The sequence below is a fragment of the Bos grunniens genome, chromosome X (assembly GCF_055505025.1).
Source record: "Bos grunniens cultivar Pamir isolate PY7600 chromosome X, Bosgru_T2T1.0, whole genome shotgun sequence".
Classification (NCBI taxonomy): domain Eukaryota; kingdom Metazoa; phylum Chordata; class Mammalia; order Artiodactyla; family Bovidae; genus Bos; species Bos grunniens.
The window spans coordinates 141,584,794-141,856,814 of record NC_141194.1 but is presented as its reverse complement, the minus strand read 5'-3'; the positions used below and the strand labels follow the sequence as shown (position 1 = coordinate 141,856,814).

General features: G+C 43.3%; 4 protein-coding genes, 2 long non-coding RNA genes and 1 pseudogene across 28 annotated transcripts; 4 read left to right on the top strand and 3 right to left on the bottom strand.

Moving 5' to 3' along the window:
- Window positions 1-54,473: 54,473 nt before the first annotated feature.
- Window positions 54,474-72,662, bottom strand: LOC147341523 (uncharacterized; annotated as a pseudogene). The gene is made up of 2 exons (XR_015158703.1): window positions 72,626-72,662; window positions 54,474-69,348 (listed from the first exon to the last, which is right to left on the bottom strand). The product of XR_015158703.1 is annotated as an uncharacterized LOC147341523 (transcript).
- Window positions 72,663-73,874: 1,212 nt separating this feature from the next.
- LOC147341522 (uncharacterized) lies at window positions 73,875-107,045 on the bottom strand. The gene is made up of 4 exons (XR_015159841.1): window positions 106,357-107,045; window positions 98,131-98,755; window positions 79,253-79,391; window positions 73,875-77,310 (listed from the first exon to the last, which is right to left on the bottom strand). It is a non-coding gene; the product is annotated as an uncharacterized LOC147341522 (long non-coding RNA).
- A 136-nt stretch (window positions 107,046-107,181) lies between these two features.
- Window positions 107,182-114,838, top strand: ZBTB33 (zinc finger and BTB domain containing 33). Of its 2 annotated transcripts, none has more exons than XM_086389722.1 (2): window positions 107,182-107,347; window positions 109,707-114,838. In XM_086389722.1, exon 2 carries the CDS (start codon window positions 109,709-109,711, stop codon window positions 111,704-111,706), a length of 1,998 nt encoding a protein of 665 aa, XP_086245848.1. In that variant the 5' UTR covers window positions 107,182-107,347; window positions 109,707-109,708; the 3' UTR covers window positions 111,707-114,838. The 2 variants fall into 2 exon arrangements, with proteins under 2 accessions (XP_086245848.1, XP_086245849.1); XM_086389723.1 differs by lacking the exon at window positions 107,182-107,347 and adding an exon at window positions 107,352-107,916.
- Window positions 114,839-115,100: 262 nt separating this feature from the next.
- TMEM255A (transmembrane protein 255A) lies at window positions 115,101-163,240 on the bottom strand. 2 transcript variants are annotated; one of them, XM_086389724.1, is made up of 10 exons: window positions 163,068-163,240; window positions 156,152-156,294; window positions 147,833-147,895; window positions 145,581-145,670; window positions 140,093-140,161; window positions 138,280-138,351; window positions 137,784-137,872; window positions 130,294-130,456; window positions 124,329-124,472; window positions 115,101-117,440 (listed from the first exon to the last, which is right to left on the bottom strand). In XM_086389724.1, exons 1-10 carry the CDS (start codon window positions 163,123-163,125, stop codon window positions 117,282-117,284), a joined length of 1,050 nt encoding a protein of 349 aa, XP_086245850.1. In that variant the 5' UTR covers window positions 163,126-163,240; the 3' UTR covers window positions 115,101-117,281. The 2 variants fall into 2 exon arrangements, with proteins under 2 accessions (XP_086245850.1, XP_086245851.1); XM_086389725.1 differs by lacking the exon at window positions 138,280-138,351.
- Window positions 163,241-164,818: 1,578 nt separating this feature from the next.
- Window positions 164,819-173,480, top strand: LOC147341519 (uncharacterized). Its single transcript, XR_015159842.1, has 3 exons — window positions 164,819-164,948; window positions 171,463-171,549; window positions 173,343-173,480. It is a non-coding gene; the product is annotated as an uncharacterized LOC147341519 (long non-coding RNA).
- A 44,301-nt stretch (window positions 173,481-217,781) lies between these two features.
- On the top strand, window positions 217,782-257,661 carry ATP1B4 (ATPase Na+/K+ transporting family member beta 4). 20 transcript variants are annotated; one of them, XM_086389714.1, is made up of 11 exons: window positions 217,899-218,074; window positions 221,972-222,230; window positions 224,009-224,033; window positions 226,188-226,316; window positions 226,586-226,690; window positions 229,996-230,192; window positions 230,831-230,887; window positions 234,681-234,776; window positions 235,506-235,632; window positions 252,131-252,176; window positions 257,505-257,661. In XM_086389714.1, the coding sequence occupies exons 2-11, from the start codon at window positions 222,171-222,173 to the stop codon at window positions 257,653-257,655; spliced, it is 993 nt and encodes a 330-aa protein (XP_086245840.1). In that variant the 5' UTR covers window positions 217,899-218,074; window positions 221,972-222,170; the 3' UTR covers window positions 257,656-257,661. The 20 variants fall into 20 exon arrangements, 16 of the variants coding, with proteins under 16 accessions (XP_086245831.1, XP_086245838.1, XP_086245839.1 ...); XM_086389705.1 differs by lacking the exon at window positions 224,009-224,033 and having other exon boundaries at window positions 217,782-218,074; window positions 221,972-222,218; XM_086389703.1 differs by lacking the exon at window positions 224,009-224,033 and having other exon boundaries at window positions 217,896-218,074.
- Window positions 257,662-262,156: 4,495 nt separating this feature from the next.
- LOC147341517 (testis-expressed protein 13D-like) lies at window positions 262,157-265,173 on the top strand. The gene is made up of 2 exons (XM_086389721.1): window positions 262,157-263,512; window positions 264,297-265,173. The coding sequence occupies exons 1-2, from the start codon at window positions 262,543-262,545 to the stop codon at window positions 264,338-264,340; spliced, it is 1,014 nt and encodes a 337-aa protein (XP_086245847.1). The 5' UTR covers window positions 262,157-262,542; the 3' UTR covers window positions 264,341-265,173.
- Window positions 265,174-272,021: the final 6,848 nt, after the last annotated feature.

Below are 272,021 nucleotides of genomic sequence, written 5' to 3'. Positions count from 1 at the left end.
TTAATATTAAAAAATCTACTTGAAGGTGTTATGAACATTCTGATTTTATAGATGAGGAAACTGAGGCACTGAGGCATTAATGAATTTTGGTAAGTGACAGACATGCTTCTTTGTGAGTGCATTTATCTATACTTAGTAAACTTTGTAGGAAAGAGTACAGTTCATCTAGATTGTTGGGGGGAAAAACAATTTCAATTCTATATAATATAAAAAATTGAAAAGAAAGCAATTCAGTTAGATCTAGTAAGTAGTGTCCTGGATGTTTTACATGCTTTGCTGTATTTAATTTTTAAAAATCTATGCAGAATGTGTTATCAACATTTCCATTTTATAGATGAGAAAACTGAGGCACAGAGGCATTCATGAATTGACTAATAAGTGACAGAGATGCTTCTTCGCGAGTGCATTTATCTATATACTTAATAAATTTTGTTTTAAAGAGCATTGTCTAACTAGATGTGGGAAAATATACTTGATTTCAATTCTATATTTAAAAAAAAAATTCAGATGGTAATTAGATCTAGGAATCAGTGTCCTGTGTGTTTTACATAATCTGGTTCACTTAATTAAATAAATATCAATGAGGACGGTTCTATCAACTTTCCCATTTCATAGAAAAGTAAACTGAAGCACAGTCATTAATGAAGTTACCAAAGTGAATGAGAAGCTTTAAGGTGAGTGTATTTATTGAAACTTTGTAAACTTTGTGGTAAAGGGTACTGGCTATCTAGTTTGTGGATGATATAAAACTGGATTTCAATTTTCTCTATTAATAAAAAATTAAGCATGATAGTCAGATCCACTAAGCAATGTTCTTGTTGTTTTACATGCTTTGCTTCATTTAATCAAACAGAAAATAAATGAGGAAGCTTTTATCAACATTTCATTTTAAAGATGAGGAAACTGAGGCACAGAGGCATTAATGAAGTTATGAATAATTGAAAGAGATGCATTTTGGTGAGCATATTTATCTATACAAGTAAACGTTGTCGGAAGGGAACTGTCCAAAAAAACAGACTTCTATTCTCTCTATTGAAAAAAAAAAACAACAAATTAAGTGTGTTGCTGCTGCAGCTAAGTTGCTTCAGTCGTGTCCGACTCTGTGTGACCCCATAGACGGCAGCCCACCAGGCTTCCCTGTCCCTGGGATTCTCCAGGCAAGAACACTGGAGTGGGTTGCCATTTCCTTCTCCAATGCACGAAAGTGAAAAGTGAAAGTGAAGTCCCTCTGTTGCAACTCTTAGCGACCCCATGGCCTGGAGCCTACCAACCTCCTCCGCCCATGGGATTTTCCAGGCAAGAGTACTGGAGTGGGTTGCCATTGCCTTCTCCGATTAAGTGTGTTACTTAGTTCTAATAAGCAATGTCCTGGGTGTTTACCGTGCTCTGCTTTAATTAATTAAACAGAAAATCTACAAGAAGGTGTTATCAACATTCCCAATTTATAGATGTGGAAACTGAGGCATTGAAGCATTAACAAAGTGACCAGTAAGTGAAAGAGATGCTTTTTGGTGAGCATTTTTATCTATCCCAGTAAACTTTGTGGGAAATGGCATTATGTATCTAGATTTCTGGGGAATTTTATGCGATTTCAATTCTATATTAAAAGAAAATCAAAATTAAGTCTCATCTTTAAAATGGAATTGTTCCTGTTTTCTAGCTACAATATCCTTCCTTCAGTGACTCTAGAACCCTATGCACTTTGCTGTCTCAGGGCATTTGCATATACAGTTTACTCTGTCAGTAACACTTTTCCCGATGTGTGGACCACTGTTCTAGATCCTTCAGGACTCAACTTTATTGTCATTTTCTCACTAAGAGAACTTGTCCAAATTCCTTACCTAGATTATTCTCCTTCCACTTTCCGAACAGAAGACACAAGTTCGATCTCTGGTCTGGGAAGATTCCTCATACCAGGGAGCGACTAAGCCTGTGAGCTGCAACTCCCGAGGCCAACTGGCTAGAGCCAGTGCCCTGCATGAAGAGAAGCCACCACCACAAGAATTCTGAGCACCACAACTAGAGACACCCAGCATGTAGCAATAAGATCCAGTGCAGCCAAAAATTAATAATAAATAAAATTTAAAAAAAAGAATTATGGCATTGAAAATGCAATAACTGAATTAAAAGTTGAGTAGATGGATTCAACAGCAGATTTAAAGGAGCATAAGAAAGAATCAGTAAACTTGAGAATAGGATAATTGAAATTGTTGAGTCTGAGAACCAAAAAGAAAAAAGAAAGGGGGGAACTTGTGGGATACCATTATGTAGTACAATATACAAATAAAAAGAATCCCAGAAAAAGAAGAGAAATTATCTAAATAATGGCCAAAAGCTTGTCAAATTTGATGAAACACATGAACCCACAAATCCTGGAAGCTTAACAAATTCTAAGAAGGATAGAGCCAAAGGGACTCACACCAAGACACATTATAATCAAATTATCTAAAGCTAAAAACAAAGAGAATACTAATATTGAAGACAATAAGAAAAAAGCAACTAACCATGTAAAAGGGATGATAATAAGATTACTAGCCAATTTCTTAGCAAAAACTGCAGGGGCCAGAAGACAATGAGATGCTATATTTAAAGTACTGAACGCAAAATGGAAAAGGCATCTTGGAAGATAGCTTGGCAATTTCTCACACACACAAAACACCAAACAAACAAACAAAAAGACTGTTATCGTATGATGTAGCAATCATGCTGCAGGATATTTACCCAAAGGAGATAAAATATGTCCATGAAAAAACGTGTGCAGGGATATTTACAGCAGCTTGATTCATAACTGCCAGAATGTGGAAGCAACTGAGATGCCCTTTAGAAGGTGAATGGATAAACAAACTGTGGTATATACAGACAATACAATGTTATTAAGTTCTAAAAAGAAATTAGCTCTAAATCCATGATAAGGCATGTAGTAAAGTTAAATGCATGTTACCAAGGTAAAGAAGACAATCTGTCATGGCTACAGACCTCACATTTCAACTATGTGACATTCTCAAAAAGGCAAAATTATCGAGATAGTAAAAAGATCAAAGGTTACTAGATGTTTCGAGTATGCTGCTACTGCTGCTACTAAGTCACTTCAGTCATGTCCGACTCTGTGCGACCCCATAGACGGGAGCCCACCAGGCTCCCCCATCCCTGGAATTCTCCAGGCAAGAACACTGGAGTGGGTTGCCATTTCCTTCTCCAATGCATGAAAGTGAAAAGTGACCGTGAAGTAGCTCAGTTGTGTCCGACTCTGAGTGACCCCATGGACTCCTCCATCCATGGGATGAATCCCAGGCACCTCTGTCCATGGGATTCTCCAGGCAAGAGTACTGGAGTGAGTTGCAATTTCCTTCTCTGTTATGAGTATGAGAATGATGAGTAAAAATTACTCAGAAACTAAAAAAAATAAAATAAAATGGGAATGTTGATGATACCTTCCTCGTTTATTTTCTGTTTGATTAAATGAAGCAAAGCATGTAAAACACCATGGATATTACTTAGTGGATATGACTAACATACTTAATATTTTTTTACTTAGTTTATTTTAATTGGAGGCTAATTACTTTACAATATTGTGGTGGTTTTTGCCATACATTGACATGAATCAGCCACAGGTGTCCATGTGTCGCCCCTTCCCAAACCCCCTCCCACCTCCCTGCCCATCCCATCTCTCTGGGTCCTCCCAGTGCACTGGGTTTGAATGCTCTGTTTCATGCATAGAACTTGGACTGGTCATCTGTTTCACATATGATAATATACACGTTTCAATGTTATTCTCTCAAATCATCCCACCCTCACCTTCTCCCACAGCGTCCAAAAGTCTGTTCTTTGTATCTGTGTCTCTTTTGCTGTCTTGCACATAGGGTTGTCATTACGATCCTTCTAAATTCCATATATATGTGTTAATATACCGTATTAGTGTTTTTCTTTCTGACTTACTTCATTCTGTATAATAGGTTCCAGTTTCATCCACCTCATTAGAACTGACTCAAATATGTTCTTTTTAATAGCTGAGTAATAACTCCATTGTGTATATGTACCACAGCTTTCTTATCCATTCGTCCACCGATGGACATCTAGGTTGATTCCATGTCCTAGCTATTGTGAACAGTGCTGCAATGAACATTGAGGTACACATGTCTCTTTCAATTCTTGTTTCCTTAGTGTGTATGCCCAGCAGTGGGATTGCTGGGTCATATGGCAGTTCTATTTCCAGTTTTTTAAGAAATCTCTACACTGTTCTCCGTAGTGGCTGTACTAGTCTGCATTCCCACCAACAGTGTAAGAGGGTTCCCTTTCCTCTACACCCTCTCCAGCATTTATTGTTTCTAGACTTTTTGATGGCAGCCATTCTGACCTGTGTGAGATGGTACCTCATTGTGGTTTTGATTTGCATTTCTCTGATAATGAGTGATGTTGCGAATCTTTTCATGTGCTTATTTGCCATCTGTCTTCTTTAGAGAAATGTTTGTTTAGTTCTTTGGCCCATTTTTTGGACTGGGTCATTTATTTTTCTGGTATTGAGCTGCATGAGCTGCTGTGTATTTTGGAGATTAATTCTTTGTCAGTTGTTTAATTCGCTATTATTTTCTCCCATTTGGAAGGCTGTCTTTTAACCTTGCTTAGAGTTTCCCTCATTGTGCAAAAGCTTTTAAGTTTAATTAGGTCCCATCTGTTTATTTTTGCTTTTATTTCCTTTACTCTGGGTGGTGAGTCATAGAGGATCTTGCTGTGATTGATGTCATTGAGTCTTCTGCCTATATTTTCCTCTAGGAGTTTTATAGTTTCCAGTCTTACATTTAGATCTTTAATCCATTTTGAGTTTATTTTTGTGTATGGTGTTAGAAAGTGTTCCAGTTTCATTCTTTTACAGGTGGTTGACCAGTTTTCCCAGCACCATTTGTTAAAAAGGTTGTCTTTTCTACATTGTATATTTTTGCCTCCTTTGTCAAAGATAAGGTGTCTGTGGGTGTGTGGATTCATCTCTGGGCTTTCTATTTTGTTTCATTCATCTATATTTCTGTCTTTGTGCCAGTGCCATACTGTCTTGAGGACTGTAGCTTTCTAGTATAGTCTGAAGTCAGGCAGGTTAATTCCTCCAGTTCTTCTTTCTCAAGATTGTTAAGGCTATCTGAGGGTTTTTGTGTTTCCATACAATTTGTGAAAATATTTGTTCTAGTTCTGTGAAAAATACCATTGGTAGCTTGATAGGGATTGCACTGAATGTATAGATTGCTTTGGGTAGTATACTCATTTTCTCTATATTGATTCTTCCAATCTACGAGTATGGTATATTTCTCCATCTATTTGTGTCATCTTTGATTTCTTTCATCAGTGTTTTATAGTTTCCTATATATAAGTCTTTTGTTACTTTAGGTAAATTTATTCCTAAGTAAATACGCTCACCAAAAACCATCTCTTTCACTTACTATTAACTTCACTAATGCCTTTGTGCCTCAGTTGCCTCATCTTTAAAATGGAATGTTGAAAACACCTTACTCATAGTTTGTTTTTTTTTTTTTCCAGTTAAATGAAGCAGAGCATGTAAAACAGCCAGGACATTGCTTAGTAGACCTAAGTAATATATGTAATTTAGTTTTTTTTCCATAGAGAAAGTTGAAATCAAGTTTTATATCACCAACAATCTACATAGTTTATGCCCTTTCCCACAAACTTTACGAAGTTTCGATAAATATACTCACCAAAAAGCATCTCATTCACTTTGGTAACTTCATTAATACTGCTGTGCTTCAGTTTCCTCATCTATGAAATGGGAATGGGAATGTTGATAACACCTCCCTCGTCTATTTTTTCTTTAACTGACTGAACCAGAGCATGTAAAACACACAGGTCATTGCTTAGTAGATCTAAATAGCATACTTAATTTTGATTTTTTTATATATAGAATTGAAATCGAATAACTTTCCCCCAATATTTAGATACAAAATGCCCTTTCCCACAAAGTTTACTAAGGATAGATAAACGCTCACCAAAAAGCATCTCTTTCACTTACTGGTAACTACATTAATGCCTCAGTGCCTGTTTCCTCATCTATAAACTGGGAATGTTGATAACACCTTATTCTAGATTTTTATGTAATTAATTAAAGCAGAACATGTTAAACACCCAGGGCAGTGCATATTAGAACTAGGTAACATACTCAATTTTTTTTTTTTTTAGTAGAGAGAATAGATGTTGGCATATATATATATATATATATATATATATATATATATATAGTATAGATAAATATGCTCACCAAAACGCATCTCTTTCAATTACTTGTAACTTCATTAATGCTTCTGTGCCTCTGTTTCCTCATCTTTAAAATGGGAATGTTGGTAACACCTTCCTCATTTATTTTCTGTTTGATTATATGAAGCAAAGCATGTAAAACACCAAGGGCATTCATTGCTTAGTGGATCTAACATACTTAATTTTTATTAATAGAGAAAATTCAAATCAAGACTTATTTTGCTCACTATCTAGATAATCAATGCTCTTTCACACCAATTTTAACAAGTGTCGATGAATACGCTCCCCAAAAAGCATCTCTTTCACTTCATTAATGCCTCTAGCCTGAGTTTCATCGTCTATCAAATGAGAAAGTTGATAACACCTTACTAGAACATTTTTCTTTCAATTAAATGAAGCAGAGCATGTAGAACAACCAGGACATTGCTTAATAGATCTAAGTAACATACTTAGTGTTGTTGTTGTTTTTTTTTAATAGAATTGAAGTCGAGTGTTTTTTCCCCATCAATCTAGGTAGACAATGACCTTTCCCACAAAGTTTACTATGTATACATGGATATGCTCACCAAAATGCATCTGTTTCACTTACTAGTAGTTTCATTAAGGCCTGTGCCTCAGAATCCTCATATATAAAGTGGGAATCTTGATAACACCTTCCTCGTAGATTGTCTTTTTAATTAAATGAAGCAAAGCATGTAAAACACCCAGGACATTGGTTAGTAGATCTAACTAATATAATTAATTTCTATTTTAAAAACAGAATTGAAATCAAGATTTATTTTGCTCACAATCTAGATAGTCAAAGCCCTTTCCCACGCATTTTACTAAGTGTCGGTAAATACGCTCACCACAAACCTTTCTTTCACTTACTAGTAACTTCATTAAGGCCTCTAGCTTCAGTTTCCCCCTCTATAAAATGGGAATGCTGATAACACCTTCTTCATAGATTTCCTTTTCAATTATATGAAGCAGAGCATGTAAAACACCCAGAACATTGCTTAGTAGATCTAAGTAGCATGCTTCATATTGGGGTTTTTTAAAAATAGAATTGAAATCAAGTTTTATATTGCCCTCAGTCTAGATCCACCTCATCAGAATTGATTCAAATGTATCCTTTTTTATGGCTGAGTAATACTCCATTGTGTATGTGTACCACAGCTTTCTTATCCATTCATCTGCTGATGGACATCTAGGTTGCTTCCATGTCCTGGCTATTATAAACAGTGCTGCGATGAACATTGGGGTACACGTGTCTCTTTCAATTCTGGTTTCTTCAGTGTGTATGCCCATCAGTGGGATTGCTGATAAGTATGCTCACCAAAATGCATCTCTTTCATTACTAGTAACTTCATTAAGGCCTCTGTGCCTGTTTCCTCATCTATAAAATGGGAATATTGATAATGCATTCCTTGGAGATATTTTTTTTAATTAAATGAAATGAGACATGTAATACATCCAGGACATTGCTTAGTAGATCTAACACACCTAATTTGGGTTTTGCTTTTAAATAGAGGGAATCAAAATCGAGAATTATCTTGCTCATAATCTAGATCGTCGAAGCCCTTTCCCATGATTTTACTAAGAAGTATCCATAAATATGCTCACCAAAAATAATCTTTCACTTACTATTAACTTCATTAATGCCTCTGTGCCTCAGTTTCCTCATCCTTAAAATGGGAAGGTTGAAAACATCTTACTCATAGATTTTTTTTAATTAAATGGATCAAATCATGTAAAATACCCTGGACAATGCTTAATCTAAGTAACATACTTAATTTTGTTTTTTTTTTAAATATACAACATGGAAAATGAGTTTTCCCCCACGAATCTAGATAGATACTGCCCTTTCCCACAAAGTTTACTAAGTATAGACAAATATGCTGTCCAAAAAGCATCTCTTTCACCTAACCAGTAACTTTATTAATCACTCTGTACCTCAGTTTCCAATCTATAAAATTGGAATCTTGATAACACGTTCCTCATAGGTTTTTCTTTAATTAAATGAAGCTGAGTATGTAAAACACCCAAGACATTGCTTCATAGATCTAAGTAACATACATAGTTCTGCTTTTTTTAACAGACAGTTTGGAAATCGAGTTTTATTTCCCTGACAATCTACGTACCAATGCCCTTTCCACAAACTTTAAAATGTGTACATAAATTCGCTGACCAAAAAGAATCTCTTTCACTTATTAGCTTTTTAATCCCTCTGTGCCTCAGTTTCCTCATATATAAAATGGGAATATTGATAACACCTTCCTCGTATATACTTTTTAATTAAATGGACCCAATCATGTGAAACACTAAAGACATTGAATAGTATATCTAAGTAACAGACTTAATTTTTTTTATATTGAATTGAAATTGAGTTTCTTTCGCAAACAATCTAGATAGTCAATAACCTTTTGTGAAAATTTTACTAAATGTCCATAAATATGTTCATCAAATAGCATCTCTTTCACTTATTAGTAAATTCATTAATGCCCCTTTGCCTCAAATTCCTCATTTATAATTTGGGAATGTTGATAACACCCTCCTAAGTGATTTTTTAATTAAATGAAACAGCATGTAAAACACTGAGATTATTGTTTAGTAGATCTAAGTAACATACTTAATTTTGGGTTTTTTTAAATAGAGGGAATTCAGATTGAGTTTTATATAGCCCACAATCTAGACAGTTACTGCCCTTTACCACAAAGTTTCCAAAGTTCCGATAAATACACTCGTCAAAAGCATCTCATTCACTTTGGTAACTTCATTAATGCCTCTGTGCCTCAGTTTCCTCATCTATGAAATGGGAATTTTTATATACCTTCCTTGTCTATTTTTATTTAATTGACTGAACAGAGCATGTAAAATACACAAGACATTGCTTAGTAGATCTAAATAGCATACTTAATTTGATTTTTTTTAGTATGGAATTGAAATCGAGTTAACTTTCCCCAGAAATCTAGATACACAATGCCATTTCCCACAAAGTTTAATAAATATAGATAAAATACGTTCACCAAAAAGCATCTCTTTCACTTACAGGTAACTTCATTAATGCCTCAGTGCCTCAATTTCTTCATCTATAAATTGGGAATTGTTGATAACAGCTTCTTGTAGATTTTCTATTTAATTAATTAAAGCAGAGCATGTTAAAGACCCAGGACATTGCTTGTTAGAACTAAGGAACAGACTTAATTTTGTTTTTTTTCAAGAGAGAGAATAGAAGTCAATTTTTTTCCCCAAAGATCTAGGTGGACAAACCACTTCCGACAATGTTTACTTGTATAGATAAATACACTTACCAAAACACATCTCTTTCAATTACTAGTAACATCATTAATGCCTTTGTGCCTCAGTTTCCTTATCTATAAAATGGGAATATTGTTAACACTTTCAAGTAATTTTTTTAATGAAGCAGAGCATATAAAACACCCAGGAAAAACTTAGCAGATCTAAGTAACATACTTAGTTTTGATTTTTTTTAAAATATAGAACTGAAATCGAGTCTTTTTCCCCAACAAACGTGATAACAATTCCCTTTCCGACCAAGTTTAATAGAGAGTATAGATGTCGATTTTTTCCCCAACAATCTAGATAGAAAATGCCTGTTCCCACAAAGTTTACTAAGTATGCATGAACATGCTCACCCAAGAGCATCTCTTTCACTTAGTAGTTACTTCATTAATGCCTCTGTGCCTCTGTTTCCTCATCTGTAATATGGGAATGTTGATAACACTTTCCCCATAGATTTCTTAAACTAAATTAAGCAGAGCATGTAAAACACTGAGTACACTGCTTCATAGATCTAAGCAACATATTTAATTCTGTTTTTTTAATAGATAGGAAATCGAGTTTTATTTCCCTGACAATCTATGTAATAATGCCCTTTCCACAAAGTTTATTAAGTATACATAAATTTACTGACCAAAAAGTATCTCCTTCACTTACTATTAACTTCTTTAATACCTCTGTGCCTCAGTTTCCTCATCTATAAAATGGGAATGTTGATAACATCTTCATAGATTTTCTTTTCTATTAAATGGACCCAATCATGTAAAACACTAAGGACGTGGCTTTGATCTAAGTAACATACTTAATTGTGTTGTTTTATTCAATACAGATTATTGAAAACAAGTTTTCCCCCAAGAATCTAGATAGATAATGCCCTTTCCCACAATGTTTACTAAGGATAGATTAATATGCTTTCCAAAAAGCATCTCTTTCACCAACTTGTAACTTTAATAATGCCTGTTTCCATTGTAAAATGGGAATGTTGATAACACCTTCCTCGTAGATTTTCTTTTTTTTAATTAAATGAAGCAGATCATGTAAAAACACCCATGACATTGCTTAGTAGAGCTAAGTGAAATACTTAATTCTTTTTTAATAGATAGAATTCAAACCGAGTTTTTATCCCCAAAAATCTAGATAGGCAACTCAACCTTGAAGAGTGGGGCAAGGGGCTATTCCTTTGACTGTGAAGGTAACTGTGGACCTCTGCATATGGGGCTGGACTCAGCTCCCCACCTCTGGCTGCAGGCACTCTGCAGTGGGGCATGCTTGCCCTTTATTGGGCCTGTGTTGTAGATCAGGAAGTTTCCATCTTCCCCATCGCTGCCCTTTTCTCCTACACCTCATCTCCCTCCCCTCCCTTCTCCCTACTCCATCCTTCCCCTCCCCTCCCCTCCCCCTCTGTCTCTCCTCTAACTTCTGGAATTCCCTTTCTCCACTGAGAAGTGCAAAATGAAAGGCAGGCCAGACTGAGGGTTTTATGGTTGTACAAGAGGTGTTTACAGGTGTCTTAGGGCATGTGAATATCCTGGATATTAAGAATAGCTCCTAACTATGAGTGCTGTGCTTGATGTTGTACTTGATTTATCCTATTTCTACCTGCCCCCTCATCATTATCATCATCCATCTCCCTTTTAAAAGAAGTCAAACCAGGGTGGAGTTGCTCAATGTCACTCCGTGACAAGCTCTGTGCTGCCCTGAGGATGAAGTGGTTCCACTCACTGTGCTTTCACATGCGGCCCCTCTTTTACCAGTGGGCTGGAATAGAGAAGCAGGAGTAGGTAGACAGAGCCTGGGCTGCTCTATCAGCCAGCCTGCCTTTGAGGGCAACAGGGATTTGATCAGACAGCCTCTTAGGTATCTTTATCCTGGAGGACATTAATCATTTTTGTCTTTAATTCTGTTGATAAATTCTTTAAACCTCTCTCTCTCTCTTTTTTTTTTGCCATGGTGCATTGCATGTTTGATCTTAGTATCCCCCACCAGGGATTGAACCGGTATTTCCTGTAGTGGAAGTGCAGAGCTTAACCACTGGACTGCCAGGGAATTCCCTCAAGCATTTCATTCTTAATGACACTTTAGTGCAGGTGTGGAGGAGAGGAGGTGACGTTTGTGTGCCCATCACTAATGTGCTCTTTGGAAGCTTGTCTTTGGGAGGAGGAGTTGCTGGGCAGTAGCACTTTGGCATTGAAGATTTCTAATAAAACTTTATTTATATTTTATGCAGAAGCAAAAAAAAAAAAGTCTGGTCATTCAAAAGAACGATCCAAGGAAAGGAGGAAGAAAAAGTCATCTAAAAGAAAACGCAAGAAGCATTGTGCCGACAGTGACAGCGACTCTGATTCTGACACAGACTCTATATAATGGGAATGTTGATAATACCTTCCTAGTTGATTTTTCAAAATTAAACGAAACAGAACACGTAAAACACCCAGGACATGGCTTAGTAGATCAAAGTAACATACTTAATTTTGATTTCTTACAGACCTGAAATCTAGTGTTTTTCTGAAAAAAACTAAATACAGAATGCCCTCTCCCACAAATTTTGCTAAGTATAAATAAATACGCTCACCAAAAACATCTTTCACTAACTAGTAACTTTATTAATGCCTCTGTGCCTCAGTTTCCTCATCTATAACTGTGAATTTCATTTTATTTGAATGAAGCAGAGCTCGTAAACCACAGTCCATTGCTTAGTAGATTTAACAAACATACTTCATTTTTCTTTTATAAGAGAGAGTTGAAATGATGTTCTTTCCCTGAACAATCTATATAGACACTGCCCTTTCCCAGAAAGTTTATTAAATAAAGATAACTACACTCAGCAAAAAGTACCTCTTGCACTAACTAGTAACTTCGTTAACAACTCTGTGCCTTAGTTTCCTCATCTATGAAATGGGAATGTTGATAGTGTCTTCCTTGTCGATATTTATTTTATTTTATGAACCAGAGCACGTAAAACACACAGAACATTGCTTTGTAGATCTAAGTAACGTATTGAATTTTGATTTTTAAAAAATATATAATTGAAATCAACTATATTTACCCAACAATCTAGATAGACAATGCTCTTCCTACAAAGTTTACTAAGTACAGACAAGTACGCTCACCAAGAGCCATGTCTGTCACTTACTACTAAATTCATTAATGTGTCTGTTCCTCAGTTTCCTCAAGTATAAAATGGGAATGTTGATAACAGCTTCCTCATAGATTTTTAAAAGTAAATTAAACAGAGCATGGAAAGCACCCAGGACATGTTTCATAGATCTAACTAACATCAGATCAGATCAGTTGCTCAGTCATGTCCGACTCTTTGCGACCCCATGAATCGCAGCACGCCAGGCCTCCCTGTCCATCACCAACACCCGGAGTTCACCCAAACTCATGTGCATCAAGTCAGTGATGCCATCCAGCCATCTCATCCTCTGTCGTTCCCTTCTCCTCCTGCCCCCAATCCCTCCCAGCTCAGAGTCTTTTCCAATGAGTCAACTCTTCACATGAGGTGGCCAAAGGATTGGAGTTTCAGCCTCAGCATCAGTCCTTCCGATGAACACCCAGGACTGATCTCCTTCAGAATGGACTGGTTGGATCTCCTTGCAGTCCAAGGGACTCTCAAGAGTCTTCTCCAACACCACAGTTCAAAAGCATCAATTCTTCGGTGCTCAGCCTTCTTCACAGTCCAACTCTCACATCCATACATGACCATAGGAAAAACCATAGCCTTGACTAGACAGACCTTTGTTGGCAAAGTAATGTCTCTGCTTTTGAATATGCTATCTAGGTTGGTCATAACTTTCCTTCCAAGGAGTAAGTGTCTTTTAATTTCATGGCTGCAGTCACCATCTGTAGCGATTTTGGAGCCCAGCAAAATAAAGTCTGACACTGTTTTCACTGTTTCCCCATCTATTTCCCATGAAGTGATGGGACCGGATGCCATGATCTTCGTTTTCTGAATGTTGAGCTGTAAGCCAACTTTTTTACTAACTAACATACTTAATACTTTTTTTTTTTAAATAGATAGATTGGAAATCGACTATTTTCCCACTGACAATCTAGATAGACAATGCCCTTTCCACAAACTTTAAAATGTGTACATAAATTCGCTGACCAAAAAGAATCTCTTTCACTTATTAACTTTTTAATCCCTCTGTGCCTCAGTTTCCTCATATATAAAATGGGAATATTGATAACACCTTCCTCGTATATACTTTTAAATTAAATGGACCCAATCATGTGAAACACTAAAGACACTGAATAGTATATCTAAGTAACAGACTTAATTTTTTTTATATTGAATTGAAATTGAGTTTCTTTCGCAAACAATCTAGATAGTCAATAACCTTTTGTGAAAATTTTACTAAATGTCCATAAATATGTTCATCAAATAGTATCTCTTTCACTTATTAGTAAATTCATTAATGCCCCTTTGCCTCAAATTCCTCATTTATAATTTGGGAATGTTGATAACACCCTCCTAGTTGATTTTTTAATTAAATGAAACAGCATGTAAAACACTGAGATTCTTGTTTAGTAGATCTAAGTAACATACTTAATTTTGGGTTTTTTTAAATAGCGAGAATTAAAATAGAGTTTTATATAGCCCACAATCTAGACAGTTACTGCCCTTTACCACAAAGTTTCCAAAGTTCCGATAAATACACTCGTCAAAAGCATCTCATTCACTTTGGTAACTTCATTAATGCCTCTGTGCCTCAGTTTCATCTATGAAATGGGAATTTTGATATACCTTCCTTGTCTGTTTTTATTTAATTGACTGAACAGAGCATGTAAAATACACAGGACATTGCTTAGTAGATCTAAATAGCATACTTAATTTGATTTTTTTTAGTATGGAATTGAAATCGAGTAACTTTCCCCAGAAATCTAGATACACAATGCCATTTCCCACAAAGTTTAATAAATATAGATAAAATACGTTCACCAAAAAGCATCTCTTTCACTTACAGGTAACTTCATTAATGCCTCAGTGCCTCAATTTCTTCATCTATAAATTGGGAATTGTTGATAACAGCTTCTTGTAGATTTTCTATTTAATTAATTAAAGCAGAACATGTTAAAGACCCAGGACATTGCTTGTTAGAACTAAGGAACAGACTTAATTTTGTTTTTTTCAAGAGAGAGAATAGAAGTCAATTTTTTTCCCCAAAGATCTAGGTGGACAAACCACTTTTGACAGTGTTTAGTTGTATAGATAAATACCTTACCAAAACACATCTCTTTCAATTACTAGTAACATCATTAATGCCTCTGTGCCTCAGTTTCCTTATCTATAAAATGAGAATATTGTTAACACTTTCAAATAATTTTTTTTAATGAAGCAGAGCATATAAAACACCCAGGAAAAGCTTAGCAGATCTAAGTAACATACTTAGTTTTGATTTTTTTTAAAATATAGAACTGAAATCGAGTCTTTTTCCCCAATAAATGTGATACACAATTCCCTTTCCGACCAAGTTTAATAGAGAGTATAGATGTCGATTTTTTCCCCAACAATCTAGATAGATAATGCCCATTCCCACAAAGTTTACTAAGTATGCATGAACATGCTCACCCAAGAGCATCTCTTTCACTTAGTAGTTACTTCATTAATGCCTCAGTGCCTCTGTTTCCTCATCTGTAATATGGGAATGTCGATAACACTTTCCCTGTAGATTTTTTTAACTAAATTAAGCAGAGCATGTAAAACACTGAGTACACTGCTTCATAGATCTAAGCAACATATTTAATTCTGTTTTTTTAATAGATAGGAAATCGAGTTTTATTTCCCTGACAATCTGTGTAATAATGCCCTTTCCACAAAGTTTATTAAGTATACATAAATTTACTGACCAAAAAGTATCTCCTTCACTTACTATTAACTTCTTTAATACCTCTGTGCCTCAGTTTCCTCATCTATAAAATGGGAATGTTGATAACATCTTCATAGATTTTCTTTTTTGTTAAATGGAGCCAATCATGTAAAACACTAAGGACGTGGCTTTGATCTAAGTAACATACTTAATTGTGTTGTTTTATTCAATACAGAATATTGAAAACAAGTTTTCCCCCAAGAATCTAGATAGATAATGCCCTTTCCCACAATGTTTACTAAGGATAGATTAATACGCTTTCCAAAAAGCATCTCTTTCACCAGCTTGTAACTTTAATAATGCCTGTTTCTCAGTTTCCTCATTTGTAAAATGGGAATGTTGATAACACCTTCCTCGTAGATTTTCTTTTTTTTAATTAAATGAAGCAGATCATGTAAAAACACCCATGACATTGCTTAGTAGAGCTAAGTGAAATACTTAATTCTTTTATAATAGATAGAATTCAAATCGAGTTGATATCCCCCAAAATCTAGATAGGCAAGTCAAGCTTGAAGAGTGGGGCAAGGGGCCATTCCTTTGACTGTGAAGGTAACTGTGGACCTCTGCATATGGGGCTGGACTCAGCTCCCCACCTCTGGCTGCAGGCACTCTGCAGTGGGGCATGCTTGCCCTTTATTGGGCCTGTGTTGTAGATCAGGAAGTTTCCATCTTCCCCATCGCTGCCCTTTTCTCCTACACCTCATCTCCCTCCCCTCCCTTCTCCCTACTCCATCCTTCCCCTCCCCTCCCCTCCCCCTCTGTCTCTCCTCTAACTTCTGGAATTCCCTTTCTCCACTGAGAAGTGCAAAATGAAAGGCAGGCCAGACTGAGGGTTTTATGGTTGTACAAGAGGTGTTTACAGGTGTCTTAGGGCATGTGAATATCCTGGATATTAAGAATAGCTCCTAACTATGAGTGCTGTGCTTGATGTTGTACTTGATTTATCCTATTTCTACCTGCCCCCTCATCATTATCATCATCCACCCCCCCTTTAAAAGAAGTCAAACCAGGGTGGAATTGCTCAATGTCACTAACCGACAAGCTATGTGCTGCCCTGAGGATGAAGTGGTTCCACTCACTGTGCTTTCACATGTGGCCCCTCTTCTACCAGTGGGCTGGAATAGAGAAGCAGGAGTAGGTAGACAGAGTCCGGGCTGCTCTATCAGTCAGCCTGCCTTTGAGGACGACAGGGATTTGATCAGACAGCCTCTTAGGTACCTTTATCCTGGAGGACATTAATCATTGTTGTCATTTATCAACATTAATTCTGTTGATAAATTCTTTAAACCTCTCTCTTTTTTTTTCTTCTGCCATGCTGCATGGCATGTGAGATCTTAGTTTTCCCCACCAGGGATTGAACCAGTGTTCCCTGCAGTGGAAGTGCAGAGCTTAACCACTGGATTGCCAAGGAAGTCCCTCAACTATTTCATTCTTAATGACAGGTGCAGGTGTGGAGGAGAGGAGGTGACATTTGTGTGCCCATCACTAATGTGCTCTTTGGAAGCCTGTCTTTGGGAGGAGTAGTTCCTTATATTGTGGGCAGTAACACTTTGGCATTGAAGATTTCCAATAAAACTTTATTTATATTTTATGTAGAAGAAAACAAGAAAAAAGAAGTCTGGTCATTCAAAAGAACGATCCAAAGAAAGGAGGAAGAAAAAGTCATCTAAAAGAAAACACAAGAAGCATTGTGCCGACAGTGACAGCGACTCTGATTCTGACACAGACTCCAGTGGTAAGAAAGCCAATATCATTAGCCCGCCTTGCTTTCAAGTTTTACTTCTTGAAAGCTGATATTAGAAAAAGGTACTTAATAATAGCCAAGACTTTTTTTTTTTAATAGCCAAGAGTTTGGAACACTCACTGACTTAGTGTCAGGGACCCTGCTGGGTGCCGGATATGCACTATTGCTCTTTAATCCACACAGGCACTGTAGGACGCATCTTCGAGGTGGGGAGACAGAGGACCCGAGCAGGTTATAAGTCCCGCCTGCACTCAAGGTCACACAGCTGGGACTCAGAGCCAAGCGATGTGACTCCAGGGTGGTTGTGTGTAGCTGCACAAGGCCTGTGGCAGAGAACCAAGTTGGGGTCAGTCTGTGAGACATGAGGTGCCAAACCAGGCCATAGGCGGCTGCATCAGCCCAGTGGAGCGGCTCTTCTGTGAGATTCTCACACTCGGTGGGCAGCTTTGTGCGATCCTCAAAGAGGCACAACATAGGGGGCCCTTCAGGCCAGCAGCTGATTTCTGGAAGACACTTCCTGTGGGGCTGCATCACAACAAAGCCCCCTTTTTATGCCCTCCCCTGGCGGGTGATTGACAGAGGTGCCTCCTCTGGGGACACATTACAGGCAGGCCCCCTTCCTCTGACGTCACCTTCCTTCCTCCCTGCTGGAAGACAGATGTCCTGAAGCACAGAGCTGAGCGTGGCAGTCCCTGCTTAAAATCCTTCCAGAGCTCTCCTTGGCTTCAGGGTAAAGTCAGACCCCAGTTGATCAGTGGCTCTCTCATCGCATGTACACCATCACTCTCCTGCAGCGTCCTGTGTGGCCTCAGAGTGAGTTTCATCTCCTCATATTGCACGTCCTTTCTCCTGACTCTGCCATGTGGTACAGAGTCCAGCTGCCTACAGTCCAATCTCTCCTTGCATGTGGCTTGGCCTACTGGCTGCATAGATGGACGTGCATTACTCTTGTAATAAAGCTGACTTTAGGAAGAACTGGCTTAAGAGTCACCTTTTCATGGTCAACCATTCCTCACCCACCCTCCCGAAAACAGCCTGATGGTGAGACTCCTCTGTGTGCCTAGATCACCTCCTCCCTCCCCACTTCCCTGTCACTCAGATTCTACTGACCCCTTTCCCTCTGTCTCCTCCACTAGACTGAGCTCCTGGAAAGCATCCCCGCAAACACACACATCACGAAGATACTCAAACATCCAGAAAAGTGAAGGGAGTAGTGTCATTAATGCCATATACAGTGCTCGTCACTCACTCAGGTGTAACATATGTTAGCCCTTTGACATTTGCTTCAGATAGGGATGTTTTGTTGTCATTGAGCTGTTCCAGGTAAAATACACTAAGTATTTCATTATGCACCTCATTGAAAAAAGGACATTTTCTTAAATACAATACCATTATCTCACCCAATTAAGTTAACAATTCCTCATATAATCTAATACCCAGTGTAACTTTAATGTCTGTGCTTCTAATGCCTAGCATGGTTCATGACATAGATGTTAAATGAATAAATCTCTGTGATACAACAAATGGGACAGCAAAAGCATGTCTACCTGGTCAAAGATATTAATGTTTTAGGGCTAAACATTTTATCAATTTTAATGTGTTTTTCTTTTCATATGAAGATAACAAAAGGAAGACAAAAAACAAGCCCAGCAAAAGGAAAGGAAACACAAATGACCAGGTGTTTTCCTATAATTATTATTATGGAAAAGGTCAAATATTTACACAAGTATACCAACTTGAAGAATCATCAACTTATGGGAAGTTGCTACCACCCCTATTTATTTTGAAACAAAACCCAGATGTCAATTCATGTATAAACAAATCAGCATGTTTCTCTAAAAGAGAGACATTCTTTTTTCAACATAACCGTATTACCATTACTGTGCCCCAAAATTTGACAGTAATGCCTCAGTTCATTTTTCTTTTTGTTTGTAGCCTGACAGTTGCACATGAGGAAGACAGCATGAAGAAAGCCAAGGTCTCATTGCTTCTTTTCAATGATCCATTCATGTGGAATATTAAGCAAGGCCTCCCTCTTGCTTCCAGCAGCACTCAACTGAAAGGTTTCCTTTTAGTGTTTAGTCCTCAGGAACTGGAGTCCTCTCAAGGATTCTGAATGAGACAGAGTACATTTGAAGGCATGATTGTCACTCCTGAGCCGGGGATGACAATAATATGATCCTGTGGTGGGGGCAGGGGAGAAATGGGAGAAGAGCCTTTCTGGACTTGATGGAGTCTCCTGTGTTTCCTTTGGGCCAGAATGGATTGTTCCCCTCTATCCAGAAAAAGGGAGAGCATGAACAGAATGTGGAGCATCTAGAACAAAAGTAGGGGAATGTTTGGATGCTGCCTTCCCAGAAAGGCCTATGAACAGTAGTTTCTTAGGAAGATTCCTTTAGAGTCCAGGCTCGTGCCTGAACTCCTCATCATGAATGGAGCTCAGCCACATTTTGAGGCACACCGTTCTGTCACTGAGACTTTCCCCACCGCATCTTTCACCTGTATATGCCTGAGAAGTGCAGGGCCCAGCGAATGTGACTCAGGGATGTCACCTCGTGAAAAGGGACCGGCTTGACATTCCTTACCAATTCTCTCTCTTTTTTTTTTTTTTTTTTTTTTTTTGACAACAGTTTGATTTATTTACTTTTGGCTGGGCTTGGTCTTCATTACTTCCCAGGGACTTTCTCTAGGTATAGCAGGCAGGGCTGCTCTCTCGTTGTGGTGTGGAGGCTTCTCATATGGTAGCTTCTAACTGTGGCGCATGGGCTCTAGGGCATGCAGGCTTCAGCAGTTGCAGCCCTCAGGCTTGGTCGTTGCAGCACATGGGACTTGTTACCCTGCGGCACGTGGGGTCTTCCCAGACGGGGGATCGAACCCATGTACCCTGCGTTGGCAGGCCAATTCTTGACCACTGGACCACCAGGGAAGCCCTCAGCAATTCTTATCCATACAGTACTAACCCCATTTGGCATTTAAAACTAGTATACAAGAGAATTCACATCTTTCCTGAAAATACCCCCAAAACACCCTGTAAAAACACAGTGTTCTGTTTTCATTTATTCAGTTCATCCATCAGGCATTTGGTGAAGTGTTCTTGAGGTGCTATGAAAAATTTGAATCTGGCAGAAAAACACTTTTAGAAAAACTGTCATAGGAAACTGGTCTTACAAGACAGGGGCCACAAAATGAATGCTGTAGACAGGGGCCCTTGCCAGGCCAAACCAAGCTCACACAAAGGAGGGCACAGGTGGAGGAGGCAAGGGTGGCATGGGGGGCCTGGGTGTTTGGGGCTGCAGTGGCAGCAGAGGCACCCAGCTCCAGCTGGGCCCGAAAACAATGTGGCCCTTTGGGGTCCATACAGGATTATGACGAGAGGGTGACCCAAGGCCACAGGGGACATTTGTCTGAGAATTACAGCCCTCTGATATCGCCAACACTTGGCCCTCCCACTCGTAAGCCTTGGGCAGTTAAGGTCTTGAGAGAAAAACACAACATGCAAATCTATATGCCACTGATGAAATGGAAGGAACTATTTCATTGCCAAAATACTGTAGGAAGGTTAAGGCTGCATCCCTCCCTCCAGCCCACCCTTAGGGATGGTAGACTGTATGTGCCAAGCTCTGGTCTAGGCTTACTGCTTTGCTCCTGTCCTCTCACTTTTAGTATTCTTGGATTATTTTCCACGTCCTACATGTAAGCCCGCTCGCAAACAGTACCGTGTCCCTGCTGTCAGTGCTTTGCCTGGTAACAGGATAAAGAAATGTTAGTGCTCTACCAGCAGTCCAGCTGCTCTGCCCCTCCTCACTAGGGACAGTGTCACCCTGGTCTTTGGGGGGGCTGGGCATGATAAAAACTCAACCCCTTTCAAAGTCATAATGAGGGAAACAGCACCAATTTAAAGGCCATCTTCAGTCTGAACTAACTAATTAATAGGAAGGAATACGTTGGCTTTTTAGACAAAATGATGACTGAGGGGGTCTTTTATCCGTCTAACCTCTTGAGAGTTAGAAAGGTGGTCTGGCAAGGGGGCTCAGGGGGCTTGTGACTTGTCTTACTGGGACACGAGAGTTGCTGAAGCTCTGGATACTGCCTTAATATTTTAGTCTTGAATGCTAAGGCAAGTTCACCTAACTAGGTTCAAGTCCATTCTAACTCAGTTTCTGCCCAGCCAATAATTGGAGGGAAAGAGGCAGACCACCGTCATTTCTGCATACGCCAACCTGTCCCCACCCTCCGGCTTTTGTGGGCTCAGGACACTGTCAGCTGATTCGGTTCTACCCTCAGGTTCAGAATTCTAGATGGTGGTGATGTTGCCTGAGTGGTCAAACACCATGGTCCTACCAGCCCTTCGCCTCACCTAGGAGAGTCCAACACCATCAAGAGATCTAAGGCAGGAGAGTGGAACTAGGCATTTTAGAACAAGGTCAGCCACAGTGTGGCACCCCCGTGTTCACTGCAGCATTACCTGCAACAGCCAGATAAGCAAACAACCTCACTGTCTATCCACGGATGCATGGACAAAGAACACGTGTATACAGGCATGGCTCGGAGATACTGTGGGTTTGGCTCCAGACCACAGTAATGAGGCAAATAGCACTACAACATCATCCACACGAATTTCTTGTTTTCCCAATACATATAAACATCATTTTACACTGTATTTGTAGTCTATTCAGTGTGCAATAGCATTAAGTCTTAGAAAACAGCATAAATACCCTACTTGAAAAATACTGCTAAAAAATGTTAACCATCACCTGAGCCTTCAGCAAGTTGGAATATTTTTGCAGTAGTAACAGACCACATATCACAGATCAGCATAACAAATATAACAATGATGAAAAAGCTTGAAATATTCCCAAAAGGACCGAAATGTGACAGAGGCAAGAAGTGAGCAAATGCTTTTGGATGAATGGCACCACTGGACTTGGAGATGCAAGGTGGCCACAAAGCTCAATGTGTAAACACGATATCTGCAAAGTGCATTAAAGTCAAGCACAAGAAATGAGGCATACCTGTATATACAATGGAACATTATTCACCCACAAAAAGGAAACTTTGAATTGGCTACATGGATGAACCTTGAGGTTCATAGCCAAAGCAATCTTGAGAAATAAGAATGGAACTGGAGGAATACTTCAGGCTATACTACAAAGCTTCAGTCACCAAGACAGTATGGTACTGGCACAAAGACAGAAATATAGATCCATGGAACAAAATAGAAAGCCCAGAGATAAATCCATGCACATATAGACAACTTATCTTTGACAAAGGAGGCAAGAATATACAATGGAGAAAAGACAATCTCTTTAACAAGTGGTGCTGGGAAAACTGGTCAACCACTTGTAAAAGAATGAAACTAGAACACTTTCTAACACCATACACAAAAATAAACTCAAAATGGATTAAAGATCTAAATGCAAGACCAGAAACTATAAAACTCCTAGAGGAAAACAGTCAAAACACTCTCTGACATAAATCACAGCAGGATCCTCTCTGACGCACCTCCCAGAGTAATGGAAATAAAAGCAAAAATAAACAAATGGGACCTAACTAAACTTAAAAGCTTTTGCACAAGGAAGGAAACTATAAGCAAGGTGAAAAGACAGCCTTCAGAATGGGAGAAAATAATAGCAAATGAAGCAACTGACAAACAACTAATCTCAAAAATATACAAGCAACTCCTGCAGCACAATTCCAGAAAAATAAATGACCCAATCAAAAAGTGGGCCAAAGAACTAAACAGACATTTCTCCAAAGAAGACATACAGATGGCTAGCAAACATATGAAAAGATGCTCAACATCATTTATTATCAGAGAAATGCAAATCAAAACAACAATTAGGTACCATTTCACGCCAGTCAGAATGGCTGCTATCCAAAAGTCTACAAGCAATAAATGCTGGAGAGGGTGTGGACAAAAGGGAACCCTCCTACACTATTGGTAGGGATGCAATCTAGTACAGCCACTATGGAAAAGAGTGTGGAGATTCCTTAAAAAACTGGAAATAGAACTGCCATGCTGCTGCTGCTGCTGCTAAGTCGCTTCAGTCGTGTCCAACTCTGTGCGACCCCATAGATGGCAGCCCACCAGGCTCCCCCATCCCTGGGATTCTCCAGGCAAGAACACAGGAGTGGGCTGCCATTTCCTGACCCAGCAATCCCACTGCTTGGCATACACACCGAGGAATCAAGAATTGAAAGAGACACGTGTACCCCAATGTTCATCGCAGCACTGTTTATAATAGCCAGGACATCTAGGAAGCAACCTAGATGTCCATTGGCAGATGAGTGGATAAGAAAGCTGTGGTACATATACACAATGGAATATTACTCAGTCATTAAAAAGAATACATTTGAATCAGTTCTAATGAGGTGGATGAAACTGGAGCCTATTATACAGAGTGAAAGAAGTCAAAACGAAAAACACCAATACACTATACTAATGCATATATATGGAATTTAGAAAGATGACAACGATGACCCTATATGCGAGACAGCAAAGAGACACAGATGTATAGAACAATCTTTTGGACTCTGTGAGAGAAGGCGAGGGTGGGATGATTTGAGAGAATAGCATTGAAACATGTATATTGGCATATGTGAAACAGATCGCCAGTCCAGCTTCGATGCATGAGACAGGGTGCTCAGGGCTGGTGCACTGGGATGACCCTGAGGGATGGGATGAGAGGGAGGTGGGAGGGGGGTTCAGGATGGGGAACACATGTACACCCATGGCTGATTTATGTCAATGTATGGCAGAAACCACTACAATATTGTAAAGTAATTAGCCTCCAATTAAAACAAATAAATTTTTAAAAAAATAAAAACATAGGAAAGTAAAAGGGACAATTACTGTTTGAGGGCTAGTTTATTTGAAGCCAGCAGCAGCTCAGGTTTAGGATGAATTTTAAAGAATAGATAAGAACAATATGATACTTTGTTGACATGGGGAAGCGTTTAGAGTATATTTCATCTAGTTTTAAAAAGCAGCTTAAAGAATAAAGTGAGAGTCTGGCATGGAAACAAATTTAAAAATGTAACTCAATACTGCATGATTCATGAAAGGTCAATTTGTACAACTGATAAGCACATTTGGAATGCTGAACAGTAAGAATCTTTTGCTAAGTGTCTGAATAGGTTGATTATAACCCCAACATAGAGGTTGCAGTTCTGCCAGGCTTGTGGCTTGGTAAAACTGCTTTTCAATACACCTATGGAAACTTCATCAGATTTATCCACCAAGCCAATATATTGGCTACTATATATGACAAATTTGGTCCCATCTCAGGTTCTACCTCCCAAGCAATGGCTCCAGGCGACCCAGTTTTATTGAATGCAACAGTTGTTTCAATGACCATTGGAGTGTTTGAAGTGCAGCTGCATTTTAGGATGTTGCTGCTGTTGTTTAGTTGCAAAGTCACATCTGACTCTTTGTGACCACATGAACTGTAGCAGGCCAGGCTCCCTTGTACTTCACCAACCTCCTGGAGTTTGCTCAAACTCATGTCCATTGAGTTGTTGATGTCATCCAACCATCTCATCCTCTGTCATCCCCTTCTCCTCCTGCCCTCAATCATTCCTAGCATCAGGGTCTTTTCAAATGAGTCGACTGTTTGCATCAGGTGAAAAAAGTATTGGAGCTTTAGCTTCATCATCAGTCCTTAGATGGATGATACAGGCTGCGGATTCAGGGCAGGGCAGCAGTAGTCCTCATAGGAGGTGGCAGCTTCATGGGCTGTGGCAGAGGCACAGACTCAATTGTGCAGCAAGCAACTCTGGAAAGCTCATTTTTAAAAATTCATTGTATGGGAAGAGTAACATGGAAAATTACATTACAATATGTTAAATAGATAGCCAATAAGAATTTGCTGTATGGTTCAGGAAACTCAAACAGGGGCTCTGTATCAACCTAGAGGGGTGGGATGTGGAGGGAGATGGGAGGGAGTTTCAAAAGGGAGGGGAGATATATGTATACCTATGGCTGATTCATGTTGAGGTTTGACAGAAAACAGCAAAATTCTGTAAAGCAATTATCCTTCAATAAAAAATAAATTGATTAAAAAAAAGAAAAGAAATGGTGAAGGGGTTCAAAGGTACAAACAAGTCATAGGGGGATGTGTAATGTACAGGGTAGTAACTACAGTTAATAATATTCGTATTGTCAATTTGAAGGTTGTGGAGTGGGTAGCTATTAAAAGTTCTCATTATTAGAAACATTTTGGTGTGGTGATGATGTTAACTGGATTCATTGTGGTCATTTCAGTGTATAAGATAACTGAATCACTGTGTTATACACCTGAACTAATATAATGTATCTCAGTTCAGTTCATTACAGTGCTCAGGCGTGTCTGACTTTTGCGACCCATGGCCTGCAGCACGCCAGGTTTCCCTGTCCATCAACAACTCCCGTAGCTTGCTCAAACTCATGTCCATCGAGTCGGTGATGCCATCCATTTCATCCTCTTGTCTACTTCGCCTCCTGCCTTCAATCTTTCCCATCATCAGGGTCTTTTCCAATGAGTCAGTTCTTCCCATCAGGTGGCCAAAGTATTGGAGTTTCAGCTTCAGCATCAGTCCTTCCAATGACTATTCAGTACTGATTTCCTTAGGATTGACTGGCTTGATCTCCTTGCACTCCAAGGGACTCTCAAGAATCCTCTCCAACACCACAATTCAAAAGCATCATTTTTTCAGCGCTCAGCTTTCTTTGCGGCCCAACTCTCACATCCACACATGACTACTGGAAAAACCATAGCTTTGACTAGACAGATCTTTGTCGGCAAAGTAATGTCAATGCTTTCTAATATGCTGTCTAGGTTGGTCATAGCTTTTCTTCCAAGGAGCAAGTGTCTTTTCATTTCATGGCTACAGTGATTTTCCAGCCCAAGAAAATAATGTATGTCAATTGTACCTCAATAAAAAAAAAATTTTTTTAAGTGAAGATGGGGTCACACAAAGGCTTTTCCCAGGATGTCTGGCAACTATTAACAAAACCATGTCAGTTAAACCACAGTGTCCACTGAGGATCATGGACATTTACATTGCATTTAATTATTTTGGAAGTTCCCAGACTACAAGTTGTGACAGTGTAGGCCTCCTATCATTGCCTGACTCCTCATTTTTGCTCTGTAATTTTAGGATTTAGGATCCTTCCTCTACATCACTACATAAAGAAGACCAGTGTAATAGAGCTCATTTTAAAATGAAAGTGTTAGCCACTCAGTCATGTCCAAATCTTTGCAATGCCGTGGACCGTAGCCCACCAGGGTCCTCCGTACATGAAATTTTTAAGGCAAGAATACTGGAGTGGGGTGCCATTTCCTCCTCCAGGGGATCTTCCCAACCCAGGGATAGAACCCAGGACTCCTGCATTGCAGGCAGATTCTTTATCATCTGAGCCAATAAGAAAGTGTAATAGAGCTCATTTTGAGAGGATTCAAATGGATCAGTGGTACCAACCAAAATGTACCTCCTTAAACAACCAGAGCCCACACTGGGGTATGTGGGCCAGCATTAGGTCTCTATTCCCAACAGTGGTTACAGAAAGCAAGTCTGTTATATTTGCAAAAGAGAAAGGGAAAAACATATTACGAGTTTCTTCTTGGGAGTTCCCTGGAGGTCTAGCAGCGGGGATTCTGAGCTTTCACTACCATGACCCAAGTTCAATCCCTCATCAGGGAACTGAAATCCTGAAAAGCACAAGGTGAGGGCAAAAAAAAAGGAAAAGAAAAACAACGGCAGTAACAAAAATGAGTTTCTTCTCATCACTAGAAATAATCATCTGTAACTGTATGGTGATGGACCTTAACTACACTTGTGGTAATCATTTTGCAATCTATGCAAACAGCAAATATTATGTTACACACCTGAAACTAGTGGATGTCAGTTATACCTCATTCAAAAAAAAAGAAATAGAAAAGGAGGTTCTTGGGTATTCATGCTGTAGTTTGGACATTGATGAGAACATTTTCTTTTCCCTTTTTTCTTGTTGCTCTTTCACCCTTGAGAACTCTAAGAGATCACTATGTAAAGCCAGGAGAAGCAAGTCACCAAAACGTCAGGTTTTCTTTCCCTGTGAGTTTTCTTTGCCTGTGTGACAGGGCAGAGGCCTGGGCCTCCCAAGCCCTGGCCAGACTGACTGTGAGCCCAGCCCCTGGCCTTAGGCTCCCAGCCCAGGTTTCCAGACCCGTCACTCCAACCCCTGTCAGGTCTGCAGCCCAGGTCCATCACAACCCTCACACAGGGCTCTGCAGCAAAGCTAATAATAAAACTTTCCTGATTTTTCCTCCTACCAGTGCTTCTTTGATACAACTTAAGGTTTTCTATGGTCTCAAGTATTCACCTGCTGATCTCATGACCTAGAAATAACTCATCACTACTTGAGGAAATGAAAAAGTACTTCAGATTAACACAGGTCCAAATCTACCCTGAATTGACCCCACCAACAACAAACAAATTCCACAAAACCCACTTGTTCCTAATTGTACCACAAAAAGTGGTTTAAAAACATCCTGAGATTAGAAATTCCTCAAGAGAATATTCATTTATGCATTTGATAGTTTCATAACATTGAATCTGTGTGATATCTTCAAGGCATAAGTAGACTATATATTAGAATTATATTTTTTACCCTTTTTGGGTCACTGGAATTTTGTCCGTAATTGTTCATTTTTGGTTTTGTTTTCATTGACAAATTTAGCGTGCCACTCCCTACCTTGCATTACCAAACTCTGAAAAACAACAGCAGGAGAACGTGGACTTTAAGCTTTCTACCCCATCCATCTCGGTGCAACTAAACAGATGCTAGTTACTCCTATAGTGTGTTCTCTGAACCAATTACTCCCTTGTGCCAGCACTGAAATATTCACAAAATCACTCATTTTACCTCAGAGATTATGCTTGGTTTTGAATATTTCAAATAGTACAATTGAACCCTCTTATAACCCAGCTCCTCAGTGCATTAAGTACTTTCAGGCCATATTGAGTCCCAATATGAACCACTCATAAGACGGAAGGATTGCGTTTAGGAGGGCTAACTTCCTCCCTAAAGGATATTTGTGTTAGGAGGACCTGAACTTTATAGGAAGAGACTGTATCCATATATATTCAGATAGATAGATGGCAGATAGGTAGGTACCACAGGTGTAGGAAAAGTGGCTCTATTTTTTTCCTTTGGGAACTATGTTCTCACTGGTAATGGGCTATTTCCGTGAGCTTGAATTTACTGATCCCATTTGTTACCCCTTAGAGCCCCTAAGGGCTTCCCTGGTGGCTCAGCTGGTAAAGAGTCCGCCTGCAATGCAGGAGCCTTGGATTCGATCCCTGGGTTGGGAAGATCCCCGAGAGAAGGGAACGGCTACCCAGTTCAGTGTTTTGGCCTGGAGAATTTTATGGACTGTATAGTCCATGGGGTGTCAAAGAGTCAGACAGGACTGAACAACTTTCACTGTCACTTTCAGAGTCCCAAAAGTTCCAATCTTATTTTCCAATCATGGAAATGCCATAAGAACAAATCAATGTGAGAATGTCCAGGACAAAAGTGTCCAAGCCTGGAAGCAGGTTTTAGGGTGGCTGACATGCTAAATTTTTTTCATGTTTACTCACGTGCACCCTGACTGCAGTCTCATCCACGTGCCTTGCAAGCACCTTCCTTGGAGAATGAAATCAAAATGTTCAGTATTTGGATATATGGATGAAATTAAATATATGGATGTTATTTCATGCTTGATTTTAAAATTTCCATCCCCTTCATGCCCTCTACCCTAGTACACGTTTCTGTAATACTCAGCTCCAGGCTCACATTAGGGGGTGGTTTTCCCTCCTGTGCAAAATGTTATTGTGGCATCAAATAAAATCAGTATTCAAGACAGAAGTTTTTAATGCAGTATTTAACAAATATCAAAATTAGTACAAAAATAGCACATGATGAAAATATTACTGAAATTTAAACATAGGTAATTGTGACCCTGCACTTGGTCCACTGTATCTCCTATGAGGTTCCAACAAAACATTATTAACAAACCAGGTCAGTTGCCAGTTTCCCTACTTGATGGATTTAAATACCACAGGATGCCCAGTAGGTAACACCTCTACCAGAGTCCTGTGGGAGGTCTGGATGGCCTTGGGCCATCCAGGTAGCTTATGGATCTGAAGAGGGACTGCGGAAGAGACCAGAGGAACCCAGGGACAACCAAGCCCCCTGGAGAACTAGGCAGCTCCTGGTTAGCTGTGTACTCGGGAACCGGGCGAGGTATCTGGTGCGGTGGAAAAGGCTCTCTATCTATTGGCTCAAAGGGTGAATGTGATGCGGTGGAGGCGCCTCTGCAGGTTCCCTCGTTCCCCACCTGCACCCCCACCTCAACTCTGGGCCCCAGGCGTTCAGCTCCAGCTGCTGCTGCTACTGCTTCCTCCTGGGCTCCTGGCCGCCTGCTCGACCTCCCCCAGTGCCAGTTCAGACCGCACTTAGCCCTCTTCTCCTCCCACTACCATTGCTGATACCACGGGAGGCTTCATACCTGGAAAAGGCGCAAGGCCGAGAGAGAGGCTATAGGGAGACCAAGGGCTGTGACTGTGCGGCAGCTGAGTCTGGTCCACTGGCCTCTCCCAGGGAAACGGCGTTTCCTGGGCTTCGCCAAAGCACGTGGCCCGGCCCGGCCTCTGACCACGCAGTTCTTCCCGGTCTTCCGGGCTGCAATAGCATCATCCAGGCTGTGCCCCCCACCTCACCTGCCCCCAGTGGAGGCTCCAGCCTGAGTGCTGTGAATGAATCAGCCTCTATGCCCGGATCTGTGCAGATGTCCTAGTCCGGGATAGTCCTGGGGCTAACCGCCGGGTCAGTTCTCTTCTGGATGCCTGGTCCCAGTTGTAGCATGTGTTCCTGGTCCAATGTGTACCTGCTCCTGCTTAGGTGCCCTCCCTCCGTCGACCCCCTCCCTCCATGGTCCCCCACTCCCTCGGGCCCTGGCCCTTGACTGAGGTAGGTGGGACCCTCTAGGGTCCCTTGAGGCCAGGGCATGGCCATAAAGTGGAGGCGTGCCAACCTGGGGTGGGGAGGGGCAAGGAAATGGACCTCACTGGCCCCTGGAGCCAGAGCCCTGGAGAAACGTTAGGAGAACATCTCTCCAGGGCTGCAGGCTCCTAGCCCACAGTTCCCCTGGAGCGAGAGATGCAAAGATGGGGCTGGAGAAGGCCACAGCCCAGTGGTCCCCCTTGTCCTGTGGGCTCTGAGCACGTCTCCTCCCTGCCCCTCCACCGCTCCAACTCTGTAACTAATGGATGGGGCTCTGGTTCTGTTTCACTCACCCGCAAAGTCCACAAATGGGGCTAGTGATTCAGATGAAACGATTAGCTAGGGGGCTGCTTGCTCTGGCTCCTGGGGCCTCTATTTCAGGGCACACAGTGTGCTCAGAAGCTGGCTGCAAGAAACCCAACCTGCCCCTTATGAAGCAACAAGTACTACCGATTTGTGCTAACCCACGTCAGAGTGCACCCGTAGACCCTGGCCAGTGCTTGGTGCTCTCAGGAAGCTTACAGTGCAAGGGGCCCTTCCTTCAGGGCCCTTCCTTCCACTTGGCAGGTAACTGTGGAGCTCTGCATACAGGGCTGGACTCAGCTCCCCACCGCTGGCTGCAGGCACCCTACAACACTTGCGCCCGTGTTCTAGATCAGGAAGTGTTTGTTTCCATCTTTCCCATTGCTGCCCCTCTCTCCTGCACCTCAGTTCTTTCCTTCCCCTCCACCCTCACCCCTCCCCAACCCACCCTTCCACTCCCCTCCCTCTCTGTCCCTCCTCTAACTTCCAGAATTCTGTTTCTGCAGTGAGAAGTGCAAATGAAAGCCAGGCCAGGCTGAGGGTTTTATGCTTGTTCAAGAGGCATTTACAGGTGTCCTGGGGCATGGGAATATCCTGAATATCAAGAATAGCTTCTAACCATGAGTCCCGTGCTTGACGTTGTACTTGATTTATCCTGTTTCTACCTGCTCCCTCATCACAATCATCATCCCCCTTTCAAAAGAAATGAAACCAGAGTGTTACTGCTCAGTGTCACTCACCGACAAGCTCTGTGCTGCCCTGATCCACTCACTGCACTTTCACCTGTGGCCCCTCTTCTACCACTGGGTTGGAACAGAGAAGGAGGAGCAGGTAGACAGAGCTGGGGCTGCTGTATTAGGCAACCTGCCTTTGAGGGGCACGAGATTTGATCAGACAGCCTCTTAGGCACCTTTATCCTGGAGACATTAATCATTTTTATCATTAATTAATTGTGTTGGTAAATTCTTTAAACCTCTCTTTCTCTCTTTTTTCCCATGCCCCATGGCATATGGGATCTTAGTTTTCCCCACCAGGGATTGAACCAGTGTTCCGTGCAGTGGAAGCACAGAGTCAACTACTAAACTGCCAAGGAAGTCCCTCAAGGATCTCATTCTTAATGACATTTTATTGCAGGTGTGGAAAAGAGGTGGCGACATTTGTGTGCCATCACTAATGTGCTCTTTGGAAGCTTGTATTTAGGATGTTCCTTACATTGTGGGCAGTAACACTTTGGCATTGAAGATTTCCAATAAAACTTTACAGATGACCACATCACATTGCTTTATATCCACCACTTCAGTCACTTTCTCTTTATTCATTTATTCATGAGGGTCTGTGAGAAGGGAGATATTTATCCTCTGATGATTCCCAATGAGGACAGGATGGTTTCCTGTGAAAATGACATCTGTCCTGCACATTTTTGTACCTGTGAGTGTCAGTAAGCCTATGTTGGGTGCGGTATACAGGCCCTGTGCTGGGCGGTGGGGGAATGTCACAATACCCGACCCAGCCAATGTGCTGTGGGTTCTCAGTGTCTCCAGAGGAAGATCAGCCCACACCAGAGAAAGAAGCCACAGATTATGGAGGCGGATTGCAGAGCCCCACCACTTCCTTGCTCTGTGACCCTGGGCAAGTTGGCTGACCTCTCTCTGTGCCTCAACTGTCCTCTCTATAGAATGGATCTCATGATGGTATGTGCCTTATACAGTTCTGAGGTTTAAATAAAGGAATAAAGTTAAGTCCCGTGGTGAGCACTCAACCAGCATCAACTGGTGCTGGAGTGAAGGGATCAAGACTGTGGTCAGTTTGTATCCTTGTCCACACTGACATTGATGGTATCAGGTGAGGAGTTATTGGGAAGAACAGAAGAATTTATATGTTGAAAACACATAGAACAGTGCCTGGCACAGTAGATAAGGGCTTGATCTGTGTGATTTGTTAGTATTATTTATATTGCTATTGCTATTATTTATATTGTTACTTTATGTTATTGATGAAAATTACTAATTCCGAGACTATAACCTAAGTCATTAGCTGGGTGTGAGAACTGAGCTTGGAAAAAGGGGATGGTTAGGGATCCAATAGAATAAAGAGCTCAAGCAGAAAAGGCTTGAGCCAAAAGCCTAGGTTAGGAGCATGCAGGTATGTCCAGGAGATGGAGGAATTTCCAGGGATCCATAGACAGTGCATGTTGGACGGGAATCTGGGGTATCACATGACATAATGTTGAAAGGGAGGAAATCAAGATGTGGCAAAAAAAAAAAAAAAAAAACTGAGCAAAACTGTTTGTATTCTATATGTAAGGGGGAACTAGGCTTCCGAGGTGGCTCTGTTGTAAAGAATTGGCCTGCCAGGCAGGAGCCGTGGGTCCAAACCCTGGGTTGGGAAGATCCCCTAGAGAAGGAAATGGCAACCCAGTCCAGTCTTCTTGCCTGGGGAATCCCATGAACAGAGGAGCCTGACAGGTTATGGTCCATGGGGACACAAAGAGTCAGACATGACTGAGCAACAAGGGGGAACCAGGAGATATTTCCAGCAAATAAGTTACATAAGCCTATTCATATTTTGAGAAAGTAACAGAGGCTGCAGGAAGTAGGAAAGGAGAGATGGAGAAGCTACAGTTAGGCATCAAGTAGGAGTTTGTTGTTAAAGTAAGCCAAATGAGGGCCTGGTAACGGGAATGGGAAAAGGGAAGAATCAGAGAACTCAGGGATTTGGAGATAATTAGGGGGAAGAGCGTTGCATGGCTCTGAAACTTTGAGCAAGATGACCAGAGGGTGGTGATGTCATTATGCAATTTAGGGAACACTGCCTGTGGTGGTAAAGCAACAGTGAGGGTTACACACCTTGAATCTGAGATTCATGTGCAACTCCATGAACTGTTAGAAACAATCCTGGCACTCAGGATACAGAGCAGAGCTAAAGGCATATATTTATACGAGCAAATCATGACAATGAAGGGACGATGGTTGAATCCAAGAGAGTAGAGGAGATCGTAAAGGGAAAAGTGAGAATTCAAGAGTGCTAAGAACTGGGCTTTGGGTGACAACTGAACCTTGAGGAGTGGGGAGAAGAAAAGTCAGCAAACAAGACAGAACAGGAGCAACTGGAGAGACAGGATAAAATCCCAAAGAGAGCAGGTCACAGAAACCAAGAGAGGAGAGAAATTCAAGAAAGAGAAAGTAGCCAACTGTGGAGAGACCTACACAGAAATAAAGGAGATGGTGACCTGGATGTGCTGTTTGGTAAGTCCCCACTGAACTAAAAAAGTGTTTCGTAAGGCAGGAGTCATATTCAAGGGATTGCAGAGAAAATGAGAGGAAGAAAAATAAGTTGGCAAGAAAAGTAGAGTACAGTTTAAAAGAGTTTGACATAAAAAAGAAAGAAAGGAGGCTTCCCTGGTGGTTCAAGGGTTAAGAACCTGCCTTGCAGGGCTTCCCAGGTGGCTCAGTGGTAAAAAATCCACCTGCCATTGCAGGAGACACAGGTTCGATCCCTGGTACAGGAAGTTCCCAAACACCATGGAGCAGCTAAGATTGTGTGCCACAACTATTGAGCTTGTGCTCTAAATCCTGGGAAGCACAACTACTGAGCCCACGAGCTGCAACTACTGAAGCGCAAGCACCCTGGATTCCGTGCTCCACAGCAAGAGAAGCCGCTGCAATAAGAAGCCCATGCAGTACAGCTAGAGAGCAGCCCCCACTCACCACAACTAGAGAAAGCTCACACGAAGCAACCAAGACCCAGCACAGTCAAAAATAAATCAATAGATACTTCTTAAAAAGAAAGCAAGGGTGGGACTTCTCTGGCGGTTCAATGGCTAAGACTCTGTACTCTCACTACAGGGGACCCGGGTTCAATGCCTGGTCAGGGAACTAAGATCCCACATGCCACAACAAAGACCCAGTGCAGCCAAATAGAGAAATAAATAAAAATATTAAAAAAGGAATAATCAACAATTAACACTAAAAGAAGAAAGCAAGAGTAATAGAGCCTTAGTTAATTGTCATGTACAAATCTTTTTTTTTTTTTTTTGACAAATCAAAAATTCTGTTGTCAGCCACAGTAATCAAACCACCATGGTATTGGAACAAACACAGACATATAGATCAAAGGAACAGAACAGAGACCCCCAAAATAAACCCACACTCCTACTGTCAATTAATCCATGACAAAAGAGGCAAAACTATGCATTGGATAAGACAGTCTCTTCAGCAAGCGGTGCTGGGAAGACTGGATGCTACACATGTAAGAGTGAAATTAGCACATTTCTTCACACCATACACAAAAATAAACTCAAAATGGTTAAAAAACTTAAATGTAAAACAAGACACTGCTCAACTCCTAGAAAAAACATAAGTGAAACATTCTGTGACATAAATCATAGTGACATTTTCTTAGATCAATCACCCAAGGCAAAAGAAATATCAATCAAAGCAAAAGTAAACAATCGGGACCTAATCAAACTGAAAAGCTTATTATGCACAGCAAAGGAAAACCATCAACAAAACTAATAGAAAACCTACTGAATAGGAGAAAATATTTTCAAAGGGTGCAACTGAGAAGGGGTTATTATCCAAAATATAGAGAATTGCCTGGCAGTACAGTGTTTAGCACTCCTCACTCATGGCTAAGGGCCCGAGTTCTTTTTTAAAAAAAAAATTTTTTGTACTGCAGTATAGTTGATTAACAATGTTGTATTTGTCTCAGGTGTACAGCAAAGTGATTCAGTTATACATACACATGTATCTTTTTTTTTTTCAAAAATGTTCCCATTTAGATTATTACAGAATATTGAGCAGAACTTTTCTGGTGGCTCAGTGGTAAAGAATCTGCCTGCAATGCAGGAGATGCAGGTTCAATCCCTGGGTCAGGAAGATCCCCTGGAGAAGTGCATGGCAACCCACTCCAGTATCCTTGCCTGGAGAATCCCATGAATAGAGGGGCTTGGTGCGCTACAGTCCATAGGGTTGCAGAGTCCAACACAACTTAAGTGACTGAGCATGCACTCACATTGAGCAGAGTTCCCTGTGCTATACAGTAGGTCCTTGCTGGGTATCTATTTCATTTTATTTTTAATTAATTTATTTATTTTAATTGGAGGCTAATTACTGTACAATATTGTAGTGGTTTTTGCCATCCATTGACATGAATCAGCCATGGGTGTACATGTGTTCCCCATCCTGAACCCACCTCCCACCTCCCACCCCCATGCCATCCCTCAGGATCACCCCAGTGCACCAGCCCTGAGCACCCTGTCTCATGCATCAATCCTGGACTGGTGATCTAGTTCACATATGATAATATACATGTTTCAATGCTATTCTCTCAAATCATCCCACCCTCGCCTTCTCCCACAGAGAGCCAAAGTTCTAACCCTAATTCAGAACTAAGATCCCACAAGCCATGCAGCATGGCCCCAAAAACACTGCAGAAAAAAAAATGAAAGATTAAATTAAAAAAGTAAACCTAAGAAATCTAAAATACACAAGCAGGTCATACAACTCAATGCAGAAAAGATAAACAACCTAATCAAAAAATGGGCAGAAGACCTAAATAGATATTCTCTAAAGCAGACATACAGAGGGCCAAGAGGCACATGAAAAGATGACCAACATGGCTAATCATCAGAGAAATGCAAATCAAAACCACAATGAGGTAACACCTCACACAGGTCAGAATGGCTATCATCAAAAAGTCTACAAATAAATGGTAGACAGGGTGTGGAGAAAAAGAAACCCTCCTATACTGTTGGTGGGAATGTAAATTGGTGCAGGCACTATGGAAAATGGTATGGGGGTTCTTCAAAAAATTAAAAAAAGAATTACTATTTGATCCATCAATTCCATTCCTAGATCCAGAAAAAAAATGAAAACTCTAATTTGAAAAGACACATTCACCTTAATGTTTATAGCAGCCAAGTGCTCTTGGCTGAAAATAATCTGAGGTACACACACACACACAAACACACACACACACACTCAGCTTCCCTGGTGGCTCAGTGGTAAAGAATTCACCTGCCAACCAAGAGACTTGGGTTCGATCCCTGGGTCAGGAAGATCCCCTGGAGAAGGAATTGGCAACCCGTTCCAGTACTCTTGCCTGGAGAATTCCATGGACAGAGGAGCCTGGAGGTCTACAGTCCATGGGATGGCAAAGAGTTGGAAATGACTTAGCAACTAAACAAGAAAACAAAAGGCAGTTGTAGAGTTTGATGAGAGAAGCAGAGTGAAAGGCCATGAGGGATATATTATAGAGACTAGATCTCACGCACTGGTGGGAGCCGAGATGAAGTCTATGAAAGGCTATTGCCTTCACATTTGATGGTGGCCTGAAGTCACTGGAGATATTCAAGGCTAACAGCTGGGCAGACAGGTGTATATGAACTGGGGAGAGCAAAGACCAAGTGGAAGCTGCAAGGATTCCCTTGAACCCACAAGGACAAGCTAAAACCCATGAAGGCATAAAATCCTGTGATCCATACATCTGCCTCTTACCGTCTCCATTCTGGAGAAGGAGCCGGCATCCTTTGACACAGAGCTGCACGTGCACACGGCCCAGGGTCTGGAGCTGTTGTAGGAGATCACCCTGTGGGTGAGTCGCTGCAGGCCCCCTGCTGGCCCACGGCAACAAGGGGTGCCAGGGCGTCAGTGCCAATGCATACAAGCGGCAATCGCACCTGCCCTTACACCCAACTTCAGAACATAATGGCCGTGGCTTCACTCCCACCTGCCAAATCTTGCCCCAGCTTTTCTTCCGGCCAACCTTCACTCAGGACAGGGAAAGCAATCCCAGGAAAAGAAGCTCTAGCCTAGCTCAGTTGACAAAGCCATGACAACAAGCGGAGACAGACACCATAGTAGAGTGGACCTGGTCATTACTGGAGGGAAGGATGACACAGCATGGCAAATGACACATGGGGGGCATTTGGGCCTCAGTTACAGACAAGGATGTCCCAGCATTTGGTGCTCAGAGTCCACAAACTTTGTGTCCACAAAGGATTCATGTAACCACCACATTTATGCCACCCATCCTGTTGAGTGTCTCTGTCCACAATGCTCGGTAGAGCAGAAGAGGAAGCTACCATAAGTAAGCATGGAGCTACTGGCAGCATTTCGGAAAACTGGTCACCATGACTTTTGGTCACTGACCACTGATTTCTGAGCTAGGCCATCGACCTCTGAATATTCCACCCAGCTTCTCAAACAGGGTGAGTGTTCCTGGGGAGATATCAAAAAAAAAAAAAAAAAGAAAGAAAGAAAACACTACTTTGAAACATACATGCACCACAGCATTCATTGCATTACTATTTATAATAACCAAGATATGGAAGGTACCCAAGTGTCCATCAACAGAGGAATGCATAAAGAAGATGTGGTATGTGTGTGTATATATTCACACACAGTGGAATACTGCTGCTCTGCTGCTGCTAAGTTGCTTCAGTCGTGTCCGACTCTGTGCGACCCCATAGACGGCAGCCCACCAGGCTCCCCCGTCCCTGGGATTCTCCAGGCAAGAACACTGGAGTGGGTTGCCATTTCCTTCTCCAATGCATGAAAGTGAAAAGTGAAAGTGAAGTCGCTCAGTCGTGTCCGACTCTTAGCGACCCCATGGACTGCAGCCTACCAGGCTCCTCCGTCCATGGGATTTTCCAGGCAAGAGTACTGGAGCGGGGTGCCATTGCCTTCTCCACAGTGGAATGCTACTGAGCCATAAAATGAAGGAAATTTTGTCATTTGCAACAACATGGATGGACTTGGAGAGTATTATGCTTAGTGAAATAAGTCAGAGAAACACAAACACTGTATGATATCACTTACATGTGGAACCTAAAAAATAAAACAAGCTAGTGAATATGACCAAAAAAAAAAAGAAACTAGACTCACAGACATAGAGAATACACTAGTGGTTACCAGTGGGGAGACAAAGTGGGGAAGGACAAGATAAGAGAATGGGATTGATAGGTACAAACTACTATGTATAAAATAAATAACCTACAAGGACATATTGTACAGCACAGGGAATATAGCCAGTATTTTATAATAACTATAAATGGAGTATAACCTTTAAAAATTGTGAATCACTATCTTGTACACATGAAACTTGCATAATATTGTACATCAACTATAAGTCAATTAAAAATATGTAAATACAAACAAACACATTCAATCAGTAAAACACTCTGAGCATTTCCCTGTTTTTTGATGACCCTTAAACAAATAAGGGTGAGACTGTACAGGCTTTGGTCGGAATAGTGACTAGTTTCCAAAGCTTCAGGTGGGAATATGAACCTGAAATCTGTCCCAGTGTGACTCTTGGATATCCTCCCAGATTAAAAGCAATGTTTGAGAGGCAACAACTCTGATTCTGTGCTCTCTCCCATACCTGTTAGGAATAAGAAATAGTGGGCCCAGGGATACAAGAGAAAAATTAGAGGAGAACAGCTTGAAGACACTGGGAAGCTGCGTACATGATAGCACAGATATTCTGCTGATTTCATGGGATAAGATGGGCTTTGAGCATTTTCCATAGGAGAAAGAATCGGAAGTGGCTTTATTCATCACAAAACAGTTAATTCTTACATAAGAACATCCAACAAAACACTCTGCTTTCCTGGTTTGACTGGCAGAAAGCTACACAAGCAAAGCATGGTAAGTAGCTCCACAGCACACACTTCATTTAAATTTATTATTTATCGTCTGGGTAAACAAAGTTAGAAATAGAAAATATTAAATAGCTACTAAAGTTTTACACCTAAAGACTTCCTCCTGAAATTCTGATTACTCTCTTTTAAAGAGTAGTAGAAACTACGGGAGTTATTTTGAAGAACCAGTTTTCTTCACGGGTCATGGTGGTATTAACAACAATAGTAACAGTAACAGTGGCAAATATTGATTTAGGACTTGCTATGTGCTAGGCACTAACCAAATATTTTACATGTATTATCTCATTTAATCCTCCCCATACCTGTAAACAATCAGTAGCCTGATTGCTTCCACTTAAAGATGAGGAAATTGGAGCCTAGAAAGGTTGTGATTTGTGTAGACACACAGTAAGCTCCAGGGCCAGATTCCAAACCCAGCTGCCCTACCTTCCTACAAAACTTCACACTGGGGACTTTCCTGGTGGTCCAGTGGCTAAGATTCCAAGTTCCCAGTGCAGAGGGCCTGGGTCAATCCCCGATGAGGGAACTAGATCCCACAGGTCACACCTAAGAGTTCACATGCAGCAACTAAGACCCAGTGCAGCGAAATAAATTAATTAAAATATTTTTTAAATTGAGATTTAAAAAAATTCACACTGATCAACAGATAGACAATACTTTGGCAAAGATGTATAAACAGAAATGTTGAGTGTAGCATCTTTTATAAAAGTTTAACATTTGAAGAAAGCTTGTTTATCATAAGGAACTGATTAAATTAATGAAGGTCCCTCCATCCAACAGGTTTACGCATCTGGTAGGATCTGTATTGCAAAGAAGTATGGATAATATGATTCAGTTTTAGTTGAGATAGCATTTTACCAGTATTTACATATATAAAAATGCTGGAAAATTATACAGAAGAATACAACAATCATTTTGAATTGGTAAGATCCAAGGTAAATGAACATATGAATTTCCAACTTTTCCTACAATAATTATCTAATAAACAATAGAATAAAATCTTTAAACATCACACTACTCCCTTTCCCTGAGAGATATTGCTTCCAGCTTAAGCTCCAGACTGGAAACCGACTGTCCTGGGCATATCACTTTGTTGTTCCCATCACTGCCTTCCCTACAGTCCTTGGTAAAGGGAATGTTAACGCATTTCCTGAGAAATGTGTTAAATCACTCTAGAAAAATAAGTCTTTTCCCAAAAAACCCATATTTTAAATTAATTGTTATTGACATACAGTTGATATACAATGTTGTATAGCAAAGTGAATCAGTTAGACATACATATATCCCCTCTATTTTTTTAAATGTTCTGCAAACACTTTTAAAATACTTTATTCCAAATAATGTATTTTATAATTTTCTCTTGGCTTAAACTTTTTTTTTTATTTTGTATTGTGTGGCCAATTAACAATGTTGTGACAGTTTCAGGTGGACAGCCAAAGGGCCTCAGCCATACATACACATGTGTCCATTCTCCCCCAAATCGCCCTCCCATCCAGCCTGCCACATAACATTCAGCAGTATCCACTCTGTTTTTAAGATTATTTCCCCAATACAGAATATTGAGTGCCCTTGCTACACAGTAGGTCCTTCTCTGCTATCTATTTTATATAGTAGTGTGTATATGTCAACCCCAGTCTCCCGAGAAAGACGATTTTTAACCTACACATTAACAGACAAAACACACTGGATGCCAAAACAACACACACACACAACAAACAACACACAAAACAACACACGGCAACCCAAGCCAAAAAAGAAACAAAAATCAAACTGGCCAAACACCATCCCCGGTCCCATTCTTATCCCACAGACCTTGGTATCCTTCTTAAGATCACCTGTTATATATACATCAGATCAATGATAATAATAATAATAATAACTAACCTTTATTTCTCGGCTATCCATATGGCCATTTAGGGCTGCCCAGGTAGCTCAGCGGTAAAGAATCTGCCTGCCAATGCTGGACGGAGAAGGCAATGGCACCCCACTCCAGTACTCTTGCCTGGAAAATCCCATGGATGGAGGAGCCTGGAAGGCTGCAGTCCATGGGGTCGCTGAGGGTTGGACACGACTGAGCGACTTCACTTTCACTTTTCACTTTCACGCATTGGAGAAGGAAATGGCAACCCACTCCAGTGTTCTTGCCTGGAGAATCCCAGGGACGGGGGAGCCTGGTGGGCTGCCGTCTATGGGGTCACACAGAGTTGGACACGACTGAAGTGACTTAGCAGCAGCCAATGCTGGAGACAGAACAGACACGAGTTCGATACCTGGGCCCGAAAGATCCCCGGGAGTAGGAAATAGCAACCCACTCCAGTATTCTTGCTGGAAAATTCCGTGGTTAGAGAAGCCTGGCGGGGTACAGTCCATGGACTCGCAAAGAATCGGACACGACTTAGCCACTGAACACACAGGCATAGGCAAACTCATGCGGGGCAAAGGAGGAAGAGTCTGTTTCTTAGAAAGGCGGCGGCGGCGGTGGCGGCCTTGACTTAAAACCTGCCAGGGAGGTACCCGGCCTGGAGACGGCCTGGCGCGCGCGTGTTCCCCAGGCGCAGGGCGACTCTCCCGCGCCGTCTGCTGGGGACTTGGCTCCATGCTGCCTCTCCGCACTTGGCGCCTTCTCTACGAGCTTCTCGCCCTTCGTGCGGTGATGTGAGACCGCTAGGTGACAAGGGGGGAACTGGAGGTTGGTAGGGGCTGCAGTGGGGACGTGTGGAGTCTGAGAAGTGAGGTACATACTGAGGGCGGTGTGGGAGTCTGTGGGGCGGAGAGCGATGTGCAGCCTGCGGGATGCAGGGTCACCAAGATCTACTTTCCGCTATGTGAGTGTGGTCCTGGCATCACCGGTGGCGTCTCCCGCGCCCCGCAGCCCTTTGCTCTGCTTAGGAAAATGGTAGAAAGCGGGGGCGAGGGCCAGTTTCCCTGGAGCCTTTTAAGCCTGCCTCCTTCCCATAAACTGCAAAACCTGCCCTTACAGGGAAAGCGCTGTGTTTTCTATTAGCCTCCCCGCAGGGCCTTTTATCAGCAATCTGTATTATGAAAACGGAGGACGTTTTTCAACAATTGTAAATCCTGAAACTATGTCTTGCAGGTCCTTGGCCAGGGGCCATTTCCCCGAGAGTCACTGGTCAGGAATCTTCCAAACTGATTTGCTCCACACCCCACATCTCCCCCACCCCTACTTTCCATCCCCTTAGCAAATACTTTCCAAGATGCCTATTCACCTAAGAACTGTAATTCTGAGATCTCACCCACTTATGTCCACTTGCTAGTTGTGTGGCATCAGGTACGTCACTACTCAGAGATAACAGCATCAACCTCTACAGAATGGATGAATGCTGCTGCTGCTAAGTGGCTTCAGTTGTGTCCGACTCTCTGCGACCCCATAGACAGCAGCCCACCAGGCTCCCCCGTCCCTGGGATTCTCCAGGCAAGAACACTGGAGTGGGTTGCCATTGCCTTCTCCAGGATGGATGAATCAGATCAGATCAGATCAGTCGCTCAGTCGTGTCCGACTCTTTGCGACCCCATGAATCACAGCACGCCAGGCCTCCCTGTCCATCACCAACTCCCGAAGTTCACTCAGACTCACGTCCATCGAGTCGGTGATGCCATCCAGCCATCTCATCCTCTGTCGTCCCCTTCTCCTCCTGCCCCCAATCCCTCCCAGCATCAGAGTCTTTTCCAATGAGTCAACTCTTCGCATGAGGTGGCCAAAGTACTGGAGTTTGAGCTTTAGCATCATTCCTTCCAAAGAAATCCCAGGGCTGATCTCCTTCTGAATGGACTGGTTGGATCTCCTTGCAGTCCAAGGGACTCTCAAGAGTCTTCTCCAACACCACAGTTCAAAAGCATCAATTCTTCAGCGCTCAGCCTTCTTCACAGTCCAACTCTCACATCCATACATGACCACAGGAAAAACCATAGCCTTGACTAGCCAGACCTTTATTGGCAAAGTAATGTCTCTGCTTTTGAATATGCTATCTAGGTTGGTCATAACTTTCCTTCCAAGGAGTAAGCGTCTTTTAATTTCATGGCTGCAGGCACCATCTGCAGTGATTTTGGATCCCAGAAAAATAAAGTCTGACACTGTTTCCACTGTTTCCCCATCTATTTCCCATGAAGTGATGGGACCGGATGCCATGATCTTCGTTTTCTGAATGTTGAGCTTTAAGCCAACTTTTTCACTCTCCACTTTCACTTTCATCAAGAGGCTTTTGAGTTCCTCTTCACTTTCCGCCATAAGGGTGGTGTCATCTGCATATCTGAAGTTATTGATATTTCTCCCCGCAATCTTGATTCCAGCTTGTGTCTCTTCCAGTCCAGTGTTTCTCATGATGTACTCTGCATATAAGTTAAATAAACAGGGTGACAATATACAGCCTTGACGAACTCCTTTTCCTATTTGGAACCAGTCTGTTGTTCCATGTCCAGTTCTAACTGTTGCTTCCTGACCTGCATACAAATTTCTCAAGAAGCAGATCAGGTGTTCTGGTATTCCCATCTCTTTCAGAATTTTCCACAGTTTATTGTGATCCACACAGTCAAAACCTCCTTTATTCACTCATTCCACCTGTGTCAACCGAGCACCTATTCCATTTGGGCCCTGGGCTAGGTGCTGGGAAGACCTCAGGGAGAAAGACAGATGCTTTCCTTCCTGTCATGGAATTTGCCTCCCAACCAGGGACCCAGACAGTAAACCAATAAATACACAAATGGTGATGTGTCCGTGTAAGGAACGTGGTACAAGGAGAGAGAATACATGGATTCTGACTTGGGTTGTCAGGTCAAGGAAGGCCACTCAGGAAGAGACACAAAAGCTTAACCTGAAGGATATCTAAGCCGGATTAAGGTCGTTGGGCAAAAATCCTGAATTGGGAAGGTTTCATATGTTTTGGAAAGGCCCAGGAGTGGCTAGATATCAGGAATGAGGAGGAGAGGGGCTCCAAAGGAGTTTGCAGAAGTAACCAGGGGACCCTTGGTGTTGTACATTCTATGAATTTGGACAAATGTATTAAGGACGTGTATCCATCATTATCCTGTCAAACAGAGTATTTTCACTGCCCCGCAAACCCTCTGTGTTCTTCCTACTCCTCCCTCCTCTTGACTCCTCGCAACCACTGATCTTTTTTCTGTTTTTTATCCATCTCCATACTTCTGCCTTTTCCACAAGGGCATATAAATGGACTCATACAGCATGTAGCCTTTTGAAACTGGCTTCTTTCACTTAGTAATAATGCATTTAAGGTTCTTCCATGTCTTTTAGTGGACTTTTTTCAGATATTTTAATGTATTCAAGTGTGCAGAAGTGAAAGTTACTCAGTCGTGTCCAACTCTTTGCGACCCCATGGACTATACAGTCCATGGAATTATCCAGGCCAGAATACTGGAGTGGGTAGCCTTTTCCTTCTCCAGGGGATCTTTCCAACCCAGGGATTGAACCCAGGTCTCCCACACTGCAAGTGGATTCTTTACCAGCTGAGCCACAAGGGAAGCCCTGATGTATCCAAAGAGCTAAAGAAAACAATGTCTAAAATCTAAAGGAAAGATTCCACTCCAATAAGAGCTTGCAAGTCATCATTCTCACCCTCAGAAGAAAAAAATATGAACAGATTAAAAATCAATGACCATTCTTGGCTACATCACAGAATTGAGGTCATGGGACAAATTGTAATCCCTGAACCGGAGAAAGAGCTGATTCTCAAGATTACAGATTATAGTGAACACAGATCAGTACACCTGAGGCAGAAAATGCTGAAATCTAAAAACCTGGAACTTAAAAGGTAGCTTCAATGAATTGCTGGTGACTGAGTGTGGACTAACTTGAGAATTAAAAATTCCTAGGAACCTAATCGAAGCAACCCCCACCCCCACAATCATGGTGTTTACTCCTAGGATCCTCAATAGGTTTTCTTGGTAAAGATCAGAGAAATATTGCCTCCTGTTTGACCGAGAAAGAGGGGAGAAGTAACCATCTGGAAACAAGCCAAGAGCATTCTTCGTAACAATGGCCTACCCAGCAAGGTAAAGCCTTCTTGGACTTGGGGTAAGGGAAATTACCTTACCCCAGAGCCTTCTTGGACTTGGGGTAAGGGAAATTACCAAACTTCAAACCCCCTAGACATTCACCTTCACAGAAGAGAAGAAAAAAGCTGAGGACTACTTGTGAAGATCATAGTCCAGGGGGTCAGGGACACTAAACAACTGAGCCCAAACCATAAGATTATAGAACGTGTCTCCTCAACCCAGACCTGACCAAACATCAACAAGGTCTCCTTATAATGCAGTGGGTCACAGCTGAAAGAACAGAAGGCTCAGACTCTATTTAAGAAGTGGTTTCTACATGTATAATATCATATATGAAACGAATCGCCAGTCCAGGTTCGATGCAGGATGCAGGATGCTCGGGGATGGTGCACTGGGATGACCCAGAGGGATGGTACGGGGAGGGAGGTGGGAGGGGGGTTCAGGATGGGGAACACGTGTACACCCGTGGTGGATTCATGTTGATGTATGGCAAAACCAATACAATATTGTAAAGTAATTAGCCTCCAATTAAAATAAATGAATTTATATTTAAAAAAGGATAATCCATTTTACACATATAAATTTTATGCTTCAAAAAAAAAAAAAAAAAGAAGAAGCAGTTTCTATGGGAAACGAAAGACTCCAGCAGACAAAAACAAAACACTTGTGGAAATTTAATCCTCTGATACAAAAGATACAGAAAACTGTAAACACAGCATATCTCTTGGCCAGATAAAAATAAGATGTCATACAAAGGCCTGTGTCCTTCCAAATACCTGATCATTACTGGCTTTCAGCAAAAAAAATTACATAGCCTGATAAAAGGAAAGAAGAAATAGTCTGAAGAGACAAAGCAAGTGTCAGAAGCAGATTCAGGTATATCAGAGATTATGAAACTATCAGACTCAGAATTTAAAATAAATATGATCGATATGCTAAGGGCTCTAGTGGAAAAGCTGGACAGCTTTCAAGAACAGATGGATAATGAAAACAGAGAGATAGAAACCCTTAGAAAGAATATACAGGAAATAGTAGAATAAATACCTGTAAAGAAATAAAGAATACATTTAATGGACCCTTCACATGATTGGAAACGGCTGGGATTAGAATCAGAGAGTTTGAAGGCATATCAATAGAAACCCCCCAACTGAAATGTAAAGACAAAAAGATTAATAAAACATGGAATAGAATGTCTTCCAATCACTGTGGGACAATTACAAAAGGTACAGCTTGTATAATGGGACTACTCAAAGCAGAAGAAAGAGAAAAGGAACAGAGGAAATATTTGAAGTAATAATAGCTGGGATTTTTCTAAAATTAATGACAGGATGACATGTCTAGGAAGTTCAGAGAATACCAAGCAGTATAAATGTCAAAAAACAACAACAACAAACCACACCTAGGAATATCATATTCAAATTGCAGAAAACCAGAGAAAATCTTGAAAAAAGTACAGAATTAAAACATCTTACCTAGAGAGGAACACAGGTGGTCCCTGCAGAGAGTCTTGCTCTACATGCCAGTCTGAGTCTTGCCAGAAGCCTGACCGAATGGCAAGGCCATTAGCCACATCCACGGTTCAGTGAAGATACAGCAAGCCTTCTTGTTGGAGTGACCTGGACAGACATCCACACTGCGTGAGGCTCTGCCCGTTGCAATGAGCATCCCTCGCCACACTCAGTAAGGGAAAGGGCGGTCTCAGATTCAATGGCAGCTGTGCCCCATTCCTGCTTGTTTGTAGTTGACTGGGAGGAGCCATCAGGTGTGCTGATCAGGCCCACTTATGGTCCAGGACAGGGGTCCCCAACCCCCGGGATCTAATGCCTGATGATCTAAGTGGAACTGATGTCATGATAATAAAAACAAAGGCACAATAAATGTAATGTGCTTTAATCGTCAGGAAACCACCACGACCCCCGCCCCATCTGTGGAGAAATTGTCTTCCACGAAACTGGTTCTGGTGCTAAAAAGGTTGGGGACTGGTGATCCAGGAAGTCCCTGTACCTGGACCCTCACAGGGCCAGTGGAAGCAGTGACTCTTTGGGCAATATGCCAGGGAGCCAAAACACCCCTGAGAACCTTTCAGGGAGTTGTGAGACCCCATCTGTTCTGCGTTTTGCTCATTCCTGTATGTACCATTTCTATGTGAGATTCCTGAGCCAATTCCACCAAGTGACTTGAGACATCTGCTTGGATCCATGCCATGATTGGGAATGTATGGTCTTAAGATTGCTTCAGGGACTTCTCTGGTGGTCAGGTGGTTAAGAATCCACTTTCCAATGCGGGGAATGCAGGTTTGATCTCTGGTCAGGGAACTAAGACCCTACATGGCTCAGAGCAACTTAGCCACTCGCACCCACAACTACAGAGCCTGTGCGCCAAAATGAAATATCCCACATGAAGCGTCGGAGATACCATGTGTCACAACTAAGACCTGACATAGCCAAAGAAATTAATAAATATTTTTAAAAGGTTACTTCACAGCCATGAATCATGTGCTCAATATGCACCAAGGGCCAATAACAGGCCAATAATTGTGTCCTGAGCTGAGTAAGACACTGGGGCTGCCCGATTCATCTCCAGATTCGCCAAGAAAGGTACAGTGCCATCACCATGCAAATGCTAGTGGGACCCCCTGTCAGGCTGCTCATAATCTGATTCCTGGCCCAGATTAGAGTTCCTTAGGTGGGAAAGCCCATGAATCTCCCTTGAGGCCCCAGGATTGAGTGAGAAGACCCAGGGACGTCTTCGGGAAAACCCTTGCCCAGAAGGTCCAGAAGAGGGCACCTGAATACAATTTTTACATTATTCTTAGCCTTGGTTTGTGCTGTGCTGAGTTGCTCAGTCCGACTCTGCGAGCCCACCAGACTCTTCTGTCCATGTGGATTCTCCAGGCTAGAATACTGGAGTGGGTTGCCATGCCCTCCTCCAGGGGATCTTCCCAACCCAGGTCTCCCACATTGCAGACGGATTCTTTACCATCTGAGCCACCAGGGAAGCCCATGAATACTGGCATGGATAACCTATCCCTTCTCCAGGGCATCTTCCCAATCTAGGAATCGAACCTGAGTCTCCTGCATTGCAGGTGGATTTTTTACCAACTAAGCTACCAGGGAAGCTCCAATTTTTGCTATTTTTGCAGTAACTATTTTTTTCCTTCTTTGGCCAGGAAGAGGGGAGAATTCTGGTTTGAGGCCTGCTGTGGCACCAGAGGTTCATAGCAGTTGATCTGATGGGCTTTGTGGGATTCAAGCATGAGAAGAACTGAGGCCAGTCTCCAGCATCAGCAGTATTCATAGCTCTGGAGTGCGTGTGCTCATCAGTGAGGGGCCATGCAAAACCTCCTTCTTTCTTGGCTGCCTGGCATTGACCTTAGTGAGGGAGAGCTCAAGACACATCGGACCTTGTGGCACTGAGAAAATTCTCCCTGCCTCTGCTTTTTTTGTTCTGTCTGCTGTATTAGTGTCTTCATCATATTCCTGGTAGCAAATGTTTATTGAACACCTACAGCTTGCCATGTTTTCTTCTGAGTGCTCCATGTGAATCTCATCTTTTTTTCAGCTCTATGAACTAACTACTATTAAGATCTGGTTGTATACAACCGGAGGCTCAGAAAGCTGAAACAGTCTGTTCAAACTCACAGAGCCAGTCCATTGCAGAGCTCTGATTTGATTCTGAGTCCAGAGTTGGTCTTCTTCCTATGAAGCCAGCTGCCTCTCACACTTCCTCCTCCCCACCCACATGCCTCTCCCTCTCCAGGTCGGCTCAGTGGCATAGTCTCTGTGTGGGTCCTGGGTTTGTGTGCTGTCCTCCAGGCAGTGAGCTCAGAGATGGCACTTAGCCAAGCACTTCCCTTTCTTTGTTGGGACGCAGACATTGTTTAACAGAAGAAATCAACCACTCCATATACAAGCACCATGGTTAAGGGCAGGGGCCCCAAACCTTGGAGATTTCATAGACTAGTAATATTAGTAAAATAAAACTGGGTGTGTACAGAGGTCATAATCTTTTAATTTACCAATTAAGACCTTGTCATTCTCCTCTGCCTACTAATATTAATAAGAGAAATAATTTCTAAAGCTTATAGAGAAAGATTACCATGTACCATATACTATTCTCAAACTTTCAATGAATTACCTGATTTAATCCTCACAAAAATCATATGCAGTAGGCATTGTCATTTTCCGCATTTTGGAGGCAAGGAAATTAACAAAAAATAAATGTTTTGTAAATTACTCCTGACTCTGCTGAAAACCATTACAGTATATTGTCTCTCATCTGTGTTTGATAAAAGATATTTTTTAAAAGAAACTGTCAAAGGTCTTTCCTGGTGGTCCAGTGGTTAAGACTCTGCACTTCCACTGCAGGGGGCACAGGTTCATTCCTGGTTGGGGAGCTAAGATCCTGAGTGCCATGTGTGGCCAAAGAAAGATAAGAAAAGGAAAAAAAATAAACCATCAAGCACAACCAGAGGCCCTGATCTCAGAATTTAGGAATAACCAATGGATGTCGGAAATTTGATCTCTAGTTCCTCTGCCTTTTCTAAATCCGGTTTGAAGGTCTGGAGGTTCTTGGTTCACATACTATTGAAGCCTAGCTTGGAGAATTTTGAGCATTACTTTGCTAGCATGTGAGATGAGTGCAATTGTGTGGTATTGGAATGAAACCTGACCCTTTCCAGTCCTGTGGCCAGTGCTCAATTTTCCAAATTTGCTGGCGTATTGAGTGCACACTTTCATGGCATCATCTTCAGGATTTGAAATAGCTCAGCTGTTGCCATAGCAGCACTCAAACTTTCCTTCTAAAAATCCTTGGGAACAGGGAGTCATAAACTCCTTCTGAGGCTTCTGCCACAGCTGCTTGCAGGTTGGATGGCCACTCAGGTATTTATTTATTTATTTTTCACTGAAGGATAATTGCTTTACAGGATTCTGTTGGTTTCTGCCCAACATCAACATGAATCAGCCATAGGTGTACATATGTCCCCTCCCTCTGAATCTCCCTTCCACCTCCCTCCCCATCCCACCCCTCTAGGTTGTTACAATGCCCCTGTTTGAATTCCCTGAGTCATACAGCAATTTCCCATTGGCTATCTATTTTATATATGGTATTACCTCTCTCCATACATCCTACTTTCACTAAGGTATTGAGGGTTAGTAAGGGAGGGCTCCTCAAAAGTCATCTGCAGTGGTTCTCCCCATTCATCACCCAGACCCCAAACTTGACCATGCTCTTGACCTTTCACACCCATTCTTCCAAATAGCCTCTCATCGGGAAGGTAAAGGGAGAAAAGGAACTAGGAAAGGACAGGGCGTGCTGCTGTGCTAAGTCGATTCAGTCGTGTCCAACTCTCTGTGACGCCATGGACTGTAGCCCAGCAGGCTCCTCTGTCCATGGGATTCTCCAGGCAAGAATACTGGAGTGGGTTGCCATGCGTTCCTCCAGGGGATCTTCCTGAGCCAGGGATAGAACCCCAGTCTCTTATGTCTCCAGAATTCTTTGCCACTAGCACCACCTGGGAAAGGCCCTTAGGAGAGAGGATAAAGAATGATTTTCCTCACTCATATGTGAGAATAAAATGGCATCCTTTTCCTTCTCATGTTGGAGCACAGGGCTCCACGAGGGGGTTCTAAATAGGACCTTTCCATAAATAAACACCCTGCCTCATTGGCTTGGCCTTAGACGTCTTGGATTTGGCTCCAAGTCAATTCATCAAAAGCCATCCTTTTACCAAAAGTCAAGACACAATGACCAAATGAACAAGTGGGTCATTCTTTGAAGGAGTAAGATACTATATGAGTAATGTGCCAGAGCTTACCAAACTTACCGACTGACCAAAAACTTTATTGTTTTTCTATGTATTTCAGCTTCTTGTTACTTAACATACAAAAATGCACATATTTAATGTATACATTTTGATGAGTTTGGACATATATACAAACCCATGATACCATCACAGTGTTGTTACTTGTTTTAAGAGAAGAAATAATCTGTTTTGGCTTCTTAAAAATATTTTATTTGTTTTTCCCCACTGGGTCTTTGTTGCGGCAGGAGAGATCTTCCATCTCCGTTGCGGTATGTGGGGTCTTTAGTTGCAGCATGTGAACTCTTAGCTGCTGCATGTGAGATCCAGCTCCTTGACCAGGGTTAGAACCCGGGCCCCAGCACTGGGAGTGCAGAGTCCCAGCCACTGAACTACGAGGGAATCCCAATGCTCTTATTTTTAGAGCCAGAATTTACTGCAGTTCTCTTTGGACAAATCAGCTTGGCCAAGGGCTGGGGAGAGCCAGTTCCCTAAGGTTTTGTGCCTGGATGCATTCCCTACCAATTCTTCAGTCCCTCCCTCTGGGATAGACAACCCAAGAAGACTGTTCCTCTGCTAGCAAATGAAGCCCTCCTCCACCCCAACCACCAGCTACAACAGGAACTTGGCTGAGGGCCTTCTTTTCCTCACACAGCCTTTCCTAGAGGTTTTCTACCTGGGAATTCCATTTGAAGAAGGCAACACAAACAAAGGCAAAGTCTTCCTGCTTCTTTTAAATAACATGATTATCCAGCAAAAACAAGACCAGGAGCAGACTGTGGCTCAGATCATGAACTCCTTATTGCAAAATTCAGACTTAAATTGAACAAAGTGGGGAAAACCACTAGACCATTCAGGTATGACCTAAATCAAATCCCTTACAATTATACGGTGGAAGTGACAAGTAGATTCAAGGAATTAGATCTGATAGACACAGTGCCTGATGAACTATGGACAGAGGTTCATGACATTGTACAGGAGGCAGTGATCAAGACCATCCCCAAGAAAAAGAAATGCAGAAAGGCAAAATGGTTGTCTGAGGAGGCCTTACAAATAGCTGAGAAAAGAAGAGAAGCAAAAGGCAAAGGAGAAAAGGAAAGATATATCCATCTGAATGCAGAGTTCCAAAGAATAGCAAGGAGAGATAAGAAAGCCTTCCTCAGCAATCAATGCAAAGAAATAGAGAAAAACAACAGAATGGGAAAGACTAAAGATCTCTTCAAGAAAATTAGAGATACCAAGCAACATTTCATGCAAAGATGGGCTCAATAAAGGACAGAAATGGTATGGACTTAACAGAAGCAGAAGAGATTAAGAAGAGGTGGCAAGAATACACAGAAGAACTGTACAAAAAAGATCTTCACAATCCAGATAATCATGATGGTGTGATCACTGATCTAGAGCCAGACATCCTGGAATGTGAAATCAAGTGGGCCTTAGAAAGCATCACTACGAACAAAGCTAGTGGAGGTGATGGAATTCCAGTTGAGCTATTTCAAATCTTAAAAGATGGTGCTGTGAAAGGGTTGCACTCAGTATGCCAGCAAATTTGGAAAACTCAGCAGTGGCCACAGGACTGGAAAAAGCCAGTTTTCATTCCAATTCCAAAGAAAAGTAATGCCAAAGAATGTTCAAACTACTGCACAATTGCACTCATCTCATGCAATAGCAAAGTAATGCTCAAAATTCTCCAAACTAGGCTTCAACAGTACGTCAACAATAAACTCCCAAATGTTGAAGCTGGATTTAGAAAAGGCAGAGGAACCAGGGATTAAATTGCCAACATCCGCTGGATCATCAAAAAAGCAAGCGAGTTCCAGAAAAACATCTACTTCTGCTTTATTGACTAAGCCAAAGCCTTTGACTGTGTCGATCACACAAAGTGTGGAAAATTCTTAAAGAGATTAGAATACCAGACTACCAGACCTGCCTCCTGAGAAATCTGTATGCAGGTCAAGAAGCAACAATTGGAACCGGACATGGAACAACAGACTGGTTCCAAATCAGGAAAGGAGTGTGTCAAGGCTGTATATTGTCACCCTGCTTATTTAACTTATATGCATAGTATATGATGTAAAATGCTGGGCTGGATGAATCACAAGCTGGAATCAAGATTTTGGGCAAAATTATCAATAACCTCAGATATGCAGACGACACCACCCTTTATGGCAGAAATCAAAGAAGAACTAAAGAGCCTCTTGATGCAAGTGAAAGAGGAGAGTGAAAAACCTGCCTTAAAACTCAACATTCAGAAAACTAAGCTCATGGCATCTGGTCCCATCACTTCATGGCAATTAGATGGGAAAACAGTGACAGACATATTTTGGGGGGCTCCAAAATCACTGCAGATGGTGATTGCTGCCATAAAATTAAAAGACGCTTGCTCCGTGGAAGAAAAGCTATGACCAACTTAGACAGCATGTTAAAAAGCATAGACACTATTTTGCCAACAAAGGTCTATCTAGGCAAATAGATATGAAAAGCTATGCTTTTTCAGTAGTCATGTATGGATGTGAGAGTTGGACACATCCATAAAGAAAGCTGAGTGCTGAAGAATTGATGCTTTTGAACTGTGGTGTTGGAGAAGACTCTTGAGAGTTCCTTGGGCTGCAAGGAGAACAAATCAGTCCATCCTAAAGGAAATCAGTCCTGAATATTCATTGGAAGGACTAATGCTGAAGCTGAAACTCCAATACTTTGGCCAACTGATGTGAAGAAGTGACTCATTTGAAAAGACCCAGATGCTGAGAAAGATTGAAGGCAGGTGGGGAAGGGGACGACAGAGGATGAGATGGTTAGATGGCATCAGCAAATCAGTGGACAGGAGTTTGAGCAAGCTCTGGGAGTTGGTGATGAACAGGGAAGCCTGGCATGCTCCAGTCCCTGGGGTCAAAAAGAGTCAGACACTGAGCGACTGAACTGAACTGATCCTGCATCAGTGCTCACGAACCACTCCTCATGTCTTCAGGCAGCACTCAACCAAAAGCCTCCTTTGCAGTGCTGAATTAGCAGAAACCAGGTTCTCCCCAGGAGGCTGTAGGTGACAAAATACATCTGAAGGCCTCTGAGCTGAGGAAGGAGGGCTATGGTTTCCACCTCTTTGAGAAGGGAAGGGGAGGAAGGGAAAAGGTTCTCACATTGGCCTACACAGAGTCTCCTCTTACGTTTCCTCTGAAGAGCCAGGACTCTCACCCCCACCCCGCATCCCCTCCACAAAAGGGAAAGCGGTGAGCAGAACTATAAGAGAATCAGTTGAACGCCCAGCTCCCTCTCCTCCATAGAGCCTTGGAGACTCTCCTCCCTTGGAGACTCACGCCACTTGTCTTCCATATCTTGGTGGTCCCAGTGGGGCAGGGTAGGGGGAGGATGAGGGTGGAAGAGAACGGATGGGTCTCTGTACACCCCTCCTGGGCACCTGGGAAACTTTGGAGATGTGCATGGCCTACTGATGGTGACTGTGGCTCAGCAGTTTCCATCAGAAGTACTAACCCCATGTGACACACAGAACAAATATGCAGAGAATTCACAACTTTATTGGAAATACAGAAAACGTGCCCTAAAATAGTGGGACAACGTCTTGGCTCTTGTATTTAACACACTTGACAGGCACTGGGGGAAGTGTGCTTGGTGGTAAGGTATCAGAACTTCAATCTGGCTCAAAGGCACTTTGGAAGACGCTGTCACGGAGACCATTCAAGAGGAAACGGGGCTACAGAAAGGCCACCGGTGGTAGGGGACCAGGCCAGGCCACGTGAGCACAGCTAGAGTGAATGAAGGGTGGAAGAATCCAGGGCAGAGGAGGCAGAAACGGAGGGGGAAGGTAGCATGGCAGCAAGGGCAGCATTGGCATCAGCTCCAGGGGCTTCGGCTCCAGGGGCTTCGGCTCCAGGGGCATCGGCTCCAGGAGCTTCAGCTCCAGAAGGATCCAGACCCAATCCGGTTCCTGAATGAGGATGGTGTTGCAGGGTCCACCCCAGTTGCTGACCACATGGTGGGCCAGGAGCAGAGGTGGCGCATCCCTGGACCTCTGACATTTCCTCCACTTGGCCCTTCTATGCTTAAACCACACCTCCAGTCAGAGAGAAAAAGGGGGCTGGGTTAGTACATGGACCAGTTAATGTCAGACAGGAAAAAACGGAGCAGGGAAATCTTGGTGACTTGAAGATGGGAAGCTACATCAGGAGAAGAAGCTATTTCCTTCTGGTTAAAATTTTTTAGGACATTTACTTAAAGGCCGTCCCATCAGCCCCCCGACCCCCCACCCCCAGCAAGTGAGCACTGATGATGTGCCTGGCTCTGGACTGGCTTCTCGCCTTGTCTCTCCTCCCACCTATTACTATTCGTGCCACTAACCCCACGCACTAGGCAGGCGCACCTTCGTGATGGGGGAAGTTGAGCACATGATAAAGTGGGTGCCTTTTAAAATCATACTGAGAGGAACGGGACCCATTTTGAATGACCCATCTTTGGTGCACAGTAAATAATCAATAGGCACGGGCTGGGTTTGTAAATAAAAGCTGTCCTCAGGGACTGCTGCGACGGTTATAGAGACGGGGCTGGTGTTGCCAGTGAGGTTTGGTCGTAGGGGCCCAGGGACTCTGTGGCTCGTCTGCTGACACCAGTGGAGTGGAAGCCCTGGACACAGCCTCAGTACCAGACTGCAGATCACAGAGGTTTAGACTGCTGCTGCTTAGTGGCTTCAGTCCGTCCGACTCTGGGCGACCCTATGGACTGCAGCCTGCCAGGCTCCTCTCTCCACGGTGTTTTCCAGGCAAGAATACTCAAGCAGGTTGCCATTTCCTACTCCAGGAGATATTCCCAACATGGATCAAACCCACATCTCTTGCATCTTCTTCATTGCTCTACCAAACACATAAAAACAGCAGGAAGATCGGGCACTTGGAACTTTAAGCTATCCCCCTCCCCATCAGTCTCAGCTAAACTCAACACACATTAGTTGCTCATATGCTGTGTTCTGAGGTGAATTATTCCCTTATGCAGATGACTGAATACTTGTAAATTCACTCCTTGCAGAAAGAGCTGATGCCTGGATTTAAATATTTTAAATAATTTAGTATACTTGGATCCCCTTGTGTGCTTAGTCACTCAGTTGTGTCCAACTCTTTGTGTCCCCATGGACTGTAGTCCACCAGGCTCCTCTGTCCATGGGGGTTATCCAGGCAGGAATACTGGAGTGGGTTGCCATGCCCTCCTCCAGGGGTGGACCCCCTTATAACCCTGAAAGGGTGCACCCAAAATCTCACATGCACCGGGACTCAGGGCAGAAGAAATGATTTGCAAGGAGCCTTAAGCAGATTGATCTGGAGAATCTCCTCAAAAGGCAGGAAACAACTACAGCTCACCCTGAGGACAACGACACTGGCAGCAGCCATTTTAGGGTGCTTGTTCTACCGTGAGGACTCTGCTGCTGGCAAGCGCCATTTCAGAATCCTCCCTCCAGCTTATTAGTACCCAGCCCTGCCCACCAGTCTACTGGCACCAGTCCTGGCACACTCCAAGCCAAGCAGCTAGCCAACATGGGACACAGCCTCATTCAGCAACAAGTCATTTGCCATAGGAGCTTCTGAGTCCCCAGTCACCCAAGAACCACGCTTGCCCACCAGAGGTCCCAGGACCCAGCCCCAAACACCAGTGGGCCAGCAGCCTATGCACTAGGCAATGCCTGGTAACCACCAGACCAGGGGTCCACCCATGGTACTCAGCCCACCACAATGGAAGGGCTCGTGCAGCCCATATAGAAAGCACTCCTGGAGCATATAGCTCTGATGACCAGAGGAAGTGACACAGTGTATTTAATGTGACCAAAGGGGGAAAATCTACAGCAAAGAATACTCTACCTGGAAAAGCTATCATTCAGAGTTGAAGAAGAGATAAAGACTTTTAGAGACAAGTAAAAGCTAAGTGTTCAACACCACAACACATGCTTTACAAGAAATGTTAAAAGAACTTGTCTAAACAAAAATAAAAGGCTATTAACACAAACAAGAAAAGAATAAAAAGCAAAGTTATAAGCTTTTGCACAGAAAAAGAAACCATAAAGAAAATGAAAAGTTCATAGGTTTACAACCTGGAAGAAAATATTTACAAAGGATGCAATCGACATGAGCTGAATTTTTAAAATATGCAAATAGCTCATACAAATCAATAACAACATCAACAACAAAAGCAACCCAATCAAAAAATGAAGAGATCTAAATAGACATTTCTCTAAAGAAGATGTGTGTGTTTGTGTGTGTGTGCATATGTGTGCTCAGTTGTGTCCGACTCTTTGTGAATGTGTGGGCTGTAGCCCATCAGGCTTCTCTGTCCATGGAATTTCCCAGCCAAAAATCCATGGGGTCACAAAGAGTTGGACACGACTGAGCATGTGCATGCACGTACACACACACACACACACACACACACACACACACGTCTTCTTTGGAGAAATCTCTGTTTTGGTCTTCTGCCCATGTTTTGATTGGGTTGGGTTTTTATTGTTGCTGTTGTTGTTAATTTGTATGAGGCATTTTGGAAATTAAGCCCAGACATTTCTTCAAAGAAGACATGTAGATGGCCAACAGGCCCATGAAAAGATTCTCAACACTGCTCATCCCACATCTGGGCATATATCCAGAAAAGAGCAAAATTCTAATTAGAAAAGATACACATACAGCAATGTTCATAGTGGCACTGTTTACAACAGCTAAAACATGGAAGCAACCTTAGGGTCCACCAACAGATGAATGGATAAAGATGTGGTGTGTATATACAATGCAATATTACTCAGCCATAAAAAGAATGGAATTCTGCCGTTTGTAACCATGTGGATGGACCAGGAGAGTATTACACTAAGTGAATTAATTCCGACAAAGACAAACTTTATATGATATCAGTTATATGTGGAATCAAAAAAACAGTACAAATGAACATTTTTACAAAGCAGAAACAGATACACAGATGTAGATAACAAATTTATGGTTACCGAGGAGGGGGAATAAATTGGGAGTATGAGATTAAAAGATGCACACTACCATATATAAAATAGGTAAACAACAAGGATTTACTGTATAGCACACGGAAGTTTATTTAATATCTTTTAATAAACCATAATGGAAAGAATCTGAAAAAGAATACATATACAAACATATGTATATGTAAGCATAACCAAATACACTGCTATCTATACAAACCTCATGGTAACCACAAACCAAAAATCTATAATGGACACACATACAACAAAAGAGAAAGGAATCCAAACATAACACTAAAGAAAGCCATCACATCACAAAGGAAGAGAGCAAAGAAGAAGAAAAGAACAAAAAGAAAAGAATTAACAAAATGGCAGTAAACATACACCTACCAGTAATTACTTTAAATATAAATGGAATATATGCTTCAATTGAAAGAAACAGTGGCTGACTGTACACAGAAACAAAGCCCGCATACATGCTGCCTACAGGAATCTCCCTTCGGATCTAAAGACTCAGAAAGTGAGAGGAGAGAAAAAGGTATCCAACGCAAACGTAAATCAAAAGAAAGCTGGGGTAGCAACACTTGTATCAGATAAACTAGTCTTTAAAAACAGAGGCCATAACAAGAGACAAAGAAAGACATTACATAATGAACATGGAATCAACTCAAGAAGATGTAACATCTGTAAATATATAGGCAGCCAACATAAGACCACCTAAAATACACACAGTACATACTAACAAACATAAGGGAGAAACTGACAGTAAGCATCATATTCAGAACTTTGACACCCCACTTACATCAACGGACAGATCATCCAGACAGAAAATCAATAAGGAAACACTGACCTCCAGTGACATATTAGACTTAATGGACTGATAGAGCATCCCATCCAAAAGCAGCAGAATACACATTCCCAAGGGCACATGGAATATTCTCCACAAAACAAGTCTCAATAAACTTAAGAAAATTGGAATCACATCAAGCATCTTTTCCAACTACAATGCTGTGAGACTAGAAATCAACTACAAGAAAAAAAAAAAACTTCAAAAAATCACATACACGTGGAGGCTAAACCAAATACTACTGAACAACCAGTGAGTCATCGAAGAAATCAAAGATGAAATAAATAAATACCTGGAGACAGTGAAAATGAAAACACAATAATCCAAAATCTATGGGATGCAGTCAAAGCAGTTTTAAGAGGAAGGTTTGTAGTAATTCAAGCTTACCTCAGGAAAAAGAAAAATCTCACATAAGCAACCTAACCGCACACCTAAAGGAAGTAGAAAAAGGAGAACAAACAAAACCCCAAGTTAGTACAAGGGAAGAAATCATAAAGATCAGAGAAGAAATAAATGAAATACATTCTAAAATATATAAAATAGCAATGCAAATAAGAGTTGATTCTTTGAAAAGGTAAATAAAATAGATAAAACCTTTAGCCAGACTCATTGAGAAAAAGAGGGTACAAATCAATAAAACCAGAAATGAAAAAGTTACAATCAAAACCACAGAAATACAAAGGATCATAAGAGATGACCATGAACAATTAGACATCAATAAAATGGATAACCTAGAAAAAATTAACAAATTCCTAGAAATGTACAATCTTCCAAGACTGAAGCAAGAAGAAATGGAAAATTTGAACAGACCAATGACTAGTAATAAAACTTAACTGGAAAATTTTAAAGGATATATTTTACAGGAGCAGGAATATAGTCAATATTTTATAATAACTTTAAATGGAGAATAATCTATAAAACCTTTGAATCAGTATGTTGCATATCTGAAACTAATAGAATATTTGAAATCATCTACACCTCAATAAAAACAGACATCACTAATTACAAGAGAAATGCAAACCAAAACTACAATGAGATATCACCTCACACAGGTCAGAATGGCTATCAAGAAAAAGACTACAAATAACAAATGTTGGTGAGCATGCGGAGAAAAGAGAACACTTGCACACTGTTGGTGGGAATGTAAATTGGTGCAGCCACTGAGGAAAACAGTATGGAGGTTTCTCAAAAAATTAAAAACAGAACTACTATATGACCCAAAATTTTTAATCCTGGGCATATATCCAGGAAAAAAAAAAAACACTAACTCAAAAAGATACACACACCCCAATGTTCAAACCAGCATTATTCACAATACCAAGATATGGAAGAAACGTAAGTGTCCATCAACATAGAAACAGATAAAGAAGATATGGTATATACATACAATATAATACTGCTGCTGCTGCTGCTGCTAAGTCACTTCAGTCATGTCCAACTCTGTGCGACCCCATAGACGGCAGCCCACCAGGCTCCGCCATCCCTGAGATTCTCCAGGCAAGAACACTGGAGTGGGTTGCCATTTCCTTCTCCAGTGCATGAAAGTGAAAAGTGAAAGTGAAGTCGCTCAATCATCTCCGACTCTTTGCGACCCCATGGACTGCCGCCTACCAGGCTCCTCTGTCCATGGGATTTTTCCAGGCAAGAGTACTGGAGTGGGTTGCTATTGCCTTCCCCGACAGAGAGGAACATGGAACCATATATTACCATATGTAAAATAGATAGCCATTGGGAATTTGCTGTATGACTCAGGGAATTCAAACAGGGGCATTGTAACAACCTAGAGGGGTGGGATGGGGAGGGAGGTGGGAGGGAGATTCAAGAGGGAGGGGACATATGTACACCTATGGCTGATTCATGTTGATGTTGGGCAGAAACCAACAGAATCCTGTTAAGCAATTATCCTTCAATGAAAAATAAATAAATAAATACCTGAGTGGCCATCCAACCTGCAAGCAGCTGCAGCAGAAGCCTCAGAAGAAGTTTATGACTCCCTGTTCCCCAGGGTTTTCAGATGGAAAGTTTGAGTGCTGCTATGGCAACAGCTGAGCTATTTCAAATCCTGAAGATGATGCTGTGAAAGTGCTGCACTCAATGCACCAGCAAATTAGGAAAACTCAGCAGTGGCCACAGGACTGGAACAGGTCAGTTTTCATTCCAATCTCAAAGAAAGGCAATGCAAAAGAATGTTCCAACTACCACTCAACTGCACTCATCTCAAATGCTAGCAATGTATTTCTCAAAATTCCCCAAGTTAGTCTTCAACAGTATGTGAACTGAGAACCTCCAGATGTTCATGCTGGATTTAGAAAAGGCAGAGGAATGAGAGATCAAATTGCCGACATCCGTGGGATCATAGAAAAAGCAAGAGGATTCCAGACAAACATCTACTTCTGCTTTATTGGCTATGCCAAAGCTTTTGACTGTGTGGATCACATCAAACTCTGGAAAATTCTTCAAGAGATGGAAATATCAGGCCACCTTACCTGCCTCCTGAGACATCTGTAGGCAGATCAAGAAGCAACAGTTAGAACCAGACATGGAACAGTGAACTGGTTCCAAATTGGGAAACGAGTAGATTGTCACCCTGTTTATTTAACTTATATGCAGAGTACATCATGCGAAATGCCAGGCTGGATGAATCACAAGCTGGAATCAAGATTGCCAGGAGAAATATCAATAACCTCAAATATGCAGATGACCACCCCTATGGCTGAAAGTGAAGAGGAACTAAAGAGCCTCTTGATGAAAGTGAAAGAGGAGAGTGAAAATGCTGGCTTAAAACTCCACACTCAAAAAAGGAAGACCATGCCATCACTTCATGGTAAATAGATGGGGAAACAATGGAAACAGTAACAGACTTATCTTTGGGGGCTCCAAAATCACTGCAGATGGTGACTTCAGCCGTGAAATTAAAAGACGCTTACTCCTTGGAAGGAAAGTTATGACCAACCTAGACAGCATATTAAAAAGCAGAGACATTACTTTGCTGGCAAAGGCCCATTTAGTCAAAGTTCTGGTTTTTCCAGTAGTCATATGTGTATGTGAGAGTTGGACTGTAAAGAGAGCTGAGCACTGAAGAATTGATGCTTTTGAACTGTGGTGTTGGAGAAGACTCTTGAGAATCCCTTGGAGAGCAAAGAGACCAAACCAGTCAATCTTAAAGGAAATCAGTCCTGAATATTCATTGGAAGGAATGATGCTGAAGCTGAAGCTCCAATACTTTGGCCACCCGATGGGAAGAATTGACTCATTGGAAAGACCCTGATGCTGGGAAAGATTGAAGGCAGGAGGAGAAAGGGACATCACCGACTTGATGGACATGAATTTGAGCAAGCCCCAGGAGTTCTTGATGGACAGGGAAGCCGGGTTACGGCAGTCCATGAATTGCAACAAGTCTGACACGACTGAGCAATTGAACAGAACTGATGGCAACAACAATATCAACCAATGGGAAGTAAAACTCCTCTGCTTTATTTCATTTCAAGGAGGGGAAATTGGAGACAGCTGAGGGAAGGAGGGTGTCGTCAGTTACAGAAACTTACCTGACCTCAGTAAGAGGAAGAGTCTAGAGTTGCCTTGGTCAGTTTCCTCCCAGCAAGAGGTTAGTTTGCAGGGTTGTGCCACAAGGAATTACAATGATAAACGTCGCAGCTGGTATGTACTGTATTCTTATGTGCCAGTCACTGGGTTTAGGTCTCAGTATTTATCTAGACGTTTACTTCTCAAAGCACATATTAGTACTTTCACATTAAACTGCAAAAAGAGAGAGAGAGAGAAAGAGAGAGAGAGAGACAGCATTTGCTTTGCCCAAGACAAACCCTGAACCGTCCGTGCTTTTCGTTGGTTATTCCTAAATTCTGAGATCAGGGACTCTGGCTGTGCTTGATGGTTTATTTTTTTTTCTTTTCTTATCTTTTTTTGGCCACACCGTGTGGCACTCAGGATCTTTGCTCTCCAACCAGGATTCGAACCCATGCCCCCTGCAGTGGAAGTGCAGAGTCTTAACCATTGGACCACCAGGGAAGTCCTTTGATGGTTTCTTTTAAAAATATCTTTTATCAAACACAGATGAGAGATAATACACTATAATGGTTTTCAGCAGAGTCAGGAGTAATTTATGAAGCGTTTCTTTTTGTCAGTTTTCTTGCCTCCAAAATGGGGAAAACAATAATGCCTACTGAATATGATTTTTGTGAGGATTAAATCAGGTAATTCATTGAAAGATTGAGAATAGTATATGGTACATGGTAATCTTTCTCTATAAGCTTTAGATATTATTTCTGTTATTAATATTAGTAGTAGGAGGAGTATGACAAGGTCTTAATTGGTAAAATGAAAAGATTATGACTTCTGTCCAAACCCAGTTTTATTTTACTAATATTACTAGTCTATGAAATCTCCAAGGTTTGGAGCCCCTGCCCTTAACCATGGTGCTTGTATATGGAGTGGCTGGTTTCTCCTGTTAAGACAATGCCTCCGTCCCAACAAAGAAAGGGAAGTGCTTGGCTAAGTGCCATCTCTGAGCTCACTGCCTGGAGGACAGCACACAAACCCAGGACCCACACAGAGACTATGCCACTGAGCCGACCTGGAGAAGGAGAGGCATGTGGGTGGGGAGGAGGAAGTGTGAGAGGCAGCTGGCTTCATAGGAAGAAGACAAACTTGGACTCAGATTCAAATCAGAGCTCTGCCACGGACTGGCTTGGTGATTTTGACCAAACTGTTTCAGCTTTCTGAGTCTCAACCATACAGCGGGATCTTAATTGTAGTTAGTTCATAGAGCTGAAAAGAAGGTGAAGAGATTCACGTGGAGCACTCAGAAGAAAACCTGGCAAGCTGTAGGTGTTCAATAAACATTTGCTACCACGAAGATGATGAAGACACTAATATAACAGACAGAACAAAGAAGTAGAGGAATCAAAAAGAGCCCACTGCTTCCCAGAAGCGAGGAGAATTTTCTCAGTGCCACAAGGTCCGATGTGTCTTGAGCTCTCCCTCACTAAGGTCAATGCCAGGCAGCCAAGAAAGAAGGAGGATTTGTATGGCCCCTCACTGATGAGCACACGCACTCCAGAGCTATGAATACTGCTGATGCTGGAGACTGGCCTCAGTTCTGCTCACTTGCCTGAATCCCACAAAGCAAAAATTGGGGCTTCCTTGGTAGCTCAGTTGGTAAAAAATCCGCCTGTAATGCAGGACATCCTGGTTCAATTCCTGGGTTGGGAAGATCCCCTAGAGAAGGGATAGGCTGCCCACGCTAGTATTCATGGGCTTCCCTGGTGGCTCAGATGGTAAAGAATCTGTCTGCAATGTGAGAGATCTGGGTTCGATCCCAGATCGATCTGGGTTGGGAAGATCCCCTGGAAGAAGGTATGGCAACCCACTCCAGTATTCTTGCCTGGAGAATCCGGTTAGACAGAGGAGCCTGGCAGGCTAGCAAAGCGTCAGAGTGCACAGCACAAAGACAGAACAGCGCAGACCAACGGAAAGAATAATGTAAAAATGGTATTCAGGTGCCCTCTTCTGGACAATCTGGGCAAGGGCTTTCCCAAAGACACTCTGTGTCTGTTCACTCAGTCCTGGGGCCTCAAGGGAGATTCATGGGCTTTCCCAGCTAAGGAACTCTAACATGGGGCCAGGAACCAGATTATGAGGAACCTGCCAGGGGGTCCCACTGGAGCCTCCATGGTGATGACCCTGGATTTCACCTTTCTTGGTGAATCTGGAAATGAATCAGAAAGTCCCAGTGTCTTAGCTCGGAACACAATTATTGGCCCGTTATTGGCCTTTGGTGGATGCTGAGCACATGATTCATGGTGTGAGGTAATCTTTTAAAAAAAATAGTTTATTTATTCGGCCATGTCAGGTCTTACTTGCAGCACGTGGGATCTCCAATGCTTCAGGTGGGATATTTCATTATGGTTCACGGGCTCTGTAGATGTGGGTGCGGATGGCTAAGTTGCTCCAAGCCATGTAGGATCTTAGTTCCATAAACAGAGATCAAACCTGCGTCCCTTCCACAACCCTCAGTCCGCACTTCACTTCTCAGACTCCACACGTCCCCGCTGCAAACCGCCCCCCCCATCTCCTTTTCACCCCCTTGTCACGTAGCAGTCTCCTATCACCACATTAAGGGTGTGAAGCTTGTAGCAAAGGCAAGAATGCAGAGAGTCTGCGTGGAGCCAAGTCCCCAGCAGAGGGCGCGGGAGAGCCTCCCTGCGCCCGCGGGACACGAGCCTGCCCGGCACGTCAGGCAGGTAGTTAAGTCAAGGCCTCCGCCAGCCCCAGCCTTTCTAAGATACAGACTCTACTGACTTCCTCTGCACCACAGTGTGTTCGCCTATGCCTGTGTGCTCAGTCGCTAAGTCGTGTCCGACTCTTTGGGAGTCCATAGACTACCCCGCCAGGCTTTTGTGACCACGAAATCTTCCAGGCAAGAATACTGGAGTGGGTTGCCATTTCCTACTCTAGGGGATCTTCCCGACCCAGGGATCGAACCCGCGTCTCTTCTATCTCCAGCACTGGCAGGCAGATTCTCTGCTGCTGAGGTAACTGGGCAGCCCTAAATGGTCCTATGGATAGCTGAGAAATAAAGGTTATTATTAATATTATCATCATTTTCTGATGTAATAGGTAACAGGTGATCTTAAGAAAGAAACCAAGAGTCTATGGACTGAGAACAGGACCGGGGATTGTGTTTGGCCAGTTTGCTTTTGTTTCTTTTTTGGCTCCAGACCCTGGGCCATGTGCACATGCAGCTCTGTGTCAAAGGATGCCAGCTCCTTCTCTAGATTGGAGACAGTAAGAGGCAGATGTATGGTCTACAGGACTTTATGCCTTCATGGGTTTTAGTTTGTCGTTGTGGGTTCAAGGGAAGCCTTGCAGCTTCCACTTGGTCTTTGCTCTCCCCCAGTTCATATACACCTGTCTGCCCAGCTGTTGGCCTTGAATATCTTCAGTGACTTCAGGCCACCATGAAATGTGAAGGCAATAGCCTTTCACAGACTTCATCTCAGCTCCCACCAGTGCATGAGATCTAGTCTCTATAATATATCCCTCATGGCCTTTCACTCTGCTTCTCTCATCAAACCCTACAACTGGGTTTTGTTGTGTTGTTTTGTTGGTCAGTCGTGTCGGACTCCTTGCCATCCCATGGACTGTAGCCCGCCTGGCTCCTCTGTCCATGGAATTCTCCAGGCAATAATACTGGAGTAGATGGCCAATTCCTTCTCCAGGGGATCTTCCTGTTCCAGGGATCAAACCTGAGTCTTCTGCCTGGCAGGTGGATTCGTTACCACTGAGCCACCGGGGAAGCCAATTGTGTGTTTCTATGTGTGTTTGTGTGGGGTGTGGGGGGTGTGTGTGTGTGTATTTCAGATTGTTTTAAGCCAATCGTCTGCTGAAGGCCACTTACTGGGGTTGTTCCCATGCCTTGGCTGTTGTAAATAGCGCTGCTATGAACATTATGGTGCCTGTGTCTTTTCAAATTAGAGTTTTCATTTTATTTTCTGGATCCAGGAATGGAATTGCTGGATCAAATGGAAATTCTATTTTAAGTTTTTTGAAGAACCTGCATACCATTTCCATAGTGCCTGCACCAATGTACACTCCCAGCACCAGCTGATGCTGCTTGAGTGCTCACCACGGGCCTATCTTTATTACTTTATTTAAACCTCGAAACAGTATAAGGCAGGTACCATCATGAGATCCATTCTATAGACGTGACAGTTGAAGCACAGAGAGAGGTCAGCCAACTTGCCCAGGGTCACAGAGCGAGGAAATGGTGGGGCTCTGCAATCCGCCTCCATAATCTGTGGCTTCTTTCTCTGGTGTGGGCTGATCTGCCTCTGGAGACACTGAGAACCCACAGCACAATGGCTGGGTCGGGTATTGTGACATTCCCCCACTGCCCAGCACAGGGCCTGTATACCACAGCCAACATAGGCTTACTGACGCTCACAGGTACAAAAATGTGCAGGACAGATGTCATTTTCACAGGAAACCATCCTGTCCTCATTGGGAATCGTCAGAGGATAAGTATCTCCCTTCTCACAGACCCTCATGAATAAATGAATAAAGAGAAAGTGACTGAAGTGGTGGATATAAAGCAATGTGATGTGGTCATCTGTAAAGTTTTATTGGAAATCTTCAATGCCAAAGTGTTACTGCCAACTTTGTAATGTCGGAACTACTCCTCCTAAATACAAGCTTCCAAAGAGCACGTTAGTGATGGGCACACAAATGTCACCACCTCTTTTCCACACCTGCACTAAAGTGTCATTAAGAATGAGATCCTTGAGGGACTTCCTTGGCAGTCCAGGAGTTGACTCTCTGCTTCTACTGCAGGGAACAGCGGTTCAATCCCTGGTGGGGAAAACTAAGATCCCACGTGCCATGGGGCATGGAAAAAGAGAGAGAAAGAGAGGTTTAAAGAATTTATCAACACAATTAATTAATGATAAAAATGATTAATGTCCTCCAGGATAAAGGTGCCTAAGAGGCTGTCTGATCAAATCCCCGTTCCCCTCAAAGGCAGGTTGCCTAATACAGCAGTCCCAGCTCTGTCTACCTGCTCCTGCTTCTCTGTTCCAACCCAGTGGTAGAAGAGGGGCCACATGTGAAAGTGCAGTGAGTGGATCAGGGCAGCACAGAGCTTGTTGGTGAGTGACACTGAGCAGTAACACTCTGGTTTCATTTCTTTTGAAAGGGGGATGATGATTGTGATGAGGGAGCAGGTAGAAACAGGATAAATCAAGTACAACGTCAAGCACGGAACTCATGGTTAGAAGCTATTCTTGATATTCGGGATATTCCCATGCCCCAGGACACCTGTAAATGCCTCTTGAACAAGCATAAAACCCTCAGCCTGGCCTGGCTTTCATTTGCACTTCTCACTGCAGAAACAGAATTCTGGAAGTTAGAGGAGGGACAGAGAGGGAGGGGAGCGGAGTGGAAGGGTGGGTTGGGGAGGGGGAGGGTGGAGGGGAAGGAAGGAACTGAGGTGCAGGAGAGAGGGGCAGCAATGGGAAAGATGGAAACAAACACTTCCTGATCTAGAACACGGGCGCAAGTGTTGTAGGGTGCCTGCAGCCAGCGGTGGGGAGCTGAGTCCAGCCCTGTATGCAGAGCTCCACAGTTACCTGCCAAGTGGAAGGAAGGGCCCTGAAGGAAGGGCCCTTTGCACTGTAAGCTTCCTGAGAGCACCAAGCACTGGCCAGGGTCTACGGGTGCACTCTGACGTGGGTTAGCACAAATCGGTAGTACTTGTTGCTTCATAAGGGGCGGGTTGGGTTTCTTGCAGCCAGCTTCTGAGCACACTGTGTGCCCTGAAATAGACCCCCCAGGAGCCAGAGCAAGCAGCCCTTAGCTAATCATTTCATCTGAATCACTAGCCCCATTTGTGGACTTTGCGGGTGAGTGAAACAGAACCAGAGCCCCATCCATTAGTTACAGAGTTGGAGCACTGGAGGGGCAGGGAGGAGACGTGCTCAGAGCCCACAGGACAAGGGGGACCACTGGGCTGTGGCTTTCTCCAGCCCCATCTTTCCATCTGTTGCTCCAGGGGAACTGTGGGCTAGGAGCCTGCAGCCCTGGAGAGATGTTCTCCTAACTTTTCTCCAGGGCTCTGGCTCCAGGGGCCAGTGAGTTCTCATTTCCTTGCCCCTCCCCACCCCAAGTTGGCACGCCTCCACTTTATGGCCATGCCCTGGCCTCAAGGGCCCCCAGAGGGTCCCACCTACCTCAGTCAAGGCGCAGCGCTGGAGGGAGTGGGGGACCAGGGAGGGAGGGAATCGAGGGAGGGAGGGAGCCTAAGCCGGAGCAGGTACACATTGGACCAGCAACACATGCTACAACTGGGACCAGGCGCCCAGAAGAGAACTGACCCGGCGGTTAGCCCCAGGACTAACTGTCCTGGACTAGGACATCTGCACAGATCCGGGCATAGAGGCTGATTCATTCACAGCGCTCAAGACTGGAGCCTCCACTGGGGGCAGGGGAGGTGGGGGGCACAGCCTGGATGATGCTATTGCAGCCTGGAAAACCGCGAAGAACCACATGGTCAGAGGCCAGGCTGGGTCAGGTGCTTTGGCGAAGTCCAGGAAACGCCCTTTCCCTGGGAGAGGCCAGTGGACCAGACTCAGCTGCCACACAGTCACAGCCCTCAGTCTCCCTATAGCCTCTCTCTCGGCCTTGCACCTTTTCCAGGTATGAAGCCTCCCTTGGTATCAGCAATGGTAGTGGGAGGAGAAGAGGGCTAAGTGCGGTCTGAACTGGCACTGGGGGAGGTCGAGGAAGCGGCCAGGAGCCCAGGAGGAAGCAGTAGCAGCAGCAGCTGGAGCTGAACGCCTAGGGCCCAGAGTTGAGGCGGGGGTGCAGGTGGGGAACGAGGGAACCTGCAGAGGCGCCTCCACTGCATCACAGTCACCCTTTGAGCCAATGGATGGAGAGCCTTTTCCACCACACCAGATACCTCTCCTGGTTCCCGAGTACACAGCTAACCTGGAGCTGCCTAGTTCTTCAGGGGGCTTGGTTGCTCCTGGGTACCTCTGGTTCTCTTCTGCAGTCCCTCTTCAGAGCCAAAAGCTACTTGGATGGCTCAAGGACAACAGGGACACCTCCCTCAGGACTCTGTGGTGGAGGCGGTACCTAGTGGACATCCTGCAGTATTTAAATCCATCAAGTAGGGAAACTTTGGCCACTGACCTGGTTGTTAATAATGTTTTGTTGGAACCACACATGAGGTACAGTGGAGCAACTGCAGGGTCACAATTACCTATGTTTAGATTTTAATAATAGTTTCATCATGTGCTATTTTTGCACTAATTTTGATATTTGTTAAATACTGCATTAAAATATATTTTGATTACTGATTTTATTTGATACCACAATAACATTTTGCACAGGAGGGAAAACCACCTTCTAAAGCAAGCCTGGACCTGACTATTACAGAAATGTGTACTTGGGTAGGGGGCATGAAGGGGATGGAAATTTTACAATCAAGCACGAAATAACATCCATATATTTAATTTCATCCACATTTCCAAATACTGAACATTTTGATTTCATTCTCTAAGGAAGGAGCTTGCAAGGCACATGGATGAGGCTGCAGTCAGGGTGCCTGTGAATAAACCTGGAAAAAATTTGGCAGATCAGCCACCCTAAAACCTGCTTCCGGGCTTGGACACTTTTGTTCTGGACATTCTCACATTGATTTGTGCTTATGGCCGTTTCTATGATTGGAAAATAAAATTGGAACTTTCAGTTCAGTTCAGTCACTCAGTCATGTCCGACACTTTGCGACCCCATGAACTGCAGCACACCAGGCCTCCCTGTCCATTACCAACTCCTGGAGTCCCCCCAAACCCATGTTCATTAAGTCGGTGATGCCATCCAACCATCTCATCCTCTGTTGTCCCCTACTCCTCCTGCCCTCAATCTTTTCCAGCATCAGGGTCTTTTCCAATGAGTCAGCCCTTTGAATCAGGTGGCCAAAGTATTGGAGTTTCCGCTTCACCAGCTGTCCTTCCAATGAACACCCAGGACTGATCTCCTTTAGGATGGAATGGTTGGATCTCCTTGCAGTCCAAGGGACTCTCAAGAGTCTCTCAAACACCACAGTTCAAAAGCATCAATTCTTCTGCACTCAGCTTTCTTTATAGTCCAACTCTCACATCCATACATGACCACTGGAAAAACCATAGCCTTGACTAGATGGACCTTTATTGACAAAGTAATCTCTCTGCTTTTTAATATGCTGTCTAGGTTGGTCATAACTTTCCTTCCAAGGATAAGTGTCTTTTAATTTCATGGCTGCAATCACCATCTGCAGACTCTGAAAGTGACAGTTGCTCAGTCCTGTCTGACTATTTGACACCCCATGGACTATATAGTCCACAGAATTCTCCAGGCCAGAACACTGGACTGGGTAGTTGTTCCCTTCTCTGGTGGATCTTCCCAACCCAGGGATCAAACCCAGGTCTCCTTCATTGGAGGCAGATTCTTTACCAGCTGAGCCACCAGGGAAGCCCTTAGGGGCTCTAAAGGGTAGTAAATGCGATCAGTAAATTCAAGCTCACGGAAATAGCCCATTACCAGTGAGAACATAGTTCCCAAAGGAAAATAATAGAGCCACTTTTCCTACACCTGTGGTACCTACCTATCTGCCATCTATCTATCTGAATATATATGGATACAGTCTCTTCCTATAAAGTTCAGGTCCTCCTAACACAAATATCCTTTAGGGAGGAAGTCAGCCCTCCTAAACGCAATCCTTCCATCTTATGAGTAGTTCATATTGGGACTCAATGTGACCTGAAAGTACTTAATGCACTGAGGATCTGGGTTATAAGAGGGTTCAATTATACTATTCGAAATATTCAAAACCAAGCATAATCTCTGAGGTAAAATGAGTGATTTTGTGAATATTTCAGTGCTGGCACAAGGGAGAAATTGGTTCAGAGAACACACTATAAGAGTAACTAGCATCTGTTTAGTTGCACCGAGATGGATGGGGTGGAAAGCTTAAAGTCCATGTTCTCCCGCTGTTGTTTTTCAGAGTTTGGTAATGCAAGGTAGGGAGTGGCACGCTAAATTTGTCAATGAAAACAAAACCGAAAATGAACAATTACAGACAAATTTCCAGTGACCCAAAAAGGGTAAAAAATATAATTTTAATATGTAGTCTACTTATGCCTTGAAGATATCACACAGATTCAATGTTATGAAACTATCAAATGCATAAATGAATATGCTCTTGAGGTATTTCTAATCTAAGGATTTTTTAAAATCACTTTTTGTGGTACAATTAGGAACAAGTGGGTTTTGTGGAATTTGGTGATGGTGGGGTAGCTGTCAGTTCAGGGTAGATTTGGACCTGTGTTAATCTGAAGTACTTTTTCATTTCCTCAAGTAGTGATGAGTTATTTCTAGGTCATGGGATCAAGAGGTGAATACTTGAGACCATAGAAAACCTCAAGTTGTATCAAAGAAGCACTGGTAGGAGGAAAAATCAGGAAAGTTTTATTATTAGCTTTGCTGCAGAGCCCCTGTGTGAGGGTTGTGACGGACCTGGGCAGCAGACCTGGTGGGGCTTGGGGTGATGCATCAGCAAACTTGGGCTGGGAGCCTAAGGCCAGGGGCTGGGCTCACAGTCAGTCTGGCCAGGGCTTGGGAGGCCCAGGCCTCTGCTCTGTCACACAGGCAAAGAAAACTCACAGGCAAAGAAAACCTGATGTTTTGGTGACGTGCTTCTCCTGGCTTTACACAGTGGCCTCTTAAAGGTGTTCTGAAGGGCGAAAGGGCAACAAGAAACAAGGGGAAAAAGAAAATGTTCTCATCTATGTCCGAACTACAGCATGAATACCCAAGAACCTCCTTTTCTATTTCTTTTTTTTGAATGAGGTATAACTGACATCCACTAGTTTCAGGTGTGTAACATAGTATTTGCTGTTTGCATACATTCCAAAATGATTACCACAAGTGTAGTTAACATCCATCACCATACAGTTACAGATGATTATTTCTAGTGATGAGAAGAAACTCATTTTTTGTTACTGCTGTTGTTTTTATTTATTTATTTATTTTTTGCCCACACCTTGTGCTTTTCAGGATTTCAGTTCCTTGACCAGGGATTGAACTAGGGTCATGGCAATGAAAGCTCAGAATCCCCACCGCTAGACACCAAGGGAACTCCCAGGAAGAAACTGTTAATGTTTTTCCCTTTCTCTTTTGCAAATATAACAGACTTGCTTTCTGTAACCACTGTTGGGAATAGAGACCTAATGCTGGCCCACATACCCCACTGTGGGCTCTGGTTGTTTAGGGAGGTACATTTTGGTTGGTACCACTGGTCCATTTGAATCCTCTCAGAATGAGCTCCATTGCGCTTTCTTATTGGCTCAGATGATAAAGAATCTGCCTGCAATGCAGGAGTCCTGGGTTCTATCCCTGGGTTGGGAAGATCCCCTGGAGGAGGAAATGGCACCCCACTCCAGTATTCTTGCCTTAAAAATTTCATGTATGGAGGACCCTGGTGGGCTACGGTCCACGGCATTGCAAAGATTTGGACATGACTGAGTGGCTAACACTTTCATTTTAAAATGAGCTCTATTACACTGGTCTTCTTGATGTACTCATGTACAGGAAGGATCCTAAATCCTAAAATTACAGAGCAAAAATGTGGAGTCAGGCAAGGGGAGGGGGCCTACACTGTCACAATTTGTAGTCTGGGAACTTCCAAAATGATTAAATGCCGTGTAAATACCATTAACTAAGATGATGAGTGGATGGTGTGGTTTCATTGACATGGTTTTGTTAATAGTTGCCAGACATCCTGGGAAAAGACTTTGTGTGACCCCACCTCCACAGTTAAAAAAAAATTTTTATTGAGGTACAATTGACATACGTTATTTTCTTGGGCTCCAAAATTACTGCAGATGGTGACTGCAGCCATGAAATGAAACAACACTTGCTCCTTGGAAGATAAACTATGACCAACCTAGACAGCATAATAAAAAGCAGAGACATTACTTTGCCAATCAAGGTCTGTCTAGTCAAGGCTGTGGTTTTTCCAGTAGTCATGTATGGATGTGAGAGTTGGACTATAAAGAAAGCTGAGCACTGAAGAACTGATGCTTTTGAATTGTGGTGTTGGAGAAGACTTTTGAGAGTTCCTTGGACCAGTCCATCCTAAAGGAAATCAGTCCTGGGTGTTCACTGGAAGGACTGATGTTGAAGCTGAAGCTCCAATACTTTGGCCACCTGATGCGAAGAACTGACTCATTTGAAAAGACCCTGATGCTAGGAGGGATTGGGGGCAGGAGGAGAAGGGGACGACAGAGGATGAGATGGTTGGATGGCATCACCGACTCGATGGACATGAGTTTGAGCAAGCTTCGGGAGTTGGTGATAGACAGGGAAGCCTGGCATGCTGCAGTCTATGGGGTTGCAAAAGTTGGACATGCCTGAGCGACTGTAATGAATGGAACTGACATACATTATAATAGTTTCAGGTGTATAACACAGTGATTCAGTTATCTTATACACAGTGAAATGGCCACAATAAGTCTAGTTAACATTGTCACCACACAAAAATTTTTCTTATAATGAGAACTTTTAATAGCTACTCGCTTAACAACTTTCAAATAGAAAATACAAATTATTATTAACTATAGTTACCACACTGTACATTACACATCCCCCTATGACCTGAGTTTGTTCCTTTGAACCCCTTCACCATTTCTCCCACCTCTGGCAACCACCAATCTGTTCTTTTGTGTGAGGTTTTTTCTTTTTTTGGTGGATGGTTTTCAGAGTCCTCCATGTAATAGTGAGATCATACAGTATCTATCTTTATCACTTATTTCACTTAGCATAATGCTCTCAAGGTTCATCCGTGTTGTAGCAAATGCAAAGTGTTCTTTTTGTGGGTGAATAATATTCCATTGTATATACAGGTATGTCTCATTTATTGTGCTTGACTTGAAAGCACTTTGCAGATATTGTGTTTACACATTGAGCTTTGTGGCCACCTTGCATCTAGCAAGTCCAGTGGTGCCATTCATCCAAAAGCATTTGCTCACTTCTTGCCTCTGTGACCATTTAGTCCTTTTGGCAATATTTCAAGCTTTTTCATCATTGTTATATTTGTTATGGTGATCTGTGATATATGGTCTGTTACTACTGCAAAAATACTACAACTTGCTGAAGGCTCAGATGATGGTTAACATTTTTTAGCAGTATTTTTCAAGTAGGGTATTTATGTTATTGTCTAAGACATAATGCTATTGCACACTTAATAGACTAAAATACAGTGTAAAAATGACATTTATATATATGTTGGGAAAACAAGAAATTCGTGTGGATGATGTTGTAGTGCTATTTGCCTCATTACTGTGCTCTGGAGCCAAACCCACGGTATCTCCGAGCCATGCCTGTATACACGTGTTCTTTGTCCATGCATCCGTGGATAGACAGTGAGGTTGTTTGCTTATCTGGCTGTTGCACGTGATGCTGCAGTGAACACGGGGGTGCCACACTGTGGCTGACCTTGTTCTAAAATGCCTAGTTCCACTCTCCTGCCTTAGATCTCTTGATGGTGTTGGACTCTCCTAGGTGAGGCGAAGGGCTGGTAGGACCATGGTGTTTGACCACTCAGGCAACATCACCACCATCTAGAATTCTGAACCTGAGGGTAGAACCGAATCAGCTGACAGTGTCCTGAGCCCACAAAAGCTGAAGGGTGGGGACAGGTTGGCGTATGCAGAAATGACGGTGGTCTGCCTCTTTCCCTCCAATTATTGGCTGGGCAGAAACTGAGTTAGAATGGACTTGAACCTAGTTAGGTGAACTTGCCTTAGCATTCAAGACTAAAATATTAAGGCAGTATCCAGAGCTTCAGCAACTCTCGTGTCCCAGTAAGACAAGTCACAAGCCCCCTGAGCCCCCTTGCCAGACCACCTTTCTAACTCTCAAGAGGTTAGACGGATAAAAGACCCCCTCAGTCATCGTTCTGTCTAGAAAGCCAGCATGTTCCTTCCTAGTAACTATTTAGTTCAGACTGAAGATGGCCTTTAAATTGGTGCTGTTTCCCTCATTATGACTTTGAAAGGGGTTGAGTTTTTATCATGCCCAGCCCCCCCACCCAAAGACCAGGGTGACACTGTCCCTAGTGAGGAGGGGCAGAGCAGCTGGACTGCTGGTAGAGCACTAACATTTCTTTATCCTGTTACCAGGCAAAGCACTGACAGCAGGGACACGGTACTGTTTGCGAGCGGGCTTACATGTAGGACGTGGAAAATAATCCAAGAATACTAAAAGTGAGAGGACAGGAGCAAAGCAGTAAGCCTAGACCAGAGCTTGGCACATACAGTCTACCATCCCTAAGGGTGGGCTGGAGGGAGGGATGCAGCCTTAACCTTCCTACAGTATTTTGGCAATGAAATAGTTCCTTCCATTTCGTCAGTGGCATATAGATTTGCATGTTGTGTTTTTCTCTCAAGACCTTAACTGCCCAAGGCTTACGAGTGGGAGGGCCAAGTGTTGGCGATATCAGAGGGCTGTAATTCTCAGACAAATGTCCCCTGTGGCCTTGGGTCACCCTCTCGTCATAATCCTGTATGGACCCCAAAGGGCCACATTGTTTTCGGGCGCAGCTGGAGTTGGGTGCCTCTGCTGCCACTGCAGCCCCAAACACCCAGGCCCCCCATGCCACCCTTGCCTCCTCCACCTGTGCCCTCCTTTGTGTGAGCTTGGTTTGGCCTGGCAAGGGCCCCTGTCTACAGCATTCATTTTGTGGCCCCTGTCTTGTAAGACCAGTTTCCTATGACAGTTTTTCTAAAAGTGTTTTTCTGCCAGATTCAAATTTTTCATAGCACCTCAAGAACACTTCACCAAATGCCTGATGGATGAACTGAATAAATGAAAACAGAACACTGTGTTTTTACAGGGTGTTTTGGGGGTATTTTCAGGAAAGATGTGAATTCTCTTGTATACTAGTTTTAAATGCCAAATGGGGTTAGTACTGTATGGATAAGAATTGCTGAGGGCTTCCCTGGTGGTCCAGTGGTCAAGAATTGGCCTGCCAACGCAGGGTACATGGGTTCGATCCCCCGTCTGGGAAGACCCCACGTGCCGCAGGGTAACAAGTCCCATGTGCTGCAACGACCAAGCCTGAGGGCTGCAACTGCTGAAGCCTGCATGCCCGAGAGCCCATGCGCCACAGTTAGAAGCTACCATATGAGAAGCCTCCACACCACAACGAGAGAGCAGCCCTGCCTGCTATACCTAGAGAAAGTCCCTGGGAAGTAATGAAGACCAAGCCCAGCCAAAAGTAAATAAATCAAACTCTTGTCAAAAAAAAAAAAAAGAGAGAGAGATTGGTAAGGAATGTCAAGCCGGTCCCTTTTCACGAGGTGACATCCCTGAGTCACATTCGCTGGGCCCTGCACTTCTCAGGCATATACAGGTGAAAGATGCGGTGGGGAAAGTCTCAGTGACAGAACGGTGTGCCTCAAAATGTGGCCGAGCTCCATTCATGATGAGGAGTTCAGGCACGAGCCTGGACTCTAAAGGAATCTTCCTAAGAAACTACTGTTCATAGGCCTTTCTGGGAAGGCAGCATCCAAACATTCCCCTACTTTTGTTCTAGATGCTCCACATTCTGTTCATGCTCTCCCTTTTTCTGGATAGAGGGGAACAATCCATTCTGGCCCAAAGGAAACACAGGAGACTCCATCAAGTCCAGAAAGGCTCTTCTCCCATTTCTCCCCTGCCCCCACCACAGGATCATATTATTGTCATCCCTGGCTCAGGAGTGACAATCATGCCTTCAAATGTACTCTGTCTCATTCAGAATCCTTGAGAAGACCCCAGTTCCTGAGGACTAAACACTAAAAGGAAACCTTTCAGTTGAGTGCTGCTGGAAGCAAGACGGAGGCCTTGCTTAATATTCCACATGAATGGATCATTGAAAAGAAGCAATGAGACCTTGGCTTTCTTCATGCTGTCTTCCTCATGTGCAACTGTCAGGCTACAAACAAAAAGAAAAATGAACTGAGGCATTACTGTCAAATTTTGGGGCACAGTAATGGTAATACGGTTATGTTGAAAAAAGAATGTCTCTCTTTTAGAGAAACATGCTGATTTGTTTATACATGAATTGACATCTGGGTTTTGTTTCAAAATAAATAGGGGTGGTAGCAACTTCCCATAAGTTGATGGTTCTTCAAGTTGGTATACTTGTGTAAATATTTGACCTTTTCCATAATAATAATTATAGGAAAACACCTGGTCATTTGTGTTTCCTTTCCTTTTGCTGGGCTTGTTTTTTGTCTTCCTTTTGTTATCTTCATATGAAAAGAAAAACACATTAAAATTGATAAAATGTTTAGCCCTAAAACATTAATATCTTTGACCAGGTAGACATGCTTTTGCTGTCCCATTTGTTGTATCACAGAGATTTATTCATTTAACATCTATGTCATGAACCATGCTAGGCATTAGAAGCACAGACATTAAAGTTACACTGGGTATTAGATTATATGAGGAATTATTAACTTAATTGGGTGAGATAATGGTATTGTATTTAAGAAAATGTCCTTTTTTCAATGAGGTGCATAATGAAATACTTAACGTATTTTACCTGGAACAGCTCAATGACAACAAAACATCCCTATCTGAAGCAAATGTCAAAGGGCTAACAGATGTTACACCTGAGTGAGTGACAGGCACTGTATATGGCATTAATGACACTACTCCCTTCACTTTTCTGGATGTTTGAGTATCTTCATGATGTGTGTGTTTGCGGGGATGCTTTCCAGGAGCTCAGTCTAGTGGAGGAGACAGAGGGAAGGGGGTCAGTAGAATCTGAGTGACAGGGAAGTGGGGAGGGAGGAGGTGATCTAGGCACACAGAGGAGTCTCACCATCAGGCTGTTTTCGGGAGGGTGGGTGAGGAATGGTTGACCATGAAAAGGTGACTCTTAAGCCAGTTCTTCCTAAAGTCAGCTTTATTACAAGAGTAATGCACGTCCATCTATGCAGCCAGTAGGCCAAGCCACATGCAAGGAGAGATCGGACTGTAGGCAGCTGGACTCTGTACCACATGGCAGAGTCAGGAGAAAAGACGTGCAATATGAGGAGATGAAACTCACTCTGAGGCCACACAGGACGCTGCAGGAGAGTGATGGTGTACATGCGATGAGAGAGCCACTGATCAACTGGGGTCTGACTTTACCCTGAAGCCAAGGAGAGCTCTGGAAGGATTTTAAGCAGGGACTGCCACGCTCAGCTCTGTGCTTCAGGACATCTGTCTTCCAGCAGGGAGGAAGGAAGGTGACGTCAGAGGAAGGGGGCCTGCCTGTAATGTGTCCCCAGAGGAGGCACCTCTGTCAATCACCCGCCAGGGGAGGGCATAAAAAGGGGGCTTTGTTGTGATGCAGCCCCACAGGAAGTGTCTTCCAGAAATCAGCTGCTGGCCTGAAGGGCCCCCTATGTTGTGCCTCTTTGAGGATCGCACAAAGCTGCCCACTGAGTGTGAGAATCTCACAGAAGAGCCGCTCCACTGGGCTGATGCAGCCGCCTATGGCCTGGTTTGGCACCTCATGTCTCACAGACTGACCCCAACTTGGTTCTCTGCCACAGGCCTTGTGCAGCTACACACAACCACCCTGGAGTCACATCGCTTGGCTCTGAGTCCCAGCTGTGTGACCTTGAGTGCAGGCGGGACTTATAACCTGCTCGGGTCCTCTGTCTCCCCACCTCAAAGATGCGTCCTACAGTGCCTGTGTGGATTAAAGAGCAATAGTGCATATCCGGCACCCAGCAGGGTCCCTGACACTAAGTCAGTGAGTGTTCCAAACTCTTGGCTATTAAAAAAATACTCTTGGCTATTATTAAGTACCTTCTTCTAATATCAGCTTTCAAGAAGTAAAACTTGAAAGCAAGGCGGGCTAATGATATTGGCTTTCTTACCACTGGAGTCTGTGTCAGAATCAGAGTCGCTGTCACTGTCGGCACAATGCTTCTTGTGTTTTCTTTTAGATGACTTTTTCTTCCTCCTTTCTTTGGATCGTTCTTTTGAATGACCAGACTTCTTTTTTCTTGTTTTCTTCTACATAAAATATAAATAAAGTTTTATTGGAAATCTTCAATGCCAAAGTGTTACTGCCCACAATATAAGGAACTACTCCTCCCAAAGACAGGCTTCCAAAGAGCACATTAGTGATGGGCACACAAATGTCACCTCCTCTCCTCCACACCTGCACCTGTCATTAAGAATGAAATAGTTGAGGGACTTCCTTGGCAATCCAGTGGTTAAGCTCTGCACTTCCACTGCAGGGAACACTGGTTCAATCCCTGGTGGGGAAAACTAAGATCTCACATGCCATGCAGCATGGCAGAAGAAAAAAAAAGAGAGAGGTTTAAAGAATTTATCAACAGAATTAATGTTGATAAATGACAACAATGATTAATGTTCTCCAGGATAAAGGTACCTAAGAGGCTGTCTGATCAAATCCCTGTCGCCCTCAAAGGCAGGCTGACTGATAGAGCAGCCCGGACTCTGTCTACCTACTCCTGCTTCTCTATTCCAGCCCACTGGTAGAAGAGGGGCCACATGTGAAAGCACAGTGAGTGGAACCACTTCATCCTCAGGGCAGCACATAGCTTGTCGGTTAGTGACATTGAGCAATTCCACCCTGGTTTGACTTCTTTTAAAGGGGGGGTGGATGATGATAATGATGAGGGGGCAGGTAGAAATAGGATAAATCAAGTACAGCATCAAGCACAGCACTCATAGTTAGGAGCTATTCTTAATATCCAGGATATTCACATGCCCTAAGACACCTGTAAACACCTCTTGTACAACCATAAAACCCTCAGTCTGGCCTGCCTTTCATTTTGCACTTCTCAGTGGAGAAAGGGAATTCCAGAACTTAGAGGAGAGACAGAGGGGGAGGGGAGGGGAGAGGAAGGATGGAGTAGGGAGAAGGGAGGGGAGGGAGATGAGGTGTAGGAGAAAAGGGCAGCGATAGGGGAAGACGGAAACTTCCTGATCTACAACACAGGCCCAATAAAGGGCAAGCATGCCCCACTGCAGAGTGCCTGCAGCCAGAGGTGGGGAGCTGAGTCCAGCCCCGTATGCAGAGGTCCACAGTTACCTTCACAGTCAAAGGAATGGCCCCTTGCCCCACTCTTCAAGCTTGACTTGCCTATCTAGATTTTGAGGGATATCAACTCGATTTGAATTCTATCTATTATAAAAGAATTAAGTATTTCACTTAGCTCTACTAAGCAATGTCATGGGTGTTTTACATGATCTGCTTCATTTAATTAAAAAAAAGAAAATCTACGAGGAAGGTGTTATCAACATTCCCATTTTACAAATGAGGAAACTGAGAAACAGGCATTATTAAAGTTACAAGCTGGTGAAAGAGATGCTTTTTGGAAAGCGTATTAATCTATCCTTAGTAAACATTGTGGGAAAGGGCATTATCTATCTAGATTCTTGGGGGAAAACTTGTTTTCAATATTCTGTATTGAATAAAACAACACAATTAAGTATGTTACTTAGATCAAAGCCACGTCCTTAGTGTTTTACATGATTGGCTCCATTTAACAGAAAAGAAAATCTATGAAGATGTTATCAACATTCCCATTTTATAGATGAGGAAACTGAGGCACAGAGGTATTAAAGAAGTTAATAGTAAGTGAAGGAGATACTTTTTGGTCAGTAAATTTATGTATACTTAATAAACTTTGTGGAAAGGGCATTATTACACAGATTGTCAGGGAAATAAAACTCGATTTCCTATCTATTAAAAAAACAGAATTAAATATGTTGCTTAGATCTATGAAGCAGTGTACTCAGTGTTTTACATGCTCTGCTTAATTTAGTTGAAAAAATCTACAGGGAAAGTGTTATCGACATTCCCATATTACAGATGAGGAAACAGAGGCACTGAGGCATTAATGAAGTAACTAAGTGAAAGAGATGCTCTTGGGTGAGCATGTTCATGCATACTTAGTAAACTTTGTGGGAATGGGCATTATCTATCTAGATTGTTGGGGAAAAAATCGACATCTATACTCTCTATTAAACTTGGTCGGAAAGGGAATTGTGTATCACGTTTGTTGGGGAAAAAGACTCGATTTCAGTTCTATATTTTAAAAAAAATCAAAACTAAGTATGTTACTTAGATCTGCTAAGCTTTTCCTGGGTGTTTTATATGCTCTGCTTCATTAAAAAAAATTACTTGAAAGTGTTAACAATATTCCCATTTTATAGATAAGGAAACTGAGGCACAGAGGCATTAATGATGTTACTAGTAATTGAAAGAGATGTGTTTTGGTAAGGTATTTATCTATACAACTAAACACTGTCAAAAGTGGTTTGTCCACCTAGATCTTTGGGGAAAAAAATTGACTTCTATTCTCTCTCTTGAAAAAAACAAAATTAAGTCTGTTCCTTAGTTCTAACAAGCAATGTCCTGGGTCTTTAACATGTTCTGCTTTAATTAATTAAATAGAAAATCTACAAGAAGCTGTTATCAACAATTCCCAATTTATAGATGAAGAAATTGAGGCACTGAGGCATTAATGAAGTTACCTGTAAGTGAAAGAGATGCTTTTTGGTGAATGTATTTTATCTATATTTATTAAACTTTGTGGGAAATGGCATTGTGTATCTAGATTTCTGGGGAAAGTTACTCGATTTCAATTCCATACTAAAAAAATCAAATTAAGTATGCTATTTAGATCTACTAAGCAATGTCCTGTGTATTTTACATGCTCTGTTCAGTCAATTAAATAAAAACAGACAAGGAAGGTATATCAAAATTCCCATTTCATAGATGAAACTGAGGCACAGAGGCATTAATGAAGTTACCAAAGTGAATGAGATGCTTTTGACGAGTGTATTTATCGGAACTTTGGAAACTTTGTGGTAAAGGGCAGTAACTGTCTAGATTGTGGGCTATATAAAACTCTATTTTAATTCTCGCTATTTAAAAAAACCCAAAATTAAGTATGTTACTTAGATCTACTAAACAAGAATCTCAGTGTTTTACATGCTGTTTCATTTAATTAAAAAATCAACTAGGAGGGTGTTATCAACATTCCCAAATTATAAATGAGGAATTTGAGGCAAAGGGGCATTAATGAATTTACTAATAAGTGAAAGAGATACTATTTGATGAACATATTTATGGACATTTAGTAAAATTTTCACAAAAGGTTATTGACTATCTAGATTGTTTGCGAAAGAAACTCAATTTCAATTCAATATAAAAAAAAATTAAGTCTGTTACTTAGATATACTATTCAATGTCTTTAGTGTTTCACATGATTGGGTCCATTTAATTAAAAAGTATATACGAGGAAGGTGTTATCAATATTCCTATTTTATATATGAGGAAACTGAGGCACAGAGGGATTAAAAAGTTAAGTGAAAGAGATTCTTTTTGGTCAGCGAATTTATGTACACATTTTAAAGTTTGTGGAAAGGGCATTGTCTATCTAGATTGTCAGTGGGAAAATAGTCGATTTCCAATCCATCTATTTAAAAAAAAAAGTATTAAGTATGTTAGTTAGTAAAAAAGTTGGCTTACAGCTCAACATTCAGAAAACGAAGATCATGGCATCTGGTCCCATCACTTCATGGGAAATAGATGGGGAAACAGTGAAAACAGTGTCAGACTTTATTTTGCTGGGCTCCAAAATCGCTACAGATGGTGACTGCAGCCATGAAATTAAAAGACACTTACTCCTTAGAAGGAAAGTTATGACCAACCTAGATAGCATATTCAAAAGCAGAGACATTACTTTGCCAACAAAGGTCTGTCTAGTCAAGGCTATGGTTTTTCCTATGGTCATGTATGGATGTGAGAGTTGGACTGTGAAGAAGGCTGAGCACCGAAGAATTGATGCTTTTGAACTGTGGTGTTGCAGAAGACTCTTGAGAGTCCCTTGGACTGCAAGGAGATCCAACCAGTCCATTCTGAAGGAGATCAGTCCTGGGTGTTCATCGGAAGGACTGATGCTGAGGCTGAAACTCCAATCCTTTGGCCACCTCATGTGAAGAGTTGACTCATTGGAAAAGACTCTGATGCTGGGAGGGATTGGGGGCAGGAGGAGAAGGGAACGACAGAGGATGAGATGGCTGGATGGCATCACTGACTTGATGCACATGAGTCTGGGTGAACTCCAGGTGTTGGTGATGGACAGGGAGGCCTGGCGTGCTGCGATTCATGGGGTTGCAAAGAGTCGGACATGACTGAGCAACTGATCTGATCTGATGTTAGTTAGATCTATGAAACATGTCCTGGGTGCTTTCCATGCTCTGTTTAATTTACTTTTAAAAATCTATGAGGAAGCTGTTATCAACATTCCCATTTTATACTTGAGGAAACTGAGGAACAGACACATTAATGAATTTAGTAGTAAGTGACAGACATAGCTCTTGGTGAGCGTACTTGTCTGTACTTAGTAAACTTTGTAGGAAAGAGCATTGTCTATCTAGATTGTTGGGTAAATATAGTTGATTTCAATTATATATTTTTTAAAAATCAAAATTCAATACGTTACTTAGATCTACAAAGCAATGTTCTGTGTGTTTTACGTGCTCTGGTTCATAAAATAAAATAAATATCGACAAGGAAGACACTATCAACATTCCCATTTCATAGATGAGGAAACTAAGGCACAGAGTTGTTAACGAAGTTACTAGTTAGTGCAAGAGGTACTTTTTGCTGAGTGTAGTTATCTTTATTTAATAAACTTTCTGGGAAAGGGCAGTGTCTATATAGATTGTTCAGGGAAAGAACATCATTTCAACTCTCTCTTATAAAAGAAAAATGAAGTATGTTTGTTAAATCTACTAAGCAATGGACTGTGGTTTACGAGCTCTGCTTCATTCAAATAAAATGAAATTCACAGTTATAGATGAGGAAACTGAGGCACAGAGGCATTAATAAAGTTACTAGTTAGTGAAAGATGTTTTTGGTGAGCGTATTTATTTATACTTAGCAAAATTTGTGGGAGAGGGCATTCTGTATTTAGTTTTTTTCAGAAAAACACTAGATTTCAGGTCTGTATTAAAAGAAATCAAAATTAAGTATGTTACTTTGATCTACTAAGCCATGTCCTGGGTGTTTTACGTGTTCTGTTTCGTTTAATTTTGAAAAATCAACTAGGAAGGTATTATCAACATTCCCATTATATAGATGAGAATACTGAGGCACAGAGGGAGTAGTGAACTTAGTAGTAAGTGACAGAGATGCTTCTTAGTGAGCATATTCAACTATACTTTGCAGGAAAGGGCCTTATCTATCTAGATTGCTGGGGGAAAAAATCTTGACTTCAATTCTATTTAAAAAAATTAAATATGTTACTATATCTACTAAGCAATGTTCTTGGTATATACGTGCTCTGCTTCATTTAAATAAAATCTATGAGGAAGGTTTGATCAACATTCCTATTTTATAAATGAGGAATCTGAGGCACAGAGACATTATTAAAGTTACAAGATACTGAAAGATGCTTTTTGGACAGTATATTTGTCTATACTCAGTAAATTTTGTGGGAAAGGGCATTATCTATCTAGATTATTGGGGGGGGGGACTTGCTTTCAATTCTTTGTACAAAAAAAATTATGTCTGTTACCTAGATCTAAGCAACGTCCAGGTGTTTTACATGCTCATCTTCATTTAAAAGAAAATCTACCTTCTCATTTATGGATGAGGAAACTAAGCACAGAGGCATTAATGAAATTACTAGTAACTGAAACAGACGCTTTTTGGTGAACATATTTATACTTAGTAAACTTTGTGGGAAAGGGCATTGTGTATCTAGTTTGTTGGGGAAAACTACTCTATTTCAGGTCTATATTTAAAAAAAATCAAAACTAAGTACGTTACTTATATCTACTAAGCTTACGCTGGGTGTTTTACATGCTCTGCTTCCTTTAATTAAAAAAATGTATATCTACTTGAAGGTGTTATCAACATTCCCATGTTAGAGATGAGGAAACTGAGCCACAGAGGCATTAGTGAATTCACTAGTAAGTGACAGACATGCTTCTTCTTGAGCGTATTTATCTATACTTAGTAAATGTTGTAGAAAAAACCATTGTTCATTTAGATTGTTGGGGAAATATACTCGATTTCAATTTTATCTAATAAAAAGAAAAAGCAATTCATTTAGATCTAGTAAGCAATGCCCTGGGTATTTTACATGCTCAGTTCAGTTCAAATGCTCAGTCGTGTCCAATTCTTTGCGACCCCAGGGACTGCAGCACGCCAGGCCTCCCTGTCCATCACCAATGCCCAGAGCTTGCTCAAATTCATGTCCCATTGAGTCGGTGATGCAATCCAACCATCTCATCCTCTATGGTCCTCTTCTCCTCCTGCCTTCAATCTTTCCCAGCATCAGGGTCTTTTCCAAAGAGGTATTTCTTCACATCAGGTGCCAAAGTATTGGAGTTTCAACTTCAGCATCAGTCCTTCCAATGAATATTCAGCACTGATTTCCTTTAGGATGGACTGGTTGGATGCTATGCTACATTTAATTTTTTAAAAATCTATGAAGAATTTGTTATCAACATTCCCATTTTATAGATGAGGAAACTGCACAGAGGCATTAATGATTTCCTAGTAAGTGCCAGAGATGCTTCTTGGTGAGTGTATTTATCTATAATTAGTAAACTTTGTAGGAAAGAGCATTGTCTATCTAGACTGTTGGGTAAATACACTTGATTTCAATTCTATATGAAAAAAAAAAAGAAAAATTCAGTATGTTACTTAGATTTATGAAGCAATGCCCTGGATGTTTCACATGCTTTGCTTCATTTAATTAAATAAATATCAACAAGGAAGGTGCTATCAACATTCCCATTTCATAGATGAGGAAACTGAGACACAGAGGTATTAATGAAGTTACCAAAATGAATGAGAAGCTTTTGCGGCTGCTGCTGCTAAGTCGCTTCAGTCATGTCCGACTCTGTGCGACCCCATAGACTCCACCTGAGATTCTCCAGGCAAGAACACTGGAGTGGGTTGCCATTTCCTTCTCCAATGCATGGAAGTAAAAAGCGAAAGTGAAGTTGCTCAGTCATGTCTGACTCCTAGCGACCCCATGGACTGCAGCCTACCAGGCGCCTCCGTCCATGGGATTTGCCAGGCAAGAGTACTGGAATGGGTTGCCATTGCCTTCTCTGAGAAGCTTTTAGGTAAGCATATTTATCAAAACTTTGCAAATCTGTGGTAAAGGGAATTAACTATCTAGATTGAAGGAGATATAAAACTTGATTTCAATACACTCTTTAAAAAAAAAAAAATTAAGTATGTTACTTAGATCCCCTAAACAATATCCTGGGTGTTTCACATGCTCTGCTTTAGTTAATCGAACAGAAAATAAATGAGGAAGGAGTTATCAACATTCCCAATTTAAAGATGAAGAAACTGAGGCACAGAGGCATTAATGAGTTAATAGCAAGTTAAAGAGATACTTTTTGTTGAGCCTATTTGTCTATATGTAGAAAACTTTGTGGGAAAGGGCATTTTCTATCTAGATATTTGGGGGAATAAACCTGCTTTCATATCTATTTGAAAAAATAAAATTTATTTAGCTCTACTAAGCAATATCCTGGGTTTTTACATGCTCTGCTTCATTTAATCAAGAAAAAAAATCAACTAGGAAGGTGTTGTCAACATTCCTGTTCTATAGATGGGGAAACTGAGGCTAGAGGCCTGAATGAAGTTACTACTAAGGGAAAGAGATGCTTTTTGGTGAGCGTTTTTATCAGTCAGTTCAGTTTAGTTCAGTTCAGTGGCTCAGTCCTGTCTGACTCTTTGCGACCCCATGGACTGAAGCACGCCAGGCTTCCCTGTCCATCACCAACTCCCAGAGTTTACTCAAACTCATGTCCACTGAGTCGGTGATGCCTTCCAACCATCTCATCCTCTGTCGTCCCTTTCTCCTCCTGCCTTCAGTTTTTCCCAGCATCAGGGTCTTATCAAATGAGTCAGCCTTTCGCATCAGGTGGCCAAAGTACTGGGGTGTCAGCTTCAGCATCAGTCCTTCCAATGAACATTCAGGACTGATCTCCTTTAGGATGGACTGGTTGGATCTCCTTGCAGTCCAAGGGACTCTCAAGAGTCTTCTCCAACACCACAGTTCAAAAGCATCAATTCTTCGCCGCTCAGCTTTCTTTATAGTCCAACTCTCACATCCATACATGACCATAGGAAAAACCATAGTCTTGACTAGATGGACCTTTGTTGGCAAAGTAATGTCTCTGCTTTTTAATATGTTATCTAGGTTGGTCATAACTTTTCTTCCAAGGAGTAAGTGTCTTTTAATTTCATGGCTGCAGTCACCATCTGCAGTGATTTTGGAGCCCAGAAAAAGAAAGTCTGCCACTGTTTCCACTGTTTGTTCATGTATTTGCCATGAAGTGATGGGACCAGATGCCATAATCTTTGTTTTCTGAATGTTGAGCTTTAAGCCAACTTTTTCACTCTCCACTTTCACTTTCATAAAGAGGCTCTTTAGTTCTTCTTCACTTTCTGCCATAAGGGTGGTGTCATCTGCATATCTGAGGTTACTGAAATTTCTTCCAGCAATCTTGATTCCAGCTTGTGCTTCTTCCAGCCCAGCGTTTCTCATGATGTATTCTGCATATAAGTTAAATAAGCACAGTGACAATATACAGCCTTGACATACTCCTTTTCCTATTTGGAACCAGTCTGTTATTCCATGTCCAGTTCTAACTGTTACTTCCTGACCTGCATACAGATTTCTCAAGAGACAGATCAGGTGGTCTGGTATTCCCATCTCTTTCAGAATTTCCCACAGTTTATTGTGATCCACACAGTCAAAGGCTTTGGCATAGTCAATAAAGCAGAAATAGATGTTTTTCTGGAACTCTCTTGCTTTTTCGATGATCCAGTGCATGCTGGCAATTTGATCTCTGGTTCCTAAGTATTTACTAAGTATTTATCAATACTTAGTAAAATTCATGGGAAGGGGCTTTGACTATCTATATTGTGAGCAAAATAAATCATGGTTTCAATTCTCTCTGTTTAAAAACAAAATTAAGTATCTTAGTTAGATCTAAGACACAATGTCCTGGGTATTCTACATGCTCTGCTTTATTTAAATGAAAAAAAAAAATCTACAGGTTAGGAGTTTTCAACATTCCCATTTTAAAGATGAGGAAAATGAGGCACAGAGGCATTAATGAAGTAAATAGCAAGTGAACAAGATGCTTTTTGGTGAACATATTTATCTATACTTAGAAAACTTCTTTGGAAAGAGCATTTTCTATCTAGATTGGGGAAATAACCCGCTTTCAATTCTTTTTTTTTTTCTTAGGTCCTAGCTAACCCTTTGATTTTACCTACTATTTCTCCGTTCCCTTCAGCCTAAGCTGGCTTCTTTACTATACTGCAGACACACTAAGCCCCTTGCCATCTTAAGTCTTGCTGTGCACACTGACTTAACTCTGTTTCCTGGTTTTGTTTTGTTTTTTTAGTTCTTCAATTAAAGGATAATTTTTATACAGGATTTTCTGTTTCAGTGCTATCTATTAAAAAAATTCAATGTTACTTAGATATACTAAGAAATGTCCTAGGTGTTTTACATGCTCTGGTTCATTTAATTAAAAAAATTCAACTAGGAAGGTGTTATCAACATTCCCATTTTATAGACTAAAAAACTGAGGCACAGAGGGATTAAAAAAGTAATCATAAGTGAAAGAGATTCTTTTTGGTCAGAGAATTTACGTATACTTAGTAAAGCTTGTGGAAAGGGCATTGTCTATCTACATTGTTGGGGGAAAAAAAAAAAACTCGATTTCCAACCTGTCAATTAAAAACAAAACTGAATTAAGTATGTTACTTAGATCTATGAAGCAATGTCCTGGGTGTTTTGCATGCTCTGCTTAATTTAGTTTGAAACATACTACAAGGAAGGTGTATATCAACATTCCCATTTTATATATGCAGACACTGAGGCACAGATGCACAAATGAAGTTACAAGTAAGTGAAAGAGACACATTTTGGTCAGCAAATTCATATATACAAGTAAACACTGTGGGAAAAGCATTATCTATGTAGACTGTTGGGAGGGAAATTTTACCTCTATACCCTCTATTAAAAAAAAAGCAAAATTAGTATCTTGCTTAGTTCTACTAATCAATGTCCTGGGTGTTTTACATGCTCTGCTTTACTTACTTAAGAAGAAAATCTACCAGGAGGGTATTGTCAACATTCCCATTTTATAGATGAGGAAACTGAGGCACAGAGGCATTAATGAAATTACTACAATTTGAAGAGATTTTTTTTGTGTGTGAGCCTATTTATCTATACTTATAAACTTTGTGGGAAAGGGTATTCTCTATCCAAATTGTTGGGGGGGGAACTCATTTTCAATTCTATCTATTAACAAAAATGAAGTATGTTCAGTTCACTCACTTAGTTGTGGCCGACTATTTGCAACCCCATGGACTCTCAAGAGTCTTCTCCAATACCACAGTTCAAAAGCATCAATTCTTCAGCACTCAGCTTTCTTTATAGTCCAACTCTCACATCCATACATGACCACTGGAAAAACCATAGCCTTGACTAGACGGACCTTTGTTGGCAAAGTAACGTCTCTGCTTTTTAATATGTTGTCTAGATTGGTCATAACTTCCCTGCCAAGGAGTAAGCGTCTTTTAATTTCATGGCTGCAGTCACCATCTGCAGTGATTTTGGAGCCCAAAAACATAAAAGTCTGCAAACTGGAAGTGGTCAAACAGGAGAATGCAAGAGTGCTTGCTTTTAGTGAGCGTATTTAACTATGAAAGGGCAGGTTTGTCTAGATTGTTGGGGGAAAAAACTCGATTTCAATTCTATTAAAACAAAAAATTAAGTATGTTACTTAGATCTACTAAGCTACATGTTCTTCTTCATTTAATCAAAAAGAAAATCTACGAGGAAGGTGTTATCAACATTCCCACTTTATAGATGAGGAAACTGAGGTACAGAGGCTTTATTAAATTTACTAGTAATTGAAAGAAATGATTTTGGTGAGTGTATTTATCTATACTTAGTAAACGTTGTGTGAAAGGGCATTGTCTATCTAGATTTTGGGGGGGAAATTACTCTATTTCAATTCTATTTAAAAAAATTAACTATGCTACTTAGATCTACTAAGAAATGTCCTGGATGTTTTACATGCTCTGCTTCATTAAACTAAAAAGAAAATCTACAACAAAGATGTTATCAGCATTCCCATTTTACAGATGAGGAAACTAAGGCACAGAGGCAGTAATGAAGTTATAACAAGTGAAACGGATGATTTCTTTGAGAGTGTATTTATCTACACTCAATAAACTTTTTGGAAAATGGCACTGTCTATTTAGATTGTTGGAGAAAAAACTCAGTTTCAACTCTCTCTTACAAAAAAAAGAAATTAAGTATTTTTCTTAGATCTACTAAGTAACATCCTTGATGTGTCATATGCTCTGCTTCATCTAATTAAAAAAAAATCAAAAGAGGAAGGTGTTATCAACACTCCCATTTTATAGATGAGTAAACTGAGGCACAGAGGCATTAATGAAGTTACTAGTAAGTGAAAGAGGTCTTTATGGTGAATGTATTTATGGGCACATAGTAAAATATGCAGAAACGGCACTGTCTCTAGATTGTTGGTGAAAAAAACTCAATGTCAACTCCATCTATTAGAAAAAAAACAAAATTAAGCAAAGTCCGTCTTGTTTTACCTGCTTGCCTGCATTTAATTAAAAAGAAAAACTACACAGAAGGTGTTATCAACATTCCCAATTTATAGATGAGGAAACTGAGGCAAAGGGGCATTAACGATTTAACTAGTAAGTAGAAGAGATGTTATTTGGTGAACGTATTTATGGACATCTAGTAAAATTTTCACAAAAGGTCACTGGCTATCTAGATTGTTGGCAAAAAACTCAATTTCAATTCTATCTTAAAAAAAATATCTAAGTATGTTACTTAGATCTACTATGCAATATCCTTGGTGTTTTATGTGATTAACTCCATCTAATTAAAACCAAAATCTATGAGGAATGTGTTATCAACATTCCCATTTTATAGATGAGGAACCTGAGGCACAGAGGGATTAAAAAGTTAATAATAAGTGAAAGAGATTCTTTTTGGTCAGCGATTTTTATGTATACTTAGTAAAGTTTGTGGAAAGGTCAAAGTCTGTCTAGATTGTCAGGAAAAAAACTCAATTTTCAATCTATTTAAAAAAAATTGAATTAAGTATACTACTTAGATCTACAAATCTCCTGGGCGTTTTCCATGCTTTGCTTAATTTACTTTAAAAAATCTATGAGGAAGGTGTTATTAACATTCCCATTTTATACATGAGGACACTGAAGCACAGAGGTATTAATAAAGTTACTAGGAAGTGAAAGAGATGCTTTTTGGTGAGCATATTTATCTATAGTTAGTAAACTTTTGGGGAGAAGACTATCCATATTGTTGGGGAAAAATACTCGTTTTCAATTCCATCTATTAAAAATGTAAACAAAATTGAGTATGTTACTTAGATCTACTAAGCAATGTCCTGGGTGTTTTACATGCTCTGCTTCATTTAATTAAAAATAAAATCTACAAGGAAGGTGTTAGCAACATTCCCATTTTACAGATGGGGAAACAGGCTAGAGGCATTAATGAAGTTATTAGTGAGTGAAATAGATGCGTTTTGGTGAAATATTTATTGACACTTTGCAAAATTCATGAGAGTGGGCTTTGACTAGATTGTGAGGAAATAAATCTAGATTTCAATTCTATTAAAAAACAAAATTAAGTATGTTACTTAGATCTACTAAGCAATGTCCTGGGTATTTTACATGCTCTTCTTCATTTAATTAAAAAGAAAATCTACGAGGAATATGTTATCAGCATTCCCATTTTATAGATGAGGAAACTGAGGTCCAGAGGCATCAATGAAGTTACTAGTGAGTGAAAGCAGAGAAGGCATTTGGCACCCCACTCCAGTATTCTTGCCTGGAAAATCCCATGGATGGACGAGCCTGGTAGGCTGTAGTCCATGGGGTCGCTGAGGGTCGGGCACGACTGAGTGACTTCACTTTCACTTTCATGCATTGGAGAAGGAAATGGCAACCCACTCCAATATTCTTGCTTGGAGAATCCCAGGGACGGGGGAGCCTGGTGGGCTGCCGTCTATGGGGTCGCACAGAGTCCGACACGACTGAAGCAACTTAGCCGCAGCAGCAGCAGTGAGTGAAAGAGATCCTTTTTTTTTGAGAGCATATTTATCTACACTCAGTAAACTTTGTGGAAGGTGCACTGTCTATCTAGAATGTTGCGGGGGGAGGAATCAATTTCAGTTATCTCTATTAAAAAGAAAAAACAAAAGTATGTTACTTAGACTACTAAGCAATGTCCTTGGTGTCTTACAGGGTCTGCTTCATTTAACTGAAAACAAAATCTATGAGGATATTGTTATCAATATTCCCATTTATACTTCAGGAAACTGAGACGTTAATGAAGTTGCTAGTAAGTGAAAGAGATGCTTTTGCTAACCATATTTATCTATACTTAGTAACCTTTGTGGGAAAGGGCATCATCTATCTAGAATGTTTGGGGGAAAAAACTTGATTTCAATTCTATTTTAAAAAAAATTAAGTATGTTACTTTACTAAGCATGTCCTCAGTGTTTTACATGCTCTGCTTCATTTAATTCCAAATAAAATGTACAAGGAAGGTGTTATCAACATTCCCATTTTATAGATGAGGAAACTGAGACACAGAGACATTAACGGCATTACTAGTTAGGGAAATACATGCTTTTGAGTGAGCGTATTTATCTATTTAGTAAACTTTGTGGGAAAGGGCATTGTCTGGCTAGATTGTTGGGGGAAAAAAACCCAATTTCAATTCTATTAAAAAAAATTAAATGTGTTGCTTAGGTCTTCTAAGCAATGTCCTGGTTGTTTTGCACCCTCTTCTTCATTTAATCAAAAAGAAAATCTACGAGTAAGGTGTTATCAACACTCCCATTTTATATATGAGGAAACTGAGGCACAGAGGCATTGAGAAAGATATTAGTAAGTGAAAGATGATGTATTGGTGAGCATATTTATCTAGACTTAATAAACTTTGTTGGTAAGGGCACTGTCTATTAGATTCTTGGGGGAAAAAACTCAATTTCAATTCTATTAAAAATAATTAAGTATGTTACTTTACTAAGCATGTCCTGGGTATTTTACATGCTCTGTTTCATTTAATTAAAAATAAAAATCAGTAAGGTAAAATAAAATCTACAAGGCTGTGGGGAAAAAAATAAAGATTTTAACACTCTTTAAAAAAAAATATTATGTATGTTAGTTAGATCTCCTAAGCAATGGTGGCTGTTTTATATGTTAAGCTTCATTTAATTAAAAAGAAAATCTATAAGGAAGGTGTTGTCAATATTCCCATTTTATAGATGAGGAAACTGAGGCACAGAGACTTAATGAAGTCACTAGTAAATGAAAGTTTCTTTGGTTAGCATATTTATTGACAGTAAACTTTTGGGGAAAGGGCATCATCTATCTAGATTATTGGGGGGGGCTTGAGTTCATTTCTATCTATTAAAAAAAAAACTTAAGTATGTTACTTAGATCTACTAAGTGATTTCCTGAGTGTTCTACATGCTCTACTTCATTTAATTAAATTGAAAATCCACAAGGAAAGTGTTATCAATGTTCCCATTTTATAGATGAGGAAATTGAGGTACAGAGGCATTAAGTTACAAGTAAGTGAAAAAGATGGGGGTTTTGTGAGAGTATTTATCTATACAGTGGCACCCCACTCCAGTACTCCTGCCTGGAAAATCCCATGGATGGAGGAGCCTGGTGGGCTGCAGTCCATGGGGTCACTAAAAGTTGGACACGACTGAGCGACTTCACTTTCACTTTTCACTTTCATGCATTGGAGAAGGAAATGGCAACCCACTCTAGTGTTCTTGCCTGGAGAATCCCACGGACGGGGGAGCCTGGTGGGCTGCCGTCTATGGGGTCACACAGAGTCGGACATGACTGAAGTGACTTAGCAGCAGCAGGAAACTTGTGGGAAAGGGGTTTGTCTATCTAGATTGTTGGGGCAAAAAAACTCGATTTCAATATTATTAAAAAAAATAAGTATGTTACTTATATCTACTAAGAAATGTCCTCGGTGTTCTACATGCTCTGCTTCATTTAATTAAAAAGAAAATCTACAAGGATGGTGTTAACATTTCCATTTTATAGATGAGGAAAGTGAGGCACAGAGGCATTAATGAAGTTAACTCGTAATTGAAAGAGATGCCTTTTGGTGAGTGTATTTATCTATACCTAGTAAAGCTTATGGGCGAGGGCATTGTCTAGCTAGATTGTTGGGGGAAAAAAACTCCATTTCAATTCTATTAAAAAACAAAACAAAACTTAAGTTTCTGAATTTTCCAAAATCAAAATTTGTCTTACTCTATTTCTTCCCTCTATTTTAAAGTATTTGCACTTTTTTGTCACGTAGGCAAAATAAGCACACTCTACTCCTCTCATTCTGTCGCTTTCAGCATGTTATTCCTCCACCATAATCACAGCCCTAGAAAGGAGGGTAATTTGGACTAGCATAAAGGGGGCAGAAGAAAGCCCTGAACTCACTGTTACTCAGTTTTTATGCAGAGAGCAAGTGAAGTAGGCACTCTGCCCTCTTGAATAGTTCCATTCTTAAAGTTTTGATCACAGAATTGGGCTCAATATTCTCTCTCTCCTAATTCTGTGTTGATAATCATTCTGGTCAACTGTGCTGACAAAGGACCGTCTAGTCAAAGCTATGGTTTTCCCAGTAGTCATATATGGAGTCGGACTATAAAGAAAGCTGAGCACCAAAGAATTGATGCTTTTGAACTGTGGTGTTGGAGAAGACTCTTAAGAGTCCCTTAGACTGCAAGGAGCTCCAACCAGTCCATCCTAAAGATCAGTCCTGGGTGTTCATTGGAAGGACTTGTGATGAAGCTGAAACTCCAGTACTTTGGCCACCTGATGCGAAGAGCTGACTCATGTGAAAAGACCCTGATGCTGGGAAAGATTGAGGACAGGAAGAGAAGAGGATGACAGAGGATGAGATGGTTGGATGGCATCACCAACTCGACGGACGTGGGTTTGGGTGGACTCCGGGAGTTGGTGATAGACAGGGAGGCCTGGCATGCTGCAGTTCAAGGGGTCACAAAGAGTCATACATGACTGAGCAACTGAACTTAACTGAACTGAGACATCTCCCAGCTGTTGTCTTGTTAATCTGCCCCTCAATGCCTGTAACGTTTGTAAATTTCTCATTTTTAACACATTCAAGGCACCTAGCAGGTATGAATACTTATAGAGCAATAATTAGAACTTTTCCTTCTTAAATTGGGATGGGTCAATCCTTATCCCAATTCCCAAGAAGAGTAGTACTGAAGAATGTGCTAACCATTGGACAACTGCACTCATCTCCCACGCTAGTAAGGTCATGCTTAAAATCTTGCATGCTAAGTTTCAGCATTATGTGAACCAAGAACTTCCAGATGTCCAAGCTGGCTTTAGAAAAGGAAGAGGAACCAGAGATCAAATTGACAACATTCGCTGGATCATAGAGAAAGCTAGGGAATTTCAGATAAACATCTACCTCTGTTTCATCAACTACGCTAAAGCCTTTGACTGTGTGGACCATAATAAAGTGTGGAAAGCTCTTAAAGACATGGGAATACCAGATCATCTTACCTGTCTCCTGAGAAAACTGGATGAGGGCCGAGAAGCAACAGTTAGAACGTGTATGGAACTAGTTCAAGACTGAGAAAGGAGTATGACAGGGCTGTCTGCTGTCACCCTGTTTAATCTATACATGGAGCAAATTATGAGAAATGCCAGGCTGGATGAGTTACAAGCTGGAATCAAGATAGGCGGGAGAAACATCTACAACCTCAAGTATGTGGATCATACAGCTCTAAAGGCAGCAAGCAAAGAGGAACTAAAGAGGTGACGGAGGAGAGTGAAAGAGCCGGCTTAAAACTACATATTAAAAAACCTAAGATCATGGCATCCAGCCCCATTTCTTCATGGCAAATAAAGGGAGAAAAGGTGGAAGTAGTGACAGATTTCCTCTTCTTGGGCTCTAAAATCACTGTGGATGGTGACTGCAGCCATGAAATCAGAAGACGTTTGCTTCTTGGCAGGAAAGCTATGACAAACCTAGACAGTGTGTTGAAAAGCAGAGACATTACTCTGCCGACAAATGTCCCTATAGTCAAGGCTATGGTTTTCCCAGTGGTCATGTACAGTTGTGAGAGCTGGACTATAAAGAAGGCAGAATGCCAAAGAATTGATGCCTTTGAACTGTGGTGCTGAAGAAGACTCCTGAGAGTCCCTTGGACAGCAAGGGGATCAAACCAGTCAATCTTAAGGGAAATGAACCCTGAATACTCATTGGAAGGACTGATGCTGAAGCTGAAACTCCAGTATTTTGGTCATCTGATGCGAACAGCTGACGCATTGGAAAAGTCCCTGATGCTGGGAAAGATTGAGGACAGAATGACAAGAGGGAGTCAGAGGTTGAGATGGCTAGATGGCATTACCGATGCAATGGACATGAACTTGGGCAAACTTACCGAGATGGTGAGGGACAGGCAGGCCTGGAGGGCTGCAGTCCATGCAGTCACAGAGTCAGACATGACTGGGCGACTGAACAATTTCTTAAACTATTTTCCCACTCCAATACTCACTTTCATTAGAGGAAAACTGATCTCACTCTTCCCTCATTCCTCAAGGTTAAGATTGAAATCACTTCACAAAAAAGTGGTCTCAATCTTAGCTTCATCTGCTGTTACACACATCACTTTTCCTACATTCACCCAATCGTGTCTTCGGAGAAAGTTTTCTCTTTTCCAGTGTAAACTCTTTCATTTCAACTCTTTCATTTCCTGCTGCTGCTGCTACTGCTGCTAAGTCACTTCAGTCGTGTCCGAGTCTGTGCGACCCCATAGATGGCAGCCCACCAGGCTCCCCCGTCCCTGGGATTCTCCAGGCAAGAACACTGGAGTGGGTTGCCATTTCCTTCTCCGATGCATGAAAGTGAAAAGTGAAAGTGAAGTTGCTCCGTCAGGTCCGACTCTTCGCGACCCCATGGACTGCAGCCTACCAGGCTCCTCCGTCCATGGGATTTTCCAGGCAAGATTACTGGAGTGGGGTGCCATTGCCTTCTCCACAACCCTTTCCAACTCCCTACAAAGAATTTCCACTTACACATCCCGTTATCATCTCAAACTGATCATTCAGCACACAATGGTTGAGCTCTTACTAAGCGCTATGCATTGCAAATTCTATGATGAATAAAATCAGGCTCCTCCTTTCCAGGAATTCAGTCTGCTGCTGCTGCTGCTAAGTCGCTTCAGTCGTGTCCGACTCTGTGCGACCCCATAGACAGCAGCCCACCAGGCTTCACCGTCCCTGGGATTCTCCAGGCAAGAACACTGAATTCAGTCTAGTGGAGAATAAAAACTTGCTCACAAATGACAAAGTAAACACTATAAATCGATCTAGGACCCTTGGCCATGCCTGCTGCCAGACCAGAGCTGAAAGCGGGTGGAGGGGTCAGGGGCCCACATGAAGGCGCCCAAGGATGAGTAAGAATTAAGGGAGAAAACGGGCGAATAAGGAGCTGTCAAGGACAGAAGCAAAAGATGGAGATGGGTGCAAGGAAGGTAGAAATGCTTAACTGAGACCGTTCAGAAGCGGGACGAGAGATGAAGCGGACTCTGAAGGCAGGTGGGCTCCTCAGAGCGAAGGTGCGGCCGTCTCACTCACCTCCTCCTGGTCCTTGTCCAGGAGATCGTCCCGGCTCATTGCTCCGGCAGCCGCGATCCTGGATGCCGCGCTTGGCGGACTAGGAGGCAGAAGCGGAGGAGGGTCCGCCCGAGGAGCCGAGGGCCGCTCTCACGAACGACACCGCGAGCCGGGGTCGCAGGGCTGGTTTGGGGGGCCTCGGAGGAGGACACCCAGCTGACGACTGAGGCCATTCAGGTTCCCGGGCCGAGAGCAGGCGAGACCGCTGGCTCCGCGGGGTCGGGGCTCTTCCAGGAACTGCGAGGCGTTCCACTCCAGACTGCGCGAGCCAGACACCAGAGCCATTGTTGCCACGAAAGAGGGCACACTCACGAGCCGGGGAAGATCTCTGGTCTCTTTGGCCCCCAGAACCCGCCGCTGCACAAGCCCTACCAATGCCGAGGCAACAGCGGAAACCTTCCGGGTACGTCGGCAAAACCCTTCCCCAGGCCTATGCGGCGTCCAGCTAAAGTGAAACGACGTGCACATCCGTATAAAAAAGCCGCCGCTGCAACCGGTTCCGCGCATCCTTCCGGTTCCTCAGGAGGCTCGCCAGGTCTAAGATGCATCAGTGACTGTGTCTTCCTTAGCCTTGTCCTTGAAATGACTGAAAGGAAGGATGACACACCACAAGGTACATTTCAGAGTGGCCGTATCACGAACACAGCCAGTTCTGCTTGTGTTTCAGGTGCTTTCTATGCCTGTGTGTTACGTTATACTCTATACTATTGGGTGCTTACTGTTTCTCGTGTGTGTGTGTGTGTGTGTGTGTGTGTGTGTGTGTGTGTGTGTGTGTGTGTACATATACATAGTATATGCAGGTGCGTGCTAAGTCCATCAGTCGTGTCCGCCTCTTTGCGACCCTATGGACTGTAGCCTGCCGGGCTCCTCTGTCCGTGGGGTTCTCCAGGCAAGAATACTGGAGTGGGTTGCCTTTCCTTTCTCCAGGGGATCTTCCTGACCCAGGGACGCAAACTGGGTCTCTTATGTCTCCTGAATTGGCAAGTGGGTTCTTTACCACTAGTGCCGCCTGGGGAGCCCAATATATGCACAGATGAGCATATATATGTACATACAGAATATATAGGAATGGCCCAAATCGAGTTACATTATTTTTTTAAGTCTGCTGCTGCTAAGTCACTTCAGTCGTGTCCGACTCTGTGCGACCCCATAGACGGCAGCCCACCAGGCTCCCCCGTCCCTGGGATTCTCCAGGCAAGAACAGTGGAGTGGTTGCCATTTCCTTCTCCAATGCATGAAAGTGAAAAGTGAAAGTGAAGTTGCTCAGTCGTGTCCGATTCCTCTCGACCCCATGGACTGTGGTCTACCAGGCTCCTCCGTCCATGGGATTTTCCAGGCAAGAGTACTGGAGTGGGGTGCCATTGCCTTCTCCTTTTAAGTTTATCTTGATTTAAAATAAAAATCTAAGTGGGAAGAAAAGAAAAGGCACAAAGTATTTCCTATGCAACTGTGTGTTTATTTTAGTGCTGTCAGATTTAGCAGGAAAGAAAATATAGTAGGCTTGATTACATTTGAAGTTCACTAAACAATGAATACTGTTTTAGTATAAGTATGCCCCGGGCTTTCCAGGTGGTTCTAGTGGTAAAGAACTTGCCTGTGGATGCAGAGACTTGGATTCTATCCCCGAGTCAGGAAGATCCCCTGGAGGAGGGCACGGCAACCCACCCCATTATTTTTGCTTGGAGAATCCCATGGACACAGGAGCCTGGCAAGCTACAGTCCATAGGGTAGCAAAGAGTAGGACCTGAATGAAGCGACTTAGCACACAGGCATAAGTATGTCCCATACAATAATAATGCACTATCAACTATTTTCTAGTAAAGATAAGGAAATGGCCACTATTATACCTCCTCTCCCACCACCTCTAAAGTTTATTCCTGATATTCTAAGGTTTTTCACTTGCTGTTAGAGACAGTGGGTTTGAAAGCATCCCCTGATACCTGGAAGCCGGCTAGCACTCAGGCCATGTTCTTCTGTTGGACATAAACTTACAGAACACCAGTCTAGATGTCAGTGACTGACAATGTGAGACAAAACTAAACCACTTCATTATTTTTTCTAAGCAGTTCAGTTCAGTTCAGTCACTCAGTCGTGTCCGACTCTTTGCAACCGCATGGACTGTAGCCTACCAGGCTCCTCCATCCATGGGATTTTCCACGAAAGAGTGCTGGAATGGATTGCCATTTCCTTCTCCAGGGGATCTTCCCGACCCAGGAATCAAACCCCGGTCTCCTGCATTGCAGGCAGACGCTTTACCATCTGAGCCACCAGGGAAGCACAGACCAAAAAAAAAGGTTGCTCTACCACCCACAAAACACCAAACACCCCCTCTCTTCACCAACATGGGTGACTGCTTCTTTATCCATTACAGATTTATCCTTGCCCTAGTCTGTCCTCCCTACAGATGAGATCATTGAGATGCCCAATGCCCTAAATTATCCAAATACTATAGTAAGTTCTTGCTAACGTTCTCTTACTGAAACACCTCTAGTTTCCTATAGTGTTCGTTCTTCCTCCCTGCAAAGAAAAATAAACCCAACTTGTCAGCTATGAGTATATTCCTGGTGGTCTTTGGTTGAAGGGCATTGACATGTTCCACTGCCTAGAATGCTTCCCCAGATATTTGCATGACTCTTTCCCTTAGTTCATTCTGTTCTTTGCTCATGCATCATCTTTTCAGGGAGGTCGTCCCTGAAAAGATTTACAGTACCACCCTCATCATTCTCTCTCCCTTTATGCTGGTCATTTTTCTTCATAGCACTCATTGCTATCTGATATTATATTATATATTTAGATAATATGTTTATTGCATGTCTCTCCCATTAGAATCTAAATTTCCTGAAGACTAGGACTTCACCTTTTTTTTTTTTTTTTTAATGTGGACATGCCACATGGCATGCAGAATCTTAGTTCTCCAACCAGGGATCAAACCCATGTCCCCTGCCTTGGGAGGGTGGAATCTTAACCTCTGGACTGCCAGGGAAATCCCACTAGGACTTCATCTTGATGATGATTGTATCTACAGTGTGTAGAGCATTTCCTGGCACAGAGTAGGTACTAAGTGATATGAATTTAATGAACACATGAGTGGATTTTTATTGTGTCAGGGTGTATATAATATTAATAGTTTCTTCTATCACATATTCATAATCAACCTTGTTGTTTGGTCTTAGTCCTCCATTTAAGTAGATTGGCTCATTGCAAAATGTCCATTCTTAATTCTTTGACTCATTTTTTATCGGATTTGATTTCATATTGCCAAATAGTTTTTCACAAAGGATGCCTGGGTAGTGCATTCTCTCAACTTTTTTCATATTTGAAATAGGCTACCTGTTGCTTTTGGGGGAGTAGATTGTATTATTGTCAGCAATGTCCACTTCCTCTTTCCCTGTAGAAGGGTTATATATCCCTATGCAATTGCCTTTGTAAGGTTTTAGGAAGAAAAAGAGAATCAGCAGTTATCAAGCAAGTCACTTAAAGAGATAATTGAGAGAGAATTGTTGGGATAAAGCAGAAAAGGGGAGAGTGATGAAAAAGCAAACATATTTAGCACTTATAAGGTTCTAGACACTCATTCACTCATAATTCAAGTAACCACATCAGTCTACCATCTGTTGGGTCAAGGCAGGCCTCACAAATGGAAACTGTAAGCAGTTTGACACTATCCGTAGTTAATTCATTTAATCCTCAAAACAACTCTTTGGGGAGGTATTATTATCTTTATTTTACAGATGAAGAATCAGGCTCAGGGTCACACAGCTAAGTGGAAGTACCAGAATCCCAATGCTTTCACTGCTGCCCAAGTCTTTGTTTTTTCCATGATACCTTACTGTGGTTTCTTCTTATACTCATGCAGTGACCTTTCTAAATTTGTGTAGCTAAGTACAACTCAGGGGAAGGGCTATAGGACTGAATAAATGTCATTTTTTCTCTTTTATCATCATCAATTAATACATATTAAGCACCCACGAGGTTCTCTGTGTTTTAACATAGGAGAGGACAGTTGCTGGCTTAATGGAATTCTTCAAAAAAGGCAAAGACAAACAAACACAAACACGCAGTTTTAAAACCTGACTCCATTATCAGCCAGTCAAAAATCTCTCTAGACTGTGAAACAATTGATACCTCCAAATCCAGTTGATAAAGGTTCTTGTCTTTAAAAACTACGGCAAACAAATACTTTTTTTTTTTTTTTAAAAAGCTACTAGATTATTTGAAGTAAGGTTATGCCTGGAGATAAAAATAAAGTGAAAGGTGAAATAACTTGTGAGAAACAGAAAATTAGTGACTTTCCAAATATCTTGTCTCCAAAGCAACTGTTTAAGCCACTCAAATTTCTTGGTCTGACCTGCTTTTCCTATCAAAAAAGTCCTTTCCAGATTATTATTGTTGTTTAGTTGTTAAGTCGTGTCTGACTCTTTTGGGACCCTATGGACTGTAGCCTGCTAGGCTCCTCTGTCTATGGTATTTCTCAAGCGAGAATACTGCAGTGGGCTGCCATTTCTTTCTCCAGGGGATCTTTGCAACCCAGGGATCAAACTCACATTTCAGGATTATTAGATTCCCTTTGATTATAGCTAACTTTTTTCTTTTACAATTTTCTTTAAAAAGATTTTATTTATCTATTTATTTATGGCTGTGCTGGGTCTTCGTTGCTGCACGAACTTCCTCTAGTTGCAGCATGATGCGTTGTGGTGGCTTCTCTTGTTGCCAAGCACAGGCTCTAAGGTGCTCAGCCTTCAGTAGTATGGCTCCCGGGCTCTAGAACACAGGCTCAGTAGTTGCGGCACATGGACCCAGTTGCTCTGTGGCACGTATGATCTTTCTGGGTCAGGGATCAAACCCGTGTCTCCTGCAGGGATAGGTGGATCCTTTACCACTGAGTCACCAGGGAAGGCCTTAAATTCTTTTTAAAATTGAAGTGTAGTTTATTTAGGGCTTCCCTGGAGGCTCAGAGATATAAAGAATCCACTTGCAATGCACGAGACACAGGTTCAGTCCCTGGGTGGAGACGATCCCCTGGAGAAGGAAATGGCAACCCACTCCAGTATTCTTGCTTGGAGAACCCCATGGACAGAGGAGCCTGGCAGGCTACAGTTCATGGGGTTGCAAAAGAGTCGGACACAACTTACCAACTAAACAATTGTTGATTTACAATATTGTGTTAGTTTCAGGTGTACAACAAAGTGTTCAGTTATATATATTATTTTTTTCAGATTATTTTCCATTATATTATAAGATATTGAATATTGTTCCTGGTGTTATACAGTAAATCTTTGTCGTGTATCTTTTATATATAATAGTTTGTATCCGTTAATCCTATACTTCCAACTTGTCCCTCCCTCTCTCCCTCTCCCCTTTGGTAACCATGAGTTTGTTTTCTGTGTCTGTGATTCTGTTTCTGTTTTGTATACAGATTCATCTGTATTATTTTTTAGATTCCATATATAAATGACATCATATAGCATTTGTCTTTCTCTTTCTGACTTACTTCACTAAGCAAAGTACTCTGTAGGTCCATCCATGTTGCTACAAATGGCAATATTGCATTCTTTTTTATGGCTGAGTAATAATATTCCATTGTATATATGTACCACATCTCTTTAAGTCAATCATCTGTTGATGGACACTTGGATTGTTTCCATGTCTTGGCTTTTGTAAATAGTGCTGCTATGAACATTAAAGTGTATGTATCTTTCTGAATTAAAGTTTGTGTTTTTTCCAGATATATACCTAGGAGTGGAATTGCTGTATCATATGGTAGTTCTGTTTTTAGTTGTTTTTATTTTTGCTAGGGTATAATTGTGCTTTAATGCTTCTGTGTAATGTTATGATCCAATAGTTCTCAGGTTTACATATTATTTATACAATGATTTTCTGGTCACAAATGATAGCATAAGGGTTGTTTTTTTTTTAATCTACTTTTTAATTGAAGGATAGTTGCTTTACAGAATTTTGTTGTTCAGGAACCTCCATACTGTTTTTCATAGTGGCTCCATCAACTTACGTTCCCAGCGACAGTGTGTGAGGATTCCCTTTTCTCCACACCCTCTCCAATATTTATTATATGTAGGCTTTTTGATGATAGCTATTCTGACTGGTTTTGACTTGTATTTCTCTAATTATTAGTGAATAATTTTTATGTGTCTGTTGGCCATCTGTGTGTGTCTATTTAGGTGTTCTGCCCAGTTTTTGATTGAATTATTTGGATATTGAGTTGTATGAGCTGTTTTTGTATTTTGGATATTAACCCTTTGTCAGTTGCATCCTTTGAAAACATGTTCTCCTATTCCATAGGCCGTCTTTTCGTTTTGCTGGTGGTTTCTTTTGCTGTGCATAAGCTTTGAAGTTTGATTAGGTCCCTTTTGTTTCTTTTCACTTTTATTTCTTTTGCCTTAGGAGGCTGAGCTAAGAAAATACTGCAATGATTTATGTCAAAGGATGTTGACATATGTTCCTTTCTAGGATTTTTATGGTGTCATGTCTTACATTTAGGTTTTTAAACCAGTTTGAGTTGATTTTTGTATATGGTGTGAGGGAGCATTCTAATTTTATTGATTTACATTTAGCAAGCTTTCCCAGCACCACTTGTTGAAGAGACTGTCTTTTCTCCATTGTATATTCTTGCCTCTTATGTTGTAGATTAATTGATCTTAGGTGTGTGGGTTATAGGCAGTTTCTTAATTTTGGCTTATTTTTTGCTGAGTTAGGGAGTGAGCCACGTGGACAGAAGGGAAGGGGCAGTTTTCTACATTTTGAAGTAACAGGCCTTCATCATACCTCAGCTGGGGTTTCACACTTTGAAAGCCCTTTCAGGAAAGGGACAAAGACAAGGCAATTTGGTTGGAGGTCTTGGTGCTGTTGGTGCTGATGTAAAAGAAATTGTATTGCATCTTACAGTTTACTGAGAGGTAACCAACACCTATTTGATATCAAGAGTGGCAGTTACTATGATCTATATTTCAAAGAAATATCTTGTTTTAGTTTTTGTCAACTAAGCTACTGAAAGATAAATAGATCCTAAACTTTCAAGATGTACTTTGTCCTATTTCCTAAATAATTTTTTGCTACTAAGTTTTGTGAGAGGATGACTCAGAAAAATGGTCATTAATGTTCTAAGTAGTTTTGTTAAGTGCTCAGTTGCCAGGAAAACACTACAATCTATCTTAGTTTCTTTTACAACAGCACACTTCTATTTTCCATGAAATGTGTTTATGTTAATAATGCAGTGATTCCCACATAGGTTTTTTTTTACCACAATACAAAACTTTGGAGAAACGCCTAGGGAATTTCATATGGATTTCTTATCTCCATGTGAAAATATAGCTGTATTACACTACTTTGATATTTTACCATGTGACTTGACTTTATTGAGGAGAATGTAGAGTAGATTAGAGGTCGATAGATGATGACATCCTTGTCTGCTTTTATGTTGAAGAAAATTAAATATAGTTAGTAGATCTGTTTTTATTCTGGAATATCCTGATGGACATTTTCTCCAGGATTTTTGTAGGAAGGAAGTGGAAGGATTCCAACTGAATGGTAAATAAGTGCCGATTCAAATTTTTGGAAACTGATGCAATATTATCCTGTATATATATATATATATATTTTTTTTTTTAAAGAAAATGAACATAGCGAATGGCTCTAATTGTTGAAGAAAATGCTACTATTTTGGTTCCTTAGTTGAATATGATCAATAACCAGCCTGAAGGGAAATGTTTGGCTCTTCAAATACCCATCCTGTCACTTCATTCATCATAGTACTCAGTCAGAAGTGGATTACCAGAGGAGTTTTTCAAATTACCACAACTCATTCATGTATTCATTCACTTAACAATTATTGAACACCTACTATGTGTGGACAGTAAAGCCCTCTGTGCAGGCAATGCTATGTAAATAAAAGTAATAAGCACACACAATGCAAGTGTTACAATTTATCTTTCAAGATGCAGCTCTAATTCAGTTTGCTAGTTCCTTCTCTGTGTTCTGTATTTTGTCGATGTTTGTATACCTATCTACTGAGCTCTTTGAAAAGGTAGAGACCTTGGCTTATTCATTTTGTATTCCACACAGTCTAACATAAGATTTGGTACAGATCAAACAGGTGGTCAGAAAAGAATAGTTGCAATAAAGGAATTAACAATATTGCATCATTTAGTATTCAGTTGAGAAGACAGTACTTACCCCAAAACTGATTTCTTCAAAGTAGGTGTTAGAATGTGCTTGTTATCCTTCAACTTGAATCATGACTTGATTCATTATGTTTTATTATATTCATTCTGATTATATGTCAAGGTGGTTTCAGTTCAGTTCAGTCGCTCAGTTGTGTCTGACACTTTGCGACCCCATGAATCGCAGCACGCCAGACCTCCCTGTCCATCACCAACTCCCAGAGTTTACTCAAACTCATGTCCATCGAGTCAGTGATGCCATCCAACCATTTCATCCTCTCTCATCCGGTTCTCCTCCTGCCTTCAATCTTTCCCAGCATCAGAGTCTTTTCCAATGAGTCAGTTGTTCACATCAGATGACCAAAATATTGGAGCTTCAGCTTCGGCATCAGTCCTTCCACTGAATATTCAGGACTGATTTCCTTTAGGATTGGTTTATCATCTAACAACAAGCTATTAAATAGGGCAGTCTCGAACTTTCAAAAGAAATGAAACCTTATTAGTCTCTCGAAGTTTTTACGCCCTAGAAGCTTACACAGAACGTAGAGGAAAGGGACTAGTAGCCCTCGCATCCCAACCGTTATTGCCGCGTTACCCCCCTTCCCTTTCCTTTTTCCCACCCTTTCGCCCTCCGGAAGGGGCCGAGCGCTCCCGGCGCTTCCCAGTCTTCCTCCGCCCCTTGCGGAAGGAGCCGAAGGCGGAGCGGGGCGCCGAAGTGGGATGGCCTAGCGCTCGGGCCTCTCCGGAAAGAGCCGAACCGCGCTCGGAAGAGGAGGGCTCCTTCGTCTTCGGCGTCTCGCCCCCGCGCGGTGCCCTCTGTCGGCGGCGTGAGGCAGCTGTGGCAGCGGTGGCGGCGGGAGGCGGTAGCCGCGTCGACGTTGACCAAGACTGGAGCGACGTTTAAAGAAGGAGCCGAATCGCCGCAGAGTCCGGTTTCTGACTGTTGGAGGATTCCTACCCTTCCGCGCGGGCTGACGACGAGAAGCGGCGGCGCCGGGAAGCAGGTGAGGAACCGGCTGCGACCCGTGAGGGGGCGATGGAGCGCGCCGGCTTCCTCCGTCTCTGGGCCGCGCCAGCCTTCGCTTTCTCCTCACTTGAACCAGGAAGCGGCGGAGTCTGAGGCTCCGCTCCTCCGGCCCTTTTCTTTGTGTGGGCTCGGGAGCGAAGGAGGGGACGAACCAGGAGGGCCGCGGCGCGGTCTCCTCCGCCGTCAGGGGCCGTCAGGGCCCGGGGTAGGCCCGGAGCTTGGGGAGCCCACCGCGGAGAACCACTCGGCGTTTTTCACGGCCCTCGCGTGCCTTTTTGTGCCAGTTCCCCCTCCTCACCCCGACTTTGATTTAGAGCTTTTCGGCCAGGCCCATCCTCCCCTTCCCAGGGCATAACAATGCCGCCTGCTTGGCCACATCCCCTCCCAACACCCCACCCTCCGCTTCGCCACCTTCTACTTTCCCTGGCCGGCCGCCTCTCCCGACTACCCCCGCCCTGACCGTGCTGGCCGGCCTTCCATCTGTATTTGCAAGAAACTGCTTTTCCACGTGAATCCGGGTTGAAAACCTCGGTTGCAGCCGGCCGGGTGCGAATGGGGAAGAGGGGGTGGACAGAGGGAGATGGGGTTCAGCTGCCGCGTGTAGGTTGTTTCACTCTCGCGGGTGGCGTCTCTCTTTTCCAACGTCACCTGCCCTCGGTCAAGGATTTGTCTCACGGGCGTGCAGAGTGGCTTTTCCACGGTCAGGTCGCGGATCTGGGGTTGGGATGGGTTCAGACCGATTTGTGCTGATCCTGGGTCCACCTGGACGGGAAAGACAAAATGAAACAACAAAATGAAACCAAGTCCTGGTGTCACCTGGACGCATACATTGAAATCCTTGCCCCGTTGGGAAAACCCATTTGCAAAGGACAAAAATAGTGGGACTGTATTCAGAAAACCTGTCTATCCACTGAAAAGTGACTTGTGTCGAAATGCCCGTATTTCGGAAGCGCTGGTAGCTGGCTCGCTGTCCAAAGGTCACCCTTTCTGATGAATGCCTTTATGGTAACCTGGAATTCCCTGGTACTGTTAACAAGCAATGCCTTATAACATGATGTTTTAAATCCTTGATTTCTAGACGTTTCTTTTTGTGTGTGTGTTTTTAAGCTATAATTTTGAAAAATTTAGAAGACATTTGAGACGCCCTGCCTTCCACATGTGTATAACTTAAGAACTGTGACAATTGTACTATTTTGGTAACTCTAAAGGGAAAGAATATATACTAGCAATAGAAGTGTCTCTTTACCAAAAGTACTTATCAACTAATTTTTAATTATATATACATGTATCATTTTATGTATTTAAATTGTTACCAGAAATATCTTCTGTGAAGTGCTGAAAATTGTTTAGAGGGTGGTACACAGCAATACTATTTATTGACATTCCCTCTCCTCCTTTTCTAGAGTGATGTCTGGTCTGTTCCAGTAAGTTTATATCTTCATTTTCACTAAATCATTCTGTGTGAAGAAAATTCTCATATCAGTGCTCATAATTCTTTCCCAACAAAATGAAATGTTTTGTGTTTTCACGCAGTTGAGCTTTAAGAAATGGTAAACTTTTCCCTTGTTTTGTTTTTCGCAATAGTATTTATTGACTTCATTTGGCGTTCTAACATTCCATCTCTGGAGACTGTGGGGAGTAGACAGGTGAGGGGAAGAAGAAAAGAGGAGAGGGTAAGAAAGGTGTTTCATAGTTTAACCAGATGAAGCATCCCTGTTAAAATAAGAACATAAAAACTTTAGAGGTAATAGTCACCAGTGTTTATGAATGCTGGTTCAGTCTGTGGCTGCAGGGAGTAGCTGTTGAATATGTTGTTAAAGATAAGTTAAATGTTTAGGAAGACTACCTATTTTGGACTTAGTATTGTACACATCAAGCTTTTCTGACACCTCATTCATTTACAGGTGAAATAACTTTTTGTGTGTTCACAATGAAGATTTTTCTTAAAGTGTTCAGACAGTTAAAAATTAACTCTAAACTCTTGAGAAAATCCAAAATTGGAACAAAAAAATTAACTTTAGTCTTTAAAAATTGCTTAGTGGTGATGCATGTATCTAAGATTCAAAGGAAGAGATTAGTGTTCAAATCTGTAGATCAGTTTAAAACTTGCTTGTCTCTTCTTAGGGGGAAGTCATGAGATTTAACATGTGGTCCAAATAACAGTTATATATAAAAATCTGTAAGAACAGTTTATATAAAAACCAAAAAGTTACACCAAACTTCCACTAAAACGCCAATAAACTATTTAATGAAGCTGTAGCTCAAATTCTAAATAATGAAATACTTGTGTTTTTCTTTCCTAATGCACACATCTCCCCTTCTCCTTTCTCTTACAGGGATGGAGAGTAGAAAACTGATTTCTGCTACAGACATTCAATACTCTGGCAGTCTGCTGAACTCCTTGAATGAGCAACGTGGCCATGGACTCTTCTGTGATGTTACTGTTATTGTGGAAGACCGAAAATTCCGAGCCCATAGAAACATTCTTTCAGCTTCAAGTACTTACTTCCATCAGCTCTTCTCAGTTGCTGGGCAAGTTGTTGAACTGAGCTTTATAAGAGCAGAGATCTTTGCAGAAATTCTCAATTATATCTATAGTTCTAAAATTGTTCGTGTTAGATCAGATTTACTTGATGAGTTAATTAAATCAGGGCAGTTATTAGGAGTTAAGTTTATAGCAGAGCTTGGTGTCCCGTTGTCACAGGTTAAAAGCATCTCAGGTACAGCTCAGGATGGTAATGCAGAAAACTCACCTCCTGAAATACAAAAATCAAAAGATGAATCCCAAGAAAATGGGGCCACTATAATGCCAATTATAACAGAATCTTTTTCCTTGTCTGCTGAAGATTATGAGACAAAAAAGATCATTGTTACTGATTCAGATGATGACGACGATGATGTCATTTTCTGCTCTGAGATTCTGCCTGCAAAGGAGACTTTGCCGAGTACCAACACAGTGGCAGAGGTCCAGCCTAACCCAGGCTCTGTTGCTATTTCAGATGATGCACCTTGTGTGAGCAATAGCTCTCCCCCTTTAACAAACATCACACCTACTCAGAAACTTCCTACTTCTGTGAATCAGGCAACTCTGAGCCAGACACAGGGAAGTGAAAAATTGTTGGTGTCTTCGGCCCCAACACATCTGACTCCCAACATCATTTTGTTAAATCAGACACCACTTACTACACCACCAAATGTCAGTTCTTCACTTCCAAATCATATGTCTCCTTCAATCAATTTACTTGTACAGAATCAACAGCCACCAAACAGTGCTGTTTTACCAGGAAACAAGGCCAATGAAGAGGAGGAGGAGGAAATTATAGATGATGATGATGACACTATTAGCTCCAGTCCAGATTCTGCTGTCAGTAATACGTCTTTGGTCCCACAGGCTGAGATCCCCCCAAATACCACTTTTGATGGATCATTGATACAAAAGATGCAGATTCCTACACTTCTGCAAGAGCCAGTTTCTAATTCTTTAAAAATTTCAGATATAATTACGAGAAACACTAATGATCCAGGTTTAGGATCCAAACATCTAATGGAGGGTCAGAAGATTATTACTTTAGATACAGCTACTGAAATTGAAGGCTTGTCAACGGGTTGCAAGGTTTATGCAAATATTGGTGAAGATACTTATGATATAGTTATCCCTGTCAAAGATGACCCTGATGAAGGGGAGGCCAGACTTGGAAACGAGATACCAAAAACACCTAGCAGTGAGACGGCAAATAAACGTATGAAAGTTAAACATGATGATCACTATGAGTTAATAGTAGATGGAAGGGTCTATTATATCTGTATTGTATGCAAAAGGTCATATGTCTGCCTGACAAGCCTGCGGAGACATTTTAACATTCATTCTTGGGAGAAGAAGTATCCTTGCCGTTACTGTGAGAAGGTCTTTCCTCTTGCAGAATATCGCACAAAGCATGAAATTCATCACACAGGAGAGCGAAGGTATCAGTGTTTGGCCTGTGGCAAGTCTTTCATCAACTATCAGTTTATGTCTTCACACATAAAGTCCGTTCATAGTCAAGATCCTTCTGGAGACTCGAAGCTTTATCGTTTACATCCATGCAGGTCTTTACAGATCAGACAATATGCATACCTCTCTGATAGGTCAGGCACTATGCCTGTAATGAAGGATGACGGTATTGGATATAAGGTTGATGCTGGGAAAGAACCTCCAGTAGGGACCACATCTGCTCCTCAGAACAAGCCCATGACCTGGGAAGATATTTTTATTCAGCAGGAAAATGATTCCATGTTTAAACAGAATGTAACAGATGGCAGTACTGAGTTTGAATTTATAATACCAGAATCTTATTGAACTCCTTTGAAATATCAGAAAGTTTTGGTTTGGATTTAAGGGTCAGGGCTTTCAGAAGACCTGTAAAACAAAGGTGAAAACAGGTTCATTTGATCTGCCATGTCATTTGAAGGTAGTCTAGTTGGATTATTTGTTCATAATTTTTAGAAGCAAATTATTCTGAAAGTTTGAATAGAGGTTGAGAACTTCCCCCTCCCCCAAGTATCTGTTTATATAGTTAGCTTTCAGCACATTTAAAAGAGGCAAAAAGAAAAAAAAGCTTGGAGAGATAGTTTCCTGAATAGAATTTGAATCAGTTTGAATGTTCTTTGAAAATAACTGGAGTTATTAGCATACCCTAGTATATCTTGCAACTTTCCCCTTCCATGTTAGCACTTTACTGCTGAATTCTCAATTTTCTTATTATTGAGACTATAAATGTGTGTTGTGTCTTGTATATGGCATAAAGAGTAAATGAGAACTTCTAAAGTTGTCCTGGAAATTTTCAGAGTAAGTCTCTGCTTGGTTGTGTATTTTGCTAACCCAAATGGATAGCAGCCTCCTGCCTCCCACCCCTCAAGAAAATAGCCGTGCAGACAAGTTTCTCATTTGAAGAATGAACAAGTTTTAGCTAATTAGAATTAAACTTCACTTTTATCACCATAGTCTCGAAAAGACTTTGGTGCCTGGACTACTGTATATATATACCTTTGCAGTGTGGTTTCTATGGGCAAAAAAGAAATCTCTGTAATGCAGACAGGAAGAGATTAAAAGTTTTTATCATATTTGCTTTAAATTCTGTGCTCTTATATGATAGAGACAGAGAATGGAAGTGAATGGAGATTTCCTTTTTGCTCATTATGGTTAAAAAATATTCCCATTAAGTTTTTCAGACTTTGAATTTGAATACCACCAAACTAATCTTTATGTATGCATCTTTATAAATGACAAATTTCATAAATGAAACTCTTACATATTTTGGGTGGGAGGCCACTGGCATGTATTTTTAAATGTTCATATTACTTAGAATCTCTAATAGGAAGTTTTTATTTGACATAGCTGAATCAGATATCTAGTATTTTCCTTTCAGCAAGACCTTTTAGGTTTTTACTCCTAAAATAAGTTCCATTCCATCTGCAAATTGCTGCAGTATTATAGCAATCAGAAGCTATACAAGGAAGTTAAATAGGCTTGTTGATTCCCATTTATCTTGAGAACAATGAATACCACCTTTCTCCCTTTTAAAATGACACATGTTTAAACACTTAGAAAATAAAGTCAAAACTTATTGAAGTGCCAGTACTAAAAGGGAAGCAGGTTGGAACAAATATATAGCCTAGCGTTTATAATAGATTGACTTGTTGAACTTCTGTAAATTTTTGCAAACGAAAAAAATATGATTAGATACTGAAAAAGATTGTTGTGCATAGTTATTAGTCCTTTGTAACCTTGCTTAAGTATTTCTTAATTCAACATAGATATTTTCTTTCTCCTTAACGATGTATTTTTGAAAATAGTCTATTTCTTGACTTTGAACTTAAAGCTTTAATCAATTTCTCATGTATACATCATCTTTCTGACAGTAAGCTAGACTTGAAGATAATGATTTCAGTATTTCTTGAGATGGTAACTGAGGGTATCGGGCATCAGTGTTTGCAGTAATACAAGGAGAAAGAAAAATTAATACAGTCCTTTGCTTACCGAGGGTTAGAATGATGTGCATCTTTTATGTTTTCCGTTCTGTGAGTTGAGACCTTAAGACCATTTTGTAAACTAATCCTTGGAAAATTTTTAAATTACCATACAGCTTACAAGTCTGATCTCTGGAATTGCAATATCTGTTTCCTTTGTGTATATGTATTGATAACATTACTCTTTGACTATAGGGTACACTCTGAAATGTTTTCAGTGGAAATTTGTTTCATTTATGCTGTTTCACCAGTTAGACATAATTCAACAAGTGTGAATGATACTTCCAGTCCTTTCAGACTTAACTGCTAACTTCATGGATGGCTCAGATGGTAAAGAGTCCACCTGCAGTGCAGAAGACCTGGGTTCTATCCCTGAATCAGGAAGATCCTCTGGAAAGGGAATGGCTACCCACTTCAGTATTCTTGCCTGCGAAAGTCCATGGACAGAGGAGCCTGGCAGGCTACAGTCCATGGGGTTGCATAGAGTCAGTTACGACTGAGCAACAAACACTTTCACTTTTTCAATAAAACTTGGTTTCTACAAGGCCATTATGACAAACTAGGAATTCTATAATGGAAAACTATCCGTTCAGAATTATCTTGATATAATTATTTGCTGCTGCTGTGCTCTATCTAAGTTCTGAGTCTGAAATTTCAACTTTGCCTACTGAAGGTATCTTCTAGTTTTTTGGGAGGAGGAAAACTGGAAAATTCACTTTAAATTGTATTTTTGCCAGAAGACTCTTACTTGAACGTATGTCAGGGTCTTCAGTTTTTTTAGAAGTCTCTATATCCAAAGTTCAGAATCCATGTGGAATACTCTCTAGGAATTAAAACCATTCACTCCCAGTGTTTATGGGGTTGGAAATCTGTAGCAAGATGCTATTCAAAACCTGTCATGGTGTTTTCCTATTTTATACTTAGTTTTCTGGCAATTGAACTCTTTTTTTTCATTCAAGTTGGCTTCAGATTTGCTCCTATGCTAAATTACCTATAAATATTCTGGATAGGAACTGTTTGAAATAGCAATTTGTTCAAAGAGATGACAGAAAATGAAAGTGCTTAGTTTAAGCAAAGATTTTTATATGCCATAGCAATCTTGAGAGATTCATTTTAAAATATATTTTATCATTTTGCTGGTAATGATCCCCCACATACAACCACTATGAGGAATCGATGCTGCATTTTTCCCATTGTACCAAAAAGATAAAGGTAAAAATGGTAAAAGTTTTTTGTATTGTCAAGGCGTGCATACTCTAAAGAATTAAATACTAATTCAACAGCACTGGCTTTCTCACCTCTGTCAATCATATGAAACTTGTGTTCATTTCCACCCAGTGCTGTAGTGTTCATACTTGTACAGTCTTCCCTGTCATGACTTTAAGTTCTACTTTTCATTAACCGTTACCTGATATTAGTTCGTAGAGTTTCTTATGGCAAAAATAAAATGTTTTAATTCTGATTTTTTAGTGTCTTTTTTTTTTACAAGATGATCTTTCATTAATTATATAGACTATTACATTCTGTTGTTTTTCAATTTTTGTAGCAGGAGACTGGAACTATATTTCTGATGACAGTATGACAGAATTCTGTTAGGTTTTATATGTTGGTTAATCGCATGCCCATTATATCTTGAACCATAGTAGTCAGAAGTGAGTCAGCTGCTGTCAGTTGCTTTAGAGCATTTGTGATACTTCTGTTGATTCCATGAAGACACATGTAAGTTGATAAGGAGGAGGATAGTTTTATTAATTTGAAACATCACAAAAGCAGTCTGGGTTTCCAACATGGCAGTGATACAGATTTTAAGCAATATCCAGTTTACACAGGTTCTGGATTAATATTTTAATTTTTCATGCCCAGTTCAATACTTTAAAGCAGGATTAGGAATAAAGCGGTAAATATTACAAAATGCAGTCAAGGTACATTTTGGAAATACAAATTCCTTCATTACAGCAAATGTTTTTGCAAAAGAGTAAAGCAGCAAATATTAACTTTTCTAAGGTAACATGCAGTTGTTATAATTCAATGTAATAAAAAAAGAAGCTGCTAAAATTAAGTTACAAAATCTATACTGTTTCAAGTTATTTTGTAAAGTAAGAAAAATACATAGAAATGAGTCCTAGAATCTTAACACTTTAAGAAATGTGATAAATGTAGGATATACTGTGTAATGGTGCCTTTTAAAAAATTAAATACTCATACACGTTCATTAAAGCAAAATGTAAAGTGTAAACAGCAAGAAATTTCATTGAGTATCACAAGTTGATATTTGTATAGTAAGTCAATTGGTTATTAGTCCCTTTTTGAAATCCAATAGAATTTTAATATGCTCAGAACAGTAGAAAATAATAGTGTTATATAACGCAAAAAGATTATAATTGTTCAGATTTGAAATTCAGATGAGACGTCATTTGTGATGTCAAAAGTTAAACTGAATGTTTTGCAAACATTTACTGTGAACAGTGAGCGCACTTGTTGTGCCTTGAGAATTCTTGATGGCTGGGTGTCTACAAGGTAGATGGGAGCACCAGCATTTGCCTGCTACCTCTAATCCATCAAGTTGGGAGGTAGCAAAATTGGCTGGAAATTTTTCCTGTATATGTTCTGTCTAAAATACAATAGCCCTGTATTTTTTTTTTACAAGTGTAGGATTATCAATCTTCCTTTAAATCAATTCTCAGGTTAACATAAGATCGCAATGAAAGTGTTCATTCTGAAGTGAAGGCATGGGTGCCAAAGTGTTAAATTCATCAGGTTGAGGTTTAAAGCTATGTATAATTAAAAGAACTGTACAAATACCACAATGTGCCAGATGGATTTTAAATCTACAATAACACTTAAGAGTTTGTCAAGTTGGCTACATTTGAGGTTTTGCAGACTTAAAGCGGCATTGTAACACTTCCATAATCTTGAACACTGTCACGATTGGTCTCAACAGAAAAAAGGACCAATTAGAGCAGTGGCATTAAAATACAGATGATTCTTTTGGGGTAGGGTGCAGGATACGTGCGGTTTGCTGGGGTTGAAGCACAATATTTGAAGATTAAATAGTCACAAAGATTAGTGACATTTCAAGAACCTAATCTAGCATTTTTAAAACTCAGTTTTAACCGTAAGATTTCTATCTCCCACAGCAAATGCAACATGTAGTAAACCGCTGTTTTCCTAAGTTACCTGATGTATAACTGGGATCTACTTAAAACATCTCACATGCTGCTCTGTGTATGTCAGTGCTTCTTGAACAATCAATCCTGTTCCCCACTACTCGAAGGAATATTGCACTTTTCCCTTTGGGAGGTACCAATCACAAAAGCTGAGCTGAATGATCACAACAGCCATTTTTACAATACAGAGAAGAAAGGAGTAAGGGATATGGCCAGCTTTATTCAGCATCAGACACAAGCAAACAAAATCTTAGCCAGAACTCTCTGCACTGGAACTACCGTGTAGCCCTATCATCTGGGAAATTTTCCTTAGGGACTGACTTTAGTGGGAGGGAAAGAGAGGGCCTCTAAGCCAGGCGCTTCAACTGAGGTGCTAGGGTAGCAATCTGCTAAGGGTGAGGACAACACTCCTTTTACACCAAGTGAAGCAGATGGCAACAATGCTTCTGCGGCCTATAGAGGTGGGGCCATAGCGTAATGCAGGCCCAGACCAGAGACGCTTCTTGCTGAGATGGCTCCCCAGCCTCGCACTGTCCTGCTCAGAACTGCTGGGCTCAGCCTGGCCACCCCTCCTCTGCACTAATAACAAATAAACTTCTTCTCTATCTTTCCCTAGCCTGGCAGGCCACTGTCAAACTTTATGTATGAGTCACACTTTAAATTTTGTACCCTACACACTTCCACTAAAGCAGAAATACGAAAGCCACAATAATCTCAACAGCCAGCGGGCATTCCTCTTTAGGGGCTGTAAGGGGGTGGCTTCTCAAAAGGCGGATAGTAAGGTGGAGAGTAACGGGGTGGAGCACTCGAGGACCACATGTAGCTGGGCGAAGGCGAGGCAGACTGGGGCTCGTCAGAAAGTCCAGAGGGAGGGGAGGATGGAAAGACGCTGGAATGCTGTGCAATCAAAATAAAACATCAGTTTCCACCATGAGGTTGCAATTCCCCAACATTAGTCATTATTTAAAAATGAATATGGACCCAGTGTGTTCTGGTTTGGAACAACCAAGAGCCCCTAAACCTCGCAGGGTTATTGAGGGCCATAAAACGGAGATGGTCCAACTTTCACTCAAGCTGCAAAGCTCAGGCAGAGATGCCTTGGAATCCTCTTCCCCAGCCCTTTGGACCTCTCAGTCAGTCAGTTATCCTGTTGCTCCTACTTCTGGGTTATTTTGGGGGGGCTTCCCAGGTGGCTCAGTGGTAAAGAACCCTCCTGCCAATACAAGAGACATGGGTTCGATCCCTGGGTTGGGAAGATCTCCTGGAAAAGGAGATGGCAACCTACTCCATTATTCTTGCCCGGGAAATCCCATGGACAGAGGAGCCTGGTGGGCTACAGTTCATGGTGTCATTAAGAGTTGGATATGACAGAGCAATGGAGCATGCATGGCACTTTGGGAAGGGAGTGAGATACGGGATACAAAAAAAATTCCCAGTGAATCAGCATGTGAGGAGTCAATCTGCCACTTCTCTTTCCCGGCCAGTGTACACCCTTGACCCTGACTTTCCTACTCAAGGAGAGTTGACCTGTTTTGGTCACTGCTCTCTCCCCCAGAGCGCAGAACAGTGATTGGCAAGTAGAAGTTGCTCAATCAATGTTGGATGAGTGACTAAGACTTCAGTCACTCATAGAGCACAGAAGAATTTTTTAGAAATAAAATCTATTTTCAAAGCCTACAGTCACATCTTGTGGGTACCATGGCCTTGCTCCAGTGGTGGAGCATGGCTGAGGCCTGAAGGCTGAAGGGGTCTCCAATAAGAGCCAATGAATAGGGCTGTAGAATGGCAATTTTCTGTTGTGCCTTAGCTCTAGGAGGAACTGCTATATTTTTTTAAAAGAAGACCCACTTATACCAAAATTTCTCAAGTGTTCAAGTGCTGTTTGGGGAGGTCAATACCTTTACTTTGTTCTGCTGGCCAGAGTCAAAGTGGTTGACCGTTTAGTTGTTAAGTCATGTCTGACTCTTTGATACCCTAGGAACTGTAGCCCACCAGGCTCCTCTGTCCATGTGATTTCCCAGGCAAGAATACTAGAGTGGGTTGCCATTTCCTTCTCCAGGGGATCTTCCTGGATCAGAGGTCAAACTCACGTCTCTTGCTTGGGAGGTGGGTTCTTTACCACTGAGCTACCTGTGAAGCCCTAGAGTCTAAGCTGATCATGTCATTTCCAGGCCTAGAACAATCTAGAGTCAGCTTTGCCGTGAGGTGTCTGGAGCCTGAGACCAGTTGGCTGATTCTCCTTATCCCCAGTCCTGACTTCCGTACTCCTTAGAAAGGGGTATCCTGGTTTCTAGGTCTTGCTTTAGACATTGAAATCTCTGTCTCCTACCACATAATGTCAGGACTGATCCTCCCCCACCCCATCCACCCTTTTGATCTGAGAGAAGGAATGAAAGGGTCATAGAAAGCCTTTAAAGACGAAAAAAAAAAAAAAAAAAACCTTGAGGGACTTCCCTGGTTATGTGGTTAATGCTTACAATGCAGTGGTTAATGCTTCCAATGCAGAGGGCACGGGATTAATCCCTGGTTGAGGAACTAAGCTCTCACATGCTGCATGGTGCAGCAGAAAAAAAAAAAAAAAAGATAAAAGAGCTTGAGGCAGTTGACTTGAGACAAGCCAGACTGCTTCCAAAAATCTCCAGATTTCTTCTCCCTTCAGGAAGAGATATGCTTCCTTTGACACTGATCTCATGATCTCTCCTCTCTCTCCCTCCTCCTCTGTTGCTTTCGCTGTCCTCTTAAACCAGAGAGGAGAGCAAAATCCCACCAGGAACAAGATCTCTGTGTCCAGGGTTGTGACACTCTGCCTTTCTAAATCCCGCTCCAGGATAGAGTCAGGAGGCCAGTTCTCTGCCCACTAGACACAGAAGGGAAGGCAAGTTTCAAAGATGGAGCTAAAGCCCATTCTGTCCTGAGAGGCAGTAACAGGCTGCTGGGGGCAGTTGTAGACTTGGATCCTAAGGAGACTGGTACAGCCACCTTGGGTTTTCACCTCTCAGTTTCCCGTGATGTGAAAGTGGAAGTCGCTCAGTCGTGTCCGACTCTTTGTGACCCTATAGTCCAATGGAATTCTCCAGGCCACAGTACTGGAGTGGGTAGCCTTTCCCTTCTCTAGAGGATCTTTCCAACCCAGGGATCGAACCCAGGTCTCCCGCACTGCGGGCAGATTCTTTACCAGCTGAGCCACAAGGGAAGCCCAAGAACACTGGAGTGGGTAGCCTATCCCTTCTCCAGGGGACCTTCCTGATCCAGGAATCAAACCGGGGTCTCCTGCATTGCAGGCAGATTCTTTACCAACTGAGCTACCAGGTAAGTTTCCCGTATAAGAAGGTATTTAGGGGGATAGAGGTGGGATGCTTCTCACTGCCCTCTGATGATGCTGGAGTTTTAGGGATAAATGGCAGAGCGAGGGAGCTAACTGGCCATAGTCCACCCCCCGCCCTTGGGATAGTGGGTTGGAGGGGGTGGGCACCACCATGCAGTTTCCTAGCAACAGGCAGTTACCTTGGGAAAGCTTTGGCTTTGTTGCAGCTGGGGAGCAGGCCCGGTACATTTTAGTTCCTGCCTAAGACTTGACTAACGGGACAGGACGGCCACTCAGAAGAACAGAGCTTTGAATCTTTTCGCACCACAAAGCATGAAAAGCATGAAAAGCATCTAAATAGCCTACTGCTGGGCTCTGAGCTTCCTGAGCTGCTTCTGAGAGGCTGGGGTGGCTTATCGCAGGGACAGAGGAGGTGGGAACACCCTCACAGACACTTCTCTCCCGCCTCAATCTGCCCCTCCCTCTCCCACTTCAATCTGCCCCTCCCTGCCCCAGGTGGACCCACACTCTGCAAGACCCATGTGCATTTCTATCACGTGTGCTTCTCTCTTCAGAAGCGCTGGGAAGCAGTGACTCCCTGAAGAGCCCTGGAACTGGCCGGGTAATGAAGGTTATACCAGCAAAAGATGCTGTGTTCCAAGGGTGAAATCCAGGGTCTCTTGGTTCTTTGCATTCCCCCTCTGTTTCTGGCCCAGAAAGCAAACCCAGGAGAGACAGAGAGAAGAGTGGGAGCAAAGCGAGGGATCAGAAACAAGAGAGAGGAGGAGAGGCAAGGAGAAGCTTGGCAGGAGAGGGGAAATAGAAGGCTGAGTGGCGGTGGCAGCCTGCTAAGGTTGTCAGTCACCTGCTCCATCTACCATCTCCCCCAAGACAACCTCCACTCTCTCATTCAGTAGGCCCAATTTATAATGGATCTTTTTCAGTGGCTACATAGAAACCTAGTGTACCTTTCTGTGATTTAACAAAGACCATCCACAGAGGCAGTGGCATTTTACAAAGGCTTTTGTTTTAAGCTAAACTTGGCGATTCACCAATTGGACAGGACAGGGACATGGTTAGAGTGAAGTCGGGATTCTGGCCCAGTAGGTCAGACTGGAATCGTTAAGGGATTTACCCCAAAACTTGTTGTTGTTGTTTAGCCACTAAGTCAGGTCCGACTCTTTTTCAATCCCATGGACTATAACACTCCAGGCTCCTCTGTCCATGGGATTTCCCAGGCAAGAATACTGGAGTGGGGTGCCATTCCCTTCTCCAGGGGATCTTCCTGACCCAGGGATTGAACCCACATCTCCTGCATTGGGCAGGTGGATTCTTTACCACTGAGCCCCCAGGGAAGCGGACCCCAAAGCTACACAGGGTTGAATTTCCCAGCAGAAGTAGAAACTGATGTTTCATACCCTATAGGATATGGACTGCCTGGCTACCTGGAAGTGGGTGCAAGGTACAAGAGAAGTGAGTGCAGGAAGGTGAGCAAGGAGGCACTGACAGCCTTGGCTTCAAGTCCAAAGTCTGCAAGAATCCTGTTTCTCCAAGCTCAGCCCTCACGACATCCTCAGGGCCACCTGACCAGACCCACGTCCTTGCTCCCATCTGACCACAAGAAATGCTTCCCAAGCTTCCTGACTGGACAGCTACCCAATAAGGGTGTGACTTTGCGGGGTTAAAAGAACACCCTATAAATCTCATCAGCCTCAGGGGTAAAAAGGGAGAGAGAAGTCTTCAAAGTGACATAAATAGTTCTATTTGGAAATGATCAAATTGGGGAAATCATTCAGAACAAAGCCCAGAAAGGTCCATTTTCCTGCTATTATTTGGTTCCCCAATACAATGTAAGAGAATAAGGGCACTCTGGCTTGTTGTTGCTGTTGTTAGGTCTGTGCTTCTGCTGCTTTTATTGTCAGAGCTGGTATGCATTTTGCTGACTGCTTTCCATTTATCTGGGAACACAGCAGATGGCCCTAATCCTCCTGGCTTTCTTGGGTAAAGACTGGTATTTCCTTGTATGAAACGATAAGGAACTGGAACTTGGTGAACAAAAGAAAGCTCCATTCAAATACTAAAACAAAATGCTGTATAAGTTCTAGAGGGAAACAAATACCACCTAAAAACATATCCCTTAGGGATCTCCCTGGTGGTCCAGTGGTTGAGAAACTGCCTTCCAATGCGGGGGACACAGGTTCAATCCCTGGTCAGGGAACTAAATTCCCACATGCCAACATGCCGCAGGGCAGTTAAGCGCATGCGACACATCTAGAGAAGCCCACACAGTAACTAGAGAAAGCCCATGCACCTCAACGAAGAGCCTGTGCACTGCATTGGGGACCCAGTGAAGCCAAATAAATAAATCACATCCCTTAAAACCCACAACTTTAGAACATCTCCAAAAAGGAAATAGAAAAGACAGCTTGAACCTCTGGAAAGAACCAGGAGAGGTATAAGAAGTGGCCCAGCAGTCCTTGGAGTGGGGAGCCATGTAATCACACGGTAAGGGTGAGTCAAGAGAACCTTTCTGAGTAATGATTATAAAGCCCATAATTTAAAGCAGTAAAACATGGAAATATTCTGAAACTAACTGGGGAAAAGATCAATAGTGTGCTCAGATTTACAGCTTCTCCAAAGACTCCCCCAAGCCAGCCTCTGGCCTCAGACAGACCTGGATATACATCTCTGTCCTCACTGCTGTCCCTGAGCATCCCCACTCAGGTCCTTAGACTGACCTCGTAATGCAGGCCTAGGTCTCACTCAATCTCTACATCCATAGCTCCAAGCACATGTGAACACAGAGTAAACACTGACTGAACTGAAAACGACAGCCTGGGCCACCACTGGCATTGGGGAACCTTGTTTTCATACCTGGGATGGTTTTGAATGAGTAATGATGGACAGAAAGATAGCTCCATTACATAAACAGGGACTTCCTATCTTAAGAGTTTGCAGCAGCCATTACTAAGGAGGTTACTGTTCCTACTCCAGAGGTTTGTTATAAAGTGAAAAGTCCAAAAACCAATCTAATCAATATAATTTACTTCCATATAAAAAAAAATGGAAGCAGCCTCTTGGGAGCCATGTGTGGCCCCTCTATCCTAGGATGACTTTTGGTTATGGATGCCTCAAAGAATGGTGACCCTCTCATGCTAGGTTCAATGTCCCTGAATTCTCTTAAAGGATTCCTTTTTGTCCCTGTCACTATTGCAATTATCTATGCCCTTTCAGAGCATATTTGTGTTTTTCAGTCTATATTATCTATTTGGGGAACAAGTTCCCTGAGTTGTCTACCTGTGAATACAGTAGGCTTTAAAACAAGTTCTAACACTTTCTCCCAGGCTTTAATGGATGTCTCCTTGTGCTGGTGCTGTATTTTGTGACAGTGAACAAGTCCACATTCACACTATAGAGACGTACTCCTATTGCAGTATAGAGTCCTAGACCTGCCCATACAGTGTCTAAATCAAACCAGAGTACACTTTACTCAACTAAATGGGGAGGGTTTTCAGTTTCAAGTATTTTGTTAATCTGAGGCAGAAATTAGGTTTTCCAAGGGCTCTGTTTTTCTAAACTGGCTGGTTAATTGGAAGCACCCCCAAACAGTCATGCTTTTATGTCCCCTTGGAACATTCAGGACTCTTAGTCAATAGAACAAAATTCATTATGGGTTTGCCTCCTTTCAAAGGCATTTCCCTGGTCCCCAAATTTTGAATTAACCAGATTGGAGTGGAATCCCACTCTTCTGTGGTCCAGGGTTTATAATCACTGTAAATGCCTAAAAGACCGTTTCATTTGTTTTCCTGAAGTGTCTAGTTCAGCGCTCTGACCACGTACAATGAATTCCCTTTAATGAAGTGCCTTTTGGGTTCTGTTTTTCTGTGCTTCATCTTAGCTCAAAAGGAAAGTGGGAAAGTGCAAATTTGGTAACACTATTTCTGACCCACATGATAACAAGGCAAAAAAATTAAAAAGGAAGGGAGAAGGGTGTTATAAAAAATATTTTCTCTGTATAGTCCCAGTTAGGAAGTCTAGAAAAAACGAAGGGACTGCTTTCTCATTACAGATTTGATTCAAACCCTTGGGTGATTCAGCGTGTCCTTGTGCTATGGAACAGGACTAGACAAGCCTCTTCCTGTAGCAGAGGAATGGAAAAAGCCACCATTGGACAGGGGTCTGTGGTGATGTACTCATGAGTACCTCAGGGGAGGTCAGCGCCCCTTGGGACATGTGAATCCTATCTCCTTCTCTCCCCTTTTCGTCTGTCACTCTGTTGCTTCTCCTCTTGTGTCTTTCCCAGCCTCCGCCATCACTGCCTGCCTATGCAGTCCTTAAGCTTCACGGGTACCCACAGGCTGCGGGATGGAGAGCCTGGCTACCTCATATATATTAGGAAGGATCCAAAATAGGGAGAGAATAAGAGAGGATGAGCAAGAGCAAGGGTAACAGGGAGTTCTTTTTTTTCTCTCAAAACGTACCTGAAAGTCATAAGCAGAATAAGGTGGCAGGTGAGGAGGGCTATGGTAGTAGGTGTTGTAGGATGCCACTTGAGGACGAGCATAGTAAGAAACAGTTGGATGGGCATTTTCAACAGAGCAGTTCAGTGCTGGGAGAGTTGGGTTCTGTAAAATCAAAAAACAATATAAATGTTCATCACTGGGGGAATGGGTAAATAAACCACGGGACATCCATTCTACAGAATACTATGGAGCTGTTGATAAATGATGATGTGCACCTATAGTTAGTGACAGGGAAGTTGTCCAGGATATACTTGTAAATATAAAAAACAAAAACAGGGCTTCCACGGTGCTTCAGTGGTTAAAAATCCGCCTGCCAATGCAGAGGATGCAGGCTCAACCCCTGGTCCGAGAGGATCCCACATGCCACGAGATAACTAAGCCCAGGCGCCACAACTGCTGAGCCTGAGGGCCTAGAACCCAGCCTCTGCAACAAGAGAAGCCATGGCAATGAGAAACCCACACACCACAACGAAGAGTAGCCCCTGGTCACTGCAACTAGAGAAAGCCTGCATGCAGTCAAAAATTAAAATTAAAAACAATGTTTAAGAAAGCAAGCCATTGACAAAACTATGGAGACAATAAAAGATCACTGGTTGTCAGGGGTTGGGATTGGGAAGAAGGATGAACAGGCAGAACGCAGAGGCTACTTAGGGCAGTGAAAATACTGTGTGCTGCCAGAATGATGGATATATGTCATTATACACCTGTCCAATAGAATTCATTTGTTCAATACATTTGTCCAATATTCTATGTCCCATAGAATTACAACATCAAGAGTGGGCCCTAAGGTAAACTATGGACTTTGGGTAATTATGATGCGTCAATATAGATTCATCCTTGCTAACAAATGTACCACTCTGTGGGGGATGTTGATAATGGGGGAGGCTGATAATGGGGAAGGCTGTGTGTTGGGGAAGAAAGTTTATGGGAAATCTCTGTACCTTCATCTCAGTTTTGTTGTGAATCTAAAATTGCTCTAAAAATAAAATCTTTTAAAAAGTCACCATGTTCTATTACCAAAGCATAATCCCAGTTTATGTAAAGACCCAAACAATTATATATAAATATACACTTGTCAATGAAATTAATCTGGAAAGATTCACAACAAATTGTTAGCTATGGCTGTGTCTGGGGAGGGCAGTGGTATTAGGAAGTAAATGGGGACTCTCTACTCTCAATCAGACAGCCGAAGTTTTCACAACTACTACGTATCACTTGTGTCATTTCCCCACACTGACTATTTTGAAAAATTCAAACCGATAGTTGAAATCTTTGACTTTCAAAAACACAAAGGAAAAAAAAATTGAGAACCACCCCCCCAATACAAAATGTTAAACCAACAAGACTACTGCTCTCACTGTGACAAAAATATGATTAATCATGAAGGGTTTGGAAAAACTGTAAGGATTCTTGCAGAGTCCAACCTCACTAAGGAGCTCGCAGGCACACATGAAGGTATTCACTTCGCCTCAGCCCTGGGGGCTGGAGGCAAAATCTTAGCACAGAAACCAAGAAAGACCAAGTAGAGTATATTGATACCCCTCCACACACACACACATTTTGGGGAAAATAAAACAATGCAGAAAGAATTGAATACCCTTTTTATAACATGGTGGTGTGTGTAGCCCTTCAAGGGTTAAAACCAATCTTGTCTAGGATGGGAGTCTGGATTTCAATAAGGCCAAAACACTGCTAGAGGAAGTCACCACTGCTCATGAGTTCCCAAGCAGGACTGTGCTTTGTACCTTATGAGTGCCACATGGCTCAAGGTGTGGGAGAAATGTCCTTTCCATGGTCCATGTCATTGACACCCCCTCTGTTCGTGCATATAATCTAGAGCTGTCCACAAAGTCCATGTGTCTTGTTTCTGGTATGTATCTACTTTGTGTTAACGGTGAGCAGAAGCTTCCTCTCAAGTGATGAAAATGTGTGGGCAGGCTTTGGCAATGGCACAGGCAACCATGTTGGGGTGTTGGCAGAGGAAACTCCCGTAGAGCAAGTTTCAACACAGTCTGTTGCTCTCTTCCTTGGAGTGGGTTACTGTTTACATCTCTAGGAGGTTTGAAGAGCTACAAACCTCAGTCATTATGATGCTGCTCACAGACAACCACAGAAATGTTTCTCAGCCTCTCTCATGTGTGGGAGAGGGCTGAGGTCTTGACCATTCTAAGGGCTGGCTCGCATTACAGAAGCGGAGTGTTCAGCAATGCCCTTACCTCTCCACCAGGATTCCAAGAAGAAATGTCACGCCTGAGGAAGTCCCAGAAATCATGTTCCCTTGGCCTTGTGCCAGTTAAAACCACACCCTCCAACTCTTGCAAAATGAAACCAGCTCTTTTATGCAAAGAGAGGGCTTCTCAGGTGGCTCAATGGTAAAGAGCCGGTGCAGGAGATGCAAGGGACGCAGGTTCAATCCCTGGGTCGGGAAGATCCCCTAGAGGAGGAAATGACAACCCACTCCAGTGTTCTTGCCTGGAGAATCCCATGGACAGAGAAGCCTGGCGGGCTACAGTCCATAGGGTCACAAAGAGTGGGACACGACTGAGCATACACACGTAACCACAGAGACGCAATTGGGGAATATAAACGATCTAGAAAAGGTTTTTTGTGTGTAGCAAGGCTGGGGGTCCAGGATCCTCTTTGAAAGGAAGTTGAATATTAGAAAGAAACACAGGAGGAAGATGAAATAAGCACAGGAGAGCCACAGATGAGAGATGCAGAGGATGTAGAGAAAATGGACAAGGTACCAACAGAGGTTGAGAGTGTCAAGGGGGGTGAAGTTGGCAGTGGTACAGGGAAGGAGCAAAAGGGATTGCCCCAGAGCATGGTCTAGTTACAGTTTTAAATCCATAATTCTGATTTTACAATAAATCTGGGCTCTGTTTCTATTCGTGTGTGTATATAGGAATGTGTGTTTCTGTACCAATAATTCTGGGGCTTAAGTTATGAGATCTCCACTTCTGATAAGTAGCATTCTGAGCTCCAGTGAAACAAACGGTGATTTGCAAGCACAGGAAATGTGCTGTGCTGTGCTAAGCTGCTTTAGTCGCGTCTGACTCTTTGCGACCCCATGGACTGTAGCCCACCAGGCTCCTCTGTCCATGGGATTCTCCAGGCAAGAATACTGGAGTAGATGGCCATTTCCTCCTCCAGGCACAGGAAATGGTCAAATCCATCTCACCCGGACAGAACTGAGTCCCTTCAAAGACAATGATTGTGGACTTTGGAAAGAAGACCACTTTGATTTCTCCCTACTTTACACCAGAGACACTAAGTAGCAAAAAATGGCAAGACAGTATCACTTCTTATGATTCATCTCAAGTTCTCATATCTTTGAGCCACAAACACTGTGGTCATCCAACATTTCTTTAAGATCCTTGGCACCAAGCCCCTCTGGTCAGGGAATGAAGACGTCCTTTTTCCTTTCAGGCTCCCACAACTCTGGAAACAGTGCTCCGAGCTGATCCCATTGAAGGCTGCCAGCTCACAGCCTTTGGCTCCTGGCCTCACTCCTCAGGAATGCCTTTCATCAGCCAGCTCCTCTGGGCCTCCCTGAGGCCCCTAAGGCATTCTACTCAGGGTGGAGACACATCACCACGAGGCATCAAGCACGTTTGGACGTAGGCCAAGGATTTTCTGGTTGATGTTCCAGGATTTTCTATACCATGTCTCATTTTCATAAAGCGATCAAAACAATGGTTCTTCTTTGGTGCCCTGTCGTAATATATAGCTCATACTTGCTCTCTCTTGTCATGAATCAAATTTCCTGCCTCTGCTCTTTGCCTTCATCTTTTGTTTTCCCCACTGGCCCTCAATTGGGTTCCCAGGCTTGGCACTGGATGAGGCTCAGGTCTTCCCTCACTCTCCTCCTCATTTCTCAGAGAAGCTCCCAACAGTTGGAAACAACTGGCTTTTAATTTTTAAAATTAAAGAAACTCAACAAAGGAGGTGATGTCTGTTAAAACACCTATGGAACCAGAAAGGGCTGGCCGAATGATCCTCAGGGGCATTCGGAGTGTGATGGAGTGGCAGGAGCAAAGGCTCTGGCATTTGACCTACCTGGGCTCCACTCCCAGCTCTGCTATTTAGCCGTGGGCAGGTCACTTGACTTCCTATGGGCCTGTTTCCTCAACTGTTAATGGTGGGAGTAATACTTCATGAGGCAGTAGTAGTGGGAGAGGAGCGGAGAAAGGAATTGTGCAAATGCCCTTTATAGAGAGTAAAGGGGCTATTACTGCCACCTCTCAGGATAGACTGTCAACAAACCCCTTAATCCCCTAGAGATCAAAGGTCACAGTGAAATGAACAGGCCACATAGTACACCTGAAACTAATATGCTATAGTAAAGTCAACTATACCTCAACGATTTTTTAAAAAAAGAGTTAAGAAATAAATCTATACATCAATGGTCAGCTGAGTTGTGACAGGAGTCCTTGCAGGAGCCCCACAGAGCCTAGCAGGTGGCCGCCAGTCAGTCTGTGCCTCAGGGTGCTTAGCTGTCCACCTCTCAGAGCTCAGAGGAAATTCAGAGAACCCTTAACACCCATCGGATGTCCCATCTCAACTCGCCAACCCCAACCAGAAGCTTCTCTTCGTCTGTCCCCTGGGAAAACTCTACTTGGTGCTACATGGTGACCTAAATGGGAAGGAAATCCAAAAAAGGAGGGGATATATGTATATGTATAGCTAATTCATTTTGCTGCACAGTAGAAAGTAACACAACCTTGTAAAGCAACTATACTCCAAGTTTTAAAGAAAAGGACAAAGTGCATTCTTTTCTCCAAAGAAGCCCCAACCCAGAAACAGCTTTTCTGAAGAAGCTTTCTCATGCCAAAGCTCCGTCAGGCTCAAACTGAGAGGACAGCCTTCTCCCTCCAAGCTGCCCCCCACCCTAGCCCCATGCCTCCACCAGGCTTAGGGCTTGAGCTCTCCTGAGAAGAGTCAGACACAACTGAGCAACAGAGCATGCACGCAGTGTAGCCACAGACTGGAATCACTAGGAGGGCTTTTTTAAAAGTACTGCTGCCTGAGCTTCAATTTAGACCCATTAAATTGGCATTCTGGAGGAGTGGCCCAGGCCGGCAGATTTTTTAAAGCACCTCAGGTGATTGTATTCTAATCGGAGGCCAGGTTGAGAACCAGAGCTCTAAAGCTATTATCTCCATAATTAGAGATCAAGGTTTATTAAATAAGCAAACAAAAGCTTTGAAATGCTTTAAAAGCAAAAGAGGGAAGGCCCCCAGGACTATGGAGGACCTCCTGGGTGCTGAGCCCTGAGATGCATATTCACACCCGTGTGAATATGGACAAGCAGCTTTCTGGAGAAACTGCAGGAGGAAATTCCTGGGGAGGGGGAGACAGCCCTACTTCTTACCTATAGCTAAAAAACGTCTTTCCTTCCAGCTCTCCCGAAGTCTGTAACAGGAAAAACTACCCCAAAAGATATTCTACTGAAAGTGTGTGTGGGATGAGTTGGGGTAATGACAGGCTATGTTTACATAACCAGCATGAACCCCACCCATCCCCAGAATATGCATCAAAAACACAGGCAGTGTCTCATGTTAACAAGACATGTTTGCAGGCTGAGGACATGACCCGGCTCCTTCGACTTAAGATGTTTGAAGGCAGCTACATTTTTTTTTTCCTTTGGCTGTGCCATATGCCCTGTGGCTTGGGGAACCTCACTTCCCGGACCAGGGATTGAACCGGCGCCCTGGGCAGTGAAAGCGCGGAGTCCTAATCACTGGACCGCCAGGAAATCCCACCCTCCCCACCCCCTCCAAGGCAGCTACATTCTTGAAGCAATGGTTTCTGTTCCTCCCTTCAAAACGCGGGTCCCCATGGCCCCCACCCACTGAGCCTTGCCCCACCCTTTACAGGAAGAGGGGCCTCTGTGGAAATTCAAAGTCACTTCCTTCCTTACCATGTCCTTAAAGCCCCCCAGGACAGCGGCAGTGATGATGCCCAGGAAGAGGCCAACGATGTTGAGGATGGTGGCAGACCAGAGCAGGTGGTAGAGGTGGATGATATCCTGGCAGCTGCTGACGTCGATGTACTCGTAGTAGCCACCAGTGATCTCTACCCGGCTGGAAGGGGAGAAGGGCACCCAGTCAGTCGCCAGGGAGCAGGCTGTCCCCCAGGGCTTTGGCTACCATGCAGCCCAGTGAAAAGACAGGGGGTCACGTGGGGCACTATCATAATGGACACGGAAGTCAAGAATGCACTTGGGGATAAAGATAGTATAATGAATCAAAGTGTCACTGCTGTTTATCCCCCTCCCCCAAACCCCTCCTATCTGCCAGAGAAATACTTGTTACCATCGCTAATGTTAATCCTAAATGGGAATTATTAATACCTGCTGTGTGCAGGCACGGGGCTAAGCATTTTACAGACATGGGTTCATCACATCTGTGCTACTATGGCAGCTCCTAGTCAACAGGTGTCTATTAAAATTAAGTTAAAAATTCAGTTCTTCCATCTCACTAGTGAAAGTGAAGTCGCTCAGTCGTGTCTGACTCTTTGCGACCCCATGGACTGTAGCCTACCAGGCTCCTCAGTCCATGGGATTTTCCAGGCAAGAATACTAGAGTGGGTTGCCATTTCCTTCTCCAGGGGATCTTCCTGGCCCAGGGATCGAATCTGGGTCTTCCGCATTGTAGGCAGACGCTTAGGCACACGTTAAATGCTCAGCAGCCACACTTTTAAGGGTCATGCTAGTGGCTGGTTACTATACTGGACAGAGCATTTCTGTCATCACAGAAAGTTCTATTAGGCGGCACTGTGAATCCTTACAATATTTATGATGTAAGTATTAGTCCCCATTCCCATTTTACAGATGAAGAAACTGAAGCACAGAGAGGTTAGGAACTTCCTCAAATTGTAAGCAGTAGAACTGGGATCTGAATTCAGGCTTCAATGATTTCAGTATTTCCTTTCTCAAAACAAAATGAAATGCCAATAAAGAACATCCCAATAAAGTACTAAAGCTGAGTTCCTGCACAAAATCTGAATAGCGCCTCCTCAGAGAGACCTTTCCTGACCACTCTGTCCAAAGATAATCCCCCATCCAGCCCCATCATTCTCTAGGCCACTACTTTCTATGAACTGAATTGCGTCTCCCTCTGAAACTCATATATTGAAACCCTAACTTCCAAAGTGACTGTATTTGGAGAAGGGCTTTTTAGGAGATAATAAATTAAGGTTAGATCATAAGGTCTAAGGTACAGGATACTATTAAGTGCTCAGTTGTGTCTGACTCTTTGCAACCCCATGGACTGTAGCCTGCCAGGTTCCTCTGTCCATGGAATTCTCCAGGCAAGAATACTGGAGTGGGTTGCCATTCCCTTCTCCAGGGGATTTTCCCAACCCAGGGATCAAACCTGAGTCTCTTGCACCTCCTGCACTGGCAGGCGGGTTCTTTACTACTACTGCCACCTGGGAAGCCCCTAAAGTCTAAGGGTGGGGTCCTAATCCGATGGGATTGGAGGCTTTTACAAAAAGAGGAAGAGAAATCTCTCCACACACTTGCACACACTGAGGAAAGGTGTTAGCTGTTAAATTAATTAAACAAAAGTTCCTGTCTTTCTGGACGTTGCAAATTTGTTTACAACTTGGCCACTGGAATCAGTAATGAATCTCAAACACTGATTCTTAAACTTACAACCAAACACCCTGGCATCAGTATGGTTGTTACATGCAACTCTCCTGCTATAAGAACACCAAAAATGAAAAAAAAAAAAGAAAATAAAGGTTAACCTCCAAAATGAATCAGGGAGAGATTATTCACACAAGACTTTTACACTTTACAGGTGAATTATCTTAGAATTCTGTAAAACCAGTGTATCTCTAAAGAATTGAAACCAGTGTGGTTATGGGACAGCCTGTGTCAAAATCATCTGTGTTTGTATATCTGTGTGCCAGCCTGTGTGTGTCAGTGTGTTATTCGTGGGTGCCTCTGTGCGTCTCTGTGTGTGTGCATGCATTTTTGAGAAAGAGATGGTTAAACATGCAGACTCTGAGGCCCCGCCACTGGGGGTGAGGCTCTGGGATTTGTGTTAACTGAGTTCATTGATCTTTGAGACCCACTGTGTTAAACAGTAAGCTTCCACAGTGGAATTTTAACAGTGTTTCAATTCACCAGAATTTGAACTGGATTTCAGGATTTGGGGGAACATAGCTGGACACCGCCTGGAAGCATACACTGAGTGCCTCCTATTAGTGGGCACAGTACTCAGGCCTGGGGATGGGACAAGGAAGATACACAGATGACTTACTGCTCAAAAAGGCACCGCTCTACAAGGATGCTCCCCTTTACAGGGGAGCCCTGTGTGGAATGGTGAGTGTAGGGTTGTAGGGATGCAGGGGAGGTTTGAGAATCAGCTTCTGACTTCTCCCAAGTTATCTTTGAAAGTAGTGAAGTGCTTACATCCTAATACACCAAGGGCAGGCTGGTAACACCTGTAGATGTATAGATGGGCAGTACAGTGAGCAGATCTGGAGGCAGACTGCGCTTGAACCTTGGCTCTGTCACTTATTTGCTGTCTGACCTTGAGCAACTTTCTTAACGTCTCTGAGCCCGAGGGGTTTCACAAGTGAATGCACGAAAGTAGTATTCCGGCACAATACAAGTACTCTAGCAGTACTCTACCACCTGAACACTGTAGCTGTTTTATTTCCCTTCCAAGAGCCAGCCTCTGGCAAAATGATTCAAACCCCTGAATTGTGTTCTTAAAAGTAGTGATGCTTTATAAGGACACAGACCACAACATGGGGCTTGGTTAGTAGTTCGTTGAAAAATATTCAATAATTGTAGAGAATATATGTTTGGTTTCAGTTTGAGCGGGTTCAGCAGCTACTATGTTATTTTTACAGAGCCATGAAGCAAAAGAACATTAATACTAGATCTGGTTAAGGGTTTAGCAAATTAATGTGGTTTGTTTCTGTTTGAGATTCATGATTCCATTTGGTTCAGTCTTGGGGCAGAACTTCCTCTGAAATTTCATCTTTTGTATTCTCACAGCTCCCACCCTCAAATTTTCATGACTGCAAAGTCTCCTTCCAGAGCCCACCACAGCCTGCTTCAGCTTCCTAACACATTTAAAACACTAAGTCATTCAGCTCATCAAAACCCTTCCACCGCTCTCCATTACCTTCAGGAAAATGTGCCCCAATTCCTCAGTCTGCCATGATCCGACTCCAGAATGGAACCCACACTCCAGCCAGGCTGGTCCTCAGAAGCACCAAACTAGCCAGGTGGGGTAGTTATTCCAGACCTTTGTTCAGATTTCTCTCCCTGCATGGGAGGTATTGCCGTCTGTTCTCAGCCTCTCCTGATCTCTCCCACTGCACAAAGCTTCCACACACTCGTCTCATTCTTCAAGGACTCCAGTGCCCATTCATCACCTTTCTCCCTGGGCTCCCACAGCCTCAGTCTGTTCTTCTTAGTTCAGCACTTTGCATATATCAGTAATGCAGCTATTCATTTGATCCGATGTTTACCTGGAGCCTAATTAGAGCTGAAGCTGCAACCAAGGCCAAGGTGGACATGATAGCTCCATCTAAATTCTAACCTCTGGAGGGCAAGGTTATCTCTTACACTTCTGTTGTGTCTCCCTCACTGCCTCCGAGCTCAGTGAGAGAACTGTTGTGGGTCATCAACAGATACTTGGGGAATGAGTAATTGAGTTCAAAGACAGATCATTGCATTGATCATAAGACTGATTACCCAATCTGGGCTTTCACCCACTTGCTCTTAACTTGCTGGGTATATCTGGAGAAACAGATAAACTCTTTTCGTTTCAGTCCCCACTCAACAAATTAGGAGGCACTGGATCTTGGATAAAGCCAAAGGGCATCCTTCTGCTCTTCCATGAGGGCCTGGAATTATTCACCAACTCCCCATGGACAGATAGAGGCTGTGTGCCACCTCTGGACACATTTCTCCACCTCCCCATGATCCCCCGGTAAACTCAGTTACTTAAGGGCAAAATGTTATTTTATCAATATGTATTCTTCTAGAACAATCCCTGGCACATAGTAGGAGCTCAAGAAAAAGTTCGCCCAAGGGAGGAACAGATGAAAGCGAGCTCTCGTCTTTCATTTTATTACCAGTGGCGGCAGTTCACAAACCACCCCCATGTCCTTTCGCTTCCTGTCGGTTACAGGACAAAAACCAGTGATATTGACTTGACCTCTCCAAAGCCGAGGGAAGGCTAGAAGGCAGCCGCTGAGGAGCTGTATCCTAAAGAAACCACTTTCCTGCATAGGCTGAAACAGAATCATCTAGGTTTGGTGTTAAAACCTCACTGCCCCTGACGTCAGAGAAGGTCTGTGGCTTCAAGGGGACAGTAGAAACTCTGTTTCCGTAGTGCCCTACAAATGACTGCCTGATGTTTTTGTTTCCACTTTTTTTTTCTTGGCCTCCTTTCCAGGAAATGGACTGGAGGAGCTGGCAATTGATTAAAAATAGGCTTTGTGTGAGGAAAACAAATATGCATTTGGCAAAATTAAAGTCTCTGAGCCTTAGAAGGCTTGCAGCTAGCTATATTTAGGCTTAGAAGTTAGGTCTCCTTCGAGCTGGCTGGGAAAAGCTTCAGGTCAAGGAAAATCTTTTCCTTATATTGCAGGATCATCGCCTCTGAAGTCTCACAGCCTTGGTTTCTGATTGCATGGGACGGTTTCCTGATAAAAAGCTCAGGAAGTGCTTTCCCGGTGGCTTTGCCCTTGGAATCTCAACGTTACAGACCTGGGCAAGGACTCGATGACCGCCTGAAGCTGGTCTCCAGACATCAGGTGGGTGAGCAGCATTTCCAGCTCAAAGGCCTTTATGAGCAGTACCCACACCCCGCACCCCACTCTCCACCCGTAGCCCTCTTAGTCGCCTGGCCCAATACTTTATATTCCTGGAGAAAAGGGTGTTCCTCTTTTTGATCCTTTCCAATACATGTCACTCCCTTGTCATCAGGTTTTTGAATCGAGCCCAGTCCTGTGCTGGGGCCTGAGGATACAGATAAGATGAAGTCATGTTTGCTGCCTTTAGGGAGCCCAGACTTTTAGCAGAGCTCCTCATAAAATTTCTTTAGGGCCTTGAAGACAACCCTGGCATAACTTGCTTTAAGAAAGCCACTGATTATGAAGTTCAGATTGACAGGAAGATAAATTGGGCTTGAGTCTCCACTTTAAAAAAAAGTTCACCTAAGGGCTCAGCTAAATGGAAATTAAAGCAGGATTTAGTTTATTCAGACCTTTTTCAGAAACACACCTAATTGCAGAGAGAAAGGTGTGCCCGCGAGGAATCACTTGTCAGCCCTCCCAGCCCGCCTCTTCTCACCTCCTTGGATCTCAGGAGGCCTGGGAAGGGAAAAAGGAGACCTGGCCAGAGGACAGGTTGTCCAAAGGAGGGAAGAGGTAAAAAGAGAGGGGTGGACTGAGCAGGGGGAGGGAGGCAGATAAGGGGAGGCAAGAGGAAAGATAGTAAAATAACCCCAAATCCCCTAGGACCTATTTTACATTTCTTTGATCATTTTTGGAAGGATGGGCTCAGGAAGTACAATTATAGCCAGCTCTCCATCACCGCTAAGGAGGGAAGTCCTTTTCAAGTGTTAGTTATTATTACAACATGAATAATTGAACCTCCCAGATAATCCCCAAACCTCATTTGAGTCTTTCAGTTTCTCTTCCTCCACTGCCAAATCTTTTAACGAAATGAGACCAGTGCTAGCAGAGAAAGTAAACAGGCTGGGGTGAATCTCTCTTCTCCTCCTACTCCCCCTTCCCCCTCCCCTGCCTCTGGTCTTAATCCTCCAAGTGAGAAAACTGGTCCGCCAATACCAAGAGTAAGGAGTGTGAGTGAGGAGGAGTGCATCCATCTGACCCCTCTGGATCTAGCTTCATCCTTCTGCCAACTCCTCCCTTCCTCCCTTCCCCTCCTCAGCCCCCTTGCACTGAGAGCTGGAAGAAAACACGTGCGTGACGTGCAGGGCCGTTTCCTTATGTTCTGCATCACGCCTTCACACACTCCTGTCTACTCCACCTTCTAAATTCCTCTTACAAGTACTCCCTGCTTTCCACCAGCCCCACAACAACTTCATCTAGGCTCCATTCCCTTTGGCCTGGACTCTGGCAGTGGCTCCCTCGCTGTCTCCAGCCACTCAACTCCATGCGCCATGCTGTACCCTTCAGTGGCTCGCAGTTGCTTACAGGGTCAAGTCCCAAAGCATTCCTATGGTCTAGTATATGACTAGGGCTCTACTCCTCACCTCCTACTACCTTGTAAAACCACCCCCACTCCACAACTGCTGGGAAGACCCTCCCCATCTCCACCCCTAGTTTAAGTTTGCTCCTAACTCCCGTCTTATCTTTTAAGCCTCAGCTCCCACATCCCCTCCTCCTTGACACGCCTCCTCCCCCCGCCCCGCCCCCAGCAACTCTGGCTTCCAGTCTTTTGTGTTGAGAGGTTCCCCAGTACCTCCCCAGATCCCCACCACACTTCTCACACTAGACTGTAATCAATGGCTCATAAGTCTGTCATCCCTGCTGGCCTACAAGCTCCTCAGCAGGACTCTGTATTTCTGGCACCTAAATGTGTTTTGAAAGAGAATAAATGATGTTTTAACATTGAACAGTAGAGCACCAGAGTGGTTGTAGCAGAACTAGCACCACCAAGCCTGCTCCTGCCTCAGGGCCTTTGCACTTGCTGTTCTGTTTGCTTGAGATACTCTTTTACTCAAGTATCTACTTGGTTGGCCCTCTGGCATCATTCAGATCTCTTCACAAATTTCACCTCCTCAAAGAGCTCTTCCTTGGCTCCTTTTATCCAACATGGTACTCACACTCCCCACTTTGAAACTATTTACCTATCTTTCCTGCTTCATTTTTTTTCATGGCTTTGATTGACACCTGGCATGTTACATATTCATGTGTTCATTGACTATCTTCCTTAATAAAATCTAAGTTCCATGAGGGCAAGGAATTTTTTTTTTTTTTTTTTTTTTGCTCCTGCTGCTGAATCTCCAACATCTGGAACAAGGCCAGGCACAGAGAAAATGCTCAATAACTGTTTGTTGAATGTTGTTGAACTTGGACTTAGAACTGGCTGTGAACCCTCCCTCTACCATTGTCAAATTCTGTGTGACCTTGGACTAGTTGTCTGTTTCCTCTGAGCCTCAGTCTTATCATCTGTAAAATGGGAAGAATAATTGTACATAAATCATGGGTAAGAATGAAATGAGATCAGCACTTTGAAAGTACTTACTTAGTATGCTGCCTGGCACAGAGACGGCAGGTAACACCTGTCAGCTGAAATCCATGGACACACCAGTGTCTTCTGCTTCTCTGATCCCTACCGTGCACCCTTCCCCCACTTAGTCCTTCTCATGCCCATGGTGGTCACACCACCAGGGGCTTGGCACTCACTTGCCGCAGTTGTAGAGGTCACAGCAGAAGCAGGTGTTGCCCCGGATGCGAGGTGTGCAGAATCCACGGCTGAGGTGAGGGCAGTTCACCTGCGGACACACAGCAGTGAGCAGGTGAGCTGGCGTTGGGTGGGAGCAGGACCCTCTGGGATTGGCAGTGCGAGCTAGTGAACTGATGGAGACGGTAAGGATGGCTGTGAAATGAACACACCAAAGCACAGCCGGGATGGGGCTGGGCGGGCGGCTGGCTGATCTCGTGCATGAGGCAAGTCACTGTGGAGCTGGGCTCACATCCAGCCTCAGCCACAGCCCTCAGCACCCCATCCCTGGAGGGTGGAGATGGAGAGGAGGAAGGACGGATGGAAGGGTGGACAGAAGAACAAATGGACGGTAGGAAGTGAGGCTATGAGGGGGAATCAGGGTACAGGAGGAAAGAGGACCACATTGGGGAAGGAAGACAGAGGGGCGGTCACATGCACTCTGAAGTACACTAGTACCTCTCGAGCTGCCTGCGTAAGGTTCCTCATAACCCTCGCGGAAGGAGAATTTTTGGTTGAGGAACTTATGACCTTATACAGGAAAAATAGGGTTAGGGGGACCAGGGTTACAAGTGAACCTATGGAAGTCATCATTCATATTTTTACAGTCACCAAGGTAACACAAGAATGCGATCATGATGAAATCAACAGAATAACAATGACATTTTATACATCTCGAGTTTGCCCACAAAAAAGGAAAAATTAACTTCCATTTACCGTCTTTTGTTTGTGAGAAATCTTCCAGGCTACCCTCCCCCCAGCACAGGTGCAACGAAGTGCTTGTAAATGTGTTTTGCTGTGTTACAGAGGATACGGATGGTAAACAGGCACTTTTTCTATATTGGGTCCTTCATCCAAAAGCTCAAGCCTTTCTGACACACTGTCGGCACGTGCATCTTTCTATTCCTTTCTAACCCGAGAATAGTTTGGAAAAATAGTGAATTGCTGATCAGGAAAGGAAAATGGGGCAAGTGGGTGGCAAAGTCACCATGTAAGTACTTGCCCTAACGCCTTGGGAGCAGGGCCATAGCTTTGCCGGCCTCCCCAGGCACTGTTCACACTGGATTTTAGGGAGAAGGCTTCCCCTGATGCCGGTCCATTTTATGGAATGCAGTCACCACTTTACACCCACTTCTCAGCCTTTTCCAACAATCACAAGTTTACCATTTTTCTAACTATTCTTAGAGTGGGGGTTGATTCATAATGGCACCCCACTCCAGTACTCTTGCCTGGAAAATCCCGTGGATGGAGGAGCCTTAGTAGGCTGCAGTCCATGGGGTCGCTAAGAGTCAGACATGACTGAGCGACTTGACTTTCACTTTTCACTTTCATGCATTGGAGAAGGAAATGGCAACCCACTCCAGTGTTCTTGCCTGGAGAATCCCAGGGACGGGGGAGCATGGTGGGCTGCCGTCTATGGGGTCACACAGAGTCGGACATGACTGAAGCGACTTAGCAGTAGCAGCAGAGAACCAAATGGTCGATGTTGCTAGAAGCATACGGTAGAGGTTCATGTTAAAGGGCTCTCTGGGTTGGGGAGGGGTGGTTGTGAGCTGAAATGAAAGCTCTCCGAGAATGACCTGAAGCCTCACCTCACCCAACTGCCCACAGACTGCCTCGGCTTCTCCATGAGGTGACAGGGACCCAAGGAGAGCTGTGTGGGGTGGGAGAGATAACACCTCACGTGTCCACACAAGCATCATCAGACTGGTCTCCTGGGGGTGTCATGAGACCAGGGGAGTCAGGGCCAGGCCGACAGCTGCCCCAGAGCCTCAAATTGAAGCAGGCTTCTCGATGACCTTCATTTGGCTCCTGACCACCGCCACCACCCCACCCGCGTGTAAGACTCAGGCTCTGCCTCCCGGGTCCAGGCCTACTGCCTTGGTGGGCCTCCCACTTTACTTCCAGCTAGACATCAAGTCCAGGCAGCTGAACTATCCTCCGCAGATGTGGGGAATGACCTGCCTGTGGCCTCTGTACTCTCCTCGGTCCCTCTCAGGATCAAAGCCACACACAGAGAGGCTGCCTGTTGGGGTCAGAGGGGCAGCCTGTGACCACAGAACAAAGTGAATCTGATTAGGCCTCAGGACGTGCTAACCTATGACAATGGTCCCATTAGCACCTTGCCTTGAACTGAACCACTAAACAAATCAACTAAAGACACCTCACAGCAAGCTGCAGGCCTCGGGAAGAGAGTCAAAGAAAAAGGGTTCCAGGCAGAACAGGAGACTTTTCCCAAAGGTAAGACGGGTAACCCCATTCTGGCTCTTACCTCCTCAGCTTCCTTCTGAGATGTCTTGGGGACATAGTGGCACCGGTTAGCATAGAGGGGCTTCAGATCCTGGAAAGGGAAACAGCAAACCAAAAGGCTTTGGGCTTTGGAAAACAAAGCGGCAAGTGCTCTGATGGGTAAGAAAAGATTTGAACACACACACATCCCAGAGCAGGTAGTGTTGGGTTAATTTCTGTGAGGATCAGATAAAAATGTTCTAATAACTACTTTCTATTGGGCCACTTAGTTAATGAGAAATTAGGAAATTGATTGAGAAATGTGTTTCTTAACATTTCCTATCTGGTTTTCTTTTATTTCTGTCTTTGTCTCTTTGCAAAGAATCCCCAGGGAACAGGAGTCAAAACTCCAGGTGATCATGACATGACCCTCTGCAACAGAGGGAGGCCAGCTCCAACAATGAGGTCTCATCACCTGAGGACAGGACCAGGGCAGGCTGATGCATCCTCCCTGTTGTCATTGCCATAGCTTTTACAGAAAGAAGAGCTCAGGAAGCAAATCCCAGGGGGATGGGCAGCCACGGAGCCCACACTAGGTTTTAACTCAACTGAACTATGAGCCATTTTCACTCAACTACACAGATTAGAAAAAGACAGTGAACTCCAAAAATACTGCTAAAGCCCAGGAAAAGTTGACTAGCCCTGCTGGTTTGGCCAGATGCCTGTGAGGGAGCTCTCAGGCATGGGGCGAGGAGGGGAGGAGAGTGTGCATTGGGGTGGGACAGACAGATGCCACCCAGTGCTGCCCAAAAGTTGGCAGGCAGGGGATGCTGCCCAACTTTTACAGGACACTAAACATCCCCTGAGTGGGAGGGGCCTTCAGCCAAGAGCAGGTTAGCACAGGATCAGCAGTTTACACAAACTGACCTTTGGAAGTGGGCCAAAGCACCCTGGCAGAGGGAATTTATCTATTGCCCCATCCCCACTGAACCCACTTCTCTCACCACTGCCAATCATCCTGATGGCTGCTTGCCCCCACACATGTGATTGAGCATCTCCTGTACCTGACACCCATGTGCCCCCTGCCTCCCAGCCTGCCACCCCGTCCAGTTGCTTCTACCTAGCTGCTCTGTGTTCTCAAAGTATCCTGCCCTGGGGCTCAGCCTGGAGTCAGGCTGGAAGGCATGAGGGTTCTCATGGTCACGAGTGGCAGGGTTTATTGTCCCCATTTGGGCAACGGTAGAAGTAGTTATCATTCCACGGTTGTGGCGGGGGTGAGGCTCGATGTGCTGGTTGTAACCTCCTGACCTCCTGGTTCTACTAAGAGCATTCAGCTGCCAACTGCCTAAACGAAGATCGACGTGTGTGTGTGTGTGTGTGTGATGGTGGCCCGTGTGCTGCCTGTGGCTGCCCTTCTGCACTGAGGCCCCAGGGAAGGAATAAGCCCATGTGACTGGCAGGTAAGAAAAGGCCACTGAGCCGGCCGTCAGCCTTTTATTTATGCCTGAAGGGCGAGCAACGGCCAGTCTGAGCGCTGGCCACCAGCTGCCTTCCACTGAGAGTCTGAGTGCTCAGGGCCAGGCCCTTCTCAGGGTGCCTTCACGCCCATGATTTCATACCGTCCTCATGTTACCCCTGAGAGGTAACTAAGTTCCTAGTACGTCCAGGTAGAAGAGAAGAAACTGCCACAAGAAGGTGACGTGACTTTCCCGACTAGTTAATGGCTATCTTCAGGGAAGGGAAAGGAAGGAAATTGGAGACAAGGGAGAGAAGGAATGAGGCGCATTCAGAGGGCTGTGTCAGAAGGCAGGTGAAGCTCATATGCCCCTGAGCCAAAGGACAGGGCACCGTGGGACTTCCCTGGTGGCCCAGTGGTTAAGACTTGCAGGGGCAACACATTCAATCCCTGCATTCCCACATGCCATGGGATGCAGCCAAAAATTAAACAAAAGGACAGGGCACCATGAGGTTAAAGGGGCTCCACAACAGGAAAGGCTGGTTCTAACCCACCCAAGCAGTGCTGGAGTCCAAATGTGCCTTTCATTCAAGCTGACCAACAGATATCACCATTGATTAATAAAGCCTCCTTCCTCAAAACTTCACAGGGTCATGTCACGTATGGAAGTAAAAAAAAAAACAAAAAACAAGAACTGGGTGTCAGTGAGGACTGGTAGATGTCTCAGGACAGGTACAGTATAGGCAAAAAGGTTTTCTCAAAGACTCATCCAGCTTTACCCCAAACCCTTGAATCAAATGCTCTACTGCAGGCCACGACCAGCAGGAGGTACAGATGACCTAGAGTCAGAGGCTGGAAGAAACTTCCAGTAAATATAACTTAGATTTTTCTTCCATTGCATTTTGGCTAAGGCCACCAATCAAAACCTTTTGGAGTTTAGAAGTCAGGGAAATGCAAATCAAAACCACAATGAGAAACCATTTCATACCTGCTAGGACGGTTAGAATTAACAAGTCAGCTCATAATAGGAGACTGGCACACTCGGACACTTCCAGTGCAACTATAAAATGATGCAGCCACTTTGGAAAATTGGCAGTTCTTCAAAAGGTTAAATATAGTTACCATATGACCCAATACTTCGAATCATACACAAAGAAAATGAAAACATAGGTCCACAGAGAAACTGGTACACAAATGTTTATAGCAGCATTATTCATAAAAGCCAAAAGGTGGAAACAACCTGTATGTCCGTCAACTGGTGAATGAACAACCAAAGTGTGGTATATCCATACAATGGAATATTATTAGGCCATAAAAAGAAAGGAAGCACTGACATATGGTACAAAATGGATGAATGTAGAAAACATACTAAGTAAAAGATGTCACAGAAAACCACATATTATATAATGCCATTAATATGAAATGTTAACTAATAAAGGGAAATCTATAGAAAAAGAGAGTAGATTAGTGGTTGCCTAGGACTTGGAGGAGCAGGCAGATTAGGGAGGTGATAGCTAACAGGTATGGAGGAGGCAGTGGCACCCCACTCCAGTACTCTTGCCTGGAAAATCCCATGGATGGAGGAGTCTGGAAGGCTGCAGTCCATGGGGTAGCTAAGAGTCAGACACGACTGAGCGACTTCAGTTTCACTTTTCACTTTCATGCACTGGAGAAGGAAATGGCAACCCACTCCAGTGTTCTTGCCTGGACAATCCCAGGGACGGGGGAGCCTGGTGGGCTGCCATCTATGGGGTCGCACAGAGTTGGACACGACTGAAGTGACTTAGCAGCAGCAGCAGCTAACGGGTATGGGGTTGTTTGGGGGATGATGAAAACCTTCTAAAATTGATTTGGTGAGAGTTTGCACATATCCATGAATGTACTAAAAGCTCTGAATTATATGCTTCAGATGGATAAATTAGATGAGATGTGAACTATGTCTCAATAAAGCTGTTTAAAAAAAATTAGAAGTGGGAAGAGGAGGGAAAAGGAGGAAGCCATTTTAGCTCATGATGCCATGAAAATCTACCGCAGGCTTCTTGGCCACTATGCCTGTGTTGCCATGGAGACTGCCTCGGACTGAAGAGTGCTTGTCAAATGGGGATAATCATGCCTGCCCTACATATCTCACAGGATGGTTGTGGGTCTCAAATGAGATAATAGATGTCAAGGCACATTGAAACGCTAAATTCACCACACAAAAACAATTATTGTCATTAAGATGGCGCCTGTTGGAACAAAACAGCACACAATACTATGAGTGACTACAAGCATGCTACAAAAATAGGTATATATACTCAGAGGGTAATATGTGAAAATTGCCTATGCGATAGAATCGCTATTTTAGGGTGGTTAGGGTAGTAGGAGAGTGGATGTCACAAGTTCCTGTTGTGTCATTTGCCTTTTCAAAAAGAAAAAGATGGCTGCTCTCAGCTAAAATAATAAGGGATGGATCTGATACAGGAACCAATGTATTCTTGGCCCCAAAAGAGAACTGGGCAAAAAACCTCTCTCTCCCACCCCATACTTTCCCCCTGCCCAGAAATGGTCTCCTTACACACCAACACTGACTATGTGAATTCCACTAAGCTTGGCAAGTGAGGGACTGACTCTTAAATTTGGGAGGAGAGTCCAAGAACAAGTTGGGATTAAAACAATGTTGCAAATCACCCTTGCCCAGATCCATCCATACCCAGGACTCTCCCTCAGGCTAACCTGCACTGTTAGCCAAAGACTGAAATGGAATAAAATACCATTGATCCACAGAAGATCCACAGAATATTCTATGATTCAATTTTGCTCTAATACACTTGTTTTAGAAAATACACAGTTCCAACTAGTTCATAGGATGTTTTCATTTTCTTTTTTATTTATGGATTTTTAATTGCTTTATGTTTTCATTTTCACTGTTGGTTCAGTTGGGGATAGAAATAAGTGTCTGAGTGGGTTGTGGGGGCTCACTAAGCAGCTTAGCTCACTCTTGCTTGGGATTTGTGGGCCAGATCAGGGCCACGCTATGACCTCCCTAGGACTATTGCCTTTTGCAACTCCTTCCTCCATTCAAAATATTGAATAGGATGTTTCATTTAATTCTTTGTTATGACTGCATTGGTATAAAGACAAATTTCTATTACATGTGAAAACTTTTTTTTTTTTTTTTTTGCCTAAAAGGTCATCATTTTTCCTCTGATTTGAAAATAAATTATATTTTTCTGGGACCCTATAAAAGTTCATGGTTGTGGGCACTGTGTCTATTGAGCCCAATGGAAGAAGGTAGCCTTGGGCCAGAATAAGAAAGCACAGAGTGAGGGGTGAGGGTTCCTCTAGCGGGGCCCATGGGAAGGACCCGAATCCCAGGTTTCTCTGAGAAGCACAGATTTGGGTTTCAGGCCTTCCTCGAGGCCTAGCTTCTCCAGAATTTGAAGCACTTGGCACCTGAATGCCAGGACTGGGATTGTTCTGAAGACTTTTAGTTCTGGGGCTTTCTCCAGACCCCAATCACATCACTCCTCTCCAGCTATGAAGACAGCAATGTTCAACGATCCTAGAAACAGTGTCTGGGGGACTTCCCTGGAGGTCCAGGAATTAAGACTCTGCGTTCCCAATGCAGGGGCACACGGATTCCAGCCCAGGTCAGGGAACTAGATTCCACATGCTGAAAACAACGTATCTGTCCTCATGGGCCACTCTTGTTGCTGCTGGAGATGGCGAGGGGAGGTCAGCTACCAGGGCTCTCTCCCTGCCTCCTCAATCCCAATGCCAATTCCCTGGCCCCAATGCCCTTGTCTTTGACTTTTCCAAATCTCAACGACCTCCAGCCCTTCCCCCACTGGGAAGCCCGGCCTGACCCAACGTAAACCACTCTGGCACCTAGAGTTCACCCCCTCAGCTCAGCCCCAGTTCTGTAGTGCATTCCGTGAGGTCCTCATGTTGATGTTACCTCCATGGGACAGGGATCCTGTCTTCTACTTCTTCCGCACCCCTCACAGCCCTCAGCATACACCCAGCACACACCCGCTCGATGAAGCCTCCTTGTATTGCACACTTACTTTAACCCCAGACTAAAAATACTCACAATGTGTCTGGCAGCAAAGACCCCATCAACTATGGCACAGCAAAAGGCCGCAATCACACCAAAGCTGATAAAGACGATAGAAGCCACCAGCTGTGGGGGGACAAAGCAAAAGTGTCTGTTAGCCTTCCATGCCACCCCACGGGGAGGCCCTTTTCAGTAGCATGACTGGGAGGGGGATGCAGAGAAGGGGCCACTGGATTATATCCTACATTTTCAGGGCAAGCTAAGAAATTTACTCCGTGAGTCAGTGAGTACCCAAGGAAGAGGAGGCTGAGGAATCAGGCTACATGGCTCTTCCACTCTGAGACTCAGACCTTTGACATCATGTAGTCCAATCCTATTTTATTTACTGTGGAGTTTGAGGCTCAGAGAGGGGAAATGGTGTGTCCCAGGTCACTGGCCAGGCTATGGGAGAGCCTGTGCCCGCCAACTCCTAGTACAGTGATCTGCCCAACCCCTCATGACTCTGAGGCCCCACACAACCCGACATGGCCCTGCATCACAGAGGAAGGAGACCACACAACTTATGGCTTAGATGTCAAAGACATTTTACAAGGGTTGAAGTCTCTGAAATTGATCAATTCTGTGCAGTCAATACAAAAAAATTCAAGTACAAAAATTGTTTGCTGGAACTAGACTGCCCTATTCTCTGATCATGTTAGGTAACAGAAATTTTCCTAATAACGTGTCTCCATTACAAGGGTAATACTACAATCCAATGAGGAGGTAGGCATTTCCAGGTATTTCCAGGGTCGGGAGTAGGTACTGCCTGAGCCCACCATCTACCCTTGTGAAAGTGTTAGCTGCTCAGCCGTGTCCCAGTCTTTGCGACCCCAAGGACCGTAACCTGCCAGGCTCCTCTCTCCATGGGATTTTCTAGGCAAGAATACTGAGTAGGTAGCCATGCCCTCCTCCAGGGGATCTTCCTGACCCAGGGACTGAACCCAGGTCTCTTGCATTGCAGGCAGATTCTTTACCATCTGAGCCACGTGGGAAGCCCCCACCTGCCCTTGTTGACCCTCAAAACAACACTCCTTGAGGTGCTTTTGTGGGGGAAGGGGAGAAATAGGATGACATTAGGCTGCTCTCCAGGGATAAGACCCATCTCAACAGGCTACGAGGAAATACAGATCTCCTTTGGGAGTCGTTCAGAAACCTTGTCCCATAAATCTCACTTCACAGCAGTACAGAGGATTGGTAAATAATGGATGAACGATGTCATGAAATTGGCATTATTAGCTATGCTATGATCAGCTCTACAATTAGAACTCCCCTGTTATTTTGAATAATTTAAATCCAAAGTGCAAACACAACCGGCTGTGGGAGAGCCCAGGTGACATGGAAGAAGAGGACTATGAGAACTCCCCTGAGGCCGACTCCCCACATTGCTGGGAGAGAACATATGGTTAGAGCTCTCTGTCCCTGGAGCTATTACGTTATCTGATTAAACTTGCTGTTAAATAGACTCCATTATCAAAGTCTAGATGCCATGGAGACTTGTACTGGGGAGCCTAATCAGTCTACCATCTGACCACTCACCAGGCCTCTTGATTTACAAGCCTATAAAACTGCAATAAGCTTGCAATTCAGTCTGTACTTTCTTCTCTTGCCCTCTACGAAGCCTTCTCAGGCTGAAGCAGGAAGACACAACAGCTTGCCCTTGCGGGGCCCCATTCGGACAGAGAATTTGGTGAGTTTTACCTCCCAGTATATGCCCATCCTTCCTCTTCACCTCATCACCCAGGTAGCTTTGAACCAAGGGTCATGGGACTATCGGAGACCAGCTTTGTAATTTTACTTTGTCTTCTTGTGCCCTATATGTATTTGTTCTGTTAATTCAAGTCCCTTAGATGAAAATCTCAGGCTATACATCAGAGAGGGAGGGATAAGGGTGGCCACTGAATGCAGGAATCAGAGTAGCAAAGGCACCCCAAGTGAGGACAGTGGCCTGACTGGCTACGCTGGTGCACTCATTCACTGATGAGGGGAAAATCAAAGGGGAAGATACAGATTATTCTATCCTTGTGACTTAAGGAGATGAGCTGGGCAACTGAGCGAGCATTAGGCAAGGTGAGAACAAGTCCCACACCACAGGGTCGCTTTACAACAAGCTTCCTGGAAGCTTAGGGGAAGGGAGCTGTTTCTTTTGTGGTCCAACGTGGGCAACCTTAGGAAGTGTGCTACCCATCCACAGAAATGTTGAGCTCTTTCAGATGAAGAGGTGGTCTGATTGTGTAGCCACGAAAACTTACCATCTGCCGTTTGTTCTCCACGAGGTTTGATCCAATGATTCCAAGGAACGATCCAAAGCCAAGCTGTAAAGCAACAGGGCATGGATGGTCAGCCTGCCCACGCACACAGCCATTCCAGCCCCAGGACAGGATTCAGGATCGCAGAAAAGAACCTGCTAAACCTGTGCAGTTGTTACGCACACAAATACAGTATGAGCTAAAAAAGCATTTCTTTCACCATTTACCAATTTGCCCCTGTAGATATGAATCACACCTAAAAAGAAACTCAAGTGCCCGAAAGCTAAAAGTAAAAGTCAACCATAGCTTTTCAGAGCCTGCTGATTTCAATTTCCATATCCATTACCTAGCATGTGACCAGTGAGTCAGTCAGAGTCGGATAACGGTGAAAAGCACGAATTATATTCTGATCTTTATCTTTTCTTTGAAAAGAGACCTTCTACCCTGATGCACCAATCACAAAATAAAGGTTGGAAATAGCAATTTTTGATGCATCTGCCACACTAATCAAACCCAGGAAGTACTTTAGAAATCAGCAAGCACCTTAACTTAGACTTAAAAAAAAAAACAAGAACAATTTTTTTGAAAGCCTGTATTTGTGGTTGACCCACTGCAATTTATGTGAGCACTTCTTCACCTCTTCTTCCATCTCTGCTTCATTTATGGACAGAAAGCGTTCATTAAAGGGTGAGCAGAAATGGCAGTGTAACATGCTGAGAAGCAATCTCCCTGTCTTAGCGTCTGGGGTGATGGCTCGGAGTAGCGAACCCCACTTTGCTCTCAGTTCTGACATTGGTGGACTGAGTCTGCCAGTCTCGGCTGGGAACGATCACTAACCGACGGCCGTTATCAGGAATGAAAGTGGAAGAAGTAAAATGTGGTGGCAATGGACCAATAAATCTTAACGCAAGTCCAGTGGTGTAGTTACATTTCTCTTGCGCCTTACTAATGATCAGGCTTTCCATCTGCAGCCTTACTTTGGCTCACAGGGGTATCTCTCTCAGCCTGAGGCCCCCCAAGCCTTACACCAGGCTTGGACATCTAAAGGACCCAAAGGCTGGGCAAGAGCCTGGTGGGACAGTGTAGGGGGACTGGGCGCTTGCCTCAGAGACCCAAGGAAGAAAGAGATTGAAGGGAAGGAATGAATACAAATTTCCAAGGCTCATTCTGTAAGGCCACTCAACCAGCAGCCCCTCTTGGGAAATGCAAGCTGAAGAGCGTAAGGATGTATTCCATGCCATCCAAGACCCTACAGAGAACATCCTCTCAACAGTTACTCTATGCCTGTCTCCTACCTGGTCTTGTTTGAAATGTAATTAAAATGCGTTGTAATAAAAGTATAGTGATTACGGACATCCCTGGTGGTCCACTGGTTAAGAATCCACCTTGCAGTGCAGGGAAAACAGGTTTGATCCGTGGTCAGGGAACTAAGATCGCACATACTGTGTAAGCCTGGGCACCATGACTAGAGAGCCTGTGTACCACAACAAAATATCCCATATGCCACAACTAAGATCAGACATAGCTAAATAACAAATAAATAAAAACTTTAAAGTACAGTGATTAAAAGCTGGTCATCAGACTAGCCTGGCTTCTAAACCCAGCCCTTCCCCTTGTGTCTGCAACCTCGAACAGACTGACTGACCTCCCTAAACCTCAGTTTCCTTAGCTGGAAAATGGGGACCATCAAAGTGGCCGTCTTGCAGGATTTTTTAAGGATTAGCCAGGATGCCACAGTCAAAGAACTTTGCACACAGCCTAGCACACAGCAAGTACTCAGTAAATAGGAGTTATTGTTCTAGCGATTATTATCACTTTTTAAAAAGACATTTAACTTTTGAGCAGCTCTAACCTGATTTGAGCTGGGAAATCCTATCATTCTTTGCTCTATTTCAGAAGAGTTTCATATTCTATCTTATCTGCCCTTCCAATATGTTCACAGTTTCTATTTTTTCACGAAGAATTCCATGAATAGTCTGTGCTTATGACACTCTGGGCCATTTGTGGAGATTGAAAGAAAGTCAGAGGCAGCTTCTTACAAGGAAAATAAGTCCTTTTACTGAGTGGTTCATCAGTTTCCACAGATATTCACTGAATGTCTCCTGATCCCCAACGGCAACCTTTGCCTTAAGACAGGAAACAAAGCAAAGACACTCGCTTCTGCTGACACTCAAATAACTCTCTGATGGCAATACCGGAAGAGGCGGCCTGAAGCCTAACGGAATTGTCTGGAAATCCCGGGGCAGCCAGTTACTTTACCCAGTTCCCTCCCCTTTCCTTCCATTCCATTTCTATTCCACTCCAACTCATTCCATTTTCTAACCCTCACTGAGTACTTTTGTCACATAAATAAGACGACATGGCCCTTTCCCTGTACAAATGCATAGCCTAGTAAGGGAGAGAGTCTGTGGCTGAATGACCACAGGTGAGGTAGAAACAAGGTGCTCAAGAAGCTGAGAATAATTCATTTTGTATTATATCTTTGACTCTGCTATTCTTAGAAACTGTGTGGTCTTGGGCTAGTTCTTTAAGCACGCTGTGCTTCAGTTTCCTCCTCTATTCAATGGGAATCACAATGATCTCGACCACACAGGGCTGCTGTGGGGATGAAATGAGACAAGGCATGTACGTAGTGTGACCTGCATAAGCGAGGCTGCTAAATACACGGTCGTTTCCAGATCTCACAGAGGAGGAGAGAGATGGGGCCAAAGACAGGCAGAGTTCACCAGGTGGGATGCTAAGATCACCTGAGTTCTGGCTAGAAGAATTCACTCATCTGGATGATGGCACTAACTCGCCAGTGCCAGTGCCGCTAAAACTACTTTACATATGAAAAGTATTTGAATTTAAAGAAGCACTTGCCCTCCATGTTGATATGAGTCCCATTTGCTAGACAGCAAAATGGAGGCCTAGACAATTGTCTGGGCTTGTCCCCTCTGACAGCAAGTTCAGGCAAAACCAGGAGTAGCCCTCAGATCCCCTGACTAACAGCTGGTGTTCTTCCAGCCACACTTTGCTGCATTTGTGGCAACTGTGAGCAGAACAGTGACCTTTGCCACTGCCCACTCCCCTCAGGGAAGATGCTCTCTGCAAGGAGGGAGTGAGAGATCCTATTTGAGAAAGAGCTGAGGCAGTGAAAGCAAAGGAGGAAAAAATTCAACAGAATTTCCTGCAAATAGGCAGCAGCGTCTAATCAACTGTTTGCTCCCCAGAGGCCTCAGAGAGGTAAGCTCTATGGTCCTCCCTCGAGAACACTGAATCGTGGAATGTTTCAGACCTTTGGACCTCCATCTTGACTCCCCATTACCTGAACAAATAACCAGCTTGCTTTGTTTTGGCTGCTCTCCAATTGTAGGGGAAAAAAAGACAAATCATTAAAAATCAGATTCCAGGGTTCTTTTTAGACTGCACCCATGCCTATTCCCATCCTGGAGATAAAGCTCAAAAAGATTAATCATTTGATAAGTTTTCATTGGACAGCTACTCTGGCAGGCTCAGTACTAGACTTGTGATTTGGAGGCCAGGAAATGAGGTGGGATACGATACCAAGACCAATGAGATAGCCTCAAGGAACTATAATTAGGTAATGGGTCTACAATACCATTCTGTAATCCTGAAATCAACAAAGCTCTTAAAACCAAAAGGCTTTTTTGTAACTAACTTGGTGTCAAAGCCTGACCTCAAACTGCTGTGAGGTTATTTTATAATGTTTATCTACTTAGTGTAAAAATTCACAGTTTACTGTAGAAAGATGAAGATGCTTGATTACTGGGTATATCTCAAGACTCCACTGGGATGTTAGATAATATTGGGTTGGCCAAAAAGTTCATTCAGATTTTTCTGATGCTTATGAAAAACCCAAATGAACTTTTCAGCCAACCCAATATATGACAGATGCACTGTATTATCTTTCTAAAATATAAAAAATAAATAAATTTGCAAACACAGCTGGCCCAAGGGTTTAGATAAGGGATTGTTGATGTGTATAAACAAAGCTAAATGAGAATATAGCCCAACATCCCACAAAACAGAATGTGACTAGTTTTCCAACAATTATGAGTAGAAAGAATCTAAGGTAGGGAGTTCAAAGATGGTAGACACAACTATGGATCCCAGTAGCTGAGAAATGTGCCAGCTGTCTTTAAGATAGGATAGAAAAGAACATTTGGATAAACAGAGAGAGAGAGCACTGGGAGGACGTCCCAGCCCAAGTAATGTTCGGGGGACTGTGAATGGACAATTTAGGGAAAAGAAAGGTGTGGGAGACCAGGCTGACGGCATCTTCAGAGAGCTTTGAATGACAATGCTAAGGAGGCAACAGGAAGCTAGTGGAGGGCTAGTCTTATCAAGCAAATCAAGACTCAAGACTCATCTTTGAAACATACTTACTGAACAAGGAATTTTATCTTAGCATGATCTTATATTTTAGAAACAGTTTCAAACAAGAGGTAAAAAAAATTTCTGCCTCATTCACAATGCTGCTGCTGCTGCTGCTAAGTCGCTTCAGTCATGTCTGACTCTGTGCGACCCCATAGATGGCAGCCCACTAGGCTGGTGACTACAAAACTATTTTGTGGCTACAAAACCACAAAATCCCGCTGTTCAGAGCTCCTTGTATTTCCTGAGCATTCCAGTTAGTCAAACTTTTGTTGGATTTCAAGAGTATTCACATGTGAAGCTGAAGCCACATTGGCCTTAGAGAAGATTTCTGGGTTATTGATGGTTTTGAATGATCCCTGTTGTCTCTGCCTCCTACTCCCCCATGGGAACTCTGATATAATTTTCAGTTAACTGAGCCTCCCCTTCCCCTGACTGGGAAAGAGGACAGAAACTCCTGGTTTCTTTCCTGAAAGAAAACCCAGGTGGATGTGGGCCCTAGAAGTACAACAGGTAGGGGAGAAGATGTTGGCATGAGAGACTTTTAGCACTGATCAGGTGGCCAACTCCATCTTGGGGGTTGCATGGGAAACACATTTGGAGGCCTCGTTCTCCTGGATCTAAGGCTAGAGCTATACAGAAGGAGTGGGCTTTCTCCCTTGTCTTTTCCAGCTTCATACAAACGAGGCTCTTGTTTTATTTTATTTCATTATTATTATTTTTTTAGTCCTCCTGGGTAGAAAGTTCACTGGAACTCTTCTAGAAAGGACTATGTCTTGAATATTTGAGGACAGTAAAAATCCTAAGCCAGTTTGTCTTTCTGGGTTGGTTTTAATTTTTTTAAATGATACAGTTCAGCCTGTAGAGATGAGCACACCTTTAAAGATGCCTGTTGCACACATGCCTTAAGATGATGACACCACATTTTGGTTCAGGTACAGTAGTTAAAACCCTATCAGAATGCACCTCATTGTCGAAGGGCATCTCATTTGGTAAAATAAAGATGCCGCAGAAAAGTGTCACGTGACTTAGAGTTTAATAAATACGATTAGATTTTTCAATGCTTGAGATATCAATATTTTTAAATGAAGTGTATGGTAAGTCATCATTTAATCTAATAATTGCCCCCCAATTGGTCTGTTTTAAAATTTTACATTCTCACATACGCATTTAACCAGAGTCCTAAAATAGCAGAGTTCCAAATAACCTGACATTTTTTTCCCCTAATCTATACAATAGTTATTTATATTCAGACTGGCCAACTAGATAGTGCGGAATCTAAAGATGCCACATTTGGCTCATTCTGGTTTTATTGCTAAGCATTGTTTATTTATTGTGCTTTAGTTCTCCAAGTGGCTGCCGATCCACCTGAATTAAGACTTCCCCCAGGTGTTTCTTAAAATACACGCCAAGGTAGGGAAACCACTGGCTTAGAGTCTATACAATAACTCTCTAGTAACCAAATTATTCAATTAGTGAAAGCACCCAGGTCCCGAATAAATCTAGATTCTCAGGCATTTATTTTTTCAGAGGTATGAGTCATTATTGTATCTGTTATAACATTATCTGACCTATCACCTCAAATGGATTTTTCAGCTGTTCAACCTGCAATCTTCCCCCCTTCACTTTCTATAATTAAAATCTATTTTAAAGAAACAATCTACAGGAACTATGAAAGCAAACGTTTTAAGGTTAATCCGTAAGGCCAGTTCTCTGATTAACATTTGCATGTCAGCTCTCAGTGAGACACACACACTCTCTCCCACTGCTTCAACCCCCAGTGCTAGCTGAACACCAGGTACTCCAGTAACAATCACAAGCCCTCCTTCCTTTGTTAATGTACTCCAACCCAGCCACCCACAGGCAGATATTCTACAGAGAAGGGTTAGAGCCACCGTTCATGAATAGCAGCTGCTACTCTTAAATGACATGGAAAATACCTTCCCCTCACCCAGGGGGAGTCTGAATCTTGGCTTGAGTATGTGCTCAGCAGTCAGAAATCTCTTACTAAATGTAGTTACCTGAAGCCCACAAAGTCACACAGACCCTATAAATTGCTTTCCCAAGCCACCAAAATGCAATCTTAGCCCCCCCCTCCATTCCCCCCTCCCTCATGTGTTTAAAAATAAAACCCAATTCTGCTGACGACTGGTTTTCTTGCCTCACCACAGGAAGTGGACCGGGTGAGTTCTCACGTCACATGCTTAGCAGAGGGCACCAAATGCTGTTTGTGGGACACCTGCCCTTGGCTGAGGGGAGCCCTGTGGGCCCAAGGAGGAACTCCCCCAGTGGGGTGGGCGGCCTTCAGCAGCTGGGTGCCAGAGTCCAGGGCTATTGAGGAGGCTGACTGTGGAATTGGTGACCTAGGCAACAGGCGTCAGGCTTGGTCACTCACAGTGCTGGCTTGTCAAAGGCATCCATCTTTAATCCCTTCCCCTTCCTTTGCTTCTCTCTGCAACCCCCACCACTCCAAAAAAAAAAAGAGTGAAAAAGAAGAGAGACAAAAAAATAACAAATTCGCCTGTCCTCTCTGATAACCTAAAATGTAAAAAAAAACACAAAATCCCATCCTAACTAACTTTCTTCCCGCCCTCTAGCAGTTACAATTGAGAAGCCATTTAATTGGTATTCAATTAAGTTTTGGGGGTCAGTAGTAGCATGTGTAGATCCAAATGAGGTTTTTGTTTGTTTTTCTTTTTCCTCAATTCAACTGAGGTATAATTGACAAAATGGTATATATTTCATTTCATATATGATGTGATGATTTAGTATCCAGTGAGGTTTTGTATGCAGAAGTCAGCGCTTTCCAGAGTGGATTGCATGCAGCCTGGGGATGGGTAAAACAATCCACTCAAGTAGGGAAAGAAATTTTTCCTATTTTTTGTTTATCTGAAAGAATAGAAAATTTTGCATTACAATTATTCAACACACGGACTGTCACGGGCGCCCTCCCTTGGTGTGAACATCAGGTGACAAGGCAGCTATCCTTTGGGAGGAGAGCAGTTTGAAAGCAGCAGGGGGTTGGGGGTGGGGCAGATTATGTATGCCCGGATAGTCTTATCTAGTCTTAACTAGTGGTAACAAAACGGACAAGGGGTGAGCAAAGACTCCTGTTGATAAACTACAAAGAAGATGACCCTAATAAAGTAACACAGTGAGAAAATGACAGGAAGTCTCAGGGTAAATTCTTTGCCACCCTGTGAGAGTACATTCAAAACGCAATGATGCCAATGACAATCATATCTGAGAAGAAAGTCCCACATATTCAAAATTATCTAGTAGGTTACTTGAAATAAGGATTTATAGCCACTAACTTTAATGAGACTTCATATGAAGTGTGTATCATTCCTTGAAATTATAGTGTTAGTATGAAGATATTAAAAATTAAAAGTGCATTCACTTTTATCTAATTTTTGAATTTCCATTTTAATAGGTTTATGAACATGTATATACTTTGTAAGTGAATACGTATACATATTTTAGGAGTGGATATTCCACATATTTTTCCTGAGAGGACGGCAGGATGACTTTGGAGATCAGTGTGCTGTGGGTCATAAGACTATCAAGCTGCAAGGGTCCTCAGAGTTCAAGTAAGGTCGGGTGACCTCTGTTATGTATAGGAAACCAGATGCCCACAGAGGAAAGAACCTCAGCCTAGGGTTAACACTGCTAACTACTAACATCTCCTAGATGAGAAAACTGAGGTCCAAAGAGTGAGGGGAGGTTGCTCGGGATCACACTGCTAGTTAGGCATGGAGCTAGGGTTCTTCTTAGTCCAGTGCTCTTCTAAATAGGCCCAAGTTGTCTCTCTATATGAACACAGATACATAAAGGAGGAAAACTGAGCAAACACAGAAACTCAAACAGAATTGAAAGCCATCAGAGTAGAACCAAACGTCTCTAGCTAGCAAGCTGCTGAGACCTACCTATGCTTCTGATACTTACAATAACTCCTGGGTAATAACCTCCAACAGTCACATTCTGGGTCCTGGTGGTTGCAGCAAGGCCCACCGTGAGAATTAACACGGACACAATGAGCAAAGTCACGGTGACATAGATGGAGTTTCGTTTCCTCCGATTGAAGGCTCCTGAAAGCACACAGAGAAACTGAAATTGCCCATTTTGGCCGCAGAAGGGATGGACTTAAAGAAAAAAGTCACTAGGAAGGTGTTCCTTCCCTACTCCAACTGGTAACTGGGGTGATCTCTGGGGAGTGGGATGATGGAGAAGAGATGGAGCTTTAGGTTTGTGCAGTCCTCAGGGGTTACGTTTACAGTAAAATATATACATTTCCGGTTTGAAAATAAACATCAGAAGGAACTGTACCAGTTACATAAAAACAAAACACATTTTTGTGCTTTTGGCATCTGATAAAAGATGTGTCATACCCACTTAGTGGAGTGTTTTTTTAAGCCAAATTACAAGGTGTATGATAAATGAAAAGCGTACTATGAAGATATTAAATGACAATATTTTAAAGCCAATATGCAACTAAGAAGGGTTTTCTCATAAGCTGGAGATATGAAATTTCATTTTCAGTGTAAATACCAGAACCAATCCAGGTACTGGGATTTTTTTTTTTTTTCATTTATTTCTGACATTTGCCACCTCATGTATAAACTTTAAAATGGTGTGTTGGCAAGATTTGCCACAAGACAAATGTGTGTAATAAAGTAAATGTTTGGAGGCCGTTAGTCCCCAGGGGAGGTAGATGGGGAGGATTATAGCTTACATTGTTTAGGCTTATGTGAGGGTGACATAAATACGAATGATGAGAGACCCGTTCTACTCAGTGCTTATCAGACATGATAGGGCAAACCAATATTTTTTTTTTTCGAAAACAGGCTTATGAAGTCAGATAGAAAAATGGTATGTAGACTCGCTTTTCAATTTAATTTTTTTAAAGGAGTAGAGCACTGTTCAACACTCCTCGTTTGAAGGGGGTTCTCAACAGGAAATAGGAGGGATGAGGTACCACCTAGGAGTTCTCATAAAAATAAGCAACTGGGGGACTAGTTCTGAGAGTCCAGTTCTCTAGAGGAGTGTTATGACGGGGTCGCCCACCCAGGTGGCTTGGCTGTCATTTATGGGCCCGAAGAGGCCACTTGGGACTGTTTCTAGGACCCCGTCATTCTGGGAGGCCTCGCTGCAGCCTCGGGAAGCGGCTGCCATTGAAGCTCAGACTGCACCACTGGGAGGGAGGAAGGGGAGAGGGGATGAAGGAAGCGGGGAAGGGGGGAACGAGAAAGCCTGTGAGACCCAGGAGGCCTGGCGGTGCTGAGAGGGAGGGGCTGTGGCTGGCCCTGCAGCCCCCAGCAGATGCCCCTTCCCCAGAGGGAAGAAGATGATGAGCCCCACCATCCATCTCCTCTCCCCTAGTGCGGTCCTTGCCTCAGGCTCCAAGGGAGGGGGGAGGGGCTGGCGGTCTCTCCCTTGACGTCAGCCTCGAAAGTGAGGGACGTGACTCATCAGGGTCAGTTCTAATATGGGCCTATTCTAAGACCATTTTACATCGAAATGTAGAAGTGGCCTGAGTGTTTAGAGGCATTCACAGACTAAAGCGTCATGTCGCACCCTGTGGGGAGAAGTAAAGTGAGTTGGGAGATGGGGCTCCTCTGGGGGTGTGTGCTGAGTCCCGCCTCCAGGGGAAAACCTCTGGAGAGCTGGAGACACCTGTGTTATTAGGGCCCTTCGTGTGAGAGGGCAAATGGGGAGCTGACTGCTGGTAATCAGAGGAGCTGAGTGGGGAGGCTTGGACTGTGAAGGGTTGGGGGTGGGGGAGCAGGATTGATTTCTCCTGTTTATCTGAGTGTGTTACCCTTTCTCTGGATTGCAGGGACCTTAAATGAGTCTCTAAACCAGGGTCCCCACATCCACTTGATGACAGCTTCTCAGTGAATCTGCTAGTTGGCTCCACAGAGGGGCTCTAACAGACTTTACTGGTAAAGAATTCGCCTGCCAGTGCAGGGGACACAAGAGACTTTGGTTCAATTCCTGGGTCAGGAAGATCCCCTGGATAAGGAAATGGCAACCCACTCCAGTATTCTTACCTGGAAAATTCCATGGACAGAGGAGCCTGGTGGGGTCCCAAAGAGTCAGACACGACTGAGTGTGCAAGCACACAACATAAACTTACCAACATGGCCTCCCATCCCTGTCTGCATTTCTACACCATCTGAGCCCTCCCAGACCCCAGGCTAGCCAGAGAGAGTGAGGAAACAGCTGGACACAAGGGTATCTTTGTGACACACGAAAGTGTCTCAACACCTCACAGGGAAAACACTTCACCTTAGAGTCTAGAGGTGGGGGAGTGTGTGTATACGGTGTTGGTCTTTCTAAATTTGGGGCTGTATCACTCGCCTGGCTCCTTCCTGGCCAACTGGCTTTTGATTTTATTCACAGCTCTTGGGTCTCCTTAGCAAATATCACTCTAACTCTTAAAAGCATAGGAGCCAGGTCAGAAAAGTGACTCAGCAAACCACATGGTGTCATTTGAAAATGTTTTGGTTTTTTTTTCTACTGCTTCAGAACTTGAATTGAAAATCCAATCAGCTGAGAAACCCAGGCAGAGATCCTGGAGCTCCACAGGAGCCAGGCCCCCAGATAGGATTAGCTTTGAATCAAATTCCTAAGAAAACTCTCCCATCACTAGGTTGAATATCTATCCTCTGGCCCCTCACACCCTCCCCCAAGTCACCCCTTGTTTTATACTATAAGGGCTAAAATTGTGTAGAATGAAATTATCTCTAGCTGAACTTAGGGAGCTGACCATTTTAAGGAACCGCAGGGTGAATCCTTCTTAAAAGTTAAGAATCACCCTTCCTTTTAGGCACTTTGACTGAAAAGTCACATCTACCTCGAGCAAGAAACACCTGTTCTCTGATGGTGTGGTCCAGGCTCCCCAAAACAGCTCTTTGTGTCTGCTTGGGACATTTTCCTGGCTGTTGTTTTATTGAAGAATGGAGAAGCAGAGTTCTGTTCTTAGGGTACACTGTGGGGCCGGCCTTAGATGTTCCCGTATACACAGGGACATCTTATTCTGATTTTAAATCAGTGTATCAAAAAAAACAAACAAACAAACAAAAAAACCTCAAACACCATGAGGTACTTCATTCAGTACAGCCTCAGGTATGTGAAAACAGCGCCCACCAGTGTCTGATACCTAGTGAGCAGTCAGTACTTGTTGAATAAACAAGCCACATCTCAGAATCGCTTCCTTTCTAATCAAGAAGGCTATGGGGTGGGGGGGGGTTCTGTGAATAAACATGAGGGACACTCATAGAATTGTTTTTTTTTTTAATAGGGTGCATCTCAGGGCTCCCCAGCACAAAAAGCCTTCTGCCCAACCAGTGGGACAATTCCACTGGCTCCCAGTAGCCTGTCCATGTGGTGCCCAGTATCCTTCTGTTTAAACAACAACCACCCCTGCAACCACCAGCAGTGGGAGAGTCTGAATCCCGTCATTGGCATTGCCTGCCCCCGCCTCCGCCCCCAGCAGCCTCCCTGCAGAACCACTGCAGCCCTCCCTCTCTGCAGTGCCCCACCTCCACCCCAGATTCATGACGACCAAGATGCTCTGCTCTTGAGAAGGGCCCAATTATTTGCCATCTCCACCCTTCCAAATACAGCCAGCTTCTCTCTCCTCCCAGTCCCCTCCCTGGCCAGAGCCCCCACCTGCACTGCGGTCATTGAATCCGGGTCCCTCCCTTCCTCTCAGACCTGCTCAAAATTCACCTCCTCCAAGAAGTTCTCCTTGATCAAGCTTGCTCTCCTCTTAATCACTCATTATTTCATGCCCCTTAGTTCCTAGCTACCTCACTCAGGAAGTCTATTCATTATAACTGCTACAGTTATGCTGTAATTGTGCGTCTGGTCCACAACCCGTAAGATATCCACCAGTCCCAGGATTATATATCTGACAGGAACCAAGGTGTGGGTTGTCAGAAGGTAGGATGGATGGTGTCTGCTCACTTTTTTTTATAACCTTGTACATGTTCCCGATTCCCACCTTGATGACAGGGGATGCAGTCTCTATCAGAGTGCAGCAAGGACTGAGGCCCATAATTCTGTCCTGTGCACTAGGTTGTTGTTGACTGGCTAATCCTTTGCGCTGACCTTTGAACCCACTAGGATTTGCTTACCTGGGTCAGCTGGACCATACAAGGGTGGGTCTCAGGAAGTCCAGCCTTGAGCATCCGTGGAAATAGGTGGCTGCCCACGCAAGAGCCTCAACGCTCTGCCAATCTCCCAAACGTTTCCTTAAAGGTGCTGAAATCCCCGCTTCGGGCAATACTTTGATCAGAGACCTCCAAGTCCACCGGTGAATTACAAATGTGTTATTTGCAAGGGAAGGTGAGCCCCGCTGCAGTAGAGGTGCTTTAGCGCCTGGGGGCGGTGTTGCCAAAAGGGAGATGGGGGTTGCGGGGAGGGGCATGAAGGGGCGCCGGAGTCAAATTACCGTCCAAGCGCCTGCTCCGCCCAGGTCACGGACTTACCGCTCATTCCTAGGCAGCCGGCAAGCGTAGAGTGCAGGCACCTTGGTGCAGTGTGTGTCTGTGTGTTTTCTATTTTATTGTTTTGGCTGAGGTTGTGTCCTGCGTGTAGAGGGAATTCCCTCAGAAATGCTGCCCTTGGAGGCTGAAACACTAACCCACCCACCTCCACTTCCCCTCCCCCATGCAAGGGAACGTGGCGTTGCCAGGGCTGAGGTAAGTGGGAGCAGCTCCGAAGTAGCCCAGACGCTGATTCAGGCCTGGGCTGTGCGGGACCTACGCCAGGGAACTCCGGGGAGACTCCCCTGTCCAAACTCTGGAAACCCAGGGTTACTACTAGACTCGGGAATTTGCTCCGCCTTGGGTCTGCGCACTTTACGAAGCGGGCTGCGTGGAGCTGGCTCGCACGTCCATATGGGATCTGTAATTCTTTTTCCCGCAGTGTCGAGTCTGGACTGGGCGAAGCCCACTCATCTTGTTGCGCAGATGTTTCGTGAAACGCCTGATTGGCTGAGGGCCCCTGTGAGCCCAAGAAAGAACTCTCTTCAACCCCGTTCCCCAACAGGGTGCCTAAGAGCAACGCTCTAACCCGGGGTCCCTAACCTGCCCACTCCCGCACTGGCAGAGGGGCTGGCACGGGCTGCCGGCTTTGCAGGTGGTTGTGGCCGCTGCGGGAATGCGCGCAGCCGGAACCTCGCACTCTGCCATCCGGCCCTAGCCCGTACGCCAGCCCGGCGTCGAGGAGCCAGGGCTGCGTTGGCGCCACAGCTGGCCAAGGTGAGGAGTGCATTCTTTGTGCGTGTGAGCTTGGTGGGGGGGGGGGGGGGGGGTGGTGCGCGCGCACGCGCGCGCGTTGAGCGGGGGGAGCGGGTAGAGAGACCTGGGGAGTGGGGAGAGTCTGGTACTGCTGTGTTCTGGATTCGGATCTGAGCCCTTGGCCTTATTTGTACCACGTTGCAAATAACTACACCCTTAAAAATAATTTTTTTAAAAAGCAAATTCTTGTACTGAATAGGCAAAACCATTAAAAAATACGGATCTTTCCACCATCCAAGAGATAGTTTCTGGGGCCCCTCGGGTGAACGAATTCTGTTGAGACGGAGTCTTTTGCAGGCAATAGGGAGCTTACGTAGGGAGTTCAGCCCTCTCCCTGCCCCCTCCCCTTGATGTTCCCGCAAATTCTTTGGAGAAGACCTGAGCAGGCTGGATGGCAATAATTAGGGACAGAGGGATTTTGCAGAATGTAAAGTATGTTGGAAAGCGGGGATTCGATGTGGTTCAACTGTATACGAGGCGAATGTGAAGATTAGGTGGAATCGTGGCTTGACGATCCCCTCCCGCTCTCCTGGGCTCCAAATTAATTTCTCCGCCCAGTGAAATCATAGGGCTTGGGAAGGTGCCTAACAGCTGAGGGGGGACGGGGGTTTTTGTTTGTTTGTAACTACCTAAAAGCGGCTTCGAGGAGCAGCCAAGTTGATGCCTGGAGGCAGCTGCCCCCCACTTTTCAAGAGGAAAGGTGTTGAACAAAATCAGGCTAGTGGATCCCCCCCTCCCCTTCCCTTCCACCCGGAGAGGAAAAGCGCGACTTCAGAAGATGCGCGGGTTCGCGCTCGCTCTTTCTTGCGCTTTCACTCGTTCTCCCCCCTCCTTTTTTTTTTTTTTTTACAATCAACGCACACTCCGTGCACTAGGAACAAAATAGGAATCAAATTCAAGGAATGTTGATCCTGCCGCTGCAGACAGCCGAGCTGGGCTGTCTTGAGAGATTCCTAAGGAATTCCCCTCCTGCCAGCCCCCCGCCCCGTTCCTTCTTACCCACCTCCTGCTGCCCATCCCCCAGGGTTGCGCAAACCCCCCCATCAGCGAGGTGCAAGTCAGGCTTCCCCCCAATGCAGCTCTGAATTTCAGGCCAGCTTCGCCTGAGTTGAGAGGGGGCGAGGACCCTGTTTCTTCTAATTATCTTTAGTGGTGAGCTCTTAGAAGTGACGGGGACTTTGCAAAGAGGGAGCGTCGAATGGAAAGCGAAGGCGCAGGTTGCAGGGAAGTGTTTTGATCCCCCAGACAGCTGAGATTTACCACCGGCTGCAAGTCTGTCGGCACACGCACACAAACATGCGCACACCCGCACTCCGGTAAGGGATACTCCGACGCAAGCTGGGCTCTCGCAGCTCCGCGCGTCGCCCCCGTCCCTACCCGGCCGCTCCCCTGGGGCTCGGGTCCGCGACCCCGATGCTGGGGCACGCGGACCCCCCTCCCTCGCCCCGCTTCCCGCCCCCTGGCTCCCCGGGGCGGCCCGGGCGCTCGCGGTCCAGGGGGCAGCGTACTCACTCCTGGCCGCCGCCGCCCCGAGGCAGGGCGGCTAGACTTACCCATGGAATCCGGCAGGGACATGTCGCTGGACCGCTGCTGAGTCAGGGACTGATGCATGGTGAGAGCTGCCCTGTGGCCCCGGCCCCCGAAGCTGCTTCAGGCGCCCCTGGCTCAGGGCGCCCCGCAGAGCATCCTACTCCGCGGCTGCCGCTCCCCGTCCCTCCGGAGAGCTGAGGAGAGACTGCCTCGGTTGCAAGCTGCAGCCCAAGTGCCTCCTCCCCCTCCCTTCCCCTCTTCTCCCTCCCTCCTCTCTTGCCTCCCTCTGCTCCGGGAGGCAGCAGCATTGGCGGTCCGAGCAGCGACGTGCGCTTGCGCAAGACCCCTCTCCTCCCTCCCCCTCGGCCTCCCCCCCCATCCTAGTTATCCACCTCCCAGCCTCCCAAGCCAGACAGGGAGCCGTTTTAGCCCCTTGGGGCCAGGACTGCGTAGAGAAAGAGGGGGAGGCTACAGCCTGGGGCTGAGTGGCCTTCTCTGTACTTTGGAGAGAGGGTCTTGGACTAGCATCCTGTTCTAGGATTTATAATTGGGGAAGGGGCAGAGTAAGAGGTTCAGAGCTGAGAACACACACACACACACACACACACACACGCACATTTGTGCAGGTTTGGTCTTAGTGCTTCCAGAATGACATAATGGAGCTGGAGATGATCCAGAGAAGGGCCACTCTATAATCAAGGGGATGGAGGAGGGTGGAGGGGGTTGCCATATGAAGATAGATTAAACAAATGCAGACTCTTCAGTCTAGAAAGATAAAGGCTGGGAAGGGATGTGACTAGAGTGTATAAAATTATGCAGAGATGGAGTGAGGGAACACGGCCTTATTCACCAAATCTGAGAATTCTAGAACCAATAGCCCCCTAAAAGCTAGATGTGGATTCAGCAAAAGTAAATATGACTCTGCATCAGCACCTGAATTTGTGCTTTTGTTCAGGGTTCTTTTAGGTCAACGATCTCATTTTCTCATCACAGCAGCCATGCAAGGAAGGAAGAAGAGGTATCAATAGCTCCATTTTACAGATGGAAAAACTGAGTCTCAGAGAAGCGATGAAAAATTCCTGTATTCACTCAGCTAGTCAGTGACAGAAGTGGAATGTGCACCTAGATTGGTTGGCCTCCCAGGTCAGTGCTCTTCCTGCTAAGACAGCTAGTAGAGAAATGCTATTGTGTATAGCACGTTGAAAACCTGAAGAATTCATTAGCCTGGAAAAGTGCAACAGGATGAAAACACAAGTAGCTTTGCCAAGAGTGAGAAAGTCATGGCTGACAGACACACTGTGGATTGCTGAGGGAAACTGGGGATGCAGTAGGAAGGTCCCTGCTCTTGGAGAACAACTAGGTCCTCCCCCAACCTGTCCTTCCGGACCCCATCAGGCTCTTGGGCTGGAATCACTCTGTTGTTGGCCCAGAGGATGGTTCTAACATCTCCCAAATGGCAGAACAAGAGGATGTCTCCTTGGTGTGCCTTGAGACATCTGCCTGGTGGCCAAAGGAGGTGGAAGGTGAGGGAGGGGAGGGCAGTGGGTGAATCAAGGTTTGAAGGCATTCATTCTGCCCCAGTGAGAGCTCCCGGGCTCTGCTTGCCAGGCCTCCTTCCAACCACCTCCCCTTGATGACTGCTACAACCCTCTCTCCATGTGTACCCTCAAAACATACCCAGATCAAGTATAAAACTCTCCTGAGAGTTGATGGGATGAAGAATACCTGTTTCTTTCCAGCTCTGCCTTGCTAATCTACTTTCTTTCCTTATCCAGGAAATGGAACCAAAGGCCCTTGTCCTTTCCCATCTTCCCAAGGAAGAAGAATTGCTTCCTGAAGGTTGAAAAGGGAGCCCTTTGTCAAGAACTTGGGCACCCCAGGGGCCAGGCTGAAGGCTGTGTCAGGTATTATTAGCAGCTCTAAGCTATAGATGCCGTTTCAAAATCTGGGATTCATGTCCTAGATAGAGGTAGGATGCCCACGATTGTAGCGGTGTGTGTCTTAAGCATGTTTGGCTTATGTGTCAGAGTCTCCAAAAGCCCCACAAAGGCAGAGAGAAATCCCATATATACATTCTGCCACGTTTGTCTCCAGTTCTGTTTACTTGTCTCTTCCTTCCCCCACTCTAAATATCCACAGATTTAACGGGAAGAACTCCTGCAACCAGCACTGATTTCTCAGGAGTACTTCATAATTAACTGATTTTGTTGCTCTGAAAGTAGCCTTGAAGAGGTTTTTATACAGGCTGGAAAAGACAGCTTTACACCTTCTTCCGGGATCTGGGTTCCCCAATAGCAATCATACAGCTAGAGAGCCCTAACGAAGCCAAACAGGAACTTGTTACTATGCTGGTTACAATGGATGGAATGCTGTCTTTTCACTTGAGAGAGAAGCACATTACCTGTGAGTTGACACAGAAGGCATATGTAATTTGACCTTTATAATCAAAGCTGGAAACTCGGGAGGTGCCTTTAATTGGGGGAGTGAGCCTTGCTTTATGCACCATCTGTATTCCTGAATCTGGCGCGAAAATGAAACACTGTTTTAGAAAATACTAGAGAAGCTGGCTATTTCAAAGAACAGTGTACTGTGTATTTCCTTCACACTGTCTCTCGGGGTACCGTATGGGACTTGGAACACAGCAGGCTCTCAGTCAAGTTAAAAATGACTTGGAGACCAGCAGCAGTGACAATAGCAGCAGCTGCGGCAGCTCAGAGAGTAGTAGCAGTCTTCTCCCCGGAGATGCTGGGCTGGTTTGCTCAGAGGACCTGCCATAAGTGGAGGGACTAGAATGGGAAATCGAAAACACACACACACACACACACACACATTTCAGCTGAGCCTGGCACAGGGACCCCCTTTCCTCCAAAAGAAAGTTTGTTTTAACTCAGAATGAGCTGGACAATTAAAAAGCAAGAGGCGATTTTTCATGGGCTCTATTCTGATTTTCTTCCTGTCAAAACATTTGTGGGTTTTCTACATACATCAGCTCATAGTAAAATTTACCAATAGGCAAGCTGCCTAGATGAAGGAACATGTCTTTCATGCTAATGAAGGCTACTATAAAACTGCTTGGTTAGGTTCTGATAAAAAAGAAATTATTAAAATGGCTTAAAATAAATCCTTTTCGTTGCAAGCTTAATCAAGCATACAGTGTTGCCCTGGGTTGCAAACTGAGGAGCATGAGGAGACTTTTGCCAGTGGGGCTGCAGCCTGCTTCTCTCTTCTCCTTCAAACCAATGATAAGCGTGCTCCCCAAAAGCCTTCCAACCACTAGAAAAATGCCAGGTGGCGCCCTGCCTCTAACATGTTCACTCTGGGAATAGCCATAGCACTCCATCACTTCCTTATTTTGATGATCAGTTTGACTGGGTACTTGGAGAAGGAAATGGCAACCCACTCCAATACTAAATTGCTATAGTACCTTCATGATTCCAAATTTGGGGATGTAGACTAGATGTCTGCATGTGTACATACACATATATGCATCTATGCATATTTGGAATAGTGGCAACACCAGTATTCACAAATGCACAGACACACACACATACACATACATATTTACACCCTAACCATTCCCTCTCTGCCATGGTTAGCACCATCTACCTCTCAGCTCCAGACATGAGTTGATCAAGGATAAGAAAGGAGCTTCAAAATAAAGGAGAACCTGAAAGAATCCAAGCATCTCTAATTGATGCCAGAGTTGTGTCCACCCAGACTACCACAGGTCAATATCTAGTACCCAGTGCCTGTACTGAAAACAGATAAATCAGAGGAGAACACGGTTGATGGTGTTATTTCGCCAACAAAGCACGACTGGTTCCCATCATTAGCTGGTAATTTTCTTTCCATACCAGGAAAATCACCACAGCACCAGGAAACAAAGCTGGTACTTGTCTTTACTTTGTTATTGTTTCCTTCCTATTCTGTGACCTGCATCAGTTACCAAACACTGTCTCATTAGTGTTTTCCAGTACCAGTAAGAAATTTTTGATGACATGATTTTATTTTTTTTTCTCTTTCTTTTTTTAATTTTTTTTAAATTTTATTTTATTTTTAAACTTTACCTAATTGTATTAGTTTTGCCAAATATCAAAATGAATCCACCACAGGTATACATGTGTTCCCCATCCAGAGCCCTCCTCCCTCCTTCCTCCCCACACCATCCCTCTGGGTCGTCCCAGTGCTCTAGCCCCAAGCATCGAGTATCGTGCATCGAACCTGGACTGGCATCTCGTTTCATACATGATATTTTACATGTTTCAATGCCATTCTCCCAAATCTTCCCACCCTCTCCCTCTCCCATAGAGTCCATAAGACTGTTCTATACATCAGTGTCTCTTTTCCTGGATGACATGATTTTAAATGGATGGAACATCATTTATTTATCATTCCCTGCTATGGGATATTTTCAGTTCAGTCTCTCAGTTGTATCCAACTCTTTGCGACTCCATGGACTGCAGCATGTCAGGCTTCCCTGTCCATCACCAATTCCCAGAGCTTACTCAAACTCGTGCCCATTGAGTCGGTGATGCCATCCAACCATCTCACCCGCTGTCGTCCCCTTCTCCCCCTGCCTTCATTCTTTCCCAGCATCAGGGTCTTTTCCAGAAGTCAGTCCTTCACATCAGGTGGCCAAAGTGTTGGAGCCTTAGCTTCAGCATCAGTCCTTCCAATGAATATTCAGGACTGATTTCCTTTAGGATTGACTGGTTGGATCTCCTTGCAGTCCAAGGGACTCTCAAGAGTCTTCTCCAACACCACAGTTCAAACGCATCAATTCTTGAGCACTCAGCTTTCTTCACAGTCCAACTCTCACATCCATACATGACTACTGGAAAAACCATAGCTTTGACTAGATGGACCTTTGTCAGCAAAGTAATGTCTCTGCTTTTTAATATGATGTCTAGGTTGGTCATAACTGTTCTTCCAAGGGGTAAACATCTTTTTATTTCATGGCTGAGGTCACCATCTGCAGTGATTTTGGAGCCCCCCAAAATAAAGTATGTCACTGTTTCCACTGTTTCCCAACTATTTGCCATGAAGTGATGGAGCTGGATGCCATGATCTTAGTTTTTTGAATGTTGACTTTTAAGCCAGCTTGTTCACTCTCCTCTTTCACTTTCATCAAGAGGCTCTTTAGCTCCTCTTTGCTTTCTGCCATAAGAGTGTTGTCATCTGCATATCTGAGGTTATTGGTATTTCTCCCGGCAATACTTTAGAGGTATCTAATTTTCAACATTATAAATAACACAGTGAACTAACTATTGGCATCTTTATTACCATGGGATACAACATTACAGTGGAATTGTTGGTTTCAAAGTTTCAAATGTTTATTTCCCAATTAAAACATGTTTATCAACATACAGTAAAGTGCACAGGCCCAAAGTGTACCTATTAATGAATTTTTACATAAATATGCCCTTGTCACCACCACCCAGATCAAGATGTCGAACCGTTCCAGCATCTCAGATGACTCCCTTTAGCCCCCTTTCCAGCCAGTAACCTTTCTAGATGCAACCACTATTCTGATTTTGATCGTTAAGGCTGAATATATTCAAGGTTTTTAATACATATTGCTAAATTTCCCTCCAAAATATTTTTAGTAAATACATTCCCATCATTAGCATGTGAAAGTGCCTGGATCCCCACCCTTGTGGCTTTACCTTGCAAAGGAGATGTTTTAGCACTTAAGACACACCTGGTTACAGTCAGCGACCAGAAGGACCAGTCAAGAAGCCAACCTGGGGTTCAGCTGGGCAGCAGGTGTCCACAGGGAACCACAGATGTAGGAGCAAGAGGTGGAGGGCAGGCCCAGAGGGCAGCAAGTGTCCCAGTCCACAAGTAGCTTAGAAACAACTGCTCAGTCCTTTCCTTATTTTCACGTTTGTTCTCCTTCACACATACCCAATGTCTTTTTTACAGCTTTCAAAATTTCTATAATGATCTCTTAGTTATGCCTGGTATGAAGTAGGAACTTAGATATTTGTTGAATATATAGCACTTTTTAAATTGATTGATTTTAACTGAAGGATAATTGCTTTACAATATTGTGATGATTTTTGCCATACATCAATATGAATCGGCCGTACGTATACATATGTCTCTGGGGAGTAGGATTGTGGGAGAGGGGGTAATTTACATCCTGTATACCTGTGGCACTTGTTATCCCCTAGCTTTTTCTGCTTCCTGAAATAAAACATAACACTAAATATTCTCCAAACTGCAGAGATAAATTACCCCCTCCCCCACAATTCTACTCCCCAGAGATAGCAAGTTGGAATGCATCTTTCCTGAGTTTTTTCTCCGTGCATACTTTTACTTTTGTTTGTTTTGAGAGTTAAATACTCGTTTTAAAAAGTAAACTTTCTCAATAATAAGATAATATATCTTTTGTTAGGCATTGTAAGCTGCATTTAGTAGCATTCCAATATACCACATCAAAGTTCATCTTCAGTCAAGCCTAATAACAGTCCATCCTTGCACAATAAAATCCCTTCAATTTATATTACTACACCTACTTAGCTCTTATGGGCAGGGAATGGAAATTACATCTCACTTCTGATCACTAATGTGTGGTGAAGAGTATCAAGAGAATTATATGAAAATGAATATAAAAAAATGATTCTGATTTCAAAGTAGGTGGTTTGGAAACATTACCAAAAGCATAAAAAATGATACAGGTATATGTACTTCTAGTAAATTCTTAATAAGAATGTTCTGAAGAACAAACAACCTGTTTCTTCCTACAGAAAGAAGGTAGTTACTTTTTAAAACCTAGTGGTTTTTTCCACAGAATTTCACGTTTTCCCAATTCAAAGGCCTAAAACAGAGAACAATAAGGCATGCAGCCGTGAATACACTGGGGAAATCTTGATATTCAAAAAGGCCGATAATGCTTTTTTGAATTTTAGAATAAATGTGACAGAGGTTAATAATCACAGAATGTTAAGGTTAGAATGAGATCAGTCAGTGAGTAAACATAATTAACATATTTTATACTGTAAACTATTTACTGAAGGAAAAATCCATACAGAAAAATTCACCATACATATTGTTTTCTGATCAGGAAGAAGGGGCAGGAGATGAAGTCGAGTGGCCTCAAGCCCACAGAAATGGGTTGGGGGATTGTTTGGTGGGTTTCACGGTTTGGGTGCCCTGGTTTACCTGCCAGAGATGGTAGTTGGTCGGGAGCATCAAATAGGATTTAGTGAAGCTGTAACTGCCTTGTTTCCTTCCTCTAATTAATTACAGAGCTCAGTACATCCTTTTCCCTTATCCCCATCAAAAAACATTCATTAAACACCTAATTAGATGTGGCATTGTCGCAGGCGGGGGCGTGTGTGTCCAACTGCTTTGTTCAGGTTTGGACTGGAGAGGATTTCTGTGTTCAGTGTTTTCTGGGAAGCAATAGATTTGCTCCCAATTCAAACTGCTCCACAGAGCCTTTGAAAATGTTTACACTCTGTGACCCAGTAATTCCACTTCTGGGAATCTGTACTAAGGAAAGAGAAATCTGGACTGAGATTTATGTGCAAGGATGTCTGTGGCAATATTATTTATAATAAGGAGGAAAACTGGGGGAAAAAACCTGAAATGCCCAAATTTAGGGGAAAGATTAACCAGGTGATACCACAGCCATAGGATGCACATGTTATATAATGAATGAAATGGCCAAAAAGGTCATTAGTGTTTTCTGTACCATCAGATGGAAAAATCTGAATGAGCTTTTTGGCCAACCCAGTATCAAAGCTGTTTCAAATATTAAGGACATAGAAATATCTATAATAATGAGTGAACACATAGGTTAACAACTGCATGCTTAGTTTGATCCCGATTTTGTTTAAAATTGCATCTATATGCAGGGCAAAATGACTAGAAGGAAAGTCATAAACATTCACTGTAGTTACCTCTGGGAGGTGGGATTCAGGCGAGTACCTGCTTCTTTATACTTTTCTGTATCTTTCAAATATATTCAGTGAGCATGTATTCTTATTACAGTTAGCCTCCCAAACCCTCCAGATCCTATTTTATAAACAAATTGAACAGGTGAATGTTTCATAAATTGCACTATTACAATTAGCCTCCCAAACCCTCCAGATTCTATTTTATAAACAAATTGAACAGGTGAATGTTTCATAAATTGCACCCTGTCCTTCCTGCAGTGTGTGGTTGGGCCACTCAGGACTCACTTTGGTTCTCCCTCATACACACACACACCCACACACACAGACACACACACGCACTGCTCTGCTTTCAGTCTTCCTTGCCTGGGTGCAAGTTTCAGGCAACGTGTCACCTCTCTAAAGGGAATGTGTGCTTCTTTTTCATTTTGTGATTAAAGCTTGTTGATGCTGGCAGGTGGCAAGTACTTTTTCTGATCCAGGTCTTTCTATGCCCTGGAAATTATACCGGTAGGGGGCTGTCTACTCTGTGGATTGCCTGAAAGGAACAGCTTTCTGGAAGACTGACCTGTCTGGGAAAAGAAGAGGAACACTGCCTGGGGTAAGGTGGGGCAGTGGGAATTTGAGGGAGAGATAGCCTAGAAAGAGGTTAAAATGAGCAGCTTTGTTTATTAGAAAGGATACCCTTAGTAAAGTTGTATTTTATGGTCTTACTGTTTAAAAGAAATACAGCTCTGTAGTTCAGTTAGACCTGTAGCAAGTTCTGTTGAAGGTAAACTGCCCTTAACTCCATGCCTGCCTCTCAGCTCTGTCAGATCCTCAGATCCTACTGTAACGAGGAGGGGGCTCAATAAACGTTGACTTCCTTTAATAAACACCCAACAATTGCAAAAGTGAAATATGAATCTAAATTTTGAACAACACAGCAATTTGTATAAATTAAAAAGTGAAATTCTTTTCCTCCCCAGTCTCACTCTTCAGAGGTAACTTCTATTAAAAGTCTGGTGTGTGTTTCCACTTTTCTTATGTGTATACAAGAATAGGCACACACACAGAGAATTACACACACAGTGAACAAAAATGGAGCCAAACTATAAATATTATTCTGCAACTTACTTTTTTTAAAAGCCCAATATTATTTCATGGGCATGTTCCATGTCAGTATATATAGGTTTCCCTTATTTTTTTAGCAACTGTGTAACATTCCATCATGGGAATGCTTCAGACTTATTTAACCAAGTCCCCTTGGTTGGACAGTTCATTTAGATCCAGTTTTTTGTAGTTACAAGCAATAATGCAATAAACATCCCTGTGTATATACCATGGAATCAACTTTAGGGGGAATCTTCTTTCCATCAACTGTGCATTACCTAAGCATTTGCAATTAGTTTCCTGGGCTCTGGAGAACAGTTTTTAATGGCCATGCCAAATGTTCTGTAGCATCCCGAACGGTCTAAGGCATCCTTTCCAATTAAGCTGCAGTCTACTACACACCGCATTTTAAATGACATTATGCTTTAAGGACAGGGCACTGTCTTGCATTACTGACAGTGTCATAATGCTCTATCTTCATACTAACGCCCTGGACCGGAGTGGGCACTGCGGCCCAACACAGGGGGACACAAATATGTGACCTTCCCTCACCCACTTCTATCCAGCATCTCTCTACTACTTCTGGCAGGAAGATCCAATGAGATATAAGGCACTTTCTTTGCCACCGACTGGCCTGGGGGGAAGAAATAGGAGAACAGTAATAGTAATATCTGAACTGAGGGAGACCCGACTGCTTTCCTGGAGAAGGCAATGGCAACCCACTCCAGTGTTCTTGCCTGGAGAATCCCAGGGACGGGGGAGCCTGGTGGGCTGCTGTCTATGGGGTCCCACAGAGTCGGACACGACTGAAGCGACTTAGCAGCAGCAGCAGCAGCAGCAGACTGCTTTCCACCTTTCTCCCCTCCCCATGTCTCTCCACTATGCCCAGGTGCTCATTGTCTCCACTAACCTTCTGGTGGCTTGCAGGCCCTAGAAAGAGCCACCCTCCTTGGAGGCGACCTCAGCCTGCACCCCCATCAGAACACATTTCTTTTCAGAACTCTCAGTTGCCAGTGTTCATTTGTGTTAGCATGACAGAGAGCGCTTAACAGTTGGCATCAAGAGACCATTTCCTAGCCCTCGGCTTTTGATCAAATCAATTAATCTCTCTGAGCCCCAATTTTGACATCTGCAAGATGGGGCTAGTACTAACATCTTCTCAGGGTTGATGTAGAGATGAAACGAGGTAGTGTAGGGAAAAGGCCACTGAAAGCAAGGAACAGTGTTCTGTGATTGTGAGGTGCTGTTATTACTTATGGATTCTCTCTTCCAGATAAACCAATTTGATTTTATTTTGTTTAGATGGGGGATTTCTGGAGACTACAGTGTTTTAACTGGGAGGAGTGCTTGCTGCTGCTGCTGCTGCTGCTAAGTCGCTTCAGTCGTGTGACTCTGTGCGACCCCATAGACGGCAGCCCACCAGGCTCCACCATCCCTGGGATTCTCCAGGCAAGAACACTGGAGTGGGTTGCCATTTCCTTCTCCAATGCATCAAAGTGAAAAGTGAAAGTGAAGTCTCTCAGTCGTGTCCGACTCTTAGTGACCCCGTGGACTGAAGCCCACCAGGCTCCTCCACCCATGGAATTTTCCAGGCAAGAGTACTGGAGTGGGGTGCCATTGCCTTCTCTGTCGTTATTCTCAGCGACTTTCAAATCTATTTTCATGAGTTCGTGTCTGACTCTTTGCGACCCTATGGACTTTGGCCTCCAGGCTCCCCTGTCTATGTGATTCTCCCCACAAGAATACTTAAATGGGTTGTACTCCAGGAGGAGTGCTTATGAGGGTGAAAATGTCAGGTTGTGGAGTGGGCCAGTGGGGAAGCTATTTTGAGATGGGGAATCCCTTCCAGACCTTTAAACCCACATATGGAGGGGGTTGCTGGCTCCCCAGGATGGAAGGCTGACCAGACTTCCCCAGGCTAAAGTGGAAGAAAGGTCTCTGTTTCCCTTTTCTGTCTCCAGGGGAGAGGAAGATGGGTTGGAATGGGGGCGAGAACAGCATAGATTTCTGTGGGCACGCCTGTGTTCTAGCAACTGTTTGGTGTATTTTTAAAGGTCAGAGAGGCTTTGGCTCTATAGGATGGAGTGGCTCTGACACCTGATTAATGTCTGTGCAGTACTTTCCAGAATGAAATTTAATCAGCAGAATGATTGCAGCAAGCAGCTGCCTGGAGGAAAATGATCCTGTTCTAATGGTGGCTTGTTTGATGTGTTGGCATTGTAGTGGGGCACGTACATTATTAGTCCAGCCCAGCGGGGGCGGGGGGGGCCAGCTAGGACGCTGGCTCAACTAGTAAGGAAATGCAGCAAACAGCAGCAGCCCTTCTATGGCTCTATGTGGGGTCACTTCTTTCAGATTGTCAGCTCCTCGCCACTCAGAAGACCTTTACTGTCAGCCTCCTGCCTGCCCCCGGGGGTCTTCCCTGTCACCTCCTTTAACCCACTCCTATCATTATTCTCCATCCCCAGAGCCTCTCAGATCCATCATTCTCAGTGCTCCCCCCAGCAGCTTCAAGGCCTTCCCTGACAGCTTCCTCCAGCACACTCAGACATGCAAGCGTGCGTCCCTCCACTCCTCCCACAGGTGTTCTCAAGGCTTAAGCAAAATGAAAATGGTCTCTCCTTGGTCTAATTAACCCTTCTTTGCCTATTTTCTCATCAGAAGCACAGAGGCCATGATACTGACTTGCAGAAATTCTGTAGTCAGTATTTTTTTAAATGATTTTTCTAACATGTTTTTGGCTACACGATACAGCCTTTGTGATCTTAGTTCCCCAGCTAGGGATTGAACCCACACCCTTTGCATTGGAAGCCCAGAGTCTTAACCACTGGACCGTCAGGGAAGTCCCTGTAGTCAGTATTATACTCCCTAAAAGGTAGGAAATGCAGCAGATACCTAGGTGATGTGTGTGTGTCTGCGTGCATATGCAATCGGTCGTGTCCGACTCTTTGCCACCCCATGGACTGTAGCCTGCCAAGCTCCTCTGTCCATGGAATTCTCCAGGCAAGAATACTGGAGCAGGTTGCTGTTTCCTTCTCCAGAGGATCTTCCAGACCCAGAGAATGCAACCCTCGTCTCTTGCATCTCCTGCATTGGTAGGTGGGTTCTTTACCAACCTAACCACCAGGGAAGCCCCTGACTGCCATGTGCTGCCACTCAAATGCCATGGTGTGCCTTCCACCCAAGCTGACTGTGCTGGGCCGTCCTCACCAGGACCTGTGGTTTGAGAAGTTTTCTCGGTAGTAGAGCCAGGTTGAAGGAGCTAGTCACACTTTCTTGCTGCTGTTTGTTTCCTAAGTTTGAAAAGCCTCCACTTAACCCCTCCAGGGTGTACCCCAGAATCACCACAGGGACCTGACCCAGCACAGGGGAAGTGCTTGGAATTATTAAGGCCCGGTTTACAGTGGAAATGGTAGCCTTTTAGAATGAAAAGGAATCAAAGTTAAGGCTGTAACAACCCTCTCTAAACTCAAAGTAATGCTGAGCAGGCTCTTCTCCACCAGAAGTTGCAAGGACCCCAGGCTTCCCCAAGGCACCACCCCAGGGTCCTATGTATGAAATGAATCTGAAAACTAAGAAAGCAGAGGCCAGTGTTCCTGGCCCCATCAAGCAGTGGATGTGTGTGAGACGGTCTAGAGGCAGAATTGAACTGGAGAAGGTAGACATTGTATTCACAGTTAGAAAACATCTTGACTATTTTGAGCACTTGCATTGAGGCAGATTCTTTACCATCTGAGCCACCAGGGACGCCCCTGCTATGTACCAGGTCCTAGAAATAATTAAGATTCAAAAAATAAATAAGATCCTTCCTTCAAGGAGTTTGCAGTTTTTTGTTTTGTTTGGTTTGGTTTAGTTTGGTTTTTTCAGTTTGGTTGGTTTTTGTTTTGTTAGTTCCCCATACAGCTTGTAAGGATCTTAGTTCCTGGACCAAGGATTGAATCCAGTCCCTGGCAGTGAAAGCAAGAGTCAATTGAACTGCCAGGGATTCCTTTAATGAGTTCACAGTTAAGTGGGCAGAGAGAGGTGTGTAAATATATGTATAAGTAGGTAAGTGAAAGTATTGTTCTTGCCTGGAGAATCCCAGGGACGGGGGAGCCTAGTGGACTGCCGTTTATGGGGTTGCACAGAGTCGGACATGACTGAAGTGACTTAGCAGCAGCAGCAAGTAAGTGAAAGTCACTCAGTTGTATCCGACTCTTTGCGACCCCATGGACTATACAATCCATGGAATTCTCCAGGCCAGAATACTGGAGTGGGTAGCCTTTCCCTTCTCCAGGGGATCTTCCCAATCCAGGGATCGAACCCAGGTCTCCTGCATTGCAGGTGGATTCTTTACCAGCTCAGACACAAGGGAAGCCCCCTATATATATCATATATGATATATATATAATTTCAGCACAGGAAACTAAAAGGAATGATAAAGAAGATTTATGCTGGATTCTGAAAGAGGACCAAGAAGGGAGGGGAGAAGTGGTGCCTGATTTAAGTATTAAAAGATTTACTCATTCATTCTCTAGGATGTAAATCCCATGAGGTCAGGGACTTGTTTTGTTTGCTATTGTAGGTCTAACGCCTAGAACGATACCTGGACTATGGTAAGAATGCAATATTCACTGAATAAATAAACACATGCCTACTATCTGCTAAGAGTTGGACACGACTTAGCGACTGAGCAACAACAAAAATGTGCTAAGCACTTGGGATACCTGGTGGGGGCGGGGTGATGAAAACTGAAGAGTCAATGAAGATTTCTAGGTTTTTGGCTTGAGCAGAGGATTGGTATTAATTCTTCCTTAAAGGCTTGGTAGAATTTGAGAGGGAAGCTATCTGGTCTGGGCTTTTTGTGTCTGTGAGTGTATGCGGGAATTTTTGATTGCTGATTGAATCATCTTACTTGTATTGGTCTATTCAGACTATTTCTTCTTGAATCAATTTTGCTAACTTGTGTCTTTCTAGAAATTTGTCCATTTCATCTATGTTATCTAATTTGTTGGCATACATTTGTTCATCATATGCCTTTAAAAAAATTTCTCGAAGATCAGTAGTAATGTCCTCAACTATAACTGTTGCATTGTCTATTTCTCCCTATAATTCTCTCAGGTTTTGCTTCATATATTTTGGTGGGGGTGTTTGTTCGTATGTATATATTTATAATTGTTATAGCTCCCTGAATTAGTGACCCTATTATCATTATAAAATGTCCTTCCTTGTCTCTTGTAACAATTTTTGTCTTAAAGTTTATTTTTTTATATTAGTATATCAACTCTCTCTTGGTTACTGTTTTCATGATATGTCCTTTTTCATCCTTTTAATTTTAACTAACTTAATTGTGTCTTTGAATCCAAAGTATGTCTCTTGTAGACCGCATATAATCGGATCATGCTTTTTTATCCATTTTTCCAATTTCTGCCTTTTGATTGTAGTGTTTAATCTATTTGAATTTAATGTAATTAGCAAAAGGTAGGATTTATGTCTGCTATTTTGCTATTTGTTTTCTATGTTTCACATCTTTTTTATTCATCAGTTTCTCCATTACTGCCTTCTTTTGGGTTAAGTGATTTATTTTCTACTCTACCATTTTTATTACCTTGTTTCTTTTACTATATTTTCAGTTATTTTTAGTGGCTTCCCTGGGGGTTGCAATTAGTATATTAATTTATAAAAACCAACCAAAATTAATACCAAATTCATTTCAACATTATTTAAGAACTTTGCTCCAAGAACGCTCCATTCTCTCCCTGCTCCTTTATGCTGTTACTGTCACATAAATTATATCTTTATACATTGTATGTCATCAACACAGATTTATCATGATTGATTTACACAGTTGTCTTTTAAAACAGAAAGAAGGGGGAAAGGAATGTGGTATATGGCCTAAAATTAATATTATGTATTGCCTTGATGGGCTTCCCCAATAGTGCAGTGGTAAAGAATCTGCCTGCTAATGCAGGAAACCGAGGTTTGATCCCTGGGTAGGGAAGATCCCCTGGAGAAGGAAATGGCAACCCATTCAAGTATTCTTGCCTGGGAAATCCCATGGACAGAGGAGCCTGGTGGGCTACTGTCCTGAGGGTCGCAAAGAGTTAGACACAGCTGAGTGACTAAGCATGCAGCATGCATGCATGGCCTTGATATGTGGTAAAACTGAGAGTGCCTCGAATGACCTCACTGCAAATTCCCCTTCCCATTCTGCTTCCACAGATAAGGTCCTCTAGCAAACGGCCCTCTATCATGGAGACCATGCACAGTTCCTGCTTCTCCCTGAGTAGTGGGCTCCAGTTGCCTGCCAGCCCAGAGAACTAAACAAGCCAATCCCAGCCTCACACAGGAACCAGGGGTTACTCTGTCCTCTTTTTTTTTTTTTGGCTGTGCCTTGCAGCTTGCAGGATCTCAATTCCCAGACCAGGGATTTAACCCGTGCCGCCTGCAGTGGAAGCACAGAGTCGTAACCACTAGACTTCCAGGGAAGTCCCCATCCTCTAGACACTACGAAGTCTCCTCTCACACCCCTGGTTGTTCACTCTGTTCCCAAGCGCAAACTGCTTGTGGCTCTGTTACAGGAAGTGTCCTCCTCCCTCAGGCTGTAAATATATGTGACTAATGAACTGCTGTCTGTCTCATCTGTCCAGTGTTGGGTGTTGCATGTTTGGTCATCCCCATAACCCTATGGCGGCATCCATCCCTCAACAGGGGGTTGAAGAGGAGGTAATCAGCACAATCAGTGTCACAAACAAGATGGACCAACCATGACCAAGGACACCCTCGGGTTTAATTAACTATTTATGGCTAATGAAACGGTTCCATCATGTGGCAAATGCTGTCTAAACTTGGCGGTTCTGTCCAGTGGACTTGTGCTTTGGCTTGCAAGGCAATTTGTTGTCTTTGCTCGTCTCTTTCCACTCTGAATGCTCTAATCCTCAAGATAAGAATGGTCGCTGTCACTATGGAGAACAGTGTGGAGATTCCTTAAAAAACTGGAAATAGAACTGCCATATGACCCAGCAATCCCACTGCTGGGCATACACACCAAGGAAACCAGAATTGAAAGAGACACATGTACCCCAATGTTCATCGCAGCACTGTTTATAATAGGCAAGACATGGAAGCAACCTAGATGTCCATCAGCAGATGAATGGATAAGAAAGCTGTGGTACATATATACAATGGAGTATTACTCAGCCATTAAAAAGAATACATTTGAATCAGTTCTAATGATGTGGATGAAACTGGAGCCTGTTATACAGAGTGAAGTAAGCCAGAAAGAAAAACACCAATACAGTATACTAACGCATATATATGGAATTTAGAAAGATGGTAACGATAACCCTGTATGCAAGACACCAAAAGAGACACAGATGTATAGAACAGTCTTTTGGACTCTGTGGGAGAGGGCAAGGGTGGGATGGTTTGGGAGAATGGCATTGAAACATGTATATTATCATATGTGAAACGAGTCACCAGTCCAGGTTCGATGCACGATACAGGATGCTCAGGGCTGGTACACTGGGATGACCCAGAGGGATGGTATGGGGAGGGAGGTGAGAGGGGGGTTCAGGATGGGGAACACGTGTACACCCAAGGTGGATTCATGTCAATGTATGACAAAACCAATACAATATTGTTAAGTAATTAGCCTCCAATTAAAATAAATTAATTTATATTAAAAATAAATAAATAAAATAAAATTACATTAAAAAAAGAAAGGTCACTGTTTGAGTATATCCCATCATGGTATGCTATTGGTTTTCACCCGTATTTGGCAGGTGGTTTCTGTTTCTGAGGCACCTGCCTGTCAAGACAGCACACACAGCATCTTGACCAGTTGGCACTTGATCACAGTTACCAAAGGTGGGGCTATAGCTCTCTGGTCAGTGTCTAGCCTGGTAACTGTCACTAGGCATCTGGACAGCTATCACCTACTTTGTTCATGATTGTACACTGCCAGGATAGGCCTGGGGACACTTCTTCGTAAGGTTCAGGGAAAGGAAAGATACCATCATCCTGAGGAGAATTACTTGATTATTCGTTGCGTAATAGTCATTGTTATTCAGGCAAGGACAGCATCCTTGCTTCACTCCTGTACTGCTGCTTCCCTTGCTACTGTCCTGTATGCTCTCCTGACTCCCAGAGGTATTGAGGTGCACATTCATGGTGCCCCATGGCCCAGGAACTCACGATTTTTAAAGTGGGAAGGAATATTTCATACTTAGTTGCTATCCCAATCTATAACCCCTAGCCAGTGTGCCTGGGCTTTGCCTAACACTGCTGCTTGCCAGCACGCCAAAAGTCCTAATCTTGCAATCATAGGGCTTGATGAATCCCATTCAGGCCATAGACAAAATGATCTTACTGGATGTGGACCTCAACTCAGGGAAGATTGGCATTCCCTGGAGGACAAGACAGCTGCCTATGAAGTGGGTCCCAGGGGCCCTGAACCTTTCCCCATAACAACCAAGAAGATCCACAGTACAAGTGATTGGGTAGAGACAGAAACTGAAAGCAGCAGTTCTACATGGCTAGAAACCTGAGTTGTTATCAGGAAATTTTAAGAAAAAGAAGAGAGGAGGAAAAGGGCAGTCCCCGTGAGAGAAAGAGTAGGGCTGTAGCAAACTTGTGGCCCCAGTGATCTGCTGCTACACCACTCTTCTGCTTATGCCTCCATTGCAACAGGAGCTCAATTCTCAGGGCTGCAGGAAAAAAAACTAAACTGAAACACAGGTCCCCAATTTGATACAACAGGAAATACAACATTGACTAAAATAATTTATACAGCAGAAAGACGAAAGGGCACTTTCACACCTCTACAATATAGGTTCTGAATTAACTTCAAAATTTGCAGTTGAAATGCACCAACTGGCAAACTTTCATGGACTTAGTCAATACTGGAGCTCAAATTATCATTATACCTGGGGACCCATTAGGCTTCCCTGGTGGCTCAGATGGTAAAGCATCTGCCTACAATGTGGGAGACCAGGTTCAATCCCTGTGTTGGGAAGATCCTCTGGAGAAGGAAATGGCAACCCACTCCAGTACTCTTGCCTGGAAAATCCCATGTATGGAGGAGCCTGGTAGGCTACAGTCTATGGGGTCGCCAAGAGTCAGACGTGACTGAGTGACTCCACTTCACTTCACTTCACTTGGGGACCCATTATATTTAAACAACATACCCTCTATAATCTTAAGGGAATTACTAACTGTAAAATATAGGACAAATAGGTATGCCTTACCTTAACCATCAGAATTATTATTTTGCCTAAATTCCCCATGGTCACAGCACCCATTATCCTAAAATATCCTGTTGTGGGCCTGGACACTCTGACCCAATGAGTAATTAATCAAAATTAAATAAAGTTTTAGCACTTACAAATTTCTTTGACTAAGTGAGGTGCCATGGACTCCCCAGTTAAAATAGTTGATATGACCTAATGTAACCTAAAATAGGGCCTTCAAGGATTAAAACTTATTATAGATAAGACCTAATTAGTGAAGGAGTGATTATCTCACTGCTCCTTCTTTTGACATCCTAGTTTGGCCTATTCCTCAACCTGGAAAGAATGAATGGTGCCTCATAGTATGTAACTGCAGCCTCAATGCTGTGGTCCTATCCATATGGCTCCCACATCCAATATTCAGTATTATTGTAATGACTGACTCTAGCCACTCAGCAACTATATTGCTATAAGTATAGATTTGGATAATATATTCTGTCCAGTATCTATCCCAATACCTTCTTAACTGCTGTTTGGCTTCACCTCTGAAAGGTCACAAAACACCTTTCCCAGGCTACTCATGGGGTACCTCAGTGGCCTTGCCATCACACCCAGGACCCCAACTGCATCCGCCTTTCTCTGGGAATACAGGTATGACATTACCTCGATGATATCCTACTTCAAGGAGGTTCATTTACCACATTTATTAAGTATATACAAATACTCCCAAGGAGCTCACAAAAAGGGGACAGACCATTCCTCCACACACAGTGCAAAGCCTCACTACCTCTGTTACAATCCTGAAAATTCTTTGGTAGACTGACAGCTGCTTCATCTCTGACACTGTCAGGAAACAGCTATTGACCCTTTAAGTGCCCACAATGTTAATACAAGTCCAATATTAAAAACATTTTTTTTTTCAATTTTGGCTGCACTGGGCCTTTGCTGCAACAGGAGGACTTCATTGACCTGGGTCATGTGGGATTTTCGTTCCCCAACCAGAGATCGAACCCGAGTCCCCTGCATTGGAAGGTGGATTGTTAACCACTGGACCACAGGGGAAGTCCCCCATCTTTGAGTATTTCTTTTCTTCTTCTCTTTTTTTTTTTTTTTTGGTTCTGGAGGCACCATATTCTTCACTTACAAATTTTACTTTACCTCACTAATGCTGTTACTTGCAAACTGACCCATTTTAAATGGGGCCTTCTCCAACAACAAAGGGCTTCCCTGGTGGTTCAGAGGTTAAAGCATCTGCCTGCAATGAAAGAGACCTGGGTTCGATCCCTGGGCCAGGAAGATCCCCTGGAGAAGGAAATGGCAACCCACTCCAGTATTCTTGCCTGGAGAATCCCATGGACGGAGGAGCCTGGTGGGCTACAGTCCACGGGGTCGCAAAGAGTCGGACATGACTGAATGACTTCACTTTCTTTCACTTTCACTTTCTCCAACAAAAAGCTTTAGAATCTGTCAAATTGAGATCAACAAGCACTTCTGTTAGTGCCCTCACAGACTCCTTCCCTGTAGCTTAGGCAAACTCCTTTCATGCCTCCTGGAATCTCTAGGCCACCTACAAATGACCATAGGTTGTCCCTAGGTTTCTGATGCAAGAAGCTGCCCTTCACAGGCCTGCACTATATACCATCAGGACAGCAACTGAAGGCCACATATTGAGATCTCCTGAAATTTGAGTTTCTCACAGTCCCTGAGCCTATGACCTTCTATACCTCGCTGTTCATTATGCCTTGGGTCTTGAAAGCAGCACCCCACAAGCACATCACAGCTAATGAGGCCTCCTTGACCCAGGATGGAGCCAAACCTGGGCCCTCAAGTAGATTTCAGCTACAGGAGGTGTAGCCAGTCATATGCCTCCTCAGTCATTTGCCAGATGCCATGATGCTGAAGGAGGTCAAGCTTCTCCCAGACCCTTGGCTACCATGGGACTCCCTTAGGATCAACTAAGTGACCAATAATGGGAGTTCATACACTTTATGGGTGGTATTGCACCATCATACTTGATGGAGTTCAGTAGAATGTTGCTGTTTTTCATCCCTTAACCAGAATGTCTCTGAAAAGGATAGTACATGAGAGTCAGTCAGCACAATGGGCCACACTTCAGGTAGTCATTTTAACATTGGATGCCCTGGCCAAAAAGTAGTCTCATCTGCATATTTTTACAAATTCTTGGGTCATTGCCCAAGAAGTGCCCCCTTTGGGGTAAAGAACTCTGAAAATCTCTTGACTCATAGATACCCAAAATATAAATCAAGGTCACCCAGTTTTGACATATACTAAGGCCACAATACAAGGCCTCACCAGGGTACTTCTTATTCCCTTTGGAGTTGTAGACATTACTGATCATGACAAAGGGACTCATTTCATTTTCAGAATACACAATGCTGGCTCTTAAAGAAGGTATTCACTGGAACTTTCACCTCTACTGTAGGCCCTAGGAAGTTGATTTAATTGAACGGCAAACTGAGCTCCACAGAGAACTCTTATTTAAGGTACAGAGTGGCAAATGGACCCCCACTGGGTGTCACTATTGCCACAGGCTCTGATTAGTTTAAATTCATGCCCCCTGGGGACACGTACTCTCGTCACCAATGCCACACAGATCCCTCACGTGACTTTACTGGCCAAAAACGGATCACCTCTGAAGTTAATATTTTTCAATGTTCACCTCACCATGTGGCCCTCTTTCTCCTGGTCAAGCTGCTCCTTTACTTCCTAGGGAAGTACTTCTACTCCCTGAAACTCTTAGGCTGTGACCAAGATTTAAATTGATATCAAGACCTTCAAGAGGTCAGGTGTGATGTAAATCTTAGTAAGTGCTGCCTTGCCAGCTGGTAAAATCAGGAGGGCCTCAAATAGCCTAACTCCAAGTTCCCCTCCTCACTGTGCTCATATGGATGATAAAGTCCCCTAGCCAAAAATTCTCCCTTACCATAGGCATTAGGCACAGTTCTTACTCAACCCAGAGTAGCATGCCTTAGTTGTCTGCCAGCCCTTGGAATTATTCAAACAAGCCAATCATGTCCTTCTGTGGAAACTAAGAGTCACCTCGTACCCTTGATACTTATAAACTCTGACTCCTTCAGATCATGTTTGTTCACCCTGTTCCAAGTACAACCCCCTCATGGCCCTGCATGGCACGTGGTATCTTTCCTCCCCTGGGCTGTGAGTATATGTGACTAATAAACTGCTATCCATCTCATCGGAGAAGGCAGTGGCACCCCACTCCAGTACTCTTGCCTGGAAAATCCCATGGATGGAGGAGCCTTAGTAGGCTGCAGTCCATGGGGTCTCTAAGAGTCCGACACGACTGAGAGACTTCACTTTCACTTTTCACTTTCATGCATTGGAGAAGGAAATGGCAAGCCACTCCAGTGTTCTTGCCTGGACAATCCCAGGGACGGGGGAGCCTGGTGGGCTGCCGTCTATGGGGTCGCACAGAGTCGAACACGACTGAAGCGACTTAGCAGCAGCAGCATCCATCTCATCAGTCCTAGCCATCCCCATAAACCTAGAATGGGGAATCCATCCTTCACCAATGAAGAGGCGGTGATCAAAACAAGGAGTTATAATGAAAAAAATACATTTATATTGTCTCATACTTATCTATGTAATTAAATTTAACAGTTGACTTTTTTTCATGTGCATTCAAGTTGTTACCTAGTGTTCTTTCATTTAAGCCTGAAAATATCACTTTAGTATTTCTTGTAGGGCAGATCTGCCAGCAATAAACTCTCTTAGTTTTTGTTTATCTGAGGATGTCTTAATTTCTCCTTCATTTCTGAAGAAAAGTGTTGCTGGATATGGAATTCTTTAATTGACAGTCTTTTCTTACAGCACTTTTAAAGTGTAATCTGACTGCCTCTGGCCTCCATTGTTTCCAATGAGAAATTAGCTGCCAATCTATTGAGTAATTTGTGTATCAAATGAGTCACTTCTCTCTTGCTGCTTTCAAGATGATCTCTTTGTCTTTTGACAGTTTTATTATAATGTGTCTACGTGTGGATCTTTTTACATTTATCCTACTTGGATTTGTTTAGTTTCTCAGATGCGTAGATTCATGTTTTCTTTTTTAATGAAATTTGGGAAGCTTTCTAACCTTATTTCTTCAAGTATACTTTTTGCCCCATTTTTACTCTCTTCTCTGAGTCACCTACTGTGCCTATGTTTCACTGTGTCCAAGAGGTTTCTGAGGCTGTTTATTTTTCTTTTTATTCCTTCTTTCTGCTCCTCAAATTCAAAAATCTTAATTGACCTATCCGCAACTCATTAATCCTTTCTCTTGCCTGCTCAATTCTGTTGTCAACTCCCTCTAGTGAGTTTTTCATTTCAGTCATTGTACTTTACAATTCCATACTTTCTATTCCATTAATTTTATAATTTCTATCTCTTTGTTGATGATTGCTATTTGGTGAGACATCATTTTCATATTTTGCTTTTAGTTCGGGAAACTTGCATTCCTTTATTTCAGCATATTTAAAACATCTCATTTAAAGTCTTTGTCTAGTAATTCCAGTGTCTGGGCTTTCTCAGGAACAGTTCTTATTGACTTCTTTTCCCCACCATGTATGAACCAATCTTTCACGTTTCTTTGAATGTCTCAAACTGTTTTCTTTGAAAAATACAATGTGGCAACTCCTGAAATTAGATTCTTTTTTATGTTCAAGGTGTTTTATGTTTTGTTTTGTTTTTCTGTTTGTCTTTGTTATTGTTGCTATTTGTTTGGTTAATGACTTTTCTGAAGTAATTCTGTAAAGTAATTCTTTCTCATGTGTGACCACTGAAGTTTTTGCTTGGTTAGCTTCAGATCAGATCAGTCACTCAGTTGTGTCCGACTCTTTGCGACCCCATGAATCACAGCATGCCAGGCCTCCCTGTCCATCACCAACTCCCAGAATTCACTGAGACTCACGTCCATCGAGTCGGTGATGCCATCCAGCCATCTCATCCTCTGTCATCCCCTTCTCCTCTTGCCCCCAATCCCTCCCAGCATCAGAGTCTTTTCCAATGAGTCAACTCTTTGCATGAGGTGGCCAAAGTACTAGAGTTTCAGCTTTAGCATCATTCCTTCCAAAGAAATCCCAGGGCTGATTTCCTTCAGAATGGACTGGTTGGATCTCCTTGCAGTCCAAGGGACTCTCAAGAGTCTTCTCCAACACCACAGTTCAAAAGCATCAATTCTTCAGCACTCAGCCTTCTTCACAGTCCAACTCTCACATCCATACATGACCACAGGAAAAACCATAGCCTTGACTAGACAAACCTTCGTTGGCAAAGTAATGTCTCTGCTTTTTAATATGGTGTCTAGGTTGGTCATAACTTTCCTTCCAAGGAGTAAGAGTCTTTTAATTTCATGGCTGCAGTCACCATTCGTAGTGATTTTGGAGCCCAGAAAAATAAAGTCTGACACTGTTTCCACTGTTTCCCCATCTATTTCCCATGAAGTGATGGGACCGGATGCCATGATCTTCGTTTTCTGAATGTTGAGCTTTAAGCCAACTTTTTCACTCTCCACTTTCACTTTCATCAAGAGGCTTTTTAGTTCCTCTTCACTTTCTGCCATAAGGGTGGTGTCATCTGCATATCTGAGGTTATTGATATTTCTCCCAGCAATCTTGATTCCAGCTTGTGTTTCTTCCAGTTCAGCGTTTCTCATGATGTACTCTGCATATAAGTTAAATAAACAGGGTGACAATATACAGCCTTGATGTACTCCTTTTCCTATTTGGAACCAGTCTGTTGTTCCATGTCCAGTTCTAACTGTTGCTTCCTGACCTGCATACAAATTTCTCAAGAGGCAGATCAGGTGGTCTGGTATTCCCATCTCTTTCAGGATTTTCCACAGTTTATTGTGATCCACACAGTCTGATCAGCTAATGATTAGGTAGAGATGTCCTTAAATGCCTGGAATCAATGTCTCAAGTATTTATTGAGGGGCTCTGTGTTTACTTTGGAGCTTTCAACACTGAGCCAAATCATTTGAAACTCTTGTCTTAGCTGTATTTCATGATTATGTAGAACCTCAAAATCATCCAGTGGTGAGAGCTTTGGGCTTCCTCAGGTTTTTCCTGAGCATGCACATAGCCCAACACATGTATGTAGCCTTCTAGATTCCTAGAAATTTGTCAGAGCTTGTCAAGATCCCTATGGAGCTTTCATTTCCCTGCTTTTCCTCTTAAGTTTTGTGGTTAGCCTATTGTGTCTCAGCTATTATCCATTGCACCTAGTACCAATGATGTTAAATAAATGCCACTTATTATTTCAACAAACACCCTCAGGGAAAAGGCTGTTCACACTGGGTGAGCTGAGTCAGGTCAAATAAGGACAAGTCTTGTGAGTGAGGTCTTCCAGAGAAATATCAGACAGGTCAAATGATGACAGTTATATGGGCATAGGGTTTTGAAGGAGCTCTAACCTCATTTTGCCTCCCCCAGTGGCTTCCAGGCTCTCAGTTTTCCACATGAGTGTGGGTTGTCATTATTAAAGGCTACTACAGAGCTGGAGAGAAGGGGATGGGCATAGAGCAAGGCCACTAAGTTTTCTGTTCTTACCACAACTTACCTGTTTTTCTTCAATAAACACTCGCTGATTCCTGCAAGCTTTTGTTAATTCCCAGAGGTCTAAAAAAGTTGACTGTGACCATTATTACTAGTGTTCTCACTGCTTCTGTGGAAAAGAGTGTTTTCTGTGGTCCTTACCACATCAATACTGCTGACATCATTCTAATTCAATTTTGAACATTTGGAGTTTGAGATATCTGTAGGTTATCTAGATAGAGATATCCAATAGGAAACTGAATATATAAATTTGATGGCTGGGTCAATCTGATATAGAGATTAAAGTGTGGAAGGTATCAGAATAGTTTAAAATACTGGAGTGGGTGAGCTCACTCAGGAAGAATTTGTATGATATGAAGAACAGACGTTTTTAGGAAAGAACTGTGAAGAACAGCAGTATTTTTTTAATTTATTTTTAATTGGATGAGAGCTGCTTTACAATGTTGTGTTGGTTTCTGCTGTACAACAACGTGGATCAACTATCAGTGTACATATGATAGTATGTAGAGCCTCCATCCCATCCCCCCACCCCACCCCTGTAGGTCATCCCAGAGCACTGAGCTGAGCTCCCTGTGTGATACAGCAACTCCTCACTAGCTATCTATTTTACACATGGTAATGTATATGTCTCAAAGCTACTATCTCAATTTGTCCCTACCCTCTCCCCAGCTGTGTCCACAAGTCTGAATAACAGCAATATTTAAGGGTGAATTTGAGACCCAGAAGGTTGAGAAGGCACAATAAGAGAGGTAAGAGAAACCAGAAAAACTTGAGTTTACAAATGTATTTGTCCTTGGCCATGTTCTTCATGGTTTGAAATCCAGTGTAGTTCCCAGCTTGTTTTTTTTTTGCCAAAATGACAGCATTATAAAAATAAGGACCAGATTGGTGTTTTCCAAAGATTAGAGACAGGGGAAGGGGGTCAGAGGGAGGTGGGTGTACTTATAATAGGGCAAGATGAAGGATTCTTGTGGTGTTGGAACTGTTTATTGTCTTGACTCTGGTGATGGATACACAAACTTGTACAGGTGATAAAATTGCATAGAACTTAAAATACACTCACATACAGACATATACACAAAAATGAATGTGAGTAAAACTGGGGCTATCTGAATAAGTTCAGTGGATATTAATATCCTGGTTCTGATATCACACTATTGTTTTTGCATGTTGCTATTGAGAAACTGGTACTTCCCTGGTGGCTCAGATGGTAAAGAATCTGCCTGCAATACAGGAGACTTGGGTTTGATTCCTGGGTTGGGAAGATTCCCTGGAGGATGGCATGAAAACCCACTCCAGTATTCTTGCCTGGAGAATCCTCATGGACAGAGGAGCCTGGCGGGCTACAGTCCATAGGGTCACAGAGTCGGACACAACTGAGCGACTTAGCACAGCAGAGCATATTGAGAAACTTGGCAAAGTATACAAGATATGTCTTTGTATTATTACTTACAACTGTATGTAAATCTAAAATTATATCAATACAATTTTTAGTTTTAAAAAAGTAGCCAGAGAGAAAATACAGATTCGCCCACAAAGGAAGGGCACTGTCAGCAGACTTCTCAATAGCAGCAATGAAAATCAGAACATAGTGCAACGATACCTTCAAAGGGTGGGCTAAAATCTGTCAATTCTGAATTAATACCCAGGAAAAATTATCTTTTGTTAATGATGGTGAAATAAAGGCATTTTCATATGAACAGAGAGTTTAGTAAAGGATGTACTTCAAGAAAAAAAATGATATCAAAAAGAAGGTCTAAATCACAAAAAGAAATATTGAGAAAGAATTGGTGATGATGTGAGTAAATCCAAAAAAATAAGGCAAAACAATAATGTATAATTTGTGGTATTTTAAAAAATATTACAGTGAAAATACTAAGCAATAATTGCATGAGAGTAAGTAGAGGTTTAGCAAGGTTGCTGGATACAAAATCAATATACAAAGGTCATAAATAAATAAATTCCACAAGTATGGGGTGGAACAAAAGCCCCAAATGGAGTAAAACCAGAAACAAACTAACTTAACAGTATTTCAAAGAAATAACACAACCACTTTAGGGGTTGGGGGTGGAGAGAGAACTAACCCAAGATATTTGTGAACACAATATTTTGACTAACCTAGACTTAAAATAGCTGTAAACAAATGGTGTACTCTAGGTAGTGGGTATGTTTTTTGCAGGGGTTATGTGTGTTGTGTGCTTCCTTCACTATCCATCCTAAGTTCTTCTCACCCTCAGATATCACTTCCGCTAGTCCTGTTGGCTTACTTGGTGATGTCAGTGAAACCCTCATTACTGTGAAACCTGAGTCCCTGGCAACCATACACACCTCGGTTTGGGGTTGCTGCACTTGTCCATTCACAATTAAAATGGAGCAAGGCAAGGGACTACCAGGAGTTGTCCAAATGGATTACATAAGCTCCATTCATATCTCATCTTGTCCCTGTTTTGTAACACCAGCCCACGGGGACTTGGCATAAACTCTACAATACATATTTTCTCACCCCTATTCTTCCCACTGCATAGGGTCTGCTGGATCATATGGTTTAAGCAGCAGAACTGCTTTCACTTCCTGGATCTGTTGAAAAGAGTCCTTTCCTGTTCCATGGCTTATTCAAAGCTGGTAGACTTCCCTGACTCCAGGTATATGACTGGACTAGTGTTCCTAGGTATGAAATGATTTGCTCTAAAACCCAAATAGTTCTTCCTGGTACTGGGTTTTTTTTCTTTGTTGGAGGGATTACAAGGTGCCAAAATTTGTCTTTTACTTTGGCAGGGATGTTCCTGCATGCTCCTAACCACTAGATCCTTTAAAAAAAAAAAAAAACTTCATTAAATCTTGACAGGTTTTATCTCCTACAATCTGGAGCACGTATCTGTACCAGTACCAAGGCTTGTGGAGTAGTAGTCATTTCTTGCTCATCCTGCTCAATCAGCATAATGATGTTATTAATGTAATGGATAAATGTGATGTTCTGTGGCTGTTAAGAGAGGCCAGATCTCTTTGAACTATTTTATGACATAGGGAGAAGAAGTAACATCCCTGGACAAAACAGTAAATAAATATTATTATATGTTCCACTTACTGTGAACTCCTTCTGATCCTCTTTCTTGTTTGGACTAGCAAAGAACATATTTGCTAAATCAATGGCCATACATCATGTAATACCTAAAAGCCAAATTAATCAGCTCTAGTAAAGATACCATGGCCAGCACAGAAGCTGTAATTGGCTACTACCTGCTTAACTTACAGTCACCTCCACTCATCTTTCAAGTTCTATTCATTTCTGCAGGGTCTGTACTGGTGTATGTATACAATGGGGAACACCATCCCTTCATCTCTGAGATCCTTAGGGTAGCACCAATCTCTGCCATGTCCCATCTTGAGGTAGGAGATGGCGTATTGATTTTTATTTATAATCTTGACTGTCACCTGAAGTTTTAGAACAACCAACCTAGTCTTTCCACTGTTGTAGCTCTTACCCCACAAGACACCCAGTGTGAAGGTTATTCCAGCTGCCAAGTATGCCAATCCCAGCAAAGACTCAGTGACCAGGGAAATGAGTATCTGGTAAGTCTAAAGACCTAGTGAACCTCTTGTAAGATGTCTTTTTGCAAGGACTCTATTTATTATCCAGTCTCCCTATAACCCACTCTCTAATAAGGGAGTCATGATGACAATTTGGGTGTCTGGGTATCAATGTTCAGTAGTCCTCTACATGTCTCCTCTTTCCCCAATGGACAGTCACCCAAATAAATGGCATTAGGTCCCTTTGGGGAAAAACCGGGGCTACTATAATGGTTTATAATTTCCATGGTGATTTAGGGTCCTTCTTTCTGGGGACCTGGCCACTTTTTCAGCCAATGGGTTCCAGGTCTTGAAAACTGAATCAGGTCCAGGAACTTGGCAAGGGATCATGGTTTTCTCAGACTCCTGCTCTTCATTGCAGGTCTATATATGAATGAGCACTCAGCTTCCAACTTTCCTCATGACCTTGCTGAATAGTGTGTTCCCTGAGCCCCCCCATGAAACATAATCTCCAGTGGGTCTTTTGGGCTCACATAATATATGCATTCCAACGTGCCTATGGCCTTAGGTCTTTTAATCCCTTCCTCCACTGTCTCCCATGACACTCCTCACTTAAGGTGAGATTCCCCAGGCTCACATTCCCCAGGCTTCTAGGAGTCACCCTAGCAGCGTCTGTGTGTCATTCCCTACAGTCCTGGCTGAATATTGCTCAATCCGTTCAGGTGGCTGTACTAAAATACTACAGCCTGGGTAGCTTATAAACAATAGAAATGTATCGTTCACAGTTCTGGAGGCTGGGAAGTCCAAGATTTAGGGGCCAGCATAGTCGTGTCCTGGTGAGGGCCCTCTTCCTGGCTGCTGCTGCTGCTGCTAAGTCACTTCAGTCGTGTCCAACTCTGTGCGACCCCATAGATGGCAGCCCACCAGGCTCCCCTGTCCCCGGGATTCTCCAGGCAAGAACACTGGAGTGGGTTGCCATTTCCTTCTCCAATGCATGAAAGTGAAAAGTGAAAGTGAAATCGCTCAGTCATGCCCTACTCTTAGCCACCCCATGGACTGCAGCCTACCAGGCTCCTCCGTCCATGGGATTTTCTAGGCAAGAGTACTGGAGTGGGGTGCCATTGCCCTCTCCGTCTTCCTGGCTGACGCCCCTACGAATCCCTTTATTGCTTGGTCACGCTATCATGATCTCATTCCAACATGCTTTCTCAATTTTTTGCCACACGGATAGGCTGAGAATTTTCCAAACTTTTAATTTCTGTTTTTCTTTTGATGAACAATTTTAAGCCATTTCTCTCTTCTCTCATTTTACTATGAGAAGTCAAGAGAAGACAAGCTGCTCCTTCAACACTTTGCTTAGAAATAGCTTCAACCAAATATCCAACTTTATTGTTCACAAATTCTGTCTTCCACAAAACTCTAGGACATGAACACAAGTCGACAAAGCTCTCTGCCACTTTATAAAAAGAATGGCCTTTCCCCCAGTTTCCAATGAGATGTTCCTCATTTCCATTTAGACTTCATCAGAATGATCTTTAGTGTCCATGCTGTGACATACTGTGACCATTCTGTTTAGGACCGCTTAGGTATTCTGTAAGAAGACTGAAGCTCTCTCTATACTCTTACCTTCTTCTGAGCCCTTACCCAAACCACCTTTAATGGCCCATTCATGGCAATGTAGACTTTTTCTAGCATGCACCTCCAAATTTTTCCAGCCTCTACCCAGTGGAGGTGGTTGTTTAGTCACTGTTGTATCCGATTCTTTGTGACCCCATGAACTGTAGCCTGCCAGGCTCCTCGGTCCGTGGGATTTCCCAGTCAAGCATACTGGGGTGGATAGCCATTCCCTTCTCCAAGGGATTGTCCCAACCCAGGGGTCAAACCCTGGTTTCCTGCACTGCAAGTGAATTCTTTACCAACTGAGCCACCAGGGAAGACCCCTCTATCCATTCAGTTCAGTTCAGTCACTCAGTCATGTCCAACTCTTTGCGACCCCATGAATCACAGCATGCCAGACCTCCCTGTCCATCACCAACTCCCAGAGTTCACTCAAACTCATGTCCATCGAGTCGGTGATGCCATCTAGCCATCTCATCCTCTGTCATCCCCTCTCCTCCTGCCCCCAATCCCAGCATCAGAGTCTTTTCCAATGAGTCAACTCTTGGCATGACATGGCCAAAGTACTGGAGTTTCAGCTTTAGCATCATTCCTTCCAAAGAAATCCCAGGGCTGATCTCCTTTAGAATGGACTGGTTGGATCTCCTTGTAGTCCAAGGGACTCTCAAGAGTCTTCTCCAACACCACAGTTCAAAAGCATCAATTCTTTGGCGCTCAGCTTTCTTCACAGTCCAACTCTCACATCCATACATGACCACTGGAAAAACCATAGCCTTGACTAGACGGACCTTTGTTGGCAAAGCAATGTCTCTGCTTTTGAATATGCTGTCTAGGTTGGTCATAACTTTCCAAGGAGTAAGCGTCTTTTAATTTCATGGCTGCAGTCACCATCTGCAGTGATTTTGGAGCCCAGAAAAATAAAGTCTGACACTGTTTGCACTGTTTTCCCATCTATTTCCCACCTCTATGCATTACTCAGTTCCAAACCTGCTTTCACATTTGTTACAGCAGCATTCCACCCCAAGTACCAAAATCTGTGTTAATAGGGCTCTTCAGGGACTTCCCTGGTGGTCCAGTGGCTAACTCTGCGCTGTCAACACAGGAGGCCCATGTTTGATCCCTGATCAGGAAACTAGATCCCACACGCTGCAACTACAGATCTTGCATGCAGTACCTGCTGCAACTAAGACCCAGTGCAGCCAAATAAATAAATATTTTAAAAAGTAAGAGCTCTCCAGAGAAATATAATCAATCGGATATATATAGATATATGTAAGATGAGATTTATAGGAATTGGCTTACATGGTAATGGAGGCCAAGAAGTCCCATGATCTGCTGTCATAAGCCGGAGACCGGGTAAGCTGATGGTATAATTTCTTCTGAGTCCAAAGGCCGGAGAACCAGGAACTCTGATGTCTGAGGCCAGGAAAAATGAGCATTCTAGGTCAAGAAGAGAGAAAGGAAATTCGCCCTTCCTTTGCCTTTTTGTTGTTTGGGCCCTCAACAGATTAGATGAGACTTGTCCACGCTGGTGAGGGTGGATCTCTTTATCAGTCTACTGAATTAAATGCTCATTTGTTCCAAAAACGCTCCCATGGGGCACACAGAAATCATGTTTTATCAGCTCTCTGAGCATCCCTTAGCCCAGTCAAGTGGACACAGAAAACGAACTATTATAACAATTAAATCTTGTATCCCAAGAAATTGTGAAAGTGTCAGTTGTGTCCAACTCTTTAAGAGTACCCCAAGATCTATAAACTCTCCCTTTTCCAGTCTTATGACATGGGCCCCTTGATTGAGCACCCTCACAATCAAGTCGCATGAATACCCTTCTGACTCCTGCTGACACATTCTAGCTAATTTGTGTGGCTCACTTGGGCTTCTTAGAGAAGGAAATGGCCACACACTCCAGTATTCTTGCCTGGAGAATCCCCTGGGCAGAGGAGTGTGGCAGGCTACAGTCCATGGGGTCGCAAGAGTCGGACACAACTTAGCGACTAAACCAAACCTTGGGCTCTAGGGCCTGTCCTCCGCAGTGGGCCCCTGTTGTTCTTAGATGGGTTATGCTGCTACTTGGGGCTGGCAGGAGAAGAGGTGGGGGCAGATCCTGCAGGGGGTCTCCTGCTGCCTTTAGAGACAGATACCTTTGCTGTGTCTTCCCACATGGGGGATGGGGTGGGCTGGAGTGCTATTTCTTAATAAGGAATGGGCCATTGTACAGGTTCTGAGGGTGCAGAGGGGGCTGGGGTAGGAGTGCCAGATAATTGACTGGATGCCCAGTTAAGTGAGAATTTCAGAGACATGAATAAGGTTTTGCCATAAGTGTGTCCCAGGCGATATTTGAATTTTTGTTATATTTTTATTTGCTAAATCTGGCAATGCAAGCCTAGAGAGCTGCTATGATCTGAATACTTGTGACCCCCTCCCCCCGCAAATTCATATGTTGAAATCCTAATACCCAATGTGATGCTATTAGAAGGTGGGGCCTTTATGGGGTGATTAGGTCACGAGGTCGGAGCCTTCATGAATGGGCTTCAGTTCAGTTCAGTTTAGTCGCTCAGTCGTGTCCGACTCTTTGCAACCCCATGAATTGCAGCACGCCAGGCCTCCCTGTCCATCACCAACTCCCGGAGTTCACTCAGACTCACGTCCATTGAGTCAGTGATGCCATCCAGCCATCTCATCCTCTGTCGTCCCCTTCTCCTCCTGCCCCCAATCCCTCACAGCATCTGAGTCTTTTCCAATGAGTCAACTCTTCGCATGAGGTGGCTAAACTATTGGAGTTTCAGCTTCACCATCAGTCCTTCCAGTGAACACCCAGGACTGGTCTCCTTTAGAATGGACTTAGTGCTCTTATAAAACAGACCCCAAGGAGCTTGCTAGCCCCTGCCACATGTGAGGACACAGAGAGAACTCTGCAACCCGGGAAGAGGGCCTTCACCCGACCATGTTGGCACCCGGATCTCACACTTCCAGCCTCCAGAGCTGTGAACAATAAATTTCTGTTGTTTCTAAGTCACCCAATCTGTGGTATTTTGTTAGAGCAGCCCAAACAGACTCAGACAGACGTCAAAATGTTCAGGCTTACTCACCAGCCCGTGTCCCAGGTTTTCCCAACCAAGGCTCTCACTTTAGCACAACAGACTTGCCTCCGTCAGATGTTCAGTCATCTTCGAAGCTCCTCAACTCTTTACAATAGTGAGTTTGTGGCCTTGAAACTTTTTTTCTGGTCTTCCACTGCAGAAGACAAGAGCTTTGGTGTAAGCTACCAAAGAGATGTTCTGAATTTCACAGTGTTTGTTACCAACCCTCACCTTTTTCTTATCCTTCTGTAGGTATCAATGCAACTAGATGAGAGCTGGCAAATTTCATTGTCTTTGTACAATTCCCTCTTCTCCCCAACTCATTTCCCCAAAGCCTGAATCATGGCACTGACAAGGCATTATTCCCTTTCATAGACTGTCCCCAAGACACTACCTGCGAAAGTTTTAGCAAGAGCGCCACCATCTGGTGCCTGGGACAATCCATCCTTCACATACTACTGGGTGCGGGTTCTGCATTGACAGCCTGGTCGTGAGTGATCCCATCTCCCAAATTCCATTACTGCCTGATTTCTTGGATCACTCCTGGTAGCAGATATGTTAGTTTAGGTCCTCTGGTAAGGAGACACTGAACTGGAGAACGAAGTACAAGAGGTTTATTGGAGAGTAACATCTGAAAGGACAGGAAAGCAGGTTTGGGAAAGGAGAACCTCAGATAGTGAAAGTGAAGAACTCATTAAAGAAAACCCTCCAACAGTGCAAGAGAGTTCCCTTCTCTCCACACCCTCTCCAGCATTTATTGCTTGATAGCATTGAAACATGTATAATATCATGTATGAAACGAGTCGCCAGTCCAGGTTCGATGCACGGTACTGGATGCTTGGGGCTGGTGCACTGGGACAACCCAGAGGGAGGGGAGGGGAGGGGAGGGAGGAGGGTGGAGGGTTCAGGATGGGGAACGCGGGTATACCTGTGGCGGATTCATTTCGATATTTGGCAAAACTAATACAATATTGTAAAGTTTAAAAATAAAATAAAATTTAAAAAAAAGAAAAGAAAAGAAAACCCTCAAAGGACCAGGCCTTAGTATGCCTCCCATGCTCAGGCACTAGCTAGGGGCTGCGTGGGAAGAGCTTGGCTTCTGCTTAAATGCTTTAGCGATCTCAAAGGTGCTTTACCTGGAGGCTGACAGCCAACTGTACTCCTTGCAACTGGATGGAAAATTCTTGAAAGAAGAGCCAAGAGACACAGATGGTTCTTTTCAAAAATGGTGCTGGGACAATAGGACACCCATATAGAAAAAAAAGAAAGAAATTGGATCCTTACTTCAATGAATACCCCACGATCAGTACAAGTAGTTTATACGTCTAAATTTGAAGGGCAAATTATGCATTTGTGATGTAAATGATTGTGTTCACAACTTTGGGATGGTGAAGAATCTTAAACAGCACGCAAAACTATTAACCATAAAAGAAAAAATTAACACTTTGACTACATTAAAATTAAACATTTCATTAAAAGTTACCATTAAGAGAATTAAAAATTAATTGATACAATAGCAGAGATATTTGCATTATACATGTAGCAAATAAAGTTCTAGGACTTGGGACATATACCAAGCTGCTGGAATATGATAAGAAAAAAATTTTAAATGGGTAAAAAGTAATAAACAGTTGCTTCATAAAAGTAGAAAACCAAATGGCCAATAAATATATGAAAATGTCCTTAACTTCATTGCTACTGCTGCTGCTGCTAAGTTGCTTCAGTCGTGTCCGACTCTGTGCGACCCCATAGACGGCAGCCCACCAGGCTCCCCCGTCCCCGGGATTCTCCAGGCAAGAACACTGGAGTGGGTTGCCATTTCCTTCTCCAATGCATGAAAGTGAAAAGTGTAAGTGAAGTCGCTGTCGTGTACGACTCCTAGCGACCCCATGGACTGCAGCCCACCAGGCTCCTCCATCCATGGGATTTTCCAGGCAAGAGTACTGGAGTAGGGTGCCATTGCTTTCTCTGCCTTAACTTCATTAGAGAAATGCAAAATAAAACCATTATGAGATACCACCACATCTACAGAAATGGCTGATGTTGTTTTTTAATCTTTACAATACCAACCATTGGCAGGGATGTGGAACAACAGGAATTCTGACACACTGCTAGTGGAGATGTAATTTGATTTAACCATTTCAAAAAAGTTTGGCATTATCTAGTGGATTTAAAGCTAATGCATTTTCTGTGGCCCAGCAATGCCACTTCTATGTATATACCCAAGAGAAGTTTGTAAATATGTTCATCAAAAGACATGTACAAGAAAGTTCTTCACAGCACTCTTTTAACAGCCCTTACACTTGAATAACCCAAGATGTTGACCAGCAGTAGAAAAGATAAAAAACTGTGATATTTCCAAACAATGGAAAACATTCAGCAGTGAAAATTAATGAGCTACAGCTACATGCAACAATATGAATGTACCTTACAAACACGCTGTTGATGGAAACAAGCCAAGAACAAATATTACATACTATATGACAAACATTACTTACTGTATGAAGTAGAAAAACAGGAAAACCTAATCTACATCATCTAGGAACTTATACATAAGCAGTAGAACTATAAAGAAAAGCAAGGACATGGTTAACAAAAGTCAGGATATTGGTTATTTCTTAGAAGCAGAAAAATGGGAGTGATCAGGAAAGAGTACATGGGAGGGCTGTTTCTATTTTTTCCCAATTTTTTATTATGGAAAATTTTGCAGATAGAGGCAAAGTTGAAAGAATAATACAATTAATACTCACCTACCCTCTAATTAGATGTAGCAATTGCTAACATTTTAGCATTTTGCTTTATATCTCTCCATGTATACTTATATTTTTAACAACTTTATTGAAATGTAATTCATATCTCATATAATTCACCCATTTTAAGTGTACAATTCAATGGTCTTTAGTATAATCAGAGATATATGCAACCATCAGCATATTCAATTTTAGAACATTTCCATCACCCCAGATGTACACTTCATACTTTAGCCATCAATTCTCCATCCCCCCACCTCCTCTCAGCAAGCAAGCATATACTTTCTGTCTCTGTAAATTTGCCTATCACTGGCCTTTCATATAAATGGAATCATGTGCTTTTTTTGTGATTGGCTTCTTTCATGTAGAAAGTTTAAAAAAGTTTAAAACCTTTCATGTAGAAAGTTTCAATTAAAAGTTCATTCATGTTGTAGCATGTGTCAGTACTTGTGTTAAGTCTGCTTGGTATGTCATAACAGAATACTACAACGTGGGCGGTTTAAACAACAAATTTATTTTCTCACAGTTCTGGAGACTGGAAGTCCAAGATCAAGGTGCTATCAGGGTTGGTGTCTGGTGAGACTCCTCCTTGGGTTGCAGGTGGCTACATTCTGACTGTGTTCTCACGTGGCCTTTCTACTCTTTCCACTCTGACTTGCAAAGAGAGGTCGCTGGTGTCTCTTCCTCTTCTCACAAGGATGCCAGTGCTATGGGATGAAGACCCTATCCTTAGCACCTCATTTAACCTTCAGCATCTCCTTAAAGGCTCTATGTCCAAATTCAGTCACAATGGGGGTTAGGGTTTCAACATATAAATTTGGGGGGTGGTGGTGAATAATTCAATCTATAACAGCATTTTATTCCTGTGCTGTGCTGTGCTTAGTTGCTCAATGGTGTCTGGCCCTGCAATCCCATGGACTGTAGCCCACCAGGCTCCTCTGTGCATGGGATTCTCCAGGCAAGAATATCGGAGTAGGTTGCCATTCTCTTCTCCAGGGGATCTTCCCAATCCAGGGATCGAACCCAGGTCTCCTGCATTGCAGGTGGATTCTTTACTGTCTGAGCCACTAGGGAAGCCCAGTTCATTCCTATTTATGGCCAAATAATATTTTATTGTATAGATATGTCACATTTTGTTTATCCATTTACCAGTTGATAGGCATTTGGGTCATTTCTTTCTTTTACCTATTATGAATAATGCTGTTATAAACAGTTGTGTACAAGTTTTTGTGAGAACATGTATGTTCATTTCTCTTGGGTATGTACCTAGGAGTTGAGTTGCTGGGTCATGTGATAACTCTATGTTTAACAATTAGACGAACTGCCAGACTGCTTTCTGAAGTGGCTGCACCATTTTACATTCCCATCGGGAGGGTATGAGGGTCATAATTTTATCAAATCTTTGACAACACTTGTGTTATCTGACCTTTTATTATAGTCATCTTAGTGGGTGTGAATGGCATCTCATTGCCCTTTCAATTTGCATTTCTCTGACCAATCATGATGTCAAGCATCCTCTTTATGTGCTTACGGACTATGTACATTTCTTCTTTGCAGAAATGTTTATTCAAATCCTTTGCCCAATTTTCAATTGGGTTATTTCTCTTGGTAATAATGAGTTTTAAGTGTTCTTTCTAAATTCCTTGTTTTGTATTTCCTTGCATTTCCTGTTTTTGTCTTGTTTTGTATATTCTTAGAATTTGTGGAGCTTCTTGGATGTGTGCTGTGCTGTGCTAAGTCGCTTCAGTCATGTCCAACTCTTTGTAGCTTTATGGACTGTAGCCCACCAGGCTCCCCTGTCCATGAGATTTTCCAGGCAAGAATACTGGAGTGGGTTGCCATGCCCTCCTCCAGGGGATCTTCCCTACCCAGGGATCGAACCTGCGTCTTTTACATCTCTTGCATTGACAGGAAGGTTCTTTACCACTAGCACCATCTGGGAAGCCCCTCTTGGATGTGTAGACAAATATTTTTAAATAAATTTGTGAAGTTTTTAGCCGTTATTTGTTCAAATAATTTTTCTGTTCCTTCCTCTCTCCTGCTTCTAGGAGCTTGGTATTCAGTGGAGTGGAGGGCTATTGCTCCAAGTTTTCTAGGCTCACTTCTCTCAGCCCAGAACCACCACCTTACAAGCCAGAAGAAAAGTAATGGGGCCCCAGTATTCTCAGTGGGGCCATGCCCAAGGTAGAGCCTGCATCCCACAAGTGGGTGCTGGGTAAAAGAATGAAGCCTGTGCTTCCTGGGCACGCTCACTGGATCTTACCTCACCAATGGGTAGCTAAGGGCAAGATGAGAAAAGCTCACATCCTGCATCTCCTAAGAAGGCAACCTTCCAACTGGGAGCTAGGAAAAACTGGAGCCCTGTGTTCTTGCTTGCACCAATCAGGAGAGGAGTTTCCTTCTTGCAGAGCTAGGAAAGGGGGAGGAAGAGAATGGGTCTTGGTTCCAATACCACATACTCCCCATGTTCTAATCAAATTTTAGTAGACTCTTTCTTAAGTAGATGTTTCTTCATTTTCTGTATGTCCTTAGGATCATTTCCAGAGAGTTTTTTTCATAATTTTCACCAGTTTCACTGGAGAGCTGGTCCACAGAGCTCTTCACATTGTCCTACCAGAGTGGAACTTCCATATATATCCATGTATAGTTTTTGCTGCTGCTAAGTCACTTCACTGTCCGAGTCTGTGCGACCCCATAGACGGCAGCCCAGGCTTCCCCGTCCCTGGGGTTCTCCAGGCAAGAACACTGGAGTGGGTTGCCATTTCCTTCTCCAATGCATGAAAGTGAAAAGTGAAAGGGAAGTCGCTCAGTCGTGTCCGACCCTCAGCTACCCCATGGACTGCAGCCTTCCAGGCTCCTCCATCCATGGGATTTTCCAGGCAAGAGTACTGGAGTGGGGTGCCATTGCTGAGCCATACCAAATAAGTTTCAGACATCAGGAAAAATCCCTAATTACTTCAGTATGCATCTCCACTAAATAAGGACATTTTCCTATATAACCACAATACAATTACATTCTTGAATACATGAACATAATTCTACATATCATCTAATAAATAGTCCATATTTAAATACCTCCAAAAATGTCTTTTATGGGTCTTTTTTTGGGGTGGTGGAGGTCGGGAACCAACAACCAAAGTTTACATATTGCATTTTGTTGCTTTGTCTCTCTAGATTCATTTAACTTAAAACCTCCCGATGTTTCTTTTCATGTTATTTATATTTCTCAGAGTCCAGACTTTTGGAAGTCCACATGGTAGGATGGTTATTTCTTGAGTGTTGTCAATCTTTTATATCTTGACCTGGGTAGTGGTTTTCCTATGGCATTAGCTTTTTACATTTTTTTCATTACACTGCACGATAATATTTTATGTATCAAATTTGTATGTAACTGGTACTACCAAGAAATGAGCTATCAAGGCATGAAAAGATGTGGCGGAACTTAAATGTATATACTTTAGTGAGCGAAGCCAATCTAAAAAGGCCACCTACTGTACAATTCCAATTATATAACATTCTGGAAAAGGTAAAATTATGGAAACAGTGAAAAGGTCAGTGGTCACTAAGAGTTAGTGGAGGGGGATGGATGAATAGATGGAGGACAGAGGACTTTTAAGGCAGTATGATACTATAGTGGTGGATACATGCCATTATACACTTGTCAAAATGCATAGTATGTACAACACCAAGAGGGAACCCCAATGTAAACGAAGGACTTTGGCTAATGGTGATGTGTCAGTGGAGGCTCATTGATTGTAACAAAAGTATCTCTCTGGTATGGGATGTTGATAGTGGGGGAGGTTGTTGGGGGCAAGGGGTATATGGAAACTGTCTGTACTCTGTTCATTTTTGCTATCAACCTAAAAATGCTCTAAAAAGCAAAGTCTATTTTAAAATCTGTATGCATATAATATTTCACAGCTTTTGAAAGGAAGACATGTCTGGGGAGAAGTGAAACAGTTATAGTGCTCTACGTTTCTCACATGCTTTAGAGGGTATGTCAATATATTAACTTTAGACTTAATTAAGCATTGTGGGCCATCAAAGTGAAAATTCTACGCTTTCCCCTATTACACCATCTTTCTCTGTAGAACAAAGTAAGGAATTATTGACTTTCCAAGATCTCTAGGTTCACTCCTGATAAGTAAACAGTCAGATTTAGTGCATGGGCTCATCTTTGCAACTGTCTTGGCTTCTTCTTCCCATGGGAGAAGGCAATGGCACCCTACTCCAGTACTCTTGCCTGGAAAATCCCATGCACGGAGGAGCCTGGTGGGCTGCAGTCCATGGGGTCGCTGAGAGTCAGACACGACTAAGCGACTTCACTTTCACTTTTCACTTTCATGCATTGGAGAAGGAAATGGCAGCCCACTCCAGTGTTCTTGCCTGGAGAGCCCCAGGGACAGGGGAGCCTGATGGGCTGCCGTCTGTGGGGTCGCACAGAGTCGGACACGACTGAGGTGACTTGGCAGCTTCTTCCCATCTTATGAGGGCCTCCTCAGAACAAGCATTTGAAAGTTCATTCCAATCTCATTCTCTGCAGAGAGTTGGCTTCTCCCCTTGACCTCCAAGTTACAATAGCTGAGAGGTAACCATCTTCCCCCTCATGCCCTCCCCTGAGGTTAATCACTTCTTGCCCCTTGCCCTGGGGAGGAACAGTGAGAGAAGTCTTGGCAAACTGCTTGGAAAGGTCCTTGACTCCTGATCAAGGGGATTAGACTAAGAAAGAGGCCGAGCTAATGATTAAAGAGAGAGTTAGGGATAATGTTTCCTTGCTTCTATTCCTAGCAGTACTGTACTAGCATGGGATTGGTTCAAATCAACACCTGACTTTCTATCTGTGAAACTAGGGAGACCAATCTGTTTGGGCTAACAAAATACTCAGGGGAAAAATGTTTTTGTTGATACCATAAGAGTGACTAACCAGAGAAGTCTGGGAATTTTTATAAATAAAATAACCTCGAATATGCTTGTAAACACCATACCATTCCACAGCATCATTCCTTTTTTTAGCTCGATTTTTTTTTTTTTTTTTTTTTTGAGAACAGATTGTGTCACTGAACAGATGCAGGCTTTGCTGGGAAGGGAAGCAGCGGCCATGCATTACAAGAGAAGGTACAGGCCTTGCCTTCAAGGTTCTTACAGTCCTATTGGAGAGAAACAATATTCAGCTAGGAGAAAGAAGAGAAAATATCTCACTGGTTTGGCGTGCATGATCATATCTTTATATGCCAGAGGTGAGGCTGACATTTGAAGAAGGGGAGGGAGGGCTGTGTTGCTAATTAATTGTGGAAAATGAGGGCACTATGTAGATTCCTTAAAAGTGAAGGCCAACAGATTTGCTTTCAAAAACACCTTTGGGGAATTCTCTGGTGGTCCAGTGGTTAGGACTCCGCGCTTTCACTGCTGGGCCTGGGTTGTATCCCTAATTGGGGAAACAAGATCCCACACACCTTGCAGTGCAGCCAACAACAACAACAAAGCAAAAGCTTTGGCAGCTGTGCTTTCTCTTAAATAACATCTGCTAGCCTGGATGGGTCTTGCTTGGAGAATCCCAGGGATGGAGGAGCCTGGTGGGCTTCCATCTACAGGGTCGCACAGAGTCGGACACGACTGAAGCGACTTAGCAGCAGCCTGGATGGGAGGGGAGTTTGGGGCAGCGTGGATACATGTATATATATATATGGCTGAGCTGGTCTGGTGTGTACCTGAAACTATCACAATGTTGTTAATTGGCTATCAGATCAGATCAGTCGCTCAGTCGTGTCCGACTCTTTGCGACCCCATGAATCGCAGCACGCCATGCTATACCCCAATACAAAAGAAAAAGTTTTATAAAAAGACTGTCTGCTAATGTCAACTGGGATGTGTTCAAGTCCTCAGCACATTACAGAAGCCTTATTTCTCTGACTCTCTTTTCTATCACCAGTGCTGCTGCCTGTCTTGGAAAGTAATAGGACTCCACTCCTTGGACACCGTTCTACATCCTAGTTGGTCCACAAGTTTAGATTGACCTTTCACCTACTTAGGGCCCAGGAGTGAAGTTGAGTCCATCAAGGAAAAGTGGTGAGAGATAGGATCCTATGTGGACAGGCTCTCTCAGTGAGTCAGTTCAGTTCAGCTCAGTTCAGTCGCTCAGTCGTGTCCGACTCTTCTCGACCCCATGGATCGCAGCAAGCCAGGCCTCCCTGTCCATCACCAACTCCCGGAGTTCACTCAGACTCAGGTCCATCGAGTCAGTGATGCCATCCAGCCATCTCATCCTCTGTCATCCCCTTCTCTTCCTGCCCCCAATCCCTCCCAGCGTCAGGGTCTTTCCCAATGAGTCAACTCTTTGCATGAGGTGGCCAAAGTATTGGAGTTTCAGCTTCAGTATCAGTCCTTCCAATGAACACCCAGGACTGATCTCCTTTAGGATGGACTGGTTGGATCTCCTTGCAGTCCAAGGGACTCTCAAGAGTCTTCTCCAACACCACAGTTCCAAAGCATCAATTCTTAGGCGCTCAGCCTTCTTCACAGTCCAACTCTCACATCCATATATGACCACAGGAAAAACCATAGCCTTGACTAGACGGACCTTTGTTGGCAAAGTAATGTCTCTGCTTTTGAATATGCTATCTAGGTTGGTCATAACTTTTCTTCCAAGGAGTAAGCGTCTTTTAAATTCATGGCTGCAGTCAGGGCAGGTCAAATGAGAAAAATGGGGATAATCCTCTCTCCCATATGCCATGGTTTCTGGTGACCTATCATTTCTAATTTATTTGTTTAATGTCCATCTCCCCAAGAAAAGGGAATACTCCATGAGGCTATTGACCATGTCTTTCTCATTCTCTGTTTTATCACCAGCACCCAACACAGCATCTGACACGTAGTCAGTGTCCTATAAATATCTGGTACATAATTAATCAGTTAAGTGGGACTTAAATCCTGACAGGATGTAGATGGAAACTAGCAAATGAGTGAGAAAAGGTGGGGAGAAATGAACTGAAGTCTTTGTTGGGAGCCATGAAATGACTGCAGGAAGGAAACAGGAAGTGTAGAATAGTAGGGCCTTCTAGTAACAGTGGTGAGAAAGTGATCATGAGTAAAAGGACACTAACATTTGTTGAGCATCTTCTAGGTATCTGGTGCTTTAACATGTATGAACTCATTTAATCTTCATGACTCCTCGAGATAGGCAATATGACAGTTTTACATTTTATAGATGAAAAAAAGAGATTCAAAGACGTTCAATAAGTTGTTGATGATCGTTATTGTGAGACAATTGCTCATGGATCTCTCCTGTTTCTGCACATCCTATGAACAGACAGTGACTGACCCTGTACCGAACTATTTTTTCAGGATATTTGTACAGTAAACAGCTTTGGAAGATCCAGTGTCTCCCTCTGGGCCAGTGGAAAGGCAAATCTACTGCTCACCCTAGAAGATTCAGACTCATTAAGGTCACTGTTGCTCTCCTGTAACAACCCACAGCATGTGCAAGTGTCACCCGGCCCTTTTTGAGAGGCTCCTCTGAGACTTTGAGGGCAAAGGGAACTGACACAAGAAAATGCTTATACTCTGGCCTCTACTCTGGCTGACCCAGGAGTCTCATATCTTCTGCCAGCATTCATGAAAAGATGTGGCAGGTTAAGTTGGTAGTTTGCAAGTAAGATAAAATCTCGGAACCATCACAGGTCCTGATGGTCACACGGGTGAAGCATCAAAAATGGGAATGGTACCCATACCTATTTGACTCCAGAACCCACACTCTTTTCCCAGGATGCTGCTGCTTCCTGAGCTATACATGGGCTGGTTGCTACATCATATGATGTCATTTCTCCCTGCCCTCCCCTCCCCCATACCTTTGTGTGTTAAGTCTGACTTTACTTTTCAAATTGGATGATTGGATTGTTCGGTGAAGCAAAGAGGTTTAAAGTATCTGATTATAATTGTCTTTCCCTCTGTCTCCGAGGTGAATGGAAGTCCTTCATCTATCATCCCATCTTCTTAATCATACTATTTGACCACGGTTATTGTTCTTATGACAGTCAGGCTTTTGTCAGGCGTATTCATCTCAATGAACAAAAATGCCCAGAGGACACAACAACTGGAACAACTTAGATACTTCATAAATAACCAACTAGGGCTTCCCTCGTGGCCCAGTGGTTAAGAAACCTTGCAATGCAGGGGACATGGGTTCGATCCCTGGTCCAGAAAGATCCCACATGCCTCAGAGCAACTGAGCCTGCAAGCCACAGCTATTGAGCCCGAGTGCTGTAACTACTAAAGCCCACAAACCCTAGGGCCTGTGGTCTGCGACAAGAGAAGCCACCGTGATGAGAAGCTCATGCATTACAACTAGAGAAAGCCCTCCCAGCAACAAAGACCCAGCACAGCCAAAAACAAACAAATAACTTTTTAAAAAGAAAGTAAATTAACATGCACATTTTAATAAATTTAAATAAATAACCAGCTAGGTTTAGGGCTTTGGAGGATACTTGCCAAACTTTACATCACAAGGCCCCGGGGCTCCTATATCCTTGCTGGGCCATCTAGGTAGTAGTTCAGAGGGCATACAATGGTGGCACCCCAAGATCCCATTTTCCATATGTTTTGAACCCCTGAAATAATTGTATTAAAGTGGTTTCAGTAGACATTCCTAATCTCAGGAGTCCCAAATATCCCTTTTGTTCATATAGGTCTTTTGCTCTTATTATCTACAAACTCTTTTGATCTTCAACAGTGTTGGCATGTCAGGCCATCATTCTCTGTATTCACTAAAGTTAGAGCTACAGCTGCCAGCACAGGGTTGGGGAGAGGGGAATTCAGAGGCTGGGGAGCAGTGAGGTCATTCCCCTGATCATGTCCCCAGAGGAATGGTCTACCAGAAGACCTAATGATTTGTCTAGATTTTGCACCAGAATGATCATATGCCATCCTCACAAGAGCCCTTTGAGGAAATAGGTCCAAAAAGTTTAAGTGACTAAGCAGTTCAACATTCTGCTGTGCACTCATAGCAGATCTGGGGCTACCATCCCTTTCCATACCTTGCATATTCTAGTGAGTTCAGAGGCTGGTGTCCTAGTTTCCAGGAGGTAGAAGAGTAGGATGAAGGGTAGGATGAGGATTCTTCCTTTTGACAGCTTCTGTCATCCTACCAGAAGAAAGGGCCATGCCTAGACATGTCATGCTTCCTTCCACAGAGACAGGGTAGAAGGGTGTTGTAAGGATTGGTGCACTGCACAGAGCTGGGGACTGGGTGTCCTAAAGTCTGACTGGACCATGAATTCTTCTTTTGCATGAATTCTCTGCATGCAAAATTGACATATAGGTGTCTTTGGGCCTAAGAGTCCAGCCAGATAACTGGTCTTCTGGCCGAATGGCCCCCTGGCAGAGTAGTAGACAAAACCTCCCCACAGCCTTCAGCTATCCCCTGCCTGACCCCCTCTAGCAGCTGTTGCTCTATCTGAACAGAGGAGGACTGTTTCACTTCCTTGACTTCTGGGCGTGGATTTACCAAGCTGGGCTTTGCTTGGGTTGGAGCCAGGGTTGGTGGGAAGCAAACAGTTCAGAAAAGGGCTACACAACTTGGAGTTGCCACCATCCTGAACCAAGCATGGACAACTGGGGACAAGAAAGGGAGGCATTTGGGATGCAGGCATCTGTAAGATAAGGAGAGTCTCCAGCACGTGGGCTCAGGGTTTCTCTTGAGTTGTAGATCTGTTGAAAGAGGCCAGAGACAAGGAAACAATTTGTTTATTTCAGTCCTGCAGGCTCCTCAGGTGAACAGCAACGTGCCATAGAGACAGTTTCCTTCTTGCTAGCATGGGCATTAGCAATTCTCCAAGAACTGGAAACCTCAGAGAAGGCACATTAATTTACTTCTTTTATCTTAGATAACAGAGGTCTACTTAGGAGACCTTGAGAAAAGATTATAGTGAAGACACACACAGCATAGAGAACCACTAGATTCCAAAGTGGCTTAGTCATCAGCATCATGTTATTATACAACATCCCTGATTCCCTCTGGAAGTCTGTTCTAGTCTTCTCTTGCCAGGGACTGGGAAATTCTCCCTCTGTAGTCTATAGGAACAGTGCCACAGGTTGCTGGTCTGACTGCTTTAGCTTGTTACTGTCAATCCTATTGAACAGAACTGTGCCTGGCTCGGAGAAGGCAATGGCACCCCACTCCAGTGTTCTTGCCTGGAGAATCCCAGGGACAGCGGACCCTGGTGGGCTGCCGTCTATGGGGTCGCACAGAGTCAGACATGACTGAAGCGACTTAGCAGCAGCAGCAGCAGTGCCTGGCTACCCAGGTGGCACTAATAATAAAGAACCTGCCTGCCAATGCAGGAGACATAAGAGATGTGAGTTCGATCCCTGGGTCAGAAAGATCCCCTGGAGGAGATCATGGCTACCCATTCTAGTATTCTTGCCTGGAGAATCCCATGAACAGAAGGGCCCAGCGGGCTACAGTCCACAGAGTCTCAAAGAGTTGGACATGACTGAAGCCACTTAGCATGCACATACATGCTTATCTGTCACCAAATTGTGGGGGCCCAATCCTGCTACAGTCAAGGTCACCAGAGGCCACAACTAGCTGGATTTGCTTTCCTGACCAGGAGGCAGTGAGTACAATAGTGGACACGGCAGGCACCATGACTGACAGGTCTAATAAAGAGCACTTCCCCTAAAGGTTTACATCAGCCTTGGTGACAATCCACCTATGAGAGATTCGACTGAACACAAGAGAGATAGGGCCAGTTCTGTGTGTGCGTGTGGAATAGGCAGCTGCCCGTGCCAGTCTTTCCCAAATCATGGTTCTCAGACCCCTGCAGGAGACCCATTTTAGTGTTTTAAAACTGCAAATTTATGGGCTCTATTTCAATCTTACAGAATGAGAGTTTTGGAGTTGGGATCAGAGAGTCTGCATAGGTAAAATCTCCTCATATAACTCTGTGTCCACTAAAGTTGAGGACCTCTGTTCTATATTCTTCAAGCTTCATTCAAGTAATCATCTCCTTCTGGAAAGTTCTTCTCCTGCTATCTCTGTTTAGCAAAATCCTGCTCCAATGCTGGAGGCCAAGCTCAGGTGTAGCTGCCTTCATGATGCTTTCCCTGATTTCATGTCTCCTTAACTGCAGCTATCTCCTGGTGTTATGGGGTAGAGGATACTAGGCATCTAAGAACTTGGGTTCAAGGGATGTTGGGGATATGAGAAGGCATATCTGGGAAGGATGGAATTGTAGGAAACGGTTTATGTTTTGTCCCCAACTTTTTATTTGGAAAAATCTGAAAGTAAACTATGATGAATAACAGCATATCCTTCCTGGAAATTAACCAGGACAGTAACATTTTAGATTTGCACATATGCTGTCTCTATATAAACACATATACACACATAAAAACATGTATGTATTTGTATGTATTTGGCTACAACATTTGACATTTAATTGCAAGTATCATGCCACTTTGCATCTAAAGTTTTGCATCTAAAATTGCATCTAATTTCAGCATGTATCTCTTATGAACAAGAGCATTCTCTCATTCCCTTGCAAAATAATAATACCATTATCACATCCAAGAAATGTAACATTGACAAAATAGCATTATTCAATATTGACTCATATCAAAATTTCTCAAACTATCTCCCAAACATCCTAGCTATTTGTAATTCAGTCAAGAATCATGGAGTTTGTTTTACTGTCTTTTCTGCTCCTGCTAATCTAGATTCTAGAACTGTACATTTGGCTTTTTTCCTTAATGATACTGATATTTTTAAAGAGTCCAAGTTGGCTGCCTTGTTTACTGTCTGGATTTGTCTGATTGTTTCCTCATGATTAGATTCGTATTAAACATCTCTGGCAAGAATACTACAGGACTAATGTTGTTTACTTCCCAGCATGTCACATCGGGAGGTTCATATGCCGTTGCCCTGTTATTGGTGATGCTAAATTTGATCCCTTATTTAAGGTGGTGTCTTCTAGAATTCTTCTTTGAAAAGGTACATGTTTCCTTTGCAATTAATAAGTAATCTGAGGAGTAATCGGGAATAAGCATATTTCACGAGCTCTTATGGTGATTCTTGAGTTCACTGAAGTTTGAACCACTGTTTTCCATGGTGTGATTGATGTGAATGAGGATCCTCCAAGGCCTGCTCTGTCTCCAAAATACCTCAGGCTTAGCATGTCAGCCTTCACCTTTTACCTCTCACTCCACCTCCAAAAACCCTCTCCCTCTTGCCTGGCTCCAAATCCCTAGCTTGAGAGACATTGGTAAACCAGATGGGGGCACTGCCTACAACCCAAGGGAGCTTGCTCCCCTTACTCAGGTCACTGGCCTTGTGAGGAAGAGTCCTTGAAAATGGACAATGTATTTTTGTTTATTTGATATTTATCATTATAAATAATAATAATAGTGGGGTGAACTAAGCCAAGCACTGTATGTAAATTACATCATTTGATCCTATGCCAATGAGGTACTTTACAGATGAGAAAAACGAGGCTCAGAGAAGTGAGGCAACTTCCCCAAGGTTACACAGCTATTAAAAGTGGGAACTGTTTTGTAAAGCAATTATCCTTCAATTAATAAATTAAAACATAGTAGGAAAAAAAAGTGGGAACTGGATTCAAATCCAGTACCAATTAAAAAGCATATGCTTTTAAACACTCAGTTCTATTCCCTAATGAGCAAGAATCCCACTGACTTCAGAATTCTCTTTCCATTTTCCTCTGAAGAGTTCTAGGCCCACAGCATCCCTAAGCATGAGGAAGCAGGGACATTGGACTTACTATCTTTCAAGATGGAGAACAGCGAGATCAACTGGCATTCCTGTGGTCTTGCAGCAAGTGAGTAACCGAACAGGGATATTGATGGAGGGAACTTAAGCTCTTGCTTATGAATTTGATTTTGATTTAAGAGGCAGCTGAGAGCCCCTGTGATTTCTGACTGGTGCTTGCTGAATCCAGAGTGGGTTCAGGTTGGATTAATATCATTGTCCTTTGCGTGGGGAAAGGCTGCTGCTTGATAATCAACAGGCTTGCAGGCTTTGGTGGAAAAGACCGGTGTTGCTTAACAGCCCCTTTCTGTGCTTTGCACACTTGATTGACTGCCTTTAGGTTTACAGTGCTCTGTCCAGCCTGTCACGGGAAAATGCTACCTCTTAGATTCTAGTTAGGTCAAGAAAAACTCTCGCTCACACCCTACACCCTCCATTCCCAATAAACAGGAACAACAACAATTAAAAAAAACCTTGTAAAGGTGCTCCAAATTTGTGTAGCCCACAGTTTTCTCTAGTCTTCCAATTCTCCCATGAGGATGCCCAGTCAAGTGCTGCAGTGAAATGAAAAAAAGAAAACAAAACCACAGAAACCAAGACTCTCTCCTGCTAGTAAGAGGCATTTGTAATTGGGGAGGGGGGTTATTTGAATGATTTATCTTTAGCTTCAGGTTTCCCGTTTCTTAGTGACAGGGGTGTCAGGAAAATATTTCTGCACCTGTTGCAAGATTTCATCTCTGGCTGGAGATAGACACAGACAAACACATATAGAATATCATCCCAATTTTAGCACATGTGCTGTTAAAGCAAGCACACATACATATAAAGTATCATCCAAGTTTAGCATATGTCCTGACAAATTAAACAACGTCATATATAGACACAAAAGATTCCATAGTTGGAGGAGTCCTAAGAGGTCATCTAGCAAACCTTTCCTTCTGTTCTTCACCCCCTGGCCGCAATGCTCAGAACAACTCTTACTCAGAGACCAAAGTTTGGGCAGCTCCAGTGACAAGTTGGGACTTCTGTGGTGGCTGAGAGGTAAAGAATCTGCCTGCCTGCAAGGCAGGAGAACTGGGTTCAATTCCTGGGTCAGGAAGATCCCCTGGAGAAGGAAAAGGCAACTCACTCCGTTATTCTTGCCTGGAGAATCCCATGGGCAGAGGAGCCTGGAGGGCTACAGAGTCAGACGCGACTGAGGGACTAAACAACAACAATGCAGATAAAGTTATGCGAAAGTTTCAGAGGCAGCTGGTGCCTGTGACCAGCGTTTTTTTCCCACAATGATCTCTTATAAAATAAAGCGAAATCCATCCTCCTAGTAACTCCTGGCTTTAGGGGGCTGCTCCCTTCCTCTGCAGTCACTCAGAATAAGGGATCTCCTTTTCTATACAGGCTTGTCCCCCAACCCTAGAGAGGTTGAAACCTCCAGCACCACAGTGCCCAGACAGGATTTTCTCTGCAGTGACCAAACTCCCCCTCTGACTGCCCCCTTTGGATGGCATGGGTCTGCAAGAATCACTCTCCCAGCTGCTGCTGTCCCACCTGTATTGCTCTGCTCCCCCCACCCCCACCCCACCCCACCTGGCAAGCAAGCACAGAGCTCCTGGGAGGCTGGGCCGCTGTGAGCCCACTGCAGTGCCATCACTCAGCTTGCCAAAAGCCATGTGACACAGCAAGGAAGCAAGTGGTTAGAGAGGTACATTGGTTTCTGAGAGGCACTAGTGCAGCAAAGGCAGAAATAGGCTCGAACTTAATAATCTGCTCATCACCCACAGTAAGAGACACCCTGACTTATTCAAAGACACCGTGGGCGGTGCAGAGGATGAATAAGCATGATTCACTGCCACTCTGGCACCCGGGGCACGAAGAATAATAAAACCCAAAGAATTGTAGCCGCCTGAGTAGTAAATTAAGAGATCCGGGGCTCAGCTAGACTCTCGACATCAATGTTACCATGGCAATAAAGGGCCCCAGCATTCAGCAGCTATTACAGAGCAGGCGTCTAATAGGCTAGTCTATGTCACAGCCAAAGCCCAAGGGGCTAGCAAAGAAGACCAATTAGCATATCCATTCATTAGGGGCCTCTGCACACTTCTTCTCTTAATTCCAATTAGTTGTTTGTTTGAACCAACATCTCTTGCCTGCATTATGCTCATTAGTGCCTTTTAGCCACTGGAAATAGGCTTGAAACTCCACAAGGACCTCACTATTTCCCAAGCCTTCATTTTTCCCCCAGGGGTCTAGGCTGATACAGTCACCAACTTAGGGCCCTCAGTCCCTCGAAATGAAAGCATCTCTCACTGTATAACTGTACTCGACAGATGGAAACTGCTCAGGAATGTGATGCGCTAAGGGTTCTTCCTGGAACCCAGCGAAATAAGGATCCGGGGCCATTATCTGGACCATTCAGGTCAAAGAAACCCTTTGGCCTTAGCCAGTGAGCCCGCTGGCCACGCCTGCTGGCCACTACTCAGAGGTTAGTTGTTCGGGAGGGGGAACTTTGGGCACCTGGGACCATACTGGCATCATCAAAGTCGAGCAGTAGCCATTCCAGCTTGAAGGACTGCCCTTCAAAGTCCAGCCCAAACCCCGCCTATTCTGGGAAGCCTTCCCTGATCTTTGCAGTCTCGAATGAGTTCCCCCTCCTCCACGAATTTTGAAGTTGACACCCTATGCTGGGCAGCATTCATGGCAGCCTCAGCTCCTCGGCCAGCTTGGAGTTCCCTCACCCGTGACTTCAGAGTCCTCAAGGTCACTGGGAGAGACTGGGGTTCTAGGCAGTACTCATAATGCCACTGCATATGACCTTCTAGAGTCTCCCCGAGGACTTAGCCAAACTCCAGGCAGGGACACATCCCACTCCCCAACCACACCCAACTGTGTAAATAGCTCACAAGAACAGATGCCATAAACTAGCCTCTCTCCTGGCAAAAGGAAACAATCTCTCAAAAGTGCTACCTTCTCTTCCTTCCTGGGAACAGGACGACCAGGTCCTAAGATTGTTTCTGTTCCCCGTCAGCAGCCATGTGGTTTGACTGAGGCAGGCAAGCAGGAAAAGGGGCTTACAGAAGCAGCTGCTAACATCTGTGCACAAGGACTGACTTGAATCATTTGCCTCTGAACTCGGTATCAAATTCAAAGCCTCTCCTTTCTCCCTCCTCTCTCGCCTCTGTAGCCACTGCTTCATTTGCAGCTCCATTGGTCACTTCTGGCTCCTCTGCTGTCCTGTTAAGCAGATTGCTTTTTTTCCAAAATTGGCAGGAATGGTTTCTCCTTTAGTCTTCTGAGTGTGAGCTCAGACAGATTTCTGTCTTTGAGATCCTATGGGATTTTGTTATTGTACTCCACCCAACAGCTGGCATTCCAGAAGGCAGCCTGGGCTAAGTACATTGCAAATATCTTAAGTATATGGCAAACCCAAAATCACCCAGAATGCTAGGGAATGAGAGATTCTGGAGAATGGAACATTTTGTTACCTGAGTTCACATTAATCCAAACCCCCTTTTGTCTCCTACTGTGGGTTTTTTTCCTCTCAGCTTTATTCAGATATAACTGACATACAACATTATGTAAGTTTAAGGTGTACAACGTGATTTTATCCATGATACACATATATATTGCAAAATGATTACCACCATAGGGTGAGCTAATACCTCTAGCACATCACATAATTACTATTTCTTTTTTATGATGAGAACACGAAAAATCTACTCTCTTAGCAGCTTTCAAGTATATAACACAGTACTATTAACCACAATTACCATGTCACACATTAGATTTCCAGAGCTTTTGATTCCACATATAAGTGAGATCATACAGTATTTGTCTTTCTAAGTCTGACTTATTTCACTTGGCACAATGCCCTCAAGGTCCATCCATGTTGTTATTAATGGCAGAATTTCCTTCTTTATCACGGCTGAGCAATATTCCATCATATATATGTATATACACCACACCTTCCTTGTCCATTCATCTGTTGACAAGGCACTCAGGCTCTTTCTGTACCTTGGCTACCGTGAATAATGGTACTCCCTACTCCTGATTTTTTAAATTTTGCTAACAAAAGGAGTACTTCAAGGCTGTATATTGTTACCCTGCTTATTTAACTTATATGCAGAGTGCATCATGAGAAACGCTGGACCGGAAGAAACACAAGCTGGAATCAAGATTGCCGGGAGAAATATCAATCACCTCAGATATGCAGATGACACCACCCTTATGGCAGAAAGTGAAGAGGAACTCAAAAGCCTCTTGATGAAGATGAAAGAGGAGAGTGAAAAAGTTGGCTTAAAACTCAACATTCAGAAAACGAAGATCATGGCATCCGGTCCCATCACTTCATGGGAAATAGATGGGGAAACAGTGGAAACAGTGTCAGACTTTATTTTGGGGGGCTCCAAAATCACTGCAGATGGTGACTGCAGCCATGAAATTAAAAGACGTTTACCCCTTGGAAGAAAAGTTATGACCAACCTAGATAGCATATTCAAAAGCAGAGACATTACTTTGCCAACAAAGGTTCGTCTAGTCAAGGCTATGGTTTTTCCTGTGGTCATGTATGGATGTGAGAGTTGGACTGTGAAGAAAGCTGAGCACCAAAGAATTGATGCTTTAGAACTGTGGTGTTGGAGAAGACTCTTGAGAGGCCCTTCGACTGCAAGGAGATCCAACCAGTCCATTCTGAAGGAGATCAGCCCTGGGATTTCTTTGGAAGGAATGATGCTAAAGCTGAAACTCCAGTACTTTGGCCACCTCATGTGAAGAGTTGACTCATTGGAAAAGACTCTGATGCTGGGAGGGATTGGGGGCAGGAGGAGAAGGGGACGACAGAGGATGAGATGGCTGGATGGCATCACTGACTCGTTGGATGTGAGTCTGAGTGAACTCTGGGAGTTGGTCCTGGCGTGCTGCGATTCATGGGGTCGCAAAGAGTTGGACACAAATGAGCGACTGAACTGAACTGAACATAACTGTATACTTTTTTTCTGCCTTAGTAAGACAAGACCAATGTATCTATCCTTTGTTTGGTTTTTAAGGCTTCCAAGAGCTTCAAGTTTCTCATATACTTAACATCAGGAATCACACACAAAGTTCAAGTGGAGAAAGCATAAGAGGTAAAGCTCAATGTCTACTGAGACCAGGGTAACCCCTGGAAAAAATTTGGTTTCATTGAAATCCCAAAAGAGGAATGAGTTTCTCTTTTCTTTGTCAGTGCTCTCTTTCTCGTCAAACGAGGGTATCAGAGGAGACTGTTAAAGAAGAATCCTGAGTAGTAACGTTCTAGTAAATGGAGTCTTTATTTTAAATTAGCCACTACTGAAGCTGTGTTCATCAGAACAGCCTAGGTTTGGCATTATGAATAAATCGATCTTTCTAAGTGGTTGGGCTGATTTTCCTGGTTATCAATATGCCCAGAATCTCAATGCCTGCAACATTCTCAGTCACCTGGGTGTGATGGGAGGGGGAGGGTATTTGTGAAGGATCATATATTCCTCCCAGGCCTTTTACCTACCCAGGCTCCAGTGGGGTGAACCAAACAGACCAAAACTGCTATATAATGTTCTTGGCTGTTTCTACTAATTTTTGTTTTGGTGGATCCCACATTGGCTTCAGGAGTTATATATGTCTGGGAAACCGACACTGCAAAGTTCTGGCTTGTTCCCTGCCCTGATGCTAAGGGATAAATATAGATCTCAACCACTACAGAAATTTGGCCAGGATTCCAAGGGGTGTGTGTGTAAGGGGCAGTGCTGATGGGGCCATTCTGACATGTGGGAGAGAAAAAAGGTTTCTTTATATCCAAGGCCCTCTTTGGTGGGCGGGAGGAGCCAAGCAGGAGCCTGGCCTCTAAAATGAATAATCCATATTTAAGGGGCTGGTGGATTGACACAAATAAGGAATATTATATGTGGCTTAGTGTGGGGCAGGGGAGGTGGGGAGAGCAAAGGGAATCTTTCCTGACACCTTAGATCCTTTTGCATGAGATCAGCCTTATGAAAAAAGAAAGTTATTCTTGGCCAACTCCCCTCACCCCCAACTCCCACCCAGGCCCCACCCCCTGCATGCACTGATATCCAGCTCTCAACTGAGAAGGACACAACTGAAGACTGCCATTGGGCCCATAGTAGCTCAGGCGCTAGAGAAGGGCAGGGAGTGGGAAGACGTGAAGCTGCGGGGGGGGGCGAGTCACTCATCCTTGTGACCCAGAATATCTCCCCCTCCCTGTAATGATGAGCTTGCTTTTCCATAAGGGCTTTCCTTTGATTCAGAGAAGGGGCCAACCAATGAGAGAGGGGCATGTTAGATTATTTTGGGGAAGGGCTCATGCCAGGAGGGTTCACTTTTACTAGGCGCCAAGTAGCCCCAGCAACCAGTGTCTCCTGTACCAGCAGCAGCTCCGGAGCTCTCCCCCACTCGCCTGCCTCTGCCGCACCTCTGCCCACTGCACAGCCATGAGAAGGCAGCTCCGGTCCAGAAGGGCTCCGGCCTTGCCTTACGGTTATCGCTACAGACTTGTGAGTCCCGGGAAGCAGAATATTTTTGCTGTCCCTTTAGAATGGGGTGGGTGGGGGGTGTGTAGGTCATGACTCACGGCTGCTTCTCTTTAGGATGGGCACAAACAGTGAAGTTTAAGGAAGCCCAGGGTTTCAAGCGTGAGCAGTGACTCCCGGGACCCCACTGCACCCTGAGTGGCTAGACTGAAGGAGGAAGCCCTTCTCCTGTGCAACAAAGATAAGGGACAGGGGAGATGCCAGAGAATGAAGGCGTCTTCTACAATGTTTTCGTAGGAGTCTAGGATTTGAACAGACCTTTTGGAGTCTGGGAGTAGAGGTTTCATTCCAATAGCAAGAAATGGAGTCAAGAGAGAAGGGAAGGGAAAGAGGAAAGGAAAGGCATTTGCCTACCCAGTTGTCTCAGTCCCTTTGGGTGGGAGCTTCTGAGGAACCCAGCTACTCTTTTTCTAAAGCTGAAATTCCAAGCTATAGCTAAAATACTGGAATACTAGGTAGAAGCTGGGAGCAGTCCTAGACATCGTTTCTCTAGAATCCCTCATCACGTAAGGAGACTGCTGTGGCTCAGGGCACGGGAGGTCCTGGCCATTTACTGGAGAAGCTGAAGTGAGAATGCAGGTTTCCTCACTTCTCATCCTATGCTCTTTCATATTTGCAGCATGCAACTCCCTAACCCTCCAGCACCCATGGCCTTCCTGCCTGCCACCCCACCCTGCCCAACACTCACACACCCCACCTGCAATGTCACCATTTATCTCCAGGGTGCATTAAAATTTTCTTTGAACCCAAAGTTTCCTTGCATTTACTTTGCTAGAAATCATGAGTATATGCCATATGCAGTGTTTTTTTTTTTTTTTGCTGAGAAGTATATTCTGAAATCTCCCCCAGAGAGGGCTGTGATCCGAGCCTCAGGAAGAAACAAAGCTTAATCCATTTTTCTTGGGGAATGGCCACTCCCCAACCAAGGAGCTAACTGGAGACTCTCAACAGCCTGCAGAGGAAGACACAAATCTAACCCCATACCAACCTGTGGAGGGCTTCTCATAACTTTCTAGCCATGGTTTGTAGAATCTCTCTTTTGACGTTCCCCAAAGTCCCTTCCAGTTCTCAGAGCAGTCATAGTCTGTAGGGCATACAAAGTCATTCCTTATTTGGATTCTTTTCTCTATAATGCTGCTAAAGTGTTGTGTACAAGTTTAATTATCTGCCCCTCGTTTTGGATTTTAAATGCATCAGGGGATCTTGCTTTATTGGGAACACTTGATCACGTTTACAAAGAGAGGATTTGATGCAGTGAATAACTGTGTGCTAATGTCTCTTTCAAAATTAATCAACCATTCGAATGTTTACAGGGTGTCACTCAACGCAGGGCACAAATTTATCTTCCGGGTCATACTGTTTGTTTATGTATTTGTTTATATGCTTATATATTTAGAGTGCTCAAAATGGAGCCATGTTCTGCCCTTCAGACTCTTTCCTTTTAGGGCACACACCCACTCTTCCATCTCTGCACACTCACACACACTATCACAGGAGGTCAGTGCCACTTTAGGAAACAGACAAAAACAGGCCCTCTCATTACAAAAGTGTTCCCTACTGGGTTCCATGAAACACTGAGCTGCCCCCAAAGCGCCCCTCTTGTACAGTGTGAGGTTCTCCTATACATGGAAGCTGGGGCAAGGGGGAAAGATATTTGCGGTTCCTGAAGCCCAGGCAGTGTGAGAGCTGTGGGGAAATTAGCTCTGAGAAGGTTAATTCTTCCCGGGAGGGTAAAGCTTTAATGACAAGCCATCTTTAATGGGATTATCGTGAAAGCTCATATCTACAAATAAGATCAGGCAGAGGCCAAAGCCAGCTGCCTCCTCTGTGGAGCAGGGGTGGAGAGCAGGCAAAACAGGCGACTAGGAGAGGAAAGGAGATTTTCCCGAAAATATAAAGGGAATAGAAACTCCTTCACCTTGAAATGTTATACTTCAAATTCTCTGAGATTTTCAGTTAGATCAGATTCTCTGGAGGCCAGGATGACTGACTACCCACTACAGTCCGGATGAGTGCCTAGGCGAGGGCATGGTTCAGGAGTTTTCAGTCAGGCAGTTATCACTGATGTTTGTTTGGTGCCCACTGGTTACCTAGCTGTGGGCTCCATGCTGTGGAGGGTCATCAAGGAGTTAGAAAATACCGCCCCGTCCCACCCACCCCCACCCCAGGTGCTCAGAATGTAATTCTGGAGGTCAAATGGGTACCTATGTTCACACACAAGTGAAAGAGATTCAAGAACATGTATTAATCCATTTAACATTGAGTGATGGGGGGTTATTTTCCTAAGCCTTATCCCATGAGTCCTTGTCAGAGTTAGAAATCTCCAGTTGTGAGCACCTTCAGCCTCTTGGGAACACAGAATCTAACATATTGCTGTGCTCTGTCAATCTGCTCAACCACCTCTCAGCTTTTGCGCTCAAAGTGGTAGGAGAGAAACATCATTGTCAGGGATATTGCAAGACATGGGTTCAGAGACTGTCTGCTCTATCGTTGAACTAGCTGCATGATTCTGGCTACATCCTGTTGCCTCTCTGGGCCGCACGTGGACAAGTGACTCTTCAAGGCCCCTGTCAGGTCTGATACACATGTGACATAAGACTGTACCTTTGAAGAAATTAGAGAGCAATTCAAGAGAGCTTGTAATCAAGAGCTAGACAGCACTGGGCAGACTGAATGCTGAGAGTAGAGCCTTGTCGTTCTGTATCACTTTTACGGATCCTGAACAATCTAGCTCTCTGGCCCGCCCCGCCCCCCACGTCAGCCCTTTCAGCTGAGTGTCCTCTAAATGGCCTTTGAGGAATCAGGCAGGGAGAGGGCGGCATGGAGCCCCTGGCCTCTATCACTGGATACATCCCCCCAACAGGTGCACAGGCCCTGCCGCTCTTCAGATTTGGACAGCACAGAGAAGGGAGGGTGGCCTCATTTTCTGCTGCTGCAATGAGCCTTGGCAGACCCACAAAGAGCAGAGATCCAACTCGCCAGCCTGTGGCTGGGAGGCATTTGAAATACCATTTGGTGAAGTCTGGGTTTTTCTCTTTTTTGTTTAATTTTCTTAGAACCACTTGGAGAAGATTACAGTTTCAGATCTCAAGTAATGGCTGCAATCAGTCAATCAACAAATATGTGCTGAGCATTTCCTACGTGCCCAGATTTCTGCCAAGGGTACGGGCTTGGGGGTGGGGAAGACGAAGGAAATATCAGTTGCCATCCCAGCACTCAGGTGGCCCGTCCAACCTGCTTCTGGCAGGCAGAGGTTCAAGCATGGGCAATAGTCAGAGAAGCAGCAAAGAACTGCACCCCCAATCTCTGGTTTCTGTGGGGAAGACAGTCTAAGTTTTGAGGAGGGGTACAGCAGCTGGCTTTTCCTCCTGATGTCTATTCCAAGCTATTTTTAGCCACAACTTAGGATGGTGAGGGTGAGCAGCTGAAAGCATCCAGAGTGTTAGGACAAAGCTGCCTTGGACTGAGAATGTGCCATCACAGACACAAGTGTCTAAAACTCTTCCATCCTCCAGTGTTGAGCTCAGTCTGCCCTGACAGGCCAAAGTTAACAGGAAGCCATGGCCCCAGGACAGAGTAATGACATGAACAGTCCTAGGGGAACAACCGAAATGCCTGCAGCTGAGAATAACACTTGCACCTCTATGGAAAGAATATTGGGTCAAAATGGGTCATAGAAATAATATTTCCTGCAAGAGAGAAAGAAATCTGCCTCTTGTAACAACAGGTATGTTTCTGGGTAAGTGGACACCTGAAGCATCTCCAAATATTGAGTTGTTTTTCATTTATTTTGGCTGGTGGGATGTGCCATGGGAAATTTTCTTTTCCAAAAAAAGGGGTTGTGTGTTGTCACTGTTTCAGGATGATCAGGATGAAGTGAACCAGAACTACTTAGCGGATGAAGAGGAAGAAGCAGAAGAGGAGGCTAGGGTGATGGTGGTACCTGATTTGGAGGAGGAGGAGGAAGAAGAGGAGGAGAAAGAAGAGGAGGAGAAGGAGGAGGAAGATAGTCACAGTCAGGAAACAGACAGTGCCTGGTGGCGGAAACTGCAGATTGTCAATGAATACCTGTGGGATCCGGAGAAAAGGACATCTCTGGCCCGAACAGGTCAGAGTTGGAGTAAGTCCCAGTGGTCCCAATGCCCCAGTCGGGTGTCCTTTGCTTTCGGCTTGGCGTCCAGGACTCCTTTACCACACGTTGGATGGGCTTGTCTGCAAACTTCTCTTAGCTCTTCACGTAACCGGATCCACGCCTAGGGAAATAATGGGCAGATCTCATCAGAACAAACTCCAAGTGGGTGAACAGACGATTGTGTAGCTGAAATCCACTGGGCTCAACAGCATTTTGTAGTGCAGAAAGACAGTAAGAATGAGTTGAAAAAGCACAGGTTTTATGGAAGCCCCAGACCTGTCATTTTCTCTCTGTAACTTTGGGCTCATCATTTATCCTCTCTGAGCCTCAGTTTCCTCACCTGATAAACAAGGGAAGCAGTATCTCCCTTTCTGTCTCACAGGAGCAGCCTGAGACTCTGGTAAGATATGAACATGGTAAAACCGAAAGTATTACGCAGAAGACTATTCCTAGGATACGAGACTCAGGTCCCTACTAACCTGACCAAGGGTTTGTAGAGTCTCATCAGTTCACCCCGTAACGTCAGAGAAGGATAGCCAGGGCTGCCGCTGGCCCCAGGTTGTGGGTGCTCTACGGCTCCAGGGTGTTTAGAGAGAAATGGGTTAAAGGGATCATTTCTAGCGATTTAAGCCCAAGCTCCTGTTTTTCTTGATCCATGGCAGAACTGCGGTCCATCTGCAGCCACCACTGTCACTTCACAGCTTCCCCAGCACTCCTCTCCCAGGGTCCCTCCTACTCACCTCTTGAACTCTTAATGCTGATGCTTCTCAGGAGATTTAGCTTATGGTAAAATTCACACTCGCCACACTCTCTGCACATCCCAGGAAAAGAGCAGCTGCTGGTCTGAACTCAGTTACCCCATGGAAGAAAAAACAGCTAAGTCTATGGATGAAATAAGAGTTCCCCAGTGCCAAGAGTCTACATTGCTGAAGTCGACGTTCATGCCTTCTAAAGGCCCCTTTAACTGAGAATTCTCTCCTTTGTAGCTGATGTTTCTAATTCAGCTCAGTCAGGGTGAAACGGCCAGCCCCGCTTCCTGGAATTGGGAATAGCAGGTGTGGGGCTCTGAACAACACCCACCTCCCTTCACCCCTCTTCAGTTCCCAACCCCACCCCTGCCCATCCCTCAAACTCTCAACTCTTGACTGGAACAAATGTACCTTTCAAGGAACATTCCAACATTCTGGAAGCTGCAGACAAATGCAGGACACTCACTGGGGCTCCAAAGGGGGCACAGCTGTCTCTGGCTTGCCTAAAGAGGACTGAAAAAACAGGCCTTGTGAAATCCAAGTGTGGTTCTGGGAGAGGAAGCCCCGCGTTAACCCTTAAACAGCCATTGGAATTTAACCAGATGAGCTGATCCAAATTGTGCCTGCGGAGAAGAATCCATAAGCCAATATGTGGGGACAAGGGAGGAAGGTTCGAGTGTCCAGGGGAGATGTGCCAGTGGGGACACTGCATATCCAGGCCTCTGGGAAGTGGGTCTCAGAAGGCTAACCCTGGGCAAAGGGCAAATAGTGATGTTAATGCCCAGATCACCACATGCCTTGCTGTCCTCTTGCTTGAGAACTAGGTGCCAATTAAGCACTTACTAACCCTGTCCAGCCTGGACATCAACATGACAGACATATTCACCCAGCCTGTTATTATATTCTGGGCTTTTCCTCTTATAGCTGGGCAACCTCTATTCATAGGAGCTATATGTTATTTTATTGGGTACTGACCAGAGTCTATGAGGTAGTAATATTATTGTCCCCATTTTACAGATGCAGAAACTGAGGCTTAGAGAGGGTAAGTAACTTACCTAAAGTCACAGTTAATAAGTGGCAGGACTGGGACTCAAACCCAGGTTGGATGAACACTGGAGTTCCTTCTCTTGCCAGAACACCACACTGTCTTCATGAACTTTAGCAGTGAGCAAGGCCCTGATGGGTAAAGGACTCAGGACCTGATGGGGTGTTTTAGTGGAAGGACTGAAGAGTTGGGATTGAGGGTATCTTGTCTATTCAAGATATAATCGTCTATCCAAGCTTGGGTGGGGCATTCAGGGGTGAACCCTGGATTACCTAGAGGAGCAGCCCAAGTAAAATTTGGATATTTGGAGCAGAAAAGGTTGGAGGGATCAATGGGTTCAGGTGGGTACAGTGCTTGGTTTTGCCGGGGGTGGGGGTGGTACAGTGTAGCTGAGACAGCCTATCACAGGCTCCAGGGCACAGACTCTTGGGCAAAGCTGAGGGGACACATTGTTTGTGCCATTCTCCCATCTACAGCTTCCCAGCCACACATCCCCGGCAAGAAGGAAGATGTCTCCCAAGGAATGTACCTGTCTTCTATTGCTTTCCTTTCATCCATGAAACTGAGCCTTCTGGTCCCCCAGGATGGTTCCAGCTGTGGATGGGTTGCCAGGATGAGGACAGGGGTAGAGCAATGGAGAATGGAGGAGGAGGCAGAGGGCACAACCCATCAGGCCAGCCAGTGGGCAGCAGCCAAGTACCACAGGCACACAAGGTGCTGCTGTTTCTTCTCTGGGGACTCCAACTGAAGTGAGGTGTTTGTATTCCAGTTCCACTTTAGTGCATCTTAGAAAACATAAAGGTTCACCTCCAGTTAAATTCCTAAGGAATTTGTTTCTCCTTTTCCCGACTCCTTTTGGGGGCTGTTAATTTTATTCGGTTCATGGTTCAATTTAAAAATTGACATTTGGATTTGGTTTGGGGTACAGCAGAGTTAGGTAGTTTGTTCTGGTTTCCAGCTCATGATATGGTTCAAATCCATAGTTCTGACATCATGGTACTGCTGTGAGAAGAGTTAGATGCTATTTTCTGAGACGGCCCCAAAGAGGGGCATGCTTACTCACTCATTCTGTGCTGCCTAATCCCGGGACAAACCTGGTCCTGATCCAGCCCACAGAGGGAGAATTCACACAACTGTGCCTCCGGAAACCATGGCAATAATAATATTAACAGTGATGAAGAGTGTCATATATAGAGCACTGAGTGTCTGCCAGGCTCTGTGCTATGCTATTTATATGCATCATTCAATGTTAAGAAGTCAGTACTATTATTATCCTCATTTTACAGATGAGGAAATTGAGGCCCAGAGAGGTAAATAGCACGTCTAACATCCAACAGCTAGGAAATGGTAGCATCAGCACAGGATGGAAGGAAAGGCTGAATTTCAAATATTGTTAGGGACACAGATCAGAATATGAGGGAAGTGCTAAACTTATCACCATTTTATCTGCTAGGAATCGGGGGGTGCCCACAGGTTCTATAACTTGCCCAAGTGCACAGTTAGAGCTCACAGGTGGCAGGTATCAATAAGTACAGTTGCCCCCTCCTTCATTCCCCATCCTGTGTTAGTGTTCTTTTTGAAATCAGAGTCACTTAAACTTTTGCCAAACATGAATAAGATTTGAAGTACATAAAGTGAAACCTTGCTTTGCCTTCATTAGAGGCAAGTCCAATGGAAATGAAGCAAAAGTTTGAATTATGGGCTATGTGAAAAGAAATGCTGTTTTCATCACTTGCAAATATATATAATCACTGGAACCAGGTGGCTAGAACTCTTTAGGACACCTGCTTTAATGAATAGCAGAGAATGATTTGTACATAGGACATTGACCATAGCCCAGAGGACTCCCAAGCAATTTGCCCTCTGCAGTACTTTAAACTCTGTTCCCCTATAATCTAGTTCATGGTCATCATTTGCTCAGCAAGCCCTTCCATCGGAGATGCTGTAAAGGTAAAACTGCAATCAGACCTCTGACGCAATTCTCACCAATTTCAAATCGGTGAAATCTGAATAAGCAAGGACATACTGAATCTGGGGAATTACAAAAAAAGCCATGTCACGTGTTTGCACTGGTTCTGATTCGTGAGTTCAAATGCAGACACAGGGCTTATTGGCCAGCACTGACCACCCTCATCTCTGATTTTTCTGCAGGCCTGATCTTAGTCATTTACTTCTTCTTCTATGCCTCCCTGGCTGCTGTGATCACTCTTTGCATGTACACGCTATTTCTGACCATCAGTCCTTACATGCCAACCTTCACTGAGAGGGTGAAGCCTCCTGGTGAGTGCCCAAATACCCTGAGCTGTCCGAACACCCTGGACAGAAATCTGCTTGCACGGCATGTTCAGCCTCAATTAACTTTGGCTTTTCCCGGTAATGACTTAGGGATTCAATTATTAGGAGTAAAAGTAAAATGGTACTTGGCAGATTATGGTCCTTTTCATTTTGATTGCCTGGGGTTGGGGTTGGGGGGAATGGTTTCATGGGAATTGATACAAAAATTATCCCAAGAATGGGCTAATATATCCAAGACTTGTTTTCATTGCCAGGAGTTATGATCAGACCCTTCGCCCATAGCCTTAACTTCAACTTCAACGTTTCTGAACCTGACACTTGGCAGCATTATGTGATTAGTCTAAATGGCTTTCTCCAGGGTAAGTGCCTCTGAATGGTGAGAATATCTTTGGAAAGGTGATGGGTGGGAACTCAAAAATCACTTGGCTCTGAAATCCCAGTCTTAACTAACACTGCCCATTTTCATTTTTCGTTACCTTGCATCCCCCTCAGCACCTGTAGATACAATCAAAACTATTGTGGTTTGTGATTGTATGTTGCCTTAAAGCATATAAAGCCAAAGATGGTAAGTTACATGTTTATATGAAAGCATATAAGCCAGTAAGGTGATAAATTCATTAGAACACAGAACTTGCTTTCTCTTCTGGAATACCCTAGAGCACCTAGTTATGTCCTGGACATATCCAGATGGCTCAATAATGATCAATTATAAAAGATAATTCCGGGGGGGGGGGGCAGGTGGTGATGAGAAAAGGAGAGTGTTCTCCAGAACTGGAAGACTCTTACCTCTTGTGTTTTCTCAAGGTGAGAGAATTCATTTCTTGGAGATGAGCCATCTTAAAGGATGATCCATCTTAAAAAGCCTTTATTTAAGTCTCTTTATTTAAATAGCAATCCAAAAGGGAGTTGGAGGACAAACCTCTGGGTGGCAGTCACTCCAACATTTTGATAGCCAGTGTTTTCAAGATGCCTATCTCTATAGTATTATCAGATAATGTTCTCAGGGGCAAGTGAAAACTGAGGCAGCAGCTTGGTTAAGGTTAAACATAGAGCCCACAGTCTCTGTATTTCTCCAGCTATCAAAGTAAATCCATGGGGTAACTACACGTATTATTTGTGGAGGAAAAGCCCGTCAGACTGGTTTGGTTGTCCTGGCCTGGCTGAAGCCAAGTGATGGGGGTGGCCTACAGAACAGGCAGTGAACGAAGAGGATTCTCTTACATGATAGGAAGCCTTGTTTAAATGCATAAATGTTGTCACTGAACTTTAACCCTGCATCGCAGAGTCTATTGTCCTCATTTTACAAATGGGGGAATTGAGGCTCAGAAAGGGGAAGAAATCTGATCAAAGTCTTCCAGTAGCTGAACCAGTATTTCAATTTAAACCCTTGTTTCTGTTCTTGACACCCTTGCTACTCAAAGTGTGATTCAGGGACCAGCAACATCAGTATCACTTGGAGTTTGCTGGAAAGGGAGAATCTCAGGCCCTACCCAGACCTGCTGAATGAGGGTCTGTAGGTGGTCTTTACACCCTTTAAAGCTTAAGAAGTGCTGCTTTTCACAATTCTTTGCTGCTGCCATATGACCAGGAATTAGAAATTCAGCTTTGTATCAGTGTCATTTTGATTAAGTCTGAGATTCAGAATCCTCACCTGTAAAATGAGAGGAGCATGGTTCTTTTTGAATCCATGGAGTCCCATTTTTGACTCCCCAAAATGTTTTGGGCATCATAGCCAGCACAATATCTTCTCTTCTTTCAAAATGCTTGTGAGCTATTGCAAATGTACTATCAGAATCTCTGCTGAGGAAATTCCTCTGAGAAGAGAGAAGATGCAGAAATATCAATTCTGACCTGATGACAGAGGTGGGGAACATTAGGAAAAGCATTGGATTTTTTTAGTGCCTAAGTGTAGATAATATGCCCTGTTTAAAAGGAACACATCTCTGAAATAGACATCAGAGTATCAATTTCATTCCTGTGAGGACAGAGATTTTGCAATAAGGGGTCATGCCCATGTCACATTATTTTTAAAGGAACACCCTCAAGAGAAACAACGAACACGTGATTAGAGTTTCTATTTAGAAAGTTATTTGAACATAGTTCTTATTCTTCAAAAAAAGATTAAAAAAAGAGAGAGATTAAAACAAAACCTTGAATTGAATGTAGATTTGTCAAAGGAAAAATAAAAGCTTAGCCATAACTAAGATTTAAAATTTACTAGAATAGGTGCGGGAGCGGCGGGCGCAGCTTGGGCGCTGCTTCTGGGGCCTGAGGGCGGGCGCCGGGGCCAAGACGCCGGGATGCTCCGGACTCCCGAGCCACAGTTGGGGAACGCGGGGGCCGCGGGAAAAAAAAATAAATAAATAAATAAAAATAAAATTTACTAGAATAGATTTAAAATTCCCAGTTGCTTCTAATATCAAGCCCAAGTCACAGTCCGTCTAGATAAGGGCCCAGCAGTACTTTTGGAGTTTTACCTCTGGTGGCACAATCTCCTCTGAAAACTGAGCTACTTGGAACATAAATGCATGGAGGCTGGATCTAATAGGACTAACTGGATTTCATCATTGAGAACCAAACTGGGAATAATGTAGTCATTTCTAAAGCCCAGTTCTATGGCATCTAGTAGCCCAGTCAGCTCACAGATGGACCTTTTCAGCCCTCTCCCTGATACCTGTACCTTGAAAGTGAAAGTTGCTAAGTCGTGTCAGACTCTTTGCGACCCCATGGACCCCAGTCTGTGGAATCCTCCAGGCCAGAATACTGGAATGGGTAGCCTTTCCCTTCTCCAGGGGATCTTCCTAACCCAGGGATCAAACCCAGGTCTCCTGCATTGCAGGCAGATTCTTTACCAACTGAGCTATCAGGAAAGCCATGTGTACCTTGGGCACATGCTAAATTCCATGCAAGGGAAAGGGACACTAACTCTGAGTGCCTCGGGTCTCAGAAGACAAGACCTCACCCCTCAACCTCTCAGTGGAGACCCTACGTTTGTCATTGTTTCCTGTCTTTCAACCTAAGTTTCTACTTTTCAGTGCTAACTTCCCTCCATAAAGAATGAGCTGGTTTATTTCCTCCTCTTCTTCCTCCTGCTTCCTCCTGTTCCACAACATACAGTTTTCACCTTTTTGCATTGGGTGCCTCTGATCAACCTCAAAGAGAGGTTTCCTAGACTGAACTTAAAGAGATATAACCCCTGTGTTCTGCCTCTATGTATATCCCATGCCTTGATATGACTCAGTCCTTCTTCCAAAATCTGCCTACTATGTGCCTCTTCCTCTCCCAGAGGTATTAATAGAAGAGGCAGCCCTCCACGTTTACAATTTACCATGTCAGAAAAGAAATAATGGAAAATAGAGAAGAGTTATAAAGCGACAAACATAATACAATCCAGAGACGGATATGGAAGAAGTTCCAAGAGAATGAGAAGCAAGGGGACAGGCAATCCAAGTGGGCTAGGGGGACTAGCCCAGAAGGCTTCTTGGGAGAGATGTTGTTGAAGGGCCTGGGGCCCCTGATGCCAGGTCACAGGGTCTAAGACAGACTGAGTGGGCTTTCAAAGGAGCACAAGTAAGCTGGGGAAAGGAAACCAGGGAGAACCACTGAAAACCTGGCCCTCTCTGCAGCACCTAACATGACCCTTTGCCACCCCCACATGCTTTAGGTTACAATGACAGTCTTCAAGAGGAAATGAATGTAGACTGTCCCCCAGGCCAGTACTTCATCCAAGACGGTGATGAGGATGAAGACAAGAAGGCCTGCCAATTTAAGCGCTCCTTCCTGAAGAACTGCTCTGGCCTGGAAGACCCAACTTTTGGCTACTCTACTGGACAGCCTTGCATCCTTCTAAAGATGAACCGGGTATATTGGCCCATGATACTCTGGCGATGAAAAGTGGATGAGTTGGGTAGGAAGGCCCTGGCCACTCCATGTCTCTTGGGTTCTGTCTTTATACACTGTTAAGCTTGGCCATTTTTACCAAGAGCATCAGTAATACAAACAACTGGATAAACCTACCAAGTAATAATTCCTTTTCTCCCTGAACACTTTCTATTTGGATTCTTCTCCAGCACCCCTGAACCTGCCCTTGGATGCCTGTATCAGGAATGAGATCTTGAGCTGTTTGGCACAGGAGACTGACATGAAGGTGGTGTGGGGGGCAATTCTTATATTACAAGAAATGCATTTTCCTCCTCTCCTGCCATGCCTTGGGGTGGCAGAGCCTTATTAGGCATGCTCTCCTCTTGACACCAGTACATTCTTTACACCTTCAAGATAATCTTGCTGCGGTTACCATTGTATGAATATCAGCCACAAATAAAACAAGGAGTAAGCTGAGCTGTGTAGCTTTGAAGATATTTTGCATCTTCTACTTTCTGTAACATTTCTGAGAGGACAAATAGATCAAGGTTGTGCCTAAAGAAGTGATGACTCTAGGGGGATTTAGAAAAGCCCTACTTTTTTACTGTCAAACCTGTTAATTTTTTTTCTTTTGCTAGATTGTTGGCTTTCGTCCTGAGCGTGGAGACCCTGTGAAGGTTTCCTGCAAAGTTCAGGTAAAGTGCCCTTTTGAATAAGTACTGTTAGCACACCTGTTTCGTGCAAAAAGATGGGTCATCTCTTCCAAGGGCTTTACCATGGACGGTTGGCTAAGGGTCAGGGAAAGGGTTAATCTTTTCATAACTACGCCTCCATTTATACCTTCAGTCCTCCCTGTTTCCAGAAAGCATTCCATTCATGTGTATTCGTGTGTGTGTGTGTGTGTGTGTGTGTGCTGATTTATACCTGTGAAAGCCAAGGACTGAACCTCAGCTAAGGGCCACAGCTGGGAACAACAATGTGCCAAGTCATTAATTGGGATTCTGTTTACACTTTTGCTTTTAGCTCTAATTACTTGTTTCTTTGAACTAAACAAGCGGCTTTCATTAGAGTCATTAGTCCCTGGTTTTAAAACTGAATTTCACTTTTTGCAGCAATGACCAGTGGCACTGGGTGTCGCAATAACAAATGACTACAAAGGAAGCATAAACAGAACTCCATTAATATGCTAACTAACTGTCCTTCAAGGGGCCATTAACTCCTATCTCATCTGTGCCAATTAGCTCCCTTGTAGGAAAAAGCCCTAGATCTTGGGTTTGCTTCTTAAACTGGCAGTAGCTGCCTCCTGTTTGCTAACAGCCACTGTACCCCCAGTCCTGGGCAGCTGTCTTACAAATAAGTGAAACCAGGGAATCCCATTCTCAGTAGCAGAAATGCCACTCAAAACTGCAGTCTTGATGGTGGCAGATCAGAAAGCAACAAAAGGTGGCATTTATTCAGCAGTAGTTCACGTTCATGGAGAAGGCAACGACACCCCACTCCAGTACTCTTGCCTGGAAAATCCCATGGACTGAGGAGCCTGGTAGGCTGCAGTCCATGGGGTCGCTAAGAGTCGGACACGACTGAGCGACTTCACTTTCACTTCTCACTTTCATGCGTTGGAGAAGGAAATGGCAGCCCACTCCAGTGTTCTTGCCTGGAGAATCCCAGGGACGGGGGAGCCTGGTGGGCTGCCATCTATGGGGTCGCACAGAGTCGGACACAACTGAAGCGACTTAGCAGCAGCAGTTCACATTCAACAAGAATGTATGAATCACTTATTAAATACCAGGTACTCTGCTGGGTGCTGGGAGTGCCAAGATAAATATGAATCTGTCTCTGAAATCAAGGCAGTCAAGTAATACAGATGCAGTGGAGACATAAAGGAAGGAAAGGTTAGTTCCACATGGGAGGTGATGACACTGAAGATGAGCTTTGAAAGATCAGGCCGTGCTTGCCCAGTGACCAAGGTAGGAAGGACATTCATTCTGTTCACATATATGTGAACATGTATAAACATACACACATGAGAGGTGTGACTACAAACGGTGGAATTGATTCCACACACCATTCACCAAAAATAAATTTCATTACTTTTTAGAATACATAAATAAACCATGAAGATGAACTCAGTCTTAAACTAGCATAGTAATTGGATTGAGTCCTGCTTAGAGTTCCCTCGGAGAAGGCAATGGCACCCCACTCCAGTACTCTTGCCTGGAAAATCCCATGGACGGAGGAGCCTGGTGGGCTGTAGTCCATGGGGTCGCACAGAGTCGGACACGACTGAAGTGACTTAGCATAGCGTAGCATAGCATAGAGTTCCCTAAGGAGATTGAACCAGTCAATCCTAAGGGAAATCAGTCCTGAATATTCATTGGAAGGAATGATGCTTAAGCTGAAACTCTAATACTTTGGCCACCTGATAGGAAGAACTGACTCACTGGAAAAGACCCTGATGCTGGGAAAGATTGAAGGTGGGAGGAGAAGCGGACAACAGAGGATGAGATGGTTGGATGGTATCACCAACTTGATGGCTATGAGTTTGAGCAAGCTCTGGGAGTTGGTGATGGACAGGGAAGCCTGGTGTGCTGCAGTCCATGGGGTCACAAAGAATCAGACATGACTGATGACTGAAATGAACTGAGAGTTCCCTAGTGGAAGTCATTCATTTTTCAGCTTACATCGAACCTTGCTGAGAACTGTCTTTTAAAAAAAAATTGAGTCATTATACATTCTATAATAATCAATACTGGTCAAATCCACACCCACTTGTGGAAGTCAAGCAGGATGAAGTAATTACTAGAATAAATTAAGGAGAGTTCAGTTTATAATAAGCCATTATAGTATATTGATAGAAGTAATCACACGACCCGAGTGAGTGATTTGCTAGTAGTGATTCACTATTTGTCTCTTACCTCCAGACCTCAGCTATCTAGGGCAAACCTAACGCATGGGCAGAAAGCCCTGCCTGACATACTATGATGAGGGTCAGTTCAGTTCACTTGCTCAGTCGTGTCTGACTCTCTGTGACCCCATGTGAAACATGCCAGGCCTCCCTGTCCATCACCAACTCCTGGAGCTTACTCAAACTCATGTCCATCAAGTTGGTGATGCCATCCAACCATCTCATCCTCTGTCGTCCCCTTCTCCTGCTTTCAATCTTTCCCAGCATCAGGGTCATTTCCAGAGTCAGTTCTTCACATCAGTTGGCCAAAGTATTGGAGTTTCAGCTTCAGCATCAATCCTTCCAATGAATATTCAGGACTGATTTCCTTTAGGATGGACTGGTTGGATCTCCTTGCAGTCCAAGGGACTCTCAAGAGTCTCCTAACACCACAATTCAAAAGCATCAGTTCTTCGGTGCTCAGCTTTCTTCATGGTCCAACTCTCAACATCTGTACATGACTACTAGAAAAACCATAGCTTTGACCAGACGGACCTTTGTTGGCAAAGTAATGTCTCTGCTTTTTAATATGCTATCTAGGTCGGTCATAGGTTTTCTTCCAAGAAGCAAGCATCTTTTAATTTCATGGCTGCAGTCACCATCTGCAGTGATTTCGGAGCCTAAGAAAATAAAGTCTCTCACTATTTCCATTGTTTCCCCATCTATTTACCATGAAGTGATGAGACCGGATGCCATGATCTTAGTTTTCTGAATGTTGAGTTTTAAGACAACTTGTTCACTCGCCTCTTTCACTTTCATCAAGAGGCTCTTTAGTTCTTGTTCGCTTTCTGCCATATGGGTGGTGTCATCTGAATATCTGAGGTTATTGATATTTCTCCCGGCAATCTTGATTCCAGCTTGTGCTTCATCCAGCCCAGCATTTCACATGATGTACTCTACATAGAAGTTAAATGAGGGTGGACTTGTTTATTTAGTCATTCCCCCTTTGCTTATCCTCCTGACCCCACCCCCGTAATGAAGCCCCTCAGAGAATGTGGTCAGAGACACGCGTTTAGGTGAGCCACGTCCAGGCTGTGTCCCTGTGCACCTGGTTTGACCTCCATCAGAATCGAGCACACCACGTGCATGGTGTTGTAGAGTGGGATTTACAGAGCATGTTCTAATTTACACCTGCCTCGGCTCCAGAGTCCAAGGCTGGGTGCCAGGTCCAGTATGGTTCTTTGCAGAGGGACTGGCATGGTAGGCCCTCTTGCCAGAGCAACACGAGGTACTGCAAGCCCTTTAGAGCCCCTCGGAGCCCTTCCGCCTGAGTCTCCTAGGAGCCAGCACAGAGCTACAGTGAGAACCTTCAGCCTTCCATGTCTGGGCCTTCTATTCAGAATTCTTTGAACTGCAAAGCCAAAGCCCAGTCTCTCCCTGGAAACACTCCTCTGGCAATAAGTCTGGCCTGAGCTATGCCTCACTCTGCTTTCCTGATCTTCCTGAGATGGACACACAGTGTTTCTACCTGGGCCTCAGGCCCCTTTAGCTCAGGCTCCAACTCAGGGACCCACCACCTGATACATACTTGCTTCTACTTACAGAGAGGTGATGAAAACGACATCCGATCCATCAATTACTACCCAGAGTCGGCTTCTTTTGACCTCCGCTACTACCCTTACTATGGCAAACTGACTCATGTAAGTCTGTACTCCCCTTTAGTCTTTGCTGTCAGAAAGGGCTCAGAGGCAGGGCTGACTGGGATCAATGAGAATCAGGGAGCAGCAGGTAGTAATAACAATGGGGTGAACAGCTGCTGGCCCAGACCTGGAGTTCACTCCACCAATTCCTATCCCAACCACTCCTTGCCAAATCTGAAGGAATCTCAAACATGGTGTGGCCTCACTCCTTCAGTTTACAGATAGAAAAATGAGGGTTCAGAGAGAGGAAGTGACTTGCCCAAGGTCATACAGACAATTAGTGGCAGAGCCAGGAGCAGACTAATCACTTAACCATTGCACTCAATGATGCCCAAATAATCGGGTTCCTTTTTCTCCTGCTTGGCGTCTTGGGGCAGTGAAGGCTTCAACACCAGCATGGAGACTTAATAAATACTAGTTCTGGTTTGATTCATGGTCTGATACCCAGAAAACCATATCATGCTGAGTTAGAACTGCTTCTCCCCAGAGGACAGTCAGACAACTGACATTGACTTATGAGAGAAACGTGTAATTTCCCCCAAGTCCCAGGGCAGAGAGAGCATCTCAGTTGCTTCAGCCACCTGTGACTTGGCATCATGGGATTTACACAGTTCCCTTTGTGGAGGTTATTCCATCCTGCACTGAGCATCCAATCACATCCATCCTGCTATCCTTCCCCACAACCCCGCCCCTCCTCCCACTTAGAATTCATTGTTCTTCCACCTACAGGTTAACTACACCTCCCCGCTGGTGGCAATGCACTTTACAGATGTAGTGAAGAACCAAGCGGTGCCTGTGCAGTGCCAACTGAAGGGCAAAGGCATCATAAATGACGTCATCAATGATCGTTTTGTGGGTAGGGTAATCTTTACTCTAAACATAGAAACCTAAGAACTTCGGGGGGCCACTCCCACCAGTTCTGTTTCTGTTTTATTTCATGTTACCCTGGTAGCACCTGAATTCTCTTCTTCAATCAGGACACAGCCAGATGGACACCTGAGACAGTAGACCATTTTTCCTTGCCTTTGACATATGTACAAAATGGCATTGTGGGAACTATTTGATTTTTAAAGGTAGTCTCTCCTGATGACAAATAGATTATATTTGTTTCCTTTTCCCCCACTTAAAACCAAAACCCATACTTGCTGCTAGAAGTCTCATCGTAGTGTAAACATAGTATCTGATAAAATTCACAGTAGCCATGAAGGACAATTTCTGTAATGATTATAAATTCATCATATTTTCTAAAAATGTGTTGTTTTTAGAGGTGAGATTCCTCCCAACCAGGCTGATAACTAACCCTTTTTGTTAACCTGCCTGGCAAGGTCCTGCCCTGAGAATCACCAAGCAGACCAATCCAGAATACACCTAGGGCCATCATGCCCAGGGAGTCTGTATCCAAGGCTGCTTGTGAAATAGGCTTTCCTGGGCAACTAAATACTGCTTCACCAACTGGGTTATCTCCAACTGGAACAGAAGTCACTGATAACTGGATGCTGTTCTGGGATAGAGCAGAACATAGACCTTCCCTATGACTTCTTTGGGGAGGTGAGGCCCAGTGCAACTGGGGAGAACACCTACCACATGGATGTGACTGTTATTAGATTCCTTGCTTTATGGTGTAGTCATCCAAAGGCAAATGTTCCTGCAGAAAGGTTGTCTCAGCTTCAGGCAAAGGAAAAGGCAAGGATGATCTCCACCACCTAATTCTTCTTGGGCTATTTGTCTGACAGTAGTGTGATGTTCTTTTGAGACCTCAGGGATGGATGTGTTGACCACCCTCACACCCTCTGCTACACCTTTGGGGATTGAAGTCAGGGTCTCCTGACTGATACATGGTAAGACAGAAATCTCCTGCCAGGCCACCCTATATTCAAGTCCCATTAGCCAGCTTTTCATTTTCTTTAAAAAAATGGTACGAGGCAGATGTTTATCCAGGTTGTGGATCAGCCAGGCTGCTTTGTCTTATCTTTGGCCATATGACCATTCCGCTGCTTGTCTCTACTAGGGGGAGGGCTGGGACCAGGAGAAAAAGAGAGTGTCAGAGAAGAGTATAGTGTCTCAGGGTCCAAAGCAAGCTTAAAGGCCACCTGGAAATATCCAGAGTCGGAATCTCCTCTACAATGTTTACCTTCTCCCAAAACAGGGAACTGACAGTTTGGTAGTGAAAACAAACAAGTAAAGAAGTAACTACAATATAGTGTGACAAGAGTTTTAATATTAGTATGTGGGAATGCTATGGGAACACGAGGAAAAATAACTCAAGCTGAGAAAGTAGCAGAGGAAGTTTCACATGCAACTGTGTTTGGGTAACTGTGAGCAGCTCATGTAACTTGAATGTAAAGGGCTCAGAGCAACGGCAGGGAGGGGCAGTGGACTGGGCTAGAAAGGCATACAGGTACTGAAAGAGGCCTTCGAGTTTCATCCAGTAGGAGAAAAGGAGTCATTAAAGCATGTTATGGTCTTCCCAGGTGGCTCAGTAGTAAAGAATCCACCTGCTAAGCAGAAGACACGTAGGAGACACGGGTTCAATCCCTGGGTGGGGAACATCCCCTGGAGAAGGAAATGGCAACCCACTCCAGTATTCTTGCCTGAAAAATTCCATGGACAGAGGAGCCTGGCGGGCTACAGTCCATGGGGTCACAAAGAGTCAGACACGACTGAGTGACTAAACAACAACAAACAAAACCATTTTATGCAGGGAAGCTTTGTGATCATACTTACTTTTCAGAAAGAGCACTTTGGCAGCCACATTGTGAAGGGTGCATTGCAGAGGGACAAGACTGGGGAATGGGCAGTGAGGGAGAAGGAATCAAGAATGACACTAAGGTTCTGAGCTTGGCAAGAACCCCTGGGATGGTGATACTGTCGATTAAGACTGGGAATACATGAGTGAAGCAGGAATGGAGAGGAAGATGTTGAGATCAATTCTGGACATTTTAGGCTTGTGATTTCTACTTGTCAGACACTGATGTGGAGCTGTAAATATAAGTGGGTTGGCGAAGAAGGAAATCTGAGAACAAAAGCAACATTTGCTTAAGTGAACTCTCTTAAGAAAGTCCACGGTATTTAATCATGGGAATTTGAGCCACTTATGTAAACATATCACAGCAATCTGGTCTCTCAGGTACTGCTTCTCTCTTGGCTTATGGCAGAAAGGACTGCTGCTGCTCTTTGGAATCTCCTTCCCACACACCTTTCCAACTCTTAGTGACAGTAAAGGGGGGCTGACTGCTATTAACAAGTGATTCAAAGACATGGAACAGCAGACCTGTGGAAAACACAAAAAACAACGAAACTGTCTCCCCTCAACTCCTTTCCTTACCAAATTCGACTTTCAAAACTAACCTTTAAAAAGAAACCAACTTGAAGATAACAACTTGAAAACCTAACAATGAGCTCAAATGATCAAAGTCTCAAGATTTAGTAGTAACAGACAATAGAACAGTAGATCTGGAAAGGAACTTAGAGAGCGTTTAGTGCAAACAACCAGCATTGCATCTGACTCCAGGTCCAGTGCTCTTTCTACTCTGAGCTGCTGCTTACCAGGAAGTACCATCTTTTAAAAAATCAATGAATGATAGATATCCCAGACATTTTAAAACATATGTCAAATTTGAGTTAGAATAGTTAACATTTCACAGGAATTCAACTGGTGCTATATGTTATACATAATACATTATCCTGTTAAATACGTTGACTATTAAACAGACAAGGAATTATGAATCTTTTGTCATACAGTATTTCTCATTCAACGGAATCCATCATTTCCACAGTTTGAAAGCAATATTGAATAGAAGTAGGATACTTGGGGATGTCAGCCAGGACATTTAAAAATAGCTTTATTATACAGAACTGGATATTATATTTATTACAACTGGATTCTAACAATTGAAGAAACTTCCAGTGGACTAATTTAAATAGTCCCCTAAATGGTGCTGTATCAGGATTTGATTTGTACACCATCTGTTGCACTGCACTTGGTTTTACTTGATTGTCAATGAGAAATACTACTTCCAAATGCCTTCATGATTTTTGTCCATGCTAGACTTAGGATTTTTTACTTCTTAGCCCTTGAAATTATTATTCTAACGTTACCTTTCTTAGGCATTTGTTTGCTGGGAATCTTCATGTAGAAAACATTAATATTGTCTTGGGGAGATGTTGACAGCAATAAATTAAAATAAAAAAGGAGTGTATGATTTCCTCTTTCTAAACTGTACCACTGATTTCCCCACAGGAATATTGGGCAGACATGTGGGTGGAAAACTTGACAACTGACAGCCTATTAGTTTAAAACTGTTTTTTCTTCCCCTTCCCACCTTTTTTTCCTGACTCTTGGGATTCGGCCACAGGAGAATGAAACTAAAAGTTGTTCCATTTCTAAGCGTTTTTCCTTTTGCAACATTCATGCTCCAGTTTCTTGGAAGACTATTTTGTCAGAGTAAACTGCCTTTCTTCATCAAGGTTGAGTTTCTGGTATAAATTATTCTGTTTGTTTGCACAGGAGAAGAACGCAACGAGAAACTTTGAGGCAGGGAAAAGGAACAGAAATTCAAAGAGAAACTGCAAGTTAAGTGACTTCAGGGCACATCTGACCACAGACTGTCTCCCAGAGCAAATCTCTAGTGGTGATTGCAGCTAAAGACAGAAATATTTCCATTCCCTTGTTTGAGTCAGAGGCTAGGCTGCAGTAGGAACCCCTTCTTTCTTTGCAAGCTGCCCTGGGCTAAGGTCTACTAGGCAGATATGGTTTGACTGTGGGGCGGTCTATGATCCCAATGTATTTCCCCCATCTAGGTTCTGTGTTAGAGTCCTGTTTCCTTACTAACTTCAAACATGATAAAGCAGTTTAACCAAATCATGCAGAAGTGTGATTTACAGTGTGATTTTATCCAGGTAGAAAATAATTTTGGGTGTCTGTGTATGTACTGAGGGGTTTGAGGGGGGCTAGGATAGATGGAGGCAAAGGGCAAGGAAAATGGAGTTGAAATGCAGAACAGCCCTGCCTACTTCACACAGTTCTTTAGTTGTAGGCTAGGAAAGAAGAAAAGCTGATAGAGGGAACGAAAAGCTTTAAGAAGGATGTGGTAGGCTCTCAATCTGACAGCCCTGTATTCAAGATATACTTCTCTGCAGGCCCCTGATTAGCTGTAGCATCAGTTAGGATTCCAATAAGAAATAGACAGCATGTTGACAAAATAGAATAATTGGTAGAGGATTTATTTACAAAGAGATTAATTATAAATGTGTCAATGTAGGGAACCATAAAGAATAGCACAATAACCCAGGCTAGTTCAAGCTAAACTCTTAACCTTCCCTAGGCCCTAAGGGATGGGGTTAGGAAGTGGTTTCCAAAACCCAGAAGGACTGAGTAGGGTACAGCTGACCACCTTGAGAGAAGTGGTGACCTTGCTGGAGAACTAAGCTATCTCAAGGTGACCTAGTAGGTAGGGAAACAGGAGAATAAATACCTTGACTTAATCTTCCTCCCTCCTTCTGATCTCCTGCTGGTAATTCTCATTGCCCAAACCCAACCAAAATCAGAGGGCAAGTAAGCCCTCTGGTGTGGTCCATACAGGTCAGTCTCCCAAGGAAGAAGGCAGGGTGGAAAGGGGAGGGGGGACTACTTTTGGAGCGTCAAACACAAAACATCTAGTGCAGACACCAAGATTTTGAGATTCTGAGCACAGACTCCTGGGAGTCTGGTAGAGTGCTAGAACCATCTACTGAACCGACTCCAGTGACCAGGGCATTTTGTCTTCATGCATACTCTGCTCCACAGCTTTGGGGTCAGAGGCAGTAGGCTTTCCCATGATAGAAACTCTTTTCTCTGTTCTTTAATATTCATTTCCTTTTCCAATTTCCTCCTTCATACTTTCCTAATCTGGTATCCTTTAGTATGTCATTTAAAACTCTTTTGCTTGTAAGTCACAAAACAAATGAATAAAAACGATCTCAAATAGACTTGAGGATAAAAAGAAATTTACTGAATCATATAACTAAAAAGTCCAGGTTCTGGTTACTTTGGTTTGAGGCATAGCCAAGTCTTGGAACTCTATGTCATTAAGAACCAGTCTTTCTCCATCTCTCTATACTGCTTTCCATCACGTTGGCTTCATTTTCAGGCTCCACAAATCAAGATATGTACAATGGCTGCCAGCACTATCAGGCCTATGTTCTCAAAGGCTAATTTTCCTTCGAAAGGCTTCCCTGGTGGCTCAAACGGTGAAGAATCTGCCCACAATTTGGGAGACCCAAGTTCGATCCCTGGGCAGGGAAGATCCCCTGGAGAAGGGCATGGCTACCCACTCCAGTGTTCTTGCCTGGGGAATCCCATGGACAGAGGAGCTTGGCGGGCTATACAGTCCATGGGGTCGCAAAGAGTCTGGCACAACTGAGCAACTTATCACTTTCACTTTCCCTTTGAAAAGGTAGGTTCTCTTCCCTGATAGTTCAAATAAAAATTCTGAGTCTCTCATTGGCTTGAATTGGATTCTGTGTCCATCCCTGAACCTACCTCTGTGGCCACAAGGAGAAACTTCTTTAGTTGGCCAGGCTTGAGTCACATGCCCAGCCCTGGAGCTTGGGATGATGTCAGTACCACTCAGCTTGCCTGGAATGAAAGTCAGGGAGAGGTGATCCTCCTGAGGAAAACTGAAGTGATTTTACCAAAGAAAGGTGAACGAGTGGAAGATAGAATAGCTGTCCACTGCATTTTGTCAGTGTCCTGTCAAATCCTACATCTACTTATGGTTGTTCTTGTACTTTCAAACTAAAATCTTTTCAAAATTTTAACATTAAGGTCTCCAAAGACAGTCCTTTCACTCTACTCTGGCATTTTGTCAACACCTTTGGCTTGGAAAAAAAGCAAGGTGGAAAGAGAAAGAAACCGTCTTGATTTATTCTACTTTGTCTTTACCAAAGAGAATTCCATAATTTAAATCTGCATTCAAAGTCTGGCTTCCATAAAACATTTTCTGCTCAGAATAGACTGATACAATCTTCATAAAATAGTTATTAATAACTTGAATCATAAAAGTATTTGACTTGCATCAGAACAAATTTGTTCACAAGTAAGATGCAGGATGAGGGTAACATCCTTTCCCTCCCCTCCAATCCTCTGACTGATGACATCATCTTGTATATAGAAAATCCAAGGAATCTATTAAAAGACTATGACAGCTAGAGAATAAGTTCACTAGGATTGTGAGATAAAATATCAGCACAAAAAAATTGATTGTCTTTCTCTGCACTAGTGATGAACAATTTAAAAATGAAATTGACATAACAATTCCATTTATAATAGAATAAAAAAGAATAAAATATTTAGGAACAGATTAACAAAACAAGTGTAAGACTTACACACTGAAAACTACATAATATTGTTGGAATAATATATAATGGAAATAACCCCAATGTCCACCAACTAATGAATGGATAAACAAAATATAACGTATCTATACAGTGGAATATTATTCAGGCATAAAAGGAATGAAATACTGATCCATGCCACAGCATGGATGAATCTCAAAACATTATGCTAAAAGAGCCAAACAAAAGGTCACATGCTTGATTCCATTTATATGATGTATCCAGAATAGGCAAATCCATAAAGATACAATACATCTGTGGTTGCCAAGGGCTGGAAGGAAGGGGAATGGAGAGCGTCTTTTAATAGGGATGAGAATATCTATCCACATATCACTTATCTATCTATCTATATATCCATTTATCCATCTATATATAGAGGAAGAGAAATTTCTGGGTCATATGGTAATTTTATGTTTAACTTTTTGAGGAACTGTCAGACTGTTTTCCAAAGCAGTTGCACCATTTTACAGTCCCACCAGCAAAGTATGAGGGTTCCAACTTCTTTATATCCTTGCCAACACTTTTATTATTTTTTTCTTATTATAGCCATCCCACTGGGAGTGCAGTGGCATCTTATCATGTTTTTTTAAAATATATATTTCTTCAGCTGCTCTGGGTCTTAGTTGCAGAATGTGGGATCTAGATTCCTTACCAGGAATCGAACCCAGGCCCCCTGCATTAGGAGCTCGAAGTCTTAGCCACTGAACCACCAGAGAAGTCCCCTTATCGTGGTTTTGATTTGTATTTTGCATTTCCCTGATGACTAAGGACAGAGAGCATTTTTTTTCTTCTGCTCATTGGCCATTTGTATATTTTCTTTGGAGAGGTGTCTATTTAGATCCTGTGCTCATTTTTAGTTTGGTTGTCTTTCTACTCTCCATTTGTTAGGGTTATTTATACACCTTTATCAAATACAAGATTTGCCAAAATCTTTGGAGCAAGTTGTGAACTCAGGAAGTGTGAGTCTTCCAACTTTGTTCTTCTTTAAAAAAAATTTTTTTTTTTAGCTTTTCTGCATACCTTTAATTTCCATGTAAATTTTTTGACCTGCCTGTCAATTTCTGCAAGAAAGATTCTATTTCAATGGTTGCTTTAGAGTTTATAGCAGGTTTTCTCAATCTCAAAATTGTTGAATTTTTGGTCCACATAATTCTTCATTTCAGGGACCATCCTGTGCATTTGGAATGTTTGGCAGCATCGCTGGCCTCTACCCAGTGTACATCAGTAGTACCCTCTTCAGTTGTGGAAACCAAAAATGTCTCCAGACATTCCAAAATGTCTTCCAGGGGTCAAAATCACCCCTGATTGAGAACCACTGGTTTAGAGTATATATCTTTAACATCATTATCTACCTTTAAGTTATATCATACCACTTTACATATTGTATATGAACCTTACCACAGAACCATATGTTCAACTTCTCCCCTGTGGGTTTTTCTGCTATTGTTATCATACATTTTACTGATTCATATATCATAAGCTGCTCAACACATTGTTATTATTTTATTTAAACAGTAAACTATTTTTAAAGAGATTTCAGTAATAAGAAAAAAATTATTATATATTTAATTATGTAGTTATCATATATTTTATACTGACAACCTCTACCATTTGAGTTGTTTAGACCATTTATATACTATGTGATTATTAATTTGGTTGTATTTAAATCTACTATCTTGCCATTTGTTTTCTGTTGGTCCCATCTGTTTATTGTTCTCCCTATCTTGTTTTTCTGTCTTCCATTGGAATTAATTGTTTTTAAAATGATTCTACTTTATTGACTTATTAGCTATTATTGCTTCATTTATTTCTTGTGTGTGTGTTTTTAGACATTGCTTTAGGGTTTCATTGTAGAAATCCTTAATTTATCACTCTCTACCTTCAAGTCATATTATACCAATTCATGTATAGTATAGGAACTTTACAACAATTAACTTCCATTTCATCTTTGTGCTATTTATCATACATTTTTCTTCTATGTATGTTATAAACACCACACTTCATTGTTATAACTATTATGTTTGCTTTAACATGTATCATTTTTTTGTTCTTAACATGACTTTTAATGGCTAAATAGCATTATGTACTATCCAGAGTATGGATGCATCAAAATTTATTTAATCAATTCCAAATTGTGCATTAAGGTTGTTACTTATTTTTCCTTGATATTAAAAATTATAAATATCAATGAACATTCTTGTGCTAAAATCCCTTTGCGCAGTTCTGATTATTCCTTTAGGATACTTTTTGTGGCCAAAAAATATATATACACAACATAAAATTTGCCATCTTAACTATTTTTAAGTGTAGAGTCCAGTACTGTTCAGTGAATTCACATTTTTGTGAAACAGATCTCCAAAACTTTTTAATCTTACAAATCTGAAACTTTGTACCCATTAAACAGCAACTCTTCTTTTCCCCTTCCTCCCAGCCTCTGGTTAACAAACATTCTACTTTGTCTCTATGAATTTAGATACCTCATATAAGTGGAATTATACAGTATTTGTCTTCATGTGGCCGGCTTATTTCACCTAGCATAGTGTCCTCAAGGTTCATCCATGTTGTAACATATGACAGAATTTCCTCCCTTTTAAGGCTGAATAATAATAGATGGGGAAACAGTGTCAGACTTTATTTTTGGGGGGCTACAAAATCACTGCAGATGGTGACTGCAGCCATGAAATTAAAAGACGCTGACTCCTTGGAAGGAAAGTTATGACCAACCTAGATAGCATATTCAAAAGCAGAGACATTACTTTGCCAACAAAGCTCCATCTAGTCAAGGCTATGGTTTTTCCAGTGGTCATGTATGGATGTGAGAGTTGAAGTGTGAAGAAGGCTGAGTGCCAAAGAATTGATGCTTTTGACCTGTGGTGTTGGAGAAGACTCTTGAGAGTGTCTTGGACTGCAAAGATATCCAACCAGTCCATTCTGAAGGAGATCAGCCCTGGGTGTTCTTTGAAAGGAATGATGCTAAAGCTGAAACTCCAGTACTTTGGCCAGCTCATGCGAAGAGTTGACTCATTGCAAAAGACACTCTGATGCTGGGAGAGATTGGGGGCAGGAGGAGAAGGGGATGACAGAGGATGAGATGGCTGGATGGCGTCACCGACTTGATGGATGTAAGTCTGAGTGAACTCCAGGAGTTGGTGATGGACAGGGAGGCCTGGTGTGCTGTGATTCACGGGGTCGCAAAGAGTCGGACATGACTGAGCGACTGAACTGAACTGAATATTCCATTGTATGCATATTCCACATTTTGTTAACCCATTCATATATTGATGAATATTTGGGCTGTTTCTACCTTTTGGCCATTATGGATAATGCTCTTATGAACATGGGTGAACAAATATCAAGACTCTGCTTTCAATTCTTTGGGGTACACACCCAGAAGTGGGACTGTTGGATCATATGGTAGTTCTATTTTTAATTTTTAAAGGAACATCCGTATAATTTTCCATAGCAGTTGCACCATTTTACAGCCCCTTCAACAGTACACAAAGGTTCCAATTTCTCCACGCCCTTATCATCATGTTATTTTATGTTTTGTGATAGTAGCCATGCTAATGAGTGTGAGGCAGCTCATAGATCTGTTTCATTAGGGTTGATGCCTAGAGTTTTATTTTGTTCCGTTGATTGGGCCATGTTTCTCTGTTTCTTGTAATTTTTTGCTGGGCTTTGGGCATTTGAAAAACAACCACTTCTCCCAATTTTTAAGCACTAGCTTCTTGCAAGGGAAGACGTTCTCCAAGCTTCGCTGCTCAAAGTTCTGAAACCTCTCAAACCTTTTCCGATCTCTTGCTCTCCCTGGTGTCTGCTTGCAGAACTACAGTCCTAACATGCTCTTAATTCTATACTCCTGCTGCCCTCACTTCAGTCGTGTCCGACTCTGTGCGACCCGAGACGGCAGCCCACCAGGCTCTCCCGTCCCTTGGATTCTCCAGGCAAGAACACTGGAGTGGGTTGCCATTTAATTCTCCAGTGCATGAAAGTGAAACGTGAAAGTGAAGTCGCTCAGTCGTGTCCAACTCTTAGCGACCCCATGGACTGCAGCCTACCAGGTTCCTCCGTCCATGGGATTTGCCAGGCAAGAGTACTGGAGTGGGGTGCCATTGCCTTCTCCGTCTTTATTCTCAGTGACTTTCAAATCTATTTTCATGCATTCCTGTCTGACTCTTTGCGACCCTATGGACTTTGGCCTCCAGGCTCCCCTGTGTATGTGATTCTCCGCACAAGAATACTTAAGTGGGTTGCCATGCCGCCTCCAGGGGATCTTCCCAGTCCAGGGATCGAACCCACATCTTTTATGTCTCCTGCATTTGCAGGCAGGTTCTTTACCACTAGCTCCACCTGAGAAGCCCAAACCTGCTCTCAGTGGCTTCCAAACCGTGGTGCTGGCCCCATCAGTGTTCTGAATGAGACAAGACAGAAACTAGTCCCTGTGGCAGTCCCAAACAAGTCAGAATGTTGGACATATGTTCCTTTTTTATTCCTTCTGGGGGGAGGTGCTCTGGTTTGGAGGTTTTCCTCCAGGTTACTCTGTACTATGCTACACAGAGGGAGTGACATGAACGAGTAACCAAAATGCATGAATTTTCCTACTCTTTCACTGGAATCCCTCTTGGTTTTATAAGGGCCTAGTTGCTGTAGCTTCTCCGCTGGTCTCTAGAGTTTTCACAGAGGTATTCTGGTCTGTGTATTACTGTTAACTCAGTGTAACTCAGTGTCTCTGTGGGGAAAGGAGGGTCTGTAACTTCCTAGTCCACCATCTTGTTACCTTTGCCCGTATTTTAAATCAGGTTTTCTAAATCATTCAGTTGTAGAAGTTCATTATATATTCTGCATATTAACCCCTTATCAGATTTATAAATATTTCTCCCTTTCCATGAGGATTCCTTTTCAATCTGTGTTTTTAATGTGTCCTTTAATGCAAAGATTGTGTCCTTTAATGCAAAGATGTTTTAAATTTTGACATAGTGCAATTTATATATTTTTAAAAATTTGATGCCTGCATTTTTTGGTGGCAAATCCAAGAAATCATTGCTAAATCCATTCTTTTACTTTTAAATTATTTGCGTTTTTATATTTAAAGTGTGTTTCTTGCAGGCAACTTCTAATTGGGCCTTGGTTTTAAATCCACTCTCTTGAGAACCTCTGACTTAATTGGGGTACAACTTCAGTGGTGTATGTGCCCCATTTATTCTTTTTCTCCTCTTTTTGCCTTATTTTTGATGAACTGCATATTGATTATTATCTCACTCTTGCCTTTGTTGGTTTTATCAGCATTTGCTCTCTATTGTTATTTTAGGGTTGCTTTATCTACACTAGATTGTTAATATTATTTTAAGTCAATTTTATCTTAAGGATTTAAATAATAAGAAAAAATCATATATATGTATATCTCATTGTAATAATTTCTAGTGTTCTTTATTCCTTTGTAGAAATCTACATTTCCATCTTATCATTTTCCTTCTGCCTGAAGAAATCCCTTTAACACTTACAGTATGAGTCAGCTAATAATGCCTTATTTCAGTTTTGTATATCTGAATAAGTATTTCACTTTCTTTCTTGATATTGTTAAAAATAAGACAACGGGTCACAAATGGAGTCACTTATGCTAAGTCTCACATCACCAAACAAAACTTAACTACAGTTTCAGCTTTCCCAAAAATGGAATCTTAAACCAATCAGTCAGGAATTACCTGATCACTACTAGTAAGGCAATTTCTCTGATAGACCCCTGCCATCCCCTAAAGGAGTGACCTTGCCACAGTGAATCTTCTAGCAGAATTTCCTTGCTCCTGTTCCCTTTTGCCTATAAAAATCTTTCATTTTGTACAGTTCCTGGAAATGCCTTTCTACTAGATGGGATGCTGTCCGATTCATGGATCACTGAATAAAGCCAATAAGATCTTTAATTTTTACTGAGTAAAAATTGTTTTTTAACAATATTTTCACTGGGCAAAATTCTAGGTTGACAATCATTTTTTAATTTCAAGGCTTTAAAGGTTTTGCTCCTCTGTCATCTTACATAATTTCTGATATGAAATTTACTATCATCCTTTTATGTAACATGCCTTGTTCTGGTTGCTTTTAAGATTTTCTCAGGGAATTCCCTAGTGGTCCAGTGGTTACAGCTCAGTACTTTCACTGTTGTGACAACACTCCGGTTGAAACCATGGTCAGGGAACTAAGATCCTTCCTGCGAGCTGCAAAGTGGGATGAAAAAAAAAAGATTTTCTCTCTCACTCATGAACAAATTTAATCATATATGCCTTGGTGTAGTGTTCTTTAATATTTTGTGTGCTTGAGGTTCTTTGAGCTTCTTGGATCTGTGGGTTCATAGCTTTCATGAACTTTTGGAAAGTTTTTCACCATTTTCTGTACTCCCTTTGAGAACTCCAATTACACAAATACAGTTTTACCATAGCTCAGTGATGCTTTGTTCATTTTTTTGGATGCTTTTTCTTCTGAGTGTGTCATTTTGGATAGTTTCCATTGCTATATTTTCAAGTTTACTATTTTTTTCTTCTTCAATGTCTAATTTACTGTTAGTCCCATTCAGTATATTTTTATTTCAAATTGCATAGTTCTCAATTTCATAGATTTTATTTCTGTCTTTTTATATTATACATGTCTTCACGACTTTTGAACATACAGAGTTATAGTTATAACAATTTTAGTAGCTATAACAACTGTTTTAATGCCCTTGTCTGCTAATTCCAACATCTCAGTTGTTTTGGGGCTGCTTTTGATGGGTTGATTTTTTTTTTTCATCTCATTATGACTTAAGTTTTCCTGCTTCTTTGCATGCCTAGCCATTTTTTATTAGATAACCAACACTGAGAATTTTAACTTGGTGAGTACTAGTTGTCTCTGTAATCCTACAATTATTGAAGCTTTTTCCTCAGAGACACTTAAGTTATTACATGGAAACAGTTAAATCCTTTAGGAGCTTGCTTTTATGATATTTTAGGTGGGTTGAGAGCAGTGTTCAGTTTGAGTCTAAATATCCTCCACCACCTAGGCCACAGCCTCAGTATTCTACCCAATGTTGCATGAATTGTGAGATTACTACCAGTCTGGCTAAGGGAACAGGCACTATTTCCATGTCTATTTGTGTTCTAATCCTTTTTTGTGATTAATTCCTTAGCTTTGAGTAGTTTTTTCACATGTGAGCACATCAATACTTGAGAGGACTCTCTGAAGGTCTCTGAAGTTATATACATATATATATGTATATAGTCTTGCTCTTGCCTGGAAAATCCCATGGATGGAGGAGCCTGGTGGGCTGCAGTCCATGCAGTTGCTAAGAGTTGGACACGACTGAGCGACTTCACTTTAACTTTTCACTTTCATGCATTGGATAAAGACATGGCAACCCACTCCAGTGTTCTTGCCTGGAGAATCCCAGGGAGGGGGGAGCCTGGTGGGCTGCCGTCTATGGGGTTGCACAGAATAGGACATGACTGAAATGACTTAGCAGCAGCAGCAGCAGCAGCAGTCTTACTCTGTCTTGCAAATACTGGCTGCCTTAGCGTCCCTCAGATTCTTCACTCCCTCTCCTCAACTCATGGAGTTTTTCTGCTTCTACCTGATTCCCTCTCCTCATAGTATGTCCTGGAAACTCTTTCCAGACAGTATGCTGAGCAAACATAGGGATCACCTCATTTGTTTCCCATTTCTGAGGAATCACTGTCCTTCATTACTTAAGGTCCAGTGACTTGAAAACTGTTATTTCATATCTGGTGTCCATTTGTAAAAATGTAGTAATCTTTTTGTAATAAGAGAGTAAATCCAGTCTCTACTGTACCATCTTGGCCGGTAGCAAAAATCTATCTCCTTTTTTGTTAAATTTTATTTCAAAGTATTTCAGTCAGGCTTCAATTAAAGTAGTAGGACTACTCTGCGTGTATGTGTACATGTGCACACATGTGAGTGTGCATGTGAGTGTATGTGTGTTTTTAAGGCATTCGTTATAGAGATTTTACCTTACACAATTATGAGAACTAGTTAAGAAGTCTCTGTAAGGCTCCTATCTTCACATCTGATGCTGGAACTTGAAGTCCACAGTGCAGACAGTCAGGAAGGCAAGATGGAGGTAGATATGAAGTACGGGAAAGAACAGAAACAAAGTGGACCTCACGAGCAGGAGCTAGCATTCCCAAGGATGAACTGAAACTTGTGTCACGTCAGTTCTTGTTTCCTCTGACCTTAATGGAATGTGTATCTTGTAGAGGCCAAGACACTGTCACAAAACTAAACTCTCACACCTGACCCAGGACTCAGAAAAGTGAAAGGAGAATTGAGGGGAAGGTCGGACAGTTTCAAACCCAGTTGCTGTCTTGCGCCACTGAAGTCAGTCAGCAGAAAAAAAAAACAATGTGTTCAAGCTACAAAATGGCTACTGTTTCCCTTCAGTCCTCCAAGTCCCCCACAATAATCTCTCCTGTGTCCCACCCTAGCTGGGAACATAAAGGAAAAGGAATTCTGGGAAATGTAGCTGAACCTGAACAAATTAACTCATTACCAATCTACTATGAAGTATTTTATAATTTAAGTCATTTCAGTGAATGAAGTATTTTCTCCCTTTCTAGTTATCCTAATTTGTTCCTAATACAAAGAAAATTTAACTTTTAAATATTTACTTTGGGGACTTCTCTGGTGGTCCAGTGGCTAAGACTCTGTGCTCCCAGTGCAGGGGGCCCAGGTTTGATCCCTGGTAGGGGAAATAGATCCCACATGCCACAGCTAAGAGGTCACATGGTACAACTAAAGAATTTGCATGTCACAAGTAAAGATCCTGCATGCTGCAAATAAGACCTGGCACAGCCAAATAAATAAATAGATATTTTAAAATAAATAAACAAATGAGTGAATAAATATTTATCCAGAAACCTTGATGATGTCATCAATCGTATTAGTATTTATTAGTGTCTCTTGGATTTTCTGGGTATACACTCACACCAGAAAAAGTTATGATTTTTTTCAATATTTATTGTACTAAATCATTTTATTCCTTTATTGCATTGATTAGAATAAGAATATGTGGAAGAATAATTATAATAGCATTCCTGTGTAATTCTTGGTTATCTTGGAAATGTTTTTAGTGTTTCATTCTTCAGAATGATATTTGTTGTTTGTTTTTAGTAAGGAGCCTTTAGGTAGGTCTTTCTATTCCTCTTTTACCTTGTGCTTTTATTAGGGATAGTTACTGGATTTTATGAAAGCAATTAAAGTATATTACTAATATGACCCATGATGTTCTTCTTTAATTCACTTTGTTATGAATTACGAGTACAGGTTTATTTATACTGAACCACCTTTGTATTCCTTGAATATATCTAAAATGATAATAATGGATTATACAATATTTTCAACACTAAATCAGTTCAGAATTAACTGCAACTAACAGAAAGCCTAATTAAAAATAGCCTGTTAACCATAAAGACACTGAATTATTCAGCAACAGTGGAAGTCTGGAGCAGGTGTTTCCAAGGCCTTTGAGAGGCTGAATAAACTCATCAAGGACCCAGCGCTCTCACTTGTCCATACTGCCGTTAGAAGTGTGCTCTAATAAAGTCAAGTCCCTTTTTCAATGTTTGACTGCTGACAGCTTTTAAGCTTCACCCTCCCTCTTCCCTTTGTGCCTCGCATCTTGGTAAGTTGGTAAGAAAGCCTGGGTTCTCCTTTGTTTGGCACCAGCCATAGATTCAAACCCCTGGGCCCCAACTCATGGACAAAAACCTTCACGCCAGCCCACCTCTCCCCAGACAACCATAAAAATCCCCAGCCAGGGCTTCCCAGGTGGCACTAGTGGTAAAGAATCTGCTGGCCAACGCAGGAGATGCTGGTTTGATCCCTGGGTCATGAAGGTCCCCTGGAGAAGGAAATGGCAACCCACTCCAGTATTAAGAAAAGAAAAGAAAGAAAAAACCCCAAGCCAGTCTTTCTTTCCTTCCTCTCTCATATCATTTCAGATCAGTTTGAGATGCCTGCCCTGGTTGCCCCAGAAAGCCTCATTATGTAAGCAATTTCAGTGTTGACATCAAAACCAAATTTGGGGTGGGGGTCCATGCTGTCTCTGTAGGGTGTCCACAGTCAGTACTGTGAGCAGAATGCTGAGACAATGATCACCACCACCAGGGGTGTGTCTTCTCTTGCTCTAGCTTGCTAACTGACTCTGATGCCTGCTGGCTAGCTTGCCCTTTGAGTTGTGCTCCTTTGTGTTACATTGGCTGAGTCCTACAGAGCTGTGTTATAGATTTAACTAAGTCAGAAGTTTCAATAATTAATTGGCATTTAGAAGTATGGGATCAGAGCCCTCTTTAAAGTGAATGACCCTGGGTTGTGTGTCTTCGCCCAGACCTATCTGTGTGTCTTAGAATGAATCATCTGTCTTGATTTCAGCCTAAGCTGTGACTAATGCTGTTGTTGAGTTGCTAAGTTGTGTTTGACTCTGCGACCCCATGAACTGTAGCCCACCAGGTTCCTCTGTCCATGGGATTTCCCAGGCAAGAATACTGGAATGGGTTGTCACTTCCTTCTCCAGGGGCTCTTCCTGACCCAGAGAAGCCATATATATATATATATATATATATATAAAATCATACATCAATGTGAATCAGTCATAATTATAATTATAAAATTATAATTATAAAATTATATAATTATAAAAGAAGAGAAGCGAAAGGCAAAGGAAAAAGGGAAAGATATACACAGCTGAATGCAGAGTTCCAAAGAACAGCAAGGAGAAATAAGAAAGCCTTCTTAAGTGAACAATGCAAAGAAATAGCAAAAAACATAGAATGGGTAAGATTAGAGATCTCTTTAGGAAAACTGGAGATACCAAGGGAACATTTTATGCAAAGATGGACACAATAAAGGACACAAACAGCAAGGTCCTAACAGAAGCAGAACAGATTAAAAAGAGGTGGCAAGAATACAAAGAAGAACTATACAAAAAAGATCTTAATGACCCAGATATCCACGACGGTGCAGTCACTCACTTAGAGCCAGACATCCTGAAGTGTGAACTCATGTGGGCCTTAGGAAGCATTACTATGAACAAAGCTAGTGAAGGTAATGGAATTCCTTCCAGCTGAGCTATTTCAAATCCTAAAAGAAGATGCTGTTAAAGTGCTGCACTCAATATATCAGCAAATTTGGAAAACTCAACAGTGACTACAGGACTGGAAAAGGTCAGTTTTCATTTCAATTCCAAAGAAAGTCAATGCCAAAGAATGTTCAAACCACTGTACAATTGCTCTCATTTCACATGCTAGCAAGGTAATGTTCAAAATCCTTCAAGCTAGGCTTCAACAGTACATGAACTAAGAACTTCCAGATGTATAAGGTAGATATAGAAAAGGCAAGGAACCAGAGATTACATTGCCGACATTTGTTGGATCATAGAAAAAGCAAGAGGGTTCCAGAAAAACATCTGTTTTATTTACAATGCTAAAGCCTTTGACTGTGTGGATCACAACAAACTGTAGAAAATTTTTAAAGAGATGGGAATGCCAAACCACCTTACCTGCCTCCTGAGACACCTGTATTCAGGTCAAGAAGCAACAGAACGGGACATGGAACAACGGACTGGTTCCAAATAGGGAAAGGAGTACGTCAAGGCTGTATATTGTCACCCTGCTTATTTAACCTATATGCAGAGTACATCATGCGAATGCTGGGCTGGATGAAGCACAAGCTGGAATCAAGATTGCCGGGAGAAATATCAATAACCTCAGATATGCAGATGACACCACTCTTATGGAAGAAAGCAAAGAGGAACTAAAGAGCCTGTTGATGAGGGTGAAAGAGGAGAGTGAAAAAGCTGGCTTAAAACTCAGCATTCAAAAACCTAAGATCATGGCATCCAGTCACATCACTTCATGGCAAATAGAAGGGGAAAAAGTGATAGCAGTGACAGACTTTATTTTCTTGGGCTCCAAAACCACTGCAGATGGTGACTGCAGCCACGAAATTAAAAGATGCTTGTTCCATGGAAGAGAAGCTATGACAAACCTAGACAGCATATTCAAAAGCAGAGACATCACTTTGCTGACAAAGGTCCATATAGTCAAAAAGCTATGGTTTTCCAGTAGTCATGTACGGATGTGAGAGTTGAATCATAAAGAAGACTGAGCGCCAAAGAATTGATGCTTTTCAACTATGGTGATGGAGAAGACTCTTGAGAGTTCCTTGGACAGCAAGGAGATCAAACTATTTAATCCTAAAGGAAATCAACCCTGAATATTCATTGGAAGGACTGATGCTGAAGCTGAAACTCCAATACTTTGGCCACATAATGAGAAGAACTGACTCATTGGAAAAGACCCTGATGCTGGGAAAGATTGAAGGCAGGAGAAGAAGGGAATGACAGAGGATAAGATGGTTGGATGGCATCACCGACTCAATGGACATGAGTTTGAGCAAACTCCGGGTGATGGTGAAGGACAGGGAAGCCTGGAATGCTGCAGTCCAAGAGATTGCAAAGAGTTGGACATGACTTAGCGACTGAACAACAACAATAATTAAGACTGGTTCACGTCAGTGTATGGCAGAGACCAACACAATACTGTAAAGCAATTATCCACCAAGGGAAAAAAATATGTTATATAAGTCTTAAGTGAATAAAGAAAAATGTTTAACTTTTAGTATTAACTATTAAAAACTTTCAAGTGAAAAAAGAATGAATGATGCCCCACAGTAGATTTTTGTAGCCTCAGTGCTGTGGTCCCGCCCATTAAGGTTTCCGTACTCAAAATTATTGAAACTACTGACTCTGTCCAAGCAAATGGTAGATATTTTTCTGTAACAGATTTGACTAATACATTCTGTTCAGTCTCTATTTCAAAAGTCTCTCAACTGTAGTTTGCCTTCACCTCCTAAGGTACATGATACACTTTACCTGGTTATCTATGGAGCACATCAACAGTCTTGCCATCGCACACAATCTTTGCAAAATGATCTTAACTGCATCCAGCTTTTTCCAGGGGCACAGATATGGCTTTATACTGACATCCTCTTCTGAGGCTACTCACTGCTGCTGCTGCTGCTGCTGCTGCTGTTGCTAAGTCGCTTCAGTCATGTCCGACTCTGTGCGACCCCATAGATGGAAGCCCACTAGGCTCCTCTGTCCCTGGGATTCTCCAGGCAAGAATACTAGAGTAGGTTGCCATTTCCTTCTCCAATGAATGAAAGTGAAAAGTGAAAGTGAAGTTGCTCAGTTGTGCCTGACTCTTAGCGACCCCATGGGCTGCAGCCTACTAGGCTCCTCCATCCATGGGATTTCCCAGGCAAGAGTACTGGAGTGGGGTACCATTGCCTTCTCCGAGGCTGTTCACTAGGCACATTTATTCAGGATGAACACAATCACATAGGGAGCTCAAAAAGGGGGCTAGGCCATTGCCTCACAAACAGTGCAAGACCCCACTACCTCTGTAAATTCCTGAAAATTATTTGGTAAACGGAGGACCCCTCCATACCTGACACTGTCAAGAAATAGTTACGAATTCTCAACTTCCAGTGTTAAAACAAGCCCAGTATCTTTTAGGCCTTTTGGGTTCTGGCGGTTACGTACTCCTTATTTACAATTTTTCCTTTAGCCCATTTATGCAATTATTTGCAAATCAGCCCACCTTGAATGGAGCCCCTTCCAACAAAGGCTCTAGATTCTGTCAAAATTGCAATACAACAGCCACTCTCATTAGTGCCCCTTGGCTAGACTCCTTTCACAAAGAGAAGCTTTAGCAACCTTTTGTCATGCCTCCTGGCTTCTCTGTCCATGGGATTTCCCAGACAGGAATACTGGAGTGGTTTGCCATTTCTTTTTCCAGGGCATCTTCCCTACCCAGGGATCAAACCCGTGTCTCCTGCTTGGCAGATGGATTCTTTACTGCTGAGCCACCTGGGAAGCCCTCAGGCCACAAAGAGTGCCATAATCAACTTCAGTTAAATGAAGTGTCATACACTTTTGTCATCACTCAAACATTGGGGTGAATTATCATGAAGAGTCTGACTTCGCTTTTTTATGTTTGCGGACAGCTTTTAGGCCTCAACCCTCCCTCTCCCCTTGTACCCCCTCATCTGGGAAAGCTAAGAAGAAAGCCTCAGTGCTTTCTCCCTTGGTGATGGCAAGAGTTTCAAACCACAAGCCCCCACCTGCACGCAGGAACTGTCACCACAGCCCCAACTCTGACTACAACTAAAATCCCCAGCCAGTCTTTCTTTGATCTCTCAAGCCATTTTTGGACCAACTCGGGAAGTCTGGCTGTTCTCCCCAGAAAGCTCCTTAATGGAATAGACATTTTCAAACCCTCTTACTGTGCATGTGATGTCATCAGTCTGGACATCTGGACCAAATTTGGGATGGAGGCTCACCCTACACGATGGTCACAACATATGTCTGCCATGTCTCCCCTCCTGGTCTCCAGGTAACTGCTGCAGCTGCAAACAACACAACCCCATCCTGGCATCCTAAGGATGAGGGCTCGTGGAAAAAGGTTTTCACTTTATTGGTCCTCTATCTAATCACAAAGGAAAATCTTTCCCTGAAACTCCCAGCAAATTTCCTGATATATCTCACTGACTAGCACAGGGTTACATGTCCACCCCTAAGTCAATCACAAGACCCTGCCCAGGGTTCATACGCCACTGACTAAGCAATGTAGAGGTTCTGTTAGCAAGGAAGAAAGTAGGGTTTGCTGTCCTAGGAATGTTGACACTGTCCATTTTCAGATATGTAGGATTTTTGCAAATGGGTCAGTATATTTATACAATATTAACTTGCACACTATTTTTCTGATTGGCTATTAGCTTTATCAGCTTCACAAAATGAACTGGGGAGCTGCCCATGTTTTTCTATGGTGTGGAATATATATCTTTAACTTACAATATGCATCTTTAATATACTTTTAAGAGTTATTATACTCCTTCATATATAATACAAGAATCTCACAACAAGGAATTGTTCTTGGATATGAACCAAAAGTAACATATAAATGTTGGTCCAATCTCTTTGCAGCTATATTTATAAATGAGATGGGTCAATAGTAATCTTTTTGGTACTATATTTTTGTCATCAGATATTATATAATAATGGCTATACAAAATGATCTGGGGGAGTTTTTCATATTTTTCTATGGTTGAAATGGCATACATCATAATTACCTGGTTGTCGCAAAGAGTCAAACACGACTGAGCAACTGAACTGAACTGAACTGAAAGGTTAAATAGGAATTAACACAGAATCATTTTTGTGCTTTTAATAACTGACTATACTATAACTGTGTATTTATAAATTGGAGTGCCCTGAGACTCAGTCCTCTATTTTCTATTCTCCTCTCTTCCTAGGAGATCTCATTCAAGTCCTTGGTTATTAAGTACCATCGATTTCTTCCGTGTGCTCCAAACCTGTATATCCCAGAAGGCCTGCTTGATATCTCTAGTCTGGTCACTAAAAGACATCACAAACCACATCTCTGAAACAATTGCTCAAACTTAAAAACTAGGGGTCATCCTTGTCTCCTTTTTTTCCTCTTAATCTTTACAACCCCCATCCAAACAATCTATAATATCTCTCAATTTTACTTTCAAAAAGTGACTCTATATGCGTTCAATAGCTACAAGTTAAGGGAAGAAAAATGTATGGATCTTAAGTTTAAGAGAGATGTCTAGGTTGGGAATACTTCGACTTGTGGTGGATGCAAGTAGTATTTTAAAGTATAGAGAGGCTTCTCTGGTGGTCCCGTGGTTAAGACTGTGCACTTCCACTGCAGGTGATGTGGATTTGATCTCTGGTCAGAGAACTAAGATCCCACATAAGATCCCATATGCCCCACAGTGTGGCCAAAAATAACAATAAAATAAAATAAATTAGAAAAAATAAAATTGTGCAATTGGGCCAAGATGGCAGAGTAGAAAGACCCTGAGCTCATCTCCTCTCACAGGCACATCAAAATTACAATGATTTAACAGCACACCTATCAGTGAAAAAACCCAGAACCTACAAGAAAAGATAATCTACAACTAAAGATATAAATAAGAAATCACAACAAGAGGGGTATGAAGGGTGAAGTCCAATATAGTCAAGTCTCATCCCCCTAAGTGGTGACCCACAAAAGGGAGAATAATTATAACTGCAAAGGTTCTCCCCAAAGAGTGAGAGGTCTGAGCCCAACATTGGACACCCCAGTCCAGGGGTCCTGCATGGGGAAAGATGATTCCCTAGAAGGTTTGGCTTTGAAGGCCAGCTGCGCTCAATTTCCAAAGACAAAGAGGACTGGAGGAAATAGACTCCACTCTTAAAGTGTGCACCCAAATCTTATATGCTCCGGGACCCAGGGCAGAAGCACTAATTTGAAAGAAGCCTTGGTCAGACCTACCTGCTGATCTGGATAATCTCCTGGAGAGACAAGAGGCAACTATATCTCACCCTGGGGACACAGACACTGGTGGCAGCCATTTCCGAGAGCTCTTTCTACCATGTGGACGCTGGTGCTGGCAAGCACCATTTTGGAATCCTCCCTCTAGCTTATTAGCTTCAGGACCCAGCCCCACTCATGCCCAACAGCCCATAGGCACCAGTACTGGGATACCTCTGGCCAAGCAACTAACTGTGAGGGGGCACAGCCCTATGCACTAGCAGACAGGTTGCCTTAAGATCCTCTGAGCCCACAGCCACCCTTAGACTAGGCCCTGTCCATGAGAGGGCCCAGAAACAGGCCCCACACACCAGTGCACATGTAATAGATCAGGGACCATCAGGTTCCTGTGGCCAAAGATAGTGGGACACAGCTCTAGCCAACAGTGGGCAGACACCAGCCCCAGAATCCCAGGCCCTGCCCAGCAGCAAGCCTGTTCTAGACTTTCCCTCCAGCATGCGGACACTAGCTCCATGAAAATCACAGCCCCCCAACCTATGTACCCAAGTCACACACCAGCAGGCCAGCTCCAGCCCTAGTACTAGATGGGCCCAGGCCCTGCCCACCAGCAAGCCTCCTCTAGCCTCAAGACAAGCCTCACCCCTCACAGGTGAACACCAGCCCCAGGAAAACCATAGTCCTGAAGCCTACAGACCCAGATCAATCACCATCAGGATACAACCAGCACTAGAATCGACTGGGCCCTGGTCCCACCCACAAGCAGGTCAATATAAGCTTCAAGACACTCTGGGTCTTGCTGCCAGCTGTGTCAGGAACCAATTCTGGGACCCCCCCACCCCCCCCACTCCCCCCCCATCCCCCCACTCCCTCCCCCCCCAGCCAAGGCCCTGTAGACAGATCCCAGGACCTGGCTTTACCTACCAACAGACTGGCACTAGATCTGGCTAGTAAACAAATGGGACCTGCTGCTGCTGCTGCTGCTAAGTCGCTTCAGTCGTGTCCGGCTCTGTGCGACCCCATAGATGGAAGCCCACCAGGCTCCCCCGTCCCTGGGATTCTCCAGGCAAGAACACTGGGGTGGGTTGCCATTTCCTTCTCCAAAGAATTAAAGTGAAAAGTGAAAGGGAAGTCGCTCAGTCGTGTCAGACTCTTAGCGACCCCATGGACTGCAGCCCACCAGGCTCCTCCATCCACGGGATTCTCCAGGCAAGAACACTGGAGTGGGGTGCCATTTCCTTCTCCAAAGAATTAAAGTGAAAAGTGAAAGGGAAGTCGCTCAGTCGTGTCAGACTCTTAGCGACCCCATGGACTGCAGCCCACCAGGCTCCTCCATCCACGGGATTCTCCAGGCAAGAGTACTGGAGTGGGGTGCCACTGCCTTCTCCAAATGGGACCTAATTAAATTTAAAAACTTTTGCACAGCAAAGGAAATCATTGACAAAATGAAAAGACAGGCTACTGAATGGGAGAAAATATTTGCAAATGATATGATCAATAAGGGGTTAATATCCAAAATATATAAATAGCTCATACAACTCAACATCAAAAAACAACCCATTCAAAAAATAGGCATAAGACCTAAATAGTTTCTCCAGAGATGACATATAGGTGGCAAACAGACACATGAAAGGATGCTCAACAGTGCTCATCATCAGAGAAATGTAAATCAAAACCATGAGCTACCACCTCACACCTGTCAGAATGGCCATTGTCAAAAAGGCCACAAATAAGAATGTGGAGGAAAGGGAACTGCGGTACATTGTTAGTGGGAATGTAAATTGGTGCAGCTACTATGGAAAATAGTATGGATGTTTCTCCAAAAACTAAAAATAGAACTACCAAACGATCCAGCAATTCCATTTCTTGGTATATATCCAAAGAAAATGAAAACACTAATTCAAAAATTGACATGCACCTCAATGTTCATAGCAGCATTACCTACAATTATTTACAATAGCCAAGATATGGAAGCAACCTAAGTGTCCGTCAACAGACAAACTGATAAAGAAGATCTGAGCTACACACACACACACACACACACACAATGGAATACTACACAGCCAGAAGAAAGAATGAAATTCTGTCATCTGCAACAACGTAGGTGGACCTGGAGGACAGTATGCTTAGTAAAATCAGTCAGAGAAAGTAAAATACTGTATATTGTCATTTATATCTAAAAAACCTGAAAACTAAGACAAGATAGTCAATGTAAAAAAAAGAAATAGATTCACAGATACAGACAACAAACTAGTGATTACCAGTGGTGAGAGGGAAGGGGGAAAGGCAAGATAGGAGTAGGGGATTAAGACGTACCAATTATTATGTATAAAATAAATAAGCTACAAGGATATATTTATTGTACAGCACAGGGAACATAGCCAATATTTTATAACCATAAATGGAATATAATCTATAAAAATGTTGAAGGACTATGTTATATACCTGAAACTAATATCATATTATAAATCAACTCTCTCTCTACATATATGTGCATATATATAACCAGACAGGATCTGGGGCTGCAACTGGGCATAGACTGTTAAAACTATCACCCCACCATTACCACTATTATGACTTCTATTAGCAGCAACTATGTAATCATTGTAATAAGAATTAACATATTCTAAACATTTTCATCTTCACAACCTTATAAGGTAGATCCTACCTATATTCCCATTTTACAGCTGATGGGGTTGAAGTCCAGAGAAAATAAAATAACAGTATAGGAGTGAATAAGCTCATTCAAGGAGAACATATAGAATGAAGAGGAGGGGTCTGAAGACAAAACTGGGAAAATACTAACTTTGGAGCCGTGGGCAGAGAAGAACAAACAGTTGAAAGAAACAGAAAGATAAGCCAGAGGGACAGGAGGAGCATCAGAAGAATTTGATGTCACAGAAAGCAAGATAGGATAGAGTGAGTGCCAAGGAGGGAATGGTCAAAAGACTCAAAGCCTACTGAAAAAAATCACATAAAAACTATCAAAGTATCCACTTGCTTTTGTAGTGAGATAGTGACTATTGGTGACCTTATCAGAGATTTTTCACTAAAGTTTTTGTAGGGTGAAAACCAAAGTGCAGCAGGTTGAACGGTAAAGGGAGCATCGCGAAGTGGACCTAGGATGGACTATTCTAATGAGAAGAAAGAAAGTCCAGGACGCAGGTTAGAGGGAGGAAATTATTCCAAGCACATAGGGAACCTGAACAGGCTTACTGTCTGGGAGAAAAATACCCAGTAGCACAGGGGTGCTGCAGCCCGGCTGAGATGCAGGAAATACGGGGGGTGGGGGGAGGGGTGGGAAGACGAAGTGAAGTCCCTGAAAAAAAGGAATAGGAGGAACTGGGATCTAGAGCTTGAAGATAGGGTTCAGCAAGGAAAACCAAGGGGCTTCATGGCTCAACCACTTGATTTTGACTAGCCGAAGTCCAAGGCTGTCTGCTTTAGGATTAGGGAAGAGTATAGACAGCTTGAAACCTTGTAGAAAATGTGAGATAACGGCTGACGTAAAGCGAGAGGGCGCTGAACCAAAAGACCCCACCCCAACCGCCGACCCCCGCGCCCGGCCCACTGAAATGACTCCCAGATTCGAAATTCTTTAGTATCCAGGTGCTTTAGAATCTCTTGGGAACGCGAATTCACTGTGCGGCACACTGCAGTCACTAGCCAGCCCGCCCTGTAGGGGGCGGTGTGCCAAGGCAGGTGCATCGGCGGTGGATCCAGGAACAGGCGCCCCACTTCCCGTCCTACAGGAGGCGCCATGCCGAGGACGGGGGTTCCCACCATGCCTTGCAGCCTCACTCGAAGCCCACAGTTTGATGCGTCACGCGGTGTGAGGCCTCACACCACTCTTCGTTAGGGGACTCGTGGGTGTGAGGGGAAGGAGGCGAAAGAGGCCAGGACTGAGCTAGGGCTGAAGGAGGACTGAGTGAGGAGCCGAGAGGCGGATCGGTTTAGCGGCCATCTCTCACCAGAGCTGCTGCATCTCCGCAGACTAGGCCGCGGAGGTCATGGCCTTGGACGGCGAAGATCCCAGGAGCGGTTTTCGCCACAGAGACGTAGTTACATTCATCAACCAAGAAGTACTCAGTAACGGCGGCGGCCCAGATTTCTACATGACCTACCGCTCGCGGCCCTGGAATGAGATCGAGGACGAGCTGCAGTCCGTCTTGGCCGACATACATGTACCTCTCAACCTCAAGAGGGCCTGTGCCTGGAGCGCGCTGGCCTTGAGCGTGCGGGTGGCCACGAGGCAGCGAGAGCAGCAGGCCCGCCGCGTCCAGCGGCTGCAGGAGCAGGTGGAGGAGCGCGAGACGGCCACCTGGGCCCTGGCCTCGCAGCTGCAGCGTCTGCGCGAGGAGCGTAAGCAGGTGATCATGCAGTTGCGCCGCACGCGCCAAGACCTGCAACAGGCGCTGAGCGAGCGCGAGGCCCTGCGCGGGCAGCTGCTGCAGGCCCAGAGAGCAGTGAGCTCTCGATCCCCGCAGCTCCGGGCTGACACGTGGCCCGTGACCGCTGAGGAGCGCAACAAGTTGCTGGTCGCGACCTCGCAGCGAAGGCGGCTGGAGGCCCAGAGGGAGGAGGCGCAGTATGCTTTGGCAGGCGGTGTGCAGTACGTGCAGGGGGCCCAGGGTCCCTGGGCCCAGGTTGCTCAACCCCCAGCTCCCATGCCATGCCCCAGGCACATGCCATACTCCATGCCATTCCCATACCCACCACCTCCCCCACCTAGGGTACTCTCAGAAGCCGAAGGAGCCGCCGCCACAGCAGCAGCATACCCGGCCCCCCAGATGCCTGCTCCGGTGATGTGTGCACCTGCTATGTGGCCTGTAGTTGTGTCCCAGGAAGAGGTAGCCCTGCCGTGGTACCAGAGGATCGAAGGCCAAGGGGAAGGTCCCCACTTCGGAAACCCCGTGGGGCACTTCCAAGTTGACCCAATGTATCAACAATCTCAGGATCGGATGCCCAGGACTCCAGATGGTAAGAAAGCCTTTGAACCCTAGGAAGAGGGATCCTCAGGAGGAGGGATTGGGACTGCCTAAGGTACAGAATGGGATTAACTTTTCCTGATGTTTGGCTTGCGATGAATGCAAAAAATCTAGATACTAACTGAGGTGGGAAGTCTTGCCCCAAAGAAGCTCCTCACTGGATTCAGGGATGTAGAAAAAGAATGGAGACATATTCTAAAGAGAAATCAATTTCTGGAGGTCCCCTTCTGATAAAAAAATTTTATTTACATCATAGAAAATTTGAAAATCCATAAAACAAAAATTTTCATTATCCTACCAATGACCCATAACCATTTTAACACAACAATATGTTTCTACATATGGATCTCTTCCCCTACTTTCATATTATACATGTATACATGTATATATGTGTATTGTTTCAAAGAAAGATGAGATTCTAATGAATATGTTAATTTTTAAAGGAAAATTTCTCCAATGGCATTTAAATTCACAGGTGGTAGACTTGATGGCTGCTACCGATTGGTTGACACCTTAAGGTATATGGGCTGATGTGATTAAACATTCGTTTTCTCCTTCCTATATTCTTCTTAGCCCCTCTCTCCCATGATACCAGGTCTTTGGCTGAGAATAACTGTGCTTTTAGAACATAAGATACGTTTTATTCTAGGAACACTGCTTTTCCTTGAGAATACTATCGTTATGCTGTATACTGCAGCCATGTTCATATTTGTTCCTTGATTTGTTTTTATAACATTCATTGGTTTGGGCCTGTTCTTTGTGTCTCTAAACTCCAGGATCTTCATCTGAGGCTGAAGGAAGTCCAGCTCCCTATGTGTGAATCACCACGAAATGCCCTTCCAGCTCTCAGCAGCCTTCGCCTCAGTGAGATCTCAGCTGGCTGGAGCAGAAAAAAAGAATGAAGAATCAGAGGAAAGAAGACATTCTGACACACATCTTGTAACAAGGGAGGGCAGACAAGATTTTGTTAAGCTTAATGAATGACAAAGTTTCAAAGAGGGGTGGGAGTGTAGTAGTAAATTTTAGGGATTTAGCAGGTTTGTCAAATTGCATTCATTAATTCATTGAACAAGCAGTTATTGCCTAGCATGTACTAGTAATTACTACTGTATGTTGTTATCTGGTGCACACATTTTAACTCAATTGGATGCAAGAGGCTACATGACAGGAGAGAGCCTAATTTGGCATATCAATTATATCAGGTATGACTTCTTTGCCTTACATATAGTGTGGCCTTTAAGTAAATCCAATTGAAATAAAGTCAAGATTCATTTCTACAATTCTGGGAGCAAAATCAGACTTTCATGGAAGAATTTGAATGACTGAACTGTTCATCACATTAATCCCAGTGGAAATAAATGAGCAGGGGCATATATGGGGAATGTAGCCTCACAAAAGTACAAGCAGTACTTTTCTCATACTCCTGCTGATTCCCCCCTGAGAAGGGCAACTTTTCCTGGTTTTCTAAAAGACCACTGGGTTGTCTTGCTACACACTTAAGCCCTCAGCCTCAGGCTGCTCCCATCCCAAGCCCTTTTTCAGTCAAGAGTAGATGAAGAATAACATGTATTTTCTAGGACAGGCATTGTGCTATGAACTGTGCTTTCTTGAACTAAATTAAAAATAGAACTGGACTGGGATAGGCACTCTTGAGAATGCCCCTGGGTCCTTTTCTTCCACTTGGTGTCTTCAGGTGCTCTGCTTCCCTGAGGCAGCTGCTGCAAGCCAGGGGGAGCCAGGGTCCACCCAGGGGCTGGAGGTCAGTTCAGGCTCCAGTCTGAACAAGAGGCGTCCTCAAGTTCCTCCAAGAGATTCCAGCTCACCAGGCTCAGCATTTGTCAGAGGTTTTCTGCTTGTAACTAGTAATAGAGTGTTCACTTACCTGCTGTGTCTTCTGCGCTGTGTGTACCGAGGGGCAGGTTTGCTCAGAAGTGGTGTTTTAAATCTGCCTCTTCCCTCCATCCCACTGAGGTGACTAGAGAATTCCATGTCATTCACTATGGAAGGGCCCCTCCTCTTCCTGTGAGTTACTCAAGAACTGGGGGGAGGGACTTCCGTGGGGTCTTCAGTCCATTGTGATTGTGCCTGCTCCCCTCACTGTCTGTGTCCTTGAAGGTGCGCTTCTCTTCTAGTCCTGGGCCCATGGGGCACGAGAGGAGAGGTGAGGTGAGGTGAGGAGGGGGCTTCTGCCTAGGCTGGGATGTGTCCAGCCTCCCTATCTGCACCAAGAAGCCATTTCCCTGAGGCCCTGTCTCCCAGAAGTGCCTTGAGCAGAAATTTCTGCCCTGCAGGGCACTCTCCCCTCCCTCCTATGCACAGTCCCATCAAGGTGCTCAGGATTCTGGAGAAGAGCCAGGCTTAGCCAGTTGGCTAATGTGGCAAATGTTTCCAGAGGCAAAAGGGGTGGAGTCTGGCTCCCTGCTTGGTGTAGAGACACATGGGGCAGAGAACAGACATGAAGCTGCCCCGCCAGCGTCCTCGCTCCCAGGGTCCTGATTACTGGGAGGCCTTGGTTATTCGGGAGGGTGCTGGGGAGGAAGGGGACCGTCGAGGGCATCATCACAAAGCTAAGTTTTCTGGGTTGGAGGCTGGTTCTGTGATACACTTGTGTATGCTGATTACTCCCTGGAATTCTGGGAGGACAGGACACAGATGAGATGGGAATATTATAGTACATTTTAATCTGGTGGTTCTCAATGCATGGCTTTTGAACCAGCAGCATCAGGATCAACTGGGAACTTAATCACAAATGCAAATCCTCAAGCTCTACCTCAGACCTCCTGACTCCAGAAGTTGTGGGGGGTAAGGGTCTAACAGGTGTTTCTGGTGCTTACTAAAGTTTGAGAACCTTTGTTTGTACCCATAGTGTAATGGGAACAAATCACCCTGGATCCCATCATGGCTGGCTCACTTAAGGCTCCACAACACACTCTGATGTCCATTGGAATGTCTGTAGAACTGTAAGAAACTAGACTCTCCAGGTACAACTCTTCTGTAGCTCAATATAATCACCTAATGTTTCAGGGGTGACTTTTTTTCATAGCAACCTGCATGAATCTTTGGCCAGAATCATTAAGGTTGGCTGTGCCCAAGCTGGACACACGCAGGTAAAGGCAGTAATTTGTTTAAGATCCTGAGTGACTGGGCTCATACACCTGCTCTACCAATTACTAGCTGTGTAACCTAAAACAAGCTACTGAATTTCTCTGATCCCCAAAAAGTGTCGGCTGCCTTCCCCCACCATTAGGATCTCTGTGATGCTGGGGTAATGGGTATAAAGGGTGCCCATGGTGTGACTTCTCATACCACAGAGTGGCCACCATGTGACACTGTATGGCTATTATCCTCATTGGTGACAGCTCTGTCAAGTATAGGTATAATAGATGCCTCTATTAATAGTGCTTCAAGGAGGATGTTTTACTCCCATTTTAACAAATGTGGCAACTCAGTAAGTTACCCAAAGTCATTTAGTTGGGAGTTGGTGAAGTGTGGGTTCTAACCCAAGTTGCCTGGCACTGAACTCCATGCCCTTTCTGCTATATCAGAACCTCAACCTTGTACCCTTACCAGTTACTAGCAGTTAACAGGGTCTGTCAATACCTTGCTGGATGTATCTGACTATAATGGAAGGACTCTGAATCATAGAGCCAGTCTGGTGGAGAGGGAAGTGAGTGGAGGTGGCCAAAGAGTCAGGGTTGGTTGTTGTGGAGTGTTGATGCTACAAAAGAAGGTGCTGGAAGGACTGTGGACATGGCTTCTAGGGGTGTCAGCCTGCTGAAAGTTACAGGGAGAGCGATGCAGAAAGCGGAGCAGCATAGGGTGGCTGCTACACTCCCCGCCCCACCTCCATAGAGGCCCTTGCCATGAACACTTCTGTCTCATACAGCTGCAGAAGTAGTGGCTCCAAGCTGACCCTTCCTCTGGGGGCCTCTGCAGGCAGCGAGTGGTAAGTGTAGGGATGGGGAGAAGCCCCATTCAGGTGTTGCTGCTGCTGCTGCTGCTAAGTCACTTCAGTCGTGTCCGACTCTGTGTGACCCCATAGACGGCAGCCCACCAGGCTCCCCTGTCCCTGGGATTCTCCAGGCAAGAACACTGGATTGAGTTGCCATTTCCTTCTCCAATGCATGAAAAGTGAAAGTGAAGTCGCTCAGTCGTGTCCGCCTCTTAGCAACCCCACGGACTGCAGCCCACCAGGCTCCTCCATCCATCGGATTTTCCAGGCAAGAGCACTGGAGTGGGTGCATTGCCTTCTCCATCAGGTGTCGCAGGAGGCAACAGAAGACTGCTCTGTGATAGGTGTGCTGCATCCCTCTGCAGGTGAGAGCTGTGCCCAGTGCATGGCAAATGCCAGCTAGCCAGACTAGTGAGCAATGTTCAAGTTTTCTCTAATAAAAACAAGTTTCAAATGAGGGCAGAGCCCTGATACCTGGCAGGAGTGGAGGCTTTGTCCTCTCACCGAGTCAACCCTTATTTATGAGCAAGATGCAAGAGAGAACCAAGGAGATTCATAACTCACTCTCTTGGGAAATTATTTTCCTGAGGCCCTTTCTGACTATCAAAGGAAACTGGATTCACCAAAACAGAAGCAGGAAAAGCAATTGAAACCATGTACAATCCCCAAACCTGGAGGTAACTACTGTTTATAATGTATTTACTTTACATACACACACTTAGGTATATATAGAACCACATATTTATATACACCAAGACACAGTATGGTACATATTTTTTTGAAGCCTCCTCAACTGTAAAAGTAGTGACTCAAATTTGGATCCTTTCTATGGTGGGCTCTGCACCCCATATGCAAGAAGGTATAGGAATTGAGAGAAGTACTTTTTGGGTGGCAGAGCAGTTACAGATTACATAGAGATTTACCAAAACAGATTAACTCAGTACATATTCCTTTCCTGCATCTGTTTCTCACTTAGCAGTAGGGTACACTGTCTCATATCTGAATTATTTGAGAATGTAACTTTAAATGGTCATGTAAAATGCTGTCATGTCAGTGTTTCAATTTATTGTACTTAAGGAGTTCTCACTGGGCATTTAGATTGTTTTCAAATTTTCACTTCACTCTCAACAATATTAGTGTGCAGAGTCTTCTGTACCATGCCCAAGAATAAATATGAATGTGAAAGTCAGTCATGTCCGACTCTTTGCGAGCCCATGGACTATACCGTTCCTGCAGTTCTCCAGATCAGAATACTGGGGTGGGTAGCCTTTCCCTTCTCCAGGGGATCTTCCCAACCCAGGGATCAAACCCAGGTCTCCCACATTGCAGGTAGATTCTTTACCAGCTGAGCCACCAGAGAAGCCCAAGAGTACTGGAGTGGGTAGCCCATCCCTTCTCCATCTTCCCAATGGGTCTCCTGCATTGCAGGTGGATTCCTTACCAGCTGAGCTACAAGAAGAAAACCTAATAGTAAATATAATCATTTAAAAAATCTTAACCAGTTTGAAAGATCTTAGTTTGATTTGCATTTCTTTGCTTACATAGAAAGATGGAGTATTTTTTGAAATTACTTATCCATTTGAATTTCTTCTGTCATGATTTATTCATGTCCTAAGTGTACTCATGGAATACTCACCTTGCTTTTATTTCATAGTAAGGATATTAACCTAACCCTTTGTCATAATTAGGATGCCAAGTATTTTCCCTTGTTTGTAGATTATCTTTGTGTGTGGTGGCATTTTGATAGAAGTATTGGTACTTATGAGGTAGGTCTCAATGTATTTTTCCCAAAAATAATCAACCTAGTAGTTCAGCATCATTTTTCAATGTTCCAGTCTTTTCCCACTGATCTGAAAGGACCATCTTTATCAAATACCAAATACAGTGTGTGTATATATGTTGTCCATTAAATTGTTGGTCTATTATTATATCCATCTAACACTTGATCTGAGCTTTATAACACATCTTAATAAATGCAGTAAAGTTATCACTCATTTTTTTCTAAATTTTCTTGGTAGTTATCACCTGTTTATTCTCAGTTGAAGCTTTATAATTTAACTCTATTCCTGAGTCTCAAATGTACTTCTTCAACTGGATTCTGTGAGACTTATACAATCACTTCATAATTTGTTGCTCTTTTTATAACCTAATTTGAGTGGATTTCTGCTCCTTAAGGCTTTATCTCAGCCCTATTCTCTCTTCACTTCCTCTTTCCATGATCTTGTCTAAACATGTGACATCTATCATCTAAAAGGAAGAAGATTCCAACCTATATGATTTTTTAAAAGCTCATGTTTATGTGAGCTTACTTTGTAAATTTGGTGGCATTATCTTATTTAATTCCCTTTAAAACCCTACAAGATAGTAAGTAGAAGGCAGTACCATCTCCATCTTACAAATGGAGAAAGCTAGGCTTAGAGGGGTTGAATAACTTGTCCAAGTTACTTATCACCCTGATGTGTGTCAAGAGCAAGGATGCACATTCTTCTCTGATATACCTGCCATGCTATGCTATGTAGCATTTAAAAAGAAGGAAACATGAATATTAAATACTGTCTGCCATAAAGTGGAAAATCATAGCCGCCAGACTTTTGTTTTTGCAATTGAAGAGGACACAAGAAGCAGTATGTCATACTGAAGGGAGGCTGTAATGGTAGCATGCTTATGGCTTGGCTCTGAATCCCAGATGCATTCAATGGATTAATGGTAGGTGTTATAATGCAGGAATAGTACTCTCCACAGTGCCTGATGGATATCAACTCTAAGATGTACATTTTTTTTCACATTTTTGAAAACAGTAGGCCTCTCACAGTTTAACAAGTATTTATCTTAGAACTGATAGCATCTTAGATTTGATAAAACAGGTATTGAGGAGTTAATGTTTAGCTATTACTACAAAAAATGACCACTTATCCATCAGCAAATATTTATTCAGTGTGAACTGTGTGTCAGGCACTAGAGACTGGAACAGCCTAGTAAACATTGCAGATTCCTGCTTTCATGAAGTTTACCTTCTAGTGGGAAGCATACATGAAATACAGATTAGCAAGTAAAATAAATAGTATGTCAGATGGTAACGGGTGGTAAGTAATATAAGTGAAACAGACTAAAGGGGATGGGAAGTGGTGTAGGGGGGAACACTGGAGTTATAGAGTGGTCAAGGAATGCTTCCCTTGAAGGTGACATTTGAAGAGACCTAAATGGGACTAGTGGAGAAGGCAATGGCACCCCACTCCAGTACTCTTGCCTGGGAAATCCCATGGACGGAGGAACCTGGTGGGCTGCAGTCCACTGGGTCGCTAAGAGTCAGACACGACTGAGCGTCTTCACTTTCACTTTTCACTTTCACGCATTGGAGAAAGAAATGGCAACCCAATCCAGTGTTCTTGCCTGGAGAATCCCAGGGATGGGGAAGCCTGGTGGGCTGCTGTCTGTGGGGTCGCACAGAGTCGGACACGACTGAAGTGACTTAGCAGCAGCAGCAGCAAATGGGACTAGAGGATGAACCGTGAGGATAGCTAGGGGATCTTTCCAGGTAGAAGGCGGAGCAAACACAAGGGCCTTGAAGGGAAGACACCCTTGAGGGTCTTTGAGGAGTAGCAAGAGGGCCAGTATGGCTGGAGAGGAGGGAGTACAGGAGAGCAGATAAGGTGGGAGTGGAAGAGTTGCACATTATGGCTGGAAAATAAGTAGGCGAATAAGGGCTTCCCTGTTGGCTCAGCAGTAAAGAACATGCCTGCAATGCAGAAGACGTGGGTTCGATCCCTGATCTGGAAGATCCCTTGGAGAAGGAAATGGCAACCCACTCCAGTATTCTTACCTGGAAAATCCCATGGACAGAGGCACCTGGCAGGCTACAGCCCATGGGGTCACAAGGACTTGGACATGACTGAGCAACCAACAACAAATGTCAATCAGGATTTCTTTTTTTAAAAAATTGTTTATTTAATTGGAGGCTAATTACAATATTGTGGTGGTTTTTGCCATACATCGACATGAATCAGCCACGGGTATACATGTGTTCCCCCCATCCTGAACCCCCCCTCCCACCTCCCTCTCCACCCCATCCCTCTGGGTTGTCCCAGAGCACCAGCTCTGAGTGCCCTGCTTCATGTATCAAACTTGTACTGGTTATCTGTTTTACCTATGGTGATATATATGTTTCAATGCCCTCTCAGAAAGGCTCTAGATAGTATGAGGAACTGCATACTGGGGCTCAGAACCACCCAGCAAGGACTGCCAAGTGTCATGGCTACACTGCACTTAAAGTCAGGGGATGGCTGGGGGGTAGGGATGACATTAATTTAGGTAAAGTGAGGAGACAGATCCATTTAGTCTCTTAAACACACTAATGCACGGTCAGAATGATTCATGGTGCAGAACACTTTGAGGACAGAATGATAATGATACGTGATCAGAATAACTAGATGAAGCTACTCTGAAGAACAGTGACATTCAGGGCTTAACATCTCTAACGAGGTGCAGCACAAACTGGCCTTGGTTTGATCTTTCACAACGCACACTGCCACCACATTCACTCTTGCGTCAA

Bases quoted from the DNA above. Each gene is read 5' to 3' on its own strand.
- ZBTB33 (XM_086389722.1), top strand. From the start codon at position 109,709: ATGGAGAGTAGAAAACTGATTTCTGCTACAGACATTCAATACTCTGGC.
- TMEM255A (XM_086389724.1), bottom strand. From the start codon at position 163,125: ATGCATCAGTCCCTGACTCAGCAGCGGTCCAGCGACATGTCCCTGCCG. The intron at 147,896-156,151 runs GTAAGTATCAGA...GTTGCTTTACAG, and splicing joins GTTATTACCCAGGAGTTATT to CTTGGCTTTGGATCGTTCCT. The intron at 138,352-140,092 runs GTAAGAGCCAGA...TTCCTGTATAAG, and splicing joins CTCAGAAGGAAGCTGAGGAG to GTCATAAGTTCCTCAACCAA.
- ATP1B4 (XM_086389703.1), top strand. From the start codon at position 218,012: ATGAGAAGGCAGCTCCGGTCCAGAAGGGCTCCGGCCTTGCCTTACGGT. The intron at 234,777-235,505 runs GTAAGTCTGTAC...TTCCACCTACAG, and splicing joins ACTATGGCAAACTGACTCAT to GTTAACTACACCTCCCCGCT. The intron at 252,177-257,504 runs GTAAGCAATTTC...CTCTCTTCCTAG, and splicing joins GCCCCAGAAAGCCTCATTAT to GAGATCTCATTCAAGTCCTT.
- LOC147341517 (XM_086389721.1), top strand. From the start codon at position 262,543: ATGGCCTTGGACGGCGAAGATCCCAGGAGCGGTTTTCGCCACAGAGAC. The intron at 263,513-264,296 runs GTAAGAAAGCCT...TCTAAACTCCAG, and splicing joins GATGCCCAGGACTCCAGATG to GATCTTCATCTGAGGCTGAA.